We start from the raw sequence: 286,189 nt of genomic DNA, 5'->3' as shown, positions 1-286,189 counted from the left end.
CTCCTGGGGGCAACCAGTTCCCTTCGCCTCTCTGCCCTAAGCCTCTGCAGATCAGGAGAGGCCGAAGGGTTACTGGGCCCTGGAGGAGGCTCACCTGTGGCCACTGAGTCGTCAAGCCTCTCTGGGGCCAGAAGGGTTTCACCTGGGGCCAGCTCCTGATGCACTGCCACAGGTGCAGGTTCTTCAGCATCTAGGCCTTGCCCCAGTTCAGCCGGCCCTGGAGGCGGGGACTCTTGTGCAGGCTGGGATTCCTCTGTTTCATCCTCCGAATCGGAATCCCAGGCCATCACACTATGGCTGGGCCTGCTGATCAGAAGGTTGGCAGTTCGAATCCCCGCGATGGGGTGAGCTCCCCTTGCTCTGTCCCATCTCCTGCCAACTTAGCAGTTCGAAAGCATGCCAGTGCAAGTAGATAAATAGGTACCACTGTGGTGGGAAGGTAAACGGTGTTTCCGTGTGCTCTGGTTTCCGCCACAGTGTTCTGTTGTGCCAGAAGCGGTTTAGTCCTGCTGACCACATCATCATCACCATCATCGTCATCATCATCAATTTTATTTATACCCCACCCTCCCCAGCCAAGACCAGGCTCAGGGCAGCTAACAGCCAATAATAAAAACAAGTTGATTGAAATACAAATTAAAAAACAAGATTAAAATACAACATTAAAACATTCAAATGCAGCCTCATCACAGGAGGAGAAAGGAAAAAAGAAAGGGGGGAGGGAATCAAACTGATTCTAAGCCAAAGGCCAGGAGGAACAACTCTGTCTTACAGGCCCTGCGGAAAGAAATCAGATCCCGCAAGATCCTGGTCTCATGAGACAGAGCCGGAGCCAGTGTTGAAAAGGCCCTGGGCTCTGGTTGAGGCTAATCTAACTTCCTTAGGGCCCGGGACCTCTAGAGTGCTGCTATTTATGGACCTTAAGGTCCTCCATGAAATGACCCGGAAAGCTGTCTGCAGACAAACGCTGGCTCCCTTGGGCTGAAACGAGATGAGTACCACAACCCCATAGTCGCCTTTGACTGGTCTTAACCATCCAGGGGTCCTTTACCTTTCCCTTTTTACTTATTCTTTGAATACAGGGTTCGGCTTCCTCTGTACACATGCAAGGAGACTAAGCAAACCATCAAAGGAGTAAGGAACTTTCCCCATGAGTCCAAGGGGACTCTGGGCCTGTAAGTCTCATGAAGGCTGAAACTGTTTAGGTCTCTTGTTCATATATTCAGATTACTCTCCATTTTGACCATAACCAGGAATAGATGGGACAATGGGGAAAGGCTCCTGCGCAAGACAGATCATGGGCCAATTCATGCACAGAGATCTCGACTCAGTGCCCATATTTCAAATGGTTTTCAGGAACCGGAGGGTTCTGGAATTAAAAAAATACATTCCTGACTACTCACAACGCCAGTCAATACAGCAAAGAGAGGGCTCATCTACATTTGCATGCATCCCATGCCTAGAAAGCATGGCTCCAATCAGTTTTCCCCTTGCCCAACTCGTTTCCCAAGGAAAACTCACTCTTTAGTGCTAGATCGGCGCAAATGCCAGTCCAGAGAAAACCTGAATTGCTGTTTGCTCTGATTTAACACTAAGGAGCAGTTTTCCTCAAGGGAGAAAGCAGCGGCACAATGGGATGTGTGGATAAGCATAGCTTGTAGGAAATGCTTTTGTGAATCGGCACTCGTGAGTCTATCCCTCTGCTTGCTTCTGTTTCTTTAGGGAGACATCTAAAACTTAACAAAAAATCTGCCACTGTTTCTCCATGGTTTACCACCTCACTTTGCAAGAATAGCAAGAGCAAGAATAGCTCACATCTTTATTACTGTGGAGTAACTAATATGAGGTAGTGTTGGAAACAGACCCCAACAACACTGGCTCTTCCACCCAGATTTGAGAACCTGATGATCCATCGCCACTCTCTCCCCCTGAAAGGCCACTTCAGAACCCAGGCCAATTTTGGCAGTTGCAGAGTCCCCCCACTCCCACTTCTTCTTGGCTTCTTTCTGTCCTCCAACTACCCACCTCCCCCCCCACGTCTTTGGGACCACCCAAAGCATCGCTATGGCAACAAAGCGATGTCACAAACAGCGGGTTGTAACTGTAGGGACCAGGCAGACAGGCTCCGCTCTGGAGAAGCAGAGTTCTCTTTTCATGCAAATGTTTGTCCGATTAGTTATGTCCCAAAGCCCATTCCCGCCCCCCTTCCAGGCTGAGCAGCTACGGAGCAAATCCTGCCTTGTTACAAATGGGTCTCAGGGTGGCCTTCCAAGTCACTGGGCCAAACTGTATCAAGATCTGGCCAGCAGGATTACTAGATGAAGTATTGGAAGGAAGCACAAATAATGCTCTTTAAAAACAGAATTATTTTTGGCATCTCTGTTTTCCTGCCTGTGGAAGCACCTAACCTGTGGTATTTTCCCACTGGCTGCTTCTCTCCCATAACAATGGTGCCTCGGGTTACAGACACTTCAGGTTACATACGCTTCAGGTTACACACTCCGCTAACCCAGAAATAGTGCTTCAGGTTAAGAACTTTGCTTCAGGATGAGAACAGAAATCGTGCAGCGGCAGCGGGAGGCCCATTAGCTAAAGTGGTACCTCAGGTTAAGAACAGTTTCAGGTTAAGAACGGACCTACAGAACAAATTAAGTTCTTAACCCGAGGTACCACTGTAAATCAGAAATCTTGCTTATTCTCACACAAGCCACGTGCAGCAGGTTACCTGACCTACAGGACATGGAAAAGAAATAGGTGGCCAGAGATTATCCTAGCTTCGACACTCACTCGTGTACAGCAGGTCACATGCACGTCTCCAATATGATCGGTCATGATGCCTGGAAGGGGCTTAAAACAGCCAGATCCACTTCTAGATATTGGTGCCACCGTCGTGCGTCCCAGGATGCAACTGCAAAACACCTTTCTAGCCTAGTGGGTGGTCTCCAATATGTCATGCTCAGGTTTCCACAGTTCCAAATACCCATCCACTATCTGCATTAATAGATCGCCTCCAAATGACCATAGAGGCTCTCTCAGTGAGAACAGTTCGTTTTGCCCTCCCTTTCGCTGCAAAACCGGTAAAGAAAGGGGCGAGCGATCTGGTTCTCACAAGCGCCGGGAAAACAGTGAAAAGTCAATTTCCCCCTCACGTGAAAACTAATGGCATTTTAAACAGGGGAGAAAGGAAGAAAATGCTTCTAAGCCCGACATCCCCGGCTTCCCTGCAGTGTTCTCCAGTGGCACAGCGAGCCGGATAGCTGGACATCTGCTTCACAGCAAGCATCAAAGGCTTTCCTTGCAAAGTCACATCCAGATGGAATCCTTTAGGAGGGTTTTCCTCTCCTTTTCCCGATCCTCGTCTCCCTTTCCAATCCCTGAGAGGCAGTCTTTGAAATCCATCCATCAACTGGCATTAACACATGGATGCACACACACACACACACACACACACGAAGAAACAAACACAAAGCTCTCCCACGACATCCCCTCCTTCCTCCTCTACAGTTGCCCTGTTTGGAAATGCGGTCAAAAGTGGAATGAAACACTCCTGCCCAGTAACTGCAACCCCTCGACCAGAAGCCCGGCTTCGCTTTGCAACACAACCAAAAGCAAGCACCTTGGGAGTAAGGCGAGGGAGGAAAATGATGCTGCGGGATGTCGTCGAAAGACATCTACGTACCCAAAGCATGCAAGACAGGCAAACCCAGGTCATCCTGTCACCAGATCGGCCCTTTGGGAGACTCAGTGAAACCGACAGCATAACAGCATCAGCTCAGCACATCCTCCGCGCAGCCAAGGGGTAGGAGGACTAGGCAGAGGAAAGGAGAAAGTGCGAGGCTTTCCAGCCAACAGCAACGTCTGGGCATGTGCCTCTCAGCCGCTGCTGCCTCTTCGCCTTCCCTTGCCTGGTGTCACCGTGGATTCCTCTCCTTGCTTCTTCTTGGGTCAGCTCCTTCACCTCCAAAGGAAAGGGGGAGGGGCGGTGCCTCTGGAGAAACCCTCTCTTTATGGCTGCAGACCCCTCCCCTCCAGGCCCCTCCTCGATGGGCAGCTGCATAACTTTGCCGCGCTTTTATATAGTTTAATGGTTGAAAGGCTGCCGAGTTTCAGCTGCAGCCCCATCCCCACAAGAGAAGCAAAGGGAGGAGGAGGAGGAGGAGGGAAGGAGAAATGAAACACAGTGCTATGCTCCTCCGGGGGAAGCTGGGGCTGGCGAAGCACGAAAGGACACTGAAGTCGTGTTCAGGAGAGTCTAGCAGATTTAGACCCACAACCCATGAGCAATAAAATCCTTATTGTGGGAAGCCTGTCTCCGAACCAGCGGCAGGCTATCTGAGCATTAAATATGACAAAATCAATCTCCAGGACTGAATTCTTCTGGATGGTGGTGGGAGTGTCGCACCATCTCTAAATACGAACAGCACCTAGCATCATTTTGGTGTTAAATGAAGGCTAACTTGTAGCAGCAGATATTCATGCCAGAGGCTTTGATTGTTTATGGAATTTGGTTTCTGGCCAGTCGCTATTTATGCCAAAATTTGGCATTTGAGTTAAGTTCCACTGCAAAAGCAACCGATTTGCCATGAATTCACTTGTAGGGCTTGGGTTTGAGGGATGAAAAGAGGTCTGGATCTTTTGGCTGCACTTCTTTTAACTCAACAAGCACAATCATTGCAGTCTAAATATCAACATCAGATATCTGAATTAGGATTTTGATAAAAAAAAATTATGACAGAAATCATTATGGCGAAGTTTGCCTTTTGAAGGTAGGGATTAGCATAGCCCTATGCTATGTGGAAATGCAAAAAGGAAGAAAGTGCTTGAAAAAGAGATAAATACATATTCTCTTAATTGGTTTTGGAAGCTTGCCAAATGCATTCTGCTTCTGGAAAATAAGGTGCGTGCATTAACTTTCCTGCATTTTTTGCAAGCACCTTAAGACAGGTGGACACATTCATACTTCCCGCCCCGCTCAAAAAGCAAGTCTAATTGGCTCTTGGTTTCAGCCTTAGATATCTCTTAATTCCAATTCCTGCCATACACAATACCCAACATAAAGAAACAGCTGTCAAACCACGTTGCCCCAGGTTAATGTGCCTCTAGGCCCTAGGCCAGAGGCTTTCAACCTTTCTGAGTCCACAGCTCCATTAACCAACTACATTCTTTCTACGGCACCCCTGTGGGGATCAGGAGCCCAGTTATGTCACCTCTTGCCTGCAGAGCTGGCAGTCTCTCACTCTTTTTTGAACACCCACCCTTGTGGAGTGTTCCCCCAGCCTCCTTTCCTCTCCACTCTCCTTGTGAGTCCTCCAGGCAGCCGCTGCTGTTGCCCCTGGTCTCTGAGCTGCCTACCCGTCCCCTAACACCCCAAAGAGAGATTCCTTCTGGAAGCACCATTCACCTATGGAGCTTATAGTCAGGGCTGCTACAATAAACAGCTGTGCAAGGCTTGGAGAGGCAGAGATGTAAGAGAGCATCAGGGGAGGGAGGTAAGGAAAAAGAGACAGAGGCCAGTGATGCCCATGGCACCCTTAACCATCATTCAAGGCACCCCAGGGTACCATGGCACACTGGTTGAAATCCACTGCCTCAATATGCAGCAGAGAGGCAACTCCTCCCATTCACACTCCACTTGCTAAAACTAGACAGCAGCATGAGACGGAAAGAAGAATATAAACTTGCTACAAATAGGTGAGTTGGCACACACAGAGACACACACAAACCAAGGACAACTAGCTGGTGGAAGAAGAAGAAGCCTTAATTTGGCAAATCTGGAGCAGCTGAATTGACCACATGGGTCCTCCTCACTCTCCTACTAGCTCAGTGCTGACTGTTCTTTTTTCTTGGGCTTCCTTGAGCCTGCTGCCTTGGCGTTGCCGGGTCCTGCCAATTGAGATCCCTTATTAAAAACAGCTTGGGCCTGGAAGTGTGTTTCCCCCTGAACGGCCATGCTTACATTTGGTTCATATTTCCTTCCAGCAACACACAGAATTCGGTTCACGTTCGATTTCCAGATTAGACAAGCCTTGGAAACGCAGCAGGGGGTGGACCAGTGATTGCCAGCTTTGAAAGAAAGGAGTAAATGTGGGGGAGAAAAGAGAAAAGCTTTGAGAGAGAGAGGGACAAAGACTTAGGTGGGTTGGCTGATGTGCTGTACAATCTTAACTGAGCTAAAAGACCTAGACCTATGAGCCCTGAAATTGATATGGGGAGGGTCTGTAGCTCACTGGCAGAACACATTATTTGCATCCAAAAGGTCCCAGATTCAATCACCACCATCTCCAGTTTAAAAAGTTTAGCAGGGCTGCAGAAGAAAATGTCTGAGTCCTTGAGAGCTGCTACCAGTCAGAGTAGACCATGCTGAGCTAGATAAACTAATGATCTGGCTCCGTATAAGGCAGTTTATTATTGGCCAATTATTGGCCAATAAATGCAGCCTTGCAAATATGCCTACAGACATTCCTAGCCTGCCTGTCTATATATACCTACACCTGTGGCAAATGGGCAGCCCAAAGGCAGGGAGGGGACTTTCAGTTTACAAAAACTTCTTTGCTTGGGCACCTGAAGGAACAACTTACTGTCCTAAGTGAACAGTCTGGGGACAAAGTCTGAAACTACAGGACACTGATATCACTGTCTCTGTGGGATCCATATGAATTTCCTACAGCCCACATCAAGCAGATGGTTGCATGAAGGAGCTCCTTGAAGAATGCTGCCCAGTGAGTCATTCACCTGTGCCAGTGGTTCTCAAAGGGTGTGGTGCACCACACTGATGAGCCAGGAGAGGATGGCAATTGTAGCAGGAAGATTCAAGGACAATCATAGAAACTTTTAAACATTTCAGAATATTATAGTATACTGACAAAACAAAAAAAATTCTTATTTACATAATATGGATACAGTACATATCTTTTCAAAATGAGAGCATCAAGTATGTGGGAATGATTCATGTTCGTAGCTGCATTGATTTATAGTTTCTGGGTGTCCCATGATCATATTATAAAGTAGTTGTGTTCTGTGTTGTTTCTTTTTGTTTTTCAATGTATTTCTTATCAATAAAAAAAAATGTTGTGGTGAAAGCAAATTTTTATTCTGAAAGTAGGGCCCAGAGAAACAAGTTTGAGAACCACAAGCCTATGCCATCAGTTGCCTCTGGCCCAGTGGCTTTGGCCTCTGGCTACTGCAGAATTGACATTGGCTTAGATCTGTCATGGCCATTCAACATTCATCTTCATCTGATAGAACCAAACCCACAACTGGGTCATGTCCCAATGTAATGTAGCTCGTATATCAGCAGCACCATTTCCTTCCTCTGGTGGTATTGCTTTTTAAAGAGGAGAATGAGATTAGGGAGGGTTGAAGAAGGAAAGTGAAGTGGGGAGGGACAGAGAGAAAATGAGAAAGATAGCTGGCTTGCAAACAAGATGGTCCCAAGCCTTGGGCTGGGACAAAATGGTGAGCCCCAGACACCAGTGAAGTAAAGTACCACTATAAACAACTCACTAGAGCTTACCACATCAGGACAAAGCCCAATAGGCCCAGTTTATCCCTGGGTTTAAGGATTTCTTCCAGAATATGTCAGTGTTTCCTGTGCACCAATGGAGCAAGCTCAACTTACAGTTCAATGAATAAATGCTGCCACACACACAAAACGGCTGCCACACAGTTAGCTCTCCATCTCCTTCCGGAACATTCTAAAAGAATTTACCTATCTCAATGTCACTGCCATCACTTACTTCCCCGAAGCCCTATTGCCAGCAGCCATTGATGGGAACTGTGGTGGTAGGAAAACTCAGAAATGTCATACCATGGGTTAAGTTCTACTAGACATTATGAACCAGGAGCTAAACACTGATATGATCATAGCACAGCTACCACTGGACGGGCCTATGGACATTTTCCCTGCTGCTGATTTCTCCAGGTACAGGACTCTAAAGGAATTTAAAGGCAGCACTGAAGACATCTCAAACATTTGATCCATTTAACAGGAGATTATACTTTTGCCATGTATGTCTCAGGTTCTGTTGTGCTACTGACACAAAACAGGAAGTCCACACCAGAGATAGTTAGAGTACATATCTATTAATATAGGCTACATTCACACCATCTATTTAAATTGTTGTTGTTGTTGCTAAAGCACTATGACACCACTTTAAACAGCCATGGCTTTCTCCAGAGAATTCTGGGAGCTATAGTTTGTTTAAAGATGCTGAGAGTTTTTAGGAGACCCCTATTCCCCCTCACAGAGCTATGATTCCCAGAGTTCCTGTGAAGAGGGATTTGGTTGTTAAAAGCCATGCTGGGAAATGTAGCTCTGAAATGGGAATAGGGGTCTCAGGGCCCTTAACAAACTATAGCTCCTCGAATTCTTTAGGGGAAGCCATGACTGCTTAAAGTGCTACTGTAATGCTTTAAATAGATGGGGTGGATGTGGCCATAATCACACAAGTGGGATTCCTGCAAAGTTGCAGCATGAAAATCCTAGGTGCCTACAGGGCCATCTCTTAAAATAAAGTACATCTGGCGCTTCTATTAATTACTTCATTTATACAGTTGCCCCACTCTTTCTCACAACATTTTCAAGACCAGGTTAGGGCAAGAGACATGTCGTGCCAGAGTCCGCTCCATTTGCTGTGCTGCCTGACACAATGAGACCTTCCAACAAAACCAGAGCAGGCAGCAGGCCTGGAGGACGAGGGACCTCACTCGCCAAGCCCTGTCTGTGAAACCACAACAATGCCGCCTTTTATCCAGTACCACAGCAGGGGAGAGAGGAACCACCACAGCTCTGCCTTTCCTTTCCCTCTGCTCCTTCCAAACCGCAACCCCAGTCACGGCAAGCCCCAGCATGGAGATATCAGTCAATGAAATGGCTTTGCAGATTCTGGTGGATAAAACCTAGATTTTGGCATCTTTAGGGAATTTAATGGTCTGTCATCCAAATTAAAGAAATCTTAGTCAATTAATTGCAGGGGTTTCATTTGTTTAATTGACTAATCAATTGTTTGGGTTGAATATGCCATTGTTATCATCCTGGCATCAAGTTGGGGCTTAATTCATTTGCCCAGGCTTTCCAAGTTTTGTAAGCTGATTAGGGCTTAATCTGCTCTGTTGTTTTCAGCTGCTTTATTTGTTTCATGGTGCATTTCAGTATGTATCATTATTATTTCATTATTTGATTGAGTTGTTTTACTCTGTGTTCTGTATATTGCCCTGCTATCTGTACTGACGAATGTCAGATTCTACACATGTTTAATAAAACAAATTAGATACTTATTTTTTATTTGTTTAGCGGGGAAAATTCTCAATCTTTTTATAATCAAAAGAAGTTAAAACTGATTTCTAAAATACTGTAGTAATAAAGTACAATACAATACAGTAATAATAAAATAAAATCAATGTGAGTAAACAGTGAAACCACTAGAATTTGTGTGGCACTATATTGTGTATTTCTTTTCATTGAACACTCTTTCTGTTTATTTTCTTTAAATAAAAAAAATTCTGTATGCCTTAATTACAATTATGAAATGTATCAGCTCCTTCTTTCTATCTTTTCGTTCTCTTCTCCTTTTCTCACCTTTCTTGTCCTTTACCCTCTTTTTCTTCTCTTTTGTTCTCCCATTATCTTAAATACATGCTGTATCTTTTTTGATGGACCTTACACATGGGTGTAACCAAGGGTGGGCAGGGGGCAGCTCCCTACCCCCACCCCGATCAAGTAAAACAACAGAAATACTTAACTAACTGACCAGTCACATCGGTTCTGCCTCCCCTAACAAAAATCCTGGCTACACCAATGACCTTACATGACTTTTACTTTTTGATGACCTGTTGCCATCTATGTCTTTTCTTTATCTATCTATCTATCTATCTATCTATCTATATATATATATATATATATATATATATATATATATAATGTGGGTTTTTAAAGGAGGAAACATAAAAATCCTGAAGCAAACATATTTTGATGTTCTTTTGGTGGAGACATAAATGTGTGGGAGCAGACATGTCTTAGAAGCATTTGCGTCTGTTTGACGGGGAAGAAGAAATATCTCTTCTGAAACTGTGTTTCTATTTTAATTATTTAAAAAATCAAAACAAAATCTGCTGTCCACTTAACTGGGATACCTTATCAATCCATCAAGAGTGATTTTTTATTAACTCTAACTGGTTAAATGTTGGAACTCCAACCTATGGGCAGCGGGAGCATATCTAGACTCACAAAAGGCATATATATATCCCATCATGCCCAGTGCAAAATGAATTTGGAAAGTTAAGGGGAAATCCCTTTAAACCAGCCTTTGCCTGAATGGGACTGATAAGAGTTACAGGCCAAAGCATCTGGAAGACACCAGATGGTTGAAGGCTACCTTAAGCAGGGCTACTCTGTAAGTAAGAAAGGTACCCTGGAGAACTCAGCAGCCCATTCAAGGTACGTGAGGTTCCCAGGTCCTCTCAAGAAAGAGAAGGTGGTGTTTCAATATCCCTCTACACGTGTGTCTTGAAGAATGCATGGCAAAAGAGGAGAAAGGGCAAGGGAAACCAAATAAAAGCACTTTTTGTGTATTCTCTCCCACCTATATCAATGTCCCTTTAAGTCATTCCGAAAATGAAAGCTGGTAAAACAAGATTCAATATTTTGCATTTTGCATTCAAGGCGCTTATCACTGCCAAGTTTTAGGGCTAAACAGTAGGTTTCATTCAGCTCTGTTCAGAAGTTCTGATTGTAATTGACTTGCAGCTGACATCTTGGCAAGCTTATCCTGCTAATTAACTTGCAAGGGAGCTCTAGTCTTGGGTAGCACTTGCAACTCAGCTCATGAAAAGGGCACTTGCTGTGCTCTTCCTAATTGCCAGTAGCATCATCAACTCAGATGGGACTGGAGAACCTGCTTATCATTGCACCTAGGTGAAAACAACTATTTGCATTTTTCTGATCCATTATAGCACCCAATTGCACCTAGCCTAGATTTCTAGTTAGAGATGGCAACCCCAGAGTAGGTTCCTGCTATCATAAAGGAGCCATTTTTACTGACGCCATCCCTAAAGGAAGTTCTTGCTAAGGAAAACAGAGGCATGCTTCAGATTTCCTCCATGCAAAATGTACACATTCTAAAGATCCTGGCCAAACATATGACTGAATTATTATCCTTGGATTATCCTTCTCTTTTCCTAGTTTCCCCACAACCTGTCCAAAATGAAACTGCAGTAGATCTGGTCCTGAACAGGTTCAGAAACCTACACTAGATATCCAAGGTCCTCATGCTCATTCTATGTCAGAATTTCCTAGAATTCAAAGTATCCCCGACAGATGCCTCACAGCCTGTGCACACACCACACATTTTAAGCATATTTAAAGCACATTACTACCCAACAAGGAATCCTGGGAACTGTAGTTTGTTATGGGTGCTGGGAACTAGAACTATGTGAGGAATAAACTACAGTTCCCAAGATTCTTTGGGGAAGTCATGTGTTTTAAATGCTTGCTGTGGACGCAGCCACAGTCCCACTCAATGATTTTGAGAGAGTCCACAAAGTCTCTAACAGAGTCACAATTCAGGGTGATCACATTGCATTGATATGCCTTTGTCCTGGGGAATGGGAAAATGCAGAGAAAATCTTGATTTAGAGCCTTGAAACAAACAGTGCTGGAGGCCATAAGGTGGATCCTGAGTGCTCTCTCCCATCCACTTTTTTTTTTTTGGTTCCCTGCCTCCCTCTCGGTTTACAGCTGTGCTATCAAAGAGCCAGCTCATTAAAGCCCTTTATCACCTCATAAGTGCTTTTACTGCTGTTTCCCCTCCTATTAAAAAAAAACTTTACAAAGTGATAGTTGTAGCCAATGCAGTTCATTGCCCAGCTGATCTCATTACATGATGGGACAGCCTCCTCCCACATCCCTGCCCCAAAGCACAAGGGAGACAGGAAAGAAGGCTATAGGCAACAGTTGCCAAACTGGAGACTTGAAGACCATACTAATATCTTGGGAAGAGGACACAAATGCTGTGCCTCCCCAGTAGCCTGTTCATTCCCTCCATCTCCTACCTTCTTTTGCATGCTGCCTTATAACAGAGTCGTACAGCTCAGTCGGTAGAGCATGAGACTCTCAATCTCAGGGTCGTGGGTTTGAGTTCCACTTTGGGTGAAAGATTCCTGAATTGCAGGGGTTTGGACTATATGACCGTCCGTTGTCCCTTCTAACTCCACAAATCGGTGATTCTGTGTTTTGCCCATGTTGTAGATAGGGGAATGCAGCCCGAGATATATCCGCTTCCTTAAAACCACAGCATCTCATCTCCTACACTAGGGATGGAGAACCTTTCTCAGTATGACAGAGCCACATTCCCTCATGGGCGACCTTTCAGGGACCACATGCCAGTGCTGGCCAGGACCAGAAGGAAAGGTGGGTGGAGCAACAGGTGAGACTCTTGACAGTCCAAGTCAGAGGCTTCTACATGCACCCATGTTCCACGCAAATCTCTCCTTCTTCCCTCCAGGTGAGTAAGAGGCATTGTCATAGTTCAAAGGCACATTCCAGACAGGCAAAAGGTGGGCATGGAGAAGGACTGTTGAGGGGCATAGCGTGGGGTTAGGAATGTGGACTGGGAAGTGGAGAAGGACTGGGAAGACTCCTAAGGGCCAGGTAGAGAGGTCCGGAGGGCAATATTCAGCTGCTGGGCGCAAGGTTCCCCACCCGTGTCTTACACCAACGCACAATGCAAATACAGAAAGGTCAAAATAAAGAGTGCAAATGGTGGGTGGTTACGTGCAAAGCAAATGTTGCATGCAAACAGCAAACAGAAGAAAAAACTATGGCAATATATGCCAAGAACAAAATAGAACTGCTTGAGGGAGATGGGAGGCAATGCATACAACAGGCCATCAAGAATGCAGTTTCCATCACTCCCAGTATCAGAAAAGCTGGTATTACACCTATTGGTTTCCTGCTTCTACCAAAGGCCTGTGGAACAAGGCTTCCCATTCATCTGCAAGTACAGAAGGAAGGAGGATTCAGTGCCACATCCAGAGACTCCAAAATAAACTAGTGCTGGTCCCACTCAACTCTTTGGCTGCAAGATATTTGTTTTTAAAATAACATAATTGCAATTTTACAATGGATTAACTATCAGAATTTTCATAACACAATTGGGCATTGATAGAACATTAAGTCACTTGAAGGTGGGAAAGACTTACTGTCTAAAACCCTGGCGGTCTCATGCAACAAACCCACCTTTTGCTGTAAGGAAAGCAAGGGGGTGCACTGAAAAGTGTGGGGTAATACTTGCTTTGATGCAACATCATCTACTCTCCCCACAAATAAATCGGGCTGAATGATAATTCATTAGCAAACACTGTCTATTGCCTAGGCAAACAAATCAGGCTGAACTCTCAATAAATAGATCATCTGGAAGTGGCCACAGAGGTACCAAAATATCTAGGGCAGTAACTAACAGCAGCGATGGTCAATTGGTATTCATATGGACCAGACCAGACCTGGCCCCCAAAGTAACTTCACATAACCCCAGTGGTCATTCTATTCTATAGAATAGAAACTTGAAAGTATGGCAGGAAAAAAAGTGTTCAAGTTATTGCATCAATAACTCATGTGCAAAGACGAACAACTACTGTCCATCTGCCTCTTGAAAAGATTGTGCAGGAAGCACATTAGCTACTTCCTAGCTCTGCCACCCCCACCCCCCAAATCATGATCTACAATCCACGTGCATGTGTTCCACTGCTGTGGAGTTCTTACTACTAGTGCCAACTTTTAGAACCTGACCATCCACAAAGAGCTGAGATTGTATGTCAAAATACCCATTACCAGACTATTGCCTGAAGAATAGTGTGATTCCCAAGAAACTGGCCATCCTCCAGCTTACAATGAACAAAGGAAAATATTGAATAAATTACAGAGCACTCAGAACCAGATGAAATTCAAAATGGCAGCTGAAATCAGGCTCACAAGACACTGGAACTGCTGGGTGGAATTCTTCCTACGACTTTTGCATGAGCTCCAGGAGAAGAGTAGCATGCAAACATAATAAACAAATGTGAAAGGGGTCCCCTTCCCCCTCACCACCACCTCTTTCTCTCTTGAGAGATACTCCAACCCTATAAGGAGGGAGATGAATACACTCAGGCAATATTTCATCAAAGGGGCAGGAGGATGAAATTTTCAGGCCTATTTGGCTCAACACATAAATGTATCATCTTTGTTTAAAAAAAATAATAATAAAGAGGTCCACCCTGCTCCCCAACCCAGATCCTTTAAGAAGACCCTAATGAAGGTTTCAAATGGGAGACTTCATTACACTCTGAGCATCAAAAGGAGCTGATCCAACCAACAAGACCCCCTTGCTGGGCCAAGAGGCTATTTGGACCCCTCATCAATCAGCACTGGCTCACTAATTACCTTTAATGACAGCCCAGGTGTCCTGTTGTAAGGGCCAAGGAGCCAGCTAGACCACTTCGTCGCTCCCGCCTGCTCTATAAATCTTAGCCCCGGCGCATTCACCAGCATAATGGATCCAGGCTGCCCTTTGGTGCTCTTCTGAGGGGAAGGGTCAAGAGGCAGGGGGGTGAGGGTGCAGTTCATTAGCATGATTTAGGGAATCATTAAGAGGTGTAATGGGGAGAACTGCAGATTAGCCATTATTGCATTCCCCCTCCGCCAGGAATGACTCCAGCCACCTAGCAACCAAGAGGCTGGGGGGGGGGAGAGAGAAACTGGAGACACAGGCAATCCCAATTCGCAGTTGCATCGGGCACTCCACTTTTCACCCCTTCTTGCACAAACTGGCTGTGCATGCGTGCGCTTTGTCATTTTGCCATGTCTCAAAATAGCATGGGGAGCAGCATTTGGGGGACACCCTCTTCCCTCAGATTAGTAATCTGTCCCAATGTCAAGGGAGACCATGCAGTCATTGCAAGGGAAGTCCTCCAGCTTAGTTTATCTGCAGCTGCTGTAGAAGAGGGGTGAAAGAATGTTTTGCAGCTCAAAGGTCACATTTCCCTCTGAGGGTCCCATGCTGGTGGGGGGGCTGGGCCAAAAGCAAGAATGGGTAAAACTACAAATGCTAATGTTACCTTTCTGCAGGCATTCCCATACCCTTTCTAGGCAAGCAAGGGGCATTCTGGGCATTCATGTTCCAGCCAGGCAAAAAATATTCAAGGTGCATAGCAGGACCAGTGAGGGGTGTGGCCTGGGAAGAGTTCTGAGGGCCAGAACGAAAGGCCAGGAGGGTCTGAGGCTCCCCATCCATGCTGTAGCATGTTCCCTGTGAGATGGGTTGTTAATCAGTCCCAGAAAGGGTTTATTTGCCTTTAAGGCAAATACCATAACCATAACCAAAGGATCCACCAGGTTAGGCTTACAATACCCCCACAACATTTAAAGACAGAGAAAAATGATCCATGCCAATCTCATTCTAAGGGGGGCGGGATATCTTCGAGATCCTGGCCAGTCTTTCCCAACCTGAAGCTTTCAAGCTGTTTTGGACTGCAACTCCCATAATCCCTGAAAATTGGCCACCCTGGGCTGGAGCTGATGGGAGTTGTGGTCCAAAACGTTTTGAGGGCACCAGGTTGGGGGAATCTGGTCAAACCTAGACCAAGGGACAAGCATTACAAGGGCTCTGAGCCATCTCTGCGCAAAGGAAACTAAAATGCTACCCTATTAATTATGCAAATTAAATTTGAATGTGTATTTACTTAGCCTAGATTATTCTGCCTCTAGAGGCCTAACTAGATGTTACAGAGGACACATGGCTGACACCAAGCTACATCTCCCTGGTAAAATCTAGCAGAAGCAACAAGCAACGTGTGGAGATTTCCCCTGTTTTGGTCTTGTTCAGTAGGTTCGCTCCACCCTGTTCCACTCCATCTGCCGGCTGGTTAAACTTAGAGAACATCTAAAATTAATTAAAAATTGATTTTGCAATTGGTGCATTAGTTTGCTGCAGTTTTCAGGTTGCATCTTCTATTCCCCACCCCCACTTACAAGCTACAATGCGCACCTGAGCAATTTGCATGATGGTTTAAATCACAAGCACTTAAGAGAATCCTAGTGAGATTCCTGCAAACTGCATGTATACAGCACAGTGATCTGAACAAAAGTCTGAAAACCAAAAACCTGAAGGATGGCATATAGCTCAGGTGTTGCTACAGCTCCAGGAACTAGTTCAGGTGATGCATGTGCATGCGTCCCACAGAGGAACTTACAGTCTTCAAATAAAGACATCTTGAAGGTCCCAGGCCACAGAGCGGATAGGCTGGCCTCAACTAGAGCCAGGGCTTTTTAGGCTATGGCTCCAATCTGGTGGAACACTCAGTCACAAGAGACTAGGGCCCTGGGGGACTTGACATCTTTCCGCAGGGCCTGCAAGACAGAGCTGTTCTGCCAGGCCTTTGGTTGGGGTTCAGTCTGACTCCCTCTCCTCTTTCATAAGAACTTGCATGAAAGTGGCCTCCCAATTTTTCTCACAGGCCCATATAAGTTCAGCACAAACAGTTGGGCCTGGTGAGCATTTAAGGTCCCCAACCCTAATCTGCGGATTGCCATCCAATTGGATTTTATTCTGATCCTGATCTGATTTGAGGATGTATTTTAATTGATTGTCTGATTTTATGTTAATATATTATACATTTGATGTTAGCCGCTCTGAGCCCGGCTTCGACTGGGGAGGGCGGGATATAAATAAAAATTATTGTTATTGTTGTTGTTGTTGTTGTTATGCAGAATCCCAAAATTCCAGCCTTGCACCACTCACTGCAACTAGCTACTAATGAATTGCAGCTGGAAAATGCTGTCCACAGTGAAGTCTTTCTTTAAAAACAAAGCAAAACATGTATATTGCTGAGAAGATGTGTGGGAGAAAGGCAAGTCAGCAGCAGCTATTCAGCCCCCATTAACAGCTAGCTAGGCCCTAAGATTAAGGTGTGTGTTTTTTAAAGTATGGGGCGCGGGTGGTACTGTGGGTTAAACCACAAAGCCTAGGGCTTGCCGATCAGAAGGTGAGCTCCCGTTGCTCAGTCCCTGCTCCTGCCAACCTAGCAGTTCGAAAGAACATCAAAGTGCAAGTAGATAAGTAGGTACGGCTCTGGCGTTTCCATGCGCTGTTCTGGTTCACCAGAAGTGGCTTAGTCATGCTGGCCACATGACCCAGAAGCTGTACGCCAGATCCCTCAGCCAATAAAGCGAGATGAGTGCTCCAACCCCAGAGTTGTCTGTGACTGGACCTAATGGTCAAGGGTCCCTTTACCCTTTACCTTTATTAAGTACAGGGAATAAGAACACAGAAAGCTGAATCAGACCACTGGTCCTTTAGTCCACCTAGCTCAGTATTTATCTACACTGACTGGCAGTGTGGCTCTCCAGGATTTCATTCTCCCGGGGAGGTGGTGGGTGTCCCAGGCATACCTGGGGAAAATTGGGTTCCGTTTTGCTTTTCATCCCAGGGAAACAAAGGAAATTTGAGAGCAGGGTGGAATTGAAATATAAGCATGGTTAACTTTCTAAGACTTTCGACTTTAAGAACATAAAATGCACTCACTGTGTATTGGCACACAAAATTATAGTGTTTAATATGTTTATAAAACTTAAACATATAACTGCTTTTATGTACCATTCAGACTATAATTTAGCTTTACATGCCATTGCAACCAAAAGTATCTAAATGTACCTTACATTTTATCAATTTTAGCAAGGGAGAGGGTAAAATAATAGTTGAAAATAGAAAGTATCAACCTTCGCAAACAATGGTTTTCACCATTCAGGCTCAGAAACAGTATTCCGCTCATAATGGATAATGCTAATAAGCCTGCAACAGGGGCAAAGTAGGTGACATTTTAAATACTTGTTTTTGTGAAACTGTCATGGTGGGGTGGGAAGACTCAGGATTGGGATTACACCACACACAAAAGTTTTGTTTAACCCTTTTCCCTATATGAGAATCCCATCACACATACACACACACACCACTTTTCTATTCTTTTTTCTCTTCTCCTAGGTCTTTACGTCTAGCGTAGCAGCCAGATACCACCAGCCAAGATTAGGAGTCCCATCTCCTGACTCTTTGAATTTTATTTATGAACTTGCAGTTGACTCATCCAACCAATATTCCATTTTTTAAATAACACAGACGTGCCTAGGCTCCCATGCGCCTGTGGCAAGGAGCTGTATCATTGCCACCGCCACCTACCCCCCCATCTCCAGTCCCTTCCACTCTTGGAAAGGAGATGTTGGGCACCCAGAACAGTGGAGGAGGAGCCTGGGGAGAGCAGAGGGGATTTCTGCAGGCCCTAGCCCAGGCCCTGCGTCCTTGGCAGAGGCCAACCCAGCCAACCCATAGCTACACCCCTGTTTTCTAAGTGACCATAAGAACTAAAAACACAACTTATTTAAATACAAAACCAAAGATCTTCTGGCTGCCAAACTCTACTGCAGATTGCGTAGTAATGCAGTAAAACTTCAACAATAACAAAAGCCCATCCTGCTTATGGAATACTTCTGCTCCATTTTCACTATCTATGTGTCCTGCAGTCTTAAGGCAGACACTGAGAACAATATGGCCAATACTGCCTTTGTCCAGTATTGCATCTCCATCCCCATCATTCTACCTGGACACTGAGGTCCTTCTGTCAGTTCCCTCACTGAAAGAAGCCAAGTTACAGGGAACCAGGCTTCTTGGTAGTGCCTTCTCGGCAGTGGCACCCGCCCTGTGGAACGCCCTCCCACCAGATGTCAAAAGGAACAACAACTACCAGACTTTTAGAAGACATCTGAAGGCAGCCCTGTTTAGGGAAGCTTTTACTATTTGATGGACTACTGTATTTTAATATTTTGTTGGAAGCCACCCAGAGTAGTAGTAGTAGTAGTAGTAGTAGTAGTTTATTGTCTAAGAGCTATTGATATTCATCCATTGATTTGCCTAGTTTTTGTCAGCAATCACAACCCCACATTAATGGTACGCTGTGTTAAGCAATAGTCCATGTAACAGTTTTTGACCGCTATATTTCACCAAGGTTTAATTTGAAAGGGTAAACAAAATGTGCTCGACCTATTTCTTCCAAAGAGCAAGTACCAAACTGGGAAGAGGAGACCTCCACATATGCTTATGGATTCAAATTTAACAGATCAGTTTTGTGAGCTGAGAAGTACTGGCCTTTTAATACAGATCACCAACTGGTGGACCTGAGGCTATTCCTCACCCTCCAACAGATGGGTATCATCTGCCCCACTAGTTGCCAACCCAGAGGCAGAGGGGTACTGTTGATGTACAGGCAGCAAGTCCATTTTAGGGGGTGATATTGGGGAAAATTCTTGCTGAAATGGACCTCCAATAAAATTCCTTCCTGACTAGAACCCTGGGGGATTCCACACTCCTGATCATTCCTGTCCTCCTCTTCTTCTGTGTTCTTCCAACCCACTGTTCCCTTTACCAAAGGAGGCAACTGGAACTGTGCACAAGATTCAACAGAGAACCACTGCTATTAATATTGCTCTATAGGTACCGCTCTGGCGGGAAGGTAAACAGTGTTTCCATGCGCTGCTCTGGTTCGCCAGAAGCAGCTTAGTCATGCTGGTCACATGACCCGGAAGCTGTACGCCGGTTCCCTCGGCCAGTAAAGCGAGATGAGTGCCGCAACCCCAGAGTCGTCTGTGACTGGACCTAACGGTCAGGGGTCCCTTTACCTTTATCTGCAGAGAGGCTCTGAGATGCCCCCACCGTACCCCGTTATTCTCTTTCCTAATTGTCCCTAAAATTCTGTTTTACATTTTTGAAAGCAGCAATTTATCACTGCAGTGTTTTGTTTTGTTCCCCCACCCCCAGCCTATGCAGTCCACAGAAATTCCAAGGTCTCTCCTTGCAGCTCCACCCTGATGCAGGCTTGCTTCAGAAGAGAAAAAACTGACCACAACACCCTGCTAAGACCTGTCATTTCCTTGCTTCTCCTTCCGCTTACCAAGAGGCTGGTTCACTGTGCTCACCACCTAACTGACACCTTTTGACTCTTCCATCTCCTGATAATCTTACCTTGGTATCCTTGCCTGGGGATTGGTCCCCTTCTCTGTGAGGCCTTGATATGAGGTGGAATGGAAGAGGCAGGATTTTTGAAGGCTTCTGCTTGGCTTTCCCACACGTCATTATGAAGCAACTCCCCTTTGAGGAAAGCTTACAGCATTTGGGGCTTCCAAGTTTAGAGAAAAAGTAGGTCAAGAGACAAAATGGAGCGAGATGTCCCCCCGAGTCCATAACACTAAAACATAGGGACATCCAATGCAGCCAAATGTTGGAAGATAGAAAAGAAAGTGCACCACAAAGTTAAACTATCAATTTTGCACCCACAAGAGCAGGGCTGTGTGATATCTGGCTTTCAACATTGTGATATATCAGCAGCTAGACATCACAATACAGTGGTACCTCGGGCTAAGTACTTAATTCGTTCCGGAGGTCCATTCTTAACCTGAAACTGTTCTTAACCTGAAGCACCACTTTAGCTAATGGCGCCTCCTGCTGCCGACACGCCACCACCACGTGATTTCTGTTCTCATCCTGAAGCAAAGTTCTTAACCCGAAGTACCATTTCTGGGTTAGCGGAGTCTGTAACCTGAAGCGTATGTAACCTGAAGTGTATGTAACCCAAGGTACCACTGTATACTGATGTATCACAATGTCTGAAATAAGGGTGGAGCTATGTAGAGGCATTGGCTGGCTTCATGGTTTTTCCCACATTGTGATTTTTGCATAACACACACACACACACATCATGATTTTTGATATATTGCCAGATCAAAAATTATGAAATCAATATCATAATATGGACTTCAAAACAGTTTTCGATGATATATCAATATATTTCCCAGCCCTATACACAAGAGGAAGTGATGGCCACCAACTTGGCTGGCTTTAAAAGAGGGATTAGGCAAATTCATGGAGCAAAAGACTATGAGTGGCGAACAAGACATGATGGCCATGGTCTACATCCATTGTCAGAGGCCCTATGCCTCTGAATATCAATTGCTGGGAAACACAAATGGGGAGAGTGCTGCTGCACTTGGGTTCTGTTTGTGGGCTTCCCATAGGCATCTGGTTAGCCACTAGGATGCTGGACTAAATGGGCCACTGATGTGATACAGCAGGGCTCTTCTGTTCTTATTATGGGGCTCATGTAAGAGACATTCCGGTTGGACTTAGGTGCACCCAAGTGACACAAGCACACAGAAGCCCAACTGCACTGAAACAGCGAACTCTCAGGCATGGCTGAAGAAGATGGAGGCAATACAAGGACCAAGCACCTGTGTTTGTAACTCTAAGAACTGTTACAGAAATAAACAAGATCATACATTGCCATTAGCCATTAAGATTTCAGAGCTGGGTTTATTTCCCAATGCCACTGAATGTCCATCTGTCCCTACCCCCACGTTCTTTCTTAGTTCTTTGATCTTCTAGAGCCCAACCCCTCATCCCTTTTGAAAATGAAATAAACCAGAGTAAATCAATGTCTGCCTTAACAAAGAGCATTCCTCTCCACCCCACATCTTATTTAATCAGAAGAAAAGTGAGACCAGGAGAAATGGCAGATAGCATCTCGGGAAAACTATTAAGCTGCCAATAGCCAAAAGATTAATGTCCAGCCTTTTTCTTTTCTTTCTTTTTTAAAAAAGGCTTGCTAAGATCTCATTTAGTGGGAAAATACATCTCCCAGTCCAACAGCCACAGAGGCACACAGTTTCCTGCCTTAATTAAAAGGTTTGAGTATGGCGGGGGGCAGTGGCAGGAGAGAGGAAAACAGAAGGAAAGTGACATGATGCTTTCACAAGAGGATGGTGGTCTAGGAAGGCCCAGCGTGTTGCCCGTGGGGCCAGACAATGGCTAGTCACCATGAGTCCTTGCCACCTTCGACATAATGTCCAGAATGGCAGGCTCTTCTGCTTGGAGCCACTTCCAAGAGTATATGGTTAATTATACCCTCTTATGTCGAGAATGGATAGTCTCTCGTTTGCAGTAATTTTCTCTTCAGGTTTTATGAGCATAAAGTGGTAATTCACAGGGTACGACTACTGAATATTCATGAACATCAATATCCTGTAGCTTCCTTACAACTGAACATGCTGCCATAAATGTGAGAAATGTTATTTAATACCACAAGAGACCTTGCCTATGAATCCAATGGATCCATGGCAGACTAGAGTGTGCTTCAAACATACGCACACTGAACTACATTCAGGAATAGTGCACATATATCTTACAGCAAGAAAACCTCAGTTCTATCCTCAAAACCAGCAGGTTCTCCATGGCCCAAGATCACCAAATCCAATGCTGATTTCCAGACCCCCGGCTTGCCAATAACCCTCTCCCTTCCCCATCCGGTGCCTTATTCTTACACTGTGTCTCATTACCGCAAGTCATCTATAAAAATATTATTCCCATCTCTTGGCCTCTTCCACTCAGATGGTGACCATCCAGGTTGCTTTAATTTACTCTCCACCCCATACTTTTTTCTGCCAGAGCTCAGTAATTTATACCATACACCTCCTGCCGTCTTGCAGAGCCAGCCCATAAAGTAGGCCTCCTCACAGGCAGCTGGCATGAAAGCTGCTCTGCAGAGAAAACTTGCCCTGCACAGGATTTCTGGAATGTCCCCCAATGTTTTACATCTTTGGGCAATTACACAGATATATATATACACCCACATGCTATTCCCCATCAAGGGGCTTTTTGGTAGGGTTTTTTAAAAAGCTTTTGCCGAGAGCTGAACAAGATTTCTTCCAGATGAATCCAAGACATTAATGAGCATGAGTCAGAAACAGGAATTCCAGATACTAACATATTTCACCTTCATGCTTTTCATACAAGTGACCCGTGCAACAGGAATTTCCATCCTGTCTCCCCGCTCTCCCAAACAATGGCCCAGTTTGAATGATCATATATCAGCTTAACAAGCTGAGATTTGAGCCAGCTTTTTGTCTACACAGCACTTTTGAACAAGCCATAAAGTCTCTGATTAACCACAGTTTCCCATTTTGTCCAAGCCAGGAAACTATGGTTGCTTCCAGGCAATCTGTTTATTGAGCATTCAGCCTGATTTGTTCCTGGGGAGGTTTGATAATGTTGCATCAAAGCAAGCCTTATCCCACATTTACCCCTCACTTCCTTTATCAGAAAAAGTCAAAACTTTTGGGGAAGCAGGTTCTTTTCACAAGAGCTTCAAATCAGCTCTAAGAGTGCAGCCTGAATTGGCCAGGATGAAAATCTGGAAGTGTCCCAAGGACACAGCTTCAGAATAAAGCAGGATATTGAACAACAGTTTAAAGTTGGTTTAATATCTTGGGTTGTTTCAAGACTAGTAGCCACAGGTTCATGGTTCAAACAAAACAAGAACTTATGGTAAATTAGAGACTTCTTATACAAAGCAACTGGTTGCATGGGCAAAAGGCTTGTTCATATATTAGCTTCTTATTGAGATGAGATATAATCCATGCATAAACCCCATCTCCAGCTCCTCGAAAGATTCCATCAAAGGTGTCTCCCCAAAAAAATTACACATCACATGGGAAGACAGGCAAAAAAATGTCAGTGTACTGGAAGAAGCAAAGATCACCAGTGTCGAAGCAATGATTCTTCAACATCAGCTTTGTTGGACTAGTCTTGTTGTTTGGGTGCCTGATTAGCGTCTTCCAAAGCACCTACTGTATTCCCAGCTTAAGAATGGAAAGTGAAATATTGGTGGACAACAAAAGAGGTTTAAAAACGCTCTCAAGGCAAATCTTTAAAAATGCAGTATAAGCACTGATAACTGGGAAACACTGACCTACGAGCACTCCAATTGGAGAACAGCCTTTACCAAAGGTGTCATGGACTTTGAAGAAGCACGAACTCAAGGTGAAAAAGAGAAATGGGCTAAGAGGAAGGCACGTTTGGCAAACCCTCACCGCAATCATCTCCTGCCTGGAAACCTACGGTATGTCCCCAATGTGGAAAGGTGTGTGGACCCAGAATTGGCCTCCACAGTCACAGACTCACAGTTAAGACCGGGTACATGGAAGACAATTTTACTCGGCTACGAGTGATCACCAAAGAAGAGGAGTAGATATCACTGTCCAAACACAACCACTGTGTCTGCAAAGGATTGTTGTTATTTAAAAGAATTTAAGTGCTCTGAAACAGGGATACGAAGTTTTTTTCGCTCACTCTAATCCAGCAAGCCTTTTAACACAAAATTCCTTTAACCAGGAAAAATAAATATCCCCCTGTGTCATGCACATGTGTCACGTCTGCTACATAGTGGTTGGTTTTCCATTGTGCATAAATGAAATAATTTTTACCAGCTGATCCTTCCCTGTATTAGCCAACAGCAAACCTACAGCCATACATTGAAAGAGGCAATCCTTCTACACAAGAGAGCTGTTAAAAGTCGTGATCTGGACATCTGGCATAGTCTAGACTGACCTCAAGAATTACTCATCAAAAAAAGCTGGAGAGGTTTTTGCATACATGAAACATTCCTTCACACAAAACACAGCACAGCACAATCACACTAATGTACAAAGGATGGACATAGGAAGCTGCCTCCTTGTCTATCTAGCACAGTTTTGTCTACTCCAAGGTAACCAGAAAAGGTCTTTCCCATCATCTACTGCCTATATCTTAGGGTTTTTCTTCATAGCTCTTCAGATGTTTGAAGACAGCTATCATGTCTCCCCATAACCTTCTCTTCTTCCAGCTAAACATACTCAGCTTTTTGGACCATTCCACTTGAAGTCCTCATGTCCAGGTCACCCTTCTCTGGGAACGTTCCAGCTTATTAATCTCATTCTTAAAATGTGGTGCCCAAAATGGAGCATAGTAGTTCAGATGGGCCCAGCCAGTGTAGAACACAATGGTTATGGTTCTATCTCTAATGTCAGAGGCAATATGCCTCTGAATAGCAGTTGCTATCTTCTCGTGGTGCTGGAGGAGACTCTTGAGAGTCCCATGGACTGCAAGATCAAACCTATCCATTCTTAAGGAAATCAGCCCTGAGTGCTCACTGGAAGGACAGATCCTGAAGCTGAGCCACCTCATGAGAAGAGAAGACTCCCTGGAAAAGACCCTGATGTTGGGAAAGATGGAGGGTACAAGGAGAAGGGGACGACAGAGGACAAGATGGTTGGATAGTGTTCTCGAAGCTACTAGCATGAGTTTGACTAAACTGCGGGAGGCAGTGGAGGACAGAAGTGCCTGGCGTGCTCTGGTCTATGGGGTCACAAAGAGTCGGACACGACTAAACAACAACAACCATCTTCTCGTGGGCATCTGGTTGGTCACTGTGAGAATTGGATGCTCGGCTAGAAGGTTCACGGGCCTGATCCAGCTCTCAGTATATCCTAATGTTAACTATAGCTTTGCTTGTGTGAAAGCAGGTAAGTCGGGAAAAGTGACTGCTGGGACAGCTCAGCCAGTAGAGCATGGCACTCTTAACCTCAAGGTTGTGGGTTCAAGCCCTGCGTTGGGCAAAAGATTGCAGGGGGGTGGACTAGAAGACCCTCAGGGTTCCTTCCAACTCTACAACTGTATGTTTCTAAGTGCACTAACCTTCTGTGTCGAATTTCATCTTGTTGGCTTCAGTCTAGCATTCCAGCCTATCTGTGTGACAGGCAGAAATCCAGCAGGTGATGCTTTCCACATCACTGTGCCACCATGCCTGGAAAAACTGCACTCACTGCGTTTCTATCAGTCATGCAACTGTTTAAAGCACGGCAGGACTGCTAAGATGGGTGAGGGGAGTAATAGCCTCACCTGGGAGTGAGGCCGACAGGCTTGCAACCTACATATGAAAATGGGTAAAAAGAAACAGAGCTAATTCAATGAAGGTGCTCCCCAGGAGGAGAAGCCTGCACACCTGCATGGGGCTTGACAGAGCTGAGCCAAATTGCTTTCCCAGCCCTCACACTGCTCTTGACAGCTGCAGCTGTTTCTGAGCAATCTTGGTTATTTCTCAAACACAACCACATGGGCCTCTGTTAATATTTTACACTTCCCATTGTGTGGGAAGAGAGCTGCAGTTTTGCACATTTATTTGCCTTCCAGTTTCTAGCTAGGAATTCACATGAGAATGAAGAGGTGACCAAATGACAAGGGGCAGACCAACTCTTGGGCTTCCAGGTTGATGATGATGGGGATGCACCTCTGTTGGCTCACCTTGACCACTCAGTGGCATCTGACACTATGACGGGAATATATTGTGTGCCATTTGTACTGGCTAACCGCAAGCTTCTGGCTCCAGTTTAAGGTACTTGATCTAGGCTTTAAAGTCCTTCGATATACGGTGGTACCTCAGGTTAAGTACTTAATTCATTCTGGAGGTCCGTTCTTAACCTGAAACTGTTCTTAACCTGAAGCACCGCTTTAGCTAATGGGGCCTCCTGCTGCTGCTGCACTGCCGCTGCATGATTTCTGTTCTCATCCTGAAGCAAAGTTTTTAACCCGAGGTACTATTTCTGGGTTAGCGGAGTCTGTAACCTGAAGTGTATGTAACTTGAAGCGTATGTAACCCGGGGTACCACTGTAATTTTGAGAGCATCTCTCTCCCTATCAGCAAACTCGCCTTTTAAGAGCTTCACAGAGCCTGCCTCAAAGTACTCTCTTTCCATTAAGTTAGATTGTCAATACTTAAGGGGCAGGGCTTTCTCAGTGGTTGCCCCAATTTCATGGGAAGATCTCTGCCCAAGTTGACCAATGCTCTTCCCTCCTGGCCTTCAGACACATTTGTTAAGGGCTTTAGTCAGAGAGAGGAGTGTGCTTTTGTTTTAGAGGTGCTGCTATTTTTAAGTTTTAATGTTCCCGTGTTTGGTGTTTACTCGTGTCTATTGTATTGTTTAGTATTTGAAACTGAGGCTGTGAGCCAGCTTGAGCACCTCTGACAAAGCAGGAAATAAATGTTCTAAACAATCAATCATATTTAAACCAGAATTTCTGCATAATTCTCTACATAAACAATAAAAACGATCAATCTGGGGTTTATCAATCAATATACTAATTAAGTGTACTTAAAAGACGTAGTTAAATGACTCAAGCATCCCTAAAGCTCCAATCTTCACCCCACTTACCTAGGAGTAAACCTTACTGAATTCACTGGAACTTCCAAGTAGACTTGGTTAGGATTGCTGCCTAAGTTTGGATCCAACCCATTGTTTCCAATGAAATTATTATTTTAGTAGGATAGATGTGTGAATCTAAATTCCAATTCTACACACACACACACACACACACACACACACTCCTTGGCAGCAGCTTAAGATTCAGAAAGTGCTTCCAGGCTCTCACTGTTTGGGGGTGAGATTCACTCACATAAGAGCAAATTCAAGTTGTGTGTTTACAATTAATTGGGAGGTTTTGCACAACAAACCTGCTTCCTCAAAAGGTTGGACTTTTTGCAGAAGGCAAACTGAAAGCAAAATGCAGTGGAAAGCATGGGTTAACATTTATTTTGAGGCATCCTCATCTAGTCTCCCCACAAACAAATTAAAATGAATGTTCATTAAATAACTAACATCCTCTAATCTCCCTGCCAACAAATTGGAATGGATGCTCGATATACAGGCTGTCTGGAACTGCCTGGAGGCAAATGCAAAAGACATACTGTTAAAATTAAAGAACCCAAAGATGTGCTCACAGAAGTGGACTGAGCTCACAGTCATTTTATACAAAAGGTCCACTCCTAGTTACCTTTCTTCGTTTCACGAGTCTGTGAGGCGGGGGAAGTTATTTTGCTGTTGTGATCATTAAACAACTGGAAATCGACAGCCCTCGCTGATCTACTGTAAATCACCCAGATATCTACCAGCAAATCCCAATCTACTTTCTGCCCACTCCTGATGCAGACTGCTCTGGAGCACATCAACCCACAGTTTTCTCAGTGCAAACATGACTTGGGTTTTTATTCATGTCTCAGAATCAAGTTTTCCCTGGCAAAGATTTTGTTTTTCTTCTTTTCTTTACAGCAGAGTTACACACAGTTATTCTACCAGTTTGCCTCCATCTCACCCACTCCACATTTGCACGTCATGGTTAAGGCAGAAACCATGGCTTGCTGTGCATTTATTTAAATAGCCTTACATGAATAAGCCAGTCATGTCTCCATTACTCCACTCCATACATGCTGAGAAGAAACAAACCATGATCACTGGCTTAGTGTTCTGTCCCAACTAGGAATCACGGCTTGTTTTACTGAAATAAACTGTAAAGCCAGGAACAAACCATTGGTTAATCATCTTGGTTGGTTTGGAGCAAAGCAAATCACAGTCCCTGCTTCAGACATAACCAGGATTTGGGCCCGGCATTTCTCCCCAGTACAAGCAGGGAGCAGTGAAATGGTTGTGATCGGCTCATGCCAAGGTTTATGGCTTTCAATGATGTGCAAATGTGGCCACTGAGTAGATCACCTAATAGCATTCCTTATGGCCTGAGCTATGTTCCATTTCTGGCTGGAGTTTGCATGGAGGAGGTCCCAGGTTCACTCCTTAGAATCTCCAGTCATGGGAGGATTTGGGGGGGCAAGCTTTTTGTTAGGGGTGGCAGAACCTCAGTTAGCTATGTATTTTTATTGATTTTTATTGATTTAGGGGGGCAGCTGCCCCCCCTTGGGTATGCCCATGTCTCCAGTTAAAAGGATCAGGTAGCAGGTAAAGGGAAGGGCCCTTTACCTGAGTTCCTGGAGTGTTTCTACCAGGCAGAAGAGGTAATACTGGACTAAACTGACCCAATGGTCTGACTTGGTATAAGGTGGCAAGTTGTGTTAGATTAGCTATATAAGTTCCTATGCTTCCTACAGCTCTGAAGCTTTGAAAATAGTAGTGGTAATGGCATAGAGTGGCCATGTGTCCTAACTTACAGAGGACAGTCCTCTATTTGAAGGGGTCATATCCAATTAAATTATTAAGGACTCCCACTAGCGCAACGGAGCTTTCCACCCCATGTGCCTCTTACGCCTCCCCCAAATCTACTCTGGGGTGTCAGGAGAACCCCCAGAACAAGGCCACAAAATTGTTCCGTCTGGCAAGCAGTACTGCTTGCTTGCACAATGTTGAATTCCACACTAAGAATCGTACCAAGGGAGATCAGGGCTCTGAAGTTGCCCATCAACATTTAGCTCCTGGACAGCAGACTGAGAAGGTCACCATATTTGATGCTGAGATGCATTACATTTCTATTTAAATTATAGTGCTCATTTCTATATTTGCATCTGAACAAATAATTTATATACACCTGTCCTCTTTTGACCTCTTTTTTGGGGGGGGGGTAATTTATAAATAGCCACAGCTGGCATTTCCCAAATGGCCCACACTGAACTTTTTCCACCAATCCTCCACACAGAAATAAGCAGCAGCTACAATGGAACAGACAGAGAAAAATCTCCCAGGCTCTGTTATTGGAGAACAGCCCAAGCACTGGGCATGGGCCTCCAAATGGCAGGGGGGAGAGGCAGAGCTGCCTCTTCTCCATGCAGCCGGGTCTGATTCTGGGCTGTGAAGAAACCAGGGCTAATGAGAGCACATGGAATCCATGTGGAAGGTGCTGAGAACTGCAGTGGTCATTTCCTGTCCTTGGCATTCCTTCATTGGAAATGAAGCAGATGTGGAAGCGGGAGGCAATTAACTGCTGAGACTGCAATGGGACCTGGCTTCAGAGAGAGGTGAAAGTGGTCATGGAAGGCTTGATGTTCTCAGAGACATGGAGGTAACTATTCATATGTGTGTGAAAGAGACTACTCCCCAGGCTTACCTAGTTTGGGTTAAAGCTGAAAGCATCATTCAGTTATCCAAAATGATTAATGGAGGAATGCATATATTAAAAAACAATAATCATGAGGAATTCATTTGATCAGTCCTCTGTGGAAGGTCTCAGTCCAGATGTCCTTATATCAAACTATATACACATTTGAGAGACAAGCAGGGCATTTCAAAATTGTTTTCTAATCACATTCTAGCTCAAACTCAAAGACATTTGCATGTAATATGGTGTAATTAAAAACTGCACACATGTGGCAAAATAAAGTAGGATTTGCATCCCAGCCTGCAATGCAAGATGGAGGTGAAGGTACAGCCCTTGCCTGGCCTCATGTGCACTGTGTCCTAATGATGGAGATTGAATTGACTGGGCCATTAGAATAAACACTTTCCATGTGCATCTGGAGCCAAAAGGCACGTGTAGAAGTTAGGCGTCCACATCCACCATTCAAGCAGTAGGATCCTTTTCTGATTTGTGAGTAGAGACCAGCTTCTATGCTGACAAGCTTCCTTGTGATGAACATAGGAAGAGCCTGCTGGATCAGGCCAATGGCCCCATCTAGATCGGCATTCTGTTCTTACATTGGCCAACCAGATGCCTGCAAGCTGGACGTGAGCACAACAGCACTCTGCCCACCTGAGATTCCCAGCAACTGGTATCCAGAGACATAATGCAGGACAGTGGAGGTAGAACATAGCCAGCATGGCTAGTAGCCTTGTTCTCCATGAATTTGTCTAATCCTCTTTTAAAGTCACCCATGTCAGGACCCATCACTGCCTCCTATGTTGGACCAAGAGGCCTTCTATTGTTTTTTTGAAAATGGAAGCCCACTCTTTTGTAAGGTCTTTAATCTCCCTGATTGTTTGTTCTTAGGATCAAATACTTAAAAGGAACCCAAACAGCTGCCTAATCCAATCTCTTCCCACAGGGCACAATCACCTGCATGCATCGGCCCACCACACACCAGACCATGGGTAGGCAAACTAAGGTCTGGGGGCTGGATCCAGTCCAATCACCTTCTAAATCAGGCCCAAAGACGGTCCAGGAATCAGCGTGTTTTTACATGAGTAGAATGTGTCCTTTTATTTAAATGCATCTCTGGGTTATTTGTGGGGCATAGGAATTCATTCTTCTTCTTTTCTTCAAATATAATCCGGCCCCTCACAAGGTCTGAAGGACAGTGGACCAGCTCCCTGCTGAAAAAGTTTGCTGACCCCCGCACCAGACCAATTCCTGGCCATGGTGTGCCACAATTAGGAGGCAGATGTGTACACTACATAGCAACACCCTCCAAGCAAAAAATTCCCAGGTGACTCAAGAAAGTGAGCCAAGCCACATATTACAGACAAAGGCAGAAGAGGGAACAAAGGCAAAGAAAAGCTAAGTGAATTTCCCAAAATCAAATGCACACCGGAGCAGTGTTATTTAGCCAACAAAAAGTAATTGCTTCACACCACCGCCCCCCTGGCTAACGCACTCTTTCCCCCTAGTTGTTGGGGCGGCCAGGTAGGTCACTTGCTGATCTGTTTGCTTTGTCTGCCGTATGTATGACATTTGTCATCCAGCAGTAAGAAGAATGGTTTCGTCATCATACTGCTCAGGTTTCAAGGTGTAAGCAGGCAGCCTTGGGCTCCAGGGGGAATATCTCACCCTCTTAGGTCACCATATGTGTGATGCCCTTTACCTCTTGCTGGGACACCAGAGATCACGACCTTGGAGAAAAAAGTAGGAATGGGACTCAGGGGTGAAGGGGTTGGGGGCAGGAAATGCAGAGTGAGAGGAGAAACTTATGCAGCTCTGCTCCGCTTGAAGCAGAACCGTTCAGGAGCAAACAGCCCTACACTGCTGTAGAGAAGCCACTGGACAAAATCTTGTGAGGCCATCTATGTGCTGATGGGAGACAGACAGGCAGTGTCACTTATGCAAATCCACTCTGCTCTGATTCTTAATTAAAAGCCAATAAAAGTGACAAGGTAAACATTGTCCCTCCCCTTCCCCCTCCCCACCCCGCATACATTCCTCTGCCACCCCCTCAAGGAGATCGCAGGCAGGCAGCCAAATGAGTGCCCAATTATCGACTCTCAGGCGCATGGGGATCACATAAAGCAAAGATACCTGTTCCAAGCAGGATGCCTAAGCCAAGTTCTGATGCTAATCCCCCTTGGCAGCAGATTCACAAAGGAAAACAAAACCAAATGGCTTCAGGGACAGTAGCTGAAAGTGCTTGGGAGGAGGGAATATGTGTCAAAATCAAAGGGGATGGGCATGAGCAAATGGGCCACAGCTTGGTTCAAACCCCCACCCAACACAGAGCTGGCCCAAGACAATCTAGCAGCTGAAGCGAACTACAAGATGATGCCCCCCAACCTCCACCAGGGAAGAAGGGGTGAGTGAAGATCTACATCAGGAACAAGGGGGAAATAAAGATCTACATCGGGAACAGGGGTAGGAATAGAACAGCAGCACTTCCTCTTCACCAAGAGGCCACTACAGTGGTACCTTGGTTGGCAACCGCTTTGGATTACAACTGCTTTGGATTACAACCACATCAAACCCAGAAGTGTGTGTCCCTTTTTTTGGATTACAACCCATTTTTTTGGATTACAACCAATTTTGGGGGGAGGCCCCATTGGCAAAGGTGCACCTTGGGTTACAACATGTTTTGGTTTACAACCGGACCTCTGGAGCGGATTATGGTTGTAAACCAAGGTACCACTGTATAGAGAAGTCCTGACAGAAGACTTGCAAGGTGTAACAAAACTTGGGTGTGCCAAGCCCATTTTCTCCTCTTTGTCCTTAGCATGAAGACAACCATGCTAAGGACCAATCATGTCCCTACCACTTTCCATTCTGGGTTTGTTCCCATCAGTTACATCTAGCACCACTACCTGTGTGCCAGCATGCTGGGTGCACATCACCTCAATGAAAGTTTTGCTGCATTTGTTCCTCCATAATGCAGTCTTAGATAATGCTGTCTGCAATTAGCGCATGCAAGAGAAGCATTGCAGTTGCTAAGCTGACAAATCCAAACTCCTTGCAAGAGCTCATATCTCCTGCAGGGAAATTTACACACCTTGTCAAAACAACCTTTTCACATTTCTTGGGACTTGTACAAACAGGCATAATATCAGTCATGGTGGGAATTATTTGGGTCCCTCCAGACATCATTTTTATTATGCATTCGTGATTCATGCTCGTGATGGCATCAGGGCAGTTACACATGATCCTGCTTTCTATATTGTTTGACCTGCAAAAGTTTCCAGGTGGACAAACTGCTTTGTTTCCAATCAGTATATGTTCCATAAGTTCCTGCTGAAAGCTTTTATCTGCATTTATTCCATAAACGTTCTGGTTTATTATCATTTTATCTCACTTTTGCTGCACTACAGTACAAGACTGCACTCATCCCCCTCGGCAGAAGGATATAATGTGATAACATTGGGGAAGCATTGCAGAACAACTCACAAAATGGAATGCCCAATATGAACCCACCACTAATTAACTATTAATGGGGTAATGACATGTTGCAAAATACACCCACCAAAAAACAACAACCACCAACACCAGTCTGGAGATGCACTCGCATTCTCTCCTCCCTTGTATCAAGCTCAGGGAAAGCCAATTCTGCCAGCTTCCAGCAGAAATTGACTGTGCACAGTCCCTACTGGTTTGTATCTATTCTGTCACAGATCATCTTGTCATCTCTTCCCACAGCAGTTTTTAACTTCTCTCTCTCTAAGATTAAAAAACAACAACAAATAAGCTAATGAATAAATATTCAGTTGAACAAGGGTATGCCTTGCACTGGGCCATCTCTGGGCTTGATGGGGCCTTCAGCAAAGTGCTCACCACTGGAAACCCCTAAACGCTTACACACATACACAAAAAGAACAAATACTCCAAGGCGTGTCTGAGAGAGCCACCATTTTAATTTCCTACAATGCCAAAAAAGCAATGCTATGTTGGTTGGATTGTGGGGAATTTTAAGAGTGGCTCCCCTAACCCCAGCCTTCCAGGATTTATTGTAGCACAAGGAGGGGGGAATTAAGGTGTCAGGAGTGGGTCCTGTTCAGATGCTCAGACTCTGTCAGCTCTGTGCTGACAACAGCCCTGATGCTGCACGTTTAAAAGAATGAAGAGGTGGACAGTCTGCCCGATGTACATGAGGAAGAACAATGACAGTCTGTCATTTGCAGTGAAAAGGCAGGGAGGAACTGCCAGGGGGTGGGGGGGACGTGGAATATGTGGTTTTCCAGGTACATTTGTATGTGCCCTTAAAAACAAGAGCCACTTCACGCAACGCCCTCAGAAGCCATGCATCTTCCAATGCAAGTGCATTTGACACTGAGCTGCAGCCAGCAGAGAGTTCCTGCAATCCATATCAAATCTGTGTTTTTAAATGCTACAGATAATGTCGGGGAGGGGGGAGAGAACCCACTTGAATCTACTGTGACAGGGTACAGTCATACACACCTCCGTAAAAGTGCTCTGCTTATCTCTGGTCAGCGGAGGACACGCTGATGCCGGGATGCGCTCATTTCACCAGGGACGTTGCTGATGTAGCAAAACCCAATTCCTCCTGAGTTATGTGAAATCACACAGGCACTATGAACAGTCAAACGGAGAAAGGAGGGAGGAGGGAATGGCACAGACTGGCACAGTCAAGGGTACTCCACCATCATCACCACTCCTGTCTCAGAGAGGCTGGCATGATGGCTGCATCTTGGAATAAATACCCACATTGCTTGCTTTGCTGTGAGTTGCAGAAGCACTTCTATGCATGAAAATCAGGACAGTGGAAATTATCCCAAAACATTTTGAGCAACAGATACCCTAAATTGGGAGCAACCTCTGCAGCCAAAGAGCTTTTATTCTGGTGAGATCATCTAAGATACCTTCTACAACAGACCACACCCTCTGGGTGTTGGTGGGCTACAGCTCCCAGCACCCCTGATTGTCAGCCATGCTGGCTGGGGCTGACAGGAGCTGGAATCTCAATAACATCTGGAGTGCACCAGGTTGGGGAAGACTGATCAAAAGTGACAGAAAGAGCATTTAAGCAAGTTACTGCCCATTAAGATAAGCTTGTAAAGGGTGAGCTCACATCACATCTGTACAGATCACAATAAACTTTTAAATGCACTCTTCAGCTGAAATACCTTAAGTTTTCACTTTTTGACACACACTTGGCGTCCTTGCAGACTTGTTGCTATTTGGGGGTGGGATTCAATCAAATACTGGCAAATTCAGGATGCATAATCTCAGTTTATTTGGCACTCCTGCACAACAAATCCCACCCTCCCAAATCAGATTTTTGGTAATAAGGAAAGTGATGGGAAAATGCGCTGGAAACCATGGGTCAAGGCTTGTTTTGATGCCACATCATTTAACCTCCCCACAATGATGTCAGGATGAATGCTAATTAAATAGCCAGCGTCATCTAGCCTGCAAACAAATCAGGCTGAATGCTCAATAAACAGGTCATCCGGAAGCAACCTTTGAAATACAATCCAAATGAAAGCATATATTAAAATATGTGACCTATTTTTCTTCTCTTTCTTTTTGCTACAAGGCAAAAGGTCACTGGGGTTAGTGAAACAAGGAAAGGGATTTGTAGGTCAAGTTCCATCTCCTTATCATCTTACACTCTGGATTTTCCCTACACATTCATTTGGTCAATTTCTGTGCCAGTTATTTGCAGCCTGGGAAGCTGTGAGTAATAAATGCACTTCCCAGCACATGTGAATGCAGTACACATAAACATAAAAGCAACAACAGCAGCAAGACCTGTGCTCATAGCCAGTGCATACCTGTGAAACTGAAGGAGTCACCTAAGCTTGCAATCCCATGCACCACTGGGCCAGAAATATACCCACTGTGTGCCCTGTTGTGCAGCATCACAAACAATAGCTTCAGAAGGGGAATCTGAAGCAGAGGAGTGAAGGGGTGCTTAATGCTTTCCCCATCCACAACTTCACTCCATATCATCCTCTTCCCAAAAGCTGTCCCTCTCACTCACCCACCCTGGTTCCAAATACTGTATAAGGACACCCAACCCTGCCCACAGCCAAGGCATGCCTGTGAGATGGGAAGGCATTTAGGTAGAGAAACCATGGGTGATGACAGGGTTAAGCACCCACCACAGTATAGCTTTCCCCCTCCAAATGCTTCTTTTCCATTTTAAAAAGGCTTGTGTTAAACATTTTTGGATGCAAGATTGTGGCCTGTAGGCTTTTCTCCCCGTACAGATATAGAAGGCAAAAGGCTGGATAATATGTTACCAACAATTGCACAGTCTAACTACTGTTTCTTTGTTTAGTGAGCTGCCCTTATTGCCTAAAGAGTGGGATATAAATCATATGAATGAATGAATGAATGAATGAATGAATGAATGAATGAAAACCTAGCTAGCTTCTTCTTCTAGGGAACAATAACTGCAGAAGCAGGCAATTTTGAACTGACTACTGTTTTTCTACCACAACTACAGCCAGCAGCTTTCCAGGTCTGCAATACTCTTACAGTGGTGTCTCTGGAACACCACAGGGGGAAAGCGACTCGAGAGGAAGATGTAGTGGAAGGGAAAAGGATAAAGCACCCCCTCCTACCTTGTTACTTTTCCATTCCAAATCCCAAACTGAAGCTGGTTTCTACACACAAGTTGGTTCTTAAATCAGTTCTTACTTGATTCACATTTGTGGCCACCTTCAGCCATGTGAAAGCAAGTCCAAGACTGGCCACAATGCTCATTCACATCACAACTGCCCCTCCTCTCTTCCTTCTCCCACGTGCTCAACATCCAGGCTTTATTAACACAGAAGCTCCCGGGGGTCTACTGCAGCTTCACATTGGAAAAAACACTCAGGACGACTTCCTCTGGTAGCCCCTGCCCTGCAGATACAAGGAGCCAAAATTGCCTCCCTTGCTCCCAGTTTTGGCTCAGGCCTGCTCTAAGGAATGTGATGCTTCTGTGCCACTCAGGGTGAGAGTTTGGATGGGATGAAGAGTTGGAGGCGGGTGAAAGATCTTAAATTGCTCAAAAGCCACTGAGTGAGTCTGTTGACACAGAGTGGGGCCCTCTTTGTGTGAGAGAGACAGAGGGGGAGTGAGTGGGCTCCCATAAGTGAAAAATAGGGTGGGGATTCTTGCTAAGACCAATGGTTGTTTAATCTGTTTGAATGTCTTGTGTTTGTTTTTTACCTAGGTATTTGGTTAAACTGGAATGCTTACAATTTTTGTCATAGTTTTTCACATCTACCTCATGGCGGAACGGCAAATCTGTTGTTTATCTGACCTGTTTATATTATTTTGTAATCTGTGAATACTATTGTTTTTTCTCTGTTTATTTTTATTACATTGTTTCCCCACTCCGGGATTGAAAAAAAATTCAATGAAGAGCAGGTTATAAATACTGTCAACAAATGATAAAAGAAATCAATTATGCAAGCCAAATCCCTTGAGTTAAGCCAGGGGGAGCCTGAGGCATCAGAGACCTGCAGTCCGCCACCAAGAATTTAGTGGACATTCACTGTTGCCCCCAAACAGGGGTATGGGAGGGGAAACCTGGTGGCTGCCAGCTATCATTAGACAACAACCAGCCCTGGCCAGCATGGCCAATGGTCAGGGCTGATGGGGGCTGCAGTTCAGCAGTATCTGGAAGGTCACAGGTTCCCCACCCTTGCCCCAGAATAATGGTATGAAAACAACTCCTGAGCCCCCTGCAACGCAAGTGTCACTGCACAGCACAGCACCCCCTTCAGGGCCTCAGAAGCACAGCAAGCACAAAGGGCTCTGGGGTGGAGAGAGAAGGCATGAGCTAAATGCCCTGGCCCCTCACTGCTGTCTGCTAGCAAGCCTGTGTGGTCCGGTCCCACTGCACTGGAACCAATTTGGCCTTTGCTATACACCCTACAGCTAAGCAATTTGCTCAAAGCACTTCTTGCACCAAATACAACAGCTGCCTTCTCTCTCTCCCCTCCCCAATCCACCCCCCATCTCCGGAGGCATTGCTTTGGCTGCAGCAGAAGCCCAGGAAAGCTACTGCAGCGTGGTGGTGAGGATGGCAGAAGCTTCTCAGCAGCAGCAGCAATACAACTTGGCCCCTAAACTCCCTGCTAAGCAAGCAGAGAGGGGAGAGCTAATCATCATGACAAAAGAGGCAGCGCAGGGAAGCTGGGCTGCAAAGTGCCCGTGGTGCAAGGCAACAGCTTCACTCAGTCGGAACAAGCCACTTTGCTAAAGGACCCTGCAAGGGCAAAGGGAAGAAGAAAAGCCCGTTGCCTCCTTCTCCTCTTCCCGCTGCTGCTGCTGGGGACTCTTGCCACACAGCACTGCTCTGTGAAGGAAACTGCAGCTACCACTGGGTCTCAGACAACTGGGATTGAAAAGGGGGGGTGCTCTCTCTTTAGCATTCTGCCCTCCTAGTTCCTCCCACCTCCAGCTCTGATGGTGCACCTCAATTTGGGCTGGATAACCCGAGCTTTTAGAGCTCTTTACAGGCCATTCAGACCAGTATCCTGTTTCCACCGGTGTGCAGATATGGCTGCTTATACCAGCATGAAGATTAAACTCTCCATTTTCCCTTTCCCACTCCAACCTACACTGCTCACTCTAATTGTGGGTCCCACGTGCTCTTTCCCTTCTCCCAGCATCTTATGGCACTATCCTAACATCTGCTTTCTCCTATTGAAGTCAATGGGGCTTACTCCCAGTTGAGGGTTTTGATTGCATTTGGTGCTATAATTGCTGATCCCTAGAATACACAGTTGATAGCTATGATGCAGGAGGGATAGCTTTCCCCTGGCTCATTTTAAAATACCACAAGCAGGAGGGATTAAAAGTTATATGGTACATCATCAGAGATGGCATGGGCACTAGCCAATAGGTATTTATGACACTCATTCCACCATTTTCTCTGCACAGCATTCATCAATACAACAGGAACATTAGCTAAGAAACAAAATACTGTTGTCTTGGTTGTTGGAAAAGTGTGATTCTTCAGCAACAAATGTGATAGCTGTAAGAAATATACTGTGATCCCTCAGAATAAATGAGAAATGCCTGCATGTTTATCACAGTCAATTGCCTTTTGCAAGCACGGTTTTGTGTATTGTGTGATTCTACAACTGCACTGCATTGTAAGTAAGGAATCCGGTATTCCACATTAAATTTTGTCTCTTACAAAACTCAGGTTTCATTACAAATAAAGTTTCTGGGCCTTAGGACTGCAATGATAGACTTGAAAGTACATTGGCAAAATGTCAGGAAGCTGAGAGCCAGTGCTGCTGCAACTATGGTTTCCACAATACTGGCTACTGATACTTCAGCTGAGGTTGACTGCATGCTTAGTCCACACAGCAAACTCCTCTCTCCTGCTTTAGCCCTGGTTAAGGAACTGGCCATCACTGACATTAACCCTCTCTTTTTAATGAGAACTTGAAACCAGAGTCTGAATCTGATTAACAAAATTGTTTAAAAGGGAAGCATAGTGGCCTTAACCCTGGTTACCATGGGAGTGGGGAGAACTGACATATTCTGTAACTGTGGTTATGACAAAAGAATGTAATTTGTTTCTGGGGAGGGGACCTGCTGGGGAGGAACACATAACCACACAGCTTTCTCTTGGTCTCTTAACTGTGAGCAGAAGCTAGCAAGATATCTGCAGATCCTGAGAGAGGACTAAGCAGGATTTTAAATCATTGAAGGCGAAGGCTTTGTGTGTGTTTTCCCCTTTTTATGAGCACAAATTATGCAAAATAAGCAAATACATGCACATCTGCTCAATTTATTCAATTCACAGAATTCAGATCTTCACAGGCCAGAATATGGGTTTCACTGATGCAGAACTTTCATCTTATTTTAGTTTACTGCAAAGTATGGACAGCCCTAGTAACAGATTCATGATGCCATGTTCCCCTGTTGTGTTTCACATCTACAGTCTTGGCAAAGCTTCCTCCCCCACCCTCCACCCACAAGAATATCCCTAATCCCTCCTGGCTCCTGCACACTCAGCATGGGGGCCTTGAAACATTGGGGTGCGGGAGAGACATAGGGGTCACCAGTGCTGGGAAGGTATCTTCCTCTAGCCTCAATACCAGGAACTGCAGTCATTTGGGGCAACACACAGAACATGCTTCAGACAGCTGCAAAGGCAAGCCAATTCCACTTCAAAAGCAGAAGATGTTCAGGGCCCAAAACATCCTTAAGGCTCATCCAAATGCACGCCCAAACTTCACCAGAAACCCTTCCCAGGAGAGCTTCTGCAGAAGATGCCAGGCCACCGACTCCCTTCCCCCTCAGATCAAAGACAGCAGAATGGGTTGCAAATCTGCTCCATGAGGAGCTTGTGAGCTGGAGGGTCCTAAAAGGTGCTGCTGGTCACCCATGCTGCTTTCCCATTGCCCTGGTGATGACATGACTGAGAAACCGGAAAGAACATTTTAAAAAATCAAGGGAGGGGGACAAGGAAGGAAAAGAGGCTGGGAGAAAAAAATAGTTTAGAAGAACTTGGTCTTATTTTACTTTATTATTGCATTCCACAGAGCTTGCGGAAGGGGGAGGCATTCCAAAGGAATTCTCTCCCCCCCCCCCCGCCCCCTTCAATTCATCCTCCTGCTGAGATGGATGTGAAAACCTTACCCATCATTTCCCCAGGACAGACACACTTCTGACATTCCATCAATGACTGTTCTCCAGACAGACAGATCCTTTACTTGTACCATGGTCACCATGCTCTCCTTCAAGATATATGGTGAGATTTTACAAAGAGAAAAGAAAAGCCTGGCTTCTTACAGATGCAGAAACCAGCATCTGTCTCTGGGATACCCAAGTAACAAGTGGTATGTTGCTGTGATGTGTCACCCCCTGCTGGCTTAGGGAAGACACAAGACACTTGGCCAGGCAGGTCCGAAGCAGGATCACTGCAGGGCCCTATATATGCCTACATTTGATTTGAGTGTGGTCTTTAGTGTGCAGTTTGATACTGGAATACAGCCACCTGGAACCTGCTTTGCAATCCTGCCTGCCTCACCCCACCTGTTATATATATCTGGGTAGCTTTCACTGTTGTTTCACCAGCAGCAGCCCTTTTGTTCAGAACCTTCCCAACAATGCAGCAGCAGCAAACTGATGGCAGCTCCCGACAGCATCATCTCTCCTGGTCCCCTGGTGGTGACATTCCCAAAGGGAGCCAGGAAAGAAAGAGCCACAGAAGCAATAGGATAAGCGAGGTGTGTGGATAGGGTGAGACAGGCCCTTGGAGCAGCCGGCAGAAGCATCTCTCTGACTGTATAACCAATGTGCAAATCAGGCAGGAGGAGATTGGTCAGTAGCCCCCCACCCCCAGCACCTATGTGCAGCGCTTAGACTGTGTGCGCTCTGCACCTGGCTCCTTCTGAGCAGTGGAATCGCTGAATTCAGGAGCAAGTTGCCTCCCCCCCCCCCCTTCTGCTGTAGGAACCTGTGTGAATTTGTCAGGCGCCAAAGAGAGGTGCATTATGTGGGTGAGCTGGTGGGTGTGCAGAGATCCAAGTGCATGGTAGAGAGTGCGTGTGTGCTAAAGGGTACATAAGCCTTAAGTGGCTTGAGACGTGTGTGTGCAGTGCTCCATGTTACAGCGACTATGTCCCGCTCAGCAGCTGATGAGCACGAGGGCGCTTCTGCAGTCTGCGAGCCAGCGAACATGTCACGGTTGTGTGCGTGTGCATGCATCCAAGGGAGAGTTGGACAGACCACGCTCGGGCAGCGGTTGCAGGGGACTTGGTGGCCCCGAGGCAAGCACGCCTGGTGGACAGACGACTAAGCCTGTGCAGAAGAGGGGGGGCGGTGAACTGAACAATCAAGGCGCGAGCCAGTTTTATGCAGCACGCACGGGGAAAGGACTGGGGAAACTCGATTGGGGAGGGGGGATCCGATGTGTCTTCATGATCGCGCTGCTGCGGGTGGCGTGGCGGGCTCTTCTCGCCAGTTAACTCGGAACTCCCTCACACTACGCAGCTTTTTCGAGGTGACGCCGCCATCTCTCCCCCCACCCCCCGCCAATGCAGCCCCGCTTACCTCCCGGTGCAGGCAGAATCGCAGGGGCAGGAAGCACGAGAAGAAGTATTTTCCCCAGCGGATCAGGGAAGCGAAGCACCAGCTCAGGCGCGTCATCGTTGCTGCTGCTGCTGCCGGGCGAGGGATCCCGCTTCGCCCCGAAGTGGGAATCCCCGTTCACACTCCAGCCCCCACCCGGAGGCGACCGAGGAGCGGGATGGGGAGTGAGGGGGGTGTCCTTCCCAGCCGGAGGAAAATGGAGAGGGGAGAGAGGGACGCGGGCAGGCGGGCGACAGCCGAGGTTGGTGCAGGCGCGTCGCGTCCCCCTTGCTTCGTCGATCGCAGCCTCTGCAGAGCCCTGCGCGCCGCGGCGCCGGCGGCGGGAGGCAAAAAGAGGGGCGAGGACCCTGCGGGGCGGCAGTGCCGGCCGGATAGATTCCCCTCGCAGCACTGACCCGCCGCACGCGGCTTCCCGACCTGCTGAGCGCTGGCGGCGGCGGCGGCGGCGGCGGCGACACCGCCCCCCTCCTCCTCTCCCTCCTCCTTCTCACCTCCCGCCCCCCCGCGCCCGCCAGCTCGCGCGCCTCTCCGGCAGCGGCAAACGGTAGCGCGGACTCTCCAGCCCCGCAGTGCGCGTAGGGGCGCAGGGCGACGCGGCGCTGCCTCGACCAGCTCCCTCCAAGCCGCCGGGGAGCGCTCCGAGTTCGGGCCGCGCGCTGCTGGGGGGTGGCGACGGGGGGAGGGCGGAGACGCACGTGCCGCAGCCGCGACCCGAACCTGCCCTCACGCCCAAGCGGACCGCGAAGGACAGCGCTGCCCTGGCCTGCTTCGAGGGCTGGCCAGCGGTCCCTCCCCCTCCTCGCGGCGTTAACCCTAATCGATCCTGCGAGTCGCTCAGCCTTCACCTCTTGCTCCCAATCGATAATCGACGCCTTCCCCTTCGACGTGGGAGCCTCAACGACAGAGGGTTTTTTAAGGGAGGGGAACACCAGCCCTGGGTCTCGCTCCCATCCCCAAATGTTCTGCTCGTGGATGATTAAAGCGCAGCGTCTTCCCTCTCTTCTCCCCCCCCCCCTCCGCGCGCATCAAACAATCTCCATCGATGGCTGATCGACACCTCCCGCCCCCTTAGTAATGTGCCCCTCTTCGATGGGTACGTGAGTTCCTTCTCCTGACCTCCCCAGTTCGTTGCCACAATCCAGTCTCTAGGTTTGCCATGCTTAATTAACCAGTTAGCAACACATCACTCTGAAGAGCTGCGTAAATGGCACTCGTGATCCTGTATCAATTAGAAGTAAGTGGGTTCTGTGCCTACACATAGATGCACGCGTTTAGCCTTGATATCTGAGGAGCGTGGTTGAGGGGCGCTGGGAAAGGGAGGGGGAACGGCTTGTCAGTTCAACCCGTCGAGTCCTGGCTTTGAGAGCCATCAGAGTTGTAGGCGTGCGCTTGAAGAGGCAAGGACGCAGGAGCAGGTGGAACTCTACAAAGTCAAGGCTGTAAGGCTTTTAAAAAAACGAAGTAAAATGCGGGACATCTCATTAGAGAAATTTGGAGGAGAGGGCCGATAAGAGTGGCTGCCTTCCTAAAGCTGCACACTTACGCCAAGGCAGCAGGCTCAAGGCAGTGTGCAAATGCACACATACAACCAGGGTACATCAAAGCAGGCTGCATCAACACAAAGCATGCTCTGTGACAACAGTGCTATAGAAGGGTATAGCAGAACAGGAATGCAGGGACTCTACACCCAACATTGTTCCTTCTCCTGGGTCCCACCCAGATGGGCAGGGCAAGGGATCCACAAAAGTTGAGAGTCAGCAGCACACACTGGACAGCACAAGTCAAGTCCACATTGGATATCTGAAAATGGCTTAAAGCCTCAAACTACACAAGGATGTTGCAGGTTAAACACTGGTCATCACAAGGAGATTTCAAGCAACTTGTTGCTAATGCAGGCACAGATGCAGCCTGCTCCTTATTGGCTACATCCAGTTCTTTTTTCAAGAACCACGCCGCCTCATTCTGAACCAATAATGTATCTGAATTTTCAATGAACCACCAAACGGGCTGTATAAGCTTTCAGCCCAGCATTCCTCATACACTCACGCTCTAACCAAGGATGAGAAACAATGCTGGCTTTTGGGCACATGTTGATTTGCTGCTGGCTGGAAGCTTATCTGAATCCAACTGGCTCCCTTCTCCCAGTTTGGAAGCATCCCAAAAAGGAGGCCCCTGCTAATCTCGGTTGGTTCTGAGACACGTCTGGGCAGCAGAAAAGCCATGCAGACAAGAAATAGATGGTGAGGGGAAGAGTTGGGGAAAAGAGAGACAAGGCTACAGAAGTAAGGCACAGACTTGGTAGTGCAGGTAAGTGATGAGAGACTGTGATTGGATTCAGTGATCATACATGGGTCCCCTTTTTGACAGTACTGTGTATTACTTCACTTACATCAAAATGTGGCAAGTCAGTCCTGTTGCATTTGGGAGCCCCTCCTGCTCTTTCTGCCAAGTGAGGCCCTGGACTTCTGCCCCAAAGTCCTGCCCTGGCAGCATCACAGGGCACAGACTCAATTAAGAGGACCTGATGTCATCAAATACTTGCTGTGATGGTGTTTGGCACAAAAACCAGGGCACCTCAGCAGGAATAGGACATGCATCAGTTAGGATGTACCGTTCCAGAAAAAAAGAGCTATTTTGCACCATGATGGACAAGGTCAGTGATAGCCGGTGACAAGGTTCCTTCAGTAGATGCTAATTTAAGTCTTCACTGCCAACAAAGGAAAATATGGTATGGTTTTGACCAAAGACACAGAAGTAAAACAACAACAACCTCAGTTAAATGTAGGCCAAGTCCCAACTGTGTCCCCTCAACAAGAAAAGGGGACTTGTGTTCTGTCAATGTCTTTGCCGAGACCAAAACTACCAGATTCAGTAGATTTGCCTCTTGATCCTAACCCACATTCCAAACAGGCCTCCAGTTGGAAGCCATATAACCTATCAAGACTAAAGTTCTGTCAGCAGGATTCCCAAAAGTCAAGTTGCTTTTAAGAGTCACCCAGTCATCCTTTAAAATTAAACTAATGTTGGAAGTCCCTGTTGGATGCCATGAAAATGTTGGCTGATGAAACATAGGAAGCTTCCTTATATGGTTTCAAACAATTGGTCCATCTGCACTGTCTGGCAATGGCCCTCTCAAGTTTTATGCAGGAATCTTTCCCAACCTATTCAAAAATGCCAGGTATCAAACCTGGGATGCTGTACATGCAAAGCAGATGCTCTACCAGGGCCGCAATACCTCAAGGACCGCCTCTTTCCATATGAACCTACCTGGACCCTGAGATCATCTTCTGAGGCCCTTCTTCATGTGTCTCCTTGAGAGGTCTGGAGGGTGGCAGCATGAGAACGGGCCTTCTCTGCAGTGGCTCCCTGTCTGTGGAATGCTCTCCCCAGGGAAGTTCGCCTGGTGCCTTCATTATACCTTTAGGTGCCAGGCAAAAACATTCCTTTTTAGCCAGGCCTTTGGTTGATTTAATTGACATCCTATACCCTTTTAAAATGTGGGGGGGGAGGGTTACTGGGTTGTTGCTTTTATTTTGATTATGTATTTTGTGGTTTTATACTTTGATTTTATTCTGTGAACCACCCTGAGACCTCCAGGTATAAGGCAGTATATAAATTTATTATTATTATTATTATTATTATTATTATTATTATTATTATTATTATTATTATTTTCACTGTAATGATCTCTAGGTCCCAGGCAGCATGCTGCAATACTGGCTTATAAACCTCACCAGAACCTAATGCTTATTAACAGCAGTGCAAGGTGAACTGTTGGTTCACAGCAGCAAGTTAACCTTGCAGCAAAACACAGGACTGACAGACTCTGCTGGTTATAGGGAAAGAGAACTGTGAGGAATTCACTGGTGTACAGTCCTTGGAAGCACCAATCTCCTACCAGTCACAGAAGAATGGATGGGACAACAGGTGAAAATAGGACCCACCAAGCTTTGCTAACTAGACTGTTCCAGAGGAGAGTCAACAAGTGTTAATGCCAACTTGTCTAAGAAGAGTCTACACCAGTGCCCCATCTAGTCCAGCATCCTGTTCTCACAATGGCCAACCACATGCCTATGGAAAACCTGCAAGCAAGGAACCTGTTTATTAGGTTCAAAACAAACAAACTTAGTTGAATGGACTACTAGTTTTATTCACCATGGCCTCGTATTTTTTGTTTTAGCCCAAATGTGGGCAAAGATTAGATGACATTTTGGAATTTTGTTCCTGTTTTTCTCTTGTCTCAGGAATCTCCATGTTGGATGACCACCAAAAGCTGCATCTGAGTTTGTATATAAATCTGCATTCCCCAGTAGTCTTTTTTTTTCCCCTGGCCTAGCTTGTCTCATGCAAATTGCCCATTTCCTGTCTGGTCACGTCCCTTGTTGTACAAAGGCCTGCTTGGTTTACTGTTTCTTCCTGGCCAAAGAAAACAATAGTCTAATTACTGGACTGTTTCTTCTCACTAAATAGTTCATAGCTTTCCCCATATGTGAGCCCTGGCAGACCTACTCTGCTGATGTTATGTACTCCATTGCCTTAGGTCATTCTGTGATACCTACCTAAATGTGAAAAGTAAGATCTGTCTCTAAGAAATTAAAAACACAATCTTATAAGGGCTACTCAGAATTAACCCCCATTGAGTTCAAATGGGCTTATTCCCAGGTAAGTGATGATAGGATTGCAGTCTAAGTTTGAAAATTACTTGATCCTGGCAATCTCAGTTAAGAAAGATTAGGATTGGCTGGTTCAATTGTGATGTCACTTAGTCTCTGCAAGGAGTTGTTTAAAATAGGAATCATTTCCAAAAGAGTAGTTGTGTTAATCTGTTGCAGCAAAAACTACTGAGAGTCTCATGGCCCCTTAAAGCAGTAGAACCTGTGGTCTTCCAAGGACTTCCGGTTGGCGCCAGTGTTTAATGGCGGTCCTAGCCTCGAGCTCCGAGGGAGGACTGCTCCGCAAGTTCGGGTCTGACCCGCTACGGCGTGCGGGGGACCCTTAAAATTGCAGGCGCTGAAGCCTGTAAGCAAGGAGACTCGGCGGGCACCTTTTGCGCCCCCCGGTATTGTGAAAGAGCCTTTTTAAAGGCTACGGAACGGCATCGGGAGTGAGCGCGGTGCTGAGAGTCGTCACCCAGCCTGCGGAGTGAAGCCGCGTCGCCATTAAACAGAGAGCGCTGATTCCTTCCTGAAAGTCGGAACAGGACTACAAACCCGTGAGTAAGATCGACAGACTGAACGGGACATTTAATTTAAAATTTGGCTGAAAACGGGAAAGGCATAAAGTAAGGAAGTCTGCCTCCCCGGACTGCATGTAAATAAAGCAACGAGAGGACAAAGCTGCACTTAAATGAAAGTTAACTAGTAAGCTGCTTAAAACCGGACATTGGACTTAAATCGTCCCCCCCAGTAAGCAGGAGAAGGGGGGGAGGAAAATTGGAAATTTACAACCTGCGTGAAAGAGTGAAGGAAAGAGAGCTTCCACCGTTAAAACCCTGAGTCGGGCTGCCGGAGAAAACACCGGGCAGCTGAGCTGTCAATTTGATTTGGATACAAAGTTAAGATCTTGACTGGGATAAAGTTACAGGACTTTAATGGAGATATTTTGTGACCATTTAAGCTGAAACTGTAAAAGTGCTTTGACTGTGGACTTTTGGACTTTGCTGTTTGGATTCTTTGTTTACTATTTCATGTGCCTATGGCTTTTTAAATTGGATACAATTAAATGCTCCCTCTAGAGGACTTAAAGAAAATTTGCTACTGTGAGAGGGAAAGAGTGGAGTTTTCCACTGCTAAATCTTTCCTGTGAGAATTGACCTTGAGGACATGAGTAGCCAACCAGATGAGATAACAACTAGATCCAAGACAAAACAAACCCAGCAACCTCAAAAGAAAAGGGGTTCGATGCAAGGCATAATACCAGCTGGTCAGGAAAAAGCACCAACTGCATCTATGGAGTCAATGACACAGGCATTGCTTAAAATAAATCAGTCTTTGGAAGCACTGACAAAGCAATCGGCGGAGAATACAAAAAAACTGAATGACCTGACAACAAGACTAGACTTGAACACGGCAAGTGTAGCATCTAATACAGACTCTATAAACAAACTTATTCAAGAAAATACTGAAACAAGAAAACTGGCCCAAAGTGCAAAAGATACAGCAGAAGAAACTAAGAGGGAGCTTGCACCAATTACCAAAAAGGTGGATGAACACGGCGCAACCTTGTCTTTGTGGGAACTTCAGAGAAAGGAGAAGAATCTTAAATTACGATCAGTTCCAGAGGGAGAAAAAGACAGTCTTATAGAATTCCTCACAGAAAATATCTTTGAATTTTGGCAGGACGAATTTCAGGAGGAAGATTTTGAAATAACAACGGCCTTCCGGTTGGGAAGAAGGCAAGGCAAGAAGCCCAGGGACTGCTTGATTACACTGAGATCTAAAGAAGAGAGAGATAAAATACTAAATCTACATTATCAAAAAGCTCTTGTAATCCAGAATTGTCAAGTCCAGATCTTTAAAGACATCCCTAAATATATTCTGGAGCTGAGGGCCTTCTACAAAGATCTTGTCTATCTTCTGAAGAAGAACAACATACCTTTCAGGTGGGAGTTCCCACAAGGGCTTTCTTTTAACTACACAGGAAAGAAAGTCAAAATAAAAACAGTTCAAGATAAAGAATTTTTTTTGGAAAAAAACTTGGAAGATCTACAGAAAGGAACAGTAGATACAATAGCAGAGGAAGAACCAACTGATATAGCAAATCTTTCATTTGGACTTTTACCACCATCGGAGGAGGAACAGAAACTTGGAGCAGTTGGAGGAGTAGGTACATAGTATCAAAATGTCTCTGCAACTTCTTAGCTGGAATTGTAATGGACTTAATCTCCCCAGGAAGAGACGCCAAGTCTTTCACATTTTAAAAAGAGAGCAATTGGACTTAATTTGTTTGCAAGAAACTCATGTGACTAGGACACATAGAAAACTACTGATAAACAAAAGGCTTGGACAAGAATTTATCTCATCAGACAAAGTTAAAAAAAGAGGTGTTGTGATTTATGCAAAGGAAAAATTGGCCCCTAAAATGATCTTTAAAGATGAACAAGGAAGATACCTGGCGATAGAAATACAACTTCAAGGAGAAAAAATTATAATATTAGGAATATATGCACCAAATGAGGGGAAGGCGGAATTCTTTAGGAAGTTGCATGAGACTTTAATGGACTATCTGGACTTTAAAATCATAATGATGGGAGACATGAATGGTGTTGTCTCCACTAATATGGACAAGGCGCAGAGACAGATAATCTCCAACGATGGAAGACTTCCAAAGACTTTTTTTGAAATGACTGAAACACTGGACTTGATTGATATTTGGAGAGTAAGGAACCCTCTAGAGAGGGAGGGAACTTTCTTCTCTGAAGCAAAAATGACCTGGACACGGATTGACCAAATTTGGGTAACTAGTTCTATGGCACCGAAGATAAAAAAAGCAGAAATCTGCCCAAAAACTTGCTCTGACCATAATGCAGTGAAGATAGAGATGAAACTAACAACAACTGGAACCTTCAGATGGAGGATGAATGACGCCCTATTTAGAGATGAAGAGATTTACAAAAAGGCCCAAAAAGCAGTGAAAGATTACTTTGAGATAAATTTGAGAACTGATGTGGAAAAAAGAACAATTTGGGACGCAAGTAAGGCCGTGATGCGAGGTTTCCTAATACAACAAAATTCCATAAAGAAGAAAAAACAGAATGAGAGAAAAGAAAAACTTTTGAAGAAAATAAAAGAAGCTGAGAAGAAACTGAGGTCTAAACCAAAGTCTCATGAGATTTTGAGAGAAATAAAGTATTATCAGACACAATATATGGAACTGACGAACCAAGAGATAGAATGGAAGATAAAGCAAATGAGACAAAGAACATTTGAATCAGCAGACAAATGTGGGAAACTTTTGTCATGGCAACTGAAAAAGAGACAAAAATTGAACACTGTGACAAGTTTGGAAATGGAAGGAAAAATTATCCACAAACCAAATGAGATAAATAATTGCTTCCAAAGCTTTTTCAGGAAATTATATGCACAGGGGCCGGCAAATAAGCAGGAAACAGAAGAATTTATTAAAACGCACGGATTACCAAAGATCTCAGAACAAAGTAAAAGGATTTTGAATGAAAAAATAACAGGACAAGAAATAGAGGACGCCATTCAGAAGATGAAACTGGGAAAATCTCCAGGCCCAGATGGATTGACTGCTAGATATTACAAGGCACTGAAGGAATGGATAATACAACCACTGAAGGAAGTCTGTAATGAAGTTTTGGAAGGGAAAAAGGCACCTGAATCGTGGAAAGAAGCTTTTATTTCACTTATACCGAAAACAGAGACTGAAAAGAACCAGGTTAAAAACTACCGCCCTATATCATTACTCAATGTGGATTACAAAATTTTTGCAGACATTTTAGCAAAGAGATTAAAGAGGGTTTTGGTACAGGAGATTCATAAGGACCAAACAGGCTTTCTACCAGGGAGATATATGTCAGACAATGTAAGAAACATCATAGACATTATAGAGTTGTTGGAAGTAAAGATTAACAGGAAAGCAGTTATAATTTTTGTGGATGCGGAGAAAGCCTTTGACAACATTTCTTGGACCTTTATGAAGAAGAATCTCCAAGGGATGGGGGTAGGCCAAAGTTTTGAAAACGGTATAGGTGCTATATACTCTAAGCAAAAAGCAAAGTTGATTGTCAACAATGTGGTAACGGAAGAGATTTCTATAGAAAAAGGTACACGACAGGGATGCCCACTATCACCCTTACTTTTTATAACAGTCCTGGAGGTTTTGCTGAATATGATTAGAGGGGACCAATTGATTAAAGGTATCCAGCTCGGAGCAAAAGACTATAAATTAAGGGCATTCGCAGATGATCTGGTATTGACTTTGCAAGAGCCAGAGACTAGTACCAAAAGAGTTTTAGAACTAATTGAGAAATTTGGTCAAGTAGCAGGATTTAAATTGAACATGCAAAAAACTAAGGTGTTGGAGAAAAATCTAACAATGGCAGAAAAAGAGAAGTTTCAGAATGAAACAGGTTTAACAATAACAAAAAAGGTGAAATATCTGGGGGTAAACTTGACTTCTAAAAATTTAAATTTATTCAAAGACAATTATGAAAAATGTTGGTCAGAGGTGAAGAAAGATCTAGAAATATGGTCAAGGCTGAGACTTTCCTTGTTAGGCCGAATTGCTGTCATCAAGATGAATGTATTGCCTAGAATGTTGTTTTTGTTCCAGACACTCCAGATCTTGGACAAGATGGACTGTTTCAAGAGGTGGCAAAAAGATATATCAAAATTTGTCTGGCAGGGCAAAAAGCCCAGAATAAAATTTAAGATTTTAACTGATGCAAAAGACAGAGGGGGTTTTGCCCTGCCGGACCTGAGACTTTATTATGAATCGGCAGCTTTTTGCTGGCTGAAACAATGGCTACTTCTTGAGAATACAGACATTTTGGATCTGGAAGGTCATGATAATAGATTTGGTTGGCATGCATATATATGGTATGACAAGGTAAAATTGCATAAAGGCTTTAAAAACCATATTGTGAGGAAAGCGCTGTATAATGTCTGGATAAGATACAAAGATTTGTTGGAAAGTAAAACCCCCAGGTGGTTATCACCAATGGAGGCCAAAGAGATAAAAAAACTAAATATGGAGTCCAAATGGCCAAAATATTGTGAAATTATAGAACAAGATGGTGAAAGAGTTAAATTGCAGAGTTTTGATAAATTAAAGTCTAAGGTACGAGACTGGTTGCATTACCGTCAGATAAATGAGGTATTTAAACAGGACAGGAAAATAGGTTTCCAGATGGAGAGGTCGAAATTAGAAACAGAATTGTTAGAACCCAATACAAAGAACTTGTCAAGAATGTACAATCTGCTGCTGAAGTGGAATACACAAGATGAAGTAGTAAAATCAGCCATGATTAAATGGGCACAAGACATAGGTCATGACATAATGTTTGATGACTGGGAACAGTTATGGAATACAGGTATTAAGTTTACAGCTTGTAATGCACTAAGAGAGAATATAATGAAAATGATCTATAGGTGGTACATGACCCCAGTCAAACTTGCAAAAATCTATCATCTGCCCAGTAATAAATGTTGGAAATGTAATGAGACTGAAGGTACCTTCTATCACCTTTGGTGGACCTGCCCGAAGGTAAAGGCCTACTGGGAAATGATCTACAATGAAATTAAAAAGGTCCTTAAATGGACATTTTTGAAAAAGCCAGAGGCCTTTCTTTTGGGTATGGTAGGCCAATTGGTGCCAAGGAAGGACAAAAATTTTTTTATGTATGCTACCACAGCGGCGAGAATTCTTCTGGCAAAGTATTGGAAGACGCAGCAGCTACCTACTCTGGAAGAATGGCAAGCGAAGGTGACAGAGTATATGAGTATGGCAGAGATGACCGGCAGAATCCGCGACCAGGGGAGAGAGACGGTGGAAGAGGACTGGAAGAAATTTAAAAAATATCTTAAAGACTGTTGCAAAATTGATGACGGCTGAGATGTTATGGTTATAAGAAATAGAGAACTGCAGCTGTAAATCTTAATTCTAGAAAAAATGTATAAGGAATATGAGTGAACAAACTGAAACGAAGGGTTGCTGAGAAAGGGTTAACATAAGGATGCAGAAAAAGGGAGGTATGGGGAAGTCCGGGAAAGAAGGTTTATGAAAATAAGTTTAAGAAATTATACATGTTTAATTGTTTGTTTGTCTTGTGATGATTTGGTTTTGTTATTTGTTTTATTATATGTTTGGAAAATTAATAAAAATTATTTAAAAAAAAAAAAAAAAAAAAAAAGAACCTGTGGTCTTCCAGATGCTGGACTCCAACTCCCACCTGCCCTATAAGCTGCTCTTGCCAATTTGGAGGAAGAGCAGGGGTAAAAGCATTCAGTTATGAGTGGGAAGGATCGCATCCCAGCAACCTAGCAGAGAATGGGGTGCATTTCTTGCCTGAAACTATTTTCCTAGCCGCTCTGGGCCAGGGTGTAGAAACACAATTTTTGCACTCCTCTGGGCCTGCGCCTTTGCCAGGAGCCAACCTACCCAACCCCTAAGTATGTCCCTGCCTGTTCTGAACCATGGAGTACATGGCGGCAAGTCCCACTGGAGTGCACAATCCCACAGCAGTGGCTAGCACACATTCCAGCAGCCTAACAACTCCAAAGCCCAATCTGGCCAGGTTCCTACCTTTGCAGCCAATCTGGGGGTCAGGGCACCTGGAGGTCAGCCCCACACAAGCATAGCCCCAAAAAGCTCCCTGGGCCATCCAAGCCATGTCCAATCAATGTTGGAAGCTAAGCAGACACAGCAGCTCAGCTCTGCTTCCCTGTGACCCTCACCTGTTCTGAGTCTACTCCAGCTGAGGAATCACCAGAGCTAGTGAGCCCCACCTGGGCAGCTAATGAGCTGGGCTGTGGGCCCTCACCTGCCTCAGCCTCCTACAGCATACCTCCTGCTGCTCCTTACACCTCAGAGCCTGCCATGTTTGGGAAGACAGGAGCCCCTCTGGCTCTGGTGATGGGTCCTGCTGCTCTGGTTCCTGTACACTGACCTCCATCTACTCATTATCCTCCATCACCCCATGAGTACTTTCTACACCAATCTCTCCTTCTCCATCCCCAGCCTGCCCCGGTGTGCCCCAGTCATGGCTAAACCCCTCACCAGGATCCTCTTCCTCCTCCCTGCCATCCTGCCAGTTCATGACACTGGCCAATCAGAATGCAGTTAGGCTAAGGGCAGCAGGTTACCCCTCCCGCTCCTGCTTAAAGGTAGGCTTGCAACTGCCCATTGCATTTTGCACTTTCAGATGCTTAGCATTTGTATAGCACTTTAGAGAGTTCAATCTATTTTGTGTGCATTATCTCAGTCATTGCCTTACAACAGCTTTGCAAGATAGGTCAGCAATATTATTGCCATCTCCCACCTTGAGGCTGCTGGGTGAGTGGGCTGAAGGAATATTGGCCGCTTTGGGCAGGTTCAACATAGAGATGAGGAGCAGACTAGGGGATTTACATCTAGTCTACTGTCCTCTCCTCACAGTGGCCAACTAGACGCCTATGGGAAGCCTGCAACCAAGACTGAAGCACAACAGCAGTCTCCCCACTTGTGCTCCCCAGCAACTAGTATTCAGATGCATACTGCTTCTGACATGACCATCATGGCTAGTAACTATTGATAGCCTTAATAATCCACTGATAGCCTTAATAATTTACTAGTTCACTGTTCAGCCTCTTAGCCACTGTGTTCCACCAGATGTATTCAGCACAGCATAACAACAAAGGATAGGGCAGCTCTCATAAAGGAGCTCCTGGGCTAGGCCAGCCTCAAGTCTCATTCTCTCTTGTCAATAGCCTATTTCTTGCAGATGAACAGAGACAGGGGTCCACGTTTAGCTAATTCATTTGTATGGCCCGTATAAAACTCACACACTGCTCGCATCCCTTAAGCAATTCAGTGCTAGGTGTTAAGCTGAGCTGTTGCGATCAGCTCTACTGATTACATTGCCAGGGAATGCAAGCACAGCACAAAAACCCGCAGGCCACCTACTGGCACAGAGAGGAGCTTTGGCGCTGCACTGCTACTGGGTCTGACCTGGATCTTTCCCTCCAAGCCAAAGTGTGCAGAATACTAAGCTTCTGTCTACAGACACCCATGACCTCTGCCTGCAGCAGCAGGCACTGACCTACTCAGGTTTTTTATCCGGGTGGAATGGCATCTTATAGGAAGCAGCATAGGCCTGTTCCCCAAAATAGCAACTCAGTATCCAGTTCCTCCCTTCCCTCTTTAACATATAGTAAAGCTATACCCACATCCTGCCTCATTACTATGTGCATTTTCCCTACCCTACATACTACAGAGCACAATGGATAAGTGTAGGTGGTGCAGCATTGGCATAACAAGTCGCTCTGATTCTTGCAACCATGTTCTGAACTAACACTGGTTTCTGAACAATCTTCAAATGCAGCTCTGTATATAATGCATTGCAGTAGTCTAACCCAGAGGTTATTAGAGCATAGATAACTGAGGCCAGGTCAGGATATAATCAGGTATTCCTGTCTGTATTAGTTTCTTCTCACTACCATCTGCTAGATCACCTGGTCATAGTCTTCCCTGCTGTGGTGAGATGCATTGCATTTCAATTCAAATTATATAAATGATTTGCAAAATGGCATCTATATGTATAAATTAGCACCTGCAGATTTATGCAGAACTATGTCCTCTTTTGTCTTCTTTCTGTTTCTTTTTATGTGATTCATTTCCTCCTTTGGGGCAATGTGTTATTTGCTATTCCACAGCCACCTGAAGTCCAATTGCACAATACGCCTTGCAACTACCACAATGCCTGAGTCCTAGGCTATGCTTCATGTTGGATTCAGCATTTGCTCCTCTTCCGAGTGATGTATCTTGAACAGCTGCTCAAGTCAAAGCTCTAGTGGCACCAACTAGAAACATTCAAGATGTTTCCAGTAAAGAAACTGGTCATTGGCTGCTGCCTAGAACACTTCAGCTTAGCATTGTGGTGAACTCCCAAGATGCAGCAGCCTAAGAAGCTGAAGTGGAGCCACAATGCTCTCAAATGCCTCTTGTCACTCAGAGCAGGGTATCCTTATGATGGCCAATGGTGTCCAGAGGGCCCAGATTATGTTGAGACTGCCACGAATCCGGATGCTAGCCCATCCCTGCATCTTCTGAATGACCCTGCTACCAAAGACCTCATCACCATCACTCTCCTCACAGATGTTAAGTTGCCAAACCCCTCGCAGAGTGAATGAATGGTGAATAAAATCTGCCTGGGAACCAAACAAGAGGGAGGGAGGAAGATAAACTATAGACAACCTGGTTTGAAACATGCCAGATGGCAGTCCAGCTTGACCTCAATGCCAGGCAATGGACAACTTCACTTTCTGCATTCATTTCAATGCAACAACATACACAGGTGACAAGCTTGCCTCTTATTTCCTTCAGAGAAGTGCCAGTTCTCCCTGACTATTTATTGCGCCAATGCCTTTCCAGAACTATTAAACCAAGCGGGTTAGGAGGAGGTCCTGTTCCTCTCCCATCTGCTGCAGCCTGGTGCATTGGAACTAGGAACGCAGAAGCTGACATTGCTCTTGACAGAGTTGTGGCCTAGGCCTGGCCTCGCCTCAGGAACACTTGGCTAATTACTCTGCCAGGCACTTTAATCAGGGAATTGCCAGCAAGGCCTCACACAGCCCTTGTTCAAGAACCCCTCCCCCTCTTCTTCCAGCACTGGCCCATTTGCTTTATTGTCTCCAGAGAGCACAGGCCCAACTAATTTAATTTTGCGCTCTGACCAAGGACGCACAGCCGTCCTCTGCCTTCAACTGGGAACAGGGAGGAGGGGAGCAGCTCCTTTAAGCTTTCCCCCATGCCCTGTGCATACGCATGAGGGCAACCATAGGCCGAGATCTCCCCTGCACCCACCAATAAGGGGGCTTAACACAGCTGCCAGGCCATTAAACCATCTTATTTAAAGATGTGTCCTGTTTCTGATGAGGAGAGAAGGAAGCAAGTCTGCAGTGCCCAGTGCCCATTGGGACTGGTAGGGTGGAAGACAGGGAGCCTGACAGTAGGGGGCAACAGAGCCAATGACAGGCAGAGCAAACTGATTCTAGTTTTGTCTCCTCTGTCTTCTCTACTGAGTTATATAAGGGCAGCACGGAGACTAAGGGTGAGGAAGCTGACAGGCAGGACTGCTTACTGGACTGGCTGTGAGGAAGAAAGCAGACGGGGGGGGGGTCTGGCTGAGATTGAGACTGATGGGTCATTGAGATCGAAGCAGCCTCCACTGGTAAGAGAAGCAAGGCCAGCTGCAGGACCAGTCCAATATGTTCTGCTGTCTGAGGAGGAACAGCTAATGGCACCCCTCTCCCCTACTCAAGGCCATTAAGGTTGGCTGCATTCTTCTGACACAGGTGACCATAAATCCCACAAGTGCCTCAGCAAATACAACAGTGAAATTAAATTGCTATCAATTTGCTGCCCTTTCACAAGACCCCAGACTCAACTGCTTGAGGCAGCCACCTCGCTGTGCTCTGGCCAGAGCCAGATTTTAGAGGGCCCTGGGCAATGTGCCCTTTGGCAAGCCCTCTGTTGGTAGGCTGTGGCAGGCTTACCAGAATCAGTCAGCTGCCTCTGTAACATTGCCAAGCAGCTTGGCCCAAACGCCATTTTAATTTCTCGCAGTGTCCTGGAGCTACACTACACTATGACAGAGACAGTCTGGGGAATTTAAGTTGTGCCTGTATACACCTGGCTGGGCCTACGTGGTGAGCCTGGTTGGGTGTTTAGGGTTTTTAATAAGAGGTCTCAGAGCAGGCACCAGTGGTGGGTCCCTTTTGTGGCCCTGGCAGCTACTAAAGGATGCCAGGTGCTGACCCTGACCCTGGCAAAGAGAGGCAGGGCCAAATTAGAAGTAGCCATGCAGCTTGAAGACAGCCTTCCATGTTCATGAGCCAAGTTGCCATGCATGGACCATTTTCACAGACCATATCCGGTTTGCAAATCAGTGGTTCCTCCTCGCTGCCCTAAGGGGAGCTACTGCTAACCATGGTTGACAATACTAAGCTAGAAAGACAAATAATCTGATTTGGTAGAAGAGAGTGTTTTATGTTTCTAGCTTAGTCTCTGAAAAAAATGCATTGCCTGATATCCAGTGGCACTCACACAAATCCACACATGTGCACACATTTGTCTACCCTGAGGGAATTCTTGGAGGACCACCCCCAAGTGCCCCTGCCATTAGAGGTGGTGACTGAGAGAGAAGGTTGTCCTTGTTGCTGCAACTACAGATTTCTTTTCAGCACCAGGCAAATATTTCTCCCTCTCCAGGCCTTTTAAACTCTGATGGCAATGGTTTTATGCTTCAAACATTTCTGTTCTTTTATTCTTTTATTTGTGTTAAGATGTTGTTGTCTAATCAGAATTCAGTCCCTTTGAGTTTAATGGTACTTCCAGGTAAAAGTGTACAGGATTGTAGCCAAAGTCTTCCATAAGTAAGGACAACTTACACACTGGGCCTTTTTGGATGTAAATGCTAAACTATGGTTTAGCATTATGTGCCCCACCCTACACAGTCCTCAAGCTTGCACACCACACCCTCTGCCTCCTTCTCTGGCATGGGCACAAGGAGGAAACTGCAAGATTATGCTTTTAAACTAAACATAATTCCCTGTGACATCTGAACTCAGAGAAACTATGGTTAATTTAAACTAAGGGTGGGGGACCTGTGCTCTTCCATCATCTTTGACCATTAGCTATGCTGGCTTTAGCTTGATGGGAGTTGAAGTCTCAACAACATCTGGAGGATCACGGGATCCCAATCCCTGGTTTAAACTATCTTCAAACAAGTCTGTATCAGTCCTTAGTTTATGAACCTAACATATTTGATAACCAGAGTTTAACCTAACCAGAGTTTCCCCAAGTTCAGATGTAACCGGAAACTTTAGACACTTCCACTTTTAAACTGAAGAAAGTGGGGGGAAGCAGACCTTGCAAGCCTGAGACTCATGAACGGAGGAGCCAAACTGGGCCAGTGTGCTTTTGATGTGCTTTTAAAATCATATACTTCCAAAAATGTAGAAATATGAATGAGACAAATAGGTCTTTGCAGAAACATGCACCACACAATTTCCTGCATCATAGAAGAATATTACCGAGAAAGCTGGGACTGGCTGCTACACATTCTATCCATACAGGTAGAGCATTGCAGGGGTTTTTGTGTGTTTTTTGCCCCATTTCCATTGCTCCTCCCCCCCCCCCAAAAAAAATTCCTGATTTTCTACTGTATCTTCCTAGGGGTAGTTGGATAACATGGATGCCTAAGAGAGCAGCGTGTCCCAATCATTCACTTTACAATATCATCACTGTCATTTGGGATCCCAGTCCTGACACAGCAGAAACCGTTTTGCAGATGAGGCTTCAGACAAGCTGTTGGCAATGATTCCAAAGTCTTTTTTTTTTTTGACTGGGAGCCCAGCAATTTTGTTATTTAAGTAATTAACTCGCACAATGGTCTAAGAGAGCAAAGGCTTAATCATAAGGGAGGCCTGGGGAAGTGGCAGTGGTGCAGGGATCCGGTGGGGGGCGGGAGGAGAGAGCGAGAGAGCTAGACAACGCAGATTTCAAATTTAGTCAAAGGATGGCAAAACAGATACCAGGGTCTGATTTGGTCACTGGAGGCTGATTCCTGTAATAACAACAACAACAACAAAAACCCAGCGTCCTCGAAATTGAATTTCAGGCTGGGGAAAATCCAATGTCACCATAAGACACACAAGCAAAGAAACTGAGCTCTGCAGCTAGGAAAGGAGAGGGATAACAGGAGTATTCAAAGAATGCCGAGAATTCTCAGTCCTGAATTCATAAAGCCAGCATCACCACATGCATTAGTTGATTCTGGACTAAGAGGCCTCTTCGTTTTGCAGTGGAGGGTTGAGGACAGAAGCTACATCACTGGTGGATGACCAGCCAGGGCAGTAGCTCCCCTGAGCAGGGCTTTCACTACTGTATACTCTTGCAGCAAGAGAGCATCTCCTCACAAAGTATAGTACTAGGTGGTCATGTGACCTCCTTTAGGGAAGGGTTGTAGATCAGTGGTAGCACATCTGCAAACATCTACCTTCTTTTGTCCTTTTTACTTATGACAAATTTCTTCTCCTCCCACCCCATGAGTGGTCAGTCTATATTGTACAGAGTATAGTTCCAGGATAGCAATCCTGTACATTATTAGCTGTGTGCAAGTCCCATTCATTCCCAGTAGGTCTTATTCACAGGCAGCTGTGTGAATGACTGGCGCCAGAGTCACCATGTCCTTTTTATTTTATTAAAAAACTCTTTTTACATTAAGGGCCTTCTTGCACAATCACTTTTATTGTACAAAAAGTAATTATTTCTCTCACGCCTGCATGCATCTTTTACAGGGACTCTGCATTTTCTAGTCTTTTAGAAGTGCATTATTTTCTACCTAAGAAGGCAGAAGACTTCCTTCCTGAGTGGAATGTGGTCATGTGACTATTGTGAGCACCGTGAGACTTTTAATGTGTGATGTGACTGATGATCAGCAGCACAACTCCTCAATATGTGTGGTCCTGTTTTATGTTTTGTTTTTTAATTAAATTAAAATTTTAATGTTGTTGTTTTTTCAGGCCATTCACTCTTTACCTGGGGAGTTATACACATCTGGACAGATTCAAGGATGGGCTGTGCCTGGTGACCAGATGCAAAGGACTCTTGATTGTTCCTCTAATATTCAGGTACAAGAAGGGATTTGAGCAGGAACATCATGCCGTGTAGGGATGAGAAAAGCAACCCCATCTTCTGTTCAGCTCTTAAGGTTACAGGGGCCTTATGCTCCTTTGTATCCTATACCCATCCCTCAACCAGATTGGCCTTGGCTCTTGGAATGAGTACATCACACCTTGCAGGTAACTAAAGATGCGTTTTGAATTGATGCAAGGGCACACGCTCATCTCAAACTTCTCTGCTATCTAAGCAACCACTAGAGGGCAACAGTAGCCCTCCCTAACTGTGCATGCTCATAGGTAGGCTCTTTCTCTCTCTCTATCTCAACCCTCCACCTCTGAGTCAAGTTCTTTCATTTCAGTGAAATAAGGGGGGGAATAAGAACTTATATCAGCTTAACACTACTGTCATATTAAACACACACACACACACACACACACACACACACACTCACTCAAAAGAGAATAATAGTAATAGTAATAATAATAATAATAATAATACTGTAACAACAACAACTTATTATTTATACCCTGCCCATCTGGCTGGGTTTCCCCAGCCACTCTGGGCGGCTTCCAACAAAATATTAAAATACAATAGTCCTTCAGATATTAAAAACTTCCCTAAACAGGGCTGCCTTCAGATGTCTTCTAAAAGTCTGGTACTGTAGTTGCTTTTTCCTTTGACATCTGGTGGGAGGGCATTCTACAGGGTGTGTGCCACTACCGACAAGGCCCTCTGCCTGGTTTCCTGTAACTTCGCTTCTCGCATTGAGGGAACTGCCAGAAGGCCCTCAGTGCTGGACCTCAGTGTACAAAAGTTCTGTCAAAGAAGCAACCCCATCTCTTTTGCCAGGTCCTTTGCTGAACCTTTTTCTTTTTTAATGTTCACACTGGCAACTCATGACCATTGGGTCTGGTGGGGCAGGAGGCAGGGAGGCCAACAGTAGGTGGCGCCAGAGTCAGTGACAGGTGGAGCCAAAGCCAATGATAGGCAGAGCCAACACAGGACTCAGCTCACAACCCCAGAGTTGGCCACAACTGGACCTAATGGCCAGGGGTCCCTTTAGCTTTACTTTATACAGCTGCAAATAAAACATTTTAAATGTGTTGTAAAGTGCAATATACAAATGTGACACTAGATGGCAACAGTGAGCTAAGCCAAATTCAATGTGTTTTTCAAAACGTTTTTTAAAAAAGCATTTTCACAGCGTTTTTTATATGTGTGTAGATTCCACCTAGGGACGCGGGTGGCACTGTGGGTTAAACCACAGAGCCTAGGACTTGCCGATCAGAAGGTCGCGGTTCGAATCCCCACGACAGGGTGAGCTCCCGTTGCTTGGTCCCTGCTCCTGCCAACCTAGCAGTTCGAAAGCACCTCAAAGTGCAAGTAGATAAATAGGTACCACTCTGGCAGGAAGGTAAACGGCGTTTCCGTGCGCTGCTATGGTTCGCCAGAAGCGGCTTAGTCATGCTGACCACATGACCCGGAAGCTGTACACCGGCTCCCTTGGCCAATAAAGCAAGATGAGCACCACAACCCCAGAGTCAGCCACGACTGGACCTAATGGTCAGGGGTCTCTTTACCTTTACCTAGATTCCACCTAAGTCTAGCACTGTCCCCCAGCCTCCTCCCTGCTGGATTTATACACCAAGACTAAGGAGGATGAGGAAGCTGATAACCAAGACTATCAAAAGAACCCAAAAAACCAGATGAATTAATTTTTATATGCAACAACTAAGGCAAGAATACTATATGCACAAAAATGGTGAGATGTGGGGGCACCTACTAGTGGCTGAAATTGATAGACTATTGATAGATAAGGATAAGACAGACTTTAAGGAAGACTGGGAAACGTTCATAGATTACTTTAAAAACTATTTTAAACATATTAAAACACAAGTAGGCTTTGAACAAGAACAGCGGTAAAATTGTACCTGAGAAAACTGTGGTGGAGATAAGGAATAGAATAACTATAATATGCAGCAATATTTGAAACTTCGGGGAAACCACGGAGGGGTGAAGGGAAATCCTAGGCTCTGAGGTTTAACCCACAGCACCACCCACGTCCCATTGCTATTAGTGGTAACAAACAAAAAATCCATCTACAGTAGGTCAGGATACCGTCTTTATGAAATCTCTCTACCAAAGAGAAGAGGCAGGAGGTGCAGGCTGTCCAGGTGAGCAGTTTCCCAGCCCCCAAGGTCCAACACATTTGCTGCTACCTGGTCCTGATTACAAGACACCAAGGTAGTTCATAACTGGCTTTTTGAAGCTACAGAACTTTAGGTCTAGCCAGAGCTTTAGGCTGCATCCAAGACCACATATAAGTGGCTTAAAATTTGACAATCCTTATATGGTTGAATTTAAGGTGTCTCAAGTCTTCAGGACACTCAGTTTCTTAGCACTGGGCTTCCCTAGCCCTTCTGTGACATGGAAGTGGCTAAAGTCAATGGCAGGCAGAGATTGTGACAACTCTGTCTGTCCAGGTCCACTGTTACATCAGAGCATATCAGCCCAAAGAGCCAGGGAAGGCAGAGAGATTGGAGGTCCACAAGGTGATTGCAACTGAAGAGGTCAGAGGTCAAGGACAGGCATGCAGGCCCACCAAGACCTGTGCTTTCTCTTATTTGTTACTATGAGATGTGCATATGATCCCACATGACCTGTGTGCACAAAATGTACTTGGATATCGCTCATGGCCCAGTCATACTGATTCTCTGGTGTCGGTTGTTGTCCACCGTAGGAGACAGGACAGAGGGTGAGTTTCCTCATTGCTCTATAACCCAGTCTGGCAGTAGCATGTTTCTTAACTCCACTGACCTTCTGACAAGAAGAAACCCTGTTTATTGACCGTGCTAATTTTTTCCCAGCTGCATTTTTTAAACAGTAAATGGGCAGCATGTTGTAGAAAGTGTTTTCAGCTAAAATGCCTACACCTACACATGTACACCACCTCGAGGGGTGTCAGAACTTGACTCTGATGTGGATTATAAAGCCAGGGAATGTTGGCAGGAAGGACCGAAAAGGCTTTCCCAAAAGCATCTTGTGGACTTTTATCTCTCTCTTAGAGACCTACCAGACAGCCCAGTTTGGGGAAGGGAGAAGCATTGGCTTTATCGGAGCCAAGGTGCTAATGACAGGGAACAGCAGGCCTTTTTCTACAAAGTGACAAGGCTTTCCACAGCTAAAACCTCCATTTTAGTGAGAACCCACCAGTGTCCTGCCTCAGCTGAGAGAGCCCTGCCCATGTTTCATTCCTTTCAAGGTATGCTGGAACTCTCAGCATGGAGTTAGGGGTTACAAGTACACACCCCACCTTGGAGACTTGAAGTTTACATCTAAAGCAGGGGTGGGGAACCTCCCTTTATGGTTGGACTACCAGTCCCATCGGCCCCATCCTGCACAGCCAACAGTCTGGGATGATAGAGTCCAGCAACATCAGGTGAACCACATCTTAGCCACCCCACTCCTGAAGGCCTGATGACATCAGGGCCAGCTCTGCTATGTAGTAAGATGGCATGATCTGCTTCAGGTGGCACAGTGGTGGCAGCGGCAGGGATACATGGAGGCAGGGATTGGTATTTAAGGCTGCAATCCTGTTCCCTGGGAGTAAGCTCCATAGACTTATCTCTGAGCTGACATGCCTAGGGTTGTGCTGTGAATGATGCAACAAGATTTTTCAAAGTACAGTGGTACCTCAGGTTTAGAACTTAATTCATTCTGGAGGTCCGTTCTTAACCTGAAACTGTTCTTAACGTGAGGTATCACTTTAGCTAATGGGGCCTCCTGCTGCCTCTGCACCGCCAGAGCATGATTTCTTTTCTCATCCTGAAGCAAAGTTCTTAACCTGAGGTACTATTTCTGGGTTAGTGGAGTCTGTAACCTGAAGCGTTTGTAACCTGAAGCATCTGTAACCCGAGCTACCACTGTACTGCTTCTATGGGGAAGGGGAACACACATATCCTTTGGCTAAATGCTTTGGGCCAAAAATGCCTGACTTAATCTAATCCTCTCACTGCATCCACTCCCAGCTTGGGCCTAGGCTCAATAAACAAAGGGCAAGGTGGCCCCTACCTGGGATGTTCACAGGGCCAGGGACTTGTATTTTAAAACACACCCAAATACCTCAAGGTCAGGCTACTGATGACATGAGGAGACCCACTGAAATGAATAGACCTAATTTAGTTATCTTCATTCATTTCAGTGGGTCTGCTCTGAGTAAACAATACTTGAATATAAGCACACACACACACACACACACACATATATATATATTCATATGTGCAAGCTATTCAGATCCCTTCTTACCAGATGTTTTTCATGGCTGTATCCTACTGTAATTCATCATAGCAGAGTTAGCTGAAAAGTGCCCAACTTGCAATATAGCCATTCCCCCCCCCCTTTTCTTCCTCCAGAGACTTTGACAGCTGCTGGACAGGCAGACATTCAACAAGCAACTTTCCCTAGCCTTTAGATGGAGTGACAGGGAAATGCTACACCTGTTGAATGTCTTCCTGTCCCACCGCTATTAAAAGCATACAGCCTCTGTCAGCTGGGGGGAGGTGGGCAATGATTGTGCCAAACCTAAGTCCAGTTGCCTACTCTTTATCCCCCTACCCGTAACATCTTCACCAGATGCCATACAGTGGGGTGGGTGTTCCTTATTCCAGGCATCAAAACGTTCCTAAAAGATGGGACATTTTAATCTTGCGATCCTAGTACCCTAGGAGAATTGCACTGGCATGGGAAGGGCGAATGAGGGAGGGAGTCACCTGCAAATAACGGGGCCGAGGTAGGCAGAGTTTAGCAGTGGGAACTGGACAGGGTCACCTCTAGGGCCTGGGAAAGGAAGAAAATGCCCGCCTCCCCAAACAGGCCTTCGATTCAGGCAGCCGCCCTCCATTCGAGCCAAAGGCTCCTCTGTGCTTCTCCCTTCCAAGTGCGATAGGCAGGCAAGAAGCCTTGTTTGTCTCGCTCTTGGATGGGGTCCAGCTGCGAGGGAGACATCAAAGAGGGACTGGGAACAAAACCCAAGGAAGGCACAGCCCTGGGAGTGGGGAGAGCTAGAGCTCCCGGGCGGCACATAAAGGAGTTTTGCAGAGGGCCCATCAGCAGGGGATTGTCTGTAAGCCCCCAAGAGAGCAATGCTTGGAGATAAGGGAGGGAAACGACAGCCAGCTACCTAATTGTGATTACAAGGGCCTTTTCAATGACACGATGAGTCACTTGGAAACATGGGACACAGCAAGGGCAATGTGGAAGGGGGCCATGTTGGCCCATAGGGAGACCAAGGTGGATCGGAGACAGGCTGGAGCTGAGAATTTAGTGGGAAAGGCCAAATGGAAAAAATGACGGAGGGAAGCCACTTTGCAAGCAGAAGAAGGGAAAGGAGAGCAGTCCCCAACTACAGATGCCATCCTTTTTCCTGGTCAAGACTCCTGTGTGTTAACAACCAGAAATCCAACAGGCGAAGTAACTTCTAGTTTTAGTGCTATTCAATAGCTCCAGCAGGAAACAAGGCAGCGATTCTAACTGCAGTTTCTGAACAACAAATTGGCTGCTGAGCTTGAGGGCCTTTCCCTCGAAAGACTCCTCTGTGATTAAATTCCAACAATGCTAGACTAGATCCCAGGGGCATATCACTTTGAATTGATCCTGGCAATGTCCCGAGGGTGTGAATATAACATATGTTTTAGCACGAGCATTTTGCTGTTCTGTTCAGCAACGTGTGGAAACAAAGGTTATATGTGTGTGCGTACACATCTACTACTCCAAGGGTATACAAGGTGGTGCCCTTCAGATGTTGTTGGTCTAAATTTCCCATCATCTCTCTCCATTGGCCATGCTGGCTGGGGCTGATGGAAGTTGCAGCCCAACAATGTACAGAGGCTACTCCTGTGCTATCTATGTTGGCTGCACCAGGTCAATTTCTTCATTTCTATCTCGGGTGCATCCCAACCAAGATGCCATCATTACACATGTTAAGACTCTTGCACAAATTATATACTCTATTAATGCAGTAATTTTTAACCCACCTTAACCAGCTTTTTCATCCCAAACACAAATGAATTTAACTAGAAAAGTCACTGCAAGTCACTTTTGCTCCATGATCCATGCCCCATGGATACCAGAAAGGGAATAGTAGGTTTTAATACCAGAGGTTTCTAATTACCGGTAGTTTATTTAGCAAAAAATATATATACTGTTTTATTGTAAAACAAAAACAAAACCTCTAAGTTGTTCGCAACAATATATATTAGTTGCAACTTGTAGTAGTAACACTTTGCACTTCAGGCTGCAATCCAATACTGTATACACTTACGTACCTGGAAATAAGCCCCACTGAACACTATGAGATTTAATTCTGAGTAGATATAGATAGGATTGCTTAGTTAGCATGTTTGAAGGGCTTCACATATACCTGGGGTGGGCAGACATTAGGCTTGCAGGTGCCACTTTGTTTTTTTTTTACGGGAGCAAAAGGCTAGAACAAAAGTCATACACTTACAGTCAAAGTTTGTGACCTGATTCGCATGTAAGGCTAAGTCAAACCATGTCTTAGCCCCACTGTGTAGTGCTGCAGCAAAAGCAGGACAGGGGGAGAAGCACAGTGGCTGGGATCTTCTCTCCAGGAACATGCATGTCTGTTTCTTCATGCTAAACCGTGGTTTGGCTTAGTATTATGTGTGAACTGGGCCAGTGCCTTGCCCAAGGTCACCCAATGAGTTTCATGGCTGGTTGGGGATTTGAATCTGGGTCTCCCCAGCCCAAGTCCTGTGCTGTAACCCAGGGATGTAGAACCTCCAGCCCGTGGGCAAAATCTGTCCCGCCAGTCCTCTCCATATGGCCTGAGAGGCCGTTTCAGGCAACCCATGCACTCCTGCCATACGTCAGGTGTGAGGCAGGTAAAGGCTGGACTTGGCAGGCACTGCCAAAGTCAGCCAAATACCGCTACTAGAAAACACTGGCATTTATGATGAGACAATAAGCACTGTGCATAACTAGCTTCTGCTGCAAATTGGCAGAGCTGGTCTTCCCTGAGTTTGATCCTAAATTAAAAAAAATGTTCATTGATGAGTGCACTTCTACGGTGGATCAGGTGTTCAACATAACAGGTTTGCATGTGGCCCTGAGAGGCTCGTTTTCACCCGAACTAGCCTTCCCCATCCCAAAGTAATCCTGGTTTTCAGAAAGGGACTAGACATGCACCTTCAAGTTTGTCCAGCCTGACTGAAAATCCAGCCAAAGATGACACAACAGAAACTGCTGGAGTGGATCCATTTTGTGTGCTTTTGAAAACCTTCCCTTTCTCTTAGTGCCTAATTGGAATCCGGCTCTCTTTTTCAATAACAAATCTGGCCCAGGTTTTGGGAATGAAGCCCTTGGAAAACACAGTTCGGTTAGGTGTGACCTATGAGTCATTTGCAAAGATAATGGATCTCACTTTAGGATTTGTTTCCCCAGTAGAGCTGCTTAAGCCAAAACAGAATCCATGACTTTCACAGCAAGCTCACCTACACTCATGATCCTGCAGCAGGATGCATTTGAGAAGAGATAACTCTCACTTTGGCTCCATGATCTGGTGCAACACCTTATTCCAGATGTCAAGATGACACAGGTGGGATCAGGTTTATTTTTATTTTTATTTTAAAAAAAAGAAGTATGAGATTTTAAAAGATGGCATGCTAGTCTTCTTGGACTGGTGATATAGGAAAAAAGCAGCCTGGACAATCTTCCATGATTTTACAGGCCCAGCTGCAATTTCATTCTTTAGGCCAGGTGCCAGAATTGGAGGATAGAAAAGTAGAACAAAATTCCAGCAGAAACGTGATTGCTTTGTATGGGGGTTCTTCTGACCACACTCTTTCAGCTTGCAAACACTGCTGTTCCTGCACTACCAATGTGCTCTGTGATATTTAGGAGTGGTTTGAGGAACTGGGTGGAATCTGGGTTCACAGAGCTAGCGGCAGAGATCTAAACCTAATCCTGAGTGATTGCTTCTTTTGGGTAACTGAGGTAGATGCACTGGCCTTGGACTGGAGTGTTTTAAAAATGGGGAACCTGTGACAATTAGGAGTGGGGCCTAGAAGCTGAATTAATTTACCTATTCCTGCTTCACTTTGTTGCTGGTGCCCACTGAGAGTCCAATCCTGAAGAAAGATGAGAGGAAGGACTCACCAAGATATGTCACATGACAGTGTTTGCTCTTATATAGCAAGGATGGGTGAGAGCACTGCAGTTTCATTCTGTTCAGACTCTGGAGCGGAATATGGAATTCAGAGAGGATCCAGGGGGCTTTGGAGCACAAGCAAAATGATCCAAAATTGGCCCTCCAGTCCTAGAATTCTGAACTTTCTGGAATTCAGTGGCATTACTATCACAAATAAATAGGGTCCAGGATACCTCTAGGCCCTTCTGTTCCAGCTTGACCATTGAGATCATCCAGAGGAGCGCTGCTAGTTGTCCCGTGTTACAGAGGCCTAGCTGGCCTCATCCAGGAGCCAAGCGCCAGTGTCACCTGTCCCATGCTGTGAAAGACTCTTCCAGGACAGGCTCAGCAGGCTTTGAATTAGCCAGTCTTTTTAATGATTAAGTTGCTCTGTTTTAAATGGTTTTTATATGTTATTGTATACCTGACCTGTTGTTGTAAACCACCCTGATATCTTATGTGAGGGCAGTGTGCAAATATTTTTAAGAGAGAGAGAGAGAGAGAGAGAGAGAGAGAGAGAGAGAAAGAGAGAGAGAGAGAAAGAGAGAAAGAGAGAAAGAGAGAAAGAGAGAAAGAGAGAAAGAAAGAAAGAAAGAAAGAAAGAAAGAAAGAAAGAAAGAAAGAAAGAAAGATGCAGCAGAAGATGGAAGGTGATGCTCACGCCAGCTACCAGCTCCATCAGGCAATTCCTACTCCTGAACTAGGCAAGCTGGTCATTGTAAGAACAACTGTTTACAAATCTGTGCCCCGACCCTGCCGGCTGGGCTAGCCTTGTCTCAGTTGACTGTACATAAGCCACTCTGGGAGCCCTTTTGGCTGAAGAGCTGTGTACAAAAGCAGCCGTGTCTACAGCCAGACATTTAAAGGGACAAGTCTTCCCAAAAAGAATTCCGAGAACCCTTGTTAAAGGTGCTGAGAACTGTTGCTCTGTGAGATGTGGGGTAGCGTCTCTGTGGGAAAGTGACAAATGGGTGCATGGCGGCAGGTTGCTGCACCCATCAAACCAGAAGCAATTTTGCAGAGCGGAAACTCCAACGGGAAGTGAACAATCAGTTCCCACGACACAAAGCGGGAACCTCTTCCTCCTCCTTCTCCTCCTCCAGAAAGGAGATGGTCGTGGTCCCTTCATCACCTTGGGGAGAGAACACATGGCTTCATAGAGTGCCTTCATTAAAGAGACTTTCTCTTTAATTTAGCTTAATTTAATTTGATGAAAGAGTCTCTCTGTGGAAAAGGGACAGCCTGGTCCCAGACACCGTGGTTAGCCAGAGGGCCGGCAGCTCCTGAGAGCTTCTTTCCCCCTCCCTCCTTCCTTCCTTCCCTCCCAAAGAGAATTCAGCTAGAACTGCCATTTGGCCCATGGCCACAGAAGCACAGCAGGCGCCATTAGCCTGGCACCAGAGGATGAAGAGCTGCTACCGGGGTGTCTGTGCATCATTTCTGCCCAGGAAGGCCAATATCACACACACCATCCATTTAAGGCACATTTAAAGTGCATCACTTCCCCCAAATAATCCTGGGTACTGTAGTTTCACCCCACAGAGCTACAATTCCCAGCACCCTTAACAAACTACAGTTCCCAGGATTCTTTGGGATAGGTCATATGCTTTAGAGATACGGTGTATATGCAGCCACAGTAGCAAGCTTCTCTTTGGCTTAATGCCCAAAGGGGCTGCCTATAGGGAGGGAGGGTGGGTGGGTGTATTGGAACAACGTTTGTTAAAATTGTATTTCCTGGGGTGTTCCCCCCACCCCCGCAACAGCTGCTGCCGTTAAAATTAAAATAAAATTGAAAATATGGGAACTGCCCAGATCTTGCAGGATATAAATCAAAGAAGTAGAAAAGCAACCCAGGTCACAATGCACACGATAAATGTTTTTAAAGTATTTATTTATTCAGCCCAGGCTGGGATGAAAAGTCAAAAGATTTTCAATTTCCCAGGGAAACGGGATGGGAAAGGGAAAGTGATTAGTGTTGCCTGCAGTCAGACGGCCATGAGGAGGAGGAGGAAGCGGCAGTGAGTTTGGGCTGTGAAATGCAGTGGACTTGGCCAGGAGCCAGCTCATAAGGGATTTGTCAATGACAGTTTATTTGAGATGAGCAAGGGGCAGAGATCATCTTGATCTGACATCATTTTTCATCATGGCCAATGCTCTCGGTGCAAGGAGGAAATGCTGGTTAGCAAAATAGCAGGTCAGAGCGTGAAACCTCAAAGGTCTAGCACAGAATCTGGACGGAAACTGAGAGACCGTCCTAGATGGAGGATTGAAGTGGTTCCACTCCGCCCAGCAGTCCTTGCACCAAGAGGCACTTAGTAAAAACAATCTTATACGCAAAACACTTGGGATTGTACAATGTCATACTACCACCTTTTCGCCCCTCCGTTTTAAAAGCATCCATTATTTTGAAAGGTTGCCCCATTTCCCAGAAGGTCAACATAGTCCTAGAGAGCACACTGAGCACCCTGTTTTTCTGTGGTTCAAATGGCCATAGAGCACAATGCTGTACTTAATTGTCCGCACCATGGCTACAAAATGGATCAAGAAATGTGGGTAAAATACAACATTTAATGGTTTTCTTTCTTTCTTTGCTATAAGACCCACCTTGTTCTCCAAGAAGCTCAAGGCACCATACATAGTTCCCTCCCCACACACAGTTTATCCGCTCAACAACCCTGTGAGGTAGGTTAGACTGAGAGACAATGACTGGTCGGTGCTCTAACCACCACATCACACTGGGCACGACATCACTTCCAGTAGGCTTTCTGATATATCTCCCACTGTAGGTTATATACCATCACCCAGGCATCACCAGGAGAGCTTTACAGTGAAGTCTTTTTCAGACTGGGATGACTTGATGCTGGGGGCAGGGGAGTGTCTTCAATTCAGATTGAAGTTTACTCTAGTTGAGTAGATCATATAAGTGCTTCCCCACAATTGAAGAGATGCAGCCAGCCCTACAATCTTTCCTCCTGTGTTTGTATTGCAGGGGGCAATGCCATGTGCTGCATGCTCAGTGTTAATTGGGCAGCATCTGAACTGAACCACATGGCTCAAAGCTGCTTCCCCTCCTCTGCTCCTGTGTTGGAGGAAAGCTCTGACATTTCTAGAAAGGGAGAGAGAGGAAGTTAAAACAAAACAAAGCAAAGCAAAAAGCCCACCCCATAGATGTTTATAGTACTCTCTTTCTAGGAAAAATAAGGAAGCGGTGCTACTGACAGCTTGAAGCCACACATCATGCACACACCCTGTGCAGAAAACTATGTTAGCTGAAGAATATCTATGCCCCTGAGTAAAGCAGGTTCCTCTGTGCATTGCCTGCTGCTGCACCCCAAATGCCTCCTATCCTCGGTGCAGTTTCTCTGGCTGGAATTCAGCCCAGCCCACACCCCAAAAAAGGATATAGGTTGAGAACATTGTAGATGCAGTTAGACCAAAGTCACAAGGTGAATGTGTGCAGGGCCAGGAGTTAACTCCAGAGAGCCAGTCTGGTCCATTCTCAAACTCATTGCTTCCTATTTATTAATCTGCCAGCATAGCTGCCCTGTCATTCAGACCTCCCGATTTCTCTGTTCCTTTTCCACTGGGTTTCAAGCCTTTGTGTTGTGCTGACACAGGTTTATTTTATTACCCCTCCCCCATTTAATTCCATCTGTTTAAGAACGATAAGGGATAACATAGAAGCCAATGGGAAAACCAAGAAAAGGAAAGGGGGAGGACTCCTGGCTGCTTCTCAATAGGCTCCTTCTGTAAGGCATGCAGCAAAGCGGTTGCAGCTGCTGCACCACCAGAGCTCTGAGTTACACAAGGCTGCAGCGAAAGCGCCTGAGCCACTGCAGCTGGGGCCCTGCTGCAGTGCTGAACTGTGAGGGATCAGGGGCACTCATGCAGCAAGGCAGAGGCGACAGAGAATGAGTGCATGTGTACCAAGGAGCATGAGGGCCACTTTAACCGCAACAGATCTCTTGTGTGGAACGTCCTCTCTTGCACATGAAACTGCATGCGGATCATTTTGCTGAGTGACGATTGCACGTGTGTCCTGCTGGGAAAGAAGGTATGAAGTGTACTTGTGGACAGTAAAGAGACACTGTGGGCAGTCAGTGGCACAGACATTTCCCCACAAAGTGGAAAGCTGGGGTGGCGACTACGCTGTCCTCACCGCACCACCTGCTTGGTAAAATGATGCGCAGACACGGAAGCAAGGAAATGCTTCCCATAGCCACCGCCAGCCTGCAAAACCCACTGTCTCAAGCATCACTTGGAAGCATGAATGAGAAGTATTGATTTGACACAGGCTGCCAGTGACAGAGACTAGTTAGGCAGCCTGGCCCAGTAGCAAGTTCCCTTTCTGGTTTGAATGACAGACCTTTTTCCTGAATGCAGATTTGTCTCTCCTTATCGCTTTGATGCTTTTTTAGCATTCTCCTGTCTAAATCAAAAAAGCTTTACAACATACTCAGGGGTTATTTATATGATTGTGATCACAATGTATTCTATAAAACTTCAAAGAAAATGGAAGTGTGTGTGAGAGAGAGAGAAAGAGAGAGAGAGAGAGAGAGAGAGAGAGAGAGAGAGAGAGATCAGGATTGTAGAGGCAGGTTATGTAAAAGTAGAGTTTTCTATATGTCAAGAGATTGAACTTCTAACCCCTATCTACACTACAGCTTTATAATGGTTTTATACCACTTTAGCCCTGATTACCTTCAAAGATGATGTAGATGACGACGATGATGATGATTTTATATGCCACCCTATACCCACAGGTCTCGGGGCGATTCACAGGGTAAAATCACAACGTAAGTTTTATGAAGTGTTGAGAATTGTGTTAATCCCTAGTCCTTCCCTTACTTAAAATTCTGGAGTTTACTGAAGTATGAATATTCTAAAGTGGCTGTCAGTAACTGCCATGTAATACAGATTGGCACCATAAACAGACATTTTGCAGCATTTGTTAGAAGTGTCTTTTGCCAATGACATCTGATGAAGAAGCTCCAACCATCTTGACAACTGTCACGTGTGCTTTTGTAAACATGCTTTTTCTAGTGCAGCTTCACCCACAGGCACACAGCCCATGCCTTATCTCTATGAAATGTTTTAAAAATATGATCCTATAAATATAATATACCTTGCACCCTTGAAGAGCATAATTCAATCATGGTATCCCAAAGGACGCTGCTTCTTCCCAAGCCAGCCATCAACCCTTTTATGTGTGGTATGAGGGGCTCAGAAGAATGGGGGGGGGGGCAAATGTAGCCTTGTTAGTTAGAGGACATGCCCATAGGACCATAGCTTTGACTCCAACTAGGGCTTTGTTTCGTTGCTATATAATATATGGCCATGGTAATTTGTGCCTTAGTGACAAACCAGTGACAAACCTTTAAACTACTCTAATGTGTTCTACATGCAGCTAGAGCAGGGGTCAGTAAACTTTTTCAGCAGGGGGCCACTCCACTGTCCCTCAGACCTTGGGGGGGGGGCTGGACTATATTTTGGGAAAAAATATGAATGAATTCCTATGCCCCACAAATACCCCAGAGATACATTTTAAATAAAAGGACACATTCTACTCATGTAAAAACACGCTGATTCCCAGACCATCCGCAGGCTGGATTTAGAAGGTAATTGGGCTGGATCTGGCCCCCAGACCTTAGTTTGCCTACCCATGAGCTAGAGCATCCCAAATATTTTCATGCAGACTAACCTGTTGCATTCATAAGGGATTCATGTGGCACATTCCACAATTTCTATTTTCTGCTGTCTGGTGAAGATGGTTTTATTTGGGTGAGCTTTTAAATTAACCTAGATAGTTAACCCATATTTCACACTGTTTCTTTTATGCACCTTTTTTATTTTGTCTTGTTGAGGGTTGTTTTGTTTTTGTTTTGTTATTTGTTTTTAGCCACCTTGAATGCACGTATATATAGGAAATGTGAGATAAAATAGTCTCAAAGAAACAAGTACAATTTATTTAAATCATCAATCATTGCCTTTTTCTTTTCTTTTTAAAAAGTGAAATCAATTGAAAAAGAATTTGCCAAGTTGTTCTGAAGCAGGGGAGGGGGATGATATTATAGGTATGAGCCAATCAGTGCTATTCATAGTGGACTTCTTCAGCACACTCACTTAATCAGTTTGTCCTGAGCTTGACCCTGGAGAGAAATGGTTCACTATAATAGATCTCAGTCAGTTCACTTCCACAGCAGTCCTGCCACTTAATAATGTTATAACTCTGTATACATACTGTGTGGAGTTCTAGGGAAGGAATCTCTCTCTCTCTCCACACTATACCTGTAGAGCACACTCAAAGCACATATCCCCTCTCAAAGAATTCTGGGCAATGTTTGCTTGTTAAGGGTTGCTGGAAATTGTAACTCTGTGAGGGGTAAACTACAGCGTCCAGAATTCTTTGTGCTTTAAAGGCACAGTGTGTGCATAGTTTATGTGTGTGTTTGTGTGTGAAGGGGAGAGAGATTGTTCTGCTTTATATAGCTGTATATTTAAACTTGAGTGGGCTTGGCCAAGCAGTGTTTTTTAAAAGAACAACAACAACAGAATAGTTTTTCATCATAAAAAGGGTGGTTTTGATTTTGTTGTGGTTTTCAGGTCTGTTCAGGCAAAGTAAGACAGTTGGCAATCGTGTTCAGGGCTGTACTCATGCACTCATCTTTTTGCTCTTGTGGAAAAGAAGCTAAAATGGTATCCCATGGGCTAAACCTGGAATGCTCCCCTCCTTGAAAACCCTGAGAGAGGTGTATAGTACAAATAAATGCAAGAAAAAGACACACACACACCACAAAACTATTTTTCTCTTTTGGAATGAAAAAGACACAACAGTGTTTTGCATCTACACTACATTTTAGGGCAGAAGAGAAAGAAGTTCTGTCTGAAACGGGAATCTGAGCAGGTAGACTGACATAGCATTCTTTGGCCTGAAGGCTAAGATTCAAGGCACTTTGAAATGGAGCCATTTTACTGACTTTGGTTTCATTTTATCCCCCTACCTGGAAACAGGCCCTATACTGCAAGTGCAGCACGCCCTTGAGTACCAAACAAGGGTGTTGGTTGAAGTTGGTAGGGTAGAAAGCAGGGAGGCCAACAGTAGGTGGTGCCAGATGACGGGCAGGTCCAGCTAATTCTAGTTTTGTTCCCATCTCCCTCCCTGCTGAGTTCTAAAAGTGGCTGCACTGAGACTAAGAAAGAGGAAACTGACATCTGCCACCCGAGCTAGTTGTAAGTAGGAAGGCACTCAGGGTAGGGATTGGCTGGAAGCAGATTGAGGTTGGTGGGGCCCTGCTCTACAGTGGTACCTCGGGTTAAGAACTTAATTCGTTCCGGAGGTCCGTTCTTAACCTGAAACTGTTCTTAACCTGAAGCACCACTTTAGCTAATGGGGCCTCCTGCTGCAGCCGCGCTGCCGGAGCACGATTTCTGTTCTCATCCTGAAGCAAAGTTCTTAACCTGGGGTAATATTTCTGGGTTAGCGGAGTCTGTAACCTGAAGCGTATGTAACCTGAAGCAGATGTAACCTGATGTACCACTGTATTTGCCTTAGCAGGCCAGCCCCCACTGTATCTGCAGACTCAATATATGTCTCTGCACCCGCTTCTCTTTCAACCTTTTCTAGAGCTCCTCTCCCATTAGTGAAAGGGGATCCTAATGATTTCCACGGCAACTGAACAGATGTCACAAACAAAAGATTATCTTCAGGCTGAGATTAATCAGAAGCCAGTGAAATTAATCTCATAACAAGCCAGAGACGCCTCCTGGAAAAAAATGTGGCAGACAGACAAGTTGGCATTCCCCGCTAGGATAACTATCTGGTGCATAATTTCTAAAATGAAAAGATAAGAGTTGGTGAGACTGAAGGTTGCTATGCTATCTGCCCTGGGGGCACCTGACTCCTGAATTCTATTATTGTATGGACAGGCTGTGGGTCCTGAGCGTTGTGTACGGACAAGAACCTCTCTTTCCCACAGACAACCCAAGACATTATGCTGCCTGGCACGGAATAGCAAATCTCCCCATCCCCTGCTAAGGTGCCAGTATCCAAGGCTAACTAAGGTAAAGGTAAAGGACCCCTAGACAGTTATGTTCAGTCGAAGGTGACTATAGGGTGTGGTGCTCATCTTGCTTTCAGGCTGCGGGAGCTGGTGTTTGTCCACAGACAGCTTTCTTGGTCGTGTGGCCAGCATGACTAAACAGCTTCTGGCACAACGGAACACCGTGATGGAAACCAGAGCACACGGAAATGCCATTTACCTTTCTGCTGCAGCGGTACCTATGTATCTACTTGCACTGGTGTGCTTTCAAACTGCTAGGTTGGCAGGAGCTGGGATAGAGCAATGGGAGCTCACCCCGTCGCGGGGATTCGAACCGCTGACCTTTTGATCGGCAAGTGAGCCCAATAGGCTCAGTGGTTTAGACCACAGCACCACCCACGTCTTAGGCTGACTAAGTTATGTTGCCACCTGAGTCAGGGAGCCCCACAAGCTCTCTTCCCCCCAGGAGGAAAAATATAACTAAAAACAATAATAATTAAAAAGTAACAACAATTTAAAAAATAATAATAATTAAAAAGTAACAATTACTTGACATCCCAGATCAGCTGCCTGGGACAGTGGAAGGCCTGGCCTTGTGCTCTGCATACGCTCAGAGATATTCTTGCTTTGCATATTCCATGGCTCAGCTATGTTATTCAAATTAGTTTTGTATTGTTTTTAGTTTGGCTCTAATAAATTAAGGTTATCACTTTCCAGTTCTGGTTTTTCCTGGCCCAGGATAAAAATTCAGAGTTGTTCCCGAGCTCAGCTGCTTTCGATAAGAATGAGACTTCTTATCAGTTAATGCTTTCAGCTGTAATGTAAATACCTTGGCTAATCAGACTGCACACAAAAGCTTCCTTATAATCTGAAAATAGGCTATTCTGTGAGTAAAGAGCGGGGACTGCGCTCCAAGAAGGATCTTGTCCCTCACATGAACTGAAGGCTCATTGGAACTGGAGATTTGAACCAACTGGGGGAGTTTTCATGTGGGCGACTTAACTTGGTTTGGGCTGTAAACACCACACAGGTCAGAAAGTGCTTCCAAATGACAAACCTCTTGCTATTCCACATTAACAGCATTCATCTGTGGCATGAGTAGTGAAAGATGCCCTGAGGCCAATGGGCCATACAAATGAATTACAACTCAGGAATTTAATGTAAATGATGTCCCAGGTTTAAAGAGGGTGATTTCTAATCAGCACATTTTCTGTAAGTTCCTGTTGAAATCCTGTAACTTTCCATACCACAAATGTCCTGGGCTGCTTTTTCCCCCTGCCCCACTCTTGTTGCGCTCTAGCGCAAGGGTGTTCCTTGAGATTTCAATAATGCAATCTCATTAGGGAACCACTGCAGGACAACTAATAAAGCAGAATGGTATTTGGATGCTGCACCCCATAGTCAAGTTTGACTGGACTTAACTGTTCAGGGGTCCTATACCTTACCCATTATAAATCCACCACTAATGCACTATTGTTGCATCAATGACAGGTTGCAGAATACACTCACAAAAGCCCACTAGTCTAGAGGCTGTTGATATGAGGCGACAGTTAATAAAGCAGCCTTGGGGACCACAGCCTCCACAAAAATCACCTCTCAGAGGCTGCTGCTTGCATCCATTGGAGAGCATCCATTGGAGCCAATAGACAGAGGCAAATAGTAACTTTCTCTGCCTGCTGCACAATCACTTCTCAGAAGCTGTTGTATCAACCTGGTGAAAAACCCTGACCTTTCCCTTTATTAAAGCAACCCATAGGAGAGGATTAAGAGGCAGCAGATTACGTCAATAAATTTGCAGGTGGTCGAAGCCAGATGAATGCCATATCGTGTTTGCTGTTGGAAATCAAAAATGGCCAGAGTGAAATGATATCAGAAGGAATTGAAAGGGGGAGCATCTTTGGCTCCCTTGCAGGCTTTGCAAGTTAGCCCAGTTCTCTACAGTCCTCTGGAGAAGGGCCCAACAGCAGCAGTGAACATGGACTGGGCAGAGATAGCCCAATGCCATTTAGTGGAATGCAAACTGGTGCTGGCTACAGCATGAGGGAGTGCTCAAGAGGACAGAACCTAGGCACAATAGTGTTTCAGCCACAGTGCAAGCTCGTCTGTATGGGATGGCATGTTAGTTGGCAGGCTGAAGAAGAAGACATGAAGAGCGGATGCCTGCTCGTTCCCCCCCCCCCACACACACACACACTGGGCATATCTGAGAGGGCAACAGGCCAATGGCACACAGGCTTCCACCCACACACAGAGAGGCCTGCTTATTATATGGTGACAAGTGAAGTGATGAGTGCATAGGCGCATGTTTGCCTGCTAATGTCTCCTCTTTTGTTTTCCCCAGGTGATCTACCACTGTGGGTGGCTTAATAAGGGAGGACGACAAGACGGCAAAGGTTACCAGGAATACATGGCTTCCGTTTTCCCCAAGCCAATGCTCCGTGGATGTTTGGGCTACAGCTCTCATCAGCCCCAGCCAGCTCAGCTGAAAAGCAGGAAATGTGAGTCTCTTTCCCCAAGCGAAAGAAAAGGCAACATCGTCTCCAAATAGCCTGGCCTCAGCTTAAGTATAGACCTTGGGGCTCCAAAAATAGAGAGCTGCTGCATGTTGGCTAAGCTGTTCTGGGCAATGCAGGTTTGCCAACACTATAGGTGTATGAGGCATGACCACACTCTGGCACTGTGCTCATATTTAAAACTGAGAAGCATAAAACAGAATCTAGGGGTGTGTTTTTCCTTTATTTCTATTCTGGGCCCTTCCTTCTTTCTTTCTTTCTTTCTTTCCTTCCTTCCTTCCTCCTAAATGCAGGTTACAGGGAGAAGAACAGTGACTGCTACTCTCATTTTGAGTGAGAATGAAACTGGCAGAGAATCATTCCTGGATTATGAAAATGATTTATAGGTGGTACATGACCCCAGTCAAGCTTGCAAAAATCTATCATTTGCCTGATAATAAGTGTTGGAAATGTAAGGAAACTGAAGGTACTTTTTTTCACCTTTGGTGGACGTGCCCGAAGATTAAGGTTTTCTGGGAAATGATATATAATGAAATGAAAAAGGTACTTAAATGTACTTTTCCTAAGAAACCAGAAGCCTTTCTCTTGGGCATTGTCGGCCAATTGGTGTCAAAGAAAGACAGAACTTTTTTTATGTATGCTACAATAGCAGCAAGAATACTAATCGCAAAGTATTGGAAGATACAGGATCTACCCACCTTGGAAGAATGGCAGATGAAGGTGATAGACTATATGGGACTGGCTGAAATGAATGGCAGAATCCGAGACCAGGGGAAAGAGACGGCGGAAGAAGATTGGAAGAAATTTAAAATTTATCTTAAGAAGAATTGTAAAATTAATGAGTGTTAAAATGTTGTGGTTATATAAAGTAAGGGATTACAGCTGTTAAAGATTAAGTAAAAGAAAAGAAAAGGAAAAATTGGATAAAATTAAGGGGAAGGATTTGCTGAAATAATTTTGGGAATTGGAATGCAGAAAGGGGAGGTATGGGGAAGTCGACGAAGTAAGTTTAAGAAAAAAAGGAGTGGAAATTATACGTGTTTGTTTGTTATTGTATGTATATCTTTGTATTGTGTGTATTGTATGTGTTTTTAAAATTTGTGAAAATTTAATAAATATTTACAAAAAAGAAAAAGAGAATCATTCCTGGAAGACACCCATTCAAACATTTGTCCTGAGATTGGATCGTTGTGTGCTAAAACATCTTTGATGGATACCTGTACAGCTTCTCCACAAAGACCTCTGAGCTATGATATGCCACAACTTCCTTAGGCAAGCTGACTGCTGCAATAGCTGGGACATTTCTCCAGATATTTAACTTCAATATGGTTTAACCCTGTTATTCAGATCATCGCCAAACAATTATTCCCCCCCTTCTTTCTGACATGTTCCATGTTGTACCATGAACATCAGGATCAATCTCTCAGCAATGACTTAAATTTGATGGGGTGCCCCATCTTTCAGATGCCTAAACCAAGTTCATGGTGAATGAGACTTTCCGTCTTAATAGCTATATTACCTCTGATACAGCAGTTGCTGGGGATCATTTGTGAGAGAGGGCTATTACGCTCATGTTTTGCTTGTGGACTTTCATTTGGAAGCCATATGTGGCCAAAGCTTGGCAACCATGAGAATGAAATACTGGGGGGGGGGGGGATACACAAAGAAAAGAAACACAAAAGTAGCAGATCCAAAGCCATGGTCATTCAGCTATCAAAGGTAAATGGGAAAATAAAAGTCTTCAGTTGTCCAAAGTTTCATAGGTTCCATAAGGTCGTGTGAGCTCTGAATTGGAGAACAGGACTGACAGCCTCAACCCTGAGCATTTCTTAATTGATTGCAGACCCCCAATAACACACTTCCTTTCCCCCCAGTGATGCCTCTTTTCTTTTGTTAAAAATCACAGGCTTCAGTCTCTTTCTCACCACACCACAGAAAATGAGGGCAAGTTCGCATGATCATGCTACACATGGCCAGCAGAAACCCTCCCTGCCTCTCCAACCAAGGCTGTGCTAAGCACGTAGCAAGTAAGTTGCCCAAACAGCTGCCTGTGGCAGCACAGCACTGCTTAAACCGCACAAGCCACGTGTCAGTGGGCCCTTGCGACAAATCCTGAGGATGATCCACTTGACTGAGTTCGCTTCGACTGACCCACCTCTCCTTCCCTTTATCTCCGTTCCTTCCAGGGGTGGCTGGGGCACATTGGGACTAGGAGGGCAGAGCCCAACAGGAGCTGGGGGCCAAGCCAAGGCCAGGCAGAGCCAACGAAAGCCATTCTCCTTCCTATTCGCCCTCTCTCTGCAACACTCCTCCTGTGAATGTAGTTGACAGGCCTGGGCACCCTTTGGCACAAGCAGTTTGGGGTCTGGCAGGCAGTAGACTGAGCTGGGTGGGGCAGAGACCCCTTCACCCTAACGAGCCAGCTCCTGAAATGGCTGCCGTTGTCCCCTCAGAGTCCTGCACACCTGCCACCACCCAGCTCCTTCTAAGCCCCCTTCCTCTCCCTGCTTCCCTTTTATTCCTCCCCTCCTTTTTTAAAAAAAGTTTCTGACTCTTCTTGGGTGCCTCTCTCCCTTCCCACTTCCCTGCTTTTGCCCTCAGGGACTCATTACTCACCCTTGGCAGCTGCTTCCTTCTCTGAGGCGCCGCCGCCGCTGTCCCTCGGTGCCTCAGTGGCCCGGGCAGGGGAACGGGCCGAGGGCTCCCCTCACAGCACACCAGGCTCACGGTACATCCCATTCAACCCGGTTCCCGCGCAAAGCCTGCCAGGGGAAGGGGAGGGGACTGAGGCAGCGAAGAAGCCCCTGCGCTCCAGGCTTCGAGAGCTCCAGCTGCCCGGAGAAAGGGGCAGCTCAGGGCAACCCAAAGCTGCAGGTGCGTCGAGGGGAGAGTTGCCTGAATGTGGAAAGGGCTGCCTGGCTCAACCCGCTGGGCTGCTGCTGCTCCTCCTCCTCCCCTTCTCCTCCCTGAGGTTGGGTCAAGGTACCTTCCCCCCCCCCTACCTCATACACACACGCGCGCGCTCGAACGAACTTCTCCCCACTTCAGCGCCTCTCTCCGAAAGGGACGCGGGAGGGGAGGATTCAAGGGCGAAGCCTCCCCCCTCCACAAACACACACCTCGCTTGGGGGGCGGAGGGAGGGAAAGCTCACCCGGCCCGAGGAATTTCTCAGAATCAGGTGGCACCCTGCCTAGAGAGAGGGGAGCGACTGGGGTGTGTGGGTGTCGCCTATGGAGGCAGACGGACCCATTTGCTAGCGCAGGGACGGTGTCCCAGAAAGAGGGGAGAGAGGAAGCTCGGGGAAAGCTGGCACAGGCACGCACACACGATCCTCTCTCCTCAGGAAAGAACAAAGGGGAAACTGTGCAGGGCTGTGAAAGAAAGAGAGCGAGGGAGAGGGAGATGGCACAGTGGGGCAGGGCACCCTGACACTGGAGCGGGCACGCAGGAGAAGGAAGGGCGCAGGGGCAGGGGGAGAAAGAGCAGTAAACTCTCCCAAAGGCTGGCTCCCTCACAGCCTGTCACAGAGACCCACAGAACTGGCACCTATGTTATGCCTGCCTGCACAAGTTGCGTCCCATGGGATATATGCCCGTGCAGAGTGCCCAAAATGTTCACCTCACGGCCTTCATAGGAATGGGGATCCCTCTATGTACCGATTAGATCCGTGATGTACTGAGCTGCCACTTCCTCTGGATGGAAACTGCAGTCCCTTCCTAGACTGAGCACAGGGCAGATGGCATTGTCCACCTCTTTGGAATCAGGAGCTGGGGCGCTTTTTCAGCCCTAGGGGCTACATTCCTCAGGCCAAAGGCAAAAGAGGCGGGGCGATGGGTGCAGCTCTTACTTTTGCACTGTAGGCTAGGCTACATACCAGCAGCACAAAAGTCAGAGGTTTCTAGGCTCAGACTCCCATCTCTCCATCTTCTAGCTAGACAAGCAAGAGGTATTACCTTTGCTCAAGGAAGAACACATTCCAGCTGGGTAAATGCATTTGAGGATGTGGAGCAGAGCCAGTGAGGGGTGTGACCTGGGGAGAATCCTGAGGGTCAGACAGAGAGGCATGGAGGGCTGCATTTGGCCCCCAAGGCTAAGGTTCCTTGCCCCTGTTGTAAATCATAAAGCACTATCATAGATGCAGTGTTGCTATGGTAGTTGATCTAGGTCCCTTGGGCTCGGCAGGGACTACAATTTGGGGGCAAGCATGTGGGGATGGATAGACGTATCAGACAAAGGTAGTTATGTAAGTCCTCATTACACACTTTGGGGAAAATATATCTATAAATGCCAAACATATAGGATTGATTGCAATAGAAAACTTAACCATGTTAGCAACAATCTTCTTTAAAACTTGGAGAGAGCTGCTTCACTTCTAAGAGAATGGCATGCAAGTTTTGTTATGTACAGTGAAACTTCATGGAAAACACAACTTAAGCCACCCTGTATGAAATTACTGCAGCACTCTAAACCGTTTGCCCCATGTGTGCACAAAAAAGAGTAGATTCAGCTGAGAGGCAGCACATGGAGATCTGCACTGACTGCTGCATTGCATTTTAATTATTATTGTTGTATAATTATAAGATTATTGCATAATTTTAGAAGTTTGCGTAATCTTAGAAGGGGCATGGCTGTGAGCAGGCATGGCTGTGACTATCATTTCTGCGTTTCTGAACCAACCACTGCTGCAAATGATCCAAATAGCTAATAGTATACCTGAAGGAGCATCTCCACCCCCATCGTTCTGCCCGGACGCTGAGGTCCAGCGCCGAGGGCCTTCTGGCGGTTCCCTCATTGCAAGAAGCAAAGCTACAGGGAACCAGGCAGAGGGCCTTCTCGGTAGTGGCGCCCACCCTGTGGAACGCCCTCCCATCAGATGTCAAAGCGATAAACAACTACCTGACATTCAGAAGACATCTTAAGGGAAGTTTTTAATGTATGACATTTTAGTGTATTTTTGGTCTCTGTAGAAGCCACCCAGAGTGGCTGGGGAAACCCAGCCAGATGGGTGGGGTACAAATAAATTATTATTATTATTATTATTATTATTATTATTATTATTATTATTACTAAAGGCTCTCATTCAAGACACCAAAGAGCTCTCACCAGCCAGTGGACCAACCCAATATAAGGTAGTCTTCCCTCCCTCCCTCCCACCCTCCTTCCTTCCTTCCTTCCTTCCTTTTACATTTGCAAATAGCCAGGTTTAGGGTTGGGGGTTGGTTTTATTTCTATTACACTGTGTGAAACAGCACTGCTCCTTTAGAGAATTCCCCATAGTCTCCATGGTGAGAAATAACATAGGAAATAAAAAGAGACATGTTTACAAGCAGGCATAATTTCCGCTTGCGTGGGCGTGCAATTTCACAATTCTCACCAGAGATTTTGAAAAGGGATGCCTGTCCAGTTGTTGGTTGTGTCAAGCAAAGGGAAGAGACCTCTGCTTTTCTGAACACTGCCTGCTCCAGCTCTAACCTGTGTGTCCCCCCCACACACACACAATCCCAAATAGGTCCCAAAACATAACTGGAAACAGCTGGGGCAGCCTGACCCTTATTTGTGCACAGTGGCGTAGCGTGGGTTGTCAGCACCCGGGGCAAGGCAAGTAATTTGCGCCCCCTAACCCGTGGATTTTAGTACTCGAGTCTCTTCCACTAGATTAGTTAAATAAACCCTTACCCCCTAAGCACATGTATTGTTTGTTATGAAAATACTGTCTCGTCACTGTTGAACCAACCAAACTTCAATCCATCTGGTCAGCTCAACATGCAGAATGACCAGCGTTGCCCCCTTTCAATGCAGAGAGACCAATGTGCCCCCTTTCAATGCAGAGATACTTACCTGCAGCAGCGGCTTCTACTCAGTTCCCCGCGCCTCCTCGAGTCCTCCCACCTCCTGCTCGGCAGCTCAGCCAATTGCATGCATTCGCCTTTCGGCCAATGAGGAAGTGGATCCCACTTCCTGATTGGCTAGGAGGTGGATCCGTGTGACAATAGCGAATTTTTTGCGAAATCTGTGACAGCGCTGAGAGAGAGTGAGTGAGCCAGGTAGGGGCAGAGAGCTGCGAGTGCCCCCCCCCAGATTTTGTGCCCGGTGCGGCCGGCCCCCCCTGCACCCCCCACGCTACGCCACTGTTTGTGTATGATTATAGTTCCGGTTCTACATTTTGCACTGGGAAAAAAGGTGCCTCTTTAAAGAGATTCTAATTCCCTCCCCATAAAGTCCCTCACTACATCAGAACAGACATCAGGAGGGATACTGACCTGCTTTAAGCTTGTCCTTGAAATTATAGGCAAGTGTCTATATATACTCACTACAAATTCTGTTTGTGATGAGGTAGCTGGGCCCGCTATTTCAAGCAAAAGGCCGACGTGTTTACCATCAGTAAATGCTCTTGCAATTTGAAACAGCAGCCTTTGGCAGTGACCTAAACATACTTGAACCATACATCCCAGTTCCAGCTCAGTATCTGGTAAAGTAAGATGGTCACTTATGAAGATAAAAGCCTCTAAAAAAAGTTAGTCTGAATGTGCCACTGAACACATTTCTTTCTCTCTGCGTTATGAAAGGCCAGCATGGCTCTTCTGTTGTTTACACTTGGAAGAGGCCATCCATCCTGTCAGTTCAAGTGGATGCTTCCAGGTGGATTTATTTGGAAGTAAATCCACCTGGCTTAACACGTCACATTTGTCCCTTGTTGCGCCACACCCCTCATTGTTTCTCTTCTCATCTTTACACAGATATATTGAACAAATGCAAAAAGCATTACACAACAGGGGGTGGGGGGGAGCAGCAAAACAGGCTGGGTGTGGACCTAGCTCCCCCCCCCCCGCCCCGTGCAGTCTTTCTATTCTGCATTCATGGTGGTATCTGGCTGGGTATACCCGATCCTGCTTGCAAAAGTAATTTTACCTGCAAAAGTTTTGGGGAGGGCATGCTGCTTTGCTTCCAGTTAGTACATACACCTTAACTTCCTGCTGAAATCTTCTTTTTATGCCACAAATGTTCTGGTATACCTTTTGGTCTACTTCTGTTGCACTATATAGCACAAGTGTGCCTCTAAAGGCAGCAATAATACAATAATATTGGGGAAGCATTGCAGAACAATTCATAAAGCAGAATGAGGTATGAACAGACAGACCAGTATAAAGCCACTAGTAATACACTGCTATTGCATGGAGAACACACCCACAAAATACAAGCAAAACACCAATTTGAAGGGGTATCTAGTCTTAAATGAGAGAGGCTCAATTTTGGCATCTAATTACACAAGCATATGCCCCACTATAGAGCTTCACCAAACTCTTTCGGTCACCACAGAATTAATACTGCTCTTGAATTTCATGTGGGGTATGGCAGAGTGGGGAGGAATCTCCATCCTTAAGATCTAGTCATGGACGTATGCCCACACTCTTTTGTCCTGTGCCCAGATCTCACTTGTTGCTAGGCAAATCCCAGGCAAATGTTGATTAGCTTTTAAAAATAAATCTCTGTTTGAAAATTACAACTGGAAGTTCAGGGCCTGCAGTTCTTAGGAGTTATTTTTGGTGTAGCTGGAAGAACTGGAACTGAGGCAAGAGGACTGGGTCAGCAACAGCAGCGAGAAACAGATGAAAGTCTAGAAGAGGAACAAGATGGGATTTCAACTGCGTAAGTCCATGATTGTCTTCTTTTTGGACTGTGTGTGGGGACAGAGGCTGTGACCCTGATCACTGACAAAGCAGAGGGGAAGATGACTGCTGTGTCACTCTCTCATGAGTGGAGAACAACTTGGAACTCAGCCTCTTTCAGGCTTCAGTCCTTCAAGTGCAGCTACTTCAAATATCACAGCATCTGCCCCACAGACCTCTGTCTGTGTCCCCCACAGCTAGTGATAGCAATGATTAAATCAGGCACTTCCCAGAGCCAAAGGCTCATAGCAGACCTGCATATCCTATGTAGGTAAATCATAGTGAAAGAAGTAGAACACGCAAAAGCACTCAGGCAAAATCTCACTATTTAGATCAGGGATGGGGAGCCTGCAGCTCTCCTGATATTACTGGGCCACAATTCCCATTATCCCTGGTTATCAGTCATGCTGACAGGGACAGATGAATGTTGAAGTCCAGAAGCACCTGGAGGCTTGCAGGCCGCCCCCTGCCCCCCGCTTCAGATAAAGACCTGTCAGATTTTTGATGAGGTTTCAAATGAATAGCAATGCATAAGATGATGTATATGGTCTCCAGCTCTTCCTGCAATAGCTTTGAATGGCAAAGACTTACACCATCAAGGAAGTATGTGTACTTCTTGGACTTCACCTAGACTCAGCCCGATTACCTGAGCTACAAATACAAGGCTACTTGACGGCAGACTAGACCTGTTTTGTCAGTTTGTGCAGATGGGATGGAGTGCGCAGACAGGAGTGCAGGATACCGGGGGATCAAGGGGCAGGGGAGGGCTCAGAGTCTATGGGCGCAATCCCAACCTCCACTTCATGTGTATTGTGTAAGGATAGGACCTAAGTGGTTGCTCTGCTGATTTCTTCCCCAAGCTGCCCCAGGTGGAAATGAAAACTGCCAAATAAAACAATAAATTCCTGATCCGCTGATCCAACCTTAATGGCCTTCAAATGTCAAGAGGCAAGAATGCAGCCAGGGGAGGGAGTTAGTCTAACTCAGACAGAGTCTGACCTCGTGCCTTCCCTCCCCAGCAGCGTTCACCATTACACCATCAATTTCCTTCATAGAGTGAAAGCCCAGGTCAGTCCCCTGCTTGGGGGGGGGGTTTACATTCCTGCCATATCTCAACTAATTGAAATCAGGAGTTGACAGTCACCACAGGGCATGGGAATGGAGCTGGGGAGGGTGGGGTTTGCTGGAGAGATCCAACTCTTTGAATTCAAGTTGTGCCTAAGAGTGCACATCTAGCATAACTGTGTGTGACAAAGGAACTTCACAATTCTCCTGAAGGTCTTGCATGGAACCAACAGGAGGTGCTGCAGTTCATGATTTTCTCCTAAATATTTGACACTCCACCACTACTTTTTAGCTGGTGTGTGTTTCCCAATCCATGAGACTATTGACTTGAGCCTGCCTGCCGCTCCCTCCTTGTGGGACTGTGCTGTACCATTCAAACAGAGAAGAAAAGGAGAGGGCAATGGCTGAGCAAAGCAGAGGCATGGTGAATATTACCTGCAAATTATATTAATCAGATGAGACAAGAAGGAGCACAGCTGGGACCATGAATCATAGGCTGCCTACACACCATATATTTAAAGCACATTGCTTCCCCAAATAACTGCTGGAGCTGTAGTTTGCCCCTCACAGAACTACACTTCCCAGAACCTGTAACAAACTATAGTTCCCAAGATTATTTGGAGGGCAAGTCACGTGCTTTAAATGTAGGGGATGTGTAGGCAGTGGCGTAGCGTGGGGGGTGCAGGGGGGGCCGGCCGCACCGGGCGCAACATCTGGGGGTTAGGGGGCGCAAATTACTTGCCTTGCCCCGGGTTAGGGGGCGCAAATTACTTGCCTTGCCCCGGGTGCTGACAACCCACGCTACGCCACTGTGTGTAGGCAGCCATAGATGGATGGGAGGGAATGTTCTGATTGCATAGGGCATCTGGCCCACTCTCTGCCCTGTGTAAGGAGCATTCAGAACTAAGCAAAGCTCTGGATGTGTACACTGAGCTTGTTTTCTCTATGATCATGCAGGTGGCCATGAATGAATGCATTTTCTATGTCTAGAAAATAGGCATAATTCTACCTCTGCTTATGTTAACACACCTCTCTGCAAAGCTCACCAGTGGGAAGCAATCACTTTGGGAAGAGCTCTGAAAATCTCTCTTTTGACCTCTGCACCAGAAACTGTAAGATTTACAGAGGGAGTTCTTAGTCAGCACCCCCCTTACTCATGTATATATTCTGCTACATTGGGGGGGGGGTGTACGCACACATGTGAATACACATTAGCATGAAAGCGAGAGATGATGTCAGAGTTACCATAGGAAACAAATTGCCTTGAAGAATGGTGAGCTTTCCTGAGATGCCTCCCCCCACACTTAAACATTAACAGGGACAGTTAATTAAATGCAATGTTCTCATCTGGAGTTTATTACATCTGATTTTTCTCTGCACTAATCCTAACATTGGCAAGCTATGTGCATTTGTGCATTTGAAAGTGTCTGCACTTATGTAAATCTGCATGAGTGTAAATCTGGGCATAATGTTTTCGTAGATATCATCCATGCATTTCTGATTGGAAGGTGATCTGAGGAGATTGAAGTTGATCAATAAGGGGTGATCCAAGCACTGGTCACTACTTTGGGGAAAATGCAGCTTGAAATCTACAAAACCTAATAGTGGACAGATTGTTGCACTCAGACCTATAATCCGGTCCACCGTGAAGCTCACTTGCTTGCTTTGGGCAAGTCACCATTTCCCATCCTACCTAATGGGATTGTTGACAAGAGATATGGAATAACCTTGTGGAACTTGGAGGAAGAAGTTTTCTGTTGCAGACTCTGTAAGCAGGAGACAAGAGTGTTCCTTAAAGAAACTTTCATTTGATCCGTGCTAACATGTACAGTGATAATAGAACCTAGACTGTGTCTTATGGTTCCTACTAATGATCCTATGATTGAAGGTGGGTTTCAGAAGTGAGAAATCAATTATAATCCAAACTAGATCATTCCCCACTCTGTGCCAAAAAGATATGCAAAACTATTATTTTATTTTTATTTAGTGCCTTTACACATTTCTTGTGTCATGGAATTCAAGATAGCATACATGGGGTTCCCAGGCAATTTCCATTCCAGGCACCGACTAAATCCAGATCTGTTTGGCTTTAGTAAGGTGGCTGTGCCAGCTGCACCACCCTCAGAAAACAAGTCTCAAAAGTATTGTTGTTCTGTTGACACACCCCGTAATGGTCCAGCTTCATTTTGCAGAATGAATTATTGGCATTAAGATTTTTATTGAAGTTTTTCATAATACAGTAAGATATAGAAACCTAATGCGATTTTTTTAAAAAAGGACAAAAACAGCCACATTTTCCTTTTCTCCTTTCACTACTTACTCCCATTTTGCAGAATGAACTATTCATGACTCTTGAAGATGGACAACTTTAGGTGGTATGTTTGGTTGCCAGCGTTAAAGTACTCCTAGAGAAGAGGTTGTGATTATATACCTATAAGCAGGCAATTAAAAAGAAAGTGGATTTAGTTTCTTACACAAGCCAAGCTCCCTAGAGAACTCACACTAGCTTCAAGTTTCTAAAGGAGTAGAACAGGGGTCAGCAAATTTTTCAGCAGAGGGCCAGTCCACTGTCCCTCAGACCTTGTGGGGGGCCGGACTATATTTTGAAAAAGAAAATGAATGAATTCCTATGCCCCACAAATAACCCAGAGGTGCATTTTAAATAAAAGGACACATTCTACTCATGTAAAAACACGCTGATTCCCGGACCATTCGCGGGCCGGATTTAGAAGGCGATTGGGCTGCATCTGGCCCCTGGGCCTTAGTTTGCCTACCCATGGAGAAGATTTACCTCTGACTTGTGAGATTGGATCAGACGGTTTGAATCTAGAATCTCTCTCTCCCAGCCCTTCAGGCAGTTTGGTTTCAGCAACATTCCATAGCTGGACAGCTCCATATGGAAAAGCAGCAACAGGGTATGCTCCATACATTTAAAACACTCCTCCCATAAGAATCCTGGGAATTGTAGTTTGTTAAGGGTGCTGGGAATTTTAACTCTGTGAGGGGTAGACTACAGTTCCCAGGATTCTTTGCGGGGGGACGTACTTTAAATGTATTGTGTCTGTGCTGCCTGAGTCTCAAACCAAAGTCTGATCCAAGACACACTCACAATATCTCCAATTTGTAGGTAAAATGGGGGCAGGAGGAGGAGGAGACACAATTTCCCCAAGGAAAGTAGAAATCCTTGCAAGCTTCCCTTTAGCTGATGACTTTGCTCCCCTAGATATGGTTGGTGTCTGTCCAATAAGACAGAATTACGTAAGGCAAAGTCCCTTGGTGGATTTTTAATTAAAATGTTGAGCATTAAGGGAAATTGAAAAAGGCATCCTAATTCAGGGCTCTTTGGAGGACGGAAACAAGAAATCTCCCTATCTTAATTGGCAAGGAAGTTGCCCACCTGGCCAAACACAGAAAACGCTCCTTCCCCAAAGAAATAGAGTCATTCACCAGCCCAATATTGTACGCGACTGTCAGCCCCTTATCGGTCCATCATTGCACACATCGCAACCTATAATTCACAACACCACCTGGCCAATATAAAAAAGAATTGCAACATTTAGAGGGTCCCTTTATTGCCAAGGAGAATGACCATCTGCTACAGAGGCCTGCGCTAACCATGCAATTAACAGTCCCAGAAATGAGGAGAGGAAACCAATGTGGGCATTTTGTAACAACAACAACAACAACAACAACAACAACCACACCTCCCCTCCTGTCCTTTAAGCCTATTCTGCAATGTCATGTGGAAGGGCTGCAGCTCAATGATAGAGCCTCTGCTTTGCATGCAGAAGGGCATTGGTCCAATCCCTGGACTGCCTCCAAGTAAGACTAGGGAAGACCCCTACCTGACATCATGGAATCAGTATAGGCAGTACTCAGCTGTATGGACCAATGGCCTGACTCAGTACAACACAGCTTCCCATATGTGTGAGAGGAGAGTCCCATTATTTTCACCTTTGGTTCTGGCACCTCCTTCACTTTTTGTGGGCAGAGCCTGCCAGACCATTAAAAATGGATGGGCAATTGAAAGCCTTGTGTCAAGAGGCAATGTCATCTTTGATTGAGAAAGATACTAATGGCTACCCAGGTATCCGAGCTCAGAGGATCAATGCCTTTTAAGAAGCACTTGTCACTAATTAAATCATTCACAGTGTTTGCGTGAAAGGGAGGCAGGCATGTTATCGGTTGTTTAATTCTGTTACAGCTAACACTTTTTGGCAGTTCTAGGAGTCCTACAGTGCCTGCAGGCTGCATGCAGAGACTTGAAGCACTTGCTTTTGGCCTCCTGATGGCATGTGAGAAACTTGGACACGACCATCTTTCCTGCAGTAAATCTTCTCGTTCTCATCATTATGAAAAGTTTGAGTCTGAGATGGAGAAGGATCTTTCCCACCACCTGGCTTGCTGCCTGATCCTTTTGTCCAGAGACCTTGACACAAGGTCATTGTGGGGGTGTTAGGGACTGGACCTTCTGCAAAGAAAGTGTGTTCTCCATCTGCGCACGGCCTGCCTGGAGAGCAGCCACATTCTTGCTGCAACACACAGAGTGAAGATACGGGGTATTTTAAGTGTTGCTCGTGCCAACCAGCAAACAAACAAACTTTCTCTTTGCCCCACAGCCCTGCTGCACTGGCAACAGGAAGTCACTCCAGCAATGGGGTCTGCTGAGACTTGGAAATATTTGTCTGAAAGAAGGATTGGCACAAAAGAACCATCTTAGTCTGGTCAATTATTAATAAGCATTCCTAGCTGCAGCCAGACTGGGCCGGAAGCACATTTATCGGGCAACAAACACAACGTGGGAGAGTGGGACTGGTAGATTCAGGGTTGCCACCCGCCCCCTTGGTACTGTAAAAGCACTGCTTCCCCCCTAGACAATTGCCTTCAAAGGCTCCCTGGGATGTTCAATGGAGCTCTTGTCTTGGCAAAATACCTCTGGCTTCTCAGCAATCAAGCACTGTCCCGTCTCTGATATGCGCTGGCAGCCTCTGCTGGGTGACACGTTTTCACTTGTCAAGGCACAAAGGGATTGTGCAATGAAGCCAGAGCAGTGGGAGTGTTTTAGGCACTGTCCTGCAAACAACCATTACACAAACACACTGGCCAAGTCGTAAAAGGCAACTTGGCTGCAGCAATGATTTGGGAGGCCAGGAGGGGAGCGATCTGTAGGGAGCAACTCAGCTGTCTGGCGGGCCGGCCTGAAAGAGGAGTTGCTTGCTACTTTAGTAAAACAGGGAAGGCAGGCAAGGACCCACAGCCCAGGTGGGGCTCGCTAGCTCATGGAAAAGGCATATGATTCCTCAGCTGGAGTGGGCTCAGGACAGGTGAGGGTCACATGCCTCACCAAGCCCAGAAAGTATAAAAGAAAGCCAGCCTACTGGGCAAAGGCTAACATAGGTTGCTTCACCCATCTTTGTCCCTTACCCTGTTCAACAATGGCATATGATCCCTGGAAGTTGTCCAGAAGTGAAAGCAGTGCTTGGTTCAAAAACAGGTTTTCCAACTGGATCAAGGTACCCAGGGAGTTTCCTGGCCAAATGGGATTGTATCCAGATCTCCTTAGTCCTAGTCTGATGCTCTAACCACATGGTCTCCAACACAGCACCCCCAGACACCCCCTTGTCACCCCCCAGACACAAAAACTAACTACCCTTCTCAAATTTTATTTTTGTTGCATTTGGGGTGTGTGTCTGTTTGTTTGGTTTTTGTCTACGTTTTGTTTGTTTTGAGAAGTACAGGTGATTTGTCTGGATTTCCATGTGTGTTTCTGAATACCCTCAATTCTTCTTTTGTATTTTGTGGTGGCCACAACAGTTTCTTAGATTGCCAAATGCCACAAAGGGGCTCACTTGCTCTTAATGTACTAAGTGGCATAATCACCCTTCACCTCTGTAATATTTAAAACTCCCCTCTATTGAGGCCTGGACTTTTATTTTCTTTGTAAGAGGAGTCTAGCCAGAGGGGTTACCTCCCTCTTTTTCATTGGCTCTGAACTAAGCAGATTCCAGGCTTGTCTTTTTGAAAGATAGTCTTCTGTTTTTCCCTTTATGCCCAGAAGATGGTGCTACCATACCATGCACAAATAACTCACAAGCAATAAAGAACATAGAAAGAGCCATGACAGATCAGGTCAATGGCATATCTAGTCCAGCATCCTATTCTCACAGTGTCCAACCCTGCCTACCTGCCAATCACTTTGCCCACCCCCTTCTTTTACACCTGGGCAACCCTCGCAGCTTACACAGACTTCCCTTCTCCTCCTCACAGCTTGCCCCGCCTCTACTCCCTCACAGCTCGTCCCAAACCACCCCCTTCCCTCACAACCTGCCCCTACCCTAGGCTGCCTGCCACTCACATTGTTTGCTTGCTCCTATGCCTGCTAGTCTCTCGTCACACTGGAGTTGCTGCCACACAAATTGCAGCATGATGACAGCCTTGTAATGTTATAATAAAGTCAGATAAGCTTTTTGTGGTTGACAGTCCTCTTCATCGTATGTGTGAGCATGCTTGCATGGAGTCCGCTTTTATGCTCTGGCATGCTCTTTAAAAGGCATCCTTTAAACAGCAACATTGTTAGGAGTTTAAGGTTTTAGGCCAATATTAGGAAACCAGCTGCCCTTGAAATATTGTTGGTACTCCAATTCCCACCAGCCTGAGCCAGCAGGGACAATAAACAGGGATGATGGGAACTGTAGTTGACTGTGCTTTCCTCCTGGAGGAAACACTGGGGATACAGTACTATCTTGCAGAGGACACTTTTCTGGATGGGAAAGTGCATGATTTATTGTGCCCCAAAGCATATCTTGGGGTAGGCTTCCCCCAGTCCTCTGGTGTATTTTTGGTACATTTCTTGGCAAATTTTGGTGTACATAGATGTGCTTGACCATGCCTTGTGCCCAGAGGAAGCTCTGGGCTTGGCAGAATTGAACACCATTACAAAGAGGAGTCTCTCTAAGATGCAGGTGTGTATGATCTGTAGCAGCCTGAAGCGTATTTTGGGATGGGAATTCCAGTTTTTACTTTTTTATTGTGATGTCACCACACATTCATGAGTGTTGCAGAAGCAGAATTTGGAATGAAGAGCATTATTGCTGGGCTTGAACATGAGCTTTCTAAAGGAAATCAAGTTGTTGAGCTTTTCTTGGGAAATCACGGGTGAAAATACCCCGTAAATAGGACATTGCAGGGGGCAGGCTTCTGCGGGGGAGGTGGGGCGCAGAACCTCAGATGTTTGAGTACTTTCAATGCTTTTCAATAATAATGGGGGGGGGCAGGGCCGGATTTAGGTTTGATGAGGCCCTAAGCTACTGAAGGTAACGGGGCCCTTTATATGTCCAGTTGTCCTTTGTCAACAACAAATGGTCGCTTTTTTGTGTTGAATATTTGCTATATGGTAATTTATGGACCTAAAAGGTATCTAAAGCCATTTACACATAACAAAATATGTATTTTATCAAAGTTCTAGATTCAGGTAGGTAGCTGCGTTGGTCTGACGCAGTCAAAATATATAAAAAATAAAAAAATTGTCCAGTAGCACCTTAGAGGCCAACTAAGTTTGTTCTTGGTATAAGCTTTTGTGTGCATGCATGTATCTAAAGAAGTGTGCATGCACACGAAAGCATATACCAAGAACAAACTTAGTTGGTCTTTAAGGTGCTACTGGACAATTTTTTAAAAAATTTTAAATAAATTTTATCAAAGTAGTTGTTGAACTGAAATACTGTACAATTAAGAAGAATTATCCAGTTTTTCTTTCCTTTAAATTTTTTTGGGGCCCCCAAGAGAGTGGGGCCCTAAGCTATAGCTTGTTAGCTTATAAGTAAATCCGGACAGCTCCCACCCCATCACATGGCTACGCCCATGGCCTCGAAGTCGAGAGTCCCCCAGTCCTAGAGATATATGATGTGGGGGAACCCCAAAGCTGATTTTGGAGTTCAGTGTGACGTAATGAACTTTTCCTTCTTCTTCTTTTAGATTTGGAGCAAATGAGGAATTGGGAACTAGTAACAAACTTCGGCATCGTCGAGAGCCTCAATTTTGCCAGCTGAGGCGCGCGCGCGCACACATACACGGCTCTTTGACTTGGCCCTTCCTCTTAGGGAAGCCTTGGTGGCTGCGCGCCCGCAGCGCCAGATGCGGAAAAGGCGCTGGCTGGAACGCCTTGCGCCAAGGTGGGCGTTGCTTCCTGGTTTCCGTCCTCAGGTACAGATCGGGAGAGGCGGAGTCTGCTTTTTCCTCTCCTGTGCCAAGGACCGGAGAGCGAAGGCAGGAGGGTGAGTCTCGCAGCCAGGCTGGTGCTTGGCGTTGCCCTAGACGAAGGACACTCACACAACGCGCCATTACAAAGTGCCGGCCCCATATTGTGACCCTAACGCGTGCGCTCGGGAGAGTGTTTACACGGGAGAGTGGAGCCCCCTGTCGCTTTCACACAACCCGTTCGCCCCGTAAACAATCTTGCACCGTTGGGACTCCTTCACTGAAACTTGCAAGAGGCTTCTCTGAAGTTTGTATCTCCTGTGTAGTCAGTTTCGGTTCCTGTGCAATTTTGAGCACCGGATAAATGCTCCCCCTCTTTGGCACAAGGGTACAAGTCATCCGGCTTTGAGAGAGAAAGAGAAAGCGTGTGTGTGAACAGAGAGAGAAAGAGAAAGACCAGCAGGGCTTTGCCCTTCTTTGGGTCCTGGCGTCTTGCTCCCTTTCCTCTCTGCGAGGCTGTCCGTCAGGGGGCTGAATGCCGCGCTGTGGCATTTGAATCGGGGCTTGCAAGCGGGGCCGGATTTAGGTTTGATGAGGCCCTAAGTTACTGAAGGTAATGGGGCCTTTTATGTGTCCAGCTGTCCTTTGTCAACTACAAATTGTCGCTGGGTTTTTTGTGTTGAATATATGCTATATGGTAATTGATGGACCTAATAGGTATCGAAAGCCATTTGCACATAACAAAATATGTATTTTATCAAAGTAATTGTTGAACTGAAATACAATTAAGAAGTACTGTCATACCCCGGGTTACAGCCGCTTCAGGTTGGGTTTTCTCAGGTTGCGGACCGCCGAAACCCAGAAGTACCAGAATGGGTTACTTCCAGGTTTCAGCGGTCATGCATGTGCAGAAGCCCTAAATCGCGCTTTGCGCATGCGCAGAAGCACCGAATCGCAACCCACGCGTGTGCAGGCACGGGTTGCAAACACTGCAGGTTGCAAACATGCATCCCGCACAAGTCACATTCGCAACCCAAGCGTCCACTGTATATTAATAGTAAAATACAAATCAGAAGAAGTATATTAATAGTGAAATAATTATTAAGCTCTTAAGGAGCCTACACAACACAAAACACTGTTGCTGTAAGTAGGTTTTATTTTATTTGTTTTTTATGTTATATTTTGGAAATGTGCATCCAGTTTTCCCCCCTTAAATTATTTTGGGGGGCGGCAAGAGAGTGGGGCCCTATGCTATAGATCAGGCTTCCTCAACTTCAGCCCTCCAGATATTTTGAGACTACAGTTCCCATCATCCCTGACCACTGGTCCTTCCGAAAACATCTGTGGGGCTGAGGTTGAGGAAGCCTGCTATAGATTGTTTAGCTTATACGTTAATACAGCACTGCTTTTAAGGCTAAACTCCAGAAACAGTAGCTTGTGGGCAGGGCGCTGCTGGATGAGGCCTCCTACCCTGCTGCGTTGACTGGAATCCAGGGGGATTTCCTCATATGCTTTGCCTTTGGGAAGCAATGACTTGCAGAGGAAAGAGGAAGCTGCCAGCAGATGCCCCTGAGCTCAAACAGATGAGTCCTGAGGCACCAGGACAGAGGCCAGCGCTTAATGCAGTGCTCAGCTGAGATCCAGCCTCTCATACCAGGTAAGTGTGGGAGCTCCAGTCCTCTGGCTACACAGAAGGACATAGGCAGCAGTGCTCAGTGGTGGGATTTTGTCCAAGGAGGGCAGAGAAATCAGGGAAAGGGCCAAGGGGTTCCAGGAGGCAAGCTTCATCTGCCTAAAACTCTCAAATCTGCCCTGATATCTCAAGCTGAAGATCTCATGCAGACACCGTGGCTAGTTCTCAAGTTTCTTGAAGCATTATATTTTCAATTCTTTGCAGGAAAAAACCAAGTCAAAGAGGTGTCTGTGAGGCAGGGCCCACCACGCCACAGTGTGTTCAGGCTAGACCCACACCCCATGGATTCAGGAAGTAGGGAATATTCAGCTTAGATGTAAGAGAATCTTTAAAGCTGGGACCTATTCAACTTTTGCATGCAAGCATACGGAAATTCATGTATCTGCACACAAGACTTGTTTTAGTACCAACTGTTTTGGCAAAGGAGAGAAACAGGTAGCAGTTGCTACTGTGTGGCCAGCATTTCTCAGGCAAAGCTATGAGTAGAAAAGTGTGCTAGATGGCTGGAGAGGAATGGCATGTTTGTTTGGCTTTCTAGAGCAATTTTGGGAGTGGTGTTCTTGTTTTTCTCCTCCCACTCCAGAGTTGGTCCTGAGAATAGATGTGACTCTCTCTGTCTCTCCCTCTCTCTCTCTCTCTCTCTCTCAGACATTAAAAGCCATGTAAAAGTACGATTACACAAAATGCATTTACAGTCGTCGTCGTCGTCCCCCCCTCTCTCTCTCTCTCTCACACACACACACAAAATTTCCTTCCCCACTCCATTCAATTATTAACATGTGCAAGGGTGAGTGACTGGGTTTCACCAGCAGTCTGCTTTGTCATAGTATTCTTAGCTGTCCTGTAAGCAATGTTGGGAAAAAAAATTCAAGAGTGTGGGCAGGAGGCAGGAGGCAGGAGGTCTGGGCCCCAGCACAAAAGACCCAAGGCTCAGGTCCCCTAGTCCACCTCTTCACCACAGCCCTGGGGGGTGGGCTTTATGGGTGAACTGTATGGAAAAAGTCACAGAGATGCCTTAGAAAAGTGTATGCCTACATTTAAAGTATGTTTAAAACACTTCTCTCTCTGTCCCCTCCCCAGAATCCTGGGAAATGTAGCTATGTGAGTATTAAACTAAAGCTCGCATGATTCTTAGGGGGGTGCTTTAAATGTATGGAGCATACACAGCCTGGGAAATGGGGGCAATGTGTGGAGAAAGAAGCAGAAGCAGTGTTAGTAGCTATAAGCAAATGGCTGTATTGTGGGCTGGGTAAGGCTACAGAAAATACCACTACAGTTGCAGATGATATCCTTGTGAAAGGCCTAGCCTGGGTCAATTCTGGCCACTTGAAACTAGTTGCTTTAGTTCCTTGTGTATTTAGGGAAGGAATGATTGCTCAGAATCTTGGGTCCTTTCTGGATGCAGGGAAAACGCACACCAGGTTTTTCCTTTAGCATTGCAGTAGTGCTAGTCACCATCAAATGTCATTAGCATGATATATTGCCTCCCCGTGAGCATGGTGGAGCATTGCTGCAAGTAATAGTCAACCATGTGCATATTTCCCCCTGTTTGTTTGTTTGTTGCCACTGTTTGTTTGTTTGTTGCCACTTGTTTGTTGGTTCACTGTGGTCTAAACCACTGAGCCTCTTGGGTTTGCCAGTCAAAAGGCCGGCAGTTCGAATCCCCACAACGGGGTGAGCTTCCGTTGCTCTGTCCCAGCTCCTGCCAACCTAGCAGTTCGAAAGCATGCCAGTGCAAGTAGATAAATAGGTACTGCTGTGGTGGGAAGGTAAACAGCATTTCCGTGCGCTCTGGTTTCCATCACGGTGTTCCGTTGCACCAGAAGTGGTTTAGTCATGCTGGCCACAAGACCTGGAAAGCTGTCTGTGGACAAAGGCTCCCTCAGCCTGAAAGCAAAATGAGCGCCGCAACCCCATAGTCGCCTCTGACTGGACTTAACTGTCCAGGGGTCCTTTACCTTTAACCTTGCTACCCTTGGGCTCTGGGGATTAAAAAAGGCTCTCCACCTCTCTCCTTATGAATGGTTGTTTACTTTGTAGGCAAGCTGAGGCAGAGCTATGGCCAGCGACAAAGAGATTCTTCGTGTGGTCAAGGACTTAAAGAGTAAGTGCACATGATTTTCTTATGTGCTTCTTCCCTTTCCTCCATGTGAGCGCATGCATACAAAGCATGATCTGGGGGTGTTTCCCCTCTTGTGTTAACTATCATTTGTACCTCCAAATCTCTGGGTTCCCCAATGCTTGCAGATATCTCCCTCTTGTTTCCCAGAGGTGCTATTTTGGCTATAAACCTATTGTCCTGCCCTGCATTACAGGGCGTAGTAGGGTAGCAGGGCTGGAACATTTAACGTTTTGGAATGTGGCTTAATTGCACCCCTTTCTTTATCTAGATACTGTGACCAAGTTAAACAAAAACTACCAGGAGCAGGGACTACCGGTGACAGACGGGAGCCGGGAGCTGCAACAATTCTGTGCCCAGCTGGAGTTCCTGTTGCAGGTAAGGCACCTCTATCAGACTTGGGTTGATGATGTGATAGTAGCAGACATCGTGTGAACTGCAGCTTAAGTTGGTACACCCACAAAGTCTGCAGCATGTGACTCATGCTGCCCCGCTCTGGTGCCGCTCTTCCCATGAACCTTTTCTTGATCCTGTAGCAAAGTGCGGGTGATCCTCGAGGTTGTGTCATCTTAAGCTGCGTGATGAGCATCCGAGAGGGCAGGTTTTTTGTTCGTTTCTATTTTTTCTGTGCTGCAACTGCAGCCCATTAATACGAACCCAAAGGGCCTAACTTAGTTAGCTATTATTGTTCTTTCAAAAGCAAATGTACGCCCTGCCCACACAGTGCAGTCACAACGCTCGGAGCAGCTTACAAGAAGGTCAGAGCACAAGGCAAGCCCTGCTGGAGCAGGGGAAAGGTCCATCCAGTCCAGCAACGTCTTCTGACCATAGGCAACCTGATGCCCATGGAAAACCTGCAGGCGGGACCAGTACGCAGCAGCAGTCACCCTGCTTGCAATTCCCAGCAACTGGTATCCAGAGGCAAGCCAACAATTTAAAGCAGTAAAACATCCACATGAACAAACCTGGACCCTAAGATCTTGGGAGGCTTGAAAGTGTGATGGGCGGCTACTGTGAAAAGGGCCTTTTTGGTGGATGCCCCTCCCTAGAGAGACTGGCCTTGAGCCTATCTTAGCCTCTTTCCAGTGGCAGGTGAAGACTTCTTCATTTTCTCAGGCTTCTTGGATCCATACACTTTTAATCCATGGAACCTTACAATGGTGTTGCTGTGTATCCTCTTCTGTTGTTTTACTGGTGGCAACTGAAACATTTGTGTAACTTCTTGTTGCTCTATTGATTAGTGTTACATTTTAATAGGGGTTTTTAAAAAATATATAGTGGTGTCTTGGTTCTCAAACTTAATCCATTCTGGCAGTCCGTTCCAAAACCAAAGTGTTCCAAAACCAAGGTGTGCTTTCCCATAGAAATTAATGCAAAATGAATTAATCCGTCCCAGACTTTTAAAAGCAACCCATAAAACAGCAATTTAACATGAATTTTGCTATCTAATGAAACAATTGATCCATAAAATGAAAGCAATAAACAATGGACTGCAATCACACAATCAATCAGTAGCTGAACTGGGTTCCACACAGTCACAAAAACACAAAAGAACCATAAAAACACAAATAAGAGGAGGAGGAGGAGAGTTTGGATTTGATATCCCACTTTATCACTACCCAAAGGAGTCTCAAAGTGGCTAACATTCTCCTTTCCCTTTCTCTCCCACAACAAACACTCTGTGGGGCTGAGAGACTTCAAAGAAGTGTGACTAGCCCAAGGTCACCCAGCAGCTGCATGTGGAGGAGCGGAGACAAGAACCCAGTTCACCAGAGTACGAGTCTACCGCTCTTAACCACTACACCATACTGGCAGACCTCAGCATAACACTCAAAATGGAAGTGTGGCACTCAAAACAGAAGTGTAGCACTCAAAACTGAGCACGTTCGGCTCCTGATAAAAGTTCGCAACCTGGAGGACTTACTTCTGGGTTTGCAGTGTTTGGGTTCCAGGTTGTTTGAGTACCAAGGCATTTGAGAACCAAGGTACCAAGGTACCAATATAATTTTATTAAGTTTTCTGTTTTACAATTTAAAATTCTCATTTTACATCCTTAAGACATTAGTGACTTCCCTTCTTTTCTTTCCATGGTTCATTTTACATATCATAAATCCCTTCATATTTAACAAAAAATATACAGTGGTACCTCGGGTTACAGACGCTTCAGGTTACAGACTCCACTAACCCAGAAATAGTACCTCGGGTTAAGAACTTTGCTTCAGGATGAGAACAGAAATTGTGCAGCAGCAGTGGGTGGCCCCATTAGCTAAGGTTAAGAACAGTTTCAGGTTAAGAAGGGACCTCCATAACGAATTAAGTTCTTAACCCGAGGTACCACTGTATACCATTCAGTATTTTATTATCGCATCCATCAAAACTTGTTTACACTGTTGAATGTATCTTAATGCTGCCAATGTTTTTAGCGTTTTTAATTGTTAGGTGTGGGATAGAAATAATGCAGATGTGTAAATAAAAATTAACAATGCCATTATCGTTACTCCCTCCCCGCCTCTGCTTGGTCATTATAGTATGATCTGAAAGAAAAGAGAAACCTCTTTGGGCAAAGGAAAGATTACTGGGACTTCCTGAGCCGAGTTCTGACCAGACTGCACAATGGTGTTCATGCAGGGGTGCAACATGTCACCTCCCTCGACAAAGTAAGATTGGCTGATGCTATTAATGGTATCGCCACTATTATTTATTCGATTTCTTACTCACCCCTCACTATGTGGTTCCATGGTAGGTTACAACCATTTTAAAATACAATGCGAAAAACAGTTAAAGCAGTCCAGAGAATGGGGTGGATCCTCAAATTTGCATCTTGCGTTGCCAGAGGCCAGAGCTGCACCTTCAGTGTATGACAAAAACTACACAATAAATGTTCCAGATACACCTCTGTGGGGATAAATTTCCACAATTTGTGAGCATTAGGGGCAGGAATGGGTACATGTGAAGGATTGGGGAAGGAGAAAGGGAGACATGGGCATAGCCAGGGGGCAGCTCCCCCCCCCAATCAAGTGAATAAAGAAAAATACTTAACAAACTGACCAACTGCATCACAGATAACTTGGTTCTGCCCCCCTAATATAAAGCCTGCCCCCCCCCAGCTACGCCCATGCCTCCCTTTCTCCTTCCCCAGTTCTTCACATGTACCCATTCCTGCCCTCAAAATAAATCTTGGCTACGCTCCCCACCCAGAGGTACAATGTGATGGCACTGTCTCTTGTCAACAGGGTCTGCCTGAGGCAGTGCTTCTCATTGGAAGGAGATCCTGCAGAGCAGGGACCAAGAATCAGGGAGATGCTGCACATCATTTGTTCTAGTGATCAAAAGGATGCTCATATTAACAAGGGCAAACAGCCTTTAGGGGTTATTTGATAAGGGAGCCTCCCCTAAATCTGGTGCCTTGGGCTGGGTGTGGCTGATGGGAGTTGTAGTGCAAAACATTTGGAGGGCAGCAGGTTGGGGAAGGCTCGAGTGTGCCTTACACCTGGGATGTTCACATATTCTTTCACATCTTACTGTGCTTTATGCAAAACTAATTTAATAATACAGCACTGTTTTTCAATGTTAAGAACCATACACCCATAACAGGATAGCTCAGTTGATACTGGGATAGCTCAGTTGGCAGAGCATTAGACTCTTAATCACAGAGTCATGGGTCTGAGCCCCACATTGGGCAAAAGATTCTTGCATTGCAAGGGGTTGGATTGAATGACCCTTGCCGTCCCTTCCAACTCTACAGCTCTGTGATTCTTTGATTCTTTGTTTGTTATCTACAATTAAGCACATGGACATGTATTTCTTACTGGGCTGTTTTTAATGAACCACTAAGGATTGCATAGGAGCATAGATATTAGTATAAATAGTATATAAAAGAACTGCTGAATAATCACAGGGAAATCATGTCATATTTTCAGGGCCGGCCCTAGCATTGGGCAGTGTGTGGTGACCGCCTCAGGCAGCAAATGCAGAGGGGCAGTGGGCATAGCCCTTTGGTTGTTCCTCTTGAACCCCAAACCCAGAATTTATGCCAGGCCAGATGGGGTAGAGATGGAGTCAATAAAGAATCACCTAATGAATAGGGCAACTCTTGAAGGCTTTCCCACCTTTGAATGTGAATCTGTTTCCCTTGGTAGCTGAAAACAGCCGTGGGGAAGGGCCGTGCTTTCATTCGTTATTGCCTGGTCCATCGGCAGCTGGCGGAGACCTTGCAGCTTTGTTTCATGGAGCCAGAAGTCATCAGGTAAGAGCTTGAAGGTGAAAGTGGCACAGCAGTGGGAGAGGAAGCTTGCGATGCAGGAAAACAAGGTTGCACACTATCCTCATAGTGCAAAAGAAAAGGGCAAAATGATGGGGAAGTTGGGATAGCACAGGGATCTCCAAGGTGACACCTGTGGGCACCACAGTGCCCTGAGATGCACACACACACTCCTGGTAGCTGCCAAGGCTCTCTGTCCCTCCCAGTTTTTTATTCTTCAAAATAGTAAGACTTCTATGGCTTAGAGAAAGTTGGCAGGTGGTGGTTGTTATTATTTTCCATTCATTCATTCATTTAAGGATTTATAAACCACCTCCCAATAAATGTTTCTGAAACAGCATGCAACATTTCTTAGTAAAAATGGAATATATAAAACATTTTTAAAAACAAACTTTAAGATAACTGCATTACAAAATTACGTATGCATTTATATGGGCCAGCTGCTTTTCTATCTCTGCGTTATTTGTTTTGAGGTTCATGTAGGTATTTTTCCCATTGTTGCTGTCATTGTTTGGTTTGGGGTGGGGGGAGGTTTGAGCATCGCCAGTTTTCCTCTGTGAGATGAGCATTTTTTGGCACCCAGGACATTTTCTTAGATTTCCAAATGTGCACCTGGGCCCCAAAAGGTTAGAGTCCCCCAACACAATGAGTTTGCTTAAAGTCTCTGCTATGTATGTATTTATGCTTTACTCTTTGCAGTGAGTGGTACTACGCACGCAGCCCTTTCTTGGATCGAAAGCTGTGGACAGACATCTTGGGCTTCCTCTATGAGCTGGATGGCATGGCCTTTCACCTGGCCCTGCGCAGAGGAGACCTGGATGCTGCGTGGCCCGTGGTCTCTGAGTGAGTAGCAGGCGCTGCGTATTTTCCATGGATGCAGATACAGCCTCCCCACTCTGAGCTTTCTGAGTAAGACAGTCAAAGGAAACGGGCGAGAGGAGGGGCTTTGTTGCATGTTGTCACCAGCAGAAGGTGCTCTTCTCTCCTCTAAATTTTTCACACCAGAACATTTGGTTCAGGTCTTGTTCTGCTACTGCTAAGCTTCTGTTATTTTGCAGGCGGCTTCACAGCATAAAGCCACGGAAGTGGTAAACCTCGTAGAAACAGAAAAAAGTACTGAGATGCAAGGTCTGCACTAATAGAATCAGTTCAGCAAACTAAAACAGTGAAAACATCCATACAAATGCTAAAAATAACAAAACAATTTCATAATATTGGCCTTCCATAAATGACTGGGCTACACCTCTGGGAAAGCCTTCCTAAACAAAAATGTCTTCATTTATGCACCTAAATATCATCATGGGAGACACCTGTCTGATTTTGGTTAGTAATTGATCCCAGAGAGCTGGAGCTGCCAAAAGCCCACTTTCTAGTACAGGCTAAGTGTATCTCTAGACGCTAATACTGATATCATCAGCATCCTTGCAAATCCGCTGCTTTGATCTCTTCCAGGGTTTTGCCACGATGTTCCAACCCAGCTGCTATGCACTCCCAGCAGAAGGAAGCATCCTCTGAGGTACATATTCCCCACTTCCTTGCCTATCCCGTTGCAAAATACTTCCTGCCCTAAGACCCCAGCAATGATTTTGGATCACTGGTGTACCTTGAGAGCTTTTCCTTTCCCTGTCATGAAAATGGATCTAGAACCTGCAACCCCTTCCCAGCCCAAACACAGGAGGGCTGTGGTGGTCACTCGTTCCCCATTCCTGGATTAGGGAAACATGTCTTGGTGGTGGCATGGGCTGTAGCCAATCAACACTCTCCACAGCTGGCTTTTCCTTACCTCAGATGTGCAGAGCCAGTTTTGTGGAGCTCACACTAAGAGAGGAAAGGGTACATTTGTATTAAACATTCTGGGGGCACTTCAAGACCTGTCCTCATTACTTTACAAATGCTGTGTCTCTCTTTATCTTACCTCGCATTAAAAAGGGAGGGGGCTCCTAACTTTGCAAACCTTAGATTGTTGTTCAGCCTCTTGTTCACTTTTTTCATTCACAGTCGTTTAGAGGCCTTTATTCCTGGCTGTGAACCAACTTTTGAATCTAGCACCCATTGATAATACTCTAATTTCCTAGGATCCAGCCTGATCCCATCACTCTGTACCAAACAATTTATGTGTTTGTTGACCATAGGCTGGGAACTCAAACAGAGACTGCGGGAACCACCAAGGGGCCACCAAAGTTCATGAGAGCTCGCCAAGAACCACTAGTGACCAACATGCTGTTGAGCCAACTGCTGATGATCGACTCACTGCTGGGCTGGAAAACTCAATGGAGAAATGGGTTGGGATCTGGAGAAGCAGGAAGAACAGTCTGCTGCAGATGGGTGCTCTCTTGAAGCTGAGTCATTTTATGGAAGCAGATCCAGCTGCTGGCAAGGAGGTGCAAAAGGGAAATGGTGAGCTGCAGGCCCAAGTGGAGAAGCTGAGCAAAGAGCAGCCAGGAAGCATCTCTTCCATCGAGGAACGGTGTTCTCTGCTTCATCAGACAGATCACTGCCTGTGTGGAAAGATGGAGAGGCCACCTACTGAAGGTGACACCAAGTGGAAGCAGGACTTCAAAACACTGATGTGGGAGCTTGCTGCTTTGCGGCAAAAATTGGCCCAGCAACAAGAGGAGAATGCATCTCTGAGACTAGCCCTTTTGGAGGAAAACCAGCTTCTGAAAGAGGAGCGGGCAAAACATGAGCAGCAACACAAGGAGAAGATGGATGAGCAGGAAAAACAGCAGCAGGAGTTGGCCAAAACCATCAAGGCCCTCAGGGAGGCAGAGGACAAGGTTGCCAACCTGACTAGCAAATGCCAGGAGGCCTGGTCCAAGAGAGATGCCGCCGAGAGGTCTCTAGAGGAGGCAGAGCAAAGGCTGAGTTCTCAGGAGGCAGAGAGGAGGAAGCACTTGGCAGACATTGAGGCCCAAGAGTTAAGGCGCCAGCAGCTGGTCTCTCGGTGTCAGGGCCTACAGGAGAAGCTGAAGGCATGCGAAGAGAGCTTGGAGAAGTGGGAAGCCCAAGCGGTAGCTTGGAAAAGCCAAGGTGGCCAGCTGGGAATGAATGAGGAGCAGCCAGAAGGCATGAGCTGCAGGCCAGCAGAAAGGGAAGAACATCCAGCCATGTTGGAATGGGGTCCTCTAAAGGGGAAACTGGAGAGGAGCCTTGCTGAGATACAGGTACTAGAGAGGGAGAAGGAGACTCTTATGGAAACTCTGGTGTCCCAGGAGAAAAGTCTGGTGTTTTCAAAACTAGAGGTTCAGGACCTTCAGAAGGAGCTGTCGGCATGTCAGGAGCATGTTGCCACTCTCCGGACATCTCTGGAGGAGCAGGAGAAGGCCCTAAGGGTCAAGGAAGAAGCAGCTCAGGGTTTGCAAAGAGAGTTGAATAGCCAGTTGGCCCAGCTACAGGACGCCCTGGGGAAAAACACTACGCTGGAGGCTCATTTAGAGGAAGCGGCCAGCAAGAAGTCTCAGCTGGAAGCTCAAGCTGTTGAGGAGCAGGCCAGGCATGAAAGGACTTTGCAGGAATTAGGGAACCAGCTGGGAACTTTTGAAAAGGAGGTGGCCACACTGCAAGAGGAGAGGCAGCAGCTGCGGGCCACCTTGCAGCAAGCCCTCAAAGAAAGAGAGGCCTTGGTAATGCAAGCTGAGAGCATGGCTTCTGCTCTGGACAGACGGGCGCAGGAGGCTACACAGCTTCGGAACGAGCTGGAGGAGCTCAAGGCCACCAGCAAAGCACAACAGACATCCTTGCAGGAGACAAATGAAGTAGTGGCCTCAGCCCTCAGGGGAGAGTGCCTACAGCTGAGAAATCAAGTGGAGCAACTGGAGCAGGAGAAGATGTGGGCCACAAACATTGCGGAGCAACTGAGTGAAGACTTGGAGCAGGGCTGGGAATGGCCCAGGGAGGAAGGTGCTCTACAGAGGACATGGCCTCCTTCTGTCACCGTGCTGGACTCGGCCTGTGGGGCCAGAGATGAAAAAGGCAGGGACCTGGTCAGGAAGAGGGGCATCGCTGAGGAAAACAGCCATGGAGGAGCAGGGTCACGGCCAATGAACACAGAGTTTCTTCAGGTCGATGGGCTGCAAGATGCGGCAAGTCCTGTCAAGAAAGGGGCCGGTGCTAAGCCTAGTGCAGAAGCCCATGGGAAGGTAAGGGACTCATGTTCTATGTACAATGTGAAGATACATGATAGTTGAGAAATGGTGTGCTACTGATCCTGACCATATGGAGGCACTGCCTGCAACTGGCATCCCTCTTCTCCAGTGAGAGAAAGTCTGTGGAAGGGGTAGCCAATGTGGTGGCCTCCAGAAGTTGTTGGACTCCAACTCCCATCAGCCCCAGCCAGTGTAGCCAGTGGCCAGAGATGCTGGAAGTTGGAGTCCAGCCACATATGGTGGGCACCATGTTGACTAGCTCACATGTATGGCAAGTCAAAATAACTATGAAGTTTGAGTTTTATATGTCATGTGCTGAACTTTTAAATTTGGGGTGAATCTAGAGTTTCATCTAGGACTCAGATTAGGCAATCCTCAAATTTATGTGACAAAACTTGAATTTCAATACTCAAACCTGGAAATTGAAACTAAACATTTGGTCTCTAAAAACCAATCCCCTAATTCTGATTTATTTTTTTCAAAAATAAAATCAAACCATTAACTTAAAAGCAACGTTTTTCTGTAGCATTATTTCAAAGGGGGGGGGGGGAAACATTGGAGACAGGAACAAACAGTGTGTGTATCAGAAAAAAGTAAAACCATTTTTTCTATGCAAAGTCCTGGTGTGCTGGTGAAGCTCCAGGCCAGAAAGTATTGTGAGCAAAAATATAGGCTCATTTAGAGTGCTGGGCAAAAAAAGCAGCTAAGTAAGTTCTGGAGTTTAGCTGTCCATTACCAATGGCATTTTCTGAAGGAGTGCTGCCCCAGCAACTTCATTTTGCAGGTGCTGCTACAGCCTTGAAAATGCAGCTGTCGAATTTGAAGCCTTGGCAATACCCCCACAGTTGCATGCTCCTGGGTCTGTGTGATCTCTCTAACTGGGACCCACTGATTTTCTATTGTGCTCCCCCCCCCCCTTACCTGATTCCCCTCAGTGTCTAACTCACCATCTGAAGAAAATGACGGCTGATGTGCAGCAAGCAAAGCAAATGTTTGCTGCCAAGGAACAAACGATGATGCAGCTGATGGAGCAGCTGAGCCGGTGAGAGCATGAGCCTATTTCATTGGATGGTAGGTTTAAGGGAAGGACTGTAGCTCAGGGAGAGAGGAGGTGCTTTGCATGGAGAAGAGTTCATATCCCATCTCTGGTAGGACTGGGAAGACCCCTGCCTCAAACCCTGCAGAACTGCTACTGGTCACTGCACTGAGATAGATGGACCATTGGTTTGACTTGGTGTAAGTCAGTTTGCTGTGCTTCTATAAAGCAGGGATAGGGAATTAGATCTGGCCAGTCACCTGTCAATCACCTGATGTCATAAAATGTCAGGTGATTCAGCTGCAAAGAAAGAATTGTGAGTGCCCTTCGTGTGCTCCAGGTCCTGTGTTAAGGAAATGCTGAAGAAATCATATATTATCAAACTCCAGGATTCTTTGAAACAGGCCATTGCAATTAAAGTGGTTTGAAACAACAGATGTTCACAGTGTGTATGTATTCAGTAGTTTCCTTTCCTCCTGCTTAGGTCTCAGCAGGAAAAAGAACAGTTGCTGCTTTTGCTGGAGAAAAGCCGACAGGAATCGGAAGAGAAGGAGAAGAGGTACAAAGGGGAGCTGTCAGAACAGGGGGAGACTATTTGCAACATGAAAGGAAAACTGCTGGAGTTACTACGGTGAGTAAACTGAGTCCATGAGGAGCAGAGGAGAAGGGAGCCGCACTCCCTTCATGCTGCTGGCTTTGGAAATGCAGACTAGGTGACTGGGGGGAGGGGACCCCACAAAGATCAAAACACACTAGATAAGTTAGAGACCAGCCAGAGTCTCATCTTCCCAGCTGGAATCCTCAGCTGCAGCGCAGTGATAAAGAGCAACACACATCCAAGCACCACAGAATAGCAATACAAAGCATAGTATTCAGTTTATTAAGATCAATACAACTGCAATCTTATGTATAGGTGCCTGGGAGTGAGCTGCATTGGTACTTACTTCAAACTGCAGAGGGTCAGCTTGTAAAACACATTGAGTGCATTTCTTGAATTGACAATGGGCTACAAGAGATGATCTGTAATTCTTAAAAGGCTCCATCTTTTGTCATGGGCTGGCGGCGGTCATTAGCTGCCTATAGAGCTAGAAAAGGTAAATTTCTCTGTCCTCCCTTTTCTTCTTCAGGGAAAAAGATGCCCTGTGGCAAAAGACAGAAGGCATTGCCTCCACAACAGTATCCCCAGCTCCTCAGAACCCAGGGGTGTGTGTTCAATGCAAAAAGGATTTCAGGCTCATGTCGCGCCGATACCAGTGCAGGTAACGTCTGTGCTATTATTGTTGTTGTTATTATTAATTAAATTTATATGCTGCCCATCATCCGAAGATCACGGGGCAGTTCATAACATAAAAATACAAAATGAGAACACAAAATACATGATAAGAACAAGAACAAACCAATAGCCCCTCTCCCACAAACACATTTAAAATGACACAGGCTGTTTAATTAGCCAAAGGCCTGGGAGAAGAAGTGTATTTTTGCCTGGTTCAATGTAATGAAGGCGCCAGGCAAGCCTTCTCAGGGAGAACATTCTACAAATGGGGAGCCACTGCATAAAAGAAATAACTTGCGTTCTGTGAGGAGGACCAAGTGTGCAGGGCTGGATTTAGGTTTGATGAGGCCCTAAGCTACTGAAGGTAATGGGGCCCTTTATATGTCCAGCTGTCCTATGTCAACAACAAATTGTCACTGTTTTTTGTGTTGAAAATATGCTACATGGTAATTTATGGACCTAATAGGTATCGAAAGCCATTTACCACTGTTGCTGTGTGTAGGTTTTATTTGTTTTTTATCTTATATTCTGGAAATGTACATCAAGTTTTTTTTTTCTTTAAAAAAATTTGGGAGCCCCAAGAGAGTGGGGCCTTAAGCTATAGCTTGTTTAGCTTATACGTAAATCCAGCACTGCAAGTGTGTCAAGGATAAACAGAACTTTAGCCAGGAAGTATGCTTTTTCCTCCCCCTGTTCTGTTTTTCTGCCCTACTAGATCCCACAGCATGTGGGAAAAGGGGGGTGAACCAGAGAATGGCCCTCCCCAGTGAAGAATACCCCTACAGATGGGTACAGATGGGTCTCTTTGGTCTAGGTGAGAATGTGACACCATCAAGTGACGGAACATCCCAGTGTCCTTTTGCATGCGGGGACCTCTGGAGAGAGCTGACTGATATCTCCATTGGTAATATTAGATAAGTTATGCATATCGTTGAAGGGCACTCAGATGCAAAAAGGGCTGATCATTTTTTTGAGATTTAGGCACCATGCTTCTGTTACTACAGCCTCAATTTGCATTAGCTTTTTAGGCAGCTGCACCACAGCTCATATTCAGTTTCTGATCAACTCGGACTTTTCACCTGAAACAAGTGAACAAGCACATCATAAATTAAGTGGCAATACCCTAAAGCCACACGCTCATATCCTCTCCATCTCAAAAGCCTCTTTTTGTATCTTTTTCCTTGTACCATCATCCCATAGTGTGAGAAAGCTAGCTGTCAACAATTTCAGGTGCCCAGGCTGTGGCTCACGTGATGTTTCCCATTTCTCATCAGTTCTTCCCATGCTCACTTGTTTCTAAAAACCACAATGTCTTGTTTTGGATCACAACTTCTCCTTTCTGCAGCTGCTGTTTACTAATGAAGGGTCTCCAGCTCCCTAGCAGTAAGAAGAGGGGTGATGGAGTGGCAGGGCCTAACTTGATGGGACACATCCCCAATCAGATCTATCATCTCTCTACTTTTTAAATCTCCTGCCCTTGCCTTTAAAAACTTGTATAAACTCTTTGTTTACAGGGCATCTAGATGCTCTGCAAGTTCAGTGCTGGTGACATGCCAGCCACCTGCCATCTTATTGTGTCTAGAGGCATCTATAGACAGGTCCTGTCAATGATCCAAGAGGACCAGGCCACTTTCAGCTTTTGAGACCCCTAGCCATAATGCGTGTAGTGCATTATCATGACTATTCAGAGCAGGTCTGGATTTTTAGCCCTGCCCTTTATGTCAGGTTGTTCCAGTTTGGGGATAAAACTGGATGGTGAACTTTAAATAACAGCTTTGCTCTGCTTGCCAAAATTGATCAGGCCTGAAATGCACAGCATAGGATGCTTTCTTCGGAAAAAGGAATACAAGGATATAAAGATAAACAACCAGACCAAAACCTGAGGTCTTCCTTTGTAAGGGAATATATGGACAAAGAACCAGACCAAAAATGAAAGTCCAAAACTTTGTTGCCTAACAAAATGTTACACAGCTTTGGATGTTCTCACCCTTGTGAAAAAAAAACACTGAAAAGGAGAAATAGAGATTAAAGTGAAGGAATTACTCAACCTAGCACACTAACCCTAACACACACACACACACACACACACACACACACACACACACACCAAGGAGTGAGGAAGTACATACAGAAAAGAGTGTCCTGGCAAAGGAGCCTGATAAAATTAGGGAAAATAAGTAAGGCGGTAGAAAGAAGTGCCATAGTCACATCTTGCCAGAGGTGACACAAGGTAGGTACAGCGGTTGCAGCATGCTCCAGGTGCCATCTTGACGGGTGTGACATTCTGCGCCACCCCCCGTGACTCCCAAGCCTACAGTGAGCTGGGGAAAGGGGGGAGCGGCAAAGTGGCGCACAAGGCAAGCCTACCTGCTAGCCCATCGGCTACCCGCGGCTTTGCAGCTCCAGCACTCTCAGAGCTACAGCCACAAGCAGAGGATCCCACCGCCATCCATACGGCACTCAAGCACCACTGTCGGCAAATCGCCTGTCGGTGCATGCGCAGCACGTAGTGGCGCCACGCATACACCGTACATATGGCACATGCGCATGTGCTGTACATATGGTGCATGTACACCGCCAGGCGGTTTGCCGCCCCCCGCCCTGCACCAAGTGCCTGTTAGCCTTCCTTTGCCCCTACATCTCGCCTTTTGAAATCTCTGTTGTGCAATTCTTTTCCAAATTTGCAATCCACTTTGTGAATTGGTGCTTCTCCAAATTGGCATTAAGAGGGATCTGTTTTTATAGTCACACAGCCTGGCGAACAAAAGTTCTTTCCCATAGAATCCATAAAGCCAACTGACTTGTGAAAACAGCATTCTTCTCTGTCAAGATCCAGATTTAACTTGTCTTGAAATTGTTCTCTCCACTTGCATGGGAATGTCCTCCATTTGCATAGGCCCACAGCTTCTGCATTTTAAAAGTAGCAGAATGCAGATTGTTTGCATCACAGTTGACACGCACAGCAAATCTTGTTTGCTTCTTAGCCCACTGTAAGGGAAATCTCTCTCATGCAGGCACATACAGAAAGGTAACTGTTCCATTCGGGTTGCCCTGCTGTCACTAGGACTAGAACTAGTTCTTATCAAATTTTGCTCTTTAAAGCTCACGACTTAAATTTTCAGTCCAACTGGGTTAAAAACACTGCTTACTTAATTTCAAAAATAAAAGGACAGAACAGAATTTGAGAGATATGATACATATTTTTAAGAAGCATTATATAAAGCATAAGCATACATGTCATTAATAAACATTAACAAAGTGGCTTCCTGTGCGCACTCTCTCAATCGCTTTCTCAGGTTGTGTCGGAGCATGGTGTGTCATGCCTGCTCGGTGAGCAGCGGGCACAAGGAGCGCTGCTGCCTTCCCTGCTACCAGAAGAGAAATGGCCAAGGCACCTGACCAGACTCAGAGGGCTCAGCAAGGCAGCCCATTCCACCCAGTGGTACAGACACTGCAAGTCCAGAAAATGGCTCCCTCCCTGAGTGCCATGTGGGAATGGATGTGACTTCTGTTTGGGCATTGGTTGCAGGCTCCTCCAAATGAAGAGGAGCATATGGTGGCAGTCAGGGACATTGTCATGATAAACGGCTTAGAAATTAAATTTGTATCAGGGATGACTCTAAATATTCAGCGGGTTCCAGTGGTGTAGGAGCATCTCTCATTCTTTCCAGATCCAACACTATTAGTTAGAAGTCTGTTTTTATCTGGCGTTTCTGTGAGGCATGCAGCCAGGCACTCAGATTCAGCCATTTGCCTTCAGCCCCTGCAGCTGAATATTTCCCAAACGTCTCCTTTGCAGGATATCATGTGTTGACCCAACAAACAGTTGCTGTGGTTGGTTGGAGGTGCTGGGGACAGCAAGCATATGAAGCATGGATAAGGGCATTGTCCCAATGAACTTGAGTCCATCGTTAAAGTTGAGCATATGGAAGCTGGCAAACATGGGATCTGAAAGTGAGCGACTTCATGAGCAGTTGCCCTGTTCTCTCTCAGCAGCATCACAGAAGGAGAATTTTTGTGGGATAATGCTGTGGCTACGCCGAATTCCCAAGCTAGTCCAGGGAAGCATTTTGCTTCCTACTGTACTGTTTCCTACTGCAGGTGGTGGGAACTCCTAAGGCAGCTGGGAAGATCAAGAAGAATTATGGGAGGGGAGGAGTCCCCATCACCACCATGGATGGCAGGTGTCATGTCCCCAGTTCACTGTACTTTATTCTTACTCTGAAGATCACTATTGGAAACTGGAATCCATAATTGAATCATGTAATTGCTGTGGAAGAAATGATTATTTATGGGGTGGAGCATTCAGAAATTAAATTTCAAAGAAAATCATTTGGGTGGGTTTTGTGCTAGTTCTTTCCCTTCCTTTTTTGTGCAGTAAAATATATTTTGTAGTGTTATGTTTCTCTATATTAGCAAAGGAATCCATAACAACAACAAAAGTGTCAATATGTGTCAGCTGCTGCAGAAATGGTGACATTAAAATGTAGTCTATCTCTCTCTCCATGCCTTACTTTAGCAAACAAGGTGGCTGGGGGAAGAAGCTGGTGGATCAAGCTACCTGTGGCATTTGAAATGCACTATTATATTCTCTGTGTGAATGTCAGGAGGGACGTGGGTAGCGCTGTGGTTTAAACCACTGTGCCACTTGGGCTTGCCGATCGGAAGGTCGGCGGTTCGAATCCCCGCAACGGGGTGAGCTCCTGTTGTTCAATCCCAGCTCCTGCCAACCTAGCAGTTTGAAAGCATGCAGTGCAAGTAGATAAATAGGTACCGCTCCAGTGGGAAGGTAAACAGCGTTTCTGTGCGCTGCTCTGGCTCCGCCAGAAGCGGCTTAGTCATGCAGGCCACATGACCCGGAAAAACTGTCTGCGGAAGCAGACAAACACCGGCTCCCTCAGCCTGTAAAGCGAGATGAGCACCACAACCCCAGAGTTGTTCACGACTGGACTTAAATGTCAGGGGTCCTTTACCTATGTGAATGTCAAGTTTTATTGTTCACTCTTAATGTTCATATAAAGAAGCTGCAAAAGTCACATGCCTAACCAGGGCTTCAATTTGATCAACCCAATAAACTGGAGTGGAGGCGCACAAATCTTTCTCCTGCTGACCACTTGAAACGGGCCGTTTACATGACTTGGTTACCATCCCACTTTACCCAAGTGATCATTCCCTAAAGTTGTCAAGTCAGCAGCACCCAAACTCTAAAACTCACAGGGCAGGGTCTAGTGACATCACAAGTTCCCAAGATTCTTTGGGGGAAGCGGTGGCTGATTCTGCTTTAAATGCATTGTGCAGAAGGAGCCTGATTAGCCTTGCCTTATGAGAAATAAGAACTATGTCCATGACACTTTCTCAGATTTCAAAATGGAGCCATTGTCCTGAAAAGGTTGGCAACCCCTGTAAGCTTTTCCCTGCCCTATTTTTTTAAAATAGTGCCAGTCTAAGGTTGTATTCTTCCCATAAAATGGAGCGGCTACCCCAGTTTATTTATATTCTGCAATATTTCTATACTGCCTTTCACATAGTTCAAACCAGGATGGAGAACCACCTTTCTTCCTCTGTGCTTTTAACAGCAGCTGGATCTGCAAAGCTTTCCATGGCATAAAGACCAGCACGATCAAAAGGCATGGGAGGACCTGGGGGAAAGAAAGATATGGCAATCTTAGCTGAAACAGATTGCCTAAAAGCACTTGGCCCTAGAGAGTTGATGAATAAGAAAATGTGCATTCAGCACATCCTCCATCCTGCTCTTTCTCTCTTGTCTGCAATTGTGAGGCAAGTGGGTGCAACAGTGGACAAGGGAGATGCCTCTTAGCCAACCATTTGTTCCCCTCTGCAGGCTTCCTGCTGTTCTTGCAAAAGGCTACTTCAATGAAATCTCTTAAGCAAGAGGTTTCCCAGTGGCAGCTGCAGAGGAAATGCAGAGCCTGTGAAGGAAGCATAGTCTGTACCTGTAAACATATTAGGCCTGTCAGGTGATTAAATAAATATAAAGGCAGGGACCGTGTCTACACTGACTTAGAATGTGTGGATAGGGTTGCAGCCTTGTTTGCTTAACTGCCGAAGTGATTAAAACTACAGGCATTTGCAAATGATTAAAATAATAGCTCTGAAGAATGAGACAAAGCATGATTTATTTGCTTAAATGATGCACAGACAGCAGGCACCATCTCAGAAGAGGTGTCCTGTCCTGGGTGAGAGAAAAAGCAGGATGCCTCTACAAGGGTGATCAGATGCAGATTTAGAAACAGAGATACGAAAGCTAGGAGCTAAATGACACCTTAAGCCTAGGTTATGGGTGCAACAACAGAATGTCTAGGCGCCCTTTTTATAACAAGAATACAAAGCTGGAAATGAATGAACTGCAGCTGAAAACTTGTGTTCATTTTTTGAGGCCACCGAGAGTGAAACGCTGCCTTCATGTAAGGCCAGCTGAGAGGCGGAACCTATCAGCTTGCCTGACGCTGCAGTGATCTCTTGGAAGTTGAGTGGGGAGGAATTTCTCCTCCCACACCCTCAGGGCCAGAAGTGGCAGTTTTAATCTGAAATCTTAGACGCAGTACTTGCGGTCCGGAGCTCGGAGACTGCTCGTGTTTATGAAATTCCCTGTTACAAAACACGCCTGGAACAATGGGAATTTCGAACACTGGTCGGATGCAACTGAGGTTGGAACCCCTGCACTTTTGATAGCTGTGTAGAAGAAAGATTTTCAGCAGCCAACTCTCTTCATGAAAGCAACATCTGCTAAAATTCCCTCTTTTATATAGCTATGAAAGGTCTGGGAGCCCTGTCCTTTCTTTCGCCTGGGTGGGCACCATGGCTCCTTGGCCATGAAAAGTGTCTCTACCAGCAGAGTTGAATGGTGAAGCTCAGAAGCCCTCCCAAATGTGCCTGTTGAGGAGATCTGAAATGTAGCATCACCCTCCCAGGATGCATCTCTCAGCAGTGATGGGTGAGGATGATGTCAGCTGTTTACAGTAGGTGAGGAGGATGTGGGGGCTTTTCTCAAAAACCAGTTGGGTAACAGCTGCTCTGGCATCCCGGAAATGACATCTGCCAGCAATCTCATAAGTACCAGTCTTGAGTACAAAGGTGGGAAATCCCTTTACAACCTTGGATTGCAACTGTCTCTGGGGCAGAGAACAGCCACTACTAGCTAGAATACCATCATCACAAAAAGGTCATAAATTGGTCAGGAAAACATCTAGTTTTGTTCAAAGTAGCTAGGGAACACAATTCTCTAAACCCAATGGACTCTATAATGCTTAAGATAGTATCATCTGGAATTTGAGGACAGGCAAAGAACTACTCAAAAAATCATCACAAACAAGCTGTAAATGGGTCAGAAAAGTATTGTGTTTTGTCCAAAGCCTCTAATTTGTCCCTAATTTTAGAGACTGGGCAACTCCTGCTTTGCTTATAAGTCCAGCACTGAAAATGCAGACATGATCCTACTGAATATACACATTGATTACATTGAATATGCACTACAGTGGTGCCTCGCAAGATGAAAATAATTCGTTCCGCGAGTCTTTTCGTCTTGCGATGTTTTTCGTCTTGCGAAGTGTGGTCCGTCGCAACTGCGCCTCTTCAAACGGCTTTAAGAAAAAAGCACAAGACGTTTTCATCTTGCGAAGCAAGCCCATAGGGAAATTCATCTAGCGAAGCAACACAAAACCGAAAAACCCTTTCGTCTAGCGAGTTTTTCGTCTTGCGAGGCATTCGTCTTGCGGGGCACCACTGTAGTTCATTATTTTATTGGATTCTAGAACAGCTGTACACTTGTGCATGAAAGGAAATTTGTGGTCTCTGTTGCATCAAAAGATTCCAGTCAATATAGCAACATGATTTGTTGCAAAATACAGTCATTGGACATCATGTCCATCTGAACATTGACTAAACAAAAAAAAAAATCTGTTTCTGGAGAGGTCTGTAGAAATATTCCCCACATCTAAAATATCTCCATCCAAAGACTGACTGACTTCTAAAGTTAAGAGACATCTAATCTGCTCATCAAGCTTTCTTCTTTCTAATGCAGTAGGGAGAAATATGCTAACATTTAACCTCAGTGTGCACAGCTTGTGAAGACTCCATAGCAAGCACTTTCCTACAGAAGCACATGAGGTTTCCTAAATACTCGTTCTACACTGTTCCATCATGGTGATAAGTCCCACTAAGTTCAATGGGGCTTTCTTCTGAGTAGGATGTATTGGGTTGTGCTATAAATGATTCAGGACTGCTTACTTGTATGGAAAGCAATTCCATGGACAAAATAGTGGGAAACCCATACACAGATTGTCATATGTTACATGCACAAATGCATATTATCCATTGGATGTTCATGCGCCTGGAAGCTTCAGTTGATGTATTTTTGTGTATACACACAAACACACATATACATGCACAGACGTACACACATAAACACACACAAAAAAACACACACACCTATTGGGAAGTGCCTGATGCTACTTGGGATTTTTTAGAAACAAAAAATATTGTGATTTTTAAATGGATAGTGTAATCTGCGAGTTTGGATCCATCACATGAAACAATAGGTGAAGTCACCTCAGTATTCAAATGGTGATGAAGTCTGCTGCCCCTACCTCAGGAACCCTTGTACTCAATTTAGTGATGAAATCTTGAGAGACAACCAAACCTATGCCAAAAAATGGGCATAGGTATCAAGTATTCTTCCACAGCAGGCACTTCTAAATGAGTGACCTATAAGACATGCAACTTAAGGTATCAGTGTATAATCTTGTAAAAGTCTTTGTTGTTAGTGTTTTAATAACAACTTGATCAGGTGCTGTACATGTAGAAAATATAAGAGAGATGGAATAGTTAAACCAGGATTATTTATTGGGCCAACATCTTATATAATAAGGGAAAGTAACATGTCATCTGTTTAGAATTTGTAGGAATACATATCTACATAACATCAGCCAGACCTTCTTATTGCATACAGCTAGCTACAACACTGGCAGTATAGGCAGAGGCAGAGGGCTGATACTTTATCCCTGAGATATCCTGCATCAACAGCCATGTAGACTGTTTGAAGCTCACACTAGGTCATCAGTTCTCCATTTCTGGCTGTCAGGGTGCAGTCAGCAGCTCTCGGCTGGTTGCCCAGGAAACTATAAAGACAAGGAAAGGTTTCTTACAGTCCTTTTTTATTTCAAACTTTACAGAGAGAGGCTACAGAATCCAGCCTCTTGGATAATGACATTGTCCCAAGTGAATCTCCATTCATCGTCATCATCTCCTCTATGGGTGCCACTAAGTGCCCTCTGTCTTTGAGTTCTTTGCTCTCCTACTTTTAAGGCTCGCCAGGTTCTGGGAGATGGTGGGTCTGGAATGCTTTCTAGTGACAACGTGTCAGCCAGCTGCTGCTCCAGCTCTGCCTGCTCCTCTTCTCCCATTATTTCTCAACTTTTCCTCCTCATCTGCCTCTGAGCTGTGACCTCCCGCAAACCACTGTTGTGAATCTATACAGTCTTCCTCCTCCCTGGAAGGGTCAGGATGGGGAGGGAGTCTCCACCACTCCTCCTCCTCTGCCCAGTCCCTGACACTGGCTCTAGATGTGCACAATGAACCTACCTACCTAGACACAAGTGAATTATGGCAATCAGATCAATGCATCCTGTTCCTTAATTCATTGTATGTTCGCATTAGCAGCTTAAAACATAGCAAATGTTTTGAGAGAACTGCAGCAAACAGCAGTATGTCAAGAAACTACAGGATTAATATTAATTGTAAATAACGTGTGAATGCAGCTTCAAAAACTAGCAGTGGAAACACTGGATTTGGATTAAGCAGTAATGGGAACATACCCTAACTATTAGGGAAACATGTGACCTCAGGTAAAAGTTATGGAGACGGGCCTTTTCCCTAAAGGCCATTGTGTGCATTATTCCTTATTACCACCATTGCTTTGACTTAATCATAGCTCCGCAGGCAAATTTACAGCAAAATCATATTTCTATCAAGATGTATTAACAAATTCATTTTAAAGTAAACAAAAGAAAGATCTATAAAAGAATAATTAAAAATGAATTCGAGACAGAGTTAGAATTAAGTTTGTTTTCTCTCCATATATCTTATTTTTTGTTAAGCATATAAATCCACCCAGAATTTTGTCACAGGATTCTACTTTAGACAGATTGGCTATGGAAGAACAGGATATTGTCTGGCTATCATTTATCAAAGAACTGTATATTATCTGCACTGGACATAAACTGGTAGCCATCTTGGTTTTAATGCACAGAATTCCATTTGAGAACATTATACATGTTTCTGGGTGTACAATACCTGGTGTGCAAATGTTCAGATTATTTGAATCACAAAAACTTTCTGGGAGGAAAATAGACATATTTGCTTTTCTGACAAGCATGTGGGGATGTTTTGTGTCATCAATAATCATTGCTGAATCTAAGCCAATACTGGCAGATTATTTTTATTTTATTTATTTTATTATTGCTACACCGCCCTATACCCAAAGGTATACAGGTGTTTTTTTTAAGCATCTCAGTGGTATCACTTTAGTGAGTCTGACTCTTGAAGCCTCCTTACAAGCATGGCTATTACAGAGTTGTAGATGTGATGCCAGAGGTGGATGAGAAGGAGGAACCCCTTCTAAACCGAGTCAAGGCTTCTTTGCTGATGATTCCTCTTGTGACCAGGATCTTGAGGAAGTTGTTCCGGAACTTCTGCCCTATGAAGGCATATATGATGGGGTTTATGCAGCTGTGAGCAAATCCCAGGATTTCAGTACCCGAAAGGGCTGCATCGATGCTGTTGCGAAGGTCACAGGTTTCACCAATAGCTCCAGACCTCATTAACGTATCAAGAAGCAGAGAGATATTGTAGGGCAGCCAACAGACCAGGAAGACCAGCACCACAGCCAAGATGACTTTCATGGCCTTCTTTCTTTGACTGTTATTAGTCTGGTAGAGTCTGTGTACCGTCACACCATAGCAGAAGAGCATGATGATCAAGGGAAGAAAGAAGCCAAACGTTTGTGGCAGGATTCTCAGTTTCACCCTAATCTCAGATGTCTGATTCCCTTCAATATTTTCATAGCAAACACACTTGTAGAAATCAGGTGGTAGGTAAGCCACACGGAAGATAATCCCAGGAAGGGAGAAGAGGAAGGAGAACAGCCAGATCCCAACACAGACAAATTTGACCCAGCTTCTCTTCTGAGTGACTGCCCGAGTAGCATAAACGATTGCCAGGTAGCGATCCACGCTGATACAGGCCAGCAGGAGGATACCGCTGTAGAAGTTGACTTCCTTCAGGAGTGACAGGATTTTGCATACAGGAGTACCAAAGATCCATTCATGCACTTTTTCTACAGCCCAGAATGGCAAACTAAGTGCAAAGAGGAGATCAGCAATGGCAAGGTTCAGAAGATACACATCTGTGGCAGAACGGTTTCCTTTGTTGTAGGCAATCACCAGAACCACCAAGGAGTTTCCCACCAGGCTCAGAAGGCATGTGAGACCATAGATGAATGCCACTAGGTACTTTAAAACATCTGGCGTAACATTAATTCTGCAAGGTGAGGCTGCTGCTGCTATACTGTTAGGGTCAAAGGTGCCGTAGACATCACTGTAATTACCATCTAGATAATAGTCCAGAAAATCCAGATCAGAAATCAGAACTGAATTTGCCATTATTGAGGTCTTGCTCTGGACCTGTGTAGAGTATGAAACCAAAACAGACATATGAACGAGTTCATTAAGATCAGTGGGATACATATTTGTTATATATGGGCCCAACCTAAGTTTAACCATTCTCAAAATGCTTGAGCATTTTAACAAAGTTAAAACTGCTGCATCTTAAATCCTGCATATCAGTCAATGTTACACAAGAACCAAACAGTAGAGCTAAAAGGAACCTGGCACTCATCTAACATTTCCATTTCGTGCTAACATTCAAAACCTGTTGCTAAACAGAATAGCCTTTGGAATCCAGATTATACTGCGTGCAGAAAACTCTGCCACAAGTGACAAGAGTTTGCTTTGGGACAGGAGTGGAATCAGGAGGCTGATTCAGGGAGAGATCACTGAGGAAAAAGATCTACTTTTTTCTATCCATACCCTCCAATATCTCACTGTTCAAAATCAGGGTGCTCCATTTGTGGTCCTGAGCTCTTGGGGGAACCAGCTGACTCTTGCAGGAGGAGGTTCCCCATCACTGGTGTGTGAAAACATAAAAGTGGCTGGCTTTTCCACACACACAAAAAATTGCATTGATTTGATAAAACCAACCAGGCTTCTTTCCACACAAGAGCTTTCTGACAACATAGATATGATAGGTCAATTCCAGACAGATTCCAACTATGCAGGTTGAATGCGTGGCCATTTCTCCCACTTTTCCTAATGAAAACAAAGACTGGGTTTTCTATCATTCCACAGAGGCCATAGATTGCAGCAACAGGGAAATAATTTAATTATTAAAAGCATATTTTGTTCCCAAGAAGGGACGCGGGTGGCGCTGTGGGTTAAACCACAGAGCCTAGGACTTGCCGATCAGAAGGTTGGTGGTTCCAATCCCCGCAACGGGGTGAGCTCCCGTTGCTCGGTCCCTGCTCCTGCCCACCTAGCAGTTCAAAAGCACGTCAAAGTGCAAGTAGATAAATAGGTACTGCTCTGGCGGGAAGGTAAACAGCGTTTCCATGCGCTGCTCTGGCTTTTCCAGAAGTGGCTTAGTCATGCTGGCCACATGACCCGGAAGCCGTACGCCGGCTCCCTCTGCCAATAAAGGGAGATGAGCGCCACAACCCCAGAGTCGGCAGTGGCTGGACCTAATGGTCAGATGTCCCTTTACCTTTAACTTGTTCCCAAGAGGGTTGTGCCTCCTTTTCAAAACTCTTTTAAGTTTTTTCTAGTTTTATTTATACCCCTTCCTTTCATTTCTGTTAGTGTTTATTGTGCTTATTTTTTAAAATGTGTAATTGATCATGGATATCTGTGATTCCTGCACACAACAAGGGCTCACACAGGTACTAAAGCAGCCAAAAAATAAAATAACGTATGGGAATTTCTGCAATAGGGGGATTATTTGGAAAATAATGGGTGCTTCCAGATGACCTGTTTGCTGAGCATTCAAAGCTTCATTGCTCCAAAGCTTTATGGTGCTTTCCCCTGTCATTTTCCTTATACTGTAACAAAAAGTCAAAAATTGTGCAACATGAATTTGCCAGTACAGTAGTACCTTGGGTTAAGAACTTAATTCGTTCTGGAGGTCCATTCTTAACCTGAAACTGTTCTTAACCTGAGGTACCACTTTAGCTAAAGGGGCCTCCTGCTGCCGCCGCATGATTTCTCTTCTCATCCTGAAGCAAAGTTCTTAACCCGAGCCACTATTTCTGGGTTAGTGGAGTCTGTTACCTGAAGCATCTGTAACCTGAAGCATCTGTAACCCGAGGTACCACTGTACGTGATTGAGTCTCTCCCTAAAATAGCACCTGTCTTGAGGGGTTTATTGTCTATTCTGAGGACCAACCAGGGCTTTTTTTCAGCTAGAACTCACCGGAACTCAGTTCCAGCACCTTTAAGGTGGGCACCATTATAAGAGAAGAAGGGAGGCACTCATGTTGAGTTCCAGACCATTTTTTTCTAGAAAAAGAGCACTGGAGCAACTAATGCACAATGTTTTCCTTTTATGAGGTTTAACTACATGTGGTGAAGAATTTGATATCTGTGTACACCAGAGGTAGGCAGCATGGTGCTCTCCTTTTATCTTGGACTTCATCTCCCATTTGTTCCATTCCTCATTTCCCAATAGTCAGAGCACCACATTGGCTACATCTGGTATATACTGCATACCATCATATGTGAAAACAGATCAAGTGTTTATTTTTATGTGATAACCTCAAAACATCTGTCATAACCACTGCAAAACATACACACGTGCTATTTTGCTCTCTTCCTATGGAGAGGATATGTCTGTGTAGCAAAACTACATGTGTGAAGTTTCACCTTTACGGCAATGTGGGGAAATCTGTGCCAATAACTTGGTTGCTTTTGCTGTTCTTGCAATAGGAAGTGTGAGCACACCTCTTTCTCAAGATGCACAGCATGTTTGCTGTAGCAGGTCTGCCATGCAAGTCTCATTCCTGAGGTCTGCGTTAATACCCAATGCATAAAGTTTTTCCTACATGGACCTTGGTTCTCTGCTTTAAGGCTAGGAAACAACCAACACTGGAGAGATGACTGCTTTCAGTATATATTCAAAATCCAGATTGACTCATTTATGTGCAAAAAAAATCAACCTATAGTGACATTTCCTGATATTCTTATCCTTCATATGATTTGTAATATTAGTCTGGTGACGAGTTCAATGTAGATTTGGACATTCTGTTTCTAAAATGCTGCTGTAACATGGGAGTGAACAAAAATGATTTGGCTCAGAAGCTGCCACTGAGCCTCCTGTTGCGATTAAATGCTTCTTTGGGCTGACACTGTAAACTCCCTTTTGCTCGCTGGTCCAATGGAATACCCCATAATTACTACATAGCCAGGCACTACATGACAGTTTGGTCTGTATCCCTGATGCATGCTGCAAAGAGTCGGGGGGAAATGCGTGGTACATTGCAATGCCAGTCTGTGTAATCACGAAGTCCTAGAAAATGCATGAGGAGACTCATGCAGAGGTGTAGCTGCTGTTGAATACCTGACAGTGATTTCCTGTATAAACAGGTCTCTCCTGTGGAGGCAGCTTCACTTTCGGGGTGTGTGAGCGTGAGTGTGATGAGTGTACTATTAGCTGCTTCCTTTAAGAATATAAGAGCAGCATCTTTTTCCCTTCACCTTTCTCTGTTTTCCCCAGGCAAAATTTATGCTGTAAGCTCTATGAGGCCAGAAACCTGGTTTTTTTGGCTTATGAGGGGTAGCAGCAACAGCTGTAGTAAATAGTTGTTGCAATTGTTGATAATGATGATGCTGTCTATAGCTCATCATCACTTGCAGAATCCTTCTCTAGATAGCTGTTCCACCTCAGAAGTCATTCTGTATTAGTTCCAAATATGTGAGCTGCTTATAATCATCTACCCCAGATCAGGTAAGGTAAAGGGACCCCTGATCATTAGGTCCAGTCATGACCGACTCTGGGGTTGCGGCGCTCATCTCGCTTTATTGGCCGAGGGAGCCAGCGTACAGCTTCCGGGTCATGTGGCCATGACTAAGCCACTTCTGGCGAACCAGAGCAGCGCACGGAAACGTCGTTTACCTTCCCGCCGGAGCAGTACCTATTTATCTACTTGCACTTTGACGTGTTTTCGAACTGCTAGGTTGGCAGGAGCTGGGACCGAGCAACAGGAGCTCACCCTGTCGCGGAGATTCAAACCGCCGACCTTCTGATCAACAAATCCTTGGCTCTTTGGCTTAACCCACAGCGCCACCCGCATCCCCACCCCACATCAGAGACAGCTGCAATTCAGTATCAGGTGCATCACTTTGTATTCAAAATTATCTATTATTATTATTATTATTATTATTATTATTATTATTATTATTATTACTACTACTACTACTACTACTACTACTACTACTACTACTGCATTATTATTCTTATTATTTTCCCTGCCTTTCATCCTGAAGTCCCAGAATGGGCTACAACAATTATAACACAACATTAATATTTAAACACACAGTACCAGACATCTCTGTGTGTATTTTGTTTCCGATTATTCTTTAAAATTGGAAATACTGTATGCTCAATTGCAAGAAAACTATGATCAGTGCTGTAATATCACATGCAAAATGGGTTTTAGACTGGTATAATTTAATATGCTGTTCCAAATAATATTTAGTAAGATTTGAGTCTGCCGACTGACATCGCAATACAAGACAGATACAATCATCATGATGAACAGTGAGGATCTCACCGTCAAAATGCTACAGCAACTTCACTTTTATCATCTAGCTTGTTAGACATTTATGTAGGACTTTAGCACCCTGGAATACCAAGTTTTGCCTATCAATGCATTGCTCCCAATATATTAATGTACTGTCCTTATCATCATTCTCATGTCCTCAGTCCTATGCAAAGTTAGACAGAGTCATCCACTTACCTGCCTGCTTTAGGGAATCGTCTTGAGGACACCAGCATGTGGTGCTGAAAGTTCGGGTTTTCTAGGAGGAACTGGCCTTTGCAAAACTTCCCTCCACAGAGCACATCAAACCCTTCGTTACATTACCTAAGAGGCGGGGTGAGGAATGGCCTGTGGATGACTATAACAGGAAACAGCTCCAACTGTGAGAAGTATACTAGTAGGTGGCTTGCTCAGTTCCTTCACTTTGATTGCCCCAACAAGATACTAGTTCGCAGTGCATTACCTGCAAACTTCCCCTGTATGCGAAGACAGGCTCTGAGCAAATGAGACCAATAGTGGGTCCATTGGTGAAGAAGGCAGTTTCTGCACATGCTGTGGAGGGAAGTGAGGGGCAGATAGGGCTTGTCAACCTGGGTAGGTAGCTCATCTAGGAGAAGGAAAACACTATTCCTAAAGCTCCACTGCCTTATGGGAAATTTTTGGGAGAAGAAAAGGATAAGAGGTAAACCCTACGTAAATCACGTTTACCAACTTCCCATCAAATTATGGCTAAGTGCCTTCCACAAAATCCTACTGCAACCGTGTAGTGCAAATTCTTGGTGTTACACAACAGGATTTGTGAGGTCCACATCTGAGAACCAGGGCTGTGCAGGAGAAATGCAGACTGATGTAAAGCTTGGAGACTTGCGTTCCACCACTGCCTTTATCTCTCAACCTCACTCTCTAAATGTAAAAAAAAAATTAAAGTGACTTAGGGCTCATGCCAATGAGCTATTCACTTATTCAGACTTGCTTGCACAAAGCTTACACAGAGGTTAGATTATACACGCACACACACCCCCACACCCCCACACACCCTAACTGGTGTTTTCTCATAGGCATATTCTTCAGCCTGTCAGTGACACAATAACAGTGCAATAGTAATGGTTTTATACCAGACTGTCCACACATCATTCCACTTTATTCGTTGTTCTGTGACACTTCCCCAGAGCTACTGCATTATTGCCATCTGGAGGGGCACTCTTATGCTATATGAAGGGGTGGCCAACTTCCAAGACACTGCGATCTACTCACAGAGTTAAAAACTGCCAGTGATTGACCCCCTTTTTGGGGGGTTCAGGTAAAAAATCTTGAGCGTTTTTTAGGGGAGCCAAAGTTGTTGAGCTTCTTTGGGGGGAGCCAGTGATCAACCAATGATCTACCACAGACGTCCGGTGATCTACCGGTAGATCACAATCTACCTGTTGGACGTGCCTGCATAGTGCAACAATAGTGAAACAAAAGAACTGCAGAATTCTGCTACAAAAAGTTACAGGCAGAAAGCTATGGCACCTGCATCCGTTGGAAATAAAGCTTTATATAACCATGGATTATTACTCTGTATTAATTAGGGATTATTATTCTAATAATGGATGTTGGAATTTCTTGGAGATAAAGTCATAATACTGGACTGGAGGAAGACTATTCTTGACTTTTAGCAATAATAACAATTGAGGAGCCCCTTTTGGACATTTTGTGTGGAAAGGGAAATGAATGAGATACCTGGGGTTGAATATTGGAAAAATACTGCCTAGCAGATTGATGAGCAGAGTGGTATTACCTTGGAATACAGCTGGATACTATTCTGAACACTGAATATTTTGAATAATGTTTATATACATAATTGACAGATGAAGAATCAGAAGTCCAATTTATTTCCTTCTCGTTGCTCTCTTTCCTTTTATTTTTCATGAGCTTTACTTCTTGTGTTTTCTATTTCTCTTTCTTCTTTTATCCACTTTACTTTTGCTTTTGTTTTATTTTTTGAGGTCCTCTACTATGGGTTAATGAGGGCACACACAAGAAGGTGATGGATGGAAGGTGAAAAACCCTGTGTGAGAGACAGGGAAGGGTCTCCCAGGGTGCGAGGTTGGGAAAAGGGAAGCTCCCAGGCACTGGCAGAGGAAGAGGAAGAGGAGTGCGGGGGGAGCGCACCGCACCCAGCAACGCGATCCCGGTGGGGTGCCATTGCAGCTGCTCCCCCGGCCGCGCTGGGTGCCATGCCTCTGCAGGCGGCATGCCACGCCCCCAGGATACACATCACGCCCCTGTGGGCAGCATACCACACCCCTGGGACGTGCGCCAGGCCTGCCCCTACCTGCGCTCCGCCCCCCGGTGCTGGAGCATGAAGCTCCGCCACTGCTTCCAGGTGAGAGCTGGGAGGGTCCACCCCCTTTTATGTGAGTCAAGATCTACAGTGGTACCTTGGATTACAAATGCTTCGGGTTACAGATGCTTCAGGTAACAGACTCAGCTAACCCAGAAATAGTACCTCGGGTTAAGAACTTTGCTTCAGGATGAGAACAGAAATCGCACGATGGCGGCTCAGTGGCAGCAGGAGTCTCCATTAGCTAAAGTAGTACCTCAGATTAAGAACAGTTTCAGGTTAAGAATGGACCTCCAGAACGAATTAAGTTCTTAACCCGAGGTACAACTGTACTTCTGATAGAGGGCTTTGTATTTTTATTGTGTTCCATGCTGAAAAGTTTCAATAAAAATAAATTTAAAGGAAACAAAGCTGTATTGCTGCCCAAAACCTTTGCCAGTGTCAATGGTGCTGAAAGCGGGCTTGCATATAACCATCTCGATACCATCAAATCATCATGAATGCACAATAAAAAGAGATGTCTGAGAGGGGTCTTTGTTGAGCATTCATTCTGACTTGCTTGTTGGGTGGTTAGGCAACAACGAGCATTCATCTTGCATTCGTCCTCATTTCTTTGTAAGGTATTTACACACGGATTTGCCAGGTCAGGAGCATCCCAGACCCTGGGGTTTCAGGGCCCAGATCTGAGACCTAAGGGCCCCAGTGATGCCACAGTGTCAGGCTTTAGAGAATCTGAACCCTCCCATGGTGGCAGCCAAGAAGCAGTAAACAAGAGGAGTTCTTACCAAGTAATTTATTCCATAATTCACAGAGAGACACAAAAAAAAGTGGTCTCCCTAAGATAATGGCATTGCTCCGAGTAAAGTCCAACCCCCTCTGTCTCTTCTATTTTACGCCACTCTTGCGTTGGCTAATCTGAGCTTTCTGCCTCTGAGTTTCTGTTCCACTATCCTCAATGCTTGCGTGGTCCTAGGTTGGGGGGAGGTCAGGAATGCTCTCCAAAGACACTGAGTCTGTCAGCTGTCTCTCCCTTGGTGTTTCTTCTTCCTGCTGTTCCTCTCCCAATATTTCCCGGCTTCTCCCGTCTGCAGCCTCTGAACTATGACCTTCTGCAAACCACTGTTCTAAATCTATACTGTCCTCCTGTTCCTGGGAAGGTTCAGAAGAAAGGGGGCAGCCCCCACCATTCCTCCTCAGTCCAACCGCTGACACACAGAGACAGGTCATAGTGATGTCATTAAGCATGACACATTAAGCATCAACTACAGACACTGAGAGCAAGTCATTCAGGTAGAACACATGAAGTCTAACAAATGTGCAAATACGTCACTAGTTGGAAATTAAAATAGAAACTTTAGTATTCCTACGTCCAGCTGAAATGAGGGAGTCATTTTTTTCCTCACCTCCTAATACAGCCTATGCTTCTTGGGGACTGCTCTTGTGAAAAGTCACTGCCAATGATGCAATTGCTGTTCCGTACTGTATGCATTTAATTTCCTTCTGACGCCCCCCCCCCTCAATCTGGAAGAAGCGGAAGTATAGTTATCTCAGATTTTTATTTATTTATTTACATATAAAAAATATATGTATAAACCTCTGTTCAGAAAAAGGGCAGTTTACAACAATCATACATAAAACCATGTGATAACAACCATATGAAAAAATAAAATCACAGGTCAACTAAGTATTGCAGAAGGATGTTTTCTATATTGCCAGCAAAAGCTTGGCAGCATACAAATGTTTTCAGAGGTGTTTAAAAATTAGAACAGAAATCAATATTTAATTTTAGCATAGTATGAAGAACAGTTGCACAGAAAGAAAAAAACAAATCATTCAAATTATTCAAACAAATTCAAATTATTTTTTGTTACAAGATTAAGGGTTACCATAGTGTTAAAAAACATAAACATCTGTTTTCTAATTAACGTGAGTGTAGAAACAGGACTGTTTGTGCCAAAGGATGCGTTTAAAGCATTTGCTAGAGGGTCCGTGACTGACTTTAAGCATAGCACTGCAGTTTACAGCAGAAACATATTTCTATCAAGATGTATAAATATATTCAATTTAAAGTATACTAAAGACAGATCTATAAAATAATGAATTAAAAGTAGAAAGGGAATGTAGTTTGCCTACTCTCTATATATCACATTTTTACTTAACTACATATAAAAATGATGGCTACATCCACTCAAAGTTTTGTCACAACATTCTACTTTAGACAGAGAACAGGAGATTGTTTGGACATTGTTTATAAGGAACTCTATATTGGCACTGCTGAATCTCCACTAATATTGGCAAAAATAGTGGTTGGGCTTTTTTAGCATTTCAGTGGTATCATCTTATTGGACCTGATTCTTGAAGTCTACAAAGACCTTCGTTGTAACAGTGGCTGGACATACTCTGTCTTGAGTGGTCTGTTTCTCCCTTTTTTTCTTCCCCCCAGCCTATTACAGAGTTGTAGAGGTGATGCCAGAGGTAGATGAGAAGGAGGAACCCTTTCTAAATCGAGTCAAGGCATCTTTGCTGATGATGCCTCTTGTGACCAGGATCTTGAGGAAGTTGTTCCGGAACTTCTGTCCTATGAAGGCATATATGATGGGGTTTATGCAGCTGTGAGCAAATCCCAGGATTTCAGTACCCGAAAGGGCTGCATTGATGCTGCGGTGGCGGCTGCAGCTTTCAGCAATAGCTGCCATCCTCATCAAGGTATCAGCAAGCAGAGAAATATTGTAGGGCAGCCAACAGACCAGGAAGACCAGCACCACAGCCAAGATGACTTTCATGGCCTTCTTTTTTTGACTGTTCTTGGTCTGGTAGAGTCTGTGTACCGTCACACCATAGCAGAAGAGCATGATGATCAAGGGAAGAATGAAGCCAAACGTTTGTGGCAGGATTCTCAGTTTCACCCTAATCTCAGATGTTTGATTCCATCCAATATTTTCATAACAAACCCATTTCATCTTCTCAGTTGGCAAGAAAGCCTCATGGAAGATAATTACAGGAAGGGAGAGGATGAGGGAGAGCAGCCAGATGCCAACGCAGACAAATCTGACCCAGCTCCTCTTCTGAGTGACTGCCCGAGTAGCATGAACTATTGCCAGGTAGCGATCCATGCTGATACTGGCCAGCAGGAGGATGCCGCTGTAGAAGTTGACTTCCTTCAGGAGTGACAGGATTTTGCACATGGGAGTGCCAAAGATCCATTCATGCGCTCTATCTACAGCCCAGAACGGCAAGGTGAGTGCAAAGAGGAGATCAGCAATGGCGAGATTCAGAAGATACACATCTGTGGCAGAACGGTTTCTTTTGTTGTAGGCAATCACTAGAACCACCAGGGAGTTCCCCACCAGGCTCAGAAGGCATGTCAGGCCATAGATGAATGCCACTAGGTATTTGAACACAGGTGGCATAACATCGATTCCACACGGTGCTTTTGCTGCTACACTGTTAGGGTTGAAAGTGCCATAGTAGTCACTGTAATTAGCGTCTAAGTCTAGGTCCGAAAGATCCAAATCAGAAAGCACAAATGTATTTGCCATCCTTGAGGTCTTGTTGTGGACCTGCATAGAGTTTAAGCCAAAACAGACACACGAACAAGTTCATTAAGATCAAGAGGTTATGTATCTGTTATACATGGATCAGATTTACCATTGTCATTTTCAAAATGCATCAAAAAGTTACAGCTCACCAGAAGCAAAACACACATGGCTCCATATTGGTATCTTAACCCCCACAATCACCTTGGAGTGGTCTAAATGTGCCCAGGCCATTGGTCTAAAATGTCGCATTTCTTTCACCATTGCCCTGGAAACCAGGCCTTCATCGGGCTATTGACATTCCTTCCTTTATCTCACTTCCCTTACTTCTCCTTTCTCCCAGGAAACTTCGAGGATAGCTGGTTTTACACTCTGGGGCTAACTCATGATAAACTTAGAATAACATCCTAGAGCAGTGTTTTTCAACCACTGTTCCGCGGCACACTAGTGTGCCGCGAGATGTTGCCTGGTGTGCCGTGGGGAAAATTGAAAAATTCGAAAGATAAAAAAAAAGTCAAATTTTCGCCCACTAGGCGGGCGCCGGACCGCGTCCACCCTATTTTCCATCCGTCCTGGGTGGGGATCAGATCGGATGGGATCGGATGAGAGCGGACAGGCGGTCCGCTCTCATCCGATTCTCCATAGAGAGCAGCGGGGCTCTGACATCTCCCTCTCTGCACACAGTGCGGAGACGGAGCTGTCAGCCGCCGGCTCAGCGGGGATCAGCGGATCAAGCCCTGCTGAGCAGAGAACGGTCCGCAACGTTCGATTCCAGCCAGAATATCAGCTTTGTGTTCAGCCAAACAGGCCCAGGTTGCGCACTGAATAAAGTATTTTATAATTTTTCATATTTCTGTTTACTTACTATTTCATAATAAAGTAATTATAAAATACTTTCTTTGTGTTTATTTGATTCCTATTCAAGAGAATTACTTTATATATAGTCAATATAGGCACAGAGTTAAGTTTTTTAACATTTTCTAATGCTGGTGTGCCTCGTGATTTTTTTCATGAAACAAGTGTGCCTTTGCCCAAAAAAGGTTGAAAAACACTGTCCTAGAGGGCCATTTGTGCCACTTTGACAGGGTTTCTTGTTTATGGCTTAGAGAGCATAAGGTTGTAGAATGCAGGCCCACAGGAACCTCACACAGAAATCAAACCTTTCCCTTCATTCATTCTAAGAGGTTAAACGTAACTAAAAGTGAAACACTGAAACATTATTAAAATCAAAAATATACATCTTGCGTCTCTGATTCTTATGTCAAGAGGCTTACAGCATGCCTGCGAGGTAGTTCATTGTTAATATTGAATTCCCACAGTTCTCATGTTAAGGAGAACATAGGATAACCAGCCTCCTATACCCCAAATACTTAAGTCAGATTAATTCATGAAGGGGTTAATTGTCCAGTCTGTATGAATTGTGTATTGTTTTGTAATGATTTGTTGGGTCTCTGGACCGTAATAAAGATTGATGATGAATTGTCCAGTCAGACTTAGCTATGCCACTTCCCCTTACCTAGGGAGGAAATGGGCAATCAAGTCTTTGTTAGCCTTAGTCTACCTGTGAACTAAGCATGTAAGGAGGTTTGCAGCTCAGCCTCATGGCTTGCACCAACCTCTTGGTAAGGATTTAGGAAGTTTTATCACTTTGTAACTAAGCTACGTCTTACTGCCTGTGCAACTTTTCTGTTTGGTGTATGAAAAAGCACATGAATCTGACGTTTGGAGAGTTTGTTAGTAAATCATTTTTTAACCTACCAAATGTTTGGTCTTTTCCTATGCTGGGGAAAGAGGGAGAATTTGGAAATATTTTTTTAAGAGGACATGTTGGAACTCACTTGGAAGAGCATACTTTAAAGGTCTAACAGCCTATATATATCCACCCTTCACTTTGTTGCATATTTTGTGACTTTAAATCTCTGCTGGGGACTATTTTGTGGGGTGGGGTGGAAAATGGGGTGAAGAGGAAATGGCACGGAGTTTTCTGGGAAAGGCATTTAAGGAAAGGCACAAAGGAAAACTGCTGAGGGTGCAGCTTGGGGATAAGTAGTGTGGACTGGGAAAGGGTGTGGCCTGGGGGAAGTGTCAATGTCCAGAGAGACATTTGGCCCCAGCCTGAGGTGCCAAGATATATTCTAATATATTCTCTTAGGTATGAGAATATATACTTGGCTGCCTTTTCCAAAAAAATTGCATTGATTTGATGCAACTAACCAGGCTTCCTTCCATACAAAAGCGGAACTTTATGGCAACATAGATATGGTAGCTAGAGTCTAGAGAAATCCCAGCTATGCAGTTTGAATGCTGGGCCATTCATTCCCAATTCATTTGCAGCAAAGTGAGATGACATTGCTTCAACCCTTTCTAGGATTTTTTCTCGTCACGTTCCTTATCACAGAAATCAGATCTTTTTGAGAAGTTGGTTTTTGTGCAAGACCTCCCAATGAATCATAATGTGCAACTTGAATTTGCCAGTATGTAATTGAATCCTACCCAGAAATAACAACCATCTTTCTACTGTGAGGACCACCTCACTTACCACACATTCCCTTTGCAATATGAACCTACCGGTGGTGGGGAAATTGATATCTGTGTACACCAGGGCAAGCCAACATAATGCTCTTCTTTGGGCTTTGACCTTTGGCTCCATTTCTCATCAGCCCCAGCCAGCATGGCCAATGGTCAGAGATGATGGGTGTTGTAATCCAGCATTATCTACAGAGCACCACATTGGCTACATCTGGTATATACTGCATACCATCATATGTGAAAACAGATCAAGTGTTTATTTTTAAGTGATAACTTCGAAACCCCTGTCATAACCACTGCAAAACATACACACGTGCTATTTTGCTCTCTTCCTTTGGAGAGGATATGTCTGTGTAGCAAAACTACATGTGTGAAGTTTCATCTTTATGGCAATGTGGGGAAATCTGTGCCAATAACTTGGTTGCTTTTGCTGTTCTTGCAATAGGAAGTGTGAGCACACCTCTTTCCCAAGATGCACAGCATGTTTGCTTTAGCAGGTCTGCCATGCAAGTCTCATTCCTGAGGTCTGGATTAATACCCAGTGCAGCTGAAAACTATGGGCTGCTTCATGCATAAATATTTTCCTGCACTGACCTCTGTTCTCTGATTTAATGCTGGGAAACAGCCAACACTGGAGAGATTACTTCTTTCAATAGATTATCAAAATCCAGGCTGTCTCATTTATGTGCAAAGAAAAGTCAACCTATAGTGACATTCCCCAATACAGAGGCGTAGCAAGGTAAGGTGGTACCCGGTGCGGGGAAAAATTGTCACCTCCCCCCCCCCCCAATCAATGACTCGGGGTAGGCTTAGGAGTCGCAGGCAGGCGGCGCACCGAATGTCACCCTGGGCGCGCCTCCCGCCCGCAACTCCCAAGCTTCCCCCTCAGCGATGACACCCAGGGCAGTTCACCCCCCACCCCCTTCCTACGCCTCTGCCCCAATATTCTTAATTTTTGTATGATTTATAAATTAAGTTGTGGTTTTGAGTTCAATATAAATTTGGACATCTTGGTAGGAAACAGAAATTGTTTGGCTCGGGAGCTTCCACTGAAATAGCTTCTTGTTGTGATTAGATGCTTCTTTGGACTGACATTATAAACTCTCTTTTGCTCTGCTAGCTAGTCCAGTGGAATCCAGCACAATTGCTACATAGCCAGGCCCCACATGAGAGTTCAGTGTGCATCACTGAGTTTGAATGTTGCAAAGAGTTAATTGTGTGGAAGGTTGCAATGCCTATCTCTGTAATATAATCACTAGAAAATTCATAAGGACACTCATGCAGAGGTGCAGCTGCTGTCTTTCTGACTTACGAAAAGCAAGGTATTGAGAGTGCTGTATGAGCAACAGCTGTAGTAAATAATTGTTGCAATTGCTGCTGATAATTCTATCTATATAACATCACCAGTTGCAGGTTCCTTCTCTAAGCAGCCTTCCCCTCTCAGAAGTCATTCTGTATCAGTATCAGATCTGTGATCTCAATCTACCCCACATCAGAGACGTCTGATGTTCAGTATCAAGTGCATCACTTTGTATTCAAAATTATCCATTACTATATTATTATTATTATTATTATTATTATTATTATTATTATTGCCTTCCCTTCACAGTAAAGTCCCAGGATGGGCTACAACAATTACAACACAACATTAATATTCAAATCCAGTATCACATAGTATTAGACATCTCTGTGTGTATTTTGTTTCCTATTATTATTTAAAATTGGAAATATTGTATGGTCAGTTGCAAGATAAACTATGATCAGTGCTGTGATATCACATGTAAAATGGGTTTTAGAATGGTATAATTTAATATGCTGTTCAAAATAATATTAAGTAAGATTTGAGTTTGCCAACTGGCATCACAATACAAGACAGATACAGTCATTATGATGAACAGTGAGGATCACACCATCAAAATTCTACAGCTGCTTAACTTTTATTTTCTAGCCTGTTAGACATTTATGTAGAACTTTAGCACTCTGGAATACCAAGTCTTGCCTATCAATGCATTGTTCCCAATATATTAATATATTGTCCTTGTCATCATTCTTATCCGCAACCTCAATCCTATGCAGAGTTAGGCAGAGTCATCCACTTACCCGCCTGCTTTAGAGAATTGCCTTGAGAGCACAAAAAATGTGATGCTGAAAGTTCGTGTTTTCTAGGAGGAACTGGCCTTTGCAAAACTTCCCTCCAGAAAGCACACCAAGTCCCCCTTTCTATTACTTAAGAAGCTGGGTGAGGAATAGGCTGTGGAGGACTATAACAGGAAACAGCTCAAGCTGTGTGAAGTATACTAGTAGGTGGCTCACTCAGTTCCTTCACTTTGATTACCCCAACATGATGCTGAACTTGGTTACTAGTTCACAGCTCCTTCCTTGCAGATCAGAGATCAAGCTGTTCAGTCTGATATAGTGCAGAAACTCATCTGCTCCTGTAAACAATGTTTAGAAAATCTGTCTGCATGCATTGAAAAATTCTAATGCAATCTTTGGAAATACTGTGATGGACTTCCATAACCATAAAAAGCATGTCCTGTTTCAGATCTGCAGGAGAGGGAAAAGCATATTTTTAAGGACATTGTTGTTGTTTATGATAGAGTTCAGGGGCTGCAACTGGAGGACATGATAACTGAAGGGTGTGGGGTAAATTGAACCTCCCTCTCTTTGAAAATGATGACGTATGATTCAAATGACCCCCCCCCCCCATTTTTATCACTGAATGCATATAGAGTAGAAGGAGATTTGTGAGATTCAATGGTTTACCAATTTTGAACTGGAGTTGTTCTAAGTATATACAGTGGTACCTCAGGTTACATATGCTTCAGGTCACATACGCTTCAGGTCACATACGCTTCAGGTTACATACTCCGCTAACCCAGAAATAGTACTTCAGGATAAGAACTTTGCTTCAGGATGAGAACAGAAATCGTGCCTGGGCGGCGCGGCGGCAGTGGGAGGCCCCATTAGCTAAAGTGGTGCTTCAGGTTAAGAACAGTTTCAGGTTAAGAACAGACCTCCGGAACGAATTAAGTACTTAACCCGAGGTACCACTGTAGTTATTTCTGTATTCTGTGCCAGAAGACAAGAGTAATTATTTCTGTGAGATGACATGTTAGTGACAAGCCTGAGTGAAGGCACTCACAGATTACCTGCTTGTTGCTTTCTTTTCTTCTTGATTTGTTTCTTGATTTGTTTGTGGGGAATTTAGATGATGTGTTTGCAGGGAAGTTAGATGACGTGTCAACACGTCCCACATGTTCCAGGGCATCTCCCCATTACTTTCCTTAACTGCAAAAATTTGATATTTGGGGCAGAAGGTTTTTTGCTCAAGACCTCCCAATCAAGTATATTAGTCCATCCTGAATTTTGAAGTATGTGACTGAAACTCATCTCCAAATAGTCTGAAAGTTCTTTTAGTTTCCTTTGCTGAACCAACACAGCATCCATCAGTACACACAATTTCTGCCCACAAATCGTTCTCCGCATAAAGGGCTATGAAACAACATCAGAGCTGCAATCACTGACAGGAAGATGGAAAGCAATTTAAAGATTTCACCAAATAATATTTTGCCATCCTAGCTGCCTGACTGGCATGCAGGAAATACCATAATATGTGTCCCTTGATGCTCTCCTTACAACTCCCCAGCAGAGGGAACTATTGCTTGTCTATGAAGTAGAAAGTTTGGGTGTTTTAGGGAAGCTACTTCAAATGTGAATGATTTCTGGCAATTTTTCGCTTGTGCAGGGATGTTGCTCATCAAACAAAAACAATGGGACTTTTATTTTTTTATAATTTTTATTAAATTTTCTGTTTTACAATTTCAAATAAACATTTTACAAACTTTAAAATATCCAATGACTTCCCGTCTTCTCTTTCCATGGTTAATTTTGCATATCTTATACCCCTGCATATTTTACAATAACCATTCCAATCAGTTTTCCACTATTACATCCATCAAGAATTATTTACTCTGTTGAATTTATCTTAATGCTGCCAGTGTTTTCAGCTGTACACAGTTATTTTCCATATACTCAATATATTCCATATTTTCCATATACTCAATATTTTTGATATTTTCCATATACTCAATATATTCAATATTTTCCATATACTCGACAAACATTTTCCACACGTCTTTAAACACATATTCTTCTTGCTCTCTTACTCTATATGTTAAATCTGCAAGTTGTGCATATTCTGTCAACTTAAGTTGCCAATCCTCTTTAGTTGGGACCTCGCTCACTTTCCATTTTTGGGCTAACAAAACATGGGCCACAGTTGTTGTGTACATAAATAACCTCCTCTGACACCTGGGTATTTCAGTCTCTATATATTTTAGAATATATATATTCTATATATATTTAAGTTTTACATAAATAGAAAGGTCATGGATTGAGCTTTTTTGGGGGGTATTTGATAACCATTTGGCCACATTGTTTACCATTTTTTAAATTAAAAAAACCTAATACTCTGTGTGTGCATATATTTGTGGGTATGACCACTGGTAAACAAAAGCTGATGCCATAATAAATATGTTAGCCTTTGGTGCCACAAGACTCTTGTGTTGTTTTTGCTACAAAGATTATACTTGATCTTTTCACACCTCACTGTCAGGCTGGCCTGCCAGTTTATGTGATTTCTGTTGCAATTGTGGCTCCTGGCCAAAAATGCACATATCCTCTGCGAATTCTGTTTCACAGTCACGCCCTTTACAGCAGCCTTTTTCAACCTAGTGCCCTCCAGATGTTTTGGACTACAAATCCCATCAGCCAACTGGCAGTGGCCGATGGGAGCTATAGTCAAAAACATCTGGAAAGCACCTGCTTGGGAAAGACTGCTTCAGAAACATGGCTTCTGCCTGATCATGACTTCTGCTCCAGCTCCAGCTCTGCACTGTGTCCTATGAGTGGTGTTGCCCTAAATGCTAAGAAGTCAGGTGTAGAGCCTAGCTTCTCCATCACCTTTCTGCCTGGTGACCCTTGAAGACTGTACTGCCATCATGCCCTGAGTTGAATTCCCAGGCAGAAAAGGCCTTGCTCCTTCATTTGGGGCCTGCCCACCTTGGCCATGCTTGACTTGCAAATAATGTTCTCAGGAGTTGTTCCCAAAAGCCTATTTCTGCTTTCATAAAGCTTGATTTGTTTTTCTGTGAATGTTTTCACACAGAGAGAGCAAATATTGTCCTTCTGGCCCCTCCTGTTAGCTTTGGGGGTGTCTCTTGCGTTTTAGATACATTGGTAACTGAAGTCCTGCTGACAGGTAGAACCACATAATTGTTTTAACAGGGATCATAAAGACTCTCGGCTCATATAACAATGTCTCATAAAATGCAAATCACTGAGATGGGAAAGGCTGATCTTATCCACCACTAAATAGCACACTACCCTCACCCCCTGGGCAAGGGAAGATACGCAGATGGAGTTCAGCAGGTCAAAAAGGAAGCTTCCTACATACTACAGATGCTGTATTTCCTGACCTATAACAGACGCTTCTCCCCATAAAAAGTTGGGTGACTTGAAATGTAGTTGGCTTCAAATGTTTCAAGTTAGGTCATTCATGAACCACATTTTCAGTAATGAACAATTCTTATGAAGGAACAGGTTTGTTTGTGCAATGGGATGCATTTAAAGCAGTTGCTAAGGGGTCAGTTACTGACTTGATCATAGCTCTGCAGTCAAGATTACAGCAAAATCATATTTCTATGATGACCACATTCAATTTAAAATATACAAAAGGCAGTTCTACAAAATAAGGAATTAAAGGTAGAGAGGGGATTAAGTTTCCTTGCTCTGTGTATTTTATTTTTAGTTAAGCTCATATAGCAATGATAGCTACATCCAGTCAAAATTTTATCACAGGGTTCTATTTTGGACAGAATGGCTTTAGCAGAACAAGAGATGGTTTGGATTGTTTATAAGAAACTATATATAATATGCATGGCACAGAAGAGCATGATGATCAAAGGAAGAATGAAGCCAAACATTTGTGGCAGGATTCTGTTTCACCCTCATTTCAGATGTTTGATTCCATCCCATTTTTTCTTCCCCCCAGCCTATTACAGAGAGGTAGATGAGAAGGAGGAACCCTTTCTAAATCGAGTCAAGGCTTCTTTGCTGATGATGCCTCTTGTGCCCAGGATCTTGAGAAAGTTGTTCCGCAACTTCTGCCCTATGGAGGCATATATGATGGTGTTTAGGCAGCTGTGAGCAAATCCCAGGATTTCAGTACCCGAAAGGGCTGCATCAATGCTGTTGCGAAGGTCACAGGTTTCACCAATAGCTCCAGATCTCATTAACGTATCAAGAAGCAGAGAGATATTGTAGGGCAGCCAACAGACCAGGAAGACCAGCACCACAGCCAAGGTGACTTTCATGGCCTTCTTTTTTGGACTGTTCTTGGTCTGGTAGAGTTTGTGTACCATCACACCATAGCAGAAGAGCATGATGATCAAGGGAAGAAAGAAGCCAAACGTTTGTGGCAGGATTCTCAGTTTCACACAAATCTCAGATATTTGATTCCATCCAATATTTTCATGACAAACCCATTTCATCTCCTCGGTTGGCAAGAAAGCCTCATGGAAGATAATTACAGGAAGGGAGAGGAGGAAGGAGAGCAGCCAGATGCCAACGCAGACAAATCTGACCCAGCTCCTCTTCTGAGTGACTGCCCGAGTAGCATGAACTATTGCCAGGTAGCGATCCATGCTGATACTGGCCAGCAGGAGGATGCTGCTGTAGAAGTTGAGTTCCTTCAGGAGTGACAGGATTTTGCACATGGGAGTGCCAAAGATCCATTCATGTGCTCTATCTACAGCCCAGAACGGCAAGGTGAGTGCAAAGAGGAGATCAGCAATGGCAAGGTTCAGAAGATAAACATCTGTGGCAGAACGGTTTCCTTTGTTGTAGGCAATCACCAGAACCACCAGGGAGTTCCCCACCAGGCTCAGAAGTCATGTGAGACCGTAGATGAATGCCACTAGGTACTTGAAAACATCTGGTGTAACATTAATTCTGCAAGGTGCTGCTGCTGCTATACTGTTAGGGTCAAGGGTACCGTAGTAGTCACTGTAATTAGCATCTAGATAATAGTCCAGAAAATCCAGATCAGGAATCAGAACTGTATTTGCCATTATTGAGGTCTTGCTCTGGGCCTGTGTAGAGTATGAAACCAAAACAGACACATGAACAAGTTCACTAAGATCAGTGGGATACATATCTGTTATATATGGGCCCAACCTAACTTTAACCATTCTCAAAATGCTTGAGCATTTTAACAAAGTTAAAAATGCTGCATCTTAAATCCTGCATATCAGTCAATGTTACACAAGAACCAAACAGTAGAGCTAAAAGGAACCTGGCACTCATCTAACAATTCCATTTCGTGCTCCCATTCAAAACCTGTTGCTAAACGAAGTAGCCCTTGAAATCCAGATTATACTGTGCTGCATGCAGAAAACTCTGCCACAAGTGACAAGAGTTTGCTTTGGGGCAGGAGTGGAATTGTCTTCAGACTGATTCAAGGAGAGCCAAAACAGACACATGGACAAGGCTACGTATCTGTAATATATGGATAGAATCTAAGTTTAACAATTCTCACAATGCTCGAGCATTTTTTAAAAGTTGAAACTTCAGCATCTTAAATCCTGATGTTGGAAGCATAACAAGTAATGTTATGCGATAACCAAACAATGGATCTGAAAATAACCTGACACTCATATAACAATTCCATTCCCTGCTACCATGCAAAACCTATTGCTAAACAAAGTAGCCCTTTGAATCCATATAATACTGTGCAATGTGCAGGGAATCCTGCCAAAGGTAACCGAAAGAGTTATCAATTTTGGGGGCAAAGTGGTGGTGGAATAGTTTCTGGACTGATTCAGTGAGAGGTTACTGAATAAAAACATCTACTTAGGAATCTGGTGCCATTGGCTCAGCAGACACATCTATTCAGAATACCACAGAGAAAAGAAGATGGATATAGCTCGGAAGAAAGCAATAAATAAAATATAGTTGATGACATTGGAGAGGATTTTTTTTTCCCCGAACTGGGAGGATAGAGGCACACAATTTGGATAATTTCTACTGGCTTTGAAAGTATTTGAACAAGCATGTCAGAAACAATTTGGCTATTGATGGCAATCCCATGTGTACTTTCCTGGGAGTAAGACCCATGTAACAAAGTGGGTGTTATTTCCAAGTAAATATGTATAGTATTGCAGTGTGGACTTGTCCCATGAAAAAAAACCCTGAAAATCTAAAGGAGATTCATTGATTACTTCCTTCTACTGCTCTTATGCTGTTGACCTCATGGTATGAGGAAAAGCAACCCATCAAGATCATGTATTCATTAACTCAGATCAGAGTCCTATGTCAATGTTGAACGAAAATTAAACAGTCTCTGTTGTGATGTTTTGAAACTTTAGATTAAATTAAATTTATTTCTTTTTTTATTTGCACTGCTCTAACACTGTATAATCTTAATTGGTTTGCCAAGCCTATCATCATTATCTTAACAAACTTTCAAGGAATTCTGGTTTGATCTAGTTCCGCTCCTTCCGGGTTATTACTGAATTTAATTTCTAGACCCAAAGCTTACCAGTAACACTGTTTGGGGAACCTGCAATTTATAAACAAGTGTTGCATTTGAAGAGAATTTAGTAAGAAGAAAAATAAACTGCCACATTGACAGTAAGGTTATGAACGTGCGCACACCAAACATTTTAAGCACATCCCCCACCTGAAAGGCTGGTTTGACCACTTCAGCAGACAGACTCCAATCTTACAAATTTAAAACCATGGGCACCTGACTCCCAATCCTATAATATCACCCTCTTCATAGGCAAAGACATATTTATCAGTGATTACCACCCTCATTATTAACACATTCTAGGATAAGTGTCTACAGGAGAGCAGCCACTATCCCTCCATTTCAACAAACTTCAAGAATTGCTCTTCCCATCCCAATAATATTTTTTTAGCTCTTCTCTGTCCAGGCACCTGCCATTCAAGTTTCAGCGAAAGCCACCAGTCCCACAAGCAATTGTTTAAAAAATAATAAAAATAAAAGCCGTTCACTCTCTCTAAGTAACCATCCTCACATTTCAACAGAACCCTCACAAAATTACCCCATCCCCCGTTATCATTATTAACACACATGTATTTTGATATAAGCAGGTGGTACTCAGTGTTAGTCCCATTCAAATGATTAACTTAAGTTCATTAAGTTCAATGGTTTACTCTGAGTAGGACGTAGCTGAATTCAATGCAGCATGCATAGCAGAGGTGGGGAAATCTCGTTTAGTCCAAGAGCCATCATCCATTCTGGACAAGTTTCCAAGGTTCAAGTGGGCATGAATTTTAGTTTCATTACAGTATTTTTAAATATACAGCTTGAAACTAAAATGCAAAACCCACCCACCCCAAAAAAACCTGTGAGAGGGCATTTTATCTCTGCAGCTTCATATTTAAATCAAAGAACAAGCACACAGAGAGCATTTTTAAATTTACAACCCCAAAATCAAATCAAAGGAGAACTATATAGGTTGCAATTTCAGCACATGCCTCCAGAATTGGGAAAAGTATTATTTTCTGCTTCCTGCACCCTGGTTTTACAACAAAAGCAAGCGAGAAAAGGGGTTTTGCCTTCTTACCTCGGTCACGGAAACTTGTGTGAAGAGCTCTTCCCCTGTCCTCTGCCCTGCACTCAAGAAACAAAAGTAAAACAGATCCTCTTTCACCCTCACACAGAAGGCAGGCTAAACAGAGAAAATGGACAGAAGGTTCTCACTCATCGGGTACTGTAGGTGACAGGAGGGGGAAATAGACCATGGCCCCAGCTATTATGGCTAATAATTAGGGATGATGGGAGATGTAGTATACAACATCTGAAGGGCATCATGTTGGCTACACTTGTGCGAGGGACAAAGACTGTGGATGCTGGGAAGTGGTCCACCAAATGCCTCTGGAAAGACCACAATCAAGCAGGGATGAAGGCAACAGTACATCTCCCATGTTTCCTCCATGTGTCCTTTGTAGGAGCACCTTGCTGACTATTATTGGAAAGTAGTGTCCTGGGTGAATTTTTGGTCCGATACAGCAGGGCTCTTCTTAAGGAAGTCCTATTGATTTAAATAAGACTTACTCCCAAGCAAATAAGTATGTGTGCATAGAACTGCAGCATCAGCTCCCCCTCTGCCATAGTCTGAATATTTTCACATTTGTTCTAATGTACAATAAAAATGTAAAATGTGCCCAGAATATTGGAGAAAACATTCCAATGGATGTTTAGGGAAAGCTTTGGTCAATTGCACATAAGATTTCTCTAAATATGGGTATAAGAGAGGATTGTTACCAAATCATACCTAGATGGTATATTAGGTAAAGGTAAAGGGACCCCTGACCATTGGGTCCAGTGGCGGACAACTCTGGGGTTGCGGCGCTCATCTCGCTTTATTGGCCAAAGGAGCCAGCGTACAGCTTCCAGGTCATGTGGCCAGCATGACTAAGCCGCTTCTGGCGAACTAGAGCAACGCACGGAAATGCCGTTTACCTTCCTGCTGGAGTGGTACCTATTTATCTATTTATCTACTTGCACTTTGACGTGCTTTCAAACTGCTAGGTTGGCAGGAGCAGGGACTGAGCAACGGGAGCTCACCCCGTCATGGGGATTCGAACCACTGACCTGATCGGCAAGCCCTAGGCTCTGTGGTTTAGCCCACAGCGCCACCCACGTCCCTTAGATGGTATATTACCCCTGCAAAAATACATGAAATAAACAGAAGCTACCAAGCCACATGCCAGAAATGAGGGTCAGTGTGGTGTAATGGTTAGAATGGTATGATGCAGACCTCAGAGAGCAAGGTTCAAATCCCTACTCAGCCATAAAGCTTGCTTATTTGGAAGGTTCTGTGAAGAAAGATCATGTGGAATTGGCTTCCTACTGATTGGCAGCAACAATAATGTTATATGCTGTTATATGCACAGAGTGGTATGATAGAATTTGGGGTTATGTTTTGATGCCAAAGTTAGCATCCTTTGTTAGATCTAGAGAACAAAATCAAAGACAGAATTATTTTTTGTCAGTGTGGAATACCTTTATTCAACATTGTAGGAGATATGGATTACAAGTAACTTTTTGAGAAGACCCTTGAGAAGTGCTATGAAATGGGTTTTTGGCCAAGCCTTGCCCTTGACTTGTTTCGTGCACTAAAGTGGAAAGATCACAGCATGTTTTTTCCCCCACTATAAGTAGGGTGGAGCCATCAATTTGTTTAAGGATTATACCAGTTAAAAGAACCACAAAGGTGGAAGCTGCTACTGGGAAAGATGATGTTTTTTGCCCTCATATGTTCTGCAAATTTTCCGGCTAGGAGTCTTTCATGGTGACTACCCATCTATCTGAATATTCCCATGGAGACCAATCCCACCCACTCCCAGATTACCAAATCAGTCAGCAAATTGCTAAAACTATAGTTTTAAAAACTACCTGCTCTGGAAGCTGAATGTTTACATGATAGAGGAGGAAACTCTTAACCACAAGGGTTTGATACAATGAAGCTGTTGATGGCTTTTGGCTCCAGCTTCTGTGGAACGTGTTCCAATATAATAATGACCAGGAAGCAAAGATCCGGTAACATATGCTAAATTCATTAAGGCTTTTGAATCTGAAAGGTTCTTTTTTAAAGAATACTTCCACACCCATTCTCATCACACATTTGGCCAAAGAGGTGGGCTGATCTAGATGGTTTTGAAAGTTAATGGCACAACTCTATGCATATTGACTGAGAAGTAAGCCCTAGTGTATTCAATGGGGCATACTCCCTGGTGTGTTTAGGAACATAGCCCACCATCAAAATTGAGTGCTTCTTGAACTGTCAGATGAAATGGGAAAGAAACAGCAAGAAACCACTGCTTTCCCACTATTTGTTAAGGAAGCAAAGCTGACAAACAATTTTGCTTTAGAAGGGAAGACTTGCAGGTGGGGGTAGAGATTTGTGAACCTGTCAGTTTCAGTTTCTTTCCATTTCCTTGTTTTTCCAATCTTCGGTTTGCCAAATTTCCACATCAGTTTGTAATGTTTTTGTTTTTTTAAAAGACCTGATGAAAATTCATCAGCATCTTAGTGTGCATCTGGATGTACTGCTAATAGACACATCTTTGCAGAATTTTCCACAATCTAATGCATTTTTGTATGCTATCTTCACTAATATTTGCATTTTTATGCATACTTTCCCATAATATATGCATTTTTGTACATGTTAGTCAGTTTACTTGGCTAGATAACTGCATAGCAAAATATGGATAATTTTGAAATTCAGAGGGTGGCCATGTTTCAGTTATAGCCCATCTAAGGGCTTTTCAAGCTTTTTTAACCATTTCCATCACTATTTTCAGTTGTTTGTGTGAGGAGCAAAGGAAGCATCATGTGCACACTGAGGTTATGGTACTGTTGTCATTACCTTTGCTTCCTCGGTCCTTCTCTGCCACAAAGAGGCAGAAATTAAGTGTGAAAACCTCACCCTAGGCTGGGCTATAACTAAGACACCGCCCCTTCTTCCACTTAGGAAGGTGAAGGAAACAGACTTTGAGGCTGTACAAGTTGGGAACTTTGTTGAAGAAAATGATAAATAAAATGACTGTACTGTCTCACACACTATGTACTATGTACTATATACTATGTACAGTTTAAAAAATGTACATAGTATGTGTTGAGAACTGTCATGTTTGTTTTACATACAAATCTCCACTCACTCCTCTGTTCTGCTCCACCCAATCCTCCTCATTGTAAGTATTTGTATTTCTAAATAGCAAGTTGCCATTAGATTAATTGGTGTGACCAGAGAATAGCACACAGTAGAGAGACAAGGACAACCACAAATCCTTGCAAGATTCTTTAAGATGTCTAACGCACAGTCCTTGCGTTAGACATCTTAAAGAAAACGTTCCTTTTAAAGCATGGTTGGCAAACTTTTTCTGGCCCATTGATTATCAGCCGCTGGAACCCTGTGATTGGTATGAATGTAACTTTACACATAGGTGTGTGTGCGCGCGCGCGTGCTTGCACACACATACAATACACACATACACACAAATACAGACTTACTACACATAACATCCTGCATATATAGCACACAAATCACATGTGCAGCCACACATCTAAGTGCACATGCCGCTGCACCTCTCTCTCACACACACTCTGGCGGAAAGTTAGTTCTCTCAAATGGTTTTTTATTATTATTCACAGAAGTATCTGGACAGAGGATATGGTAACATTTCCACCCCTCCCCATTCCAGTAGCTGTGCTGGTGGTTGAAACACCACCTTTTATTCTTCACAAGCAGAGAGGTTTTATCTCCCCATCTCAGTGCCGAACATCCAAGCAGTGATTGGTTGATAAAGCACACTCTGCCCACTGTTTAGAGAACACTCTCAAAAAAGCAAATAGAGCACCTTACCTCCCCATCTCAGCCCTGAATACCACAGCACTGAGATCAGGCAATAACACCCAGGGGGTGACAGGCAACTTCCTGTAGCTTTACAGGCCGGATGCAACCTGAAGCTTAGCCACCCTTGCCTTTCAATGTCACTTAGTGTGGCTCTGTTAGGTCTGTAGTCCTATACATAGATGAAAAATGCTCCATGAAGCAGGCCTCTGGGCAGAGGTTATTTCGAAACAGCTATGGATGTGGAGGGGATGTTTGGCTTTGCCAGGGCTTGTTGACACAACGAGTAAAATTTAAAATCCAACCTACTCCACCCCACCCAATCCTCATTGTAAATAACTGTGGGTTTTCACTGTCAATTGCCAAGAAGAGTTATTTATTGCAAGTCGTGTAATAAAAAGAAAAGGTAGAACAGTGTTCTTATTGTGGACAGCCATTACTACGTGAGGGAAAAGGGGCTCCACCTATTTGCTTACTAGGGAGTGTGTGTTTGCTGGAGGGACGGGGCCCAGATTTACTCTTCCTTGTGAACTCTGATTTCTGATGGGTAGAGAAATACACCCAAAATGCATAGTAAAACAAGTGAGTACTTTATTATTCTTTTCATTTTTTAATTATTTTAATTTTACTGCAAATTCATGAGGAATGGGGAGAAGGGGGGGAAGGGAACTAGCTAAAAAACAAGGGGGGAAAACACCTGTCAGCTCACATTAACAATACAATAACCATCACTACATCCATTTTAATTTACAGATTTAAAAGACGATTAGACAAATTCGCAGAGGATAAAGCTACCAGTGGCTACCAGCCATGATGGCTATGCTCTGCCTCCATATAGTTGGAGGAAGTAATGCTTCTGAATGAGAACCGCAGGAGTGGAGAGAGCTCTTGTGTTCAGGTTTTGCTTGCAGGTTTCCCACAGAAAGATCCAGCAGCAGACTCTTCTTATGTTCTTACACGTAAAGCTCCGTAAATGCCATCCAAATGTTCAATGGTATCTAAGTAAGGTGAGCATTTATTAAAAGTGTGCTTAAATGCAGCTAGGAGGTTAAAGACTTCAGCCCCTTGTATAAGAGATGAGTTTGGAGTGCAATAGTTTTACTTTAACAACCATCCCAACATCCTGCACAAGAGCTGTATTACATTTTAAAGTTGGTAGTGAGTAGCAAGACTCACATGCAGGTCTGGAGATTCCCAACCCAGCACTCACTGGCACTATAGTGCCCACAAATATCTTCATGGTCATCTCAGTGCCCACAAGCACAAGGCTGGCGACCCCCATGCATAGGATTCCTTTTTTTAAAAAAAAAAGATCATTTCTGTACAATTTTACTTTACCCCAAAACCTATTAAGGCATTTTCAGTCTATCTTAAAACATAAAGTAAAATGCTACAGTGTATTCTGAATTAAAATGTATAAGGAGAATCAAACACAACAAAGATCTGCATTTAAGGCAGTTAACAGAAAAACTAATTATTCCTACACCCAAAATTTGCAAATAAAAATCAAATACAAAAAGACAGTAAACTTTTTAAAAATTAGGGTTCAATTCCCCCCCCCCAGCTATGCTCCTGTGTCTTCAAGAACTATATGACAGGCAGAGATTCAATATGGAAAACGCTCTGAATTTCTGTCTGCTAGGCAGCTGTCAAAGGTGCAGGACTGGGAAAATCAGGTGGCAATTTAATTCTGTTTGGCACCACTGCTTTCCAGCAATGCCTCCCCCTCTGTGGAAATAGCAGAGCTGAGCAGTAGTTGTTGGCAGCACACAAGAGCGAATGTTACTGGGCTTATCTACACAGTTATCATGTTGCACAATGGGGAAAATGGAAGTATATGGGGAGCGGTGCCGGATTTATGTATAGGCTAAGTAGGCTGAAGCCTAGGGCCTCTAAACCTAGGGGGCCTTGCCAGCCCTCCCACTCAGCGGGCAGTCTCCCCTCTCCTAAAATTGTAAACCCAAGACTTTATGCAAGGGCAGGGCAACTCAGGCCCAGCAACTATTAGTCTCAGGGCTAGCCAGTGGGGTCCAATTTGAAGTGGTGGGACACAACTTGATTTTTTTTTGTAGGGCCCCAGTTCACAGCCAAACTCTGCTAAATCTTATAGATATAAATAAAATCCATCTAGATTGCCCTGGTGCAGGGGCCCCCTTAAGAGCAGCCCGTGGGCCCAATTTGGTTCAATTGACTTAAGGTCAACCCTGTTGAGACAGTGCAGGGGTTGGACTGACAAGCCCTGCACCTTCTAGGTCCCTGGTGTCACCATTCAGAGTACAGACTCAAGGACTTGTTATGGAAATAAGGGGGGGCACTTATTGGAAATCTGTTTTGTCACTTCTTCCTGCCCCAAACCCTGAGATATCGAGCCCAGCCACCTTTTATTCACAGTCGCATAAGCACTACACTACAGCATGGCTATAAACCTGTACGTTCAACCACTGAAATACACCCAATATGTAGCAATGGAGATTTATGTTACTGCTTTATGAATGAACACTGTTTTATGAATGGACTCTGTATTTTCTTAATTACCTAAGAGCCACCAATAGGGAGCTTTAGAATCTGACAGCTAACCAATTGGGTACTACCAAACAGTGACCCCTATTGCTGAAAGCAGGTAACCAGCTCAGCCTTTGCACTGTGGACTGAACACCTCCTGCTGTGCAGATAATGGAGAAAGCTCATAAATTGTATCCCTCCTGGCCAACTCAATTACACTGGTGTAAACACTGGTGCACCAGAAGCACAGAATAGCAGCAAATAAAATCCGCTCATACATCAGCAACTGATAAGATTTGTTAACCAGTTCTTCCAAATCTTCCTAAATTATAAAGCTCCAAAATGCAGGCCAAAAGAGACCAGGTCTGGGGAAAGTGAGGCATACAATGGGCACCACCAGTGAAAAGGCCCTGCTCCATGTAACTTCTGCCCTGTCGTTTGACAGAGTGCCCACTTGCTCTCCTTCTTGACATGGAATGCTCTCTATTGGAGTCTCCAGGTCCAGTACAAAGACCATAAGAAGGGAGAGCAGGGACCTTGAAGTTCCCAACAGCTGTTAAGCAAGCAAGTAAGCAAGAAAGCAAGCACAAAGGTCACCTTTATCACAGTCAGGACGCCTATGTCATGGCCTGCACCCAATCTTGTTTTCGTACAATCTTGTTTGTCCTCAGTAACCAAAATTATATGATCAAGATATACAAGCAGAAAAGTTGTTTTCCTTCATTTGCAAGGAATCGTACAAAATGAAGTGGCACTAATAAAGAAAAGTTCCAGGGTGGCAACAGAAAGCAAATTAAAAATGCTTTTGCAGTTCATCAAAACTATACAGCAATATCAAGTTATAGGAAAACTGGTGCTAGTAACAGTAACCCTTCTAGTTGGTTAATTGGTTTGGCAACTTGCATGCACATGACGTGTGATGGTAATTATGCCTTGTCAATCCCAACAGGTATATAAGAGGACAACCAGTCTACTCAAGCCTGCAAGGGGGGGGGGCTTTTTTGCATCTGGATTTTTAACTTTTGCAATAGACCTCATTGCAGCTTTGATCCTTTTTAAAGTATTTTCAATACGTGTTTATCTTGTCTTAATTGCCGTGTTTTACCACGGATGCATCTGTAGCACTGGGATCTTTTGGGAGGCAGAACGCGATATAAATTTAACAAATAAAAAAATTACATGGCTATCTCAACAAGAACCCCGTGAGGCAGGTTAGGCAATGACTGGCCTAAGCTCATCCAGGGCGCTCCAGGGCTGAATGGGGATTTGAACGGGGTCTGCCAAGAGTATTGACACTTTAACCAAGACACCCCTCTGGATGCCTGAGCTACCCAGCAGGCGCGTGACTGGACGCAGCAGAACTGTCAGCAGGAGGCGGCGGCACACGCTTTCCGAGGTCACGCACGCGGCCGGCAAGAAAGGACCATCTGGCGGCACGCGCGAAGCTACAGCGGGGCGAGGGGGGCCTCCGGGACGGCAGCCGTCAATCATCATCAGCAGGCCCGACACCAAGCAGCACGCGCGCGCAGCGCACCGGAGACATGAATAGCGCGAAGGGGAGGACCACACTAAGCAGCCACTACGTAGCTTCCAGAGCGAGGCTCCGGCGGTGGTCACTTGAAAGGGCGCATGCGCACTTTCCTGCCTCCTGTTCGTCTTCCTCGCCCCCCCCCTCCGTTCACAGCCCGGCCCTTCCCACGCCCGGAAGTGACGCACGGTGCCGGCTCGGCGAAGGTGGGTGGGGCCCCTGTGGCGGAAGCGGCTGGAGTCGGGCGGGTCCCCGGTGCGGCGCGCTTCTCAGCTAGGTGGTTTTTTTTCTTTCCCTTCCCCTCTCCCCCCCCGCCTCCTCCTTCCCCGCCCGGCTTCCGTACCCCTCCTCACCTCGTCCCGCCCGCAGCCGTCGCCATGATCCTGCTGGAGGTCAACAACCGCATCATTGAGGAGACGCTCGCGCTCAAGTTCGAGGGCGCGGCCGCCGGGTGAGAGAGAAGGGAGAGGGGAGAGGGAGTGGCAGGCGAGGCGGCGGCGGCGGAGGGGATGGGGGGGCAAAGCGGGGCTCCCCGACAACCGCCCCCCACCACACGGGCTGCCGGAGTAGGAGGGTGGCGGCAAGGCTCCTTAAAGGCAGGGCGGGGATTCTGGGCCTACTTCCACAAGCACCCAGCCCTTTACACACACTCGCCCCCCCACTTTATTTGACTGTCCGCCGGGATGGAGTTGTGCTTCCCCACCCTGTGCGACTAGGTGCGGGAGGAGGACTTCCAACTTCCTCGCTGAGCTCCCTTCTTTCCACCCAGAAATAAAACTGACTCATGAAACTGAACCGTTTCGTATCGATTTTCCCTCCCCTCCCGCTCCTCCCAGTCTGTCAAAATGCCTTGTAGCTCTCCGTCGCTGTATCGGCATCGCATAACGTTAGGCGGCGGAAAGGAGGCTTGTTCCTAAAGGGGGGGGGCTCCAAAGGGTTGGGTGGCTGGGTGGGTTCAGTCGGTGGCGGCCTTTGAATGCAGGTTTGCTGCAGAGCAGGCGATATAGGCTGATCACACCACACGCTGCCGCTTCCCCATTCTCACCAGGAAGTGCCCTTTTCTCTGGGATCTCACTTGCTCAGCCTTGTTTTTACTTAGGGTGTGTCTCTGGGTTTGCACATACACTGTACGTTTCAGGTATGTGCGAAACGGTTGTAAAGCGACTGAGAAGCCAAGTGTTCCCTAATGGTTTAAGCAAAGTTAAAAGGAGATTGTGAAATCCATTTTTGAGAGTTTTTCAAACTAGGAGTATGCAGAATTGTTTGAAAATAGTTTTCTGCTGTGTCTGTGCCGTGGGCACAGTGTTGGCAAACCTATCCCTGTTGTTGGAGGGTGTGGGTGCATTCAGCTTTTGCCTATCCCTTAGGTGGATTGTTTCATAGAGCCATTCCTCAGTGGTAGAGCATCTGTTTTTTTCATGCAGAAGGCCCCTAGTTGAGTCCCCAGTATCTACAGGAAGGGCTACCAAAGACTCGTGCCTGAAATCCTGAACACTTACTGCCAGTCAGTGCAAACAGTACTGAGCTAGATGAACCAACAGTTTTACTTGGTATAAGACACCATTCTGCATTCCTATATTGCTACAGGACTTCATTTAAGGTACTTAATACTGGAAACAAATGTTTCCTGCTTATAATTTAGTTCAAGATAACTGTCAGGGTATAACTAATTTGTGTTACGTGATCCTTAATAACAAAACTGCCTCTCACGCCCACCTACTTTAGCATTCTTTGTAAGGATCCCAGAAAATTGGAGATAGCAGGTACATTGCATGTCAGTGTCTAGCAGACCATCTTCTCATGCTTTGTATAATAAATCTAAATGCAGTGTAGCTTTATACAATTTGTAGTGCTTGTTTTGTTCAAAAAGGTAGTACTTTGGCTCATGGTATGCTGGCTTCTGGTAGTAGCAGTGCCTGACAGAAGCATCACACACTCTTTGAGGAAAACTTTTGGAGGGCTATTCCTGGAGAAAAAAGTTAGAAATTTAATCACAGATCTGCCTGCTTACTCAAGGCTATAAACAGTATATTGAGGAGCATTTCCTGTCAGACGTTTTAAGAGTGTTTATGTCATTTCACTAATGTAATACATGTAGTTGAATGTGTAGTATTTGGCCAGGTTCAACCTCTTAATTTCAGCAGTCGTTGTTTGCACACTACAATGTGAGGACTGTGTGAAGGCTCCTGGGAAGCAATAGACATCACTAACCAGTTTTATGCTTTAACGCAATAACACTAGCCATACTTGCTGATTCTGGATGTTCATAAATTCATCACCCTCACATAATACAACATCCTGTGCACAGAGTATCTTATTGTGGAATGCTTCCCATTTCTAAATATGAAGAATCTTACCATTGATGCTGCATTCATGCACATGTATGAATTAACATGCAGATAGCCCAGGTGGTAGAGAATGAGACTCTTAAACCCATGGTTGTGGGTTTGAGCCCTGTGTTGAGCAAAAGAGACCTGCATTTTAGGGGGTTGGACTGAACCTCAGGGTCCCTTCCAACTCTACGATTATATGATTGCAGCACTTGTGTCCCAACTCTTTGGGCAGGATGTGCTACTTAGGCCCTTTTCATGCATGAATTATGCAGAAGCAAGACTTGGTTTGGCACAAGGTTGCTGCAGCTTCCTGTTTAGTGTACAGTTACAATTCTTTGGTAAGTGCACTTAAGTATCTTTTTATCCTGTCTTAACTCCCAAGTAGCTCAGGGTAGCTCCTCTATTTCTTATTAACTATGTGAGGTAGGTTAGGCCAACTGGCCTGGGGTACCCAGTGCTTCGTGGCTGAGTAGCGATTTTATTTCAGGTATCTCCAGACCTTTGCATAAATTTATTCACTGCACCATACCTAGTAGCATTCACATTTGCAAACTTGTGCTGTATTTTTCACACACACGAACACGAACATGGGAGAAAGAAATCCAGTCCCCCAATCTGGAGGGAGGGAGTTTGGATGGAGCAGAGATGCCCCTTCACCCAGCTTTTCAGGCAGGATGACAGGCAGGAGCTATTGCTAGTGGCATCCCCGAGGCTGAGTTTAGGGGTAGACTGGCACAGGATCTGTTGGATCCTGTGTAGATCCTGCGGCTACGATGCAACAGGCATGATCTGGGCCTTTACACTGCAGCAGCCTAGGATATTTTGTCCTACGACTTACCCCCCCCCAAAAAAAAACCCTACTTGTGTGGACACTGGACCTAGGATGCAGCACTGACTGGAGCATTCCTTCAAACTCCGCTGCTGCAGCATTATGTTAGGATTGCAGCCTATGTGGCCCTTGCACTAATCTCCTGTTGAATTCTTTATGTGTCAGGAAATATAACAAAATGGCTTCTCTAGAACGGCAGTATGATTAGTATTTTAGGTATATTAGCAGAGAGGAAGTTGTAGGTTCTGCATTTTTTAAGCTGAAGGCTTCCATGTCCCGACAAGCTCAAAACCAAGACAGAGATCTGAAATGAGTGCTAAATTGTTTGTTTCAAGCTGAGTCATTCTTCATTTACGGAATGGGTGTATAGAGAACTTTTCTTCCTGCATTTATACATCTGAGAAATAGTGCTAAGCCCCACAGTTTAGAGCACTACTCCTTTGAAAACAGGCCCTTAATCAATGTGTGTTTAGTCTGAATCCAGTATATGGTACTGGTTTCTATCTCCTTGAATGTTTCAGACACATCCCTCAGTTGCAGAATGATAAGTGTAAATAGAGAAGTAATGGGTGCTTAAATGCCTTGGAAGTGGTGATAACTAATGGATGCGCTACCATGCTTGCATTGGGGTGCACTGTTCTTGTCTCACAGTTCTATCATTTGTGTTTTAGTTTGAATATTTCTGTTTTTGTTTGAACTGGTCCCATTGCTACTTCACTTTATTTGATGGAACAGAAAGTGCTGTTTGGGATAATTTTGGATAAATTAAGGTAATGCAGTCAGATCAGTAAAATGAGAGCAGGGATTCATCAGTGTATGTAGTATTCTATGGAATAAAGCAGAATATATTTCTAGGAAGGGCCTGGCTTTGGCACTAGCTTTTCTTTCATTTTCTGCATATTTGTGAAAACGCTTGCTCGGCTTTGCCCACGGGTGTTCTGGAACGTCAAGTTATCTGTGGTTTTTTATTTTTAAAAAGCACGCATATTTCTTGGGAACAGCCCAGAATGCTATGCATTCCCAGCTATCACTGTTGATTTGTGAACATTATGCCCACACAGCTTATGCTGTGCTAAGTCACACTTAGTTGCCTGTTTTAACTGCTCTGGCTCCGGCTTTGGTTTTTAGTGTTTCTATATATGACATTTGTCATGCATTCCCAGATTATGATGGACACAAAGTTACACATGGAATTAAATAACATTAATTTTACATTTGTAGCTCTTGATGTTTCCTGGCAATCTGGAAACTGTTTCAACATACTTTTTCAAATGTTCTGTTTTAGATGGTTTGGTAAGCCATGCAGAATGATTCTTTATTTGGGTCTAGGTTTTCAGTGACTGTAGCCAACTTGGAACAAAATTTTGCATCAAGAAGTAGTGAGTTCTTCAGCTCCACCCGGCAGCAGCTGATCAGAGGTTACTACATATTGGCAGTAGACAGACATAATTGATTAATCTGCAAGACTGTCATAGAAAATCCTTCTAATATATCTTTACGTAGATTTTTCAAGCTTTAGTTTAATACTATCTAGCGGCTCCCTCTCTTTGGCTGTAATGGAGTCTCTCAACACAGCAGAAAGCCAGAAATAGGAGTGCTTCTGCAGTAGGGTTGCACATTACTTCCTTCTCATTCATTTTATGTGCGTTGGATAATTCAGTATTTTCAGCAGCCCTTGGTATCTTCTTCAAGTCAGGTGATACTGAAGTTACATGTACTGTTTAATTTTATCCTGCTTCTCTTATGTCTCTTATGTGAAATACTGAGATTACTCCATAAAGAATAAACAGACACAGGGTAGAACCATTGTACAGAGACAGACTATCTGAAAATGGAAGGTAAAGTGATGGAAGGGCTGGACTTCAAAAAAACTAAAGTCATATTGCAACTTGTGTGAGTAGCTGGAGGATGGATGGTGGATAACAGATTGAGGTTGAATTCTGACAATTCAAAGTGTTGGTGCTGATCTTTAAAGCCCTAAATCGCCTCTGTCCAGGTGAAGGAGCTGAAGGAGCATCTCCAGCCCAGACACTAAGGTCCATCTCTGAGAGACTTCTGCTGCTTCCCTCACTGAGAGAAGTGAAGTTACAGGGAACCAGAGGGCCTTCTTGGGAGTGGTGCCCTCCCTGTGGAATGCCCTCCCTTCAGATGTCAAGCAGATAAAGAACTACACAACTTTTAGAAGACATCTGAAGGCAGCCCTATATCGGGAAGTTTTTAATGCTTGATGTTTTATTATGTTTATATATATGCTGTAAGCTGCCCAGAGTGGCTGGGGAATGATGGTGATGTGAGGGTTACATTCTGGCGATTGCATGTAAAGTCAAAATCTATACAGTCAAAGCAACCCCAAAACTGGCCCCACACAAGCATCCCCACCTTTAAACTTTCCACCTTGCTTGCCAGGCTGGCGGGGAGGGGCTCTTGCACAGGTTCTCAAAGCTTTCACAAGAAGTCACAGGGCTGTGTGAGATCTCTCAAGAGCAGGCTTCCTCAACCTTGGCCCTCCAGATATTTTTGAGACTACAATTCCCATCATTCCTGACCACTGGTCCTGCTAGCTAGGGACCATGGGAGTTGTAGGCCAAAAACATCTGGAGGGCTGAGGTTGAGGAAGCCTGTTCAAGAGCTTCTCAGAGCCCAATAAGCAAGTCAGAGATGTGTTGAATTGCATGTGCCTTGCATGCATTTTAATTTGTGTGATATCAGTTTGCCAGCGCCAAGTATGTAAAACTGGGATCACACAAGTTAAATGCATGTAAGTTGTGAGTTGACTGTATCTGTTTAAGAGAATTTGTCTACTGTCCTTCCACTGTAAAACACAGTGCTTTGGGCAGCTGGCCTAGCACCATGCCAGGCTGACATACCATTTGGTGCTTTCCTTGTATCTGATGATGCAGATCTGCATAAGCTTTAACTCATTCTGAATGCAAAGATTTGTACTTGAAAGGAAGTTCCACTGCTTTCATTGGGACTTCCAAGTAATTGTGCAGCATATGAGCCTGACAGTTCCACATACCCTCATATCCCTTAAGCATATGAGGGATTTAAAGTTTGTGCCTGTGAATGCTTGAACATGGGACTGGGACACTTTAACTAGTTATCTTAAATGTTGCAATTTCCTGTTCTAATGTTTATTTTTGGCACAGTGCTCTTACCAGATTCTACCATAATCTATATTTATTAGTACATCCTGTCCTGCACTTCCCCAAAGCTGTATAGACTTGGTGGAATATGAACTGATCCCCTGTGCAGGGTGTAAGCTTTTAATTGGCTTTTTGTTTGTCCTACAAAAATGGGAGATTAAATTGGCCTGAAATCCTCAATTTCCTTTATTACTCAGACCAGACATTAATTGTGAACCGAATGAGCTCCTAATTAGGCTGCCTTTCCCCTGTATGCCTTCCTGTGTGCCTTGGCCCCCACTTCTGTCTAATGTAGGGGATGAGAAGCAAGTTCTGCACAAGATACTGTACATAATTATCTCTTTTCTCATTTCATTAATTTACTGTTAGTCTGAGGCATTTGGCTTGTGTCCGAGTGAAAATAGGGGAAATGCTGTCAGATGGGGATTTGACGTTGGTTTTAAGCATGTGCTGGCTTAGATCCATTCTAGCTGCCATTCTCTCTTACCAGTAGCTTTGGGGACAAAAGTCTGATCAGGAGTTCGAAAGTACAGCAACTTAATTTAAGAATGGCAAACAGCTATCATTAGGTGGAGGGAGACAGAGGAGTGCAGGACGAAATTAGGCCAGCCAAAAGCATTTCTCATCATCTTTTGCATTAGGGTAGATGTCCTTGGAATCAGATTCAGAGAGGATTTGAATGGCCTGAACTCAGTGCCCATTAATGTTAATGGGGAAAACAGACAGATGCCTCTGGCTGAAACCACTACTGTTTTTTTTAGCCTCCCAAGTTCAGATGAGTCTGTCAAAAACAGGCCTGTCTTGCATTTAGAGTCTGTTACAGGAAGGGAACTGACTGCTGGGTGGTATTTTTGGTTTGTGAGCCTTTTTTGTTTGCTCTTTAGTGCAGATGCAGCTAAAAGAAAAGCTCCCTGTGTCCTCATGTTTCAGGTGGCTTGCACTGTAGGAAGCTCACAAAGAAAGAGAGAGAGAGACTCACTTTAATCAGAATTGCAGAAAGCAGTGCTTTGTTGGAAAGTTTGGAGATAAGTCTGACTACTAATAAGTCATTTTGATTGGGAAGGGAGCCATCAGGAGGAGCAAATGGATTCATACATCACCAGTGAAGTAAAGCTACACGTAGAAAGCACGTCAGAGTGCAAGTAGATAATTAGGTACTGCTCCAGCGGGAAGGTAAACAGTGTTTCTGTGCGCTGCTCTGGTTCGCCAGAAGCTTAGTCATGAGCGCCGCAACCCCAGAGTTGTTCGTGACTGGACCTAATGGTCAGGGGTCCCTTTACCCTTACTTTATGCCCAATTGAACAATGTGGATCTTGTATTTGTGGTGCTGGTAGAACATGCTGAAGGATGGCTCCATATGATGGGTTAATGTTATCAGTCCCTTGCTTTGAAGCTTTAAACTTTTGTTCACACACACTAGCATCACTCTGCAATTGGAGGCTGGCAGAGCTTATTTATATGTTATGCTTATATCCCACCCCAAAGCAAGATCTTGGCCCATCCAACACCCCCCCCCTCCAAATGTGATGGATTGGTAGTTTGGATTGCAGCCTTACTGACTATGCAAAATATAAACAGGAACAAAATATTCACTGCACGCAGTGGTGAGAAATAAGTGACATCACTGATTTTTGAAGGTTTCATCTGGACAATAGTTCATTAAAGATAAAATCAGTTATTCAGAATGTTATTTTACATAAAAAGTTTATTGGTCTTCTATAACTGTTTCTGCTTTGCAGTTGCACCACACAAGTATTTAATTGTATTTCGGGTGCAGAGAACAGTACTCTGGATTTAACCATTCTGACTACAAGGATGAATTTGAATATGTGGGCAATGGCTGATGAAATCTCAGATGCCACAGGAACAACTTTTTGGTAGCAAGGAAGTACATTATAGCTCCAGCTGCTCCTAGCCAAAGTGTATTCTTTGGTGAGAAAGAAGCCATTATATGCAGCTGTGTTTAAGTTGCCAACATCTTTCAGGGTACCAACATCACCTTCTCTTGGTAGACGCTGTGTGTACATGCACATGAGTGGGTGTATATTGCTAGCAGGATAACATAGAATCCCTTTGTATGTTGTGTGCTTCAAGAATGACATATATTTTCATAGGCTAGCAAAAAGCCCTACAAAGGAAATGCCAAAATGGCTTTGACTGGAATTTTAAACATCTAGCAAAATAAGTGGAAAATATCTTAAATATCCGCACTGAAATTGAAGCATGTTGTGGCTGAGTGAAGAATGTTTAAGAAGCACTGACATATTAGTTATTTCTCTAAGTCACAGTAGCCAGTTTGGGCTGGACACAGGGATTTGGACTTAGCAATCAACTGCCAGTTAGAAAGTTGGTAACTGATGGCCATCAGGCTGAATTTGTTCCCTCCTTGCTCTCCTTGAGTGTCTTTCTCTTTTATTATTGAGAAGCTGCAAAGGAAGAGATGTAGTCAGAGGTGAATGTAAGAGTCAAGAGGATAAGCCCCATTTTCATTCATTCTCACTAAGGAAGTACTTGAAATGAGAGCCAGAGAATGGTATGAGTGGCAAATCCCATTTTTGAGCCACCCTTCTGTTATATAGTATACAGCAATCATATGCTATAGAGTGAAAACTGAGCTGGTGGATTGAGAATGGTGGTTGGATTCACACAGTTTACCAGCCGAGAAGTTTAAAATTGTGTGGGCACTATGTATCTTTGGGTAAACTAATTTGCCTTCATGTTTGTGCTCACAAAATGTGACTTACCGTAACTATATTCAGAAAAGAGTTCTGGAATGCTTGGAGGTGACCGGTTTTGCTGTTTTAACCATCTGCATGGGTGCATTTTATGTTCACATAAGCTCTGCAGTGGAAATGAATTTGGTGAGTGCATAAGAAACGATGGTTGGTTTTTATTCCTGCTTGAGAACTAGCAAATGTGTGGGTGGGGAGCCTGCCTCTTTTGCTGCCTTCTGCTTCTAGCTAATAAAATGATCTTGCTACCTCAATCCCAGACTGCCAGTCACACTTAGCTGCGTGGTAATGACTAGTGCTTGAAAATGGAATTTATCTTCTGGTCTGTGTTGATAACCAATGAACATAGATTAATTTGAGAGCATGTGGAAATGGCTCCCCACTCAAGATTGAAGGCTAAAATGGGGATCTAATTCCTGGTGTAGTAGACCTATAGTCTTAAACTCCAGATGGTAAGCAAAATTTAAGAGTAGTCTGTAGGTAACTGGAAATAATTTCATATATAGGAAGTCATACTTCCATTTATTCCCCTTAGTTTGTGCACCATATTTCCACTGTGATAACTGTCTAGAGCAGTCTTCCCAACCTGGTGCCTTCCAGATGTTTTAGACTACAACTGGCCAATGATCAGGGATGGTGGAAGATATATTCTACAACATCTGGTGGGCAAAGGCTGGTCGAGCTTTCTAAAGTCTCATTATAGAATTCTAAGAACTGTCTTGAGCTTCTTAAATGCATTGAAACCGTACATGATTCTATTAGCATAGATGAAGAGGAGGTTGTCAAAACAGAAAGGGTTTGGTATTGATAGTTTATAATGTAGTGCCATATATAGACATAGCTTAAGAAATTTCACAGCTATTTTTGACTTAAGCTAGTGAGAAGGAAGATGCTTGAAGTTAAAATTCTGGGTACCATTTTCACTCATACATACCACAATACCAAAACAAAATATGTAGTTCAGAAACCATGTTTGTCTTTTGCTACAGCAATTTCCTTCTGGTTGTCTATGGTTCTAAATGAGCACTAGACAGAACTTAACACAATATGGACAAAACCTAGTTTCAATAGTCCCTCCACTGGCGAGAAAAGTCAACATGGAAGAAGCTTCCTTGACCACAAGCTTGGTCATACTTTTGCATAAAAACTACAATCCAGCTAGTTTGCTTGGAACTTGTTAAATCTCAGGCCCAACAACAGATGTGGTGAACAGATTTATTGCATCCTGAAGTCAAGGTCAGTCACTCAGAAATGAGTTGCAATAATGAGAGGAATTCTTAGTTTCATCAGTGATACCACTGGATCAGCCAGTGCTCTTATGAAGGAGCTTGTTCTGTCATTGCAAACAGAAGTGCTGATGCAAAGGTTTCCCCTTCCCCCACATTGTTCTGGGGGCTCTCCTGATCCTCCAGAGCGGATATCGGGGTGGGGGGCTAAGCTCCATTGTGCTAACAGGAGTCTTTGCATGAGTGGCTGAGGAAACCCAGCCAGATGGGCGGGGTATAAATAATAAAATTGTTGTTATTACTTCTGCTAATGGAGCCAGGTAGTTTAATATGGAATATGGTACAAATCAAGTTCACTTTCCATTAGGACCCTTTTACAGTTGCTTGTGCCTGTTCGGTAGCCTCACAAAGTAACAGAAATATATCTATCGTTAAGCTATAGCACACAAAGGGTAGAGCTAGGTTTGTAGGGCTGTTTAATTTAAGAATGTATGGGTCACGATTATATTTCTAATCCTGGTCACTTGGGTATCAGAGACTATTGGGAATCTCTGTATGCCAATGGCAAGGCTAATGTGCTGCAAATATAGATAATGGCTACAGATATGCTAGAAAGTATATGGATCAAAAGCTGGCATTCAGCCCTTTGTGATTAAGTGTACCCCAGATCCTGTGAACTTTTGCAAGGGCTTCAGCTTATTTTGATTGCTTTTTCTCTGTGTGTGGTTTTTTTGCAGAAACAAGCCTGAGGCTGTAGAAGTAACATTTGCAGGTAAGTGCCAATGTATTAAACTTCTTGAGATAAAGAATTGGGAGTAAAAACACAAATCCCCACATTGTGTTGCAGAGTTTGTCCTCATCAGTGAGCCCTGTGTCCCTTCTGTTGATGGGACTGTGCGTGCATAAAATAAATCTCTTTTCTTGGTATATTAATGTAATCTAATGAGGAGCTGTTCTGTGTTCATCCTGTTGGAGTTGGTACGTTATCTAGTGAACTGCCCTAAGACCTTTTGATGAAGGGTGGTATATACATCTAATAACTAATGAGGATTATGATGGTGATAGATCCATCAGGTGGCTTTCATAGCCTTCTCAATCTAGACTGAGTGTGCTTTTGAGGGTGAGATTTTTAAACTAAGAATATCATTCCATTAATATTTCACAACATCTGGTACTCCAGTGAAAAGAGTTTATCACAAGTTTGCAAGCCCTGGGTTCTTAATCTTTTTCATTCTTCATAAAATGGCCATCATCACTCAACTCAGATAGTGATATGGCCTGGGCACCTATTGGCCCAGAACCACTAATAACTGTTGCTTTACCATTGGGGAAGAATGTGGATAAAGGTTTGCACTGAATATTAAGAGTTTCTGCCTAAGGGTAGTGACTCACAGGAGCAAGCAGTTATAAACGTCCACTGTTAACTTGGCTGGGCACCTGAGTGTGGTTTTGAAAATGCAGCTTGATTCTAATAGGCCCAGGTGTCATCTGAGAGAATCTAATCACAATACAGTCATAACATGATGGATTCTGCTTTGTCAGGCTGCTTTTCCTGTTCATGTAAAAGTCTTTTTTACTAGTAATTCAAAACCTTTATGCTGTGGTGTACATTATTTTAGAAAACATCCTTCCTTGCTGGGCAACTAGGTTCCAAAATACTCAAGCACTCATCTTTCAAACGCTTCTTTCCTAGACTTCGATGGAGTTCTTTACCATATTTCCAACCCTAATGGTGATAAAACAAAGGTTATGGTCAGTATTTCTCTAAAGTTCTACAAGGAGCTCCAGGAACATGGTGCTGATGAGGTGAGAATGTAGTCTTTATCCTTACATTCTATTGACGGCCTCTATACCTTCCTTAATTAACTCTTTAGAAGCATTTGATTTTTTTTAATTGAATTACTATAAATAGGCATTGCCAATGCACTGTTCATGGTGGAACTACTGAACACTATTGTTATGGGCACAATTCAAAATGCTGACTTGCATAGGCCAAAATTGTTGGAGTTTGGTGTGTCTTAGAACACTTCCTGGTCCTACATTTTCTCTTCCTGACCTGCTAAGATTTTCAAAACTCTCACCCCACTTATAGTGATAAAAATTCCTACTTGAGGCAGCACATTCTCAGTGATCACAAGTGGCTGAGGAACTCTCTTCCAAGGGAGGAGTACTTAGTCTCAGCCCCACATCATTAATTAAAATGTTTCCTTTTCTGTCAAACTTCGGGAGATTGACTAGTAGGCGATGTTGAATGCTGACTTCACTGTGTTATAATAATGGTGTTTTTGTGGCTAGTAGGACTTCATTATAAACTACTGTCCATATGAAAGGACGTCCATGTAGTTTAAAATTTGGCATTTTGCTCATTATAAATCTCATTTGATGATTGGCATCCAGGTATTTCATCTTTTGTTGGTGAACGTCTCCTTAGCTTAGCTGTGTCTGACTTAAATCCATTTTAAACTTAAACTGATATCTGTGCCAATACTTGTAGAGATAGTAGAGTTAACTCCAGTCTCCCTACTGCTGACTAGGGCAGTGTCATTAAAAGGTTTGCACTGTACCATTGATACCTGGAGAGTTTGTAAGGGAGAATCACTGTGGAAGCTGCAAGTGCTGGTTCTACTGTAGCAACGCTTTCAAAGCAGGATCTTTCTAGATCTGCTTGAATTTTTTTAAACCCACTTTGAGGGTTCTTACAATCAGGTGGTATATACATTTTGTGAATAAAAATAAATAATTGAATCTATCTACAAGCTGCAAGGGCTCTCTCTACTTAAGTCCCTTATGTGTGAAGTGGCAAATTTGGTTCATGTTGAGCAGCAGGTCTCTTGCTGCCATTTATGGTAGAAATAACAGTCCTCTCTGTGCCTTGTGGTTGCATCTCTCAGCAGAAAGTGTGACTCAGTTCCTGAAATGGTTTTCAGATGTTGCATAACTGAACGGGGGTTCATTCTGCATTAGCAAGAGCAGATGCTACAATTGGTATGGGGCATATGTAGAAAACTAAGGAAATGGTTCATAAAATTGCTTGAACCATGTACATTGGCATCTGAGAAGAGCCATGGGCTAAAAAAAATTAAAAATGAAAGCCTGGAAACTGCATGTTTTTAAAGCCCTGATGGCTTCTTTGTTCATGGAAAAGCAGTTTTGGGAGGATTTGTTTCTGAGCAGAAAAGTGTGTGAGTCAAGGGTGGTGATTTAACTCTTCCCCTGCCTGTTTGTTCTTCCAAATCTCTTCTCCTATTCATGTATATTTGTGTACATATACGTGCTTAGCCTTGCAAGTGTGTCTGGAACCATTCAGGGTGCCTAAGGTGCTTCTTAAAGAGGGCTTGATTTGGAGCAGAAAATAAAAAGGAAGTGGTCTGTGTCCATTCAGTGGCTGTTCAATGCTGTTTTTGCATAAACAAAGTGGCCATCAGTTGTTGTTTTTTAATGCACACTTGCATGTCATGTCTTGTTCAGTCTCTGACTTTCTGAGTGTGAAAAATAAAAGGTAGAGAGAAACCCCAGCTGCATCAAATGAATAGGAGTATGGAGCAGCTTTGGCCTGAACTCCAATGCTGATATCCCGGGGCACTGGGATATTGCTTCTGCACTGCCTCCAGAGCAACTTTGCATCTTTCTTTTGTCTCCCTCCTGCTGCTGCCACTTAACAGTTGTCAAGAGCACAAGGAAGTTGCCCCAGTCTGGTTTTATTGAGAGCATTTGGTTGAATTGACCTGGAAAAATGTACTGTGTCTTTATTGCATCTGCGATGCTTGACCCATCCATTTCTCTGGCCCAGCAGAATTACTTTCTAAGGCAGGATGCAACTAGGAGCAGAGGAATGGAGGAAAGGGAAATGCTGCTGTGGGGTGAAAGGAAGTGAAGGTCTGCCCAGAACACATGATGTATAAGGCTAGCCTTATACAGGAGGAAAACAGTCTTGGCAATGAACAGTTTACTAAAGGATTGCCACAGGTTTTTAACAGTGGACTGTGTAAATCTTTGATGGAGCATGTTGGCATAGTACCTCTAAAGGGGCAGAGGAGGCAGGCAAATTATTAAAAAGTGTTCAAGTTCAGTTTTGTAGCACCTGTTGTCTTGCTACTTTCCATGGAAAACTCTCAACCCAGTAAGAGTCTTAGGTTTTACCGTATTTGTTTGAATGTGTGGTATCTGGTTCAGTCTTTCTGAGGACAGATGGAATGAGTTAAGGAACTGATTCAAATAAACAGTGTGCTGCCCAGTTCACTCAAAGCCCAGTTCACTTTCTCCCTCTAGAGATACCTATTGCTTTTTTCAAACTACTCACCCTTGTTTCAGAAAAAAAAAATGTAAGTTTTGTAGCTGAGTCAACCAGGACCACCAGGTATTGGGGAAAGCATGAGCTCTAAAGGTGGCTGGTATGACACACTTTGTATGCCAAGAGCTTGCCCATTTCTTTGGTAAGCAGCTAATAACAGAATTAGCTTTATGGCTTTCAAAAAACTTGCCTGTGAAACCTCATTTCACACTGCTAGTAGAGTGGGAAATATTTCCTCATGAGGTCGTGTATGTGTGAATGGGGGGGGGGTCCAATTTGTGCTACAGATTTGAACTTTCTGTGAGTATCACTGTGATGGAAGCATTCCTCTAAAGCTCTTGCACTAAGCCCCACCTTCGCAAGCTGTGCTGGGGGTCCTTGTGCAATTCTATTCCCAACCCTGTTAGTTTATAAGCTATCTGGATCTTCTCAGTGCAGTTTCAAGTGTGTCTTTTTGCCAGATCACTTAAGTACACAGCTGCTGTCACACTTGAAGTAACTGGGTTGTAAAGCTGCTCCTCAAAGGCAAGAGGTGTGTGTTTTGAAAATATAGAAATTCCATTCAGTGTGCAATACATGTATATAGGTACTACTTGTGTGTGTGATGACATGTGGTTGGAAAAAAATGCTATTCTCTACACTTGGATGGCAACAAATCACTGTCAATAATTGGATTTGGGACAAGACAAGATGTCAAAGCTCCTCTGCATATAGTATATGTTCTACCAAAATCTGGCCTGTAATCAAAGTGCTACCTTCTTTTATGACTTTCTGGAAGCTTGTATATGTGATTCAGTTGTCTTGAGCACTCCAGCCTCTCTTTTACTATATGACTCCAGACATGGATTGAATCCATAAACTCTGGCAAGATCTCTTGTGGCTTTACTCTTTCTTCCCAAATTAAAGCATCATTTCACCAGCAGCAAGCTTATTATATGTATGAAATTTATAGCTCAACGGGAAAAACATAATTGGCCTCTGAATATGTGGCTGGAACACCATAGAATTCTTTGGGATTAACATAGAATAACATTAAATCTAGAATCTGTCAACCAAGAAAAAAGAATTTACTTTAATGTTCCCAGAACTTAGAAGGTGAGAAATACTAAATAGTGAATAGTTTTAAGAGGCCATTTTACATTAATCTGCTCCTTGGAGTTTGTTGTCGGAACAGGGCAGTTATTGTTGCAGAAACCATTCAGGTAGTATTGCAATGATTCATTGCAGATCCACTTGTATTAAGTGCTCAATAACCTGCTTCCCCCTATGCCGTTCTGCATTAGTCAGCTACTTTTAAAGAAATATTTCTAAAAATCAAGTTACTATTTCAAGCACACTGGGTTCATCTGCTCTACCCTGAACTGAGTAGTACTGAAATAAGTATCCCAGCTGAGAAGGCTTGATGCTGTGAGCTATGCTGTTGGACGTCAGTATATTTTCCTTTGTTGTATAAGACTTTTGCCTGTTAGAGCGTGAGGTGGTTTAGGGCTTCTGGATAACTGCTTGGAACATCAAGAGGGACTGGAACAAGGGTTAAGGCTTTAAAAAGCATAGGGTGAGTGAAAGACAGGGAGGTGCTGAAGAGAGCACATAGGAAGACACGTCAAAGCTCACAACACTTTTCTCTGTCTATTTCCTAGTTGTTGAAGAGAGTGTATGGAAACTACTTGGTAACTCCAGAGTCTGGTAAGCCTCTGCATAATATGTGCCCTGATAACTTGTTCAGTTTGCTGCTCCAGTATAATTACTCCCTGCTTTTCAGAAAAGGAATTGCTTTCCACCTTTTCAAGCCAGCTCTCCGTTGTGATCTCCTTGTCACAGTGCTATTTTTAAAAAGCACCGCCTTCTCCCTTCAGTGTTCCACATGGAAGGCTGAGAACACCAGAGCTTTATTTCTTAGCAGCGCAAGCTATGATTCTGGATCCACCCCCAAGCAAGCCCCCGCTCCTCTAGTTAGGGATTCTTTATCCTGTGTAAAAAGACTGACAGGCATTCAGAAGCAGTGGAAAACCATGGTTACCTGTGACAGTACTGCTTCCCACTCATTTGTTACAAAACACAGGGGTTGGATCTACTTTCCCAACTCTGAAAGAAGGCAAAGAAATGTTTTCCTTTGGTGGGAGTGGGGTGGGGGGAGACACATTAAATTAAACGTATCAAACACTTATTTTGAATGTCCTTCCCGTGGCAAGTTGGGTTGAAATAATTATTGAATGTATGATTCAGCAGTACATTGCTTTCTCCAGAAAGTGATCCATTCAAGTCTGACCAGGAGGGGAAAGTTGTGATCACAATGTCATTTGCCTGTTCTAGGTTACAATGTCTCTTTGCTGTATGACCTGGAGAACCTTCCTGCTGCCAAAGACTCCATTGTGCACCAAGCGGGCATGCTGAAGCGCAACTGCTTTGCCTCAGTCTTTGAGAAATATTTCAAGTTCCAGGAGGAAGGAAAGGATGGAGAGAGGAGAGCAGTCATCCATTACCGAGATGACGAAACTATGTAAGAAATAACTGGCCTTCCGTCTCCCACATTTTGAAATTGGTTGCCAAACTGTGAGGTTTAGAGATGTTCAAAGGATTCTGTATTCAGTTGCGCATTGCTCTTTGTCAACCGAAAGCTCCTTTAGAGTGGTCAGTAGCAAAACATGACCGCGTGTTCTGAGGTGTAGCTGCTGACCCTCAGTTGGGCTGAAGCTCTTAATTTGCAAATTCACAGCTCAAGTAAATATATACAAGTACCCCATATACATTGGAGGGGTCAGGCAAAAGGATGTGCCATATTCCTCAGAGATAAAAGACATTGCTGAATTGAGCGCTTGCCTACTTGGTTGTGTCCCCCCCACCCCAGTTCTATGCAGTTCACTGTTCTCTGTGCTGTTAAGGCTGAGCTGGTAATGCAATAGGATAAAGGGACCTTCAGCCATTACCATAAAGGGGAGCGGGGTGTTGAGAGGATAGATTGTGGTGATAATGGCTTTCTGCATGGTACAGCAAGAAAGTAGTGGCCTGTGGGGAGGGGCATCATTTTGGCTGCATTTAAGGCAGCAAAATGTTCTGGGCCAGCATTCTGTGCTGACATGTGGGGCAGGGGCAGTCACTATTGGCAACCTGGCCAGTGGCTTATCATGCGGAGATCTCTGCTGCGGGAGGCAACTTAAAACGCCCTCCACCTTGTGGTTGTGTCACAGGCACAGTTCCTTTGGTACAGGGAAAGATGTTGCGCATTTCATGCCTTAAAGGTCTTCTTTGTTCCCTGCATTTGGGTAGGTGGCAGGAAAGAGCAGGGAGAAGGCGGCACTGTACTTTGGTCACTGTTTTTTAAATAAGCTCCACAAGGAGCTCCTGATAGCTGAATAATATGAACTGCTGAATAGTGTAAGTGGTTCACCCTTGTAGGGTGTTTTTTAAAAAATCCCTGTGGGTTTTTCACATTGAAGATCTGGAACGCCTAAGAAGTCTCCTTCTTTTCACTTCCTTCCTAGGTATGTTGAATCAAAGAAGGACCGTGTCACAGTGGTTTTCAGCACGGTATTTAAAGATGATGACGACGTAGTGATTGGAAAGGTGTTTATGCAGGTATGCCAGTTCAAGTTCTGTCAAGTTCTAGTGGCATATGACTTGCACATTTATGCCAGGAGTGCCATTGTGCTGCTAACTTTGAAGCGAGTTCCTTACCCTGGTAAGATTGATTGACATTGGTGGTGCCTTTAGGAACCTGCTTGTAAGGCTATTATGCTAGGCTCCTAAACTCAGTTGGGGTTGTGCAAAGAATCCTGCCCACAGGTTTGCAGTATAAAGGAATGTAGAGTTGGGGGTATGGAATGATGCTGTTGCAGTCACCTTACCACCTGTGACATTGTATCACCTAATCTAATTCCAGAACCCACCTCTTTCTAGTCTATGATGAGTCACCTAAATGCTCTAGGCCAGGCATAGGCAAACTCGGCCCTCCAGATGTTTTGAGACTACACTTCCCATCATCCCTGACCACTAGTCCTGTTAGCTAGGGATGATGGGAGTTGTAGTCCCAAAACATCTGGAGGGCCGAGTTTGCCTATGCCTGCTCTAGGCATTCTATGATGATTAAAAGCTAAAATGGTCCTACTGCACAAGCTTACAGTATACTAAAGTCTAGGTGCAAAAAGGGGGATATAGGAAGGACACAAGGAAAGCCAAAGAAGCGAGTCCTGAGGTGCCACTTGGTAATAGAAAAAGGAAGTGAGTGTGTTCAGTGTAAAAGGGGGCCCTGGCAGGGCTTAGAGGAACATTAGACATAATTGACAAAATAAAAAAGCCTTCCATTTTGTAAGAGTTTGTGGCTCAGGCCCAGCATTTGTTTCCTCAGTATCGTTGGTTTCTATTTTAGAATATAGGAAGTAAAAATAGATGAAATTGCTCCTCCACAGGTGCAGTGTCCTTCTTTACCAGGTTCCCTACACACTACTAAATAGGAGGAAGGTATTCCAAATGAAGGAGTGGTTCTAAAAGACCCGACCCTCAGTATCGCTCTTCTAGAAATTAAGCACTGACTTGAAATATTGGTGTCAGAAGCTCAAAGAGGATACAGTAGAATAGAGCATGGTGAAAGCAGAGGAGAAAAGTCCATATATAGGAGCAAGAGCATGGAGCTGTTTTCTTAGTGTGAGAATTTTGAAGTAGAAGAGGAAATCAGCAGAGAAAAAGAGGAACAACATCATACAAATTATGTCAAGAAAATGTAGACTACAAATTGCATTTAAAACTAAGTGTAGTGGCTTAAAAATGAAAGTAAAGAATCAAACAAAAGTAATCATAGTTAATGCAAGAAATGCCAAGAAAATGACCTTTAAAATTAGAAATATTAATTCTACATATACTATGCTCTCGGAAGCATATGTTAAAAGGCCTATTTCTCAAAGTAATGGGAGTTTTCATTGAGATGATTTGTTTGTCACACTGTCATCATTTGATTTAAAACATGGCTTAATTGTGGATACATTCAGCACTGTGCCACTTTTGACTACATAGTATCAAAGTATCAGTAGCATATCTTGAAACTTAATGGACCCAGATTCAGGTGCAACAATATGTTTTTCAAGCATCTGAAGCAGTGCAAATGTGTGTGCTTCACTTCCTAGTTGATATCCAGTTTATTCATCCCAGATAAGGTAGTGTGTACTGTTAATATTTCATTTATGTTAGCTGTGAGGAGTCAGATTCAGCTGCTCCAAATACCTTGTCTTTAGTCAAGCATTTCTTGAAGCAATTGTGTGTGCTGATAAAATGACTGGATCTTGGCAGTGAATAATACAGTTGTAAAGCACCTTGGTCAAGAGAAGGAGTAACCCTTTGTGGTGATAGCTCTCAGCTACTTTCTCATGACCTAGTCTTAGATCATGCTTCAAGTGCACTGCCATTCTCCTGCCTGTGTCTTTGTACTCTTGATGAAGCTGCTAGCAAAGGATGTTAAGGCTTCTAACCTAAAGTGCCTTGGGGTTCTGACACTAAAATTAATCTTAATACCAGTGTGATGAAAACACACATATACTATTTTGAAGGATAGTTGTTGACCTTACCAAGCAGTTTTGATTCTAGGCTGAGATATGATAGAAGCTCAGAAATTATACCAGTTGGGGAGAGGAACTTAATAAATATTTGGTTCTGGGCATCTGCATTCCCCAGAATAAAGAACAATTAACCTAGGCTCAGAAAGGGGATGCCTGCTGTTTTTAGTATCTGATTCATATTTACATTCTCTCTCATCCTGTCTTGTCCTAGGAGTTTAAGGAGGGTCGTCGTGCCAGCCACACAGCCCCCCAAGTGCTCTTCAGCCACAGGGAGCCCCCTTTGGAGCTAAAAGATACAGATGCAGCTGTAGGAGATAATATTGGATACATTACCTTCGGTAAGTGGGTGCTGCTCTCATCTAGGTGACCAGCCAAGTTGAAAGCTATTTTCCCATTGCAATCCTGCTTAGTTTGCTAAGTGCTTAGTATCTCTTTTAAGAGTTATTTCACTTATGCATATCTTCCTAAGATGCACCTCAAAGCAATTTCACAATAAAGACATCCATAAAACAATTTCATATATAAAAATAATTTCAAATCTAGTACAGATAATAGTTGGGATAAAAATCTCTATTTGGCTCATTGAAAGAGAAAGGTCTTCAATAGGTGCTGCAAGTACAATAAGATAGTGCCTGTCTGATGTGCAACGGGAGGGAGTTATAAAGGGCTGACGCCATCACTCTATAGACCAGTCACATGGAATGGATCTACTGATAAGATGATATCTGCCAGACACCCTCTCATGCATAGTGCAGTGCTCTGTAGGGTATATGAATGGTGAGACAATCTTATAGGTATCCCAGTCCCAAATTGTATAGGGCCTTATACACCAGTACTAGCACCTTGAACTTAGCCAGTGGCTGATTAACAACCAGTGCAGCTTGTACAGTGTAAAAGCCTTGCTTGCATAGCTCAGAAGCCAGCGGAGCATTGGAAATGGCTTTTCATTTAGAGCTGTGGTGGTGACATGAAGTCTCTAGCATGCTTGATTTGGGGCATGCCAAAGAAATAGCTTGGGTATCCCTAATTCTGTAGTGCAGTTGACATATCCAGAGCTCCATCTAGTCCTATTTTACTGGGTGAGGAATAGTTAGTTTCCTAGCACCAAGTTTTATAAACAGAATCACTGGAAAGTAGCACGCGCGCTCCCAGTCTCCACGGTTGAATTTCAGTTAGACAAGGTCTGCCCACTTGACTGCTCCTTGTCACTTTTGGCTTATAACATCTGGCGCACCATGGTTGGAGGCAGTAATGCTTCTAAATACCAGTTGTTGGGAATTGCAGGTGGGTAGAGTACTGCTGTGCTCTTGTCCTGCTTTCAGGCTTCCCACAGGCCTCTGTTTCGCCACTGTGAGAACATGATGTTGGACCAGGTGGCCATTGGCCTGAACCATCAGACTCTTCTCATATTTTGCACTACTGTCAACAAGACAGTGGTCTTCATCCTTGGAACATTTAATGGAAACTTTTCCCACAAAAGCCGCTGGATGTCTAAGAAACTTGTCACTGGCAGGACTTTGCTGTGGGATATTAATGTATCTTGTCATCTCCTGAACATTTATTCTCTATGACAAAGGGGATAAGAAACTCAGTCTTGGCAGTTGCCTTCTCCCAGGTGCTCTCTTACTTTAGCAAATCGTGTTAAGGAGGCGACACTGCCAATAATTGTTTGTGATGAATCTTAGAAATAGAGAAGGCAACTGTAGAGTCTGTTAATTGAGAGGCATTTCAACACATTTGGATACAGATAAAATAAGTACTAAATATCATACCTGCAAATAATTCCTTGTGAATACCATTTTCTGGCTCTGGATCAGTGAAAACTATATTTTGTCCCTAAATAGTGAAAGGCTGCATAATGCCTCTTAATTATTCATACAGTACAGAGCCTGTGAGGGTGCACAGCTCATTGTTTGGTTTATCTAGCTGCCTGGGAGGAATAAAGTGGTGATCACTGAAAAGCTGTACAAGAAGCGCTCAGGGAAGGACCATTAGGAAAGATTCAGATGATCAAGTTTGTCACTGATGCCAGCATTTTGTGGGACTGAGTGGCATAGCTAAGCCTGATCAAATACTAGGTTGAGTTCCTGAGTTGGAGTTGTGGGGAGACATTGATTCCAAAGAAAATGCCCTAAAGGCATCCCATTAAGACAAGCTTAATCCTGGTATGCAGCATGGATAAGGACTTCATTATAGCCCTTCCGTGCAAATGCTGCAGATTCATAACTGTGAATGTACCTACGGTCCTCGTACCTACGGGACCGCCTCTCCCGGTATGCCCCACGGAGAGCCTCAAGGTCCATAAATAGCAACACCCTAGTGGTCCCGGGCCCTAAGGAAGTTAGATTGGCTTCAACCAGAGCCAGGGCCTTTTCAACTCTGGCTCCGGCTTGGTGAAACGCTCTGCCTCATGAGACCAGGGCCCTGCAGGATCTGATTTCTTTCCGCAGGGCCTGTAAGACAGAGTTGTTCCACCTGGCCTTTGGCTTGGAGCCAATTTGATTCCCTCACTCTCTTTCTTTCTTTTTTCCTTTCCTTCTCCTCCTGCGATGAGGCTACATTTTAATATTTTAATGTTTCAATATTTTAATGTTGTATTTTAATTTTGTTTTTAAGTTGTAATCATTCAACTTGTTTTTATTATTGCTTGTAAGCCGCTCTGAGCCCAGCCTTGGCTGGGGAGGGCGGGGTATAAATAAATTATTATTATTATTATTAGTATTAGTATTAGTATTAATAATAATAATAATAATAATAATAATAATAATAATAATAATAATAATATTACATGCTGTTGGCCTTTTGAATGTATCTCTGGCCCAGGACTAGTGAGTTCCCTCATAGCTTTGTTGGTGCTTGGTAGAGAGTAACTATTTTCTGTTGCCTTCTCCTTTGCAGTGCTGTTCCCCCGCCACACCAGTGCTGCTGCCAGGGACAACACCATCAATTTGATTCACACATTCCGGGACTACCTGCACTATCACATCAAATGCTCCAAGGTACAGGAAGAGTGTTGTTATAGAATCTTTTTTTCTGAAGAGCTATGCAAAACTTCTCTTTCGTGTGCCTAAAATGATTCCTGACTTTCATCTGCTCCATTCTGGCATGTAGATCCTTTAGAGTGCTTAGATGAAATTTGAAATTCAAAGTACTAAGACAGATCTGCTTAGCTGCCTTTTGTATTTTGACCTATGTGCAGGCTTACATTCACACGCGCATGAGAGCAAAAACATCAGATTTCCTCAAAGTGCTGAATCGTGCCCGGCCAGATGCAGAAAAGAAGGAAATGAAAACAATCACGTGAGTATCAGAGGAACAGTTTCTTCCTTCTGCTTGTTTCTCTCTTGTTTTATTGTTGCTATAGCTCACACCTGAGGAGGAACAAAGGACTACCTTGTATTGCTGTTTAAATAATGGCAATACACAGATAGATTTGATAGGGCTTGGTGTAATATCCTGGCTTGTTTATAAGTCACTATAGTTTCCTGCTTTGAGTAATAGCAAGTCTTTAACTGCGGCTTCTTGAACTTTTTTTTCACCCATCATGCAAAGGGGCTGTGCAGAAGTGCAAGAAGCTCGTCATACTTTGGCCTATTAAGTAAATATGTGATCACATGTAATCAATGTCTCAAAAGTTGAGGCCTGACAATAAAGATTAATTAATCCAGCCATATTATCTGATAAGGTTTTCTGCAAATTCTTGTGGGCAGTTCCACGCGAAAGGCAAGGCATTGTCCTAATTCACACCATGCAGCAGACAGGAATGGGATGGAGGTGAACTAAAAAAACTAGTTTCAAAACTCAGGTCTTTGTAGTGGAGAAAAAAGTGGCCAGGTTGCTAAGGGGAACCAGTGGCTAATGTTGAATGAGAAGGATGAGGCAAACTCATGATCATTACTTGCTTGGAATGCAACCACTTTGGTAAGTACATTAGCAAGAGATAGATCCCAGCTGCCACTGATTGGTTCTGTCGGAAGGTTAGCTACTGCATCCTTGGGCTCAAAAATAGAAGTGTAGGTTAGAAGCTGCATCTGTAATTTGTTTTTGTTCTTAATATTCTCTCTCCTTGGTTTGCTGTAACCAGGCATGAAGAACTGTGTGGTTAACATGAGGAACTGAAATCAGCAATTCAGCTTTGCAGTGCTGATTCTATGGAGGCAGTGATTTTTATTTTTTTAACTTTCAGCACTTTGAAGGGCTTTCAGTTCAGGGCAGTTACCGTACTTCTCTAGTATAAACCTGAGATGAGTTTTGTACTCTACAGGACTAAAGAGCTGCATAGGGCAAGTCAGAATATCACTGGTATTTAATGAGTGGGGTGCTTTCTTTTCCCTGGACAAGAGAATGGAAACTAATCCACTGTATACTGCTATTTTATTGACAGGGTGGGGTGAGATAAGCAAGCAAGATAAGATGGGAATAAACTTGCTGGTCACACTGGTTGTGGAGGGTGTATATATTGCTCTTAAGAGCCCTTCTAGCATAGCATACCTGATCTATTTGGAGGGGGGAAAGTATGAATTGATGTGGATGCCCCTGGCACTTCAGGGATCAGATTACAAATTCATTCCTTGTTGGTGCTTATATTCTACTTTTCTAAGACCCTCTTTGCCAAGTCTCTTATTGGTGATTCCTTTTACCAAGCAACGACATCCAACGGGGGCCAGCGGTGTAGTTGTGGATGAAATGGGAGATTATGGATAGGACTAGTGAAGAAGCTGACAGGTTAGCTCAGCACTTTTTTCAGCTTGTGAGACAAGGGAGGCAAGCAAGTTTGTGAGAAGATTGAATGACTGGAATGGCCCATATAGCAGGATGCTGCTAACCTTGCAGGATGTTTCTTCTCTGACCTGGGGCAAATTGCTAATCTTACAGCCAGTTTTCAGTCTGATTTTCTTACTGTGCTGAAGCACCATAGTGTGGGGGTTGGGCAGAGCTGGTAAAATTAAGATAATAAGCTTGAATTTAGGCCTCCGGGGGGGGGGGGTGGATTAAACCAAACAGGCTCCTGCGGTCAACCCCAAAGGCTAGAATAATGCACAGCTGTGATTAAGAATGTTAAAGGATGACTCATGCCGTACCCGGAATCAGAGCACATAACATCTCTTTAAAGAGGTATCTGATTTCCTTCTTAGTAGCTCCGGTTTTGTGTTGCACAGCCTTTGGCTTTTGTATGAAAAATTATTTATCTTTAAAGGAGCAGGGATAGCTGCTTTCTGTGCTGATGGGAGGTTGTGACCCCTTAGGAACAAAATGGTGCTTTCAGCTGTTCAACATCTCCTTTCTTTACTTTCTGTGCTTCATCTATCTTACTGCATGATATAGCACCTGGCTATTTCATTTAAATATATATTTCTCACTTTATAAATATTATGACAGCAATAAATTTACACATCCAATTTAAAGCACAGAATATTAATATCACCCCCACCCCCCGCGGTTACATATTTTATATCTATTGCCACTGCATTTCCAGTTCAGATCTATTTTACTCTTCATCCGTTATATTCTATTTAGTTTATTTTCACTGAACGTTGTTGTGTCAATCCTGCTAATGATTTAAGCTGTTTACAATAATTTTTCAAATAGTCTTTATTAAATTGTCTCTCTTCTTGATTTCTTAATCTTCTGGTAAGTTTCACCATTTCTTCATACTCCAGCAATTTTTGTTGTCAATCTTCTTTCTTTGGGACTGTTTCTTCTTTCCACTCACCTGGCTATTTCACTTCCGTAGCCCTGTTAGCATCTGACAAAAGTCCTGAGAGGCTTTCTTCACAAATCAACAAATTTAAATATTCAACTTAAACAGCTGTGGGTAGGGCATGGAGTGTAATTCCTGATTTCCAGGACTGCCCTTTGACTTTTTCTGCGTTCACTCCATACTCGGCAGCAGGGATAGGGATCCTCTGGGCCTTGACCCTAGTCCAGACCTCCAGGTTTCCCAATCTAGCTCCCCACCCCGGCAGCTCTGTTGCTCTGCATAGGTCAGCTGAGGAGTGAAAAGGCCCCAATGTTCATCACTAATGCGGCCCACTGAGTGAGGCGCTTGAAAGGAGAGAGAAGACAGTATTTGTGTGTGTTTAGAGGTATAGTTGGTTTGTGTGCTAAGGGTGTATGATTATTGTGTGTCTGCGCAGAAGCAAGAACCTGATAGTTTCCCAGTTGCTGCTTTGGTGGATGTTAAACAGACAAACAATGAAACAGCATGTGTGGTATCAGCTTCTGAATCCAAGACCAATTCTGTGTAGTAGGAGGAGATCCTTTCAGTGCATTCTTTGTAGCCCCCTTTCCCTTGATCTGTGAGTTTATAGAGTTTAGCAAGCGCTTGATTTTTTTCTGGATAATGTGGTATACCCAGGAATCTGCAAGCAGGACAAACTCAGTTGTGGTGAATTCATCCACAAAATCAGTCTTGCATTCTTCATTCTGAAGCTTGGGATTAGAATTGTTGTCATTAGTGGTGCAGGACAAGGAGCAATGAGACACCTGGGTCACTTGTATGGGAAAAGTAGTAGGTATCTATGCTATGAAGTCAGGAAGGAGTGTAATGTAGTGACAATGTACTGGAGTCAACCTGATCTTTGCCCTCTGATTTTCTGCCAGGGGGAAGACCTTTTCATCCCGTTAACACCTGAGGCGAGGTGAAGTCAGACAACTGTGGCAGAAGGCTGGAGCACTTGCTACCTGATAATCGTAGCTTTTTAACATTGCACCTCTCTGGGCTCTTAAGGAAATAAATCCAATTGGGTTATGTTTTCTACACAAGTTTGGGAATTGATCTGCGGAATCGAGCTGTGCTTGCAAGGACTTAATAGTTCAAACAGAAAAACAAACCTTAATTCCATTTTGATCAACTTTTCTTTCTTTCTTTCTTTTCCCCCCTCCCCTTTTTCAAGCTGTTTTGCTTTGCAATATGTTTACCGGTAATGAGTTGCAGTATTTCTTATGAGAATAATGCAATATTAACTTGTTTTTCTTCTGAGTATTTTGAGTTCACAACTCCTGTATCTGAAGAAATATTGTTGGGGTTCATTAATAAAGGAGATCTTTCTATCTTACCAAACATGGTTTGTGAGTATTCATTTTTAGCTGTGCATTATTAATTTATTCTTGTACAAATTCAGAAAAGGCATATGGGAAAGGCTATAAGATGCCCAGACTTTTCAGCAGCTTCTGGCTAATGTGTGACAGACTCACTTGAAAAGAACATTTTATAGTTTGAAAGGAAGGGGGAAATGACCCTGGCAGATTAAGAGCAGCAATGTTTTCTTTTGAATTTTAATTTCTCCTCTTCCTAGGATCAGGATAATTTCTGGGCATGGGAAGGGTCAAGTCTGCTGATTTCACTCCCCATTCTTTTAGCAAATACAGGTCTGTCAATACTCCTAATGGAGAACTCTGCTGATACACCGCTAGGGCTGTATTCTCATGAGAGGTGATGTGTGTGAAATGTGATTTGAGGACTCGAGTAGGTCATGTAGCAAGCCTGTGTTGCCAAGGTTTAAGTAGTTAAAATCAGCAATGAATTACATGAGAAAGTCTACCATGGTGTTTGACAGTTCTGATGGCATAGACCCTCACTGCTGGTACTTCTGATGTGGTGGGGAAGCAAGAGTCCTCTGAAAAGAAGTATAAAATCCCTTCTGCTTTCAGCTTTTCAGGAATCAGTAAATGTGCACTTGCCTGTTCTCCATTGCTGCCATATGGAGCTCTAGCCTAGTAGATGAGGGACAACAGCACTTGTTCACTCTAATGCTAATGTGGTTTATGCAGGGTCCAACCTCTGTATTCCAGGTTGTATTTTAATATAGATTTTGACTAATCACAGTAAGCTGTGCAAGCAAATGTCATGACAGGATGTCCAGAGTTGCTAAACATTGTTTCTTTTATTCAGCAGTAAAAGGAACTTGATACAGGGATTAGCAAATACCACACTGGACAAGCCTACTGAATCACTTCCTCAGATCTCTGAGTCACCACTCGCCCATCCACAATTTCTTGTGTAGTGACCACCACCTTCTTAATGGTCTGTCTCCTGGTGTCTGCAAAAGAGGAATAAAGAGTAACTGGTTAGAGTGCGAAGCCTAGGATGGACTCGGGAGACTAGATCAGAGATCAAAAACTTGCTTTTTAAAAAAAGAAAAAAGCCTGAAGACTGCCTTTTGACGCTGCTAAATGCAACCTCCACCTTGAGGACACCTGTGCAGCTTTTCAATTGAGACTGCAACTGCTGCTTGTCAATGAGAAACAGGGCTGGTTCCTAGGGTATACACTGGTAAATATGAGTTCAAGCTTTGTATGTGTGCATTACATCCTCTGATGCATAAAACTGACTTCCTGAAGATACTTGGGTACAGCCAACTGCCTTGATACAGCACTGTGCTTGGAGCCCCTGTGCATGTTGAACAATTTACTCAGTTTAGCGTTCTTCACACCAAGCCACAGCCAAAAGAGTCCTGTTGGTAGAAAAGCAAACAAAGCCTGGGAGAGTGTTTGAATTGTGAGGCCGGGAGATCAACAAGCAGGTTTCAGGCAGACACAGACATGCAGAAGCAAAGCAGCACTGTGCTAAGTAATGTCTACTGCTACATCATAGAGGAGAACTTACCTGCTTTGCCTGAGTTCTGCAACTCCCCTCTGAAAATACAAAACATGGCAGCCATTTGTTTGCTTCATCCTAGGACAATTTGCTTACTGTGATGGCTTCCTGCTACAGATTTGCTTACACACCTGTGCCACCGAACGCATTGCATTAGCTTCTACAGCCATATTTCCCATCTGCTGCCTTGTTTCCTCCAAAGTCAGTGGGGTTACTCAAGGGACTTAAATGATTGTTAGCAACCTTTCTACCACTCGTAGCCTGACAAAAATGAGGCTGCCAGCATCAGATGCCATGAGGGTTCCTGCCTCTTTAGTAATGGTTTTAGAGAGAAAATTTCACTAGTAAGACGCCTTGTCACATCACATGGCTACAATGATAAGAGAAACAGCACCTGTGGGTTTTCCCCTTTATGCTATTCTGAAAGATGCAAGTGCCTTCCCATTCTATACCTGAAAACCACCTGTCTTAGCTAATGGTCTCCCCCATTCATGAAAAAGCAGAAACTGAGTTGGCCCCTCTGTCCCACAAGGCAGTCAGCTCAGAGACAGCTAAGTCATGTACTGGTTGCAGCTCTAGCTATATAACTGAAGGTTGTGATGGTTCAGACCTAATTAGAATGTAGATTTACTTAAACTTTTACTACCCTGACCTAGGGAAGAACAGCAAAGCACAAATGATTATAAAGAAAGGAGGATAGAATTATTAACCTTGTAACTTGATGCTATGCCCAATGTGAAGGTAGCTCCCGGTATATTTTTATTAGGAAGCAAGTTAAGTATTTTTAGATACATGCAGCGCTAGAAAAATTACGTCCTATGGATAGATACATCACACAGAATTTTGACTGGATGGAGTGGCTGGCAAACTAGCAGATGTAGATTTCTGAAAACATGCCCCCCTACCAGTGTCATACTGTGAATCAAACTTGGTAGCATGGATCATACAGGAAAAACCAGCCAGGGAGCCAGGAATGGCTGCAGCTTCCTGTCAAATGTAGGTTGGGGAAGGGAAAGTGAGCCTGATGGAAGAACTCCAGGGACATTCAACAGGCATATGACCAAGAAGTACAAGGAAGGAAGTCAGGGGCATAACCCTTCATTACCTGTCTGTTGCTCCCTCGATCAAGCTACGGTAGTGTTCAATCTCATTCTCTAGCTTGGTCTTGAGGTCTAGCAGGGCCTCATAGTCTCGGGCCTGCCTCTCCAAGTCAGTGCGGCAGGCTGCCAGCTCATCTTGCAGCTTGGCGATGATATGGTTGAGATTGGTCATTTCATTTTGATAGTGCTCTCCTGTGTTCTTCAAGGTGTTCTCCAGCGTATCTATCTGCATCACAAAATGGTTTGGGCTTATGCAGTGAACAAAATTTGATACCCTAACTTTTATACAGAATTAGGCAAAAATGGGTGGATATTGGCCAGGACTCCACAAATTCTGTAAGAGCAGCTCTCTTAGTTTAATGAGTTTTAGATTTGTTCTTTCAACAGTAGTACCCTCATGTGTGTTGAAAAACACACACAAAAAACAGCTTCTGAAGCTGAGCAGAGCTAGGTTGCTTTATTGATAGAGGAAGAAATCAACTATTCAGGTGGGGGAGTCAATATGTTCCATGGGGCGAACAAAAGTCTCTGGGGTGAATTTAAGTCTCTGGGAATTCCACCCTGTGCTTGTGCAGCTTTCAGCCATTGCCACCCCTTTAAAGTTTAAATCATATTAAAATAGGCACTCGTGCCAAAACAAATGGCATTTAATAGGCCCAGTCTGTAATATTTATGCAGCTTGGGGAGGTAGAGCTGGTGCTGCTTGTGAAGCGGAAGTAAGAAAAGCTGCATCCTTCATTCACCCACAGCTGGAGCAAGGAGCAAAAGTGTGTGTCCTTTCTTACAGTAGCATCTGTCACTCCTGGAGCCCAGCAACCACAGGTGTGAGAAGCCTGGGCTGACTCAACTTGAATAGGGTGCAGTGGCTGACCCAGAAAATGGATATGGAGGACAGAACTGTGTGCAGTGCATCACTGGTCCAGCACCCCTTAGCTAGCCGGCTAATAGATATTAGCAGCAATAGATCTCAAGCCAGCTCTGGGTGCTTGATAAGTCATTGGTCAAAGCAATCTTTCTCACTTCACTCTTCACTCCAAGTTGATTGGTCATAATAAAGGTATTTTGCTTTGGGGGTCAGTTCCTTTAATTCTAAGTTCAACCCTTAGCTGTGCATTCTGATGTTACAGACCTCTTATTTGATGGATTTCATCTCTGAAGAAAAACTGTATCTAGAGTCACTGGGGTGCATTGGTTACAAGTGATGAATTAAGACCCTGGGTGGCCTTCGGGGAGTTCCCAACTCTCAACCTAACCCTACCCCACAGGGTTGTTGTGAGAATAAAATGGGGAGGTGGGGAGAGCCATGGATGCCAGCTTGAGCTCTTTGCAAAGAAGGTGGGATAGAACTGTAATAATAAATGAATAATTTTGATACGCAGATGATTGACAAAGAGCACAACAGGAGACAACACTCCTGCTATAAAATAAGTAGTGGTACTTCTTCACTGCCTGTTGCATGCTTATAATTTGCAGGAAGAAGTTATTCACTGCTCAGGAGAGCCTCTTATGACCTATACTGGGAATTGGGAAGGAAAGAGGGCACCCCTCTTCTTACCGTTTTCTGCAGAGTCTGGCGTTCAATCTCTATTCCCTGGAGCTGCCGACGAAGCTCTGTCAACTCGCTTTTGGCTTCTTCCAGTGCCTGGGCATGCACATCTGCTTCTTGAGACATGGAGTCAAACTGCAAGGGCGAACAGTAATGGCAAAGGGAAGTTAGAGTGGGGCAGAGAGCCATGCTCCCTCCTAGGGATGAAGCAATCTTGTTGGTTTCCCACAGTTTTTCGATTTTCCAATCATCAGTTCTCCACATTTCCATGTCATTTTGTGATTATTGTTTGTTAAAGGTCCCTGCGAAAAAATTCATCAGCATTTTAGTGAGTTTCTCCTAATACACAAGTTTGTAGGCAAGTTCGCCTAATATACTCATTTTTGCACAGCAGCCTCCCCAAATACAATGATTTTTGGTACGTTCTTTCCACTGCTACCTGACATTGAATGCATACTTGACCTTAGTACAGTGGAACCTTGGTTGTCGAACATATTCCATTCCGGAAGACCGTTCAACTTCTGAAACGTTTGACAACCGAGGTTCAATGGGCGATCAGCAAATTCCATTGCAAAAATGGAGAAATGCGCCTCGGAAGCCATTCGACTTCCAAGGCACGTTCGAAAACAAGCATTCGCTTCCAGGTTTTCGGCGTTCGGGTTCCGAATTGTTCGGCTTCCGAGACGCTCAAAAACCGAGGTTCCACTGTATTCGCATTCCTGCTTGGCTGGAGAATGGCATTGCAAAATTCAGAGAAGTGTGAATTCTGAACAGTGGCTGGGTTTCAAGTTTGCATATTGTTTTGTGAAAAAAGTGAATTAGTTAGATTTGCCTTTAAATGTGAACTCGACCAATTTTCTGTCCCGTCCCTGCTCTCCCCCTTCCCTAGCTCCCTCCTCACCTTGGTTTTGTACAAGTCCTCAGCCTCGGAACGGCTCTGCTCAGCCATTTTCTCATACTGGTTGCGGATCTCAGCGATGGTCTCGCTCAGGTCATGTTTCTGTGGATTATCCACCTGCACCGTTATGTCAGATTTGGCGATCAGAGCATTGAGAGCCTCTACTTCCTGCAGACCATGCAGAAAGGGAGAAAGCCTGTTAGGGGGCAGAGTTCAATATGGCCTTTGGGGGGAAGCATTTGTCTCCACAGAGAAGCCTGAAGTATATGTATTCTTTCCTATTGTTTACTACTGTCTCATCTCCCTTCTATTTTAAGAGTTTAAATTGTAAGTACCACACTGCCAGGTGTCCCCACATATTTTTCTCAGAACATGCTTCCAAGGGATCTAGAGACCTTACTTATTATTCTTATTATTCTTATGTATTACATGCTTTTTATATTGGAATTTTATGTTGTGAAAAGCCCTGAAATTGATGGATAAAGGGTGGTATACTACTACTACTACTACTAATAATAATAATAATAATAATAATAATAATAATAATAATAATAATACCAATAATACTACTACTATTAATAATAATAACATTGTGTCTGCAGTGTGAGATATTTCTCAGCTGTATCTGTTGTAACAATGGATGCTAGTCTGGACTTTTTACATGGTTTATTACTGCAGATCATGGCATCAGTGCAGCTGTCATAGCTTTAATATAAAATATACCCCTCAACAAACTACGCACAACTCTGGTACCAGCTCCTACCTTAGACATTACCTTATAGGGGTAGCAGACAGTTTTACTGTAAAGATCAGCATACTGATCTCTAGTTTCCAGAAAAGTTTAATCATCACCCTCCCATAAGAAGGAACTGGATTTCACATGGGCAACAAAGTCTTCTTTCAAAAGTAAATTATTCAGGAAATGTATAGGTAACTTGTTGGTTATCCCCAACTAATGTTGTGACCACACAGTTTCAAACTTATCTCAGGACACAAACTTGCAGGAAATAAACAATGCTTCAAAGGGTTTAAGGTGTCAGATTATTCACTCACTCGGTTGGCTCAAAATAGTATTTGAACCCCAGATTTTCAGTGGTTAGGTAGGTCACACAACAGGCCCTCCTTTTTGCTCTACAATCTCAAGGATCATCCTTGTGCTTTGCTTAATCACGGCTTGTGCTTTCCTTAATCACGGCTTGGGGGAGAGATACTATTGGCTTGTTGACATAGGATCCTGAAGGGGAGATCTTAACTCTCACGGAAGGTACAGTTATCTATCCCTGACTTGTGCTCCACTTATGACCAGATCGGGTGTACTCACTCTCCATGTTTAAGTAGGGCCTTTATTTTACTCTCATAATTAAGGTGTGTATGAACCGTAAGGCTTGTTGCGTGCATAGTTGTAGCCTGAAGCAGCATCTTTCATTCCATGTAAGCTTTCTTTATTCCTCTGGTGTGTGTGTGAATGTCGTTATTGGCTATTATTATTATTATTATTATTATTATTAGGATAAGGGCAAGCATGTATTTACTATGGACACACATACTGACTACATGGGAAATATTCCAATCCTCTCAGAGCTGTGTCTTGAATACGTGGGGATGGACACACAGGTGGGTTCAGACGCAGCCCTCACCATACTGTTACCTCATGGTGGCTTTTGCGCAAGTGAGCCAGCTCCTCTCTGAGGGACTCCAGTTCCCCTTCCAACTTCAAGCGGGAATAGTTGGTGTCATCGATCATTTTGCGCAACCCATGTGTGTCCTTTTGCACGCTGTCACACATAGCCTGCTCTGCATCCAGTCTGGAAGAAGGGAAGGAGGAAACAAGAAACAAATGAACAAACAAGTTGCAAGGCTGAAACCAAGTACAAGTAATGGAACAGACTTTCACTTAACCTTTTAGACCCGGGTGTAAATCATGCTCAGGTATTTTCCCAGACCACCTCCACATTTGGGGGTGAGGGTTAACATGATTTAAATATTGATATTAGTATTTTAATATTTTAATCTATTTTCATGGCCATTGGGATATAGCTGGTACTCTGTTGTCTCTTCTGGCTCTGGTCTGAGTAGGATTAGATGCATGTCTCACTCAAAAATTTAGCAGCAGCTTTTCAAACCTTTCTTGACTTCCACTTTCATATATATATATATATATATATATATATATATATATATATATATATATATATATGCAGGTTTTGGTGTCTTCGGGTGTCTTCCCGTGTAAGAGTTGGGGTGTCTAGGCGACGTTTCGACGAGGTCTCACTCGTCATCTTCAGGCTGGTGCTTTCGGCTTCTTGTTACTGGAACAGAGCAGGATCTCAGTGTTTGAGTTCCTATAAATACTGTTGAGGGGGTGTGGTGTATAGCCTCCAACGTTCTGGGCAGAGAGGAAGTTCAAACCGACACCAGAACCAGAGGCACACAGAACGCCATCACCAATCAACCACACCAGACCCAAACCCAGACCCTCTCCACAGATAAATTACAGACACCATCCAGTAGCCAAACCATAGTGGCACCTCCGGATGCTGCACCCCCCTGCAATCCCTACACAGATCTGGCTGGCACAGGGCACAAAACCACAGCTCGCCCCTATACACGAAGCCAAGCCAGAGCACAACTAAGTGCAGTACAGCCATCTTCTCAGAAAAACTCTTCACAAGCTCAAGAGGTCAAGACACGAAAGCTTTAGCAACTAATCCACACTTAATGACCCACCTAAGTGGTACTCAGAATATCACTCAAGAAATCACTCAAGATATCCCTCAAGTAATTAAGGAACAAAAGAAGAAAAGACACACTAACCTGGGAACTTCCTCTCTGCCCAGAACGTTGGAGGCTATACACCACACCCCCTCAACAGTATTTATAGGAACTCAAACACTGAGATCCTGCTCTGTTCCAGTAACAAGAAGCCGAAAGCACCAGCCTGAAGATGACGAGTGAGACCTCGTCGAAACGTCGCCTAGAGGTTCACATAGTCATGTGGCTTATATGTGTATGTTTTAAAACAAATGTTAAATTTCTATCCCATCATTCAGCTATGAAATCTCAAAGCAGTTCATGTGATAAAAGCCAACTACAAAGAATAAAAACACCAATCAATCAATATAAAACTGACAAGGAACAAGAATCCAACAAACACCACTCCCCTCATATTGAGTCAGACCACTGGTCCATTTAGCGACACTGACTGTCAACAACTTCCTGGTGTTTTAAGCAGAAGACATTCCTAGCCCCTCCCTGGAGATGCCAGGGAGTGAACCTGGGACATGGTGGCTCCAAGCCACATATAATCAAATTTACAGAATTTATCGTGAGGTGCAGCATTGTTGAAGAAAGAGATGAGTAAATAAGGTGCAGGAAGGATGTCAGGGTTGGAGGTCATGAACAGAGGTCCCAAGGAACAGACAATTAGCCATGTATAGAACAGAGATTCTATCCTCATGACCCAGGTATCTTTTACAGGCAATGCCAATCATACGGACTAGAAACATTAACAAATTTGCAGTTGTGTGTCAAATATTAATTTCAATGTAGAACCTCAAGAACTGCGCTAGTAAAATTCCTCCACAAAAAGTAACATACGCTAAAAGTGTGATAGCCAGTTAACACTGAAGAGTGTTGAATTAATTGATTAGAAAGTGAGAATGTTTCACTTTGAACCTGTGAGAAAGCAACATTTTCAAGGGATCCCAGTTTTTATTTTTGAAACTTCTTTGGCATATGGAATTCAACACGCAAACACCCCAGGAGACTTCATTGTGATTTCTCCTCACATTTAGGTGTCTGGAGTAGAATTATACACTCTTTCCACAGGCCTGCTTTTATGGTACAGTTTTTGTAAAGGTTTGTAAACAAAACAACTTACTTGTGCTTGAAGTCATCAGCTGCCAACCTGGCATTATCGATTTGCAGAAGCAGCTTAACATTGTCCAAATTGAGGTCTTCCACCTGACATGGGAAGGAGCAGTTGTATATCAGTAATGCATGTACAACACAATCCTATGCAAAAATCCCACCGTGTTCAAATAGGTTTGCATCAATCCCATATTCTCGGCTCCTGTTGAAAATCAGCTGCACATAGAGGGTTGCAGTCTGGATAATCAAATGTATTTGCAAAGCAAATGAACATATTTGTTTTCATGTGCATGGCAGACATGTTCTTTGAACCACTGCATTTGGTTATACAAAATAAAATCTAGGTTCTGATGGCTGCAATGTTTGCTTTGTGCTATCCAGAGTAGGCCATTTATGAGACTCCATTGTGTTGATGTGTAACTTGTTGGAATGAAAATCTGAATGACTGAATCTTCAATTCAGTGTTCCTGTTCTGTCATATACCACTACATTAATAAGATGTGTTGTTGTTTTTTCTCTACAGGCTGGGTGTATCCTAGTTGGATCATGTGATTCCCTGTCAAACATTGTGTTTCAGGAGAGCCCTTCCTCCTTTTTCTTTTAAACTGATGTGAACCACTTTGGGAGTCAATGTCTGAACAGTGGGATAAGAACATAATAACTCAACACACAAACTACCCCTCATTTTGAGCCACTCTGGTGCATTATGGGTGGACTAGCCCTTGCAAACCAGCTATAAAAAGCTGATGAGCTGCTAGCCAATGCTCAGCTCTGGGAAATTTCCTATGAATGAATCTACCTGGTTAGATGCTACACATCTCAGCACCTTTCAACCCTGGTGTTACAAGAACATGCTGAAAACCAGTTGGGCAGAAATGTAGATTCCACTAGGTGGTCAAACAGGTAATCCAAGGATATTAGCCTAAAAAGAAAGCTACACCTACCAAACCAAGGGCTTGGATTTCCAGCTACACTCAGCTTTTCAAATATGAGCTTACAACAGGGAAACAATTGGAGTTGTATGCCTCACTATGAAACGAATACATTACAGCTGTGCTTTCTTTTTTGCGGGGGGAGGCAGGTGTTAGATAGGGAAGGATTAGGTGATTTTTTTCCAAGGAAGTTATTACACCCCCACATTTTGGGAGTGTCTGGATCCTCCTTTGTTTGGACATGCAAGCATCCCGTACAAGGAAGAAAAGAAAGTCTATCAAGAAGGGGTTTTATTTCCATACGATTCTTACAGAAAGCGAGTGAGGGAATAAGCTTGTATTTTTAACCAGACTGTTGCTAAACTGTCAAGAGAAAACAGGATCAAAAAGTTATATGGGTGTGGAGAGGGTGCTTGGTTGCTTTCTGGAAAAGCTGGGAAAACATTTAGACTGCACACGCGCGCACACAACACTTTATTCTAGAATCCAACGTGCATCTCCTCCAATTTAGTATTTAGCAATTCCATATGCTTTTCATTGGTGTTTATATGGATTATGGCAATACCATGTACATGAAGTGCTCTGTGGCACTTTTAAAACACTGGAAGATAGGAAAATAATATATCCATATTGCAAATAGGTTTAGGGCTGAGTCTGGCTCCTTTGCCCCAGTTCTCCTCCAGTTCTGCTTTCCACCATTCTCTCTTGGCCTTCAACCTGTATTAGGTCAATGTGTCCCCTTGGCCACTGACTCTACTCGCCCAGTTTCTGACCTTTCTACCCACACCTTTATCGTTTGCACTTGCCCTCTTGCTCATTTGCCTGAATCGCCTGGATTTACCAGCAGTACAAACACTCGGGCAGCAAAACGCTAGCAATGCACGCTTTCCAGCGAGTTCCATTGAACATAGTGGGGAAGAAAACGTGCGTGGAACGAACCGTGGCCTTGGTGGGCGTAGCTGTGTTGGGGTCCTATGAAGTGCTGGAATGATCTGCAGATGACCATCCGTACCTGGAGATGGAGAATCACCTGAAAGGTGCTCTAGTATCCTCTCTCGCCAAGCCCACCAGCGTTTTGCGTCCCCTCCGCCCGCATCCCTTTCCCACCTGCCAGGTGTTTCACCCCGTCCCTTTCAGCCGCGCCCCTCACCTGCTTGCGCAGCTCGGCCAGGGGCCTTTCGCAGGCTTCCCAGTCTTTCTGGCCGATGGCGCCGGCTTTGCGCGCTCGGATGGCGGCGATCTCCTCCTCCAGAGCTCGGTTGGCCGCCTCCAGCCCGCGCACCCGCTGCAGGTAGCCGGCCAGGCGCTCGTTCAAGCCCTGCAGCGCCTCCTGCTGCCGGCCCGGGCCCAGCCAGGCAGGAGCCACATCCGCGCTGGCCCGCGCCGCCGGGAGCGCCGCGTGCAGCCGGGACAACGAGAACCAGGAGTCCGAACCGCTGGAGCTGCCGCGCACGGAGCCCGCGGAAGAAGCCGGATAGAAGCGCCCCGAGGCCGCGGACAGGGAGCCGCTGCGCGGACGAGAATAGAACGACATCGCGCCACCTGGCGCGCTGGGCGCCCGCACCGGCCCGTTATATCCTCCAGGATGCTCATTTGCATGCCCAGGTAGCGGCCAGCCAATGGGAGAGAGCCTAGCTGCCACATTGGTAGAAGAGAATCCGTTTGCACACGCCTCCTTTGTTTGCAGGAAGGATTGTGGTTTTTTTTTGGGGGGGGGGGGCTTTGGCACAAACTTTGGGCAGCCTTCCAGGCGCTCGTCTTGGACCGCCGTAATAATCTCAAATAAGAAGGACCAAAGGGGCGGAGCTATGCAAACAAGTGGAACGGACTCGTAGACTGAGCTGGCTTTAGCGGTGTCATGCGATTGGCCGAGCGAGGCGATAGGGGCGCGGCTATGTTAATCAGGGTGCAACTCGATAGCGCGGATGCGTGAAGCGCAAATTGATGTGCAAATATGCCATCACGCTCCACGTTACGTGAAGCCCTGGAAAGGGGGAGGGGGCGCTGATATGCCAATAAAGTGCCCAGGTGTGCAAGGGGCGGGGCCTTCTGCATCTCCCCTGCTATTAAGCTCGGCCCAGGTGCTGAACACCTGTATTCCTCTTGCCCTTCTCCTCGGAGAGCCAGCGCTGCAGCCCGCGCACCATGAGCACCAGTTACCCTCGCCCGGGGAGCCTGAGCTTTAGCAGCCGCTCCCACGGCTCCCTCTCCAACCGGGGCTCTTTGTACCGGGCCAGCCCGGGGAGCTTCCAGCCGGGGCTCTTCCGACTAGGATCCACTTCCAGCGCCTTCCCCGGCTCTCCCCTGTCCGCCTCGCCCGCTTTCCTTCTCTCCTCGCTGCCCACTTTGGAGATCGACCCTAAACTGCACCAGATCCGGACGGAGGAGAAGGAGCAGATCAAAGGGCTCAACAATCAGTTCGCCTCCTTCATCGACAAGGTGCAACCAGGATGCGCGCGTGGGGCGGGACGTTGCTCTGGGGTGGGGGGTGCGAGAGAGGGGGGGGAAGGGTGTTGGTTGTGCCTATTGAAATGAACATGCCCAAGTTAGTGTAGACCCATTGAAACGGATGGGCTGAGTCAAACTTAATTTACTACCACTCAGAGAGATTGCCCCTTTGCGCAGGCAATGCTGCTCCAATCAGAGTGGAGAATACGGAGACGGAAGCATTTATGGAAGTTCCAAGTTCGTGTCAACTTGTATTCAGGTGTCTGAAGTTATGGGACCCTGTTGTTAACATCTATCCTTGTTGTTATCACTACGCAGAGCCCAAACCTCTGCCAGGCACAGTTTCAATAGAAGTTAACCTAACGCTGGCAATTACTTGCAATTACTTCCACTAAGGTAAAGTTTGGAACACACCAAAAAAGGGTCTTTCACGCTCATCCCCAGTGCATTTATTTATTCACAGCGCAACAAAAAGCACAGCAGCCGCTCCCACGGCTCCCAAAGAGGAGAAAAACCTTTAAAAACCAACAAAACTTGATAAATTGATTTCCATAGGTGCTTCCTTCTAGAAACCACTAGAGATGGTGCAAGTCAGTGGATGCAAAGGAGATGCTTGATAAGAGTACCTGTTTTCCCTAATGGGGCAAGTAATAGCTTTGGAAAGATAAGGCTATATATATATATATATATATATATATATATATATATATTTATATTGGCTGAGGCTGCAGTCTTGTACCTGAAAATAAGCTCCTTTGGGAACAGTGTTATTTCTGAGTAGATGTGTACAAGATTGCACTGCAGATGTTTCAGGGTAAGCTGTTAAAACTCAGGTCTCCCTGAAGTGTGATCCCAGTGTGACGTGGGTTCTCCACATAGCTAGCTTTTAAAAGCTTTAAAGAGATGGGAGATATGATCAGAGATCTCCAGAATATGATCTACTTTGGCTGTGAGTCAAATACTGCATTATTTGACTAGCAGACTTTTCAAGGCCTCTTTCCAAGATTATAAATTGGCGATTCCAGGAATTGGACTTTCATGGAAAGTATTACATACACTCTGTTTATATATAGGGAATGGAGTTAGATGTATACCCAAGTCTAGAACATTGAACTAACACATGTTCACATGACTGTTGCAATAAAGATGGACAAAGGGGGTGGAGGAAGAATTTTTCATCCTTCAATAAATATATACTGAAAGGGTGTTAGGGAAAACTGTGCTACATATCACACCACCAGACAAATATGATGCTCATATCACTAACAAAGGGTTTTCCAACATCCCAATTTCCCCAAACTAAGGTGGTGTGTGTGTGTGTGTGTGTGTGTGTGTGTGTGTGTGTGTGTGTGTTCGTGTTCATCTTAATCATCCATGTTGTTCAATCTTACTGTAAACTGAGGAGTAGGTGAAACTTAAGTTGTTTGCTTAAAATAAAAGATCAAGCTCTTTATTCTGGGACCAGGAAGTAAAACAAGATCTGATGTAATTGTGAATTGTAGAATGTGGTTGTGCTGGTTCTAAAAGGAATATGGATCTCAAAACTGATAGTCAATTTACTAAAGCTTCCCAAGGTGTGAGCTACAGGAAATTGTGCAAAAGTATTTCTTTCATATACACACTCACTATAAATTGATTATTTTAATCTAATATGGATTTCCCCCCCCTCCACAAAAATGTTCTGTACTTTAGTGCAATTCAATAAGTGTCTATACAGAAGTCGCCATTAATTCAATGGGGCTCATTTTCAGATACAGAATTTCAGCCTCAGTTGTACGTTAGTCTGCGTGTGCATGTGTGTGTGCTGGGGGAGGGGTTTCTTTTCAATCTAATAAAATACTGTCTTTAAAAACTATTTATTTTGAAACTACAAACCAGCTCTAGGACACACTGCTTAAATAACGTTAATGAATTTTGCAGTCCAGAAACTTCCAGTTTCTAACAGGCACGCTGTCCACAGAAACATTTCACAAATTTGTTTTAGGTAGCTGCATATACACCATACATTAAAAACACATAGCTTCCTCCCAATACTACTGGGAACTGTAGTTTTCCAAGGGTGCTGGTAATTGTGGCTCTGTGAGAAGTAAACTACAGTACATTGTTTGGGGGACGTCATGTGCTTTAGATGTGTGGTGTGTACACAGCTGTTATTAGGAGGATCGCCACACCTGTGAGGGATGCTGTATATGTATCAAAATTCCTACAGAGCAGCCAAAGATGCAAATGCTGCATTGTGTAGGAGACAAAATTTATCCCTCCTACATAGCAAGCTATTCTTGCCAACCTTCCCAGCTATTAAAGATGCAGGATGCCTGTCTGTACTCTCCTTAGCCAGTGAACATCCTACATGTTCGCTTGTGCTGAGAGACAGTAGCCATTTGTTGCATTCAGCAGCCCAAAATATGTGAGGGATCATTGCATGACATGGATTCACACAAAACCCACCGTGCAAATCAATGCAGACATTTCGAAGGCACAAAGCAGCCTCCGAAAGCTGCTTCTGAAATATCCCTAAGCATGATACCTGAAAAAGTGAGCTCTTTGGATAGGTGATTGGAGTCCTCAACTATGGCTCAATGGATTCCTTATTTTACTAAAATTGTGTGTTGCAAGACAGTTAAATGAAGGCTCCAATCCTACTTCTAATGTAATGCGTCATAACAATGAAACAAAGAGGATTTGCGCCCCCTGGTGGACAGATGTGTCAAATGCTAGTTCTTGGTTTTCCTGAAATGTTTCACTAAAGTAGCACTACCGTTTCAATTCGTAGAGCTAGCTTACTTCACACTCCTCCTTCTGATACAGAATCCTGATTTCGAGGAGTGGGTGCACGGTGATTTTGCCCCTACTCCATGTCTCTAAATCTTTCCCCGAAAAGGGGAGACGACAAAGGGGAGGGCACATTTCCCAGCAATCCCAAATCTGAGGAGTTGGGGGCAGAAACTAGAAATCTCTTCTCAACTGTTTATGCCAGGGGTTGTCAACCTTGTCTCTACTGCCCACAAGTGGGCATTTCAGGATTCTAGGGGGTGGTAGGGGGTTCTATGGCACAAGCTGAATCCTCCTTCCATCGAGCACTGGTGGGCGGTAAGGAAATTTTACCATCAAGAAAGATGCAATATTGGGCGGTAGGTATAAAAAGGTTGACTACCCCTGGTTTATGCAGTATCACATAGTACTGAAACATTTTGAATTAGAAGACTGAAGGCATTGGTCTTTCTCTAATTCCTATATTCAGGCATGAGTGCTGTTGCTTATGTCACCCATGCAGAAGAGAGAAGTAACAGCAAACCTAAGTATGGCTGCCTAAGCCACTCCTGTTTAGTCTCCATTTGGGGTGCTCTCACCACTGTTTTGGGAAGAGGTATACACACAACATGAGCCACAATCCATATCTATCCTGTTAAAGGTAAAGGGACCCCTGACCATTAGGTCCAGTCGTGACCGACTCTGGGGTTGCGGCGCTCATCTCGCTTTATTGGCCGAGGGAGCCGGCGTACAGCTTCCAGGTCATGTGGCCAGCATGACTAAGCCGCTTCTGGCGAACCAGAGCAGTGCACAGAAATGCCGTTTACCTTCCCACCGGAGCAGTACCTATTTATCTACTTGGACTTTGACTTGCTTTTGAACTGCTAGATTGGCAGGAGCAGGGACCGAGCAACGGGAGCTCACCCCATTGCGGGGATTCAAACCGCCGACCTTCTGATCAGCAAGCCCTAGGCTCTGTGGCTTAACCCACAGCACCACCCATGTCCATTTATCCTGTTGTTCCTTAGTAAATACTGTGTTTTGATGCCTCCCCTGCCCCAAACCTGCTTTGATCCAAATGGAGGAAAAGCAATGGTGTGGCCATGTACACAGCCCAACACTAAAATGAGACTGACTAGTGTGGCAACACATTATTTCTGTCCTGCTTTGCTCTAAAGGAATTGTAGAAATGAAGGCAATGGAGGGTTGGGGCATCACACAGAAAATCTACCATTTCTCAGTCCTGTAAACGATTTGCATGTGAGTTAGTTTGTTTCAGTGGATTCCAAAAAAAAAAAAAGCAAGGATTTCAGGCAGGATGTGATGCAATGAATGAAAGTAAGTAGTCATTAGATTTCCTTCTGAATTGCCTGCCCTGTGGAATGCCCTCTCACCAGGTGTCAAGGAAATAAACAACTATCTGGCTTTTAGAAGACATCTGAAAGCAGTCCGGTTTAGGGAAGTTTTTAATGTCTGATGTTTTATTGTATTTTTAATATTTTGTTGGAAGCTGCCCAGAGTGCCTGGGGAAACCTGGCCAGATGGGTGGGGTATAAATAATAAATTTTATTTATTAATCATTATCATTATTATTGTTATTGAAATGCACTGTATTTCTGAATGGCCATCTCATCAGAATGAATCAAACACAGAGCACATAGTGGGGGGTTTTAGAAACCAGTCACAAATGGCCAGACAGAAGCATTGCCTGAGTAACCACTGAAAGGTGTGGTGGGATTCTGGACCCTGAACAAGGCTGCTCAGGGCTCCCTGCCCCAGTGCCCATTTCATTTATTTATTTATTTATTTATTTATCCATCCATCCATCCATCCATCCACCCCCAGGTGCGAAAGTTAGAGCAACAGAACAAAGTGCTGGAGACACAGCTGAGGCTTCTGAAGGGCAAAGACCAGTACAAATCCAATGTGGGGCGCATCATGACGGCCCACAGCCAGCCTCTCAAGCAGCAAATTGATGCACTGAAACAGGACAAGGTGAAGCTGCAGAATGAGCTGGACCACATGCAGGCCTATCTGGATGAACTTAAAAGCAGGTGGGTTTGCGAGATGCAAATGAGATGCATTTTAAATTGAGATCTTACATGCCTAGCAAGGCAGGAAGTGGCTAGCAGATACTTGGAAGAGGAGCTACAGGTGCTGTGGAGAAAGGAAAGAAAGCCTGGAGGGCAAGGGGGTTGGAAAACGGGGCATAGATGTTCAGTCTAAATTCCCTGTTTGCCAAGATCAAACAGCATCTCCTCTCCCTCTCTTTCTAGGTATGAAGATGAAATCAACCGGCGTAACCAACTTGAAAATGAATTTGTGCTTACCAAGAAGGTGGGTCTCGGAAGTGAAAAAAACATCTACACATAGAACTTGTAGGGAATAGGGTTCCAAGGCAGTTCTCCCTATTCCCCACACCCAGGATAGCCAGTGGGTGCCCTCAAGGGGTCCAAATCCCAAGATATACAGTGGTACTCAGGTTACATACACTTCAGGTTACAGACTCCGCTAACCTAGAAATAGTACCTCAGGTTAAGAACTTTGCTTCAGGATGAGAACAGAAATCGTGCTCTGGTGGCGCAGCAGCAGCAAGAGGCCCCATTAGCTAAAGTGGTGCTTCAGGTTAAGAACAGTTTCAGGTTAAGTACAGATCACTGGAACGAATTAAGTACTTAACCTGAGGTACCACTGTATAAACCTCTTAGCAAAACACTCACCAGCCAAGGGTAGTCCAAACAAACCAAAGCGAAGAACAGGAAATCAGTCTAGGTTCAAACCATGATCCAGAGGCCAGGTCCGAGGTCACTGTTCAGCTAAGATATAACATAGCAAGGCAGGGGAACTGGAACCAGGAGCCAGAGACTTGTGCTGTTTCCAATTACCAAAAGGCTCAAGAGGGAGAATTTATGTACTCTGGCCTCCTAGAGCACACCCTAAGCACAGCTGGTGGCGGTGAAGGGATGTCAGGGATTTGTTACTCATGAGGAGATACCTTACTCACAAGCAATGGTACTGGCTCAACAGCAGACACAGGGCTCAGGAGCCACCTTGGAAGATAAAGGTGGTACAGTGGTACCTCGGGTTACATACGCTTCAGGTTACAGACTCCGCTAACCCGTAAATAATACCTCGGGTTAAGAACTTTGCTTCAGGATGAGAACAGAAATTGGGTGGCGGTGGCGCAGCAGCAGCAGGAGGCCCCATTAGCTAAAGTGGTGCTTCAGGTTAAGAACAGTTTCTGATTAAAAACGGACCTCCAGAACGAATTAAGTACGTAACCAGAGGTACCACTGTATATAAAATGTAATAAATATAATTAATAAATAAAAGACTGCTGTTCAATCACTGCCATCTCCTGGTCCACCTTCCCCTGCATCTTGGCAGTTCAAAGGCCTCTCCAGATTCTACAAAGGCTCTCTGGTTTGCAGGAATGTCAGAGGGGAGATCTGGCATCCCTGCTCCCCCTTCCAAAGTGATTGAAGAGATCCCCTCTCCTCCAAGCCAGCTTCCCACAATTCACCCCTCTGCTCTGTTTCTTCTTCCTCTGTCAGAGCTGCCAACCCAATCCCGCTGCCGGGCTCATGACAGGTGAATCCTGTTCTGACCAAGGCATGGGATCTGCTGACTACTTCTCTCCTGTGACAGGACCTAGATGACATCTATGTGCAGAAAGTGGTTGTTGAGTCGAAGCTAGAGAGCACCTCCAATGAAATGAAATACCTCAACCAGCTCTTTGAAGAGGTGGGTGACACATGGGAGAAGAGTGGTGGGTGTGTTTGGTAGGGGTGAGTGGGAAGAGGGTGGGATTATTATCCCATCATCTGGATTGATGGCTCACAAGGAGTACTCAGAGGAGATGAGAAGGGCTTGGGCTTTGCTCCATGATTATGTTCTCCATCTGAGATGACCTGTCATCCCAACCTCATCAACAATGTCATTATTTCTCTCTCTCTCTCTGCTCATCACACCCAGGAGACCCGGGAGTTGCAACCTCAGATCCAAAATGCAATGGTGACTGTGGAGATGGACAATAACCGGGAGTTGGAGATGAAGCATATAATTGATGAGGTGAAGGAGCAGTACCAGGCCATGGCTGCCAAAAGCCGTGATGAGACTGAACAGTGGTACAAGAACAAGGCGAGTAGCACATTTCCATCACGTGGAAGTGTGTGCATGCAGGCATGCAGAACATATATGCATATGGTTGAACATAACATTTTAAAGAGAATTGGCTGGTACCTGGATGAAGCTGTTGACTAAAGCCTCCTGGTTCTTCTCTTTACCTTCCAGTGTGATGACATAGCAAGAAAGACCCAGAAGAACCTTGAGGATCTGAAGAGAGCTAGAGGGCAGATTGCTGAGCTGACACGCTACGCCCAGCGTCTTAATGGGGAAATTGAGGCCCTGAAGAACCAGGTGAGCTGTCTCTGGGCAGAAAACGAGTCTTATTTAAACTATTGGTGAAAGCTGAGAGTTTACACTAACAGGGGAAATTAGACTGCACTCACATCCCCTTACACACTCTACCTCTCATTCCTGAGCCATTCAACCATTATATGATTGCATTTCACAGATAGGTTATACCTTAGGTCTGCAGGTAGCCTCAATCTTCATAAAGAAGTGGAACAGCTGGAAGGGGATGAGAAATGGGTAATTTGGTCTTGAGGGGGGCATGCTTCATGGATCCACTTCATGTCCCCATTCCACATACACTCCTAAATGAAATGTGTGGCCCAGAAGGCCTTCAGCTGCTTCCAAAGGTCTACAGCCCAAACACTGATTCTTTTTGAAGGGTAACTTAGGCCACTTCCAGATGACCTGCTAATTGAGCATTCATCCTCATTGGTTTGCATAAAGTTTGTGGGGAGGTTAGGTGACATGGGCTGTTCATTGAGTACAGTGGTACCTCTGGAACTTAATTTGTGGAACTTAATTTGTTCCAGAGGTCCATTCTTAACCTGAAATCGTTCTCAACCTGGGGTACCACTTTAGTAAAGGGGCTTCCTGCTGCCGCGGCGCTGCCAACGCGCAATTTCTGTTCTCATCCTGAGGTAAAGTTCTTAACCCGAGGTACTACTTCCGGGTTGGCGGAGCCTGTAACCCGAAGTGTTGTAACCCGAGGTACCACTGTATTTATTATGATTCGTTTGCAGGGCACCACATCAAGCAATTCCCCCCCCCCCACACTTCTCAGTGCAAAAAGTCCCATTTTAATGGGTTTCCTGCACAAGGTACCAAATCCACTCTAATTGCACAACCTGAATTTTCCATCATGGGGTAGGCTCCCACCCACAAAATAGCAACTTTCTGGGCATGACCTTAGCAATTTGTTATATTGAAATAACTGTGGACACTTCGACTGTCTCTCTGTTCAGGTGAGATTCATTCACTTGCTGGTCAATTCATGTTGTGCAGTTTTCAACAGATTAGGAGGTCTTGTGCAACAAACCTGCTTCTCCAAAAGATCAGAGTTTCTGCAATAAAGAAAAGTGACGGGGAAATGTACTGGAAAGCATAGGATAACACCTGCTTTGGCAACATCATCTAACCTCCTTGCAAACAAATCAGAACGGACGCTCAGTAAACAGGTCATCTGGAAATGCCCTGTATCCCCAAACTGAGGAACAGTGGAAGGGCTCATTTTTGCCCAAGTTTTCTCAGCTCTTCCTTTGCTATTCAAATTGGCAGCTGGGGAAAATAGGACAAGCAGCCGCAGCCAAATTGGAGCAACCATGCAGCCCCAAAACAGGATCTTCCCCATCACGCTACAATAAGAGACAGGCCTTGCCTCCAGTTTCCTACTGTGGGCTTTCCCTGTGGCTTCCCACCACGGTGTTGGAGCCGTCTCACAGCTCCTCTCTCCTCCTGCCCAGCGAGCCAACCTGGAGAGTGCCGTGGCGCAGGCTGAAGAGCAAGGGGAGCAGGCTGTGCAGAGTGCCAAGGGTGCCATCCAAGACCTGGAGGAGGCTTTGAGGCGGGCCAAGCACGATATGGCTGGCAAGGTGCGAGAATACCAAGAGCTGATGAATGTCAAGCTGGCCCTTGACATAGAAATTGCCACCTATCAGAAACTGCTGGAAGGAGAAGAGAACCGGTAAGCAAGGTCCTGTGGGCGGTAAGCAGTGTTAGTCCTGTTGAGAGAAGACTCATTGAAGCTGATAGACATGAGTCCCTTGGATCCATTCATTTCAGTGGGTCTGCTCTGAGTAGGATTTAGTTGGATGCAGCCCTAACTTTGGTGGAACTCGCCATGCATGGATGGGGCAGGTGGGAGGTTGGTGAATCAGTCGCTCTGCACCTGGACATCTAGGATTGGCTGTTCTGCGTGACATCACTATGCTGTCACATGGGAAGCTGCTTCTACAGAGTCAGACTGACAGTCTATCTAACTCAGTATTGCCTACACACCATGGGCCACAATCATGGTTTTGGAGGTTGTTTGCACTAATGGGTGTGTGGCCACCCCATTCTGTCGGTCTGTGTCTATCATGCGCACACACACATACACACACACACACACACACACACACACACACAGGCATCCATGTTCCTCAGATGATCTGTGCAGATCAGTTGAGGGGGTGCATTAGCTTCAGCCCCCCTCCTTTCATCAGATGCACAAACTGATTACCAGGAAGTGTGCTATATTTAACCCTATCAGGTGCTTTGCTCCACTCATCCCAGTTTTCTCTCTCTGCTTGTGTGTGTGTGTGTGTGTGTTTGCCATTGCCAAAATCAGCAGGGGGTTGGGAGGTAAAAAAATAAATGTGGGGTGGGGGCACTTGAAACACTAAAACACCATTGTTCCATCACATGTTTTTCCCCCCTTCTCTCAGGATGGGTGGCCAGGCTCCAAGTCAGCAGTTCAGTGCTATAGACAAACTAGGTAAGTGCATTTCCTACTCTGAAGCTGTGCATGATGTTCCCTAGAAGAGTCCCAAGCCTGTGGTAAAAATGGGTGCTCATAAAATGGAGGCGGCTGGTAACTTCATCAATCTCTCCTGCCATCCACTGGATTCTTCTGGTAACGTGGCAGCCCCATCCTTGCCAAACGGGTTCCCTTTGAGCTTTTCTAGGTTTCCTAAACGACTAAACAACAACAACAATTTTTTTGCTATTGTCATCACTCATCACTGCATTTTTCAAATATTTGTTGAATATTTTATATCTCCGTTGGATACTGGAAGACATTCGATTTTAACATTTGGTATTTGGCAGTCTGATACTGATTACAGTTCTTGATAGTTGATTATGTGTCATGGTACAGTGGTGCCTCGCAAGACGAAAAGAATCCGTTCTGTGATTCTCTTCGTCTAGCAGTTTTTTCGTCTTGCGAAGCAAGCCCATTGACGGATTAGCGGATTAGCACTATTAGCTGCTTTTAGCGGCTTTTAGCGGCTTATCTGCTGATCGGATCAGTTGATAAGCGGCTTAGCGGCTTAGAAAAAGGGGGGGGGGAATCCGCAGGAACTCGCAAGGCATTGTCGTCTTGCGAAGCAAGCCCATAGGAAATTCGTTTTGCGAAGCACCTCCAAAACGGAAAACCCTTTCGTCTAGCGGGTTTTCCGTCTTGTGAGGCATTCGTCTTGCGGGGCACCACTGTATTTGGCATTTGACAGGGAAGACTTTCCACCCAGTGTGTCTGCCATGATGTGGACCCAAATTAGTTAGTTGTTATCTTGAGGTCTCAGTATTTAAACTTTTACATGTGTTAGGTGAACAGAAAACAGTAGAAACATATTTTAAATGTAATCAAGAGATTTTGTCCACGCACACACTACAGAAGGCTCCAGAACACCTCAGTTTTTCTTATGCTTGTTTGGCCTGCTTCTTGACCTTAATACTGAATGATGCCCCACAAGAAGCCAGAATTTCATGTAATATATTGGGTGCCTCCTATCCTCTGCAGGGTTCTGCATCCTCCTTATAATTCCACTCTGCTCAAGACCCTTTGGGTTCCTCAGAATGGTATCCTTGCTCAGTCTCCATTAGTGCAAAATATATTGGTCCTGTTTCTGGTTCTATATCTGGGTCTGGGTCTGGGTCTCTCTCTCTCTCTCTCTCTCTCTCTCTCTCTCTGTGTGTGTGTGTGTGTGTCTGTGTGTGTGTGTGTGTGTGTGTCTGCAAATTCATGTAAATCACTCGCTTAGTGCAAATGGCCAGTTGGCCTTCTGGCTCCTGGACCTGCTGCTAACTTGCTTGAATGGCGTTTCTAGCTGCCTCCTCTTTCTCAAATCACTTTGGGGGGGGTCAAATCAGGAGTCTCTTGCTTAAAGCCATCCTTCTTTGATCTCTTGACCCAGATTTCTAAATCCATCCATTGCTTATGCAGCTGGGCTACTGACACAGGGGATGGCACTGCCTGCCCACAACATGGCACCTGGGGGGACTTCCTTGACCAACAACAACTCCCTGAAGAGGCCCTTGCTCATCAAAACCATCGAGACCAAGGATGGGAAGATCCTCTCTGAGGCCAGTCACTTCTCAGAAAAGTAGCCGAAGCAGAACAAGCCAAAGGGGCAATCAGGCCCCAGTGCTTAAAAATAAATGAGTGTTTTAAAGCCTTCTACAGATCCTTGTTTTCTTTACTTGTCCACACAGTGGGTCTATTTCCTCTCTAAGCCAACACAGGCAGGCCAGAACCCACTGCTGGTAAACTGGTGTGGGTGATGCATCCCTTTGACACAGGGATGGGGGACCTGCAGCCCTCCAGAGCAGGCTTCCTCACCCTCGGCCCTCCAGATGTTTTTGGCCTACAACTCCCATGATCCCTAGCTAGCAGGACCAATGGTCAGGGATGATGGAACTGTAGTCTGAAAACATCTGGAGGGCTGAGGTTGAGGAGGCCTGCTCCAGAGGTTGACAAACAACAACTCTCATCAGCCCAGCAGCATGACCAGCATTCAAGGATGCTGGGAGTTGTAGTGTCGCAAACATCTGGAGAACCAAAGTTTCCCCCATCCCTGGCTCAATTCCATCAATATTATCCTCAGCTGCACCAAGTTTTTTGCATGAGTCCTGACAGCAGCTCCAGGCATTTGGTCCCTAATCTTCCATTTTTGCCCATGCGTCATATAGGTTTATTTTTTGCTTGCGGAGAAGCGGGAGGTTCTGATCTCCCTAGATAAAGTGTACAACAGTGGATACTGGACATTTTGCATCCAGGATGATGGCTTTTTCTTGGATGCTGAACAAGACTGAATTCCTGTCTTATCCTGGCCAATCCTGAGCATCTGGCTTTGCTAGTCATTCCTTCACTCCCTTGTTATGCTGGAGAGGACTGGCCCAACCCTTTGGGTTTTGTTGAAGAAACAATTGTCATTGTTTGCCCTTAAAAGGCAAGCTGGTACTTTTGGAGACAAGAGTGGGGCATAACTTATGTCTTTTAGAGAAGAGGGATGATGTTCCTAGGGGAGAAGCATCATGGTAGCCTACAGTTTGAAAGTTCAGATGCATTTGGGGTGGGAGGAGGTAGCCTGGTGTGCAATGAATAAAATGCTTGGAATGGCCTTCTCTTCTTTTCTGAGCAGAGGCTCTGCCACTTTCGTGTTCTGAAGAGAATCCAGCACAACACTGACGCTACAGAAAGAAAAGCAGGAATGCGGTTTAGAGCTCTTTGTATCAAAACTTGTGCAACCATCCTTTGGGGGGGGGGTTAATGGGGATGGGATGGAGCATGACCCTTAAGGGATCCTACTGAGAAGGGTTTGAATCTTGTAAATCGTGCTCCAAGAGGGATAGGAACACAAACAGCTGCCTTGTACAAAGTCAGACCACTGGTTCATCCAGCTCAATATTGTCTACACTGCCCTGGCAGCAGCTTCAGGATTTCAGACAGGGTACATTCCCAGCCCTATCTGGAGATGCTGGGGATTGTACCTGTGACCTTCTGCATGCTAAACAGATGTTCCACCACCGAGCTACAGAGCAGGAGAACCTAGGAACACTCAGGTCCTGCTTGTGGGCTTCCTGGAGGCATTTGGTTGACCGCTGTGAGAGGAGTAGGATGCTGGACCAGGTGGGACTTTGGCAACATCCAATGAAGCTCTTATTCTAAAGCCTGTCTCTGAGCTTCAGTTCAGGAAGGTTTCCTGCTACAGCAAGAACGGGGAACTCATGGCCCTCTAGATGCTGTAGGACTCCAGCCCATGAAAGCATGTGCCGTAATACAATCTGTTAGCCAGGAATCTGTAGCAATAAAATGATCTGCATCCCCTTAAAAGTGGATTGTGAGCAGGAGCAAATGTGTTATACGAAAGAACTGGGTTCTGGGGTTTGACACTAGGAAGAAGCCAGCTCCCCTGCCTGCCAGCTGGAGCGACCTGATTCCGTTCTATGTATTCTGTATAGTTCCATGTTTCAGCAGCATGCGTTGCAGGGAGTTGTACTAGATGACCCTCACAGTCCCTTCCAACTCTACAATTCTATGATTCCATGTGAGCATAACCATTGCAAGGCTGTCCTGCAAGCCCAATCCATGTGCTCCGGAGCGGAGTTTTTGCATTAAGAAAAATAGGACACTTTTGGGCTGAGCCCCTGGCTTAGATAAGTCCTGTTTGGTTGCCCTCCTGTGTGAAAGTCAAAGCACTTTAGGAGAATCTGCAGGACTTCAGCTTTTTGCTGACTGTGTCCCTAATTTACCGCAAGCCTCCAGGGCTATCTTTGCACTATAGGCTAGCTCAGAACCACTAGGAGGCAGATGAGCCTCTAAGCAATCAGATCCTCTACAGGCCTGCAATTTGCTAGCAGCTAACAAGGGGTGTGACTATGCAGTCTGGAGGAGGGAAACAGCCTTTCACTGTGGTTTCCAGCTCCTCTTCTCCCCCAACCCACGCCTGCTTTCTCAGTTCCCTTTTCGGTCAAAGATGGTCCAAGATACGCTACTATCTGATAGCAGCTGAAGATGGGCCAGCCCTCGAGCAGAGCGAGGTATCCAAGAAGCACCTGACAAGTCCTCGCTCTCATCACCACATGGTTGGGTGTGCATTGGGAACTGGTGCCAACAGGAGCTCTGCCCAGGGAAGGCTGATAAACCTCCAGGTTAGTTTGTGCCTGTCTGGCCCTTGATATTTCACCTTGATTAGGAGGGTGGGAAGGAGGGAAGGAAGGAAGGAAGCCAGGCCACTTGCCAGTCACTGGGCTGCATTACTCAGCTGAATCCATTCGCACAAGGTCACAAGTTCATGGAGAGGAACTCACAGTAAACCTACCCAGGGGAAAGGATGGCTATGTCTATTTTGGTTTCTCATTTTTCCAATCTTAAATTCAGTTCTCCACATTACCACATCAGTTGGCAAGTTGTCTGTCTGTTAGTTTTTAAAAGTCTTCATGAAAATTCACCAGGATTTTAGTGCAACTTTTTCCTAATATGCAGTTTTGTATACTATACATGCTTCGCAAAGAAATTTTGCCTAATATAATGCATTTTAAAATGCTATTTTCACTGATAGATGCATTTATATGTATTTACCCTGGTACAGTAAATGCATTGTTATATATAAAGTGGCTGGAAAGCGGCGCTGCAAATTTCAGACAGGTGTGAATTTTGAAAGGTGTCTGTGTCTTAGTTCATGCACTTTTTTTCTTTTTTTCTTTTTTGAAAACTTGAATTAGGCAGCTTCAGTGCCAGATTACCAGATAGGAAGAGTAGGCACCAGCCTATGGGCCCCATGCCTTTTAGGGGTCCTGCGACAACAGATCAAAATAATATTGATTTGTTCTTGAAAGAAAATTACAACCATGCTTTCTTAGTTCAATGTTATCCCACTAAAGTGGGGGCCCACAAGATTTCAACTGCCTAGGGGCTACAGGGTTTAATCCAGCATTGGGCAGGTTTGCTTTTAAATGCTAATGAATGAAATTTATCCTCCTTACCCAGGAGCGACTCATTCATGCTGGAGCACAGACCACATTGTTTCCCCTTTAGCAATAAAGGATTCTAAGGGTTACCAAAGGTCTTGATTTTGGGAGTAGTGCTCATATTCCACAGAGGCTCACTATGCAGTCACACTATGACTCCATGGCTATAGAGCACTGACAGAAGCCGAGAACTGGGAGTGAGCAGAGCAGTGTCCTTAAGACTGGTGACAGGGACACTTTGCTGAGGGTAAGTCCCATTGAAACTGAAAGCAAAAATAAATAAATCCAGAGTTCCTTAAAATATTTCACAAGCAAAATTTGCTTGGTGGGTTGTGTGTTTTTTTTAAAAAATGGATCATTATTACATGAAAAATGCTGCCCCTAAAAGAGACTGGAGAATCAGGCTGTTCCAATAAGATCCACACATTGCTCACTGTTTGCTGTCTCCCGCTCTCTCCTACAACTCCCATCATTCCTGACCATTGGACGTGTTCAGCGTCTGGAAGGCAACAGGCTCCCCATCTCTGTGCTACAGTTCATTTTTGTTTTTTTCACTAGGGTCATCCCTGTTAGTGACTTGTTTGCAGGTTAATCGGTACTGCTTCTGGGGCCAGCCCTTGCAATCGTATCTGTATAAAAATAAAAATGTTGCCTGCCTTCTCTCTCAGCTCAGCATGCATCCCATCATTAATCTTCATCATTTCCATTTTTAATAAGTTAATATTGAACTTATTTCTAAATCCTTTCCTCTCATCTTTCTCTCATGCCTCTTCCCCTGACTGCTTTAGAATACTCTTGTCCATTGCATGCAGCTGCTGACTGACATATGAATAAGGCTTGGGCACTGTACTAATTATTATTAATACTTATTGTACGTGAGCACATCTACTAGCAGATTAGCATGTTGATCCCATTCACAAAATGATTTCTGCTGAATCATGCCCAGCAAAATACCAGGCAGGAAATCTTTCACATGGTAATTCCCAGGCCATGTGTGAAGCTCAACAACAGACACAAATTACTGTTGATATATTGCAGGAAATGAAATGCCCCTATGAGCTCCAAAATGCCCACCAACAGAAGAGGCTGCTTATTGCTTCTCTAGTCTAGATGATTCACTGCTCTGAATCTTGCCTCTATTCAAGCAGAACAACGGCTCCCATAGAGCCCTTAGGCTTAATAATTATTTTTATCATTTAAATAGACAGTGCAATCAGGATGTCCCCCTTTCCCGGCAAGTACCTCGCCTTTCCCATTTCCACTGCTAAAGCCCTGTCATTATTCGAAGAAAAGACACTTTGCATATGTTCTCAGTAATATATATTCTCAATTATAGATACATATAGACCCATGCTTCAGTATCAGAAGCATGGCGGGGGGGGGGGACAGGGACACTCCCTGCCTATTGATATTAGGCAGATGCCCTTGCTGTAGAGTGGTACCTCTGGTTACGAACTTAATTCGTTCCAGAGGTCCGTTCTTAACCTGAAACTGTTCTTAATCTGGGGTACCTCTTTAGCTAATGGGGCCTCCTGCTGCCACACCACCAGCATGCAATTTCTGTTCTCATCCTGAGGCAAAGTTCTTAACCCGAGGTACTACTTCCGGGTTAGTGGAGTCTGTAACCCAAAGTGTTTGTAATCCGAGGTACCAGTGTACTGTTTCTGGCACCAGCTAAGTGTTTTTGTTTAAGGAAACCTACCTAGACATGTAAATCTGACCTGTATTTTAATGCAGTATGTAATTTTATTTTAAAGTGTATATATTTTAAAAATACTAGTATTGTATTGAAAAAAATTTTAACATCTTATTTTATTGGCAATTTTATCATATATCTTATATTTTATGTAAACCATTTAGATGTTTTGAGGATTAAGCAGTATGGAAATTTTCTTCACAAAATCTAACGGATGAGGCAAAATTCAACCCATGCACATGCAAGAAAAGCATGTGTGTGGGTTGAATTTTCCCCACAGCACCTCTGGTTCACTCTCACACACAGTCCTCATCTAGACATAACTCTATGCCAAATAATGGTTTAGTGTGAATGAGCAATGATAATGTTTTGCTCCTCCCCTGAGGTTTTGCTCCTGCACTGTGCTGAGATGTGAGCAAACCATGAGCCAGGGTTTGGATGACACACTAAGCCAAACCATGGCTCAGTAGCAAAACAACTGGGGAGAGACAAAACACCACAATCTCATCTCCATGACCACTAAACCATGGTTTGGCTTAGTGTTGCATGTGAACCAGGCCACAGTGGAAGTAAATCTTTTGGGGTGCAAAAATGAATCTAATTTCAATTGGGAGGAAGGGAAGTGTTATTGAGCTGATAGTCATTTGGCAAATGCAACTTTAACAGCATACCAGATTAACCCTTTGTGCCGGCTATCATTGCATGGGTAGGCTTTTCTTTGCTTCTTAAGCTGGTCGCTCTTAAAGCCCCTTAAAACCACCCTGTCAAATGATTCTTTCCTCATTTTATTCTACTTTGTTTTCAGCCTTTCGAGAAAGACGGCAGGGCCTCAGCAGGGATGATTTCCGCTGGCAATTATGTCACTCGAATAGCTTAATTGACTCTCTTAAACGCAGCCAGATGGTAGGAGTCTCCCTCTAAAAAGCCTGTTGCCTCTTCTTTATGAGTGTCTTAAAATAACACCACTGGTTCTTTTAGTGGCTCTTGACTGCAGAGTAGCTGCAACATGAGGTAATGCCACACGTATTTATCCCAGCCCTCAAAAGCTTTGCCAAACAACTTCATGATGGTCTTCCTCCTCAACTGTTTTTCCTAGGCTACATCCACACCATACATTAAAAACCCTATTATTATTATTACAGTAGTACCTTGGGTTACAGACGCTTCGGGTTATGCGTTTTCAGGTTACGGACCGCGGGAAACCCAGAAGTACCGGAAAGGGTTACTTCCAGGTTTTGCCAATCGCACTTTGCGCATGCACAGAAGCGCCAAATTGTGTCACGCACATGCGCAGACGCAATGCTGCAGGTTACGAATGCTGCGGGTTGCGGACGTGCCTCTGTCACGGATTACGTCCGCAACCCGAGCTTCCACTGTATTCGGCTTACAACAAAAATCCAAATTCTCCGTCAGGCAACAGCACACAACAAATGCCAAGGTAAGTATTGTTCATCCCACAAGCTAAGCAATATAAGCACCAAGACATTACCGAATTTAAAAACTGTACAAGCCAGATATTCCAGAATACTGATGGCACAGGCCAGCAGGTCTCTTCCTTATTTGCAAAGGTCATGAAACTCTGCCACTCTGTTGCAAAACAGTCCTTTTTCCTTCCGGTCTCTAGCTGTTCATAAACAATGAGTCAATTTCTCAACCAAAACTCTAGTCTATGCTTTCGTATACCACTGTTTCATGGTAAGCCCTTTCAGGTCCTTCCAATATCCAGCTATCGGTCTTCACTGCTACCAAGAGGTAGCCAATCAATACATTAGAAATTTTTAATCGAGGAACTTTTTTTACAGCTCCACCACATGTGAGTAAAATAACCCACCTCCCCACAAATCCCTGGAAAGAGGGATTCATTGAAAAACCTCTCTGCAAATTGTAGCTCTGTGAGTCAAATAGGGAGTCTCATAAAAACTCTCAGCATCCTTTGCAAACTATTATTCCCAGGATTCTTTGGGCGAAGCCATGACTGTTAAAGTGGTATAATAGTGCTTTAAATGTATGATGCAGATGTGACCCCAGTTGCTCCTTAGCACCTAATCTGTGGCTTCCAGGGCCCTAACATTAGGCAGAATATGAATGCCTCAGGTAGAAGATTTTGTGTGTCATGAAAGGGTATCAAGTTGTTAATTATTGAATTTATGATTGTTGCATTTTTCCTGTCAAGGAGGAGTGTTTGTGGGATTTATCTGCCTCAGGTGTCAAAATAACTTGTCCAGCTATGGGTACTATGCCCCATGATCTGAGGTGGAAGGTTACTGCACTGCCATAGGCAATGAACTATCTTGAGCCATCCCTGCCACCTGCACTGCTCAGTGTTGGGAAATGATTTCATCTCCTAAGACAACAGCTTAACTTTCCATGATCTTATGGCTGGACAGTCTCTGAGCATTTCCCAAAAGGATATGTCATGAGCCAAATAAAATGTCTCTGGGCATTTAGGTTTGAAAGGTGGTCAAAAGGACCATGGAGTTCACAAGAGATTTCAGGGCTGTGCGTCTCAGTGAATGAAGTCTCTCTCTTACTCATTTTGTAACTGAAGCCTAACTGCAAAACACTTTGGGGCTCTTTATAAAGACTGCTAACATTTGACATGCATTCTGAGAATGGGAATTTTGGACAAACTTACCCTTCCTTGGTTGCCTGTTCCAACTGGTTTAAAATACTTCACTTTGTTTTTCTTTAAAAAATGAGGTATCCGGTTTTAATTCTGTTACCAGATCTGCTTACGTGTCTATAGATCTGCACCCTTGACAGAAATATCACTTTTAGGGATCTTTACTGGAAATTATCAGACAAGACAATGCTATTGCAACAGACATGATTACTTAAAAAAAAAAAAAAGACCAGTCTTGTCTTGCTTATTTGGGAGAATGAGCAAGAACTATCAAGTGCTAGTCTAAATTAATATCACTGTTTATTACTTATTTATATCTAGGGGTAACTAATCCGAGTTCAGAGGTAGCAAGTCTAGGGAACTATAAGGAAGGTAGGGATAGGAAGGGGGTGGGATGTTAATAATTACCTGTCCTGAGGAAGGGAGAATTAAGAGCACTGGCTTTCTGAGTTTCACCATGACCTGCAGGGGCACAATCATGGCCAAATTCAAGGTTTCTGCCCAAGGCTAAATGTTAAATATTTAGTGGCCAGCCCAGCTAGCTATTCCACACCCTTGCCATAAACTTTTTTTTGATGAATTCAATGTATGGGGTGTTTTAGTCCTGCCTTTTTAAAATATGAATGTGCTTTTAGTTTTCACTGTGTTTTAGTTCTATGTTGGCTTTAATGTATGTGCTATTTTTTCTGGTAAGTCGCTCCGAGTTACGTTTTTGGGGGGGAAGTGGCAAATAAAGCCAATAAATAATATAACAATAATATCAGAATTTTTGCCCTATTGACACAGTAGCAACTAAGTTTATTTTTGGTTTTTTAAAAATAGATTTAGTATAATTGTGCTGTATAAGACACACTTAAACAAGATGTGGTGTTGCTAATTTTTATGCTGTATTATTGCTTTGTTTTATTTATTTGGAAGAACTCCTCAATGTGGGATTGATTTTTTAATAACTAAATACAATCATGTCAGTGAAATATTTCTTCTTCTCTGGCGATCACTCGTAGCCGAGTAAGATTGTCTTTCATATACACAGTTTTAAAATTAAGTCCGTAGGTGACTGTGGAGGCCAATTCTGGATCCACATGTCCTTCCACAGTGGGGACATAGGTTTTCGGGCAGGAGTTGATCACAGTGAGGGTTTGCCAAGCGTGCTTTCCTCTTAGCACGTTTCTCCCTTTCATCTTGAGTTTGTGCTTCTTCAAAGTCCATGACACCTTTGGTAAAGGCTGTTCTTCAACTGGAGTGCTCGCAAGCCAGTGTTTCCCAGTTTTCACTGTTCATACTACATTTTTTAAGATTTGTCTTGAGAGAGTCTTTGAACGTCTTTTGTTGACCACCAGTATTACACTTAACATTTTTAAGTTCAGACTAGAGTAGCTGCTTTGGAAGATGATCATCAGGCCACAGTGGTTTGGAAGTGAAATGTAGTTTGCCAAGCTAACCTTCTGGCTTTGCTGAATAATAACATGGGGCGTTTTCTCATTTCCATTAGGAAGTCAATGTCGGAAGGTGCAGAGGATAGGGGAGTCCTCACTAGAGACACAGAAACTATGACACAAAATATCATCATCTGGCTCTCAAGGCCCCTGTCAGCCTTCATTGTTTTGGCCAACATCTTCCTCATCCTTGGGATCCTCTTCAACCGTAGACTCCGCAACACCACCAACTGGTTCTTCCTGAGCCTACTCTTTGCTGATCTTCTGGCGGGCTTATTCCTTCCCAATATTCCTGAGCTGTCCTCGACGAAGGATTTAAACTACCACCTCTGCTTCTTCAACTATGTGGCACCTAACTTCATCTTCCTTGCTTTCTTAGCCAACCTGCTGGTGGTGCACTATGTTAAGTATGTGTTCATCATCCACTCACTGCATTACCACCGGTCCTGGGTGTATCGCTGGCCTGGTCTTTACATATTCATAGCCTGGACAGTTCCTTTGATCTTTGCATGCCTCCCACTGGCTTGGAACCAGTGGCGGCCCCATGCCAACTGTTCCTTTGGTCTGGTCTTCCCTATTCCTTACCTCTATCTAGAGACCTATGGCTTCCTCATTCCATCTATCCTTGCCATGGGCTTCATGTGTATCCAGGTGTTGTGCACATCCCGAAGGCAGCTTAAGGACATCACAAGACTCCTTCATTCAGTGAACCAAGGCCAGCCCCCTTCAGAGCTGGAGCAGCAACTGGAACTGAGGAATGTTAAGAAGATCGCTAGTGTCTCCTTCATCTTCGTGGCCTGCTGGGTGCCCTATATTGTTTGCCTGAATATCTCACTGCTGTCTATAGATCAAAAAATCCACCCTCTCATTATTCCTATTGTCACCTGCATAGGCACCAGCAGCGCAGCTGCACTGCCTGTCATCCTCAGCCTTGGCAACAGACAGTACACACAATTTTGGACAGACATGGCCACCAAATGCTGTGGGGGCTGTTGTCAAAGACAGGGGCGCAAGGAAAGGAAAGCCAAAGCAAAGGCCCACTTGCCACATGGTCATCATTGCCCTGCAGAGGCAGACCTCAATGGGGCACCAGGCTGATACCTTCGGAGGTAGCAAATTGTCACTAGAAGCAAGCAAAACCACACTCTGAGTAAGATTGTATATCTAGACAGATCTTGGAAATGGGCCCTGGTCATAATCAATAAGTCACCCTGTGCTCCTGTTGCCTAGAGGAAAGAAAGTTACTTTTTTTCTTTTTTATTAAAGATTTTCTTGATTTACAAAAGTGTGTACAATGTCTCTCTCTCGTATTTTTTTCCATGTAACATTTTTACAAATCAGTTTCATTTGTTGAGACATTTGGAAGAAAAGGGGGAAAGAGGTGGAGGGGGGAGATGGGTGGGGGTGAGATGGGGTAGCAATGTTTCTATTTTACTTACTATATGCTTACTATATGTAGGGTTTGGCGTCAGCGTTGCTTGTGCAGGTTCTTTGCTGTTCATTTGTGTTCCTTTGGTGGTGAGAGAGGTTGGGGTTGGCCTAGGGTGTGGTTATTCATTTTTGGTTGGCTGTGGTGGTCTTTGTTTTCATGTGGGAGTGGGGTGGGTGGGACAACCATACGAGAAATAAGTAAAATAACCAAGCAAGTATTAGAAACCACCCCAGAATTGGCCTTACTAAACATCTTCCAAGACAACAATGCCCACTTACACCACAAAGAATTCATAACCCACTTACTTTCAGCAGCCAGAAGCATCATAGCCAGACACTGGAGAGACCTGTCAGGAGTAAGCATGGACCAATGGTACCAAATAGTATGAGAAAGTTACTTTTCTATCCCTGTTTGGATTCTCTGACTGGACTGGGAATTTCCCATGAATAATAATCGTTTTTGTGTTGGTTGGCCATTCATCAAATCTGCCATCCTAATATCAGATAGATTGGCTTGTTCCTTCAAGAGTGTTTGTAGTTTCCTTACAGTATCTATATTTGGTCTGTACCCCTTGTGAGATAGCTGCTCCCCACCCCATCCTGCCCATTGGCAGAGGAGAAAGAGGGGGTCTGTTGTACCACTTGGAGAATAATGAAGCAAATATTTCTGTCTCACAGGTACCCACATTATGAAGACAGTATAAGCACTAGATTTCAAACTGCACCACACCTGGAGAACTATATTCAGTTCTTCAGTAGGATGCTTTAATAATGATGATGATGATGATGACAGTTGCAATTAATGAAAATTAAGGTTTTTTAACACTTTGTTGCAAAGCCTTACTGAGTTCAAAATAGTTTTTTGTTATTGTGTTTTCTCAATTAACACAGCCTAAAATTACAGCAATTAGCACGTGGGGGGTATTTTTTGAGCTTGAATGGGGGTCCTCATAGTCTTAAAGGCTGGGAACCACTGGGTTATATACCTTTGGGATTTTTCTACTGACTTGCCATAATTTACTTTATATGTTTTTGAATATGGGTTACCACATGAAAGATGGCTGATTAAACTGCATTTATGCTATTTATTTTAAAATATTTTTATAATGCACTTCATTTAAAACAAAATTCCAAGGCAGTGTACAGTATTAATATAAAACCTTTTGATAAAATTACATCAAAATAAGATGCAGTATACAAATACAGTAGGCAGAGAAATAGCTACAATTGACAAAATGCCTGGTCGAATAGATGCGTTTTTAACAGATGGCAAAATCACAATACTGTAGGTGCTTGCCATATTTCAGAGAGGAGGCTTTTCCACAAAGCAGGCACCACCACAGCCAAGGCAGTATGCTGGATTATCACAAGGTGGATTAATGCAGGTAATGGTCCAGCCAGGAAGTCCTCCTTTGAAGATCTAATTGAATGGGCAGGTTTATTTAAAAGAAGCATTTTTTCCCAGGTTACCAGCTCTCAGTTGGTTGTAGCTTTATATGTCAACAGAGGAAAATTGACTTGGGACCGGAATGGCAGCCAGTGTGGTTACTTCAAGAGGGTGTTACATGCATGCAGCAAGAAGCTGCAGTCAGTAACCTAACCACGGTATTCTCATATCCTCCCACATCTATCCAATGAAAATAGGGATGTCCTAAGGAAATGTGGGACATTCCAGGATCAAATTAGAAACCAGGATGGCTTCTGTAAATCCAGGACTGTCCTTGGAAAATAGGGATGATGATGATAATAATTTATTATTCATACCCCATCCATCGGCTGGGTTTCCTTAGCTACTCTGAGCGGCTCCCAACAGATTAAAAACAGAATAAAACTTCAAACATTAAAAACTTCCCTAAACAAGGCTGCCTTCAGATGTCTTCTAAAAGTCAAACAGTTGTTTATTTCCTTGACATCTGATGGGAGGATGTTCCATAGGGCAGGTGCCACCACCGAAAGGCCCTCTGCCTGGTTCCCTGTAACTTCACTTCTCACAGTGAGGAAACCAGCAGAAGGCCCTTGGAGCTGGACCTCAGTGTCTGGGCTGAACGATGGGGGTGGAGACGCTCCTTCAGGTATACTGGGCCGGGGCACTTCAGGGACACTTGGAGGGGTTGCATTCTGCACCAGTTGCAGTTTCCAAACCAGCTCTAGGAGCTGCCCCAAATAGAGTACATTACAGTAATCCATTCTTGAGGCTGTCAGTGCACAGATCACTGTGGCCAACCCATCCCTATCCAGGAACAGTTGTAGTTGGCATACCAGTGAAACCTGGTAAATCTGTATATATAATTAGATCACCCACCATGATACTATCCTACTTGGGCACCAACCTGGGTGTTTCGCCCACGTTGACAGAACAAATAGAGTCCGGTGGTGCCTCTTCTCTCACCACATCCCAGGGAGTTCCCCCTACCAATGTTTGCTGACCGCCAAGTGGGCTGTATCGATAGCAGCATCTGCCACTGTGTTTGCTCGAAAGAGGATTAGCTAGCCATTCCACCCTCACAGATGGGGTTTGATGGCTCATGATCATCCCCTGCTCTCCGCAATGTGATGGATGAGAGCTCGTAAATATTCCATTAGGAAGCACACTGTCCCCAGGAAAGGGGCAGCAGTCACACCCTGTGATGCAAAATGTTCAAGTTAATCTCTCACAGCTTCCTGAAACGCTTCAAGGACATGGTTGTGCCACTGAAACACAGCAGCTCATCCATCAGCCTGGGATTTCAATCAGAAGGGACTGGCGGCTGCAACACGAAAAGGGCAGCCGGTCAAGCAGATGTAATGCAAGCTACAGCGACTGCAGATATGTGTAAATTGAAGTTGCAACAGCTTTGCCTGATCACGCTGTGATAAACTGCGGCTCCCTGCAGAATGCCAGGAGCAACTGTCATCTGTATTAAATGAGAAAAGTCAGTATGGGCAGAAGGCTTGCAAGCGCTGCCTTCTCTGCAGTTTGACACAGCAGCCCGGACGCTTCCAGGAACTCTTGCTGTTTTCTCATAGGGTAAATGGCAGCGCGAGGAATTCCTCCCTGCTCTACCCAGCCCAGGTCAGAGCTCTGCTTTTCGTTGACTTAATACCAAAAAAGTTCTGCTAAGTTTCAAGTGTGAGCAGTCAGAAGAGCCGGTCAGCTGGATGCTTCTCTTTCCTGATGACTCTGTGATCTGAGGATGTAGGGAGGGCCGGAATGCTTGAAAAAGAACAGCCCCTACCCTGTGTTTATTATAATATCTGATACTGTGCTAGCAGCAGCAGCACTTCCTGGAAGAGATCAGAGAAAGGGCAGCACAGCAGAGGCCTGCCACTCATCTCTGCTGCCGCCCCCACAGTCCTCACTCTATAATACTCTGATCTCTCATTTGCAACAGGAAAAAAGTCTCTTACCTCCCCTGTACTTTAAATCAGGGATGGGGAGCCTGCAGCCTCCTCCAGATGTTGCTAGACTCCAGCTCCTTTCGTCCCTGGCCATTGGCCATGATGGCTGTGGCTGATGGGAGTTTTGAGTCTAACAACATGTGAATGGTCACAGGTTTCTCAGCCCCACTTTAAACTGCAGTGCTGCCCCCAAGATTCAGGAAGCTTGGAAAGGGAGGCAAAACTGAGCTTTATCAGTATTAATTGCCGCCATTCAGAGATCCTGCCTGTGTGTCCCTTATGGTACTTCCCGTTTCCTTAATATTAAACTGGGTAGGAATCTTGGAACAACTTAATGATGAAAAAGTGGGGAAACTGTCAGAACCCTTCCACAGCGGCCATAGCACACTATACCATGCACAAGCTAAGCAAGCCAAGCTTCAAAATACAACCATTTCAGCAGAGAGCATCCAAAGCAGGTCACACCGAAGCAAATAGCTACGTTTTCCCATGCCTAGGAAAGAGGAGAGGAGAGGCCACCACTCAGTGGTACAGCACATGCTTCTTATTCAGAAGGCCCAGCTTCAACCCCTGCCTAGTAGAGCCATGGAGTTGCTGCCTATTGGAGCAAGCAACGCTAATCCCGAAGGACAAACAGGCTGATCTAGTATGAAAGAACTTCCTATGATCACTAGCCAGAAGGTCCACTAAAAGCAAAACAATCCCTCCTTTGAGTCCCCAGATGGTGGTTGCCCCATCTTGTCACTTTACCTTACCCATGTTATATTTGACAGGTGCACTCTCTCTCCCTCTCTCTCTCTCTCTCTCTCTCTCGTGATTTTGGGGCACAGCGTTGACCGCTGAACTTGACAACCACTTGTAAGAGTTGTTGTTAATAACTTAACCAACGTACGATATTTGCTAGGTTCCACGAAATGCTCTTTTCTGAGACCTCTGGTAATTTAATGTATTTCTCTGAACTTGTGGTTCCGTGGAACAGAAACCCCTCTTTCTAGCACACACTTTGTGTGCACTCTGGTCTTTCCACATTGCTGCCACTGAAAGCTGAGGTAGGAGGAGTCTTCATTCACTTTTGACTCATTTCATTATAGAAAGGCAGCCTGCTAGTTCAGGAATCCTCTGGATTCAACCATTTTACTAACTTTGATGTGGTCTTGCTAGCATCTTGCAATCTTAACCATGTCTGCTTAGAAATAAGCCTCTGGTTCGATCATTTTGCTTGCATCTCTCAGAGCCCACACCATCATCTGGAAACTGAGGGATTGGTGTATGAACTAGATAAGGTCGCACTGGCCCTCCAACGTCATTTTGTAACTATCTAAGTTCATCTCAGTTCTGGACTGCTAGATAAAGGCCAACATTTTCCCATGAGAATCGCTGTTTACATATCTAGGAAGAAAATCTGTGGCTTACATTCCCAGAAACAAATATTGCTGCATGATATTCATATACTGGGAAACAAAACCAAGCAGTTTATTTTAAGACAGACTCAGGCATTACATATTCCAGAGGAGCCTAACATGTAGTCCTGCAGATGTTGAACTACAACTCCCATCTTTCTTGACTACTGGCTGGAGCTGATAGGAGTTGGGTGGGAGCCCAACAATTTAACTGGGAACCCAATAACTCCCAACTGGAGGCCATCATATTGGAAAGACTGATATACTCAGTATCATCAGTAAAAAGTAACAGAACTGGATGTCCCATTCTTCATTAGGCACAAAATATACTTCTATGTAAGTATTTCTTCCATACAGTAATAGGCATACTCTCAGTGGTGGACCCCTGGTGACAGAAAGATGCTCAGAGAAGGAGTGGCTAACCTGTGGCTCTACAGAAGCTGTTGTGCTCAAGCTGCCATCAGCACCAGGCAGGAACGATGAGAACTGTAGTACAGGCAAGTCCCTATTTGCACTGGAGTTGTGTTCTGGGTCAATGCACACATCAGTGGTAACATGAAAGTCCATTCCACCCCCTTCTGGTGCCAAAAGCAACAGACGTGTCAGTCGCACATCAATTGGACACACACAAAATGGTCACCGCCTCTATGACATCTGGAGGGTCACATGCTCTAGATCTGTTACATCTTCCTGGTATTTTAATCTTGCTGTTGCACATGTGGTCTTTTCCCATGTCTCTTCTGCCATGAGAGCAACACATTCTCATCCACAACAAGAGACCCATTAAGGCTTATTAAGGATAACCAGAGAACCGGGAACATGTTGGTTCAGTTTACAAAATAGATCTATTCTGAGCCGAGCTGTCTTGCTCAAGAAAAAGTGGTGAAAAGGGGTTATCACTTCAGAGGTCTTGAAAACACATTTTGGGGCGTGAGGAATTCAAATCTGCTATTATTATTTTTTATTGGACAACATTTAGCTTGGTAAATCTACATTTGATTAAAAAGCACATAAACTGCTCTCAGAAAAGCAAAGAATTTTAATTTTACCTTTTGAAAATGTCAGGTAATGCTAAATAATAACAACAACAATAATATTTATATAAAACTTACAAGTACTTGGCAATCATTTCTAATGATTTCTATGCAATTTTACACATTTTACGTATTAAGCAAAACTAAATTATATTAATTTAACCAAAATATCTTTGGAATTCCCAAGTTACGTTGCAACTTTTTAGCAAATTCCTCACTTTTGGAATTTGAAAGTTGAAAAATTCAACAATCCCTACTACTGGAGGGGGGTGGGGAGGACAGAGAACATCTTCCTTCCTCAGATCACCTTAGAAACCAAGTAGGGTGCCAGCAGAGGGAAGCCCACCCCCCTCTGCCATGCACTGGACCAGCTGCATTGGGAACAGGGGCCTCTTTTCTGACAGCCCCAGCTGGCTAATAAACATTTCTGCAACTTTTGTGGGCTTGTTGACAAGGCTGATTTAAGTCAAGAATATCGAGAGCTCATGGTCTGCATTCCTCAGACCAGGAGGTGCAGAACGGTAGTCACTGCGTGGATGAGTTCGTTGCTGAAGCCAGCTTGAAATTTTAAGAAAACGTACAGAGCAATGGTGTGGCCCTTCATGTTTAGTCCTAGTGCAGGACGTTGCTCCATGGAAACATAGACATTACACAAAAGCAAATGATGCTAGCCCGACTGCTGGTGGAACAAAAGTTTCTGAGGATTTGGTAAACAAAATGAACCTTGCTTTGTGAACAAGCAAATTTCAAAATTTGCCAGACAAACCAATCATGACTAAAGGCATTGCTATACACACAAAACATATTTGCATGGAAAGAAAAGAAGTATTGTTGGGTGGTTGCCTATGCAACAGGCTTTGCCCTCTTCACGACTGTTCTAAGAAGAAGTGCTAAAACGTGCATGCATAAAAAAATAAAAAGAACCACGGCAGGTGATGCAACCCAATTACAAAAAGTCATTTTCTATACTTTTTTCAATAGTTGACTGTTGAATTCCCATCACCACCTGTACACACATACACAGGGCAGATCCACACTACACATTTTAAAGCATATTAATGGACACCTGAAGTATACAACTTTCCCCAAACAATCCTGGTAATTAGAGTTTCCTCCTCACAGAGCTACCATATCCAGCACCCTTAACAAACGACAGTTCCCATGGAGATCACATGCTTTGAAATCCAACCATGCCACCATTCTGCTCACAGATTAGCTTTTAATTCGGTGAAGACATCCACTGAAGTAAAGGAGAATCCATTTCCCTCCTCTTCCCCCGCAAACCATTTTGGAGGGTCCCCACCACCACCACTGTAACAGGGGGGGCCTTTGGGACTGCAGTGAGAAACAACCAAAAACGACATCTCCTTTTCTTAACTTATCAGGTGTGCCTGATGGATCAAAAGCAGTTTCACAAGTGCAAAGGCGCAAGAGGATTTCACACCTATTTCTCAGTCCACTTCTAAACACAAGGGACACCTCCACAGCACGCAAGTTAGAAACCAATTGCCTCCTACTGGTGGGACAGGCTAATCCATCTGTCCCAGGATATCCTAAATACATACTTGACATTTTGTTTTAAATACTAGCATGTCTTTCCAGCTCCAGTCGCACTTTATTTAGTCAGTAGCTACAGAGACAATTCAGAGCTGGATCAATCAACAGTCTGCTGCAGTATAAGATAGCTTTCTATATTCACCTTCTACACAGGACCCTCCAGCAGGTCCTCTGAACAAGACTTTTATGGAGACAATACACACACAAAATGAGCAGCAACTCTGGGAAGCGGAGAACATGCTAGTGACAATCTTCCAAAGGCTCATGATTGGCGAAGACTGACTTCAAAGAAGCCCCTTGAGCTGTTAGTGGCTGTGGGGCAGGTAGTGTTAGCATAGGAAGCGAAAACTGCACCCCATGAACTTCCTCCTACTACCATTTCTCATAAGAGACACCGCATCCCCTCTCACAAACATTTTCTGTTCCCGCCTCCCTCAGCGCAGGGCAGCACTTTCAACGACCAGCTGGCAAAAACGCAGCGTGCGATTGAGCATTCTTCTCCCCCCCCCTCTTCTGACACTGTGCTAGCCCTGGGAGAGAGGGAGCCCCCAATTCCTACCAAGGTCACCACAGCGTACGATACCTCAAAGAGTAAGATGTCTAGAACAGTTGTGCTCTATTTGAACGCATCTGGCTGATACTGGGGTCAGATCTGTTATGCAGTAGAGGTTACAGAGTAAGCCAAGGAACCACTGAGCACTTCCCAGCAGAACCCCCAACTCAGCTCTCTTTGCTGAGACCAGGGGACTGGCTGGTGGAGGAACAAGGGATGCTTCCATGTGTTCATTCATCCCCTCTTTCCAGTTTTTCAGGAACATAAGCACACATTTTTATTTTTATTTAATGACCACTGGTTTGGGAGTAGACAACAGTCAACCGACTCACTGTTTGACCATGGACAAATAGGTCCCCAAACGAAGTCCTTGCGAAAATGATAGCCTTTCTTATTTCATTTGTTCTTTTTTATTGCATCACGATGTCATCTGATATAGAAGCGGCCAGAGGGATCGTTCAAACAAATTGGGTATTTGTTGCTGGAGAGATCCACTGCCCAACTCCCAGGCTGTTCTATTCAACCAGATGATGTATCCAAGACAATGTGTGAGCGTCAGAACTCTGGCTAAACCCGATCCCTCCCTGCCAAGCCACACAATTTGCTCACCCAAACCAAGGGCAAAGGTTTCAAACAGGGGAGGTGGGAGGACATACTTCCTTGTCATTTCAGAGGTTGCGAAGCCATCCACCTGTCCCAGCTTATGCAGAAGCGGATGGAAGCCAATGCCTTTGATTACCAGGGTTTTTGCACACTCCTTTGCAAGTTATACAAGGGGGAGCCATACCAGAAAAAATGCAGAAAAAGGCATGGCACACCTCTGCCACCACAGTCATGCAGATGATCTATCCCCCAGACCAGACACAGTGTGTTTGCACACCTTTGTAGCTCTTCAGAGTACTAGGCAGGGGGAATAATTAAAAGCTTCTCATCCAAAACTCCAAAAAATTAGCCCTCGGACAGTCGGGGAATAGGGTGGCAAAGCTTTCCCTTCCCAAAAACATTAGATGCCCTCTTAGGCGGGATGATAACCACCCTGCCCACCCCACCACAGTCCCACTGGTGTGGCCACTTGCATCCACACAGGGCTGTTTCTTCACAGTGCCAATCACTGCTCGAGAGGAGCCCTGTTAGCGGTCAGGGCGCTGCACACAGAAGACCTTGGCCTGGTGGTCTCCAGAAGTGGTAACCACAATGGAAGCGTCTCTGCAAGAAAGAGGCGACAAGAAGAGAAAAAGGTTTACCCCCAACGATTACTAATCAATGTCAGTGCAAGTTTCGACGGCCCAAGCCTACCCTGGTTTTACTCAGGAGCAAGTCCTGTTCACCTCAGCGAGGCTTAACCCCCAGCAAGCAAACAAAAACCAACCAGAATCACTATTTCACTTGCCTTCACAACTCCCGGGTGGGGCAGATATCAGCAAGTCCCATTTTACATATAACAAAGGAAGGCAGGGAAAGCCAAAGTGCCCAAGGTTACCTAGGGATGAACCCTTTTTCCAAGCCCATTCTTCTCTGTGCCAAACCACATATTTCCATTTTAGTGTACATGCACAGCTCTCTGCAAGAACCACAGGTGGAGCCCTCCCTCCAAATGAAAAGGACAACTCTGAAGGGAGCTGGGACGAAAAGAGCCTTAAGAAGACAGGATATATTTCCTTCCCCAGGAACCTTACTCACACCCACACAAAAACAAGCCATAGCTTAATGTATACTGTTCCGTATAGCCTTGACTTCCAATGCTTGCTTTCTGTGCTTCCCTCTGTACCCCTCCACCCAGCACCTCCCCAAAGGGTTCTTGCTCCAGGAACTCACTTGTTCAAAGCAAAGTCCAGGATTTCTGCTGAGTGGCCCCGATACTCGCTGATCAGCTTGCCTGAGCGAGCATCCCAGAGGCACACGGCCCCACCCAGGGTGCAGGTGTAGACCACAGGGGAACTCTCTTCCCACAGGAGCTGTACAATCCCCGACTGAAAATACAGAAGGAAAGGGGCCTATTAGTCACCAGCATTCCCACCCGCTTAGCATTTTTAACCAGGCCTTTTGTTGATTTGACTGACATCCTATGCCCTTTTAAAATGTGGGGTTTTCTTTGGGGGGGGGGTGTTATTGGGTTGTAGTTTTTATTTCGATTATGTATTTGGTGGTTTTGTATTTTGATTTTGTTCTGTGAACCACCCTGAGACCTCCAGGTATAGGTCTATTAAGAAGAAGAAGAAGAAGAAGAAAGGTCCCTCGCCCACCTAAGGTCTTCCCACCCTGAAATGTTGAATGAAACAAACTCTACTGACTACCTAAATCAGAGGTGGTTGGACGCCAAGCCTGGACTACAAACTCAACGCATGTGGCAATCAACCAGTCTCAGCAGAGTAAGCTTCCCAGGAAAGAAGACCGCTCACCCAGGAGAAGAGAATGAATTAAAGGAGAGCTTAGAAAATATGAACCTTCCCTCCATTATGTGTTCGCCCATAAGAGGGTTTTTGGGTGCTGTTTGCATGTAGGGGATTTAGCTCAGGAAAATTTCCTGCTGCAGCAAAGAAAGGGAGCCTGTGGCCCTCAAGATGTTGTTGGACTCCAACACCCATCATCCCCGACCACTGGTGATGTTGCCTGGGGATGATGGGAGTTGCGGTCCCAACAACATGTGCAGGGCCACTAGGGACCTGTCTGAAGCTCCTGTCAGCAGCAGGGCTGCAAGGCAGAGGCCAGGACCCAGGACTTCTGTGAACAGCTGCACTTGGCTATTGCTGCATTCCTCCTGGATTGAACTGCTTCCTCCTGCCAACAGCAGCTCTTCCCAAAACCCCCAGCAATTCCCAGAAGGGTCTTCTTCACTACCTCATGCTGGCAGTTGTGTCTCAGGGTCTGTGTGGCGATGTCATAAATGGCCAAAGTCCCGTCCAAGTAGCCAACAGCAGCCAGCGGCATCCTGCATGACAACAAAGCCAGAGAAAGAGGAGCTTTTTTAAAAAAATGGGAGGCTTCTGGGTGCAACTTTTTGTGGGAATGCACTTTAATAAATAAATAAGCCCATCCAACAAAAAACAGTGTGTGATCTCCTCCCAGTGGAATCCAAGCCTCCTTGCAGGAAGGGCAGTCATTCAGGAGTCACCAGGCTGGCTCTTGTTCCTTCAGAAAAGGAGAAATGCAGGAGCTGCCTGTGAAGGCAGAGTCTTCTCAGAATTTGGGGATAGCTTTCCCCTGAAATGGGTTCCATGCAATAGCGCATGACTTTGGCAGAAATGCTCACAAATATTCTCAAGAATTGTGTGTATCCTGTAATTGTAGTGCATGAGGGTAGAAACTGATCCTGAGCAGCCTCCCTCTGAACCCCGTTTAATTTTTAAAAACAAATCTCCGTTATTTTTTTCAGTCCTTCTGGCAGAGGATAGTCTTGAAAGCATGTGGGCAATGCCTGGTGAAATCTCAGAAGCCAGTAGGCTTGCAAAGACTCAACCATCCCAACTACCCTGGGCAGGCCTTTGCCCTCTTGGGAAGATGCTTGCATCTGAAGTTTGTTTTCGAAATAGTCTGCCTCTTTCCCAACGTAATTTTACTTGACACAGTATAGCGGTTTCGTGCTATTGCTGTTTAATTGTTGTAAGCAGTCCCAAAGGATGCGTATGTATTCAAAGGGTGGGTGAAGAAAATGTCATGTAAAATAAACAATTAAGATTTCATGATGCAGTGGTCTCTAGCCCATATTGATCTTATGCTAGATCAGACTTTGCCAACCTGGTGCCCTCCAGGTACTTTGAACTGCAACTCCCATAAGCCTCAACAAGCACTATCATAGTGGTTGGACTGATTATAATAGTCCATAACATCTGTAGGGCACTGAGTTAGCAAAGGCTGCTCTACATTATGTTGCAGGCAGTTGTCCCCTTCCATTCTGTTCATGCAAACCAGGGATGGGGAACTTGTGGTCCTCAAGACATTGTTGGACTACAACACTTATCACTCCTGACCACTGGCTGGGACTTGTGGGAACAAAAATCCAGCAGGGTTGCAAGTTCCTCATTCCTGATGGAAACGTTTCACTTATTTCAACAATCAGTTCCGGGCAGTTCCCACAACCCAGAAGGAAACACTCACACATTGCAGAAGCCCAGAGATTCAACTGAGTTGGATTCAGCCTCCTCAGCAGAAGACTTGGGGACAATGGCCTCCTCCTTGAAAACAGACACAACCTGCAGGAAAGAAACAGCCAATGATAAGATAATGAAGGGATGCCAACTCCCAAGGGACTGCAATCTACTTTCAGAATTAAAATCTGACAGTGATCTACCCCCCCCTTCTTAGGGGTTGAGGTAAAAGTTGTTGACCTTTTTTAAGAGGTGGGAAATACCCCATTTTATACCCATTTTGTTGGGGTTCCATTTGGGGGGGACTTTTAAGGGGAAGCAAAACAAAACAGCACTGTGAACGCATTTCGCCTCACAGCAAAAACTCCGTCTTTTGTTACAGACATCAGGAAAAAAAATCCAAGCAGGGGAGAGGGGGTGAGGCCAGGTGCTCTTAGGCAAAGGCAAATGAGCCCACAATTGACAATGATCGACTGCAACCTCCCGGGGATCGACCAATCAATCCCGATCGACCTGTTGGACATCCCTGATATACACTACTCATGGGCAAGATCCAACAAAATCTAAAGAGTCTACAAACTTAGCTCAGAACACCACAGGAGACACCTGGAAAACTAGCCATCACCACAGCATCCTCACTGGCCAACCAGAATAATAAATAATAAGAATTGTTGTTGCTGCTGCTGTTTTTGTGTGGTGGTGGTGGTGGTGGTGGTTGTTCCAATGTCCCCAACATCACACAATGTTCCTGAAATGGAGGAAGAACCCAACACCTCTGCTTAGAGCTGGTGAGGGAAAAGTGAAAATGCCCCGCCAACCTTCAGAGGCGAAGAAGAGAGGGTAAAGGCATTCTGAGCTTGGGATGCCTGTTAGGTGTGGAGGCAAGGTGATGTGTATCCACCTCTTTCTTCCTGCTCCAAGCTGGAGATGCAGAGCAGATAGAGAGTGGCAACAAATCCTGGACCTCACTCCCTTCAATTTTAGCTTGGCTTCAGAGGAAGTCACAGGCCCATCTCGCTCACCAGAGCCTGGCTCCCCTCTCCGTGTGGTGGCAGCGGTGGCAGAGTGACACTGCAAAACCCTGACCATCCCCTACAAGAGCTACAACTGCCCCACAGATGTATGCACAGATAACACAAGACATGAAAGAGAGCCAGATGCACAAGGCATGGTAGAAGAAAGCTCCCTGTTTGCAGGGGTTACTGCGTACAGTAGTTTAACTCTCTGATACTAGAAAAGTTAAGAGGCTGGATTTGATTTAAATCAAATCAATTTAAATCACGATTTAAATCACTAGTCAGTAAGACTTGGTTTAAATCTTCTTCTTTTTACAGAAAGGCATTCCTGCTGGTATAATCTTAACATTTACAATGAGATGAAGGTTTCATTTTTGGGATAATAAATTTTCAGAGTAGTTTTTACAGTTATATCAAAAATTACTGATTTGGTTATACTATCAGAAATACATAGACCAGGCTCATCCCTGACCACTGGTCCTGTTAGCTAGGGATGATGGGAATTGTAGTCCCAAACATCTGGAGGGCCGGAGTTTGCCTATGCCTGACATAGACAGATAATTATGAAATTATTGTGAGGTTTAATAAGTTAACTGTTTATATATGGACAACTTTTCTGCTGTACTTTATTGGAAGGGAAAAAATGATCATTTCCTTAACAACAATTTAAACAATTGATTTAACTAAACAATAACATTATAGTATATGTATCCATGTTTGTTAACTGATGTGGTTAAACTTAAAAAAAACAACTTTGAGTTTCAACACACATGAAAAACTTAAAACAAATACTTATTTGCTGATGGCCTTTGGACTATAATGTAACTTAAATAGAAAACTATCTTTAGAAAGATGTTTTCCTCCAAAAGCATTTTATTTTTAAAATCCAATTTAAATTTTAAAAATTGATTAAAATCAAAAACATCCAATTTAAATTTTTAAAAATCATTGATTTTTATCCACCCTGGTGTAAAATCTGGACTAGGAGCAGGGAGACCCAGGTCACTTTCCACCCAACCTACTTTGCAGGGTTGTTGTGACGGTGAAAGAAGGAAGAGGACAGAACTCCTGAGCTCCTTGGAAGAAGGGTGGAATAAAAATGCAACTTCTATCCAAATGGGCAATACAAGATTGTGCTGCAACAAACACAGTTTCCCACTCTCACACCCTGTGGGCTAAGGAAGTTCCCATGTATATTCATTCCAGCATGGAGGGGAAGAAGGCACCCACCTTGCCTGTTGCAGAGCTCACTAGCTTGGCATGGCAGTCAACAGAGCCTGTCAGGACTAGGCTGCCATCCTTATTGCTGGCCACGCATGTCAATGGGCCCTGGTGCCCGTCCTGACCTAGAAATGGTGAGAGCAAAGATCACACATCAAAGGGTGCCTAGGTGTGTGCTAAGACCTTCCACCTCCTTCATTGCCCTAAATAGTTGCTTGTGTCTTGGCTCACCATTTTTATTTTTTGATTTGCCAATTCTGAAGCACATTACAGCCACAAGAGAAAATAACAAAAAGACTATGACTTCACATAAGAACATGAAAACCATTAGAGAGGCTTGTGGCCTTTGCCTTGACTCATAATAACACCCTGTTATCTGCGAGCAGAAGTGGCTCAGTGGCCCTTGGGTGATGCAATTTCACAAGGTTGACCAACACACCTCTCTCCTCTGCCCCAACCCAGTGACTGATGAAGGGCTGCTGATACTTTTCAAAGCAATCCATCTCAGTCTTTGTTGTAGTTTAACTGATTCTCATAGAAAGGCAAGTAGATTCCTGCTGGATCAGACCAAAGGCCTCCAACATCCAGTTTCCACAGTGACCAACCAGATGCCTCTGGGAAGCCCACAAGGAGGCAGGAAAAAGCAGGCATAATCACAGGAACCCCCCCCAAAAAATGACCTTTGTCCTGGTTAAGCTCACAAGGACAACACAACGGCCTCTCCCAATACTATTCCCCAGTAACTGGTGTTCAGAGGCATACTGCATCCAATGCATGCGGCAATCGTGACTAAGAGCTATAGCCCTATCCTCCATGTATTCGTCTTATTCCCGTTCAAAGGCAACTAAGTCGGCGACCATCATTACATCCCCCAAGCAGAGGATGCCAATATGTCAAGGTACAATGAGAGGAAATCCGGCAGAGGCTGCACAATGAAAGCAGGGTTTTATTGCTTTTGTTTAGGCCTTGGGATTCCATGTTTCTTGAAAGCCATCCATATTCCTCCCCCTCCTCAGGTTCTTTCCTGCCTTTACAGTTCCCGTGCAAAGCTAGTACTCTGAAAGAGGTTTCTGAGCAACACCTCCCCTTGCTCCAGCTTCCTGACAGCAAATAAATGGAAACAGGCAACCAAACAGAACCTTTGGTACCTTTGAGGACGTGCAGCGAGCTGCCCTGCTTCAGATCCCAGATGCGCACGGTCCCATCTTCGTAACCGACCACAGCTCTCCTCCCTGCATTAAGTGTCTTTGTGTTAGTCACTCTGTCATATTCAGGGAGATCCCAAGGAAGCCCAAGAGTCAACCCCAACTGTAACACGATCCCTTGCTATTACAGCCTTCCCCTTCAAATGTTTTAGACTACAGCTTCTTTCCTTGCTGGCCATAGGCCATGCTGGTCAAGGTTCAAAATTTATGGAGGTCACTAGGAAGGCTGCCTCTGTGCATAAAGGAACAGAGGATGTGCTTGGAAGAGGCAAATTTCACAGCAGCTACAGTCACACATGACACTAAGCTATGGTTTGTTTTAACCATTCCACCCCCACTCTCAAAAAAAAACCCCAGGAGTTGCCTTATAATCCAGCAAACAAGCCATAGCTTGTTCCTCCAAAGCTTGGCTTGTTTTCCACCTAGCCTTGCCTTCTGCCTCTGTAACTTGGCCAGTATCTGGGATGGAGTGGCCGAAAAACTGATTAAGCAATGCTGCTGGGTTCAGGCGTAACACAAAATCATAGTTAAAACGGCCAGGAGTCATAAGTTGCCAAAACACAAACCATGGTTGCTCTGTTGGCTGGGTTCAAAGATTCAACCAACCAATAAGCCAGTGTGGTGCAGGGATTAGAGTGTTGGACTAGGACCCAAGAGACCAGAGTTTACATCCCCTACTGAGCCATAAAGCTCACTGGGTGACACTGGGCCAGTCACTGTCTCTTAGCCTAACCTACCTCACAGGGTTGTGTGGATTAAATGAAGAAGGGGAGAACTGTGTAGACCACCTTGAGCTCCTTGGAGGAAAGGTGGGGTATAAATATAACAAACAAACAAACCATGCTTTAGCATCATGGGTGAACCAAGCCGACATCTTCTGCCATTGGACAGTGCCACGCCTATAACAATTCTACAAGCTCATCCCCACATCACAAGCCCTGCTCCTCACCATCAGGAAGGACATGACCACACGTAGCTGGACAGGATGGGCCTTGGAAGGTCTTGCACTCTCCACTAGGTATCTTCCACATCCAGGAGTTGCCATCAGCAGTGCCAGCCAGAAGGACATGGGACTGAGGGTGCCACTCCATCCACTGGGGTCAAGAAGAGAAAGAGAAAGCTAAGCTAAACTAGGAGAAAGCTGGGAACTAAGCAATACCAGAAAGGAGCCTGCTGCTTTGCACATGACCAACAAATTCTTTCTCACTGTGCAAAAGTTATCCAACAGCCAACTTTTAAATATGTACCCCAAACGTTTAATGTATAGCATTTATATAACACTTGAGATGGTGAAAATAGCTTCCCATATGCTCTTCTCAGTATTCCGTGCAACCACACTTTAAGAGAGGTCCCCATACAATGCCAACAGGAGAGATGGAGAAGGGGCCAAGGCTGAGATGGGAGCTTGCCTAACATTACCTAGCAAATCTGCAGCCGAGGCGAGATTTCAGCTGGAGACTTCCAGCCTCCTAGCTCCCACTCTTTAGCCGCCACAGCACACCATCTCACCAGTACGCCTTGCTTACGACTGCAACCTAACATATAGGTTGTACAATTGGCACGCTATGACGTTGCCATGTGGTTTTGTGAGCCTTTGTATGACTACGGCAGAGTGGCAAAGAACACGGAATGAGTGAAACTGACAGCCTTGTTGTAGCAATCGTAACACTGTAGCTTGCACAGAAAGCATCAGTTTGTTCCATATTACATTTTTGCACCCAACAAAATTAGAAACTGTTCCAAATGGACTATTCCAAATGTCAGGCCTATAAAGCAATGCATTTCTGTCAGAGGAAATAATTTATCTGAATCATCTCACAGTTTTCTCCCTAGAATCAAGACAGTGGCCATGCTTTCCCCTGGGAAATCTTCTCATGGTGAAACTTTAGGCCCCATTTCTCACCTCCAAGTCGCCCGCTTCGAAAGACCAGATCTCCTCTTTGGCATCCACCCGCCAAACTTTTATCAGTCCACTCATGTCCCCCGTGGCCACGAATGTGGAATCATGGCTGAAACCAGCACAAGTGACGGAATCTTTGTGTCCTGGGAATAATGAAAAGAACAAGAACATGCATATTCTGAAATCAATCCCATTAAGTTCAATGGAGAGTCCTCCAAGATAAGCAAGATAGCATACCAGGAAGTGTCTGATATCTCTCCTTTGCCATGAACGCACTTCGTGGCCTTGCAGGAAAGCCACCATCTTTCTCTACATCGTTCTCTCACAGCCTCAACCCACTCCCTGCAACGTCAGGGTGATAATACTAATCTACCTTACAGGTCTGTTGTTGTGAAAGATAATGCAGAGAGAGTGCTCTGGACACTGTAAAGCACCATATACTTTGTGTTTGCAACAGTGGAAGTATTAGTGTCCTGCTGTTCCTCCAGGGAGCTCAATAATATCACCCACATCCTGCCTCAACACAATGAACAGTCCTGAAAATCATTATGGTGCAGGCAGGCTATATATATCTCTTTCAGGCCCCAGCCACCATTGCTAATGGTCAACAATGATGAGTGTTGTAGTCCAACAACATTCAAAGCCCACAGGTGCCCCAGCCCTGTTGGAATTATTATTTCTTCAGTAGAGCCGGGCCATTATAGAGTATACCCTTAATGTGGAGTTATCCACATATGGCAATCTGCAGGCAGTCCTTTCAATGCCAGAAGTAAAAGGGGGAGATATTCAGTCACCTCAAAAATATAGAAGTTTTCCATTGCTACACCTTCCTATTCAAATAACCAGCTGAAGAGTTTCCTATATATAGATTTTTAGATATGGATTACTTTATCCCCAGGGCTATCCAAGATAGAGGGAAGTATTTGTTGTTAAAACTGTTTTATGCTGACCCCAGCAACACAAAGCAATTCAAATATTGGCATGAGAGTTGCAAGGTATTACTCAGAAGAGCCTCACCTGAGCATTCAAAGAGGAGCTCACCATCACTGAGGCGCCATACAAAAGCCTTGTCATCTTCACCGCCTGTCACTGCCAGCGTGTTGGTCTTGGGGTCAAGACTGACGCAGAAAACAGATGCTAGGGAGAACAAACAGAACAATGTTAGCGACAGAAGCCAGACATACCTCTCTCACACACTCACAGTCTTATTGTGGGCATCCAAACAAGAGGAACCGAAAGGATCAGAGATGCAAAACCTGCCACCCTCCATGCTGGCTGGGAGCTGGGAATCCAACAATATCTGGAGGGACACAATTTCCCCATCCTTGACTGGGGCATAACTGTGTTGCTCTCTCCCAGCAAAACATTGAGGAAAGAAGAGTGAAAGTGAAGCACACTCTCAGCTGAAACAGCACCATCTTGTAGCCACAACAGCGCAGCACTATAGAGAATGCACAGGTGCTTCCCCTCCATTCCTTGCTCAAGGGCACCTGGCCCTTTTAAGGTAAAAGAAAAACATGGAAGAGCACCATCTTAGAAAATACCAGCAGAGATGATTCTCATCACCACCCCTGGCTTTAAATTAGCAGGGCTGGGACTTAAAGTAGAAAGCAGGCTCACCGGCTAGTGTGACCTTGCATCAGCAACCCACCAATGGCATACCTTGCTAGCCACTGACAAAGAGCTAGTTAAATCCTTTATCAACCAGGTTTCTTTTGCAAATAATAATAAAGTAATCTTGCCAGGCCACAAATTAGGCACAGAATAGGTAGGCCCAAACCTGGGGCACTAGATAATGAATGAGATGCCTACTCTCATTCCTCTACCAGCTTACCCGTGTGTTTGGAGAACGTGACCTCACTGTCATCTTGGGCCTCCATGCCTTCCTCTGCCTCAACATCCTCCCAAGCAGCCTCCTCTTCATCTAAATCCACATCTTCCATTTCATCAGCCAGATCATCTGCAGAAGCAAACAAAGCAATGCTATTTGACAAAGCCAGTCAGCATGACGGTTCCCCCCACCAACCCAGCATAATAAGTAAAAGCAGGTGTGCTAAACTGCGGCATCTCTGTGTGCGCTCACCATCCTGTTTAGAGGAGAAGAATGAACCTTGTGTGGTAAACTGCCAACATCAGTCCACAGCTAAGTGCCAGTAAGTCATAGTCGCAAAGGATTCAGACAAGTTGTAGAAATCACCAACCCTAATCTCCTGAGCCCCTTCCACTCCATGTGGTCTGAAATGCTGCTGTCACTAGAACCTGAGCCCCTCAATTATATTCCTATGTCAAATTATAGATTGTAATGCATAATACCTACATGAGACATCGGTTTTGATAATTATGGACCCCATCCTCCCTCTCTCTCCTCTGTTCTGTTATTCATTGCCTCCAAACAGCTCCCCTTCTCCCATTTCCCCTGTGTCTGATACTCCATCATCTACTTTGTACCTATACCTTTTTTAAAACCAAGGCAGCAATCCTATGGCAAAACCCACCAGGATGAGCAACATAGGAAGCAGTGGGTCACCTTAGAGCCAACCCTAGCTCAGCCAAAGATAAGCCAGTGTACCTTGCTCATTCTGGCTCAGTCACGAGAGCTAAGGCCAATATAAGTCCCTCAAAAGGTGTGATGAGGCGGCAGAATTTGGACTGCACCCTAAGCCCATTCAGCTCAATCATGTGACCTAGCAACCCAGCTTAAAACACTACTTGAAATGCTTGTTTTCTCTCTACCAAGCTTAAGCAGAAAGCAGCCCCCCCCCCAATGCCCCATGATGTTTGGACCTAGTGTAACTTTACACTGGCTTAATTTACATCAGCTTACTTTATGGCAGCTTCTTACACACAGAATTGTTCCCAAAGCCAAATAGCATGCAATTGAAATAATCACATATATTTCCCATGACTCCATTTCCCCCTTTCCCTGTTGTTTCACTGTGTCCATTCTAGATTGTAAGCCTCTTGGGGTAGGGACCTGTCTTTGTAATATTCTTGAGCTAGAGCACCTCCAAGCGGCCAGCTCTAAATCCATCCTGTCTCTGGGTGTATAAATAACAAAGATGTTGGTGAACACCAGAATATCGGTAAATGTATGTGCATCTGTGACCAAAAGATTGTTCACAGTGTGTTATACTGTTTCCTGTATAATTCCCCTAGGGATGGGTTGTGAAAAAAATTCAAGGGCCAGTTTCCTCTTTTTTTTAACATTAGGGAGAAAGCGTGCTATTTACTACTTGACAGGCGTAAATATAGTATAAGACATATAAGGTTTCTAGGGTTGCTCTAGGCACCCAACGGATGAATCAATGATTTATTGCACAAAACGAGGTCCAACGTGCTAGGGGGTCATTTATGTTAAAATGTTTCGCTCAGCTAGGCTGTAGTTTAGTGATGACCAAAGTCTCCTAACAAATAAATCTGACAGACTGAATGGCGATAATGAGGATGGGGGTGATGACACCTAACCGGTCAGCCCTCTTACTACTTTTCAGGGTGGTCACGTTTTCCGTTGCAAAAGTCCCTGGAAAAGGACCTCGATCCCAAGTCCCCGTCCCAGCCGCCCAGTCCCTCGCCTCTTTACCGGGTCCAGGCGCCTCAAGGTCCACCACCTCCACGATCTCCTCCGCGGCCCCCTCCTCATCGCCGGCTGCCATCAGCAAGAGCCCCTCCGAGGCCGCCTCCAAACCTGCCCCGTCTGCGGGTTCCGCCATGCTGACGACTTCAGCCTACCAGCAACCCGCACGCGCCTACGCCGATCTCCTTCTCCTCCCTCTCTCCCTCCCGTCGAGGAGGGCGGGGTCAACGTCTCCGCCACCAATCAGCGAAGCGAATCGGAGGGGAGGTCATCAGCGCGGACTCCCTCATTCGCCAGCTCCGCGTTCCGAGCCAGAGGGCCGCCTTATCCTCCTCCCCGAAGGAGAGCCTTCGTTGCCCATGTGACCTCTCGCCGTTGCGAAAGGGAGTCATGGGAGTTGTAGTGCCGGGTTCGCTTCCTTCTGCTCGACCTTGCCAGTACCTGGCGCACAACGGGAGGAAGCGGGAGAGAACTTTTCCCCGAGATGGCGGCCGCTTGCAGGGTTCGAATGCAGGGTAGGGAGGGGAGGCGCGGCTGCCCGTGCAATGCGACCTTGGTGGGGAGGAAGCGGGGTGCGGCATCGGGGAGGAAACAGCGAGAGGGTCGGCTGGTGAATTAGGCGGAGGAGGAGGAGCAGCTGCTGCTGCTGGGGCTGGTTAGGAGAGGAAGAGGTGTCGCCTAGAGAGCTCTGTGGCTGTGCTGAGATTCCCAGCCAGGGCCCAAGGCTCTACACCACAGTATTTGGTTGAAATGTCACTTTTTGGTCCAACTCCCCCCCCCCCAAAACAGCGGCGAGTGACAGACGAAACCCGCTGCATAAATGCCGCCTATCAACTGGCAAGCAAAACAATGCAGGGCAGCAAAGCCCCCGCCCGGCACAGGAGAGTCAGAAAGAAAAGCTTCCCAGGCTGGAGGATTCCGTTCTAAAATATGGGGGATAAAACAATGAACATTTGTAAATAAAAATATGTGTTGTTTCCCACCGTTAGGTGAGATAAACGGAAGCAAAGGAGTAATGGGGAAAGTATACTTTGGCTGTACACACACTAGGGCACTGATACATAACGGGGACGATTTTTTGTGTGTGTTATCCACACACTAGCACTTTCAATTTTATGCCTTTTTTCCTGTCCACACTAGTGGGTGGCTCTTGGTGGAATATATTCACACTTTATGTGGTTGACCCTCCTCTCAATTAGTATTTCCCTGTCCTCCATGAGTTTTGGAAACCGGAGGTCCACGGTAGGCATGCATGCATGCAGGAATTTATTTAGCCATCCACACACACCTTAAGAAAATTGTCTGTGGGATAGCCTAACAAGCTTTCCACCAAAAACAACTTTTCAGGAAAGTTTCAAAGTGGGCAAAATGACCAATGATTGATTGATTGATTTTTTAATACAAGGTTTTTTTTTTTAATCTACCAGATGCGTGCAAAAAAAGCAGGTTTAAAAATGCTCTGTTTGTTGTGCAATGCTGCAACAACAGCCCATGGAGGAGCACTTTGTAAATCACGGCCAGGTAGGTGAGGGCACAGACACCTCCAATCCCCAGAGCCTTGTTTTTATTTTAATAGAGCTCCTTTGCACTTCAGCAGCTCTGTGAAGAAGAGGACAGCCATGCCTGCCAAAGTATCCTTCCATGGAATTTGTTCAAAGCACAGAAGCCCTGTTAATTTTCGGCATCTGACTGGCATTTTAGTCTCCTGCCAGGATTCGTTATACCAGAATTGTCCCAAGGATCAGGCACATTAAAAGACACTTTGCAATATGCTCACAAGCACACTATGAATGACCTCTTAAGACAGCTTAGTCTGCAGTGCATTCTTGCTTGGGAACTTTGCTGAGGCCCACCTAGGAGCACACATGCATAGGATCAGACCACTAGGCACATTTTCATGTACATAAACTAAAAGGGTCAACGTTACTCAGTGAGTTTAGGACATAGCATTGGTGGATAAATCTAGATGAAATGTTTAAAAGTACAATTTCACTATAGTGTGTCTCCTTTGCAGGCCTCTTTTCTGCCACTGTGAACCAAGCTGTAGGCTTAGGTGTGCCTTTCAGAACTCCTACCCGATCCTTCCACAGGAGCTGCAGGGCTTTGGAAGAATTACAGACAAAACCACAGTCTGGTGGAAAGACCTATGAACATGTGGAATATATTCCCACAGGGAAGAAGGGCAAGAACCCCATGAAGGCAGTTGGCATTGCTTGGTGAGCATCATTTCATCAGTTTGTTTTATGATCTCCCCAGGTTAGCTGTTAATCTTGCAGCCTACAATGCCAGGCAACTCAGTTTGATGCAAATGCCAAGGAACCCTTGAATATATGGGCTGAGTATGGGAGTGGAAGGATATCAGGCTGTGGTGTGAGACTGAACAGCCCCAAGCAAAATCTTCCTGGGAACAAGTTGTGGCTTATGTATTCTTTGCCTCTCTCCAGGGCCATTGGTTTCCCTTCTGGCATCATCCTTTTCCTCCTCACTAAGCGAGAAGTGGACAAAAACCGTCTGAAGCAGCTGAAAGTCCGCCAGAAGATGAGGGCATCCAATGAGGGAGAGTATGAAAGAGAGCGATACAGGACAGCATTGCGAGAAACAGAGGGACTTGCTCAAACGAAGTCCTAGCCCTGGGATGAAAGTGGCTAGAACTCTCAGTCGTTGCCATTTTTAAGATGCTCTATCTCTGTACCAGAGTACTTTGGTATATTGGAGTACCTTGCAGGTATTGGCTTCTGCCACCAGCAGTTATCCCGGTGCATTCTTTGAATCTGCATGAGGCACCATACAGCGCTGAATGAAATATAGTCAGCTGATTTCTCATGATGCCTTTGTGTGGGGTTATGCAGAGGTTATCAATGAATTTCCTACCATCACCAACATTAGATGTGTCCTAGGAAAACAGGACTGCAGTCTGGCTTGACATCATGTTGTAGGTATCTTGGGTTAAAAGATTATCTTCTTTTGGGTCTGAGTAATATTTAGGGGGGGGGTTGGAATTATAAGCGCAGGGACAATAGTTATGTAAGGAATGTTTGGCAGCGAGGACCCATTAAGCCCATCTTCTTGTACTTTCTAGATCAGCAGCATATTTAGGATTAAAACTGTGTTCTCATCATTTTTTTTACAAAAAATATTGGCCAGAGGGGAGACCAGGTCTCACCATCCACACCTTGCCAAATTGGCATAAAAATGACCCACTAAATCCTTGAAATTGAAAGTGTGAAGTCTGATTCATTGTAGATGCTTATGGAGAACCCAAGCAGGTTTATTTTCTTGTATAGTTTTGATCATGTGATGAACTGACTGGCTATAATCCAACAATCTGTCATGGATTCTTTAGCTCAGATTCCTGCATTGCAGGGGGTTGGACTAAATGACCCTTGAGGTCCCTTCCAACTCTATGATTCTATGAGTCTAACAGAATTAGACATGTTAAACCCAATGCTTGTGTGTGAGTAGCACAATATTTGATTTCCTAAACACTGGCAGTATCATTACACGGTCCTTTCTAGCGTATTAAATCGTGTAATATTATAGATTGCTACAGTGAGCAATTGCTGTTTGTAAACATTTTTGATAGTCAAATATATTGTTCCCATTTCTCTTCCACACACAGTGCCTTCTGCCGTCCTGCACACCTATAAAAGTGTGGTGTTAGTTCCACTGTAATGTAACAGTTGGCACAAACACCACTCACAGATTTCAATAACTTCCCTAATGACTAGGATTGTGTAGCAACACCAGCAAGCTGCGAGATGAAGTAAAAGGAACAGCTGTTTCTAGTCAGTACCACAAACCATTAATTTTCCAGATACTGCATTTATGGTATTATTAAATTACATAGATTAAAAGTATAATTTTTCAGTGTTCTTCCCCCACCCCATACATGGGTTTTAGAGCATGTGTTTTAATTCTCATAATTAATAGTTGGGTGCATTTCATTTTTTAAAAAAGAGGCGTTTGTATTTTTTGTATCTCATGCCAATTTGAAGGTGGGTCAAATAAGATAGGGGGCTAACAATCCTGCAGAGGTCATCCTTAATCATTCTTGCTCTCTACAGGGGAGGCATTTGTTCTATGAGAAATAAAAGGGACTATGTGGTCTTATTCTTGAAAAATAATCCATCTCTTTCACTTACTGAGGGCCGTGTTCAGAGACATATATATATATAAAGCAATAGCTTTTATGAAAGATTATTTATTACAACAGCAGTCATAAAGAAGAAACACACGGAAAAATTGCATACACTGGTTAAACTGCCGTGTTGGCACTTTGTGATAAATAAGTGGGTTTTGGGTTGCAGTTTGGGCACTCTGTTTCTAAAAGGTTCACCATCACTGGCCTACTACGTCAAACAGTGCTATATTAAGACAGTTGCCGTAATCTCTAATATGTATAAAGAATGGACAGTTGGCTTATTTTAAATATATATATTTGCAGTTACAGCTAAGAGAGCGGAACTTCACTGCAAGGTCTATATTTCTTGCCTGCATATGTTGCAGAAAAATGTAAAAATTACAGCTCCAATCCAGGAAATCAATTTGTGCCCATGACACTGAAACCAGCGGGGTTTAAATCAATTGTGACTATAACACATCTCATGGATTTCAACAGGACCTAAGCGCAACTAACTCTCTGCAATTGAGCATTTTCATGCAGTCAAATTTCATGCAAAATTTTAATGGCCACACAAAAATGCCTAAGTGGCGGAGTGGTTATGCGTGAACTTTGTGTACCATCAGTATAGGATCTTTGCAAACAGCAGACTCGTGTGCTGGTGAAGAGGGGAAAGGTGAAGAACCTTTTTGCCCAAATGCTGAGACAAAGTCCTGGCCCTAAGTACAGGTCCCACAGTCCCTAATTCCTGCCCACAAGCCGTGTGAAGGAGAGGAAGATGTAGATGACATCTACGTAGATCTGGATGGCTCCATAAATGTAATCCTCAGGACTGATGGCGTATTTCCTGTTCCCCAGCAGCAGCTGAGTATCATAAGCAAGGAACTGTAAGGAATCACAAAGCAGCATTTAGCCACATCATTCCATGAACGGTCTATCTTTAAAGCTTCCTTCTTTCCCCATCAACAGCCTTTGATTCCCACCTCAACCATTGGGTAAGGTTGATTTAATTTCCTGCTCCCTCCCTGTTCCTGATGTAAATCTCCACTCACTGCTTCTTCCCTGGCTAGGGAACCATTTTGTGGTTTTCCTCAGGCGCCAAAATGTATTGGGCTGGGGCTGCCATGGTCCCTCTGATTTCCCCCTCCCCACACCAGCTATTGATTAAAGTGCGGGGGGCAGCTATGTGGGACCAAACTAAATGAAAAATGCTGCATTTAGTTTGGTCCAGAGTTTCCCACTTAGTCATTTGTAAACTTTTCTTAAGCCTATTGCAATGCAGCAAGGTCCTGTCCGTACACCCTTTAAAGCCCATGTCTTCAGCAGCTGCATGGGCTGGGTGTTGGGAGCACCTTCACCAACCCTCTGACCGCAGGAACAGCAGAGCACAGCATTCCTCCGAAACAGATCCTGGTGCAGTGGACTCACATTTGCTATTGTGAGCACCTCAAATGCAGCAGAGTAATGGAAGCGAAACAGTGGAGGTTTTGTTGCATACCTAACTTTGTTACTACTGGTTAAACAAAACGAAAGAACATAATGGACATGCACGAGAGAGTCAGCTCTCTCATACTGCCACCTAGTCTTTAGACAGATCAAAGAAAAACCAGTACAGTGCTGGGGACGGAAGTCTGGAAGAGTGGTTTCCGCCCCCTCCTTTCTCTGAGACAGAAAGTAAAACAAACATGATCTGGTGCTCTTTGCAATGGGAGGGATGAAAATACTGACAGGCCCAAACCAATTCAAAGTAATTTGCAGCTGCAGTTAAGCATTCCTGTTTCATTGGTGTCTGCAGACATAGTGAAAGCTACAAAGCCAAGGATCTTAATGTTCCGGCATCTTCCCACAAAATTGGTACCAACCTCCTCAACGCAACTGCCATTGGGTTTAGCCCACATCTATTTGCTATGAAGCTACATTGCATACAGTAGTACTGTCAGCCGTACTTGTCTTTTGGCTGAGGAGCAAGGTAGAAACGTAAGCAATAAATAAATTTTGCTAGAAATCTAAAGATGCTAGACAAAATCCACTCTCCAAAGCCTTTCCTTGTTTTTGTGCCCCTCTAGCTTCATTTGCCTGTTATGCTGCTAGCCTGGGACAGCCAGAAGATTCTTGCAGGGTCTCCGCCTCAAAGAGGTGGTGGCGAAACAGGAAACTCTTGAGTTGTTGCCTATCAGAATTAACACAGCACACCCAGAATATTCAAAATGCTGCACGTATATTGTCTCAGGAAAAGGGGTACCTCTATTCATGCAATCAACAGTAAATCTCTACTAACCAGGGTGAAGACTACAGCAGAAATGGCTGCATAAAGCAAGTCGAGCCAGTACATCTGCAAGAAGAGAAAAAGAGCGTCAACTAATGAATTTCTACATCTCTGCATGAAAAAGGTTAAGTAGTCACCTAGCGAGAGACCTGCTGATATGTATTTATTTATTTATGAGTCGCTGTTTCTCAAAATGATCTAAGGCGACTTAACAGAAATAGATGTACATTTTAAAAACAAAAATATTCCCATGGAGAACATATTGTGTACTGAAGGGATGCTTACTGCAGCAGGCCAAGGGAATAAAGCTGAACCTCTAAACAGGCCTTGGTCCAAAGGAAGGGAATGAACTCTTTCAGGAAAGCGAGAGGTTGGGAAAGGGCAGCCATTGCTCAAAGCCTCCTGAAACAATGCCGCAGCCCCTACTGAACACACACACACACACACACACATATCAGCTGGGATTGCTTTGCCACTGGAAGCTTTGTGGTACTGCTGATCCCATAGGCTAGCAAGTTCCCCAGCCACTTACGTATTTGCAGCTCAGGACAATGGCAGTGGCAATGCCAGTCACCATGAAGACAATGGCCATGATACAGAAGAAACCACGACAGGTTGTGAGATCCACCTGCCAACGGAGGAAGTGACAAAAATACCTTATTACCTCTGGAAATATTACTGCCCAAACGTATTCAGTTATGAAGTCCTGCGTCAGGGGTGGGCAACCATTTTTTGTACTGAGGGCAAGAGGTGGGCAGAGCCAAAGACAACAGTGTCCTGGATTAGCTAACCTGAAATAAAAACTCCACTTTCCACTTTCGCCATGGCTACCTCAGATTAGAATTCCCAATCCTCTGCAGGTCTGTTCAGAAGCCCCACTAGGTATGATGGAGTTCCTCTAAAATCAGTATACAGAGGAACTGTGGGGGCTTTTTTTTTTTTTTACAGCACAACAGACAGGAAAGCAAGAGAAAGTAATTCTTTTCTGATTTTAGTGTGTTACATACACATGGTGGAAGCCTACTAATTTGCTCTCAGGTGCCTGGGGGGGGGGACTTAAGAACATAAGAAGTCCAGCATCCTGTTCTCACAGTGGCCAACCAGATGCCTATGGGAAGCCCAAAAGAAGGAACCGAGAACAACAACACTCTCTCCTCCATCCCTTTCTGCCCCCACCCAACCATGTAACCAGGTTTTTAAAATCAATTTATTTTAATGAGATAAAATATTGCCTGTGTAGTTCTGAAACTACACATAAAGAGGGTCTACAATATAAAGCTGACCCTTCCTAAGCCTGCTAACTGTACTGGGAAAACGGGCTTTCTCACCTTTGTCTGAAAGGAGAAAACAGTGACAGTGATGGTTACAACTGCTGTGATGATCATGGCAATGACTACAGTCTTGGTCTCATACACGCTGGTAACAAAAAGGTAAAAAATAGCAATCATACATTTTTGTTGTTAAAATAATTTTATTATAGTGTAGGAGCGACAACAACAATCAAATTAGGCACAATGTACTTTTCAAACTTGAGGGGTTGTATCCTATGCTCCAGCCACATGATTTTGCTGGTGCAAACATAGGAAAATAGGAAGCTGCATTATGCCAAGTCAACTTTCAGTTCATCCAGCTCAGTTATGCCTACACTAACTGGCAGCAGCTCTCGAAGGTTTCAGGCAGGTTTCTCTCAGCCCTAAGAATTGAAGCTGGGAGTGAACAGGTGCTCTATCATTGAGCCAAGACCCTTCTGCTTCCTCTCCTCACCCTGTGCACCTACAAAATGTGCTCCACAGGATCCCCCAATGCTCCAGAGCTGATTTTGAGGGCATGCAGGGGGCTGGAGGGGACAGGAGAGGAAGCAGCTCTGTGGCACACAACAAAGTCCATTGTGCCAGCAGAGCTGCAGCGTTGAATATCATCTTCTAATAGCCAAAAACAACACCACTTACAAAACTGCATTATCATGACAGTATACATGCCCATATTTTTTCACCAAGAAGGAACACCATTTATTTCATCAAGAATCTGCTTGATTGTTTGCTTCTCTCACAGTGCAATCCTAGGGATGTTTACTCATAAATAAGCTCCACTATGTTCAGTGGAATTTCCCCAGTAGCAATTAAAGAATCTAGTAAGGGGGGGGGGTTGTTGGGTTTTTTTTTAAGGAGAGGCTGGACAGCCATCTCCCAGGGAAACTGTGGCAGCAGACTGCCTGTATCAGCAGGAAGTTGGAGTAGATGACCTTTGGTCAGTTCAGCTCCAAACACCCACAATTCTAGGTTTGTTTGGGACTGCAGACTTAATTTTGCATTATTGGCTATTGTTTCCCTCTCTACTACCTCCTGTACTTTCCACCTGCTGAACTTTTCACATTCTGTCAGGATGTTAAATTATTTCCACACTTTTGCTATGCAATTTTTTTATTTTTTTATTTGCAGCCACAACCATAGAAATGAGTTCCATGCAGAGGGGTGAAAAGGGATGTGCAGTAGTGTCTGGGGATATGACCTATTTGGAGTCATTTTCTAAATCTAGCTCAGAAACAGCTTCCCACTGTGTAGGCCTCTACTGTATCACTTCCATTTACCACTTTGCACAGTACCTTGCGATTGTGCCAGTCATGAATGCCGTGGACATGGTCTAGGGAAAATCAGAAAACAACAAAAAAAAATTAACAGAGCACCATCTACACTAGAGATGGTGAACATGTGACCTTCCAGATCTAACAGATTCCATAATCTGTGGCCACTGACTATCATGGCTGGGACATATGGGAGTTGGAGTCCAACAACATCTGGAGGGTCACAGGTTCCCCCCTTCTGTCCTACAGCATCCTTGGACCCCCTAGTTACACATCAGGACAAATAGTTTTGGCTTCTTCCATTATTTACATAACAGAAATACTTTATCTGCTACTCTGTGCTGGCCCTTTTCCTTGCACTAAGGCAATCATCCAGTCAGCACAAGCTTTTCACCTCACCAGATGGAACAACCCACCCCCCACCCCACTTTTCCCTACATACTTTTCTGTGTCTTCTCACACACACACACAAAGTCAATTTTGGGGGTGCGGGGAGAAGAAAAGGAGGAAAGCCCACTTCCACTAGCAAGGCTAGTTAGTTGATCCCAATATTTGATATACAAAGATGTTCTGAATTTATGAAAAGTGGATAGAATTGCAAGTATTTATTTTTTACATACTAAACCAATTTGGACAATTTATTTTGCTTGAAAATTTGTGGCGAGTCAAATGCATTGCCCTACACTTCATCTTAGACCCTTCTTCCACCATCTCCCCCCAATAGAGATTTTGAATCATTCCAATGCAAACCACACCAAAAACTGTACTTACAAAGATAGTCATGAGGATTATGTTCCATGGGAAGCGCCTCCTGGAAGACACCAGCAAGAGAGTCAGAGAGTACGTGCAGGCGGTCTCACCTCAAGAAAAGGAGCCTTCTGAGAGAATTCAACATACTGATGACACTGCACTTCAAATCTCCTAATGCATGGGTAGGCAAACTAAGGCCCGGGGGCTGGATCCAGCCCAGTCACCTTCTAAATCTGGCCTGCGGACAGTCTGGGAATCAGCGTGTTTTTACATGAGTAGAATATGGGCTTTTATTTAAAATGCATCTCTGGATTATTTGTTGGGCATAGGAATTCGTTCATTCCCCCCCCCCCCAAAAAAAATGTAGTCCGGCCCCCCACAAGGTCTGAGGGACAGTGGACCGGCCCCCTGCTGAAAAAGTTTACTGACCCCTGTCCTAATGGTTGCTCCCAGCGGCTTTATGGAGATGTTAACTTGGGGAAAATACAAGTTCCCTGTAGTACCCCACAGCACAACTGACAGGGAACTGAGTCAGCCTGTAGTTCTCTCTCTGAACTGGCCCTATGGACATAAGTGAAGCCACTGTACCCAGAGAGCTGGCCAAGTAAGATACCAAGGCAATTTATATCCAAAGCCATTGTCAAAATGCCTACTTCTTTGACAAGTCCATCTTCTGTCATTGTCCCCTCCCTATGAGTCCCAGCAAATGTTGAAACTCTGTTTTTTGTGTGATCACAAATCTCATCAACAGATACATACTGGATGCTTCTACACAAGGCCAGCACAAGGTAGCAGATCAAGAATACAGCACTAGGGATGAAAGAGAGAGAGAGAGATGACTTATTTAAAACTAGCTGGCAACTCTAATAAATAAACAGCTTTCCAAATGTAGGAGGTCCCTCAAGCCCTTCTTGAACCATGAAGGGAGATAGCCTCCATACAAAAATAATATCCCTCCCATCAATTGACTATGCATCTTTGTTATTTAATTTAATAGAATTTATATACTTTCTAAACATCAACAGCATTTTACATAAAATATAAAAAGTGCATTAAAATTACCAGTAAAATCAGATGTCAATGTTTCATCAGGAAACTATGGATGAAGAAGGCAGGTTTCCTCTAGGGAAGGATACCATGTGCAACTTATTCCCCGAGGCCCCCTGCACAACACAGCCATTGTGCTGTTATGAAATGGTAGTGATGGAAGTTACAGGAGAGACAGGGTGAGAGAATCTGACATGAAGCAGCTTGGCTGGCCAGTAGAGCAATCTGTCTTGGCAACAGGTCAAGAGCGGAATTTGGCTCTGCTTCTGTAAAGGGAGTGATACTTACTAAGATACATAGTACAGGGCAATATTCCTTTGCACATAATGGCTCACAGGGTGTCTGTGGAGAAGGAAGAGAGCACAAGATGAGATACCTGCCCTGATTCTTGCAGTTCTCTACTGCCAGAATAGTTTCTGGATCAGAACATGGCAGGCAGAATCCAGCTGGATTTTGGAGGAGCATTTTGCCATTTTTCTGTAGTGAAAATAATGAAACTTTGAAATGACAGGGTTTTTCAATTTATGTTTTCCATTTCAAAGACAAAATTATAACAACGGAGAAACGATGCACTGGTACAATTCTTTCATGGCATAATTTTGCATGTTTTTTATGGGCAAAAAGAAAAGGGGGGGAAGAACCCATTCAAATATCTCTTTATTAAAGATTTTGAGAAAAGCCAAGGTCACAAAATAAAGTATCCTTTCCCATCTAGAAAAAAGTTCTACAAAACAAGCCCAAATGACAGAGAGGCAGATATTTGAACAATTTCACCACTTTAAAATTGCAGGACAGATTAAAAAATAAATTTTAAAAAACCAAATCAACATAAAATACTTTCTTTCCTTATTTTAGGGAAATGGCACAGGTACAGAATTCCATCTGCTACAATCTAGAATCTGAATTTCCAAATGGAGCTAAATGGGAACAGAACTAACCAGACGTCAGAATGGGGGGGGGGGGGACAACTGGTTGATTCTGATAACCCCTACCTTTAGAGTTCCAGAACCCCTCCAGAGTTCTAGCAGAGCACCAGAAAACTTACGAAAAAGTGAAGAGTGCAACGATGCCCACAATCACCAACAGCTGAAGGGTGATGATGCTGTAGACCTGGTCATGAAGACAAACAAGATGTGAGCATCTGCATACATATATAAATGCAAACAAGCATGTTGCAATCTACAGATGCCAAGATAGCCCAGCAGCAAGATCAGATTCACAAATTCACGAATGGTGACTGTTGCTGAACTATGTACTAGAGCACCTTGACCCTATCATATATGCCCTCTCCCTCTCCCTCTTCCCCAAAGTGCCTTCAGACTTACCTTGCGAATGAAAGTTTGCCGGACATTCTTGTCAACCCAATAATCAATATGAAAACCCCCATCTTCCTCTACGAGACACTCCAAATCTGTTGTATCTGATGACAAACAGCAACATTTGTTAGTGTAAATTTCAAAGCTACAAGATCTGGATGGTACAGATTCCACCCTAGGGCCCATAGACGCTGCTGAAGCATTGTTTTTCCACACTTAGCATGAAGTAGAATTCAAACAGTGGTTCAACAGGACCTTTAACATGGCACTATATTATCCATCAATACCCACTGCAATCCCAATAGTTGTTGGTAGCCCCCACCAGTGGCTACTGTTTGTAGTTTAAGAAATATATTAACTATGCATTTAACATCCCATCTATTTTGGTTCTTGGCTTGCCTAGTACCTGGCGCCTCTCCTCATACCAGCTCTCAACTTTCCTCCCTGTTTGTGGAGATTCTCCTGTCCCCAGCAATTCGCAATATTCTTGCCCCTCAACCTTCTGCCACCTTTCTTGCAGAATCTCTGCTTTTAACCAAGTGAGTCGAAGTATGCTCTCGCACCTGCAGCTCCAGTTTTCTTGCCATCATAGGGAGGTGGACTCTGCTCTGCCATGATGTCTCAGGGAGGCTTAGCACAGCACCTGGAAAAGACCAAGGAGATAAACCCTCATTATCACTTGGAGAGTGAAAACAAACATAAAATACAGGGTGCAAAATACAACATGCCCATCCCTGAGGCAGCACCCCTTCTCTGAACCACTGGTTCTGTACATACCAGGCCAAAGGAGACCAGCAAGATGTGCCAAGCATAAACCATAAGGGAAAAAGGTGTTGGATCCAGAGTGCAGCGTTCAAAATTCACCAGGTACCAGGGGAATTTTGCTCCTGGCTATCAGCCACTTGCAACCAAGTGAAGATGCCCAGGTGCCAGGATGGTGTCTGATGTCTCCACCATCTGGAGCTGCATGCCTAGGGATCCTTGGATCTTGACTGTTTTCACCCACAAGCAACACATTCTGTAGAATTCTATCCATTATATTTGAATTTCGGAAACCAAAAAGTCATATTGAAAAATACATCTTCCAAGCCGTCTGGGACCCAAATGACAACTAGGCATTCTGTTTTGGCAACTGTAGCCCTGGTTTAAAGAGCCATTTGAGTTTCTAACACTGCCAGAGCGACTGCTTATTCCAGAGAGGCTGGCCTTCAGGAGGCTGTAAAGGCAGGACCATAAAGAACAAAGATGAGGGAGTTTCTATAATGCATGAGTTCCTGGTGGTGGGAATTTGGACAAGGGGCTGCCACCTACTTCTGCTCAGCTGGAGCTGCAAAGCACATTCTTAAGAACTGGCCTATGCATAAAAGAAATGGTCTCTGAGGTAGCCTATCTGTAGGTTCAAACTCCTGTTCTTTCCCCATAGCCTGTTGCCTTGTCTTCTAGGCCCATGGAGGAAAGGTGTCTGCACTCCATGACATAGCTTGGGCGCAGAGAACCTTTAGCCCTCTAGATGATGTTGCTGAACGACAATGCCCATCATCCCTGGCTATTGACCATGCTTGCTGGGGCTGATGGGAGTTGTGGTTCAGCAATATCTGGGGAGCCAAAAGTTCCCCACACCTGACATAGCTGAAAGTATCCATCACGACACTAGCTGCCTGATTTGCAGTGTTTCTTCAAAGAGGCATATATTTTTAATAAATGGAACACTGCAATGAAAAGGGGGGCAGGGAGCATTCTGAATTGGACCCTGAAACTAACCGTACTTGTTTCAGGACTGACCCTCTGCAACCCATCTCCATCTCCCAGCAGCCAGATTCTGAACTCTTCAAAAATAGCCCCATGAAGAGTGTGATCTGGCTGTCACTAAGGCATGACTCAATGTTGCTGCTCAATGAGACCTATTGAAGGAAGGGCATATGGTGGATATAGCCACCTAAGCTGAGGGGGAAAGCAATCCTGGCCACCACTATCATCTGCTCATTTAAAAGCAGTCCCATATATAAAAAAAATCCTCACACTGTGAGTTCTCACAGGAAGCGCAACCCTGAGCAAAACAAACTCTGTGGTTAAGTGGGGGAAGGACTGTCTGCTGTTGGTTAGTCATCGCCCCCTTTTTTCTTTAGGGGTCTGTCACTTCTGAAAGCAAGTATTCTCAGAATACATACATATATTATTGTAATCTTAATACACTACCACCCCCCAACATCTGAACAGCACACTGGCTAAATGGAACAGCATTTGGTTCTTTTCCCCGCCCCCCATTTCCTCACTAACTTTACTGGACAGGTTGATGGACAGCTTGAACAAATAATTAACAATATATATACCATGTTTCAGTTCTTCTTTTCTTCCAATTAACTTCCTTCATCCTCAACATGGTTCTCTTTTCATTTTTTGTAAACTGTCTCCTTATTTCGTTATTACCACTTTTTTCTTTCTGTTTTTTAACTTAAAGGCCATAATTTATTTTGCAGAAGTTAACTGAAACAAGTCCAAGTATTAATTTGAGGGCACTCCCTTTTAAGGTATCCTTTACATTTTTCTCATTCTTTTTGAAATTCTTGTTTGGGCTGACCCCTAATAGCCTCTGTCAATCTGCCAAATTGACAGTGTTTGGTTCTATGGCAGAGGGGATATGGGCCTGACAGTTCTATTTATTATATATTCACATTCCAGATCTTTTAGAGAATGTGTTGGGAACCTTTAGCCCTTCAGATGTTGCTGAACAATAACTCCCATCATCCCTGGCCATTGGCCATGCTTACTGGGGCTGATGGGAGTTGTCCTTCAGCTATATTGGGAAGCCCAATGGTCCCCCATCACTGTTTTTAAGACTATCAATGTTTCTAAGAACAATTAATACAACGTACAAATGTATCTGCAAGAATACGATGATATGTGAATAACATACATGCTTTAAATTGGCACTGCATTTTACACCCATCAAAGTCATGGAAACACAGGTGCCTATCTAGTTGTATATCCTGTTCTCATGGCGGTCAACCACGTGTGTGGAACAACAGGTGATTTCCAGCAACAGGTATTCAGAGGCATACTTACCTAGTGTTATCTAGCTGCCACTGATATACTTATCCCTCCATGACTTTGTCTAATCCTCTTTTAAAGCCATCCAGGTTGGTGGCCATCACTTCCTCTTGTAGGATTGAATCCCATAGTTTTGACTACATGCTGTATGAAGAACGTACCTTCTTTTACCTGTCTCAAAACTTCCAGCATTCAGTTTTGCAGCCCAGTTCCAGTATCAGGAGAGGGGGAGACAAACTTCTTTCAATCCACTTTCCCCACATCATGTATAATCTCATACAACTCTATCTTGTCCCTTCTAACTCAGTTTTTCCAAACTAAAAAGCCCCCAAAGTCGCAGTGGTTTCATCCACACGGGAGAGTTCCTCCACCCACTTGATCATTTTGAGTAATGGAGATCTACTTTCTGCAGCAACTCACAGCAAGCAGCACTTTACATCAAAGAAACCTCAAAATATCTCACTGACAAGGCCATCTTCCTCAAACAATTATCTTCCATAAACTTTGAAACACTGCGATTCAAAGGAAATGGCTTCAAGACATACTCAAACATACGACTCTCTGGGGCATTTCTTAATATTATTTTTTAATAGCACAATTTCATGGCATACTTTTGCCGGTTTGCCTGAATCAGCGGCTTACATGAACTTTTTGGAGCAGGTAAAGAACCATTACTGCTCCATTATGGAACAAGAGCATTCGAACAGGCTCACCATTCTTAGTATCAACTGTTGCATGGCACAAAAGCTACATTTCCACCTCAATAATTAGTGCATTTGCACAGAAAAAGAAAGCTTCCGTTTTGTTTTGTTTTTAAACAAATGACGTCTCACTCTTTTTTTAAGAGCCTTATTTTGATATTTTTGCATTGTCGTTATTATGGGCTAAGGATCTCTGAAGCTGGAAGTGTCCTGGGCCTGTCTGGACCCGAGAGGGTCTGCTCGCACGTGCGATGATGTGGGTTTGAGAGTAGCGTTTATCCCTTAGTAGGTCCCGTCGGAAAAGTCACAGCCGAACACAAGGCGCCGGTGGTCCTTGTGCCAGTCGGTTTATTTCCAGGCAAAAATGTGCTGGAAGTTTTTGATCCCCTCAAGATCAAATTAGACTCCACCCCCGCCCCTGAATCTTAGCGTGGGAATTAAAATTAGACCTGAACTTTGGAGACTGGGACTTTTTCGCTGGCTAGAGCGATGCCCGTCCAAACCGACCCCCTACGCCATGTGACCGAGCACGGGTACCCAATCCCTTGCCCCAAATTTCCCAGCATCCTTACCTTAACCCGTGTGCCTAGCTCCGGCACCCTCGTCTCCCGTTGCCAAAGTTTTAGACCGAAAAATGACCTACGGCTCTTCGAAGTAAATCCCGAGAATGATGGGAGAAAAGTTACCAGAAATGACGAGGAAGTGATGGGAGGGGGAAGGTTTGGACCCCTCCCTATTGCATGAAGCGGGCTATGGGATGGAGCGGGAGTGCCCCCAAGAGGAGAGCTGGAGCTATTGCAAGCTCCCCTTGTGTCGAGAGCTCAGGGAGGAAATGTTAGCACCGAGGTCAGAGGAAATTCCCTGCTCACCTAAAAAGTAGCACTAGAAGTCTTGGAAGGCCCCACATCAGCAGATTTCCTCCTGGATTCAGTCCTTGTCCTTGAATCATGTACTAGCCACTACTGTTTGAACCAACACGCTGCTTCTGATAAACACTTTGGGCAATTGCAAGGTTAATATTCCTCCAAATTGCATAAATGCATAACACTTGCAGATAGACACACTTCTGGGTTTTGAGCACATCAGGGACAAGTCATTAAGGTAAGTCATAAATGGAGTCTGGTGTTGTAATCCATGCAAATAGGTTCACTAAATGGGGTTGAAGCAGGACGTTAGGGTTGTGAAAGCCCAAAGATCATTGTAGGGTTAAGAGGGACACTTAAGGGTGGTGGCGGCGGCTGCCTCCCGGCACCTGCCACCTGAGGTGGTTGCTTCACTTTGCCTAATGATAGGGCCAACCCTGCATGCCCCTGTTCTTTCATTTGTATTTCTATGGTTGGGGGAGTGTTACAGAGACATTAAAAAATGTATTGGGGAAGCAGCAAACATCAGCTTACAGTGCGTAGGCTTCTAGTAGTCTGGGAGTATAATACATGAGACTTTGTGGCGTCAGAGTGATCAGACCTTTGTGCCTTATTGAGACTGCAAGTGCACCTCAAAGTTGAAGAAAAAAACAGAATGCAAACACAAAGGAAACAGGAAACCGACAATAACAGAAAAGATTAGTTCAGAAACCACACCATGTTTCCCAGATCTTCTGAGACGGGAGGAGGAGTCAACCTGCTAAGCAAATGGGCAACCAGTGTATATCTCTTGCCTAAAGGTTTTACATGCTCAGAGTCGCACTCCTGCCAGCAACAAAGCTGCAGTATTCTGCATTAACTGCAGTTTCCAAGGGAAGTACAAGGTAAGCCCCACATAGAGTGTACTGCAGTAATCCAGTTTTGAAGTCACCAGTGAGTGCACTACTGTGGTCAAGATCTCCCAGTCCAGGAAAAGCTGTAGTGGTTGCACCCGTTGCGGTATAACATTGCATGCCAATCTGGGGAGACCATAAGTAACAAAAGGCACAGCCCTATCGATCTCTGACTTGGGTTCCAATTGCTTCAGAACAGGTACACCCTTTCCCTCCCTTTCTCACTTTTTTTTAAGCACGAGTCTGTGGCAAATCGTCATGCTTACAGTGTATCTAGGCTTTTGGGATAGATAGGGATCCTTTAAATCTTTAGAACAAGGTGTGTATGCTGTATGATTTACTGTGCACATAACTACTGTCTGAAGCAGCACCCAACTATTGTCAACACTATCCTTTCCCCAACCTGGTGCCCGACAGATGTTTTAGACTACAACTCCCATCAGCCTCATCTGCACCTACATGACCTCATCAATTTCCATGACTTTCAGTATCACCCAGTTGTATTATTTGTTTTTGAGAAACCCATGCTGGGTCTCCGTAATCACAGCATCCTTTTCTAAGTGCTCACAGACCGACTGTTTAATTATTTATTCTAGGACCTTTGCTGGTATTGATGTCCAGCTGACCAGTCGGTAGTTATGAGGGTCTTATTTTTTCTCCTTTTTGAAGATGGGGACTGTCATGAAGGAGTGATTCTGTAAGCAAGTATTGCTGGGTGGGGGCCCTCAGGCAGATGTTAACAATTAGTCCCCAAAGTGGGAACAGATGATGGGGCTGCCTGCCATGGGGAGGAAGATAATATACCATTGACTAGACTGCTGTTTGATGTCTGTCGCTGGTGCCAGAGAAGATGGCAATAAAGCCTGATAACCCATTCAGTGCCTACGTGTGAGTTATTAGAAGCTTAGAGGGAGGACTCAGGAAAGTGATCTCCTCCTTGACAGGGACAACATTTGCCTGTCTCCAATCTGCAGGGACATTGCCTGTTCTTCAAGAATACTCAAAGATTATACAGATAGAGGCTCTGAGATTACAGCTGCAAGCTCTTCTAGTTCCCTTATGTTTGTTTTGTATTTCATGTTGATGAATGTAATTATTACATTTGCATTTTTTTATAATGAAAGTTAATAAACATTGAAACAATAATAATAACAATAATAAATGCAATCAGCATAACACTGCCCCCATCACATCAGTCTGGGAGATCTTATTCAAAAATATAAATTTTATTTGCAGTTGTATAGTTGAGCCCTGGATCTTTGGATGTTCTAGCTGGAAGGGCCATCTACATTTTAGATAAGTAAGCTGACCAAAAACAAACAACCAAACAAAAAATACAAATAAGAGATAAGTTGAGAGGGCTAGGATACATCACTCAAAAGCAGTGATACAGATTCCTGTATCCAGGGCATCAGATACAAAAAGGGGGTTCCATATGTGGAAATGGAGAAATAAACGACATTTTACAAATTAGAGTCAATATCTACAGCGTATACAATGTATCATATCTTATCTTTAGCTCTGTCCACTATGTGAATCCCTTAGTAGCGTCTATACATTCTAGGAGGTGAGAGCAACGCAGCAGAACATTATATTAAGAGAGTCGAAGTCAGGGGTCCCCTGAACTTCTAGGGAGGGTTGCCAAAGTTCTAGCACAGAGGCACGGCCTCAGCTTCCTAATCTCTGCTGCCCACAATCTGCAAGAGGAAGGTGAAGATGTAGACTATGTCTGTGTAGATCTTGAGGGCGCCGTAGACATATTCCTCAGGGCTCATGGCGTGTTTTCTGTTGCCCAGCAGCAACTGGGTATCATAGGCAAGAAACTGTCAAAAGCCATGAGGAAAGCAGTTAGTCACAAGTTTGAAGAAATTACCAAAATTTTCCTCATTCCCCGAGTTAGCTACCACAATCCATGCATTATTTTGGTACACACATACTGCCTTTGTCATACTGCAACCACACCCATTGTCCTAATTACTACACCTCTGCTCTGAGACACTTGCAATTAGCAACCTACCCAGTCACCCAAGATAACTAAAATTATATCTAGGTGGTGAGGCCAAGTCTTCACTGCTGCAGAGGGTGAGCCACAAATGTAGCAGCCATAGTACTGCCCATCACACTATGATGACAGCAAACCAGAATGAACCAGAAAGACATTAAATATTGTTTGGGAGGGAGAGCCACCACACAGCCCCCATTGAAGCTGTGCACTGGGCTCTTTCTTGCTCTCTGTTCTTACAGCCATAAGCCTTTAAAGCTATCAAGTAAGTTGCTGTCTACCCCAGCTCCCCCAGGGGACAGCACAAGCTACAGGCAAGGTTATGTTCTCCCACCAGTATTGACTGCCTTGAGTCCTATTGATGTAGGGCAGGCAAGAAACCTAAATGACCAGCAATTATATATACACAATTATATATATCTACTAACCAGGGTGAAGGCAATGGCACCAATGCCTGCATACAGCATGTGGAGCCAATAGACCTGCAAGGAAAGAGAACCAAATGAGTCGTTGGCCTGCAAGCGGAGTGTTTTGATTGAATTAAAACTTCACTGACAGCATCTCTAGGCCTGTCCACGGAGCACAAATAGGAGCAGCGGCTGGGAGTGAAATGTGAGCATCAGTACAGAGTCAGGACCCATTTGGAGGAACTGGAGAGTGCGAATTGAACATTTCAAAAAAGAAGGTTGGCAGGACACTGATTATCCAGAACCCCCACATCACTGAGCCAGACACTTGGTTAGTTGCAGTGATGTACCAATATTAGCTGGTAACTGATGGGAGCATGCAGTGGTCAAATGCAAATCACACACACGTGACCAATTGCTTGTAGCTGTAAAGCAGGGTAGGGAACCTGTGCCCGCCAGATGTTGCTAGATTCCCATCACAGCCCCAGACAGCATGGCCAATGGTCAGCGAGGATGGGAGTTGAACTCAAGCCACACCTGGAGGGCAACAATTTTACCATTTACATCACCAATCCCTTCCCAGGCCAAGCTTTCAGTGTCAGCTACTTACGTATTTGAAGGCCAGAACAATGGCTGTGATAATCCCAGTCACCATGACGACAATGCCCAACACACAGAACAAGCCGGTACAGGATGTGAAATCCACCTGCCAACAACAGCAAGACACATTTTGGGGGAAAGATGCAGATAGCAAGTAGCCCGCTCTACACAATACCACAACTTGCAGGAGACTTCTTTGCTCTACCAACTCCAGGATACAGAAGACACACACACCAGGGTGGATTTGATTTAAATCACTAGTCAGTAAGACTTGATTTAAATCATATTTTCACAGAAAGACTCATTCTCGCTGGCATAATCTTAATATTTACAACCAGATGAAGGTTTCATTTTTGGAATAATAAATTTTCAGAGAAGTTTTTACAGTTATATAAAAAATTACTGATTTGGTAATACTATTAGAAATACATTGACAGATACTTATAAAATTATTTTGAGGTTTAATAAGTTAACTGTTTATATATGGACAACTTTTCTGCTGTACTTTATTGGAAGGAGAAAAATAATCATTTCCTTAATAACAATTTAAACAATTTATTTAACTAAAACAATAACATTATAGCATATATATCCATGTTTGTTAACTGATGTGGTTAAACTTTTTTAAAAAAACAGACTGAGTTTCAGCACACACAAAAAACTTAAAACAAATCCTGATGAATAACCTTTGGACTATAATTAACTTAAATAGAAAACTATCTTTAGAAAGATTTTTCCTGCAAAAGCATTTTATTTTAAAAATCCAATTTAAAATTTTAAAAAATCCAATTTATTTTTTAAAAAAATCATTTATTTTTATCCACACTGGACCACACCAATGTTACCTTCAAGGAAGAAGCAAGCCTCACCTTTGTCTGGAAGCAGAAGATGGTGACAATTATGGCCACAATAGCTGTGATTATCATGCAAATTATAACAGCCTTTGTAGAGTACATGCTGAAATAGAGAGTTAAATAATTATTTTTACCTAAGGGTCTGGGGGGTTTGTTTTTTACTTTATGATAACTCTTTTGCCACTGAATCCTAAGTGCACAATTTAGATCTAAACTCAGGACAAGTTACATACTGAATAGCAAGGAAATGCAAAGTTGAACACGTCTCAATAGAGCAGAATTAATACCGTTTAGTCATTAAGAGACAGAACATTGTTTTGACTTAGCATTTCAGTTTTAAATGCATTTATTTAGAAGCAAGTCTGCTTACAGCTTTCTTTCCAATATATACCAGTCTCAACCCTTAGGATTGCAATCATACCTCCCTGCCGCAAACACCTCAAGGCATGGAACCTACAAACCTTCCTTTCTAGATGGGCAATGCTCAGTGTGGAGTGAGACTTAAATGAATGATTTCGGTGTAGGCTGGACACACCAATAAGGCTCAGGTATTGGAAATAGTTACACAGCAGCAGGTGATACAAGCAGCAGAACTATACTTGGGCCAAAGTGGCTTCCTTGAGGTGATAGAACAAGAAGTTTGTGTAGCATCATCAGGGTCCTCAGAATCCTGTACCTGATTCAAATCACAGCTGTGAGATGTGAGAATGGATGTCATCTTTGTGAAAGTAACCTCTAACCAGAAGCTCAAGTTTAATTGCTAGAGAGTAAGCTAACGATGATGATGATGATGTTTATCTTACCTAGCAATGGTGCCCGTCATGAATCCCATGGCCAGTGTCTAGAAGAAAAATAGAAGGTAAAAGTGAACATTGCCTTCCTGGCATATCACCATAACCTCAAAGAGCTTCAGTTCTGCAATAGCTTCAGATTAGGATTTGTCAAGTCTGAAAACCAGGTGAAACTTTTGTTTCTCATACTTTCTTCTTACAGATGCTCTCATCAAGTAAGCACAGTCCTGGGGAATAGCACAAGCTAGTAAGACAAGGAGGGAACTGTAGCTCCAAAGCCCTACACATCTTAAGACCAGGGTGCCTTAGAGCAGGTGTGGCTAACCTGTGGCCCTCCAGGTGTTTCTTGACTCCAACTCCAGCCAGCCCCAACCAGAATAGCCAAGGGTCTGGACTGAGGAGCTGTAGCCCAGCAACATCTGGGGGGGCATGTTAGCCACATCTGCTCTAATGTAACCTGGTCCTAAGCTGTTTGTCAGGCCTCCTCGTTGTGTCTTTTTCACTAGTAATGGAAGGCACTTGTATTTAGGCAAGTTGTTAATGTGTAACTTCTCATTTGATTGCTGCCAGTTTTAAGGTGCAACATCTTTTATCTCTGCTGCTATTTTGAGTTTGTCTGACCTTTATTTTTAAGTGTTTGGTTGTACTAAGTTCTTTAGAAACTGGTTGTTTTATTTGTACTGATTTTGGTGGAAGAGTGGGATATAAATAAATTGTTTTATTATTAATCCCTTAACAATAACATTTTTGCCAATCCATGACTACATAGTCCCTGAGGACACCTGTTACATTCACAAAGTGGGGCCTCAAGAGAAATATAAATCTTTGACTGAACTGCCTGGAGTTGCTGCAACAAAGAGTCTCCAAAATTTAATATGGTGTGATATCCCCAGAAGAGTCTTGTGTACATAATTAGACATAGCCTTCAGATCTAGACTGGGTGTACATCCAAAATAGCTGATTAACCTTTTATTCAGATTAAGCTACATACAAATAGTTTCAGGTGTTGACTGGAGTATAAAGCAAGACTAGGCATAGATAATTTAGTATCCCTCAGCGCTCTGGTTTTTCTGGAATTTTTATTTTTTAAAAGTTTCCATCAAAAACCCATCGTATCTACGCTACGTAGTCCATCCCAGGACTGTGTACACTGGCATCACACTAGGATCTGTGCTCAAATCCAAACATAGCCTTGAAGCTCAGTGAGTAAGACCTTGACTCAAAACAATCCCTCAGTCTAAAATGCATGTAAGGATTCAGGTAGGTAGCCATGTTGGTCTGACACAGACAAAATAAATAATAAAAATTAAAAAAATTGTCCAGTAGCACCTTAGAGACCAACTAAGTTTGTTCTGGGTATAAGCTTTCGTGTGCATATGCACATGAAATCTTATACCCAGAACAAACTTAGTTGGTCTCTAAGGTGCTACTGGACAATTTTTAAATTTTTATTTATTTATTAGCATATAAGGCTACAGAGAGGATGCCATGGGGCTAGACTCATGTAAATGACTCTGAGCAGTGAGGAGGAAGAGTGGAATAAAAATGTTTAAAATTTAAAAAAAAAATTGCACCACCACCGCTGAGGGAATTCACGGAAAATTCCATTGCCCAAGCCCCATGAACAACTTGCCTACTTACAAAGATGGTCAGAAGGATAAGATTCCATGGGAAGCGTCTCCTGGAAGAGATTGAAAAGAAAGGAGATATGTAAGCAGTGTCACTAGGGCCAAGTGTTGCAGCACATCCTCCCAGCTGTAGGCATTTTTCACCAGAGGCAAAGAGGCCAAGTGAGTTGCAATCCTACTCTAGACTCCAAAGCAGCCTCTGGGTTCAGGCTTCATTCAAAGTGGATGCACACCCCTCCAGACACTGCACCGCTGGCTCCAAACCACCCACAAGTAATGAAAGAAAACGGTGTTTGGGAAATTGTTGCACAGCCTAGTTTTCCCATGTTGCCCAGCTGCCACTCATTTCAAAACCCCGCCTCACATTCAGCCACTCACCTACCTATACATCCCACAGTCACCAAGAATATCCAATGTAACACTCACCGTGGGCCCTCACAGCATGCCAGCACCAGGTAAGTGACGAAGAACACAGCACTGGGGGAAGGAAACAAGAGTGAGATGTTTGAGTCATAGGAGGACCTTGCATCTATCAAGAACTTTGCATCCCTCCCTAAAGACACAAAAAGGCTGGGATTTCAGATGCACAAGAGTTGAATATTAACCACTAAACCCTGTTTAGTGGTTAATTTGGCTTCAATTGTTGTGGTGTGGGACCTCGATATGTGACATTTGCTGACTTAGGAGAACTCAGGGCACTGGTGCCACTCCTGAGCACCACTTCCGACGCCTCAGGGGGAGTTTAGTCTCTGTGGTTTTCTCTCTGTACATAACATCTTAGCAGAGCTAGGCTTGTTCACCACTGCTTCTACTACAAGCTCTACTCTCTTGCACATGGAAGTTGGTGGGATAGACCAGGGACAGGGAACCTATGACCCCCTGGATCTTGCTGAACTACAACTCCCATCATCCTTGGCAATCAATCATGGTGGTTGGGGCTTATGGGAGATGGAGCCCAGCAACATCAGGAGGGTGATAAGTTTAACATCCTGGGACAGATGCCCAGCTATCTCCAGGCTCATTCCACTTCTCACAGGATATAGGCTATTTGCAGCCCAATCTGATGGGTAAGTCCCACAGAGTTGGAAGCGACTGACTTCCAGGCAAATGCTCCTCCTATGCACCATGTTCCATGGCAAAGTTCTGTACTACTCAAAACAGCAGTAATGAGAAATTGAGGGGGAAATGCAACCACATAGGAGCATCAGCACCAAGGCAAGATATCATTGCTGACTTCTAACGATCATAGACCTTCTGCCCCACCAATCATGCCAAAGGGTGACAACAGATACACACTTGGCCTTTGGGTGATGCCTGTAAACATGCAGTGGTATGGTTTAACCCTGTGGTAGCAAGCTGTGTGCCTGCAATGCCTGGCCGGGCAATGAGGTGATTTAACCTGAAGTTCCAGCCCTGCTTCCACAAGCAGAGTTGCCAGCTTTCTGGAGAACCCTGGACAAGAGGCTTTCCCATCCCCAAAGAAGGGTGTATCTATAGTCACCCAGATCCACGATAACAGAAAATACTGATTTAGCCCAAGTTGTGCCACGGAGCTCAGAACAACACCATGAAGGCTATTTGAAGGCTACTAGCCCTGGTGGCTGCATTCTGCTTCCATTGGAAAACCACAGGGATGCTCTTGTGCTCCGGCTTGCAGGTTTCCCATGGGCTTCTGGCTGGCCACTGTGAGAACAGGATGCTGGGCTGCATGGGCTATTGGCCTGATCTAGCAGGCTCTTCTTATGTTTTTAACTGAGCAGACAGACAGCACAGCCCTGTAAGCATATTGGAGAGAAGCCAATACTTACTAAGATACGTAGTAAACAGCAACATTTCTCCTTACAAAACTGGATACGGGTTCACTGTGGAGGGTGAAAATTATGTAATATAAATATTTTCTCTCACATTAATTATCACGGGAGGCAGGATGCTGCTTCTGCAAGAAATCCGTATGATCCCTTCATACTCCAGTCTCTATCCTCACTGCTACGTATTAATATTTCCCCCGTGTCATCCTCATAAGGAATAGATCATGAACAGAAGACAACTGTTAAGGACATACTCCAATTGCAGTGTAGGATAGAGGTCTCCCAAACTGTAGTCTGAGGGTCACTGGTGGTCTGCAAGCTTTATTCAGGTAGGCTGTGGTATTTCCACATTAATGACACGATTCATATTTAGTTTTAATTGTATTTCTATTGCTTCTTTTATTTCTTATATTGTATTTCATTGTACTACAGTCCTAATTCTATGGAGTGAAAATTGTTATACAATATAAGGAACAAAATAAGCAATAGAAACACACTTAAAAACATACAGCATCTAGCACAGCGCATTGCAATTGCTACAACAAGCAGGGGGGAAATCATTAAGTGGCCTGACAAGACCCTCAGCAATTTTCAAGTGGGAGTTTGGGAACCACTGTTCTAGTAAGTACCTAGAATAAAGTCAGAACCATTTTTTCCTGTGGTTGTAAAAAGGTGTTTCTATTTCCCTGGTGGTACTAACTCGAGTAAATAATAACTCCAAGCATTTAGTATAGTGCTACAACTAACTGCTGGAGGGAGAATTATGGCTCTTTTAATTTTACTACCAAAGATACCCCTAAACTGTTTGTTCTCTTTCCTTATCACCATAGACTGGGTTGAAATTGAATAAGAAGTAAATTATAGAACCAGTATTATTCCAACAACACTATTAACTATTCTGGTGTCAGCATGGTTAATACTACTGGTGGAAGCTGAAAATAAATGTCCTGAGCTTCAACATGAACAAAGGGGAAATTAAAAAATACATTGCTTTGCTGAGCACCATTATTTTGCGGACATTTCTCAGTAGGGAAAAGCACTACTGGTCTGTGACGGCTGGAGCAAAAACTTACACAAAGGTGAAGACTGCAATGATGGCCACAGTTATCAGCAGCTGCAGAGAAATGATGGTGTAGACCTAGAAATGAAGACATGTGGTATACATGAAGCTGTGTAAATGCACAGCAATGCCAACCTAGAGACTGGAAATGAATGGTGCTCATTTCACTGTCTTTTGAACTGCAGTAAATCTTCTAAAGAACCCCTGATTACAGAGAGGGCCAGATGCTTCCAACAGATTATGCTGCAGCCACCTGCAGTTCACCTATCTGTTTGCGGGCTAGGAGTTTTTTCTAGACTCTTGCCCTAAAGCACAGGTGGGTACCCTTTGGGCCTTCCGATGTTACTCAACTAAAACTCCCATCAGCCCCAACAAGTATGGCCAATGGTTAGGGATGATAGGGGCTGTAGTTTAGCAACATCTGGAGAGCCCCAGGTTCCCTACACTTGCCCTGGGGGATATAAACTGAGTTTGCTACCTACCACATACCATTTGGGAAAGCAAGAAACAATGTATTTCTGAACTGCTTCTCACCTAGGTGTTTGGATGCTGTGCTCAGCTGTCCTTCCTTACAGTTCTGCATTTCTGAAAAGTTACACAGTCACCCAGGGATAGCAGAAGGGGGGGCTTCAAAATGCTAGCTGAAAAAGCAGCATGGTTTGTTTTATTAACACTGTTAGCAAAACTTTCAGTTCTCTAAAAGGAGGCCCTGCCCCTATCGAGTCTAAATGCTTAGTTGTCGCCTTGTAACCACAATTCATTCATTTCTGCAGAACGGGGCAACACTCCTCCTAGCAGAGTGAACAGACTCCTTTGCAAAAATACCAAGGGTTGCTCTCTGCAGATTCTCTCCCTCTGACACAAGGCAACAGACTAGCTTCTTCCAAGAGAAGTATCCATTAAAGCAGAGGCTGCAATGGGGGACCATGCAGTGGTAGTTCCTCAAGTTATTACCTTGCGGATGAAAACGTGTCTGACTTTCTTGTCATCCCAGTCTGCTGTAGTGAAAGTCCCATCCTCTCCAGCAGCGCCGCCACCATAGACATCTCCTGTCAAAAGGAAGACAAAATGGTGGTATTTATTCTACATTAACTTCACCTGCTCTAACTAGAGAAGGGAAGAACCAGGAACAATTTCCTAGCCTGGGTTGGCATAGTATTTTCAGAACCTTCTGGGGTGGGTGTGCAAAGACTTGCCTCCCATACAGTCAACTCTTTGAAAGGCTGAAAGTCTCTCAGTGCCCTCTGAGCTCTAAATTCACCCTCTCTAGCTACTCATTATCTTCCCCTAAAATCACCATCTCCCATATGCCTTTCCTCTGCACCGATCATTCAGGTTACTTAGATCTCAGCACCTGGGTATTTACTGCCAGGGAGCTGCTACTGAAACCAAGCCGCTTGATTGCAAAATCTCCTGAAGCTGTGCATTAAGTACATATTCTTCTCAGACCACTTTATGTGGCTAGAAGTGTATTTGCCTCAAAAGGCAATTTTAGCTGCAGATCAAAAGGAGTGGCCTATTATAGCACAAGCCTTTCTTTTTAATGCCTCCTCCATGATACACACACCCTTTAACTTCCTATTAACATAACCTAGATTTGATTACCACTCCATAGTTCCATATTCATAGTCACTAGAGCAAATGAGAATATTCACTTTGCCCATCCATCCATATAAGTATAATGTAAGCATGAAGGAAACCCACCCTTTTAACCAGGTTGTTTGAAAGTATAATATGGCAATTAAATCAGGCAAATATATCAGAGGTAGGGAATTTGTGTCCCTCCGGATATTGCTGGACTACAACTCCAGCACATGCATGCATGCACACGCACACACATACAATTCTGTCCCCTGCCAGTTGCCCTGGGACTACAAAGCTGGATAGAAGCAGACTCCAGCCCCACCACATCAGCTAGAAGATCAAGGGGTCACTGGGAGGCTGGACTCCCTGCCTCTCAAGAAGACCATAATGGCAAAGCCCAATCTGGCCCCTTTTCATAAGCTGCAGAAAGGAGCAGCTGCTTTCGTGCTTGCTTTATTCTTCCCTCCCCATTCTTCTTTCCTTTTGTGTTATCTCCATTAGATTGTGAGTCTGCGGGCAGGGCAGTGCCTAGAAAAGTTAGGACATTTTAAAAAGGAGAAAGAGGAGGAGGAGGAGCAGAAAGAAGAGGAATATTTAATACTTCCTTCTTTTGTAGCCATCTAGTTGTGGCATTTCGCTACTCCCTTTTCCATTTGTTTTTCAGCTGGCCAATCCCCCACCCACTCATGAATGTATTCCCCCTTCCCCATCACAGGAGGAAAACATATCAAAATGCATACCAAAGCCCATTGGGACCGTAGGCATAATAGGAACCGGCTGTGGATAACCCCCTGGTTGCGAGTAGCCTCCAGGCTGTGCGTACCCACCACCATATGGTGGGGGCTGGGGCTGGGGCTGTGGGTAGCCTCCTGGGTACCCCGCAGGATATCCCCCCGCTGGTGGAGGATAGAGGGGGTTCCGATCATCGTAGCCTGGCGGAGGAGCAGAGGGGCGTGACATTTCTCAGCGAGGCTCCCAGCACTGAAAAACAAAAGAGGTAAAACCCTAATAGCGCACCTGCAAAATAAATTCCACCGTACTGAACAAAAAACCATGCAGATCACCCTTTAGATATATGCATCACCTCTTGTGTCTCGATGGTGCATCAGAACCAAAAATGGCCAGTGGGGGGAGCCAAAAGGAAGTCACAAGGAAGCAAATGTCATGCTGAATAGAGCGGTCCAGCAGAGCAGGCTTCACCAATCTGGTGCCCTCTGGAATACAACTCACATCAGTGCTACTGCTGATGCAAACTGTGCTCTGAAACTCCTGGAGGGCATCAGGGGGATGAAGGCTGTAGTAGCAGAATCCTAAAACTAAAGGAAGAACATATTACTACCTGAAGTTGGCTAAGCAAGGGTTGGAGGGCATGTATCCTTCAAGCGCAATGCTTTGGCACTTATTAACTGTTTAATTTTTAGGCAGTGTCATTGATAACCTCCACCAACTTTGCTCTTTATTTTTTGTCCTCTGCTTTTAAAGGAACGTGTGAATTCCATATAGGACTTGAGAGAGAACTAAGTGACTAGTAACTTCTCAAAAAACCCGAGTAACGTCCCTTTTTTCTCGTCCCAAGAGTCCTGCGTGCATCTTATGATCCGTCTTGCATCTCAAAAGGCGAATCTAGCTATTTCTGAGAAACCCCTTCCTTCCACATTATAGCTCATGATTGTTATGAAATGAAGACTTTGAGAATGGCACCACACAGACAGAGCTTTTTCTTCGCCACCTCCTCTTGCCTGATAGGGTGCTGCTGCCTTATTCCAGATCAGACTATTAGCCTATCTAATTCACCACTGTCTATATGCTGATGAGTGGTTGCTCTCCTGGGGTTCATACAGCTGTCTTTCCCAGTCCTATCTCGGGGAGGTGGGCTTCAGCATGCAAAGTAGGAACTCTTCCACTGATATATTGCCCTCAAACCTCCCTCAGACCATAGTTACACAGTGGAAAACATATATAATTCGACTTAAATAAATTTGAAAAGCTTAATAAGGGCAACAGGCAAGATGGCATAGTATATTCTCATTGAATCAGTGCCTGCAGCCTAAAACTGTACAGCACATTCAGTCATTTAAAATTGTGTCCACAATTTAAAATACTGTATTTATGTGAATCTAATGCGCCATCGAATCTAACACACAATTCAATTTTCAAAAACCTTGAAACCAAAAGCAGTTTTTTCTGGCAAATGTAAATGCAGCATCAAATCTAATGCATATCCTATTTTTTGCGACATACTTCAGCCAAAAAAGGAGTGCATTGCATTTGTCTAAATACGGTATAGGCAATAGCTGTTTTGCGCATGGGTTGCATCCCTGACCCCTACACTTGTCGGCAGAGCATATATAAGCTCACCATGCTCCCGTGACGCTTCCTTTTCCAGCCACTTCTGGGTTGTGGTGATGTGCACGTGCATGGTTGTGCATGCTTTGAATGCGCATAAAACAGTCATTGCCTATATGCACCTCTGGCCTGGTACTGGCAACGTATTTACCGGTATATGGAGCAGTAAAGAGGGAGTTTCTTTGCTCCACAACTTCTGATCCATTACATTTCACTGTAGAACAGCAAGTGGTGTACAGTATATGTACAGCAATGCCTTGGCATGTCAGCAGCATATCTTTTAAAAGAAGCCCATCAATTCTCATTTCAGATTTCTCCAGTGACTCCCTAAAGGAGCTGATCTATTTTACCTGTTGCTCATATATGTATGACCTCCCAGGAGATAGGATGGCCCTTTCAAATGCGTGTGGTGCCAGGGCAAGAAGAAAATCAGAAGCCTACCCTGGACCAAAAAGCAGTTAATATTACCGGTGTTATAATTCCTGTCAAATGATTATGCACACAAGGACTTTGGGCATGATGCTGGTCAGAAGAGAGAGAGGGAGGGAGACCAAGGGAGAGAAGTACAGCCTCAGGATAACTCAGGTTTGAGACACAGGAAGAAACTGACAATCCTTTCCACTACTGGCCTGAGATTCCTTTTAACATTCTTCAGGGTGGACAGCAAACCAGCCCTTTTGTGCTGATGCCAGTTAGCAATTCCAGAACCATTTCTCAAGAGTGCCCTGCCCACAGTTGGGCACTTGAATGCACAGCTTTTATTTATTTATTTAATATAGTTATATATCCCTCCCTTCTAAGGGAAAACAAGCACAAACGAGCCCAGTGTTTTCACTTACCACCGTACATGGATGGCCACAACAGAAAGATGCTCATTAGCAAACCCCTCCCCAGCCCCAGCGCCTGCTTATTCCATGGCTTGTCAGCCCTTCTTGCATGTAAAAGGAACAGATGCTATCGCTGGAGTGAAGAACCTTTTTAAGCATTGTTTTTGGGCAATCTTCCAGGGTCCGCATGTCAGTAGGTGGTGGGGCCAGAGGCATAAGCAGGCAAAGCAATGAATGTAACATTTCACCTTTGTAGAGGAGGCAAGATTTCTGCACACGCTTAACTCACCCGCCTCTATCCTCCACTCAGGCCGAGTTCAAGGACATATTTCAACTGGGCAAAACCAATTGAGGAGAATGTGAAACATGGCCAGTGAAAGGCATGGCCTGGCGAGAGTCCCAAAGGCCAGGCAGAGAGGCCTAGGAGGCCACATTTTGCCTCGGGGCCTAAGATACCCCACCCTGTGCTATGGTTATGCTTGTGTCTACAACAGGACAATGCCAGAGTTGTATACCCAGTTGCCCAGTCGTATGTACACACCATACGTTTAAACTATGCGGCTTCCTTCTAAGGATCCTGGGAACGGTACTTTATCCAAGGTGCTGGGAATTGTAGCTCTTTGAGGAGCAAACTACAGCTCCCGGGATTCTGTTGTGCTTTAAATGTATGGTGTGCATGCAGCCTGTGTGACATGTTAGAATCACGCCAGGCAATCAGTGAAGGAAGCTTTTGGGAAAGCTGGAAGAAATTTGGTTGCCTCCCCATCCCAGTCCCCATTCAGGGTGTTGATATGCTACAGATGTGTGGGGCAGGCAAGGCAAGTAGAGCAGTTACTTCTGCAGACTTATTCACAAAGCTAGAAAAATTCCAATCAGGAAAACAAGTCCTTTTTTGAAAAATTGTATCGTCCACAATCTTGCTACGGTGCTAGGCAATGACTGGATATGCTAAGGCTACAAACTCAGGGATTAATGAATCTGTATGTCACAAATTCAGCCTTAATGGCAGAGCATGTGTTTGGCATGCAGAAGGTCCCAGGTTTCAATCCTCTCCAGGTAGGGCTGGGAGAGACCCCTGCCTGAAACCCTGAAGAGCCTCTGCCAGTCAGTGTAGACAGTATTGAGCTAGATGGCAATTTCCTTCCTATGTCCCAATGAATATAAAAAAACAGATGTTGCTGCTCCTAGGCCTCTTTAGGAACAAACTGTACCTCAACGGCGGCTGCTTAAACAAAAGTGCCGACTATGAGGCCAAAGGCTGCCAAGATGGTACGCTCCCTCAGTTGCAAAACATTGACACTCCTTTCTAGCTTGTTCTCACTCACCCACAGTTTCTAAGCAAGCTAGTTCTCTAGGGAAAGAGGGCAACTTTCTCCTGAGGAGACTCCTTGCGGAGAGGAGAGCCTGTGTGAACAGATTAATTTTGACCAGTCACAGGTGGGCAAACATATGGAAGCCCCCTGGGGAGGGAGAAGAGAACATGGCAGCCATCCATGCCACAGCAGATGCAATATTTTCCGTACACCCCCCCCCCTTTCCCAAAAATTATTTTTTCCTTTCAGGGGCCTATGGGGGGAAGAGGGAGAAGTGAAAGAAAGTGATTTCGCAAGACAACACAACATTGTGAGAAGCAGTTCAGAGGAAGGGCAAACAAATCCTTTCCGGATGTATAAGGGAGCACTCACCGAATAAACAGGGAGAACTTGAACACAGAGAAAAAGGAATGGTCTGCTTGTTTTGCAGAATTGACGTTTGCAAGGCAGTGCTATTATTCCCTAGTCAGTTCTGAGTACTGAAAAGAAATGGAAGGAGGGGTCATGATAAGCAGTTTAATGATTAGTTTAAAAACTGGTGCAAAGGGCAGCATTCTTCCTCATTTTCCATGGCTTTTTAGTTGGAGGGAAAGTGAGAGAGAATGTGGTCGGGTCCAGAAAGACAAGATTTGTCAGGAAAAGCTTTTTGCCTGACAGATATAATTGGGTTCTTCCAAAGTGAGGTTGTTGAGACCTTGGCCTTCCCGTCCACCAAAGACTAATTTGCACTTTATTGTTTACCCTGCCTTGTGTATGTACCTAAGAGGTTGGATGCTGGCACCTCTAACTGCTGCTTTGACAATTCATATAGTGAAAGGAAACGGGAACTGATAGGCCAAGGAAGTTACATCTGCCAGACTACTGATGCTTATGTAAACATCACCCTTTCCTATCTCAAAGCATTGCTTTCATCTTCAGCACATGTTATCTCCTCTCCATGTACATGGGGGACGGACGGACAGAAAAGATGCCCCATTCATTTCCTGTCTGGCTAGAATGAGACCAAGGGAGATCTCCTAAATCATAATGGAAAAGGTACTGTGACTATAAAGTATCTTCTCATTGATATCATCTGATCAAACCCTAACAGGGTCGAGGAGTGAGGGATAATGTAAAGTACAAATGCCAGTTTCTGCAATGGCTTAACAATAGTACAAGCCAAAGGAATTAACAAACTGAGAGAAAATTTCAGTGGCAAACCAGGAATGGGGAACCTGTAGCCCTCCAGAGGGTCCTTGCCATATTTGGCTGGGGCTGATGAGAGTCGAGAGCTCCAACAACATCTGGAGAGAGTAGACACAGTTCCCCCATCATTGCTATACACATCTGCAAATACACTGAATTTATACTGCTGCAAACAGCAGCCACACCAGGGAAGAAGCTGCAAGGTCAGGGTTAAATTAGGTTTACTTAAAATATTTAGAAATACAAAAGGCATTTTGGATCTATAGTGTTGACACAGGGCAAACTATAGGATCTATAGTGTTGACACATGCCCGTTATCTCCTGCAGGAAGTTTATTTTAAAGGACTATCCCTTATTCTCTAATGTCACAATTTCCTATCCCATAATGCTTTCCTAAACTGGCTTCACAAAGTAAGGATCGATCCTTTGAAAACAGAGCGAAGGACATCTAGCAATCCTAATTAGGCTTAAAGAATACAGTTGAGGGGAGACGCCCAGTCACATGAGCAGAGAATGCACCTTCCAGTGTTTGGAGAGCATGGGTGGGGACCCTCAGGCCAAATTCCTTTATCGGGCCTCTCCTCAAGCCACAGCCCTCACCAGCCCTGCACTGAAACCTTCTTCAAGGTTTTTGCTTGGCTGGAATGCATCCATGAACTTTGAGAATACTGCATCTCCTGCTTGGATGGATCACTGGGAAAACATGTGCACTTTTGTGTGGCTGGAATGCAGCCTATGGTACAAAAGCAAGTGTCAATTCTGTTGTTTGCCCACTTTTGCCTCTGGCTACGCCCACCACAGGTATGTGGTTTCCCAAAGATTTCCTATGAGGAACTGTGGCCCTTGTATGGAAAAAGCCCACCTCTATAAATTTACAATTCTAGACAGCTGCAAGGACTCGAGTCAAAAGCAAGGCTCCAGCAGAAGTCAAGGGATATAAAGGTTTAGATCCTCCATACTAAACTGAAATTAGACAACACTTAAATCAATGGGATGCACTCACCTTTACTTAAGTTTCTGTTGAAATTGATGGGCCTTAAGTGAATAGAACTTGCCACTTGGTCCAAGCTCGTTTTTCTTTTTTTGCACTCCCCTTCCTCTCCTCAATAACAAGCAAATTCTTTTATCTGACAGTAAAGCAAATAGTTCAACTCCAAAGGTCATAGACTACACTGGATCAGATGCCCAAAGAACTGCCAGAAGGAGAAGATGTTGCAGAAATGACCAGTTAAACAGGTAATGGGTGACTGGAACATCCCTACCTGCCTGGAGCGGGGCAGGTGTGTGTGTTGTTGAAATCCAGAAGGGGGTATTTGTGAGAACAATTATCAAGGCCCCCTGGGCAGGCCAGGGAGCAAGAGCAAAGCCAAAGGAATGGAGGAAATAGTGGTTCCTATTCCAGTACAGTACTTAGAACTATAGCATGCATTAAAAAGAAACTGCCAGAGTTGTTGGGGGGGGGGGGGTTGTAACAACTAAACAATAAACATAAAACTAGCAAGACCTCTCTGTCCAAGTACCAAAATACTGTGGAGCTACCATACAGGAACTAGTCAAGATTAAAGCAGATACAAATACTTTAACGCACTCAGGTAATTTTCTCTAATGATCATTTGTCACCAAGGTCACATTCCAGTCGTCACTCTTTGTTGTACTTGGCAAAGTGCCAAGAGTAGAATGATGTCTTATGCACCTCCCTTTCCTATCCTTGAAAATTTGTTTACATTACGTTTAAAAAGCGATTTACAGAGCAGATTTCTAGAACCAACAGACAATGATCAAAGGATTTGAAACAACCATTTCTACTGGCCTAACTCACCTCCTGAAATCATTTTGGAAATGCTTTGCTAGATGGGAGACCTACTTACGTTGCAATACCACTACTCTACAGATTTTATATTCCCCCTGCTGTCGCTACCACCACCCTGGCAGATATATGTACGTTTGGGATGGTTCAAGCCTCTCTTTCTCTCTTTTTCTATAAAGTTTTATTCAAAATTAAAACAAGAAATATTATCCAAAAGCATATCATCCTTGTTTTCCCTCCATTTTTCCTCCCTCCCCCCACCCTCCCACATAAAACCCACCCGCCCCCGCCCCCTGACTTCCCTCAGTTCCAGTCTTTGGTTTCTCTGAGACTGCTGTTTTCTGCATGTTACAAAGTTGTATAGATCCTCAAACTATTTAGCTGATTATTATCAATTTAAAGTTTGTGAATGTTTATTCAAAACCTGCCAAGGAGTCCAGTTCACTTTGTTGCGTCTTCAGACACTTTGTAAAGGGTTCCCATTCATCCTTAAAGTCACAGTTATCCTCGTCCCGTAGCTTATATGTCAGTTTTGCCAGTTCTACATAGTTTGTCAATTTTTCTTGCCATGATTCTTTAGTTAAGCCTCTCTTTCTCTTGACTGGTTTGTATTTTTACAGATCTATATTTTTTAATGCTAGCTGCCTTGGATGCCAAAATCCTGGCAGAAGAATTACATCCCCACCCCAATGTGTCATACAAATCTGACACTAAAAAGCTGTGGTTTCGCAAAGTTCCAATATATTTTAGTAAAAAATAAATGTTGCTTTAATATGGAAGAAGAGCAGGAAGTCCAATATTCAACCACCCAAATAGGCGCATCTTAAGCACATGCTCCGTGTTGAGGTACAAACTTGGTAGACAGTACAGTGGTGCCTCAGGTTACAAACGCTTCGGGTTACAAACGCTTCAGGTTACAGACTCCGCTAACCCGGAAGTAGTACCTCTGGTTAAGAACTTTACCTCAGGATGAGAACAGAAATCGCACGGCAGCGGGAGGCCCCATTAGCTAAAGTGGTTCCTCAGGTTAAGAACAGTTTCAGGTTAAGAACGGACCTCCGGAACGAATTAAGTTCTTAACCAGAGGTACCACTGTACAACAATTAGCAAAGAAAACAGGTGGTGCAACTATTAAGCAGGTTGCAGCTCCTTGTGTACACTGGTGCCACATGCAATACAGATGTCTCTTCCTGCAGAGTTTGTTCTATTCTTGGCTCTCCAACCTGGCAGCCTGTCCCTCTGAGTCAGGCCTCAAGCATGAGACTAATTGAGGCAAAGGGAGTGGCGCAGAACTCCACCTCCCAACACACTCGGCTCAAAGAGAATGCTCTGGAGGCAGCAGCTACAGTATGAAGTAAGGCAGTACCAAGGAAAGCCAGGGAGCTCTGGGCTTGAAAAGCCTCTGTGTCCAAGGGCTTCATCTAGATTAAACAGCATCTGCTGCAGCAGCAGAATAAACCGCCAGTCGCCACCTTGTCTACATTTATCTGTTAAGTTGTGTTTTCTGCATTTATGAAGCCGCCCCATCGTGAGGAGTTCTATGGATGGCTCACAAAGTGGCTTGGGAGAGCAGGGACGGCACAATTAACAAAAATGACACAATTTAAAAATACAATTTAATGCTCAATTTAAAACTAAGAGCATAAAACACAGGGTATTTAGAAGCTTGGTGTGAACAGGAACATCTTCACCTCCTGGTACCCAAAAGGCCATTATGACAGTGGAAGAAACTCTGTAGGAAAACCAGTCCCTGAGCAGGGTGCCAGTGCTAAAATGATTCCCTCCCCAGTCAATTCCCAGGGCCAACTGGTTTTTCCCACCACACTTCATTTGGCAGAGGCACTTTAAGCCAGGGCTTTGGCATAGGATCTTACAATGTAGTTAGGTCCACATGGCAGAAGGCATTATTTCAGGTAACCATATCCATCATTGCCCTATGGTGAATGACTAAGGAAGTTATTTAACCACGTAGCCTCATGGGTGGGGAGTTGTGGTTGGCTCCAATAATAATGAAGAATCTAAAGACTCATCTAAAGCACTGGAAAAAGCCAATGACTAAGTTCACTGCTTCAGATGCAAAACCAGAAGGAAGTCTAGTCTGACTGGGTCCATGTGAGTTCTGTGAGCTCCCTCCATTTGCCTTGCTTATCTGGGTGCGTTCAGCACCCTGCCCGATAACAGCATAATGTTACAGGCTGCAACTCAGCCAGGGGAACTCTCTTTCATAATGAGCACACCACAAACTTCTTCAATGAAGGACGAAAGTCTCTCCTTAGAAGGAAAAGGGGGGAGTGTAGTAGAGAGTTTCTGGCTTCAACAACATTAAAAGAGTATATGATTTCAACACATAGATCAAGAATACACCAGCCCACCCCACATCCCTGCAGCTTCAGAATCTGTTTTGACTATTCCTAGTTTACCCAGACAAGTGTTATATTAAACATAATTGAGGGTATCTTGGTGGAGCATTTTCACCACGTCAGGAGCTAGTGTTTCAGAGGAGCTGACACTCTTTCTTACTCACAACCAGCTCTTAGGCATCTTACACACAGCAGCAAAAAATGCTGATCAACTCATGCATTGACATTTCATTTATGGTAGCCATTATCACATTCCTCAGGCAGCAGAGCACTAGAAAGGAAGCTGTTAGTGGCATGTGTTGCACCAGAACTAGGTTTGCTTCCCCTCGACCCACACGCCAGAAAGCCAAAAGACCACAGCTGGGATCTCTTCTGCTGCTCTCTCCCAGAGCAGAGCTTTGTTGTTGTTGTTAAATACTTATTTCCAGACCTGCCTAGAAATCTCATGAGACAGGTGGTTATTGGGGCAAATGTGAACATATCAGTTGCATTTCAGATTTGCATAAAGACTGAAATGAGTAGTAATAATAATAATAATAATATTTTATTATTTGTACCCCACCCATCTGGCTGGGTTTCTCCAGCCACTCTGGGCGGCTTACAACAAAGACCCAAAATACTCTAAAATGTCACACATTAAAAACTTCCCTGAACAGTGCTCCAGGTGTCTTCTGAATGTCAGGTAGTTGTTTATCTCTTTGACATCTGATGGGAGAGCGTTCCACAGGGCAGGCACCACTACCGAGAAGGCCCTATGCCTGGTTCCCTGTAACCTCACTTCTCACAATCTCACAGGGAACTGCCAGAAGGCCCTCGGCGCTGGATCTCAGTGTCTGGGCTGAACGATGGAGGTGGAGACGCTCCTTCAGGTATACAGGACCAAGGCCGTTTAGGGCTTTAAAGGTCAGCACCTACACTTTGAATTGTGCTCAGAAACGTACTGAGAGCCAATGTAGGTCTTTCAAGACCAGTGTAATGTGGTCTCGGCAGCCGCCCCCAGTCACCAGTCTAGCTGCCACATTCTGGTAGTTTCCGGGTCACCTTCAAAGGTAGCCCCACATAGAGTGCATTGCAGTAGTCCAAGCGGGAGATAACTAGAGCATGCACCACTCTGGCGAGACCGTCTGCGGGCAGGTAGGGTCCCAGCCTGAGTACCAGGTGGAGCTGGTAGACAGCTGCCCTGGATACAGATTTGACCTGCGCCTCCATGGACAGCTATGAGTCCAAAATGACTCCCAGGCTGCGCACCTGGTCCTTCAGGGGCACAGTTACCCCATTCAGGATCAGGGAGTCCTCCACACCAGCCCGCCCCCTGTCCCTCAAGAACAGTACTTCTGTCTTGTCAGGATTCACCAGCCCGCCCTCCAGGCACTCACACAGGACCTTCACCACCTTCACTGGTTCTGATTTGAAAGAGAGGTAGAGGTGGGTATCATCTGCATATTGATGAACACCCAGCCCAAACCCCCTGATGATCTCTCCCAGCGGCTTCATGTAGATGTTTAAAAGCATGGGGGAGAGGACAGAACCCTGAGGCACCCCACAAGTGAGAGCCGAGGGGTCTGAACACTCATCCCCCACCACCACTTTCTGAACATGGCCCAGGAGGAAGGAGAGGCACCACTGTATGGCAGTGCCCCCAGCTCCCAGCCCCTCCAGACGGTCCAGAAGGGATGGTATGGTTGATTGTATCAAAGGCCACTGAGAGATCCAGCAGAACTAGGAAACAGCTCTCACCTTTGTCCCTAGCCCGCCAGAGATCATCAACCAGCGTGACCAAGGCAGTTTCAGTCCCATGATGAGGCCTGAAGCCGATTGGAAAGGATCCAAATGGTCCGCATCCTCCAGGCGTACCTGGAGTTCTTCAGCAACCACCTGCTCAATCACCTTGCCCAAGAATGGAAGATTTGAGACTGGGCGATAGTTGGCCATACTGGCTGGGTCTAAAGATTTTTTTTTTAAGAAGCAGTTTAATGACCACCTCTTTCAGCGGATCTGGGAATGCTCCCTCACAGAGAGAAGCATTCACCACCCCGCAGAACCCATCGCCCAGCCCTTCCCGGCTTGCTTTTATTAGCCAGGATGGGCAAGGATCAAGGAGACAGGTAGTTGGTTTCACACATCCAAGCAGCCTGTCCACATCCTCGGGGGTAATGGATTGAAATTGATTCCATGCAACTTGACCAGACAGGGCTCCTGCACTTTCCCGCCCAGGCCCTACTCCCACGGTGGTGTCTACCTCCTTCTGAATATGTGAATATGAGCGACTTTATCTGCAAAAAACTTTGCAAAATCGTTGCAGGAGATCTTGGGGTCTTTACAAGACCCCGGTGGTAAAGGTGGTTCCGTTAGATTGCAAACCACCTGAAAGAGTCTCCTGCTACTATTTTCTGCAGATGCAATAGAGGCGATGAAGAAAGTCTTCTTCGCCATCGCTATCACCACTTGGTAGGCTCGACGTTGAGCTCTAACCCGTGTCCGGTCTGATTCAGAATGAGTTTTCTGCCACTGACACTCTAGCTGTCTCAGCAATTGTTTCCTCGCCCTCAGCTCCAAAGAAAACCACGGGGCTGTCAGGGCTCCATGCAATTGGAGAGGGCGCTTCGGAGCCAGACAGTCAATAGCCCTGGTTAACTCCGCATTCCAGCGGGCCATCAGGGAATCAGTTGAAAGGCCATCAACATGGGATAAAGCATCCCCTACCACTCTCTGGAAACCATTTGGATCCATTAAGTGGCAGGGGCGGACCATCCGAGTAGATGTGATCCCAGCAGGGGACAAAAAAATAAGAGCACTACAAAGTCTTATCTGGCAAGAAATGCTAAACTGAACAAAATAACAATCGGCATGGCCTAATGGAAATGGCTCACCACTGGTACGCCAGAGGAAAGCAAGGCCTCTTGCTGACACCTTTTTAGCTCCAGGTGGCGCAATATTATGAAAAATGTGTCTGTACTTTGAAAGAGAAGTACAATCAATTAAAAAACTGGCTGCAGGAAGTGAGGGGAGGTACATGCTCGTTGCTTTTCTCTACACCAAGTCAGTTCAATAAATTGAACTCTCAGCTCACACTACAGCCAGCTAGCTCAGGGGTCTGCAACCCGCGGCTCCGGAGCCGCATGTGGCTCTTTTACACCTTTGCTGCGGCTCCGGGGTGGATACTAGTGAGGGGAGGAGGCGCATTGTGCGCCCCGAGACTCCCCACTGTGGCGGGCGCTGTACTGGCCGTGACGTCGCATGGGGGCGGTGGGTGCATTAGTCACGCACCATCCCGATGTCACCTTCCCGCCCACTGTCAGATCGCGGCTCCGGAGATATATTTGTTTTAAATGTCGCAATAGTTTTGCGGCTCCCAGGTTTTTTTCCCTTCGGAAACGGGTCCAAGTGGCTCTTTTCGTCTTAAAGGTTGCAGACCCCTGAGCTAGCTAAAACTCAGATAATGTGTCCATACAGAATGGACTGATTTAGGTTGAAATGAACAGAAGTTGGCTTTGGTGTGTAGTAAACAGTCCATGTCCACCTTCCCATGTTAGCTTTCTGCAATAAGAGCCACTGCAGAGCAACTCCTTGAGGAGCCCCATGTCACGTGGAAGAAATCTACTCCAGCTATGGCCCTCCCAAAGACAGAGGAGGGGCTGATGTAGAGAGGCAGCACGTAGCAGACTTCTCTCACGTGCCAGGAGGCTTTTCACACCATTGCTTTATGTCACAGAGGCACCCATGTCGCAGAGAGGCAGAACACTACGCATCCAGAAAGCCAACAGGCATGCAACAGAGCTAGTTGTCTTCTGCCTGGTAGTTCTCACTCCCTTGTCCCTCTGACTCACCACTGCCATCACCCCATTCGAAGATACGGCTGTACTTTCTATGTTTGTCCACTACAAACTCCCCTTGTTCAACCTCTCAAGATAGCAATTGTTTCCCTGAAAACAAAGCATGGCTTCTTCCATATCACTCCGCTGCAGGCAGTACAAGCCGATGGAGCTTGTTGTTGGGGCGAGAGAGAGAAAACTTCCCACATCTGTGTATAGCGGGGAGAGACGGAGAGAGAGAGACAAAGCTGCTTCCTTCTCTCTGCCCCACATTGTCACCAGCAACTGCATTTGCTTTTCAGAAACCATGGAATCAGAAGCCAAATACAGGGAGGAAGTAAGTTAGCAAAGTGCCAGAGCTAAAAACATGTCACTCTTGCATTCTTGTTGCAGCAACCCTGCTCTAACCACCAGCGATGGCTTGCTTGGCATACATCCTTGGTGTTTTCTGCCTTTAACGGGACTCATTTACAGTCTGTGGTTCTTTAAGGCATTTATAGCACATGCCTAATTGCATCTACTCAGAAGTAAGCCCTACTACATTCAGTGGGGTCTTCTCCTAGGTCAATGGGGTTAGGATTGTAGCCTTAATCAGTCTCCTTGAGTGAAGGCTGAAGTGCCAACATGTAGCTTTGTAGAACAGTTCTTCCCACACAACCAGGAACTGAAAGTACAGCATAGCAGTACCATCGACTCAAGAAAAAAAAGCCTGTTCAGGGACTCACTAATTATCTGCTGAGTCACTGTCACATGTGATTTAGGAATTAGATGTGGTCCTACTTCTTCCCTTGGAAAAGGAGTCAGGAGGGGAGGAGCCTAAAACAGAATGGTCCCAGAGAGAGAGGGGGAAAGCTTCTGATTTTTTTCTAGGTTTCTAGAGGAACAGGTACCTGTTGCAGCAAAATCAAGCCTTGTGGCACCTTAAAAACAAACTGCTTTTTTATTGCACAATGCCAAAGTCTTTCAGGGCTGTAGCTCAAGGGTAGAGCATCTGCTTTGCATGCAGAAGGTCCCAGATTCAACCCCCAGCATCTCCAGGCAGAGCTGAGTGAGATTCCCTGTCTGAAACCCAGCAGAGCTGCTGTAGTCTGTGTAGACAATACTGAGCTACATGGACCCAATGGCATCAGTCCGTATAAAGCAGCTGCCTGTGTAAGAGCTTGGAATACATGGCATTTCATACTATGAATAGTGCAGTGAACAGCAGCAGAGGCCTCGCACCAGTCTGTTTTTAGCAAGAGACTCTAGATCCCAGAAACTGAATAATTCTGAAAGTGACGAAAGTTTTTTTGGACAGCGTCCACTGTGATCCTATCGGCCTTAACACAAGCTGCAATTCTTTCTAGGTCATGAGACACCAAAGCTAAAAGCAAAACTTCTGACTTCTGCAAAAGAAAAAAGATCTATGGGAAACGCCTGCTTTTGTTTTCTGCCCTTATTCCCTAATACTTTTCTTCATAGCTGTCAACTTTTCCCTTTTTTTAAGGGAAATTCCCTTATTCCAAATAGGATTCCTCGCAAGAAAAGGGAAAAGTTGACAGCTATGCTTTTCTTTATACTTGGAACCCAGCGGATGCCTTATACAAACGTTTCTGTTGGCTAAGTTTTCAAAAACATTAACAATACTGGGCTGCACCCAGCTAAGTTTTACTCAGAATAGACCCACTGAAATTCAGGAACATGACTAAATTGGGTTCATGAATTTCAATGGGTCTACTCTTGTGTAAAACTTGATTGATTACAACCCAGAACTCCCACGGTGTCCAATGGGGCTTATTCCCAGGCAAGTCTGCTTTAGGACTGTACCCTCAGTAACATATCTGCAAACGGCCACTGCAGCTATTAGTCCATGTGTCTTACTATCCTTCCCATTATAGAAGACTTTCTCAACCTGGTGTCCTCCATTCATTTTGGACTACTGCTCCCATAAGTCCCAGCCAGCCATTTAGAGACAGACTGCATATTACACAGGAGTTCTGCAATCAGATCATCTGATATTTTTGGGTTTTGCTTTGGTGCCTTTGGGGGGGGGGGGAAATTGGAGCTTCAAGAGAGGAGGGAGGGGAGTAAATACCTCCTCCACCTGGCCCCACATTGGTTCAATAAAATTTTTATTGGTTCAGTATAAAATTTGAAGGACCACATTAAAACTACAGGAAATCCAACCACAATTCTCCAGTGTTACAGGTACACTAAGCTTGAGTCAATATGTTATATGGTTCCATCTCCCTTTCATGTTTTCTCATAAAACTCTCCTCAAGTCACTCCCCAGTGTTCTTTTCTCTCTCTATTCTCTTTCCTTTCCTAGGTACAAATATAATATTGCATTTAGCTGGGGGGCTCCGGACATTTTGAATCCTGATGCAAAGTTTTTGCTCTGCTCCCAGGCTCAAGCAAACTTTACAAAAATCCCTTTCAGAGCTAAAGCTGGGGCAGGGAAAACATGACACCTCCTATTATGAATAGGGCAGGGCAGGAAAGGCCTCACGGTTCCATCAGTCTATTTTTAGCAAGAGGCTTCAGGACCAGAAACTGAACTGTTCTGCAAGTGAAAGAAGCTTTTTCTGGGTGATGCATTTCATGAAATAAATAAGATGAGCACTCATAGTTGGGGATGGAGGAGCAATCCTTTTTAAATAGATGTATGCATGGAATTTGTCCACACTGAACCATTCTTTCCATCAAGTGCAAGTCATTCATGCATTGCCAGTTAAAGAAAAAGAAAGCCTGGCTAATCATATGCAAAATTATAAGCAGGAACAAACATATATCATACATGTAAAAGTCATGTCCCATGCAATACAGGACTACGTTTTAATGTTTTATGTATCACAGTATTTTAATATTCTTTTGGAAGCCGCCCAGAGTGGCTGGGGTATAAATAATAAATTATTATTATTATTATTATTATTATTATTATTATTATTATTACATTTCTACAATATAATTTTGTAAATATAAATACCTAAGCACTTTTGTATGCTGTTGTATGCTGATGTGCTGGATACTTTAGGAAACTTGAAGTGCACATGTACATAATGTTCCAGTATAATAATGCAGGAATTGTTCGTGGTTTTAGCAAAACCAGGAAAAAAATAACTCGCTCCTCATAAAGATCAAGGAGCAAGACAGAAACTAGAAAAAGTCCTACAGATAAGTTTGGCATCAAGATTTACAGAACATGTTGATTGCTACTCACAGTGTTCATTTCCTTTAAAAAGAAAGTTCTGATGCCTAAATTTGATCCCCAATGCCTCTGGTCTGGATGCTCAGATCCAACCCCGCTCCTTTTGTAGCGTCAACACACATACAAACAGCACTCTGTAAATTTGCTTTGTCACTTATCGTACTGACTTTCTCAGCTTGTGGATGTCATATCCAGACCATCTGGGGTCAAAAAAGAAGGTCCAATGTTCCATTTTCTTTTAAACTAATTGTTGTTATTGCAGTGTCAGGGCCGGGGGGGGTGGCAGCACACCTCTCTTGTGTTGTTAGAATATTGCTCTTGGATTGAATCCTTAAACTAAAGGGCCAGACCTCTGCACGACGAACTGGTTTTCCCTAATGCAGCTACCTTTTTAAAATAGTAGAGATGGCTTAGGAGAATGTGAAACTAGCAAAGCACAGAGAAGTGCTCAATCAGCTCAGACTCAAAGCCTCTGCCAACAAGGCTAATTGAGAGAAAGAGCGGGGGATAGTTGTGTCAGGGAAAGAGGTTTGTTTGCTCCTGCCAAGTGCTTTGATTATTTCCTACTTCTTTCCTGGCAAAGGCTTCTAAGCCTTTTACAGCAGCAAAACTGGAAGAAATTCAACAGGTGCAGCTTCACGACAAGGAAACATTTCTGTCTCACGACTGGAGTACCTGATACAGTTGCCAAGGAGAGCTTCCGGCTTCTGGAAGCTGTGGAGAAAGTCAGCAGATGTCTGCAGGGAGCTGATGCAAACCAGCAGCTTCCCTTATAGAGACAGTCATCACAAGGACTGATTAAAAGCCATGTTGCATGTGTTGACCATAAGGCAGACAACACAAGATAGCACCACTTTTATACTCGATGTTCTGAATGCAAAATATTTTTTTAATTTTAATTGCTGTTTTAGTAAACGTTTCCCCCCAGGTATGGGTATACAATAATATTTAACTGGGTCATCTTCAGATGCAATCCACCAATATTTTCAAGCTTCATCTTGGCAACAACAACAACAAAAATAATTGACAGTTTTTCTTTATAAATCTCAGCACTGGAGTAGACCTTTTATTTTACATTATGTGACACTTTGCTCAGAACCATATAAGCAGGCCTTCCAATACCCCTATAAGCTATTTCTGCAAAGAGTTTTAAAACCTGTTTTCAAAAACCCACATCACACAGCCCATGCGGAATCTCTGGGTCATGGGTGGGTACCGTATTGGCCCAAATATAAGCCGCACCTGAATATGAGCTGCACCTTTAAAACTGGAAAGGGGGGGGGGGGAGAGAGAAAAAATATCCAAATATATGCATACCGTATGGTTGCGAATATACGCCGCACTTTAACTTTTCACAGTCGGGATTTGGGGGAAAAGCGAGGCTTATATTTAGGCCAATACGGTAACTCTCTGCCCAGTCCCGCAAGTACATTTTTCTCTCTCTCACCCACATCCTTACTAGACCCCCCACTTGGGAGAGGCAGGAAAAAGAATAAAGGTAGACCCAGCACTGGGATGGGGCAGAGACCTCTGCTTAGCCCAGTGCCCTGATGGGGATGCAAATTGCTCCTTCCTGATTTGATGAGTGAAGAGGTAACAAGAGTTGTGTAGTGGTTAGATTGTCAGACTCCCCGCTCAGCCATCCATCGTTCAGTGGGTGAACTGGGGCCAGTTATTACCACTCAGCCTAACCTATCACACCAGGCTGCTTCAAGGAGTGAATGCAGAGGAGAAAAGCACATATTCCTGCAATGAGCTCTTTGGGGGGTAAGATGATATAGAAATGTAGTAATATGTAACTAATTAGACACAGATCAGCTGAGAATCAGATCAGCTGTGTGTGCGCAGGCTGTGTTTATGCATACATTCAGGGTGTGTGGACGTTTACACAGAAAGGTTTTTTAAATCCAGTTGCCCTTCCCAGACCTGGGAGTAGGAAAGAGCGTTAGCCATTTCACATCTCAGCACAAATTGTTATGTATAGCCCCCGCCTGCCCATCTGACTTCGGGAAACAAAGAGGTCAATTGAGGAAAAGGAATCCCAAACTCCCAGCCAAGTTGGAATCAATTGGAATGGAAAAGTCAAGTCATGCTTTCTCACTCGCTTTGCTCCCTTCTGCTCCAGAAGATGTAAGTTGGGAAAAGAGGAACAAATGCCTGGGAAGAAACTGATCAGGAACATTGCAACAAACCTGTGCCACAGAATTGTCTCTAGTCCTGTACACAATTTGAGGAGCTTTAGGTGATCCGCTGGTCTCACTGTCCTCTACCACCACCCAACTTGTTTCAAACCAAATATGGTGGCTGGTTAGATTTGGCTTGCGTTTGTAAAAAACATATCATGTTTTAATATTTTTTCTACCACATGTTTTTGATTCCCACAATGGCCTTGGGCCAATCCGGTTGCTAACACAGCAAGCCAATACATGTCTCCTTAGAAGTAAGCCTTGTTGTATTCAATGGGGTTTAGGCCCAGGTAGGTGGCAACCGGATCACAGCCTAAGCTTGAGCCTTCTTTCTTCAGCTCACCAGCCTTTTAGAGAAGAGGCTACATGAGAAGGCCTGGGAAAAACCCCAGAAAAAAGGGGGGCAGGTTTTTTTCCAGGCCTTCCCATCTCTAAACATGTGCATACCTGAGCCATGCTACTTATGTAGACCTTTGCAAACAGGAGCTTTTCAGTAAGTCTTCAAAGCTAGGTGACGCTCTTTTCTCAAAGAAGCCAAGAGAAAATACCGTATTTTTCGCCCTATAAGACACACTTTTTCAACTCCAAAAATGAAGGGGAAGAGTGTGTGCGTCCTATGGGGTGAATGCAGGCTTTCGCTGAAGCCTGGAGAGCGAAAGGCGTCGGTGCGCACCGACCCCTCTCGCTCTCCAGGCTTCAGGAAGCTATCCGAAAGCCTTGCAAGCCTGGTGGGAGTTCCCGCGGGCTCACAAGGCTTGCGGGCGGCAGCCTGTTCTGGGGGCTGGGGAAGCTCAGGCTTCCCCTGCCCCAGCCCCGCGGCTGAGGGGGGAAATAATTTTTTTTAATTCATTCCCCCCCCCAAAAAACCGAGGTGCGTCCTATGGGCCAGTGCGTCCTATAGGGCGAAAAATACGGTAGTTACTATTTCCCAGGTCCTTATTTGAAAGTTCAAAAGAGGGATGAATAGGAGAATCCCCTTAGGGAACTGAATGCCCAAGAAGATGCAGAGTGGCTAAAAGACTTCAGGTTGGTAAGGCAGGACACGTTGCCCAGGTTCCTTACTAAGCACAGCTGCTTGGGAAGGACTGGTGATCAACCTCCCTACCCTGGGGCTGAAGAGATTCTATAACTCTGTTTTTAAAAATGTCTGAGGAAAGGGCAAGGCTACAGCTTCAAGAAGCCAGAGCGTTTGCTTTGTATGCAGAAAGTCCCAGAGTCGCTGGAGATCAGCTGCCAATCATCATGGAAGACAGCACTGGGCTAAATGGGCCCAACTGCCTGCCCTGAAATATGGCAACATTCTATGTAGCTCAAGAGAATTCTCATCCCCCAGATATCCTTGGAATCTCATGTGTTCACTGCAACTGATTTGTTACGAGAAACAAATGTATATGTGAGAAAGAAAGAATTGAAGTATCCAAGGATGAAAAGGCCCGTTCTCGTGTTGCCACCCTCCAGACCTCATGTGGAGGAGGCATATGAAGAAGGGCCTCAGATGAAGAACACAGAAACTGGGGTGGTTTATATGGGGAGGGGCAGTCCTTCAGGTATTGTGGGCCTGAGCCATTTAAGTACTTTGAATTGGGTCCAGAAGCTAATTGGCAGCCAGTGCCGTTGGGCCAAGCATCCATCTGCCTCTTGCTACTCCCTAGCCCTGTTTTGGTTACACATGCTCACTATTAAGATTCATGACTCCAGACTGTCACTAATATGTAGGAGGGATTCAATGCATACTGTAGATTTAGGTTTCCCTAATTAAAGTGGATAAAAGCCCTCTCTGCTCTAGCGCAACAAATCGACATATAAAAAAAAAATCAGCATTTTTGAATTTTGAAAAGTGACAGGGAAATACATTAAAGGCTGTAAAACGAATGAAGGACTAATGGGAAGACATTCAAACACCCCACAAGCCAGCCAAGATGAATGCAAGATAAATGCTCATTGTTGTATAAACAAGTAAGAATAAATGCTCAATCAAGGCCATTTTCAAAAACATTTTCAGTAGGCATCTAAAATAATACAATGAAGAGGCAGGGAGTTTCAAGGTACAGATTCCAATCTGAGGTGTGCTTGACAGTTAAAGTGGCCCATAGAACAACAGTGGGCCATAACTTAAGAAAAAGTCCAGTGTGTGATGGATACAAAAATGAATTTTAATTGAGGTTTTGGTTATACAGTATACATGTTTGTTCTGGGTAATAAATCTGTTGACTTAAAAAAACCCAACAGATTATTTGTCAGTGACAGTCCAAACAGAAATTTATAGGATTATTAATAGTAATACATTTCTTTTCAAGGATTAATGTGACAACAACATGACCAAACTTAGCAACCATGTCTAGTTTGTTTGTTTGTTTGAGACGTGTGTGTGTGTAAAAAGCCAACGAAATCCAGGCCATGCATTGAAGAATTCAGAGTTTTTAGTCCTAGTGACACAACTAGGTTGGGGAATCCCAGGGATGGGAATGGTAATCTCTACTGAAATGGAAGAGAAGGTTAAATATTTTACTGTAAAATGACTGCATTTGACAGATCTAGGGAGATGGGGAGGAACAACAGCAAAGGGAGACTGGGACAGAAAGGAATCAGCAAGGCTGGGAACAGGTTGGTCAGGCAAGGGAGTAAAATAGCCTTGTCATTTCAGCAGACAAGTGGAAAAACCAAGGGACATTGTCAGCGGAGCAAACGTCAAAAAAGGTCACCCAGCCCTTGCCCCACCCCATTACATCACAGTGTTTCTATGAGCGTGACTCTTTCTCAAAGTTCTGTCTGGCTTCCTCTTCTTCCTTAGAAGCTGCATCTTTTGCTAACTCCTCATCTCTTGTCCCTGTGGGCTTGGCACTTAGGCAAAGTTTCACTAGAGGGAGGGGATTTTGTGGACCCACTGCAGAAAGAGCAGGTCTCTCTCTCCCTCCCTCCCGCTGTGCCCCCAAAAGTCCTCCCCCACTTAAAAGCCATCTCCCCTCTCCTGGAAAGGAGTCTTAGGCTACAATCCTAACCCCACTTACCAGGGCTTGCTTTGGCACAATGCCTACCCATTCTTAGATGGTGGGAGGGCCTCTTTCCTGAATATCTTAGGAGTGCAAACATGAAACAGACAGATGACTGGTGTGACCCCACCCATCATAAACACTAAAACTAAACCCATATTCTAAAGAAAAAGTAAAAACCAGACTGAAAACTTCCATGATCTAATATTCCAGCCAAGGAATAAATGCAGTCAGGTGACTGGAAATAACAAGGGAAGACTGAGCTTCTGCCTCTGCTTCGGGTGGGGAGTCGAGGCCGACCAACTACGCCAATCTCTCCACCCAGATATTTTACCGAAACCAGTCCCTGAAAAGCGGGACGAAATTGCCATACCGAGAGCAGGCTCCCTGGGAGAGCCACTTAGGTATAATATGTGCCAAGGCTTAGCCACAGAATCTTTCCGCGCCCTGGCTACGTCTCGGAATATGCGCGGTAATGAGCTCCTCCGGGCATAGGCAGAGAGTTACCAGCCCCCCTTGCGCAGCAAAAACGAAACCGCCCGGCTCTGCTTCGTTTACACTCTGGCAACGATTTCACAAGCAGCGTCAGGACGTGCCTTTTGGCCGTTCAGCACCAGGTGCCAACCAGGCAAGGCGATCCAATGGCGGGTACAGGCCAGGCACCGGAGCCCCGCGCTCGGCTGCTTCCCGGAGCGAAGCAGTGCTGGCTACCGTCAGGATCAAAACAGAGCAAACTCCGCCCAAGGAGTCAATAACCTCGGGAGAAGGAATAAAAACCCGAGTGTGCGTTTTTCAACAAAACTTCAGAAGGCGCGAACGCACCAAGGGCGCACAGAAAAACTTGCCCGGGAGGGAGGAAGAGAACGCATCTCTTCTGGGTCCCCATCCGCACCTGCTAGGGCGCCCGGGGATAATAATAAAAAAAAGCCACAACCCCGCAACGCATCGGGCTTCCTCACGAGCAACCCCTTCCCGAAAGCCCAGGCCCTCCTTTCCTTACCTTGGTGCTGGCGCTCGGTCCCCACAGACTTAAGTTTTCTTCTCTCGCAGCAGCCGCGACTCTGACACAGAACTTAACAACACTTCTCTCGTCCCAGCCCTTGGGAGGCGAGGGCGGGGCGCGCGGGGGAACGGAGGGAGGCGGCGCCCGGGAGAAACCCAGCCCCTCCCGTCCAAAAGGAATATGTTGCGAGCAGCTGCGTCCGAGGAGCTCAGGGTGCCTCCAAGTGGCTCGATCGGGTCCTGCCGCCGGAAAGTTGCGCCCATTTGTTGTTTGGAATGAGCTTTCTTTGACGCGAAAGCGCGCAGAATCTGCAACATATCGCGGCTTTAGCCCAGCGAGATCTATTTGGTCTAGGGCAGTAGTTTTCAACCACTGTGCCGTGGCACCCTGGGGTGCCTTGAATGATGGTCACAGGGGTGCTGCGGCTGCAAGCAACACTGGCCTCTGTCCCTTTTCCC

At 44.6% G+C, this 286,189-nt stretch overlaps 12 protein-coding genes and 1 long non-coding RNA gene across 42 annotated transcripts in view; 6 read left to right on the top strand and 7 right to left on the bottom strand.

Moving 5' to 3' along the window:
• The window catches only part of TNS1 (tensin 1), a 331,981-nt gene extending 249,948 nt beyond the window's left edge, over window positions 1-82,033 (bottom strand). For 15 of the 20 annotated variants that reach the window (XM_083487986.1, XM_083488019.1, XM_083488029.1 and 12 more), the window contains exon 1: window positions 81,587-82,033. In XM_083487986.1, coding sequence (XP_083344112.1) covers window positions 81,587-81,709 — 123 coding nt within the window. In that variant the 5' untranslated portion in view covers window positions 81,710-82,033. Of the gene's footprint in view, window positions 1-3,679; window positions 3,795-41,825; window positions 41,937-81,586 lie in introns of those variants that run through there. The other 5 variants (XM_083487997.1, XM_083487996.1, XM_083488008.1 and 2 more) reach the window with 3 other exon arrangements.
• A 12,963-nt stretch (window positions 82,034-94,996) lies between these two features.
• RUFY4 (RUN and FYVE domain containing 4) lies at window positions 94,997-114,758 on the top strand. Of its 5 annotated transcripts, none has more exons than XM_083488979.1 (12): window positions 94,997-95,016; window positions 99,633-99,696; window positions 99,983-100,089; window positions 102,240-102,368; window positions 103,851-103,957; window positions 104,672-104,815; window positions 105,425-105,488; window positions 106,105-108,111; window positions 109,053-109,159; window positions 109,638-109,784; window positions 110,281-110,412; window positions 113,723-114,758. In XM_083488979.1, the coding sequence occupies exons 2-12, from the start codon at window positions 99,651-99,653 to the stop codon at window positions 113,823-113,825; spliced, it is 3,093 nt and encodes a 1,030-aa protein (XP_083345105.1). In that variant the 5' UTR covers window positions 94,997-95,016; window positions 99,633-99,650; the 3' UTR covers window positions 113,826-114,758. The 5 variants fall into 5 exon arrangements, 4 of the variants coding, with proteins under 4 accessions (XP_083345105.1, XP_083345102.1, XP_083345103.1 ...); XR_014522415.1 differs by lacking the exons at window positions 94,997-95,016; window positions 113,723-114,758 and adding exons at window positions 95,798-95,976; window positions 113,208-113,593 and having other exon boundaries at window positions 110,281-112,646; XM_083488976.1 differs by lacking the exon at window positions 94,997-95,016 and adding an exon at window positions 95,801-95,976.
• A 4,512-nt stretch (window positions 114,759-119,270) lies between these two features.
• On the bottom strand, window positions 119,271-126,573 carry LOC310700976 (C-X-C chemokine receptor type 1-like). The gene is made up of 2 exons (XM_083490933.1): window positions 126,508-126,573; window positions 119,271-122,125 (listed from the first exon to the last, which is right to left on the bottom strand). The coding sequence occupies exon 2, from the start codon at window positions 122,102-122,104 to the stop codon at window positions 121,010-121,012; it is 1,095 nt and encodes a 364-aa protein (XP_083347059.1). The 5' UTR covers window positions 122,105-122,125; window positions 126,508-126,573; the 3' UTR covers window positions 119,271-121,009.
• On the top strand, window positions 122,475-143,772 carry LOC310701447. The gene is made up of 2 exons (XR_014523050.1): window positions 122,475-122,570; window positions 142,181-143,772. It is a non-coding gene; the product is annotated as an uncharacterized lncRNA (long non-coding RNA).
• LOC310700826 (C-X-C chemokine receptor type 1-like) lies at window positions 130,824-152,259 on the bottom strand. 4 transcript variants are annotated; one of them, XM_083490751.1, is made up of 3 exons: window positions 149,325-152,259; window positions 144,357-144,461; window positions 130,824-132,195 (listed from the first exon to the last, which is right to left on the bottom strand). In XM_083490751.1, exon 3 carries the CDS (start codon window positions 132,172-132,174, stop codon window positions 131,083-131,085), a length of 1,092 nt encoding a protein of 363 aa, XP_083346877.1. In that variant the 5' UTR covers window positions 132,175-132,195; window positions 144,357-144,461; window positions 149,325-152,259; the 3' UTR covers window positions 130,824-131,082. The 4 variants fall into 4 exon arrangements, with proteins under 4 accessions (XP_083346877.1, XP_083346879.1, XP_083346876.1 ...); XM_083490753.1 differs by having other exon boundaries at window positions 144,357-144,408; XM_083490750.1 differs by having other exon boundaries at window positions 144,357-144,403.
• Window positions 152,260-152,364: 105 nt separating this feature from the next.
• Window positions 152,365-179,344, top strand: ARPC2 (actin related protein 2/3 complex subunit 2). 2 transcript variants are annotated; one of them, XM_083490848.1, is made up of 10 exons: window positions 152,365-152,629; window positions 163,182-163,216; window positions 164,138-164,250; window positions 168,376-168,421; window positions 169,049-169,235; window positions 170,218-170,311; window positions 172,493-172,619; window positions 175,180-175,280; window positions 175,481-175,581; window positions 178,885-179,344. In XM_083490848.1, the coding sequence occupies exons 1-10, from the start codon at window positions 152,556-152,558 to the stop codon at window positions 178,907-178,909; spliced, it is 903 nt and encodes a 300-aa protein (XP_083346974.1). In that variant the 5' UTR covers window positions 152,365-152,555; the 3' UTR covers window positions 178,910-179,344. The 2 variants fall into 2 exon arrangements, with proteins under 2 accessions (XP_083346974.1, XP_083346975.1); XM_083490849.1 differs by lacking the exon at window positions 152,365-152,629 and adding an exon at window positions 158,134-162,569 and having other exon boundaries at window positions 162,862-163,216.
• An 804-nt stretch (window positions 179,345-180,148) lies between these two features.
• Window positions 180,149-190,919, bottom strand: LOC310700840 (keratin, type I cytoskeletal 18-A-like). 2 transcript variants are annotated; one of them, XM_083490789.1, is made up of 8 exons: window positions 190,377-190,919; window positions 188,305-188,387; window positions 186,073-186,229; window positions 184,428-184,592; window positions 183,536-183,661; window positions 181,986-182,206; window positions 180,890-180,918; window positions 180,149-180,323 (listed from the first exon to the last, which is right to left on the bottom strand). In XM_083490789.1, exons 1-8 carry the CDS (start codon window positions 190,758-190,760, stop codon window positions 180,226-180,228), a joined length of 1,263 nt encoding a protein of 420 aa, XP_083346915.1. In that variant the 5' UTR covers window positions 190,761-190,919; the 3' UTR covers window positions 180,149-180,225. The 2 variants fall into 2 exon arrangements, with proteins under 2 accessions (XP_083346915.1, XP_083346916.1); XM_083490790.1 differs by lacking the exon at window positions 180,890-180,918 and having other exon boundaries at window positions 190,377-190,915.
• Window positions 190,920-191,217: 298 nt separating this feature from the next.
• On the top strand, window positions 191,218-202,997 carry LOC310700801 (keratin, type II cytoskeletal 8-like). 2 transcript variants are annotated; one of them, XM_083490680.1, is made up of 9 exons: window positions 191,218-191,665; window positions 196,271-196,479; window positions 196,702-196,762; window positions 198,074-198,169; window positions 198,401-198,565; window positions 198,719-198,844; window positions 200,302-200,522; window positions 201,265-201,314; window positions 202,732-202,997. In XM_083490680.1, the coding sequence occupies exons 1-9, from the start codon at window positions 191,372-191,374 to the stop codon at window positions 202,737-202,739; spliced, it is 1,230 nt and encodes a 409-aa protein (XP_083346806.1). In that variant the 5' UTR covers window positions 191,218-191,371; the 3' UTR covers window positions 202,740-202,997. The 2 variants fall into 2 exon arrangements, with proteins under 2 accessions (XP_083346806.1, XP_083346805.1); XM_083490679.1 differs by having other exon boundaries at window positions 191,220-191,665; window positions 202,761-202,997.
• A 2,264-nt stretch (window positions 202,998-205,261) lies between these two features.
• On the top strand, window positions 205,262-213,330 carry GPBAR1 (G protein-coupled bile acid receptor 1). The gene is made up of 2 exons (XM_083491051.1): window positions 205,262-205,468; window positions 212,099-213,330. Exon 2 carries the CDS (start codon window positions 212,106-212,108, stop codon window positions 213,138-213,140), a length of 1,035 nt encoding a protein of 344 aa, XP_083347177.1. The 5' UTR covers window positions 205,262-205,468; window positions 212,099-212,105; the 3' UTR covers window positions 213,141-213,330.
• An 8,459-nt stretch (window positions 213,331-221,789) lies between these two features.
• On the bottom strand, window positions 221,790-234,611 carry AAMP (angio associated migratory cell protein). Its single transcript, XM_083490747.1, has 11 exons — window positions 234,403-234,611; window positions 232,657-232,782; window positions 231,840-231,959; window positions 230,826-230,965; window positions 229,872-230,016; window positions 228,866-228,949; window positions 227,727-227,842; window positions 225,491-225,585; window positions 224,234-224,324; window positions 223,211-223,365; window positions 221,790-222,601 (listed from the first exon to the last, which is right to left on the bottom strand). The coding sequence occupies exons 1-11, from the start codon at window positions 234,530-234,532 to the stop codon at window positions 222,526-222,528; spliced, it is 1,278 nt and encodes a 425-aa protein (XP_083346873.1). The 5' UTR covers window positions 234,533-234,611; the 3' UTR covers window positions 221,790-222,525.
• A 142-nt stretch (window positions 234,612-234,753) lies between these two features.
• LOC310701216 (uncharacterized protein) lies at window positions 234,754-237,616 on the top strand. The gene is made up of 3 exons (XM_083491743.1): window positions 234,754-234,911; window positions 236,411-236,612; window positions 236,841-237,616. Exons 1-3 carry the CDS (start codon window positions 234,881-234,883, stop codon window positions 237,022-237,024), a joined length of 417 nt encoding a protein of 138 aa, XP_083347869.1. The 5' UTR covers window positions 234,754-234,880; the 3' UTR covers window positions 237,025-237,616.
• Window positions 237,617-238,581: 965 nt separating this feature from the next.
• On the bottom strand, window positions 238,582-250,954 carry LOC310701112 (protein lifeguard 3-like). The gene is made up of 12 exons (XM_083491404.1): window positions 250,798-250,954; window positions 247,040-247,119; window positions 246,486-246,580; window positions 246,206-246,270; window positions 245,449-245,502; window positions 244,873-244,923; window positions 244,135-244,174; window positions 243,385-243,422; window positions 242,111-242,198; window positions 241,315-241,410; window positions 240,795-240,848; window positions 238,582-239,401 (listed from the first exon to the last, which is right to left on the bottom strand). The coding sequence occupies exons 2-12, from the start codon at window positions 247,089-247,091 to the stop codon at window positions 239,258-239,260; spliced, it is 777 nt and encodes a 258-aa protein (XP_083347530.1). The 5' UTR covers window positions 247,092-247,119; window positions 250,798-250,954; the 3' UTR covers window positions 238,582-239,257.
• A 2,234-nt stretch (window positions 250,955-253,188) lies between these two features.
• Window positions 253,189-285,872, bottom strand: LOC310701047 (protein lifeguard 3-like). Its single transcript, XM_083491111.1, has 12 exons — window positions 285,729-285,872; window positions 263,456-263,696; window positions 262,086-262,180; window positions 261,145-261,209; window positions 260,072-260,125; window positions 258,690-258,740; window positions 258,277-258,316; window positions 256,648-256,685; window positions 255,860-255,947; window positions 255,001-255,096; window positions 254,412-254,465; window positions 253,189-253,804 (listed from the first exon to the last, which is right to left on the bottom strand). Exons 2-12 carry the CDS (start codon window positions 263,673-263,675, stop codon window positions 253,658-253,660), a joined length of 948 nt encoding a protein of 315 aa, XP_083347237.1. The 5' UTR covers window positions 263,676-263,696; window positions 285,729-285,872; the 3' UTR covers window positions 253,189-253,657.
• Between the last annotated feature and the right edge of the window lie 317 nt (window positions 285,873-286,189).

Source organism: Podarcis liolepis (assembly GCF_965112155.1).
Source record: "Podarcis liolepis genome assembly, chromosome: 1".
NCBI lineage: Eukaryota > Metazoa > Chordata > Lepidosauria > Squamata > Lacertidae > Podarcis > Podarcis liolepis.
Note: the sequence above shows the minus strand (reverse complement) of the source record. Positions and strands in the feature narration are given on the sequence as shown.

Bases quoted from the DNA above. Each gene is read 5' to 3' on its own strand.
- RUFY4 (XM_083488979.1), top strand. From the start codon at position 99,651: ATGGCCAGCGACAAAGAGATTCTTCGTGTGGTCAAGGACTTAAAGA. The intron at 102,369-103,850 runs GTAAGATTGGCT...TTCCCTTGGTAG, and splicing joins ATGTCACCTCCCTCGACAAA to CTGAAAACAGCCGTGGGGAA. The intron at 104,816-105,424 runs GTGAGTAGCAGG...GATCTCTTCCAG, and splicing joins GCGTGGCCCGTGGTCTCTGA to GGTTTTGCCACGATGTTCCA.
- LOC310700976 (XM_083490933.1), bottom strand. From the start codon at position 122,104: ATGGCAAATTCAGTTCTGATTTCTGATCTGGATTTTCTGGACTATTAT.
- LOC310700826 (XM_083490750.1), bottom strand. From the start codon at position 149,430: ATGGGGGTCGCCAGCCTTGTGCTTGTGGGCACTGAGATGACCATGAAG. The intron at 144,404-149,324 runs GTGAGTCTTGCT...TCTTGAGTGCAG, and splicing joins GGGAATCTCCAGACCTGCAT to GGCAGAGGACAGGGGAAGAG. The intron at 132,196-144,356 runs GTAAGAAGGCAA...AACTCTATGCAG, and splicing joins CACAAGTTTCCGTGACCGAG to GTCCACAACAAGACCTCAAG.
- ARPC2 (XM_083490848.1), top strand. From the start codon at position 152,556: ATGATCCTGCTGGAGGTCAACAACCGCATCATTGAGGAGACGCTCGCG. The intron at 152,630-163,181 runs GTGAGAGAGAAG...GTTTTTTTGCAG, and splicing joins TTCGAGGGCGCGGCCGCCGG to AAACAAGCCTGAGGCTGTAG. The intron at 170,312-172,492 runs GTATGCCAGTTC...GTCTTGTCCTAG, and splicing joins TTGGAAAGGTGTTTATGCAG to GAGTTTAAGGAGGGTCGTCG.
- LOC310700840 (XM_083490789.1), bottom strand. From the start codon at position 190,760: ATGTCGTTCTATTCTCGTCCGCGCAGCGGCTCCCTGTCCGCGGCCTCG. The intron at 182,207-183,535 runs GTAAGAAGAGGG...TTTGTGATGCAG, and splicing joins GCCAGACTCTGCAGAAAACG to ATAGATACGCTGGAGAACAC. The intron at 180,324-180,889 runs GTAAGTTCTCCT...CCTCTTTTGCAG, and splicing joins GCAGAACTCAGGCAAAGCAG to ACACCAGGAGACAGACCATT.
- LOC310700801 (XM_083490679.1), top strand. From the start codon at position 191,372: ATGAGCACCAGTTACCCTCGCCCGGGGAGCCTGAGCTTTAGCAGCCGC. The intron at 196,480-196,701 runs GTGGGTTTGCGA...CTCTCTTTCTAG, and splicing joins CTGGATGAACTTAAAAGCAG to GTATGAAGATGAAATCAACC. The intron at 201,315-202,760 runs GTAAGTGCATTT...TTGCTTATGCAG, and splicing joins CAGTGCTATAGACAAACTAG to CTGGGCTACTGACACAGGGG.
- GPBAR1 (XM_083491051.1), top strand. From the start codon at position 212,106: ATGTCGGAAGGTGCAGAGGATAGGGGAGTCCTCACTAGAGACACAGAA.
- AAMP (XM_083490747.1), bottom strand. From the start codon at position 234,532: ATGGCGGAACCCGCAGACGGGGCAGGTTTGGAGGCGGCCTCGGAGGGG. The intron at 230,966-231,839 runs GTGAGGCTCTTC...CATTATTCCCAG, and splicing joins GCTCCTCTTTGAATGCTCAG to GACACAAAGATTCCGTCACT. The intron at 223,366-224,233 runs GTAGTGAAGAAG...CTGTATTTTCAG, and splicing joins GACACAACTGCCAGCATGAG to TCGGGGATTGTACAGCTCCT.
- LOC310701216 (XM_083491743.1), top strand. From the start codon at position 234,881: ATGGCGGCCGCTTGCAGGGTTCGAATGCAGG. The intron at 234,912-236,410 runs GTAGGGAGGGGA...TCTCCTTTGCAG, and splicing joins TTGCAGGGTTCGAATGCAGG to GCCTCTTTTCTGCCACTGTG. The intron at 236,613-236,840 runs GTGAGCATCATT...GCCTCTCTCCAG, and splicing joins AAGGCAGTTGGCATTGCTTG to GGCCATTGGTTTCCCTTCTG.
- LOC310701112 (XM_083491404.1), bottom strand. From the start codon at position 247,091: ATGGCAGAGCAGAGTCCACCTCCCTATGATGGCAAGAAAACTGGAGCT. The intron at 246,271-246,485 runs GTAAGTCTGAAG...CTTCATGACCAG, and splicing joins GGCAAACTTTCATTCGCAAG to GTCTACAGCATCATCACCCT. The intron at 242,199-243,384 runs GTACTGTGCAAA...TTTTGTTACCAG, and splicing joins ATGACTGGCACAATCGCAAG to CGTGTATGAGACCAAGACTG.
- LOC310701047 (XM_083491111.1), bottom strand. From the start codon at position 263,675: ATGTCACGCCCCTCTGCTCCTCCGCCAGGCTACGATGATCGGAACCCC. The intron at 254,466-255,000 runs GTAAGTAGCTGA...CTTTCCTTGCAG, and splicing joins TTGTTCTGGCCTTCAAATAC to GTCTATTGGCTCCACATGCT. The intron at 253,805-254,411 runs GTTAGTAGATAT...GGCTTTTGACAG, and splicing joins GTGCCATTGCCTTCACCCTG to TTTCTTGCCTATGATACCCA.